Source organism: Pinus tabuliformis, chromosome 4_2 (assembly GCF_031772625.1).
Source record: "Pinus tabuliformis cultivar Carrire ecotype Pingquan chromosome 4_2, CPIR1, whole genome shotgun sequence".
NCBI classification, from domain to species: Eukaryota; Viridiplantae; Streptophyta; class Pinopsida; order Pinales; family Pinaceae; genus Pinus; species Pinus tabuliformis.
This window is the reverse complement of record NC_142304.1, coordinates 126095249-126383606: the sequence shown is the minus strand read 5'-3', so window position 1 is coordinate 126383606 and position 288358 is coordinate 126095249. Positions and strand designations below refer to the sequence as shown.

At 38.0% G+C, this 288358-nt stretch overlaps 1 pseudogene; it reads left to right on the top strand.

The window, feature by feature from the left end:
• Window positions 1–47093: 47093 nt before the first annotated feature.
• On the top strand, window positions 47094–196148 carry LOC149168570 (DExH-box ATP-dependent RNA helicase DExH8-like; annotated as a pseudogene).
• The last annotated feature ends 92210 nt before the right edge of the window (window positions 196149–288358 follow it).

Genomic DNA, 288358 nt, shown 5'->3' with positions numbered 1-288358 from the left:
GCAGAGCTTTGCAGACTTTAAGGTGGATATGCATAATGTGTATATTAAGGCATGGAAGGATTAGGAGTAGAACTGGACCAAACTCTCGTTCATCGCAATTTATGACGTTGTTTTTGCAGTGCTCGCCTCATGGCCACCCGAATGGCATGCCCCAGATTTTGCAGCGCGCGATGAGGCAGTGATACAAATATAGAAGGATACCACTAAGCTGTTGGAACAACAGAAGTGGAACGAGCAGTTAGTGGAGGAGGTAAGGGCTTCCCGCGAGGTAGTTAAGGCCGCCACAGAATAGACTAAGGCTACCGAAAAAATAGCAGCAGCTGGGGCCACCACGACACAGGATGAAAGAGGACCGAACCTGACCATAGGGCATGGGATAGACAATACAATGGAAGGCACGGACCCAAGCACCACCTCTACACAATTGAAATGGCTGCACGGGACAGAACAAATAGGGCCACAGAAGAAGACCAAGGCTTCCAAATTAGATGGGGAACCTATTACACTAATAGAGGGTGATCTATATGACATCGGAGACACAGTTCGTGAGGTCACCAAGGAGGCGCTCCAAGAAGCAATGACGGAGTAGCAGAATGTGTTGGGGGCACTTAAGACACAACTATAGGGATTTCAGGTGCGACTCCCACAAGAAGGAACGATAGTCGTCTACGGTGCCACGGGAGCATCGACAACAGAGTAGTTGTTGCGGGCCAAAATGGCCAACATCGTCATGCTGCCAGAAGGAGCATTGACAGCGGACAACATGGAGGATAGATCCATGGTAGGACAGATCAAGGGACTCGGCCTAAACTTGGCTACCCTTCCACAGGATATTTTATACCAGTGATAGGACGGAGTGACGACAAAACTATGCGCTAGGGAGGGACACACAGTGCAAATTCTAAGTGAACAACGAATCAACATTGAACATCTTAGCCTATAATGTGATGAAGCGGTGGCTTAGAACCAACAGTTGGAGTAGATCGTAGAGGAAGAATGTCGCCACGTCCCAGAACTGGAAATTGCGACAAATCTGCCAATAGGAATGTGGATCCACAAATTGGCTAGTGGATTCCAGGAGGCGAAGGAGGAAGCTACGAGGATCTAGCTAGACCTCAAACTGCAAAGTGCTGAACTATGATTAAAGGCGCAGCCCTCCACGCCCCAAGAAGTTTGAGATCAACGCGCTGGCGATATCTGAAAAGGGTTAGAAGAAACTGAACAGGCAGTGCAAAGCTGCACCACGTTGTTTGAAGAATCCTTCAGGGTCCTCACAACCTTATAGGAGGACCCCACCATACAACAATTGGAAACAGAGGCGCGGGAGCTTCAAATGCAATATGATAGCGTGTGCAAGACAATGCAGATAGTGGTCCTAACTCAACGGCTCACGAGGTTACAACAAGCAAAGGCACTGAAGGAGCAAGCGGACGTAGCGCGCCAAAAAGAGGCATTACTTAAAGCACACATCCAGCCTTGGATTGATGAGGCCTTCCTCATCACGGCTGACATCGAAGGAAAAGTCACGCAAATGAAAGTGATGTGTGACCTGAGACATGGATTTTACCCTGACAATGAGCATTCGGCCGAGCGCGCAGAACAGATCCAGTGGATGGCAGAGTAGTGTGCTACGGATCTTCACACAGCACAGGCACAGCTGGATAGACTTTGCGCGAAGATCGCCATGCCAGTAGAGTGACTCGGGACAAGTCACGATGATTATGTTGGGGGCCCGTTGGGTAGCGGATCCCCCCATAGTATGTTTTTGGGGCTTGAATCCCAAATTTTGGTCAAGTACAATGTAAAGAGCCCACGAAATGTGGGTGGGGAGTGCAAGAGTCTAGGGTTGTCTGCCCTAAGTTAATGTAATTTAATGTAAAGTGTGTCAGCCTACCCATGCTTCACGGACCATGGGAATGTATAAATAGAGCGAGGCTCTAAGTGTAAAGGAGGTAATAGCTTGGGATGAGGAATTAGCTCTGAGTCCGTAAGTCCAAGTCTTGGGTTGTAGTAGTAGGAAGAGGCTCTACAACTGAGTGAGCAGAGGCCTAGTAGAGTTCGCAGCTATGTGCGTGGACCCCTGCAGCTGAGTGCACAGGGTGGATTTGGGATTGTACTTGGACAGAGAATTAATAAAAGATAAGTTGATTCTGAAATATTGTGTGTCATTGCTTCTGTTATATTTATGCATCTCTTTACAGTTTTATAATTGCACACACTTGTTATGAATGTTGAATGATTAATGAGAATATTGGGCCCACACAATTATGTTAAGATCTATAATAATAGCATAGTAAGGATAAAGGATCTAGATAGCACCTCTTTGCACTCTTTATAGGGCTACACGGAAGCAGTTACACAAGTTGCGAAGGATAGATGGTTGCGCGGAGTAGCGCAAGCACGCAGGTTCGGTTCGCTAACTTACTAGACTTCATCAAGACATCCCTAGGGTGCAGAAACCTAGTTCCAACACCCTCCCATACTACCTCGGGTGAGACCTCAATCTGCAGAACATGGACTATTGCCGAAAGGGCTGGTAGTTTCAGGATTTGTTTGGCTAAATCACTTCTAAACCTGGGTCAAGCCCCAACAAGCTAACAAATACTAAAATTAGAAGTGATAAAAATAGCACTACTATAAATAGCAGTTTGGGTACCAGTGCTGGATTGAGCAACAGGGAATGAAAAATGGAAGTTCTAAAAATAGTATTGCTATTTTTAGCAGTTCGGATGGATTCCAATTTTAGTCAGTCCCTGGACTAAAATAGGAAGTAAAATTCGAATTTGAACTTAATAGCTGTTTGAAAATAAATTAATTAATTCACCATGAGTTAATTAGTTGTGAAAAATCAAACATGAAGTCTATGTGAGGACATGCAACAGTTTCTCCATTAATTGAGGAATTTATCCATCAGTTAAAGAGATAAGAATGAGTTCTAATTTGAGTTGTAATTAGTTGGCTCAGTTAACTGAGTCAAGTCGAGTTATATTGATTTAAATAGTTTGTTTAAATTAATGTGAGTTCAATTAGTTAATTGATGCTTGCTATAACTGATGCACTTCAGATTATTGTATATTCTCTCATGAATAATTCATGCATGTCAATTCAGACAAAGACTCAGTTGAGATTAGAGGAAGGACAATGTACTATCAGTTGGATGGATTTTTTTCCTATAAAGGAAGCTCATCCATGGAGAAGGATTTATCAACTTCATGATTGCGTAGTTAGATCAAAGGTTAGTGAGTGTGTGAAGAGGCCAATTCACACAAGTGGTTGTAATGGACCCCAAGGAAAATTGCACAAATAAATAGGAGGCTTGGAGGGCAGAGGAGAAGGTTTGAGAGAGGCCTTTGACTGCCTATGAGCAGCAGAGGGATTGCAGTGATAGCAAGATAGCTTATGAGCTGATTCTTTTTGTAATCCAGACTATATTTCCACTTGTATGATAATACAGAGTTGGGGTTTTAGGTTGAGGCTTTCCCCTAGTTATTTCTTCTGTGTTATGTGTGATTGATTTCTCCTTATCACTTATATATGTGTTCAATTGATCTTTTTCAATTCGATTAAGCTTCTGCATAATTGTTTATAGAAGTAGATCAAGTATTTTGCTTTAGTATATTGCATTATCAGGTGATATACAGTGGGAATTTCTACACATACAACACATTCCTAGATTTTCTCAATCATTGGATATCCATAATCTATTCAATAGTTTCATAATATCTAGTTTAGTTATTATCCAATATTGGTCCATCCTGTAGGAGGGAGAAATTCCCTATATTATATCATTTAGAATTTACTTTATATTCTCTCAATATTCTTTAAAAATAGATAATATTAGGCACATAGTATGCAATTATCTCTAAATCTTCATAAGAATGAATTAAATCAAGAAAAAAAATTATTTAGTATAGAAGGAGAAATTTAATATAGCCTTTATAGCCTAAGAAAGGTTAGATGGAACTTAGTTTTCATCTAATTTGGGGGCCCATCAACAACCTCTCCTACTGAGATTTAGTGATGTCTAAGTCTAGTGGTTTTGCAATTCTTAGGGAGTTGTGGTTGAATTCAATGGAAAAAAGTTCATTTTTCCATAAACAAGCTCAAAGGGAGTGAATCTAGTGGTGTTTTTCCATGTAGTATTATAGGTCCAAGTAATCTCCATAAGTCTGAATGCCTAATCCTTTTTTTTGCTATTGACAACCTTGGTTAAGATGTTTTTCAAAGCTCTATTTTTCACCTTGGCCCACCGATTTGCTTGAGGATGATAGGGAGTGGTATTTATATGCCTAATTTGATGTTGCCCCATAACCCCCTCAATCAAATTCGAAGTGAATTGATCCCATTGGTCAATGAACAACTTCCTTGGGAAAACAAACTTGTAGAAGATGTTTCCCTAAAGAACTCTACCACATTTTTCTCTATGGCTGCTTTGATTACCTTCACATCAGCCCACTTTTTCAATAATATGTGCATACAATGATGTACCTCTTTTGCCTTGATGGGGGGTCAACTTTTCCAATGAAATCCATGCTCCACTTCTCAAATAGCACTAGAGTCACTTGAGGTTGTAGTAGAATTTCATCCTTTCGTGTGGGATTTCCTATATCTTGACAGTACTAGATACCACCAACCTATAGGGGATCTCCCCTATATAAATTCTCAACTAGACCCCACACCGTTTGGTGTAGGAGTCCCATCCAGAATATGGTCTAACTTCCATTTATTTAAATATATGCCTTAGCTTTAATTTTCAGTATGAGAGAGAAGTGAAAATGTGTTTTTGAATCAACAAGCAAGTGCACCTTGTGAATGTTCAATTGCAAATGTATAAAGGTTCTCTTACATCAAGGGCTAAAATAAAGTGAGCCTTTAAGAGAGAATTAATAGTACTATCCTAATGGAGACACACATAAACGAGAAAAATTCATCTCACATTAAGCAAAATAGTTCACAAAAATGTGATGATTATTATAAACATTACAAAACACTTCTAATAATTCAAGCACCTAAGTCACTAAAATAGGTCAATTACTATAGTACACGTGAAAGAAAAACATGGATCATAAATATACAAAGAATAATATCATTAGGGAAATTTTGAGGTCTAAAATGGGCCTCCTAAGAAAAATGTACAACCAAAATAAAATTTATAAGAACCAATATGATTCAAGATGATTATGTCAACCATGGGGGATGGTTCACCATTTTTGGAGTAAAAACGTAAAAAGATTAAAAAATAATAAAATAATAAAACTATTTTTTCAGCTCGTATTTTCAATTTTTCTCCCTAAGGTTTTACTCAAATTTCGAACGGGAGTACTCATTAGAAGAAAATTTTAATTCCTCATCTAAGGAGTACCCATGTTACATATTTTTGATGGACCCTGCTACATGAAAAATGAGAAATACATGAAAAAATGTGATTGCAATCACATTTTTCATGTATTTTTCAATTTTCGTGTAGTAGGTTCATATTGTAGGCTTGAAATTATCTGTCTCAACATTTTAAGGGAGACCACCCAGTCAGGACCTTAGAGCAGCTCCTTTTCCGTTTGGAATGGTGGTTCCAACTGGTTAAACTAGGTCCATTTAGCTTCTCTCTACCTCTACTAGCTTAAAGTATGACTTTCAACTACCAATAGAGAAGAGACATCGGATCTACTCTTCTTGCTGATTAGATAAGAAAGTGATCCTTAAGCTGATCTATGGTTCAGTCAAGCAAAAACTAATGTTTGCCTCTTTGATAAGAGGACTTATAGGAATTGAATAATTAATCTAAATGCAAACTAATCCTAGAATTTAATCAAAATGAAAGAAATTCTAAGACTATCTCGATTAAGAAGATGTAGATATAACCCAACCGAGAGGAAAATATTTAAATGATTGGGATTTAAATATGCCTAGCTTATATTGAACATGAAGCTAACGAAGTAGTTCAATTAATTGATATTATGAATGCCAAAACACATTTTGTTAAGAGATCTATTAACATGAATAATTAATCAACAACATTTAGGAAGTAGTTCACAAAATGATGATGATGATTAAATCTGTAACTCGAATGATTAAACAATAATATAATGAAATAGTTCACCAAATATTATTGTTTGTTAAATCAGAATTAAAAGATTGATTTTTGAGTAAATAGTTACTTGGAAATTAAAGTTCAGCACACAAGAGCATAGATAAATAACAACAAATTATTGAGGCAAATTACTCCCATCGATAATAGTGTACAAATATAAATGAAAATGACATGTTTCTTCTATTATAAATTGAAACCAGTATTAAAAAAATAGTATTTTAAATACCAATTTATTAAACCTGATTCTCTAGCTCTAATCTCCAACAGTCTTCTACAATGCATAAATTCTGTTGTTAAAACAATAATTGCATTAGTGCAAGCTCTGCTCCTCACATACATAGTTCAGAATGAAAAGAGACAAATCCCAATAATCCCCAGATATGATATTGATCCTCTTTACCTACAACAATGAAGCTCCTACTATAGTGCATTAAGAATGTGCAATTGCAAAAAAGAGAAGCCCTTTGTACATTCTACAAACCACTATTTATAATTTATAAAATGAATTCCAAATAGGAGAGATGTTGAAGAGTAATTCTGCTCCAATGTTTTTCATTGGTCCAAATTTCTATTCTTCTATTGTTGGAGCAATACCATTGTTTGAAATATTCTTTTCCTCATCTCCTCAACTGCTTTCTTGCGAAAACCAATCAAAATTTAATTAAAATGTAAAATAAAAAAGATCAAATCTGGAAAATAAAACATCTTCCGATAAAAACTTAATTAAATAAATAAATAAAATGAAAATTGAGCTTTTCATAATCATTTTAAAGATCCTATTTATCAAAGAGAACATAGTCAAATAGATTTGCACTCAACAGGGGTTATGAGCAAATGAAAACGCATAAAATTAACTCAGAATATTAATTTTGTTAACAGATTCAAAGCTTGATTTTATGTTAAATTTTAGACTCATTAATCGGCTTAATTTGGTAATTCACTCACTTCATGAACATTCTCCATGATTTTATCTATCCAACGAGCCATCATGGGCCTCATTTGGCCAAGTAAAACTCAACTTATGAAATTCCAAAGTTGAAGCGTCAACATTGCGAAAATTCCGGAAAATTTGCAGCGTAGGCCAAAAATAGAATTTTTTAATTAAAAATCAAAACCAAAATTAAATTAACAATTATTACTTAATTAATATTAATTTAATTGTAATTACAATATTAATTTAAATTAATTACAAAGACAAAATTTAATTAATTAAAAATTATAATAAATTAAAAATCAATTATAATTATAATTTATTATATTAAAATTATACTTAAATTATATAAAATTATAATTAAAATATAATAAATAATAATATTAATGTAATAGAAAATTATAATAAAAACAACTTTCAGATTACAAAGCTTCACGTGGCTTTGGAATAAATGGAAGAGGCCCTTTAATGGAGGAGTGGGAGCCATAAGGTGGAGGAGGGCCATGTGACGGAGGATTGGGAGTCATAAGGAGAATAAGACCTTAATAGTCACAACATAAACCAATATCGGATATTGGAATTACCCTAAGTTTTAAAATACGTAAAAACAAAAAAAAACCTGCTATTCGATATTCAGATATCAGGATTTTTGTTAAATATCGGAAATCTCTGAAATATCAAGACTTTTGTCAAATATCAGAAGAATTTTATATCGGGCTTTTTGATATCGAGACTTTTTATATCGAGATTTTTGTAAAGGAGGGAGGAGGTGAGGTGAAGTGGGGTCTAATTAGAGTGGAATTAAAAATCCTACAAAATGGACTACAACTACTTCACATTTTTTAGATTTCAATTCTCGTAATTTCTTTTAAAATTAGGAATTGGAATATTTTTTTTTTTTTAAAGACTACCTAAGTACCCACGGGGGATTTGAACCGGTGACCTATCGCATAGAGTGCCTTAACAGCGCACCCATTCACTGTCAATCGAAAGCCCCATGGGCAAGAATTGGAATAAATTACCGAAAGCACATTATTTTAATTGTTCTACAATTTGGTTAAGCAGTGTTATAAGACCGTTAGTGAAAAATGAAATAAGTAGTGAAAATTGACTAGGAATTAATATTTACAACCAATTATTTATTTATTTACAAAAACTAAAATAATATACATATTGTACATTTTTTTACCCCAGACGGTAAAAGTTATCAAACTTTGGATAGTTATCATTTGTAAACCATGCAACCAAATGAGATGAAACAAGTATCGATGGAAACCTAGCAAAAATTCAAACTCAATGAAGCAATCAAAATAGAAATCTGATGAAAATGAAAATATGACAAAATTGTAGGACACTTAATCAAAAGAAAATATTAAAATGTGATTTAGCGAAAAATTTATGGAAAAGGTCCACATTAAAATATTTCCACATGTATGCGAACCATTATTGGGTGAAGAAATGGCCTTCCACATAAATCATGGCGGAGTCACCATAATCAAACCATAAGCAATGGCAAAAAAAAAGAAATATAGACTGAACTGAAAGAAGAAAGGAACAACTCAAATCATGTCAAAAATGAGGAAATGAGAAACTGAAAGAAAATCCCAAATTTAAAAAGCAAACCCCAACAAAATTAACTATAAAATGTCCCAACAAATGAATAAAAGAAGATAAGCATGTGTGTATTTTCCTTATGCTGAGAGTTTATTAAATTTTAATCTTGTAGAGTTATAAATAATGAGGCTTTTAAACTATAATGGAAATAACAGTGATGCAATGAGACTAAACCAAATGAGAAGTCTTTGTTTGTTGTAACTTTTCTTATTTCAAAGCAAAACCCGCATAAAAGTGTTCCAACCATTTTCTAATAAAAGGCATGCTTATAAAACATATTAAAGGTTTTGAAACTCCCTAGTTTAGCTAATTCGATGAGGATTATTATTGCTTCTCCAAAAAACTTGAAAGAAAACTAGACAAAGGAAAATGAGCTTCAAATCTGATCTCGTGGAGGTGTGAAAAGTTTATGGAAAGCTGCAAAAATAGAGTTTAATATCAACACTAAAAACGAAACTGAAACTAAAAGTAAATAAATGAAAATGAATGAAAGTGGGCATATGAAACTTACCATTGGAGAATTTTATTTAATATTACCTGAGAGATATCATCTTTTCCAATAAAATATAACTTCTTTTAATTATAATTAAAAGTATGATGAAGTTGAATTTTCTAAAACCTTATTGACCCAAAATCATCATTTATTAAATCTAAACTAAAGAAAGCAATAAACTAGAAGAAAACAATGTTTCATGTCCAAGGAATTTGAAGTAAACCAAATTCACAAAAATTAAAATGAAGATATGCTTCTTTATGAATTGCAGTAACAATTATTCTCATTTTTTTTATTTTTTTATTTTTTATTTTATTCTGAATTTATATCAGCCCTAAAATATTGAAATCGATTCAAAATCACATATAATGTAGCACTTATGTATATGAATAGGACTTGAATCTTTATATGATAAGTATGGAGCGGTATATCAAAAATTCAAATAAAAGATAATTCAAACATGAATTTACCATGGTCCATTACCTTTACATGTTCCAAATTCCTTATCAATTGTTGTATTACCATAGTGGTTGCTTAAAAGTGCCTTGAAACACAAATGAATATATTCACTAAAAGATTATTGAGATAATAAAATGTGCATCCAATAATGAGTCAAAGGCAAAAACGTAAATGAAACATAAGTGATGAAATTTTTCATTAGCTAAGAAGATTGACAAGAAGAGTAAAAGAGAACCATGTGCATATACTCTGAAGACTGTATATCACTAAAGTCACAAAGTCATATCGATGAATGAATACTTGGATTTGAGGAAATTATGATTAAAATACATACAAGCTCTAAACTACCATGATAACATGAAAGTACCATATATATAAAAAGATAATCAAACAAAACTTCATGTGAGCATAGTGAATGATTAGATTGAATTGATTAGATACCTACGAAGATACTTAACCCGATATTCTAAAGTTACGAGCTTCTGAGATAATCAAAGTGAAAGGTAAGAGCTCAAGTTTTTTTTTTTAAATTATTAATGGGCAAAACTCTGATATACAAAGACTTTGCTTCATAACATTTCCGTTGACATTTTTTTTTGGGAGCTTAATTAAATTTCACCTCCAATATAAGAAGTCTCGATATTTAGAATATTAAAGGGAAACAAGATTTTAGAACCTTTTTTTTTGCAATTTTTACAAAACTTACGATATTGATCATGCCCGATAATATATTTTTTCTAAATGTATAATGTGGGAACAATTCCTTTCATAGTACATCAAACATTCACGTATCGGAGGTAAAAGTTTTGTAAGAGTTTATAAAGTAATTCCGATTACTTTCATTCCGATAATGAAATAACTTGAAGTTTTGTAAAAATGATTGCAAAAGCACTTTCATTTACCTATAAAATAAGCCTCCAGGGAGAGGACTTCGAGATTTAATAAATATAAAAATAAATCGGGTGTCAAAGATTTCGAAAACCATTTTGAAGCTCAAATAAACTTACAAAACTTTGAGACCACAAGATTCCAATGAAGATAGTGAAATAAGGGTCATTTCCTTTACTAAGTGTAATGGACGTGATAGTGGAGGAAAAGGAAATGTGGATCTCAGAATTTGTTTTGAATGCCTCCGATATAATACAAACCCAAGACTCCAATAAGCCAAAAAGTTTGTAATGTTGAGGAAAGATCTCAGAAAAATGAAAGGAAAAATATAAGGATTCCAAAATTCACCAATTAGTGGCTTTGAGTTCCTTTGGAAGAAAGGAATATCACTAAAGGGAAAATAATATGAATGAGTTTGATGCAATGGTTCAACTCAACTTTGTAATTGTAAGATTTAGAATAGAAAGATAAAATCATGGATATCATTCACTGCAAGTGTTTTGTGTGAATTTTCCTCTGTTTATAGCACATTTGAGCAATTAAGAGCGTAAGCGTTTTATTTCAGGTGTATTGATGAGAGGCAGAATATGATTGTTGACTCATATTTCTAACTGGAAAAAGAAAAACAAAACAAACAAACAAACAAACATGAATTCACGTGGGTCTGCACACATGAGAATATCGTAAGAAAAATATTAGAGAAAACACTTGGCTATACTTTAGAAAGTTACGTTATATCAAACTTCTGATAAATCATATTTAAAGAAATAAGCAGAGGTGAGAAGTGATATTGGAACTTCCACTTCAATGATAATATATCGAAACTTAAAGAGAAAGCATTCGATATGAAAGTCTTGCTATAGACTAAAGACGTGAATACCTGGAGTGTAGTGAATAGGTGCTTCTTATAAAAATTATGAGATGATAAAGATGGAGATATCAGGGTATCAGAATATCAAGAGTTTTGATCATAACACACTTTATAAGTTACGATATTTGTGAAGGCGCAGTTGCGGGATTGATAACTCTAAAAGTATTTAATTCAAAAGAAAGCACCCAACTCAACTTTGCCTTTTAACCAAAATCCCCTTTAATAATTATACTAATTATTAGAAATATTATACCAAATAATTATTTTATCGTAAATTTCTTATGAGGAAAGTTACAATATTGTAAGGATCTGATACGAATCTTTCGATAATGCATTATTTTCGATACAAAAAGGCCTATTGGGGTTTTAAGGAATAGAAACGAAGTTAAAAAATACTCAATTTCTAATGAAAGAAAAAATACTTCTCTGGACATGTTGTATATTAGAAAGGGTTGGTTGGTTTCTTATCTCAAGTCTCTAAATCAAGCCAATAAAGACCTACAAAAGAAACAAAAAAAAAAAAAAGAATTAAACTATGAAAATGAAAACTACAATAGATGAATATGAACTTAATAATCCATACCTGGAAGACTATTGACTGTAGGTTTACCTCATGAAACTTCCAGTTCTCCCATGCATTTCTCAAACATCACATATGTTCAACATCATCTACTTATCTAATCTAAAATGCTAAGTAATGAACTTTCATATTGCATTCACCTCAAATTTACATCGGAGGACAAGAGTGGTGATTATGAGATTTTTAGAAATACTTGTGAATTAAAAATTACCAAGCCATAACAATTCCTTGGAATTTTTTCATATATTATTAAAAACGTTTTGAACAATGTGATGAATTTTTTTGCAAAAATAAGACAATCGAGTGTTTCACAAGTGTGTATGATCTGACTATATAAGAATTTTGATATGTTCTAATCAACTTTGCTAGAATGTGCAAGGGGATGCCAAGGAAAATTCAGATTCATTACTTGCTTATTAAAAAAAATATCTGAAATAATAAAATAAATGCAAATAGAAAGAGAATCTAATCTAAATTAATCTATTCCTATTGCTAGCTCAATGAAAATAAACTAAGTATAGTCATATTTCCAATGTATCAATTCTCTCATTTTAACTCTTGCATGTATGTACAGGTCAATCAACAGGAGTAAAAATACAACTAAATTATTAAAAAAAATCTCAGTCTACTATATACAACTAACAAGTTCCGCAAAATAAACTTACTTACAAAATTCTTACCTTGAAATTCTTCCAAACATATGCTTACAAGATCATGAAAATCAAGATGTATTTCAGTGAATTATTGGAAGAAGTTCAAAGGAAGAGGAAATATCAGGCCTGGGTTGAATGATACATTTTTAAATATGGAAGCCCGTTGAAACACTAGAAAAGTCATAAATATTCTTGAGCAGTAGAATTTCTAGATATGAGTAGACATTTAGAAGATTTCTAGAAGTGTCACATTGCTGGTCAAAATGTAATGTTGCACTCTCAAGTGCCATAATTGATGATGAAATTATTTGAAAATAAAAAATAAACCGGGCAAGCATGATAATCAAATAAAATTTTAAAATGAAAAGCCATTGATGTTCATGCTTGAAATTTTGAAATTGATTTTCATATACACTTACTGATGCACCTGATGAGTGTTGAAAGTTTGAATGCTTAAAATGACAATACAATGTGCTCATAAATTCAAAAATGTAATCCGAAAGAAAAAATGAATTCAAACCGAAGGAACTGAAAATGAAGCAAATTAAAATTTATATTAATATTACAAGTAATGGTACAACATGGCCGGGATTCATTTGCAAAGACTTCTTTCCCACAATTATCAGTAGAAATTATAAAGTTAAACTCATTGTGCATTATTTTATGGGAATGGGAAGATTTCAATCTTATGATCTAAAAAGGACATTTCATTATCATAGGAATAAAAAATTGGGATAGGTTCTTGAATACCAAAATAAATAGGATGATTGAATATTTGAAATTTAGAATGGACCAAAGTAGAACCTTGATTAAAGTTCTCTTTATCTTCAAAAATGGATTCACCTAAGGAATCAAACAAAACCATTTCTGAAGAAAAAATATCTTAAGAATTTTCATTTTCTAAGTCATCATCATAAGTAACTTCATAAGTGTTCTTTTCCTCTGAATTAAATAAATCATAACCATGAAAGTGATTGGCTACCAAATTAAGAGAATCTTCAGGTTTATTAATTGAATTATCGATTAAATTTTCTCTACCAATTTTTAATAATTCATTATTAATATCAGTTCCTCTATTTAAAATTAAATTTGAATTTAAAGGGATTGTTGATTGATCATGAATTAAATTAATATTGTTAAAAATATTGGGGTAGAGAGAAAAATAATAATTTGAAGATATATAACTGAAGGTTTCTCTATGTATAGATTTTTTCTGATTTTCCAAAATAGACAATTCAAATTCTTCATGTATTTGATCGCTTTGCAAATTTTTGTTGAGTTGCACCATCATTTGAACTTTATTATCAGCAGATTGTGAATTAATTTCAGTAGTAGATTATGCATTTCTAACGTTCTCTAGTTGATTTAATTGATGTTGATTTAGTTGTTGTTGATTGCTGCTAATAGATTGTGAATTTTGTTGAAATTCTACTTGATAAACATTATGTAAATTTGGAGCATTTCTGGCATAATGATTATCATTTGTAATTTCAATTTGCGAAGAATCAAAGTTGTCATTTTGAGCAAGTGTATCACTATCAACAAAGGCCATAATTTATGGTTCTTGATAGTTATTATAGGACAAAGACAATAAATGCTCGAATCATCCAATTAATTGGAATTGAGGAGGAAAATATTTGGATCAAAATTGCATTAAAATTAATTTAAATCTAACATAAAACGTATCTAAAGTCTCACCTTCCATCCTATGCAATTATTCTAACTAATCGCATACCTTTTCGTAATCATATTCTTGAAATGACTGAAGGAAAATCTTCAAAAAAATCATCTCAACTACGTACAAAGGAAACTGGAAGTGATAAACACCAGTGTTTGGATTTTCATGTCAAAGTATGAGTGAATATCCTTCAAATAATATCTTCATCAATATTGAAATTATTGCAACTTAAAATAAATTGAAAGAGATGACTAAAAGCAAATGCCTTATCATTGTATTTTACCTGAGACATGATCTTGACTGCCTTTACTGGAGTCATTTTTGGATGAGGTCCAATAAATAAACTCCAAGGAAGTCTTTTAGATGGAGCCATAGTAATAAAATAAAAATATTCAAAGAAAACAATTTATCAGGCCCTCCTTCTAGCGCCAAAAATGTTGTAGGCTTGAAATTTTCTGCCTCAACATTATAAGGGAGACCACCCAGTTGGGACCTTAGAGAAGCTCCTTTTCCATTTGGAATGGTGGTTCCAACTAGTTAAACTAGGTCCAATTACCTTCTCTCTATCTCTATTGGCTTAAAGTATGAATTTCAGCTACAAACAGAAAAAAGACATCAGATCGGCTCTTTTTGTTGATTAGGTAAGAAAGTAATCCTTAAGCTCATTTAGGGTTCAGCCAAGCCACAAATAAAGTTTACCTCTTTGATAAGAGGACTTCTAGGAATTGAATGATTAATCTAAATGAAAACTAATCCTAGAATGCAAGCAAAAGGAAATAAATCCTAACCCTATCTCAATTAGTAATATGTAGATTTAACCTTACCGAGAGAAAAATATTTAAATGATTGGGATTTAAATATGTATGGCTTATAATGAATATCAAGCTAACAAATTATTTCAATTAACTAATATTATGAATACAAAAACACATTATGTTTAGAAATCTATTAACATGAATAATTAATCAGTAACATTTAAGAAGTAGTTCACAAAATGATGATGATTATTAAATCTGTAACTCGAATGATTAAACAATAATATATGAAAATAGTTCACAAAATATTATTGTTTGTTAAATCAGAATTAAAAGACTGATTTTTGAGTAAATAGTTACTCGGAAATCAGAGTTCAACACATAAGAGAAGAGATAAATAACCACTGATTATTGAGGAAAGTTACTCACATCGACCATAATGTACAAATATGAATGAAAATGACATGTTTATGATATTATAAAATGAAACCAACATTAAAATAATAGTATTTTAAATACCATTTCATTGAACTTACTTATCTAGCTCTGATCTCTAATAGTCTTCTACAACTCATAAACTATGTTGTTAATACAAGAGTTGCAATAATGCAAGCTCTGCTCCTCACATACATAGTTCAGAATTAAAAGAGACAAATCCCAATAATCCCTAGATCTGAGATTGATCCTCTCTACTTATAGAAATGAAGCTCCTATTAGTGCTTTTAAGAATTCCAGAATTGCAGAAAAGAGAAGCTCATTGTACATTCTACAAACTACTATTTATAATTTACAAAATGAATTCCAAATAGGAGATTTGTTAAAAAGTAATTCTGCTCCAACAATTTTCATTGGTCCAAATTTATATTCTTCTATTTATAGAGCAATCTCGTTAATTGAAATCTTCTGTTCCTCATCTCTTCAATTGTTTTCTTGCTAAAACCAATCAAAATTAATTAAAATGTAAATTAAATTAAAAAATATCAAATCTAGAAAATAAAACATCTTCCAATTAAAACTTAATTAAATAAATAAATAAAATGAAACTGAGCTTTTTGTTAATCCTTGTAAAGATTCTATTTTTCAAAGAAAACATAGTCGAATGGATTTGCACTCAATAGAGGCTATGAACAACTGAAAATGCAGAAAACGAACTCAGAAAATTAATTTTGTTTACAAATTTGGAACTTGATTTTCTGTTGAATTTTAGACTCATTAAATGACTGAATCTGATCATAAAACCACTTCCGAAATATTCTCCATGATTTTATATACCCTAAGAGTTGTCTTGCACCCCATTTGGCCAAGTAAAACTCAACTTATGAGCTTCCAAAGTTGAAGTGTCAAAATTTCCAGAATTCTAGAAAATTTGTTGCCTTGGCCAAAAATATATTTTTTAATTAAAAATCTAATCCAAAATTAGATTAACAGTTGTCACTTAATTAATATTAATTAATTGTAATTAAAATATTGAACTAAATTAATTAAAAACAAAATTTAATTAATTAAAAATTAAAATTAATTAAAATGGAATTACATTATAATTATATTATATTAAAATTATCATTAAAATATAATGAATTATAATAAAAACAATTTTCAAATTACAAAACTTCATGTGGCTTTGAAATAAATGGAGGCCCTTTAATGAAGGAGTGGGAGTCATAAGGTGGAGGAGGGCCACATGACGGAGGAGTGGGAGTCATAAGGAGACCAAGACTTCAAGTTAAAAATAAATAGTCACGACACAAACCAATATAGTTTTAAAATGCGAACACATGAGAAAAACCTGATATTCGATATTTCGATATCTGGATTTTTCTCAAATATCAGAAATATCGGATATATCGGGACTTTTGTCAAATGTTGGAAGAATTTTATATCTAGTCTTTTGATATTGGGAATTTTTATATTGGGACTTTAGTAAAGGAGGTGAGGTGAAGTGGGGTCTACTTAGAGTGCAATTAAAAATCCTATAAAATGGATTACAACGACTTTGCATTTTTGAGATTTTGGTTCTCGTAATTTCTCTTAAAATTAGGAATTGGAATAAATTACCGAGATCCTTAAAGCACATTATTTTAATTGTTCTATAATTTGGCTGGGATTTTGTAGTAGCATTAGTGAAAAATGAAATAATTAGTTAAAATTGACTAGGAACTAATATTTACAATCAATTACTAATTTATTTAAAAAAACTAAAATAATATACATTTTGTACATTTTTTTAACCTAGGTGGTAAAAATTATCTAACTTCAGATAGTTACCATCATCAAACCGTGTAACCAAATCAGATGAAACAAGTACCGATGGAAAGATAATGAAAATTAGAACTCAATGAATCAATCAAAATAGAAATCTGATGATGATAAAAAAAATGCTAAAATTATAGGACACTTAATCAAAAGAGAATATTAAAAGGTGATTTAATCAAAAATTGATGGAAAGGGTCCCTATTATTTGAAGTAAATAAGTCAAAAATTGGGGTGTTGGGTTTTCCCTAAAATAGGTCCCATAAAAAGTATGCAGCATGGGTACTCTTTGGATGAGAAATCAAATTCTACATCCAACGAGTGTTGCCACTCGAAATTTGTGTAAACCCATAGGGAGATAAGTTGAAAAAATAGTTTTTTCATTTTTCCCTCTAAAATTTGATGATGTAATATAATATTATTTTATTATTTCCACTATTATTTCATAATTTCCTTAGGAAACCCATTTTAAACCTAAAAATCCCCCTAATGTAAAAACATATACAATCCACGTGTGGAAATGTGCTGGCCTAGAAGGCTTTGATATTAAGCAAAAATTCCAAAATACATAAATACACTGAACATCACTAGTTCCAATAGTGGAGTGGTAAAGCCACTAATTACCCCCCAAAAGTACAAATTTTGTCTCTCTAATGCCCTGTGGGAGAAGCGAACGTTAAAAGTCCTTTTCATGAGGAATAATTATAGTTTTATAACTTAAGGCATGACTTTTCACATCCCCGTGAATCTTGACTTTCAAACTCCTAATGACCTTTGGACTTCTACAACTTTTGTACTTCCAAATGACTTTTGAAATTACATATGAATTCTGGTATTACATGTCTTTTGGACTTCGATGACTCTTTTGTCCATACATGACTCTTGGACTTCCACTTATTTGTATTTATAATGATTACATCATAACTTCCACATCATCATGTGATGAAGACATGACATGTCAATATCTTTGATGACTAGGAATAATAGTGACTGATGAAATGGATTTTCTTCAGTGGTGACATGGATGCCACTTGTGTATTTGTTCTTCATCCAGCTTCTAATCATTGATGTCTTCACCCTCCAAAGGGTCTTTGATCTCGGAGTCTTTGGGGTGCTTCAATCATAAAGCTTTCAATGTGTTCTCTATTCTTCAATAATTCCTTTGTTTGTCTTCCTTGCCCCATCTTCCTTGTGTGTGCTTGTAATTGTATTCTTAAGATACTTGTGGCTATTATTGGTGTTCAGATATGAATCATTCAATTCACCCAATTCCACATTAATTGTCAACTTGGGGCTCGAATGGTTATTTCAAGGCTATCATGCAAGGTATGTGTAGGCCACAGATTCCCTACCCAACATTAAACATTTAATCATAACATAACAATGTGTAATAAGAAGTTATAACTATAACAACAAATAAGAGTAACAACAAGTTAAGACTCACAGCAACACACTGAAATCATTACACAAAAAAGAGATGACACAACAGAAAATAAACCAGAACACACATCTAATCCAATATCGCCTAGTCAAGAGAGTGGGCCCAACTTCTTGATCAGGGCTATGGAAAGATCGAGATCTATAAAATGCTCAAAATATCAGCAATTATATTAATCAAAATATAATTACAGAGGTCAGTGATTATAGATTAGAAATATCCTATATCTCTTAGTGGTGGCTTTCCCAACCCCGTAATCACTACTTGTACATTTAATTAATCAACTGATAATGCCTAAGATTACGGCAGCCATCTGCCTACAAATACATAGCAGTTTCTTGAGATATAACATAATACAAGGATAGCACTTGTGCCGGTCAATAGGTTGATCCATCATTGCAGCTAATACCCAAATATAGTGTTGCAAACTGAACAATCATCATACGCTCAATCATGCCTTCGCTCATCATTCCTCCAAATATTCACGAAAACTTAAGTTAGCAAGTCACTTTAGGCAATAATCCCCTATGACTACACTTCATTGATTAAAAATTCACAAAGACATGGTAATAGGTGTACATTCTCTGTTTAGAATGAAAATCAACCAATAAGGGCATGAAATGAGTATAGGAAAGGGATAAAAAGGTGGGTAAAAAGTGGGAAAAATTATCAACTAACATCTCCCCCCAACTAGCCTTTATGCATGTCCTCATGAAACTCATCTCCTATGTAGATATATGTTAGAGCCACTGTGGTTAGCATGGAGCTATGCAAGGTCATACTTCGTAGCCATTTCTATTATGGGAACCTTTTATCCATTTGTGTGAAGGACTTCCTTCCACCAATCCTTCTATACCATGTAAGCTGGTGTGTATTGCTCAGCTGGCAACCAAACAATGGAAAAACGAAATCTCAGACCCATCCATCAGGTCCCACAGGTCTGAATACATGTGATATATCATGGTATTCTTTCCAAATCCCGAACAAAATTAGGGGCCCCAAAGGTTTCGCGTACCCTTACTACAGTTGATGACAACCCCCATCGTTTCTGACTATCGGCCCGTGCCTCCTCCTGACAAGTAAAAATTTTCTTTGTGCACATGTCAGCACACCACTGCTACGTTGCCAGCATTTGACCCTTCTGGCCTTCTATTCCCAAGAAGGTATGATGTATTTTAAAAATATTCACAGCCTAACAATGCTCTTCCTGAACTATAAGTGGCCTATTCGGTTGGTTCTCTTCGAAAGTGTCAAAGGCCCTTTTCCACTTAACCTCATTAATCATGAAGTAGGTGAAGGATCTCAACTAAATATACCCCACATATAGCACTGGATTGAGCGATTGACCAGTCCCTAGAAAATAATCATGCATGTAGAAGTCGCACATCAAGTGCTGGTTCAGTATTTTGTGATCCTTTAGGATTGTGACCCTGATGGATGCTCTCCAAACAGAAGAACATGTAATGTTCACGGAGGAAAAAATCATAATTATGAGCAGGAGGTCGACATGCCATTAGCTACTGAGCTAGAGCAACCATTTCATCTTTGTCAGCGTTTAGTAGTTGCTCCTGTTCTTCTAGTTCCTCAATCCTTTTCTTCTGCTTTTCCTATTCCTACTTTGCTTTATCCATATAGGTCATGTAATTAGTTAATACTCTCATATATTGTTCTCAAATTCCTCTCACTCCTTCCTGGTGGGCTTCCAAAGAGATAGACCCTTGTTAAAGGTGTGATGCGGTAGCCTGCCATTTCTAAATTTCAGCGGCGAAAAATAATTCTCGTGACTCAAATAGATGCGACAATGGTTCATTTTGTATTGCTTTTGAAGTGGTTTTGGTTCCAGGATTTGTAGCAGCTCGACCAAAATTCTTCTTATGCTTCTTCACCCATCTCCATAAGTGTAACACATGCTTACTTGACTTAATAATATCCAATTTTAATTTCATATTTTCTTTAAATTGCGACCGATACCTTTCTTGGATGGGGACCCTTATTTTTATGCACTGTTCAATAAATTATTTCTTAATAATGACCTCCTCCACTAGTCTCATGACCGGTGTTGGATTTGGAAGGTTGATGTCAGGAAAATTATCCACTGGTTCCTGTGTCAACCTTATTTCCTCTCTTTGCAACTCAACTCAAGGGGCTTCCCCAACATCTTCCTCCATAGGTCTTGAAACCTCTACTTTTTCCCCGAATGACACCAAAGCCACTGTAGGCCCTTGAGGAGCAACATTTTCAACACCTTTTTCCTATAGCTGCTCTGGCTGCTCTGTTGCCTAGTTATTCTCATCCATTTTCTAAAAAATTGGTTCTGGTCCTTGTGGGTCGATACCAACAACAAAATTTTCTTGCAACAGCTCTGTGCAAACAACACTAGCCATAGTTTCTTCAACTATTTGCTCAAAAATTGGTTCTAGCCCTTGTAGGTCTATACCAATAACAACGTTTTCTTCCAATGGCTCTGTGAGAAAAACAACAATGGAAGTCAACATTGGTTCTTATGTAATAACTTCGACCAGGTATTCCACTTCTTCCAATGTTTTATCCATCACTTTGGCAGGTAACGCTGGTTCTTGTGTAACAACATCGCTTGCGATTTCTTCTACTACCAGAAATTCTTCTATCAGCTTAGTGGTCAACATTGGTTCTTGTGTAACAACATCGACTACACTTCCTTCCACTTCCATTTCCCCTACTTCCAGGTTGGCAGTCAACATTGGTTCCTATGTAGCAGCATCGCCTCCACCCCCTTCTACCTCCATTTCTTCTTCTTCCAAGTCAGCAGTTGATGTTGGTTCTTGTGTAACAACATCATCTGCGACCCCTTTCTCTATTAGTGATTCTGTTGTAGCCTGCTCTATCGCCAATGCTTCCAATTGTTTGTTAACCGACGCTGGTTCTTGTGTAATAACATCATCTATGGCTGCTTCCTCTTCCACTAATCCCTCTTCCTCTCTTGCTGGCATCATGGCCGCAAGTTCCTCTTCCACTAATCCCTCTTCCTCTCTTGCTGGCATCATGGCCGCAAGTTCCTCTTCTATTAATTCAGTGAATTATGGCTAGCCATGAAATTTTGTGACAAGGTATGCACCACCAATAACCTGACAACCCCATGGTTTGTAAGGACCGCCAACGGTTGCCGCGATCGACGAGAATATCATGCCATTAACTGGAGGCTATTACATAAGAAATGTGGCATATCCAAAAAATGCACATGACGGAATCGTAGGCATGCAAGAAGTTTAAAATGGTATTTGAACAGGGTAGCGAGCCAACCTTCATAAGTGATGTATCGCACCACAAAATACGTCACCTCGTCCCATTGATGTGGCAAGGATTTCTGATCATATCTCCTTCCCTTTTGAACCATGGTTTCTCCTACCTATAAGAATAATTCTAGAAATTTTGATAGAGGCGATTTCCGGGTGGACCATTTCTTCCCACCTTGCGGCAATCCGCTAATAGTCGAGATAAATTCCTATGAGACTCGAATTTCCATCCCACGGATTATGGAATAATTTCCATCCAATTTCAATATGAATTCGATTGTAATGACTTCATCGAATCCCTGCAACCTCCCAAAATAGGTATGCCACCCCGCATTTTGGAAATCCTGTCATACATCTAGATGGCGTTAGACCTGCGTTGTGTCTTTAGGTTCATGCCTAACAGGTTTCCCACCCATTCTGCAAGTTTCTCTGTAGTAGCACTTGGAGTAGTAACAAAACCATTGAGGAGAGCATTAGCTAGTAAAGTTGCGATGACAGGGATTGTGGTTGCAAGGGATGTGGTGAAAGGGAAATCTAGGTGAATATTATGGAAAAATCCATGGTGGATTATGGTAAATAATGGAAATTATTACAATGCATTGGAAAGGACCATAATTCAATACAATTGTACATAGTTCAAGTTCCAATGTGTATGGATAAATGCACAAGGTATGGTGTGGATCGAAATGATTATGTGGAATGTACGAGTTGGCGTGAGGTTCAACAACAATAATGATGGATCCTTATTTTTTTAAAATACGACACATTTAACATTAATATATTACCTCCCCCCAACTAAGGGATGGCCATCCATGACCATGTATAATCATGTCATAGGTGAAATTTCAATCAAATCCATGAAGTCAGTTGGGGATGTACCTAGCGACTTACCTTGACGGAGTAATAACACCAAAGGAGTAACAACACTAAAGGAGTAACAAGGCCAGAGGAGTAACAACACTAGTGTACTTAGACAAAATTGCGAAGAATGGAGTAATGACACCGGAGGAGTAACAACACCAATGTACTTAGACCAAATTGTGACAAACAGAGTAACAACACCAGAGGATTAACAACACAAGTGAAGTACTTAGGTAAAATCAACATCTAAAAATTTACATCACCAGAGGAGTAACAACACTAGTGGAGTAACAACACCAGTGAAGTACATTGTTAGGTCCCTATATTACTAGTGTAACCCCTTATTATTATTAGTGCAACCCCCTTATTATATTGTTGTACCCAAGTAGTCCCCATATTTTTATTATTGTTCCCCATAGAAGCCCACTATTATTATTGTTGTGCCCTTACATTATTATTGTTATGTCGGCTCTAATTATATTATGATCCCTTAGACTCCTATATATAGAAAGGAGTTATTTTCATTTGTATCATCCAAGAATTGTTCATTTGTGTAATGTAATGGAGGTTGCCCCCTCGAAGAGGTTGATTTCTGAGGCATTGATCTTTCTTTTCTATCTTTTTTTAGCTGGTTTCATAACATTTGGTATCAGAGCTTTGGATTCTAGGGTTTCGTTTCTCCAAACAGGTCATTGTGGCAGTTTTGCTATAAATTTTTTTTAACGACATTTCAAAATCTTAGAAAAAAACCCATTTGAGCTGACATTGGTCTGAACTTCGGGTCCAAATTACATATATTTTCTGACTATATTTTCAGAGATACAATCCAAGGAATTTAGGGGTTTTGCAGGATCCCAAATTATACCTCAAACATGTGACCTGGGGAAAATCATCATAACATTGTTTTTGAGCATTAGATTGAAATTTCATAAGAAGTTATAGAAATAGAACGACTTGTAGTTTTATGTGTATTAGTTTCAGGTCCGAAGGTTGAAACAGTGACACACGGCACTTCATACAAGTTCGTTATACTGAAAAAGTATATAATTAGGTCATCTTGGGAGATTGGGCATAAAACTTTCTTGGAGAATCCAATTTCAATCAGACTAGTGGCATTGGAAAGAGGACGCAAAGAGCTACCATAGATCTTAATTTCAAACCTTAGAGATCCAAAATTTTAGAGATAAAAAAGATGCAAGATCGAGCTCCTAAAATCAAGAAAAATGGATATGAGGAATTTTGATGGCAAGGATCCGGTAAATTGGATACTACAGATGGAGCAATATTTCGATCTAAATGATGTACAACTATTACAAAAGGTAGATATTGCATATTTATATTTAGAACCAAATCAATTTGTATGGTATAAAGGGCTTTGTTCTCGCAAACCACTAGTCACCCAGTCAAGTTTCACGAAGGAAATGATAGCACATTATAAGGATACAAAGAGCAACACCTTCTTTAGCCAATTGATAAATCTCAAACAAAAGGGTTCTATGGAAGAGCACAATTGAATATAAGGGTAAATGATATTCCATAGAAGCAAAGGATTGATGTCTTCATATGGAATTTAAAGGATAACATTCAACAAGAGGTTCGTCTTTGGGAACCCGATTCATTGGAGAAGGCATTTAGGTTGGAAAGAAAAATTGAAAGTGGAATTATGGAAACAAGGAATCCTACCACTCACAACTATAAATATGGAAGTGTTTCTTCTCCTAGCCTTCCAAAACCTACAAGGTTTACACCACAACAATTGGAAGAAAAAAGAGAAAAAGGGCTTTGTTACAGTTGTGATAGAAAATACACTAAAGGTCATAAGTGTGATGAGAAGAAATTATTCTACATAGATTATGAAGAGGAGGAAGAAAAGGATAAAGAAATGTCAAAAGAAGAGGATATACACCAAGAACTAACCATAGAGAAAGAAGAAATGAATCCGACCATATCTTGTAAAGAATTGGCAATAATTACTACTCCTCAAATTCTCAATATAGAAGGACATATCAAGAAGAAAAAGGTTCAAGAAGTGAAATATCACATCGAGCATCAAGAAATGAATCCAACCATATCTTGTAATGCATTGGAAAGAATTATCACTCCTCAAAATCTCATATAGAAGGACATATCAAGAATAAAAAGGTTCCAAGTAGTGAAAGATCACATCGAGCATCAATAATGAGTTATCCAACTTTTAAAGGATAACCCCACTTTGGTGTAGAATCGGATGAAACAACAGGCATATCAACATCGCAGTGAAAGAAGTTTTGATGTAGGAGATTGGGTATTTTTAGGAATACAAACATACAAAAAATTGTCCCTCAAGCAAGGTAAGAAGGATAATAAATTATCACCAAAGTACTATGGTCCTTACAAGGTGCTGCAAAAGATTGGTACTATGGCATACAAATTGGAGCTTCGTACATCTTCCCGAGTGCCCCCAATTTTCCATGTTTCATGCTTAAAGAAGGTTATAGGAGACAATCTCCCAGTTCAAACAATATTGTCGAAACTTGACGAGGAAGGAAAAATCATATTAGAACCTAAAGCAATCATGGAAACAAGAATCGAATAGCGACGAAATCATTCAATTTTAGAGTATCTCATAAGGTGGAAGAACTTACCCGCTGAAGACTCCACATGGGAGGATGAGAATTTTATATAGAAGCATCCAGAACTACTCAAGCGTTGAGGACAACACTTTTTGAAGGAGAGGGGCATGTTAGGTCCCTATACTACTAATGTAACCCCTTATTGTTATTAGTGCAACTCCCTTATTATATTGTTGTACCCATGTAGTCCCCATATTGTTATCATTGTGCCCAAAGAAGCCCACTATTGTTATTGTTGTGCCCTTACATTATTATTGTTATGTCGGTTCTGATTATATTATGATCCCTTAGAATCCTATATATATATATATATAAAGGAGGTCTCGTCATTTGTATCATCCAATAATTGTTCATTTGTGTAATGTAAAGGAGGTTTCCCCCTCGAATAGGCTGATTTCTAAGGTGTTGATCTTTCTTTTCTATCTTTTTGTGAGTTGGTTTCATAACATACTTAGACAAAATCAACATTCGTAGAGTATCAACACCAGAGAAGTAACAACACCAGCAAAGTACCTATAAGAAAAAGAATGATAGAGTAGTAACAACATTTTATTTATATATATATATATATATATATATATATCGTCTTCTTTTTTTAACAAGATGTGGAGAGGAAGAATTTTTTGCACTAACAATTTCAAAACCATAATTATCAGAGAGATTTTTAATAAAGGAGTCTTTGGAAATTGGACGGTGATACGATCTGAGGCGATGTCCATTTACAATCAGGGGAATATGTGCCTCATCGATTGTTACAAGTCTAACAGTCCTGTTAGAAAACACTGTGCCAACTTCATATGGTCCCATCCATCTAGAGAAATTTTTTCCTTTAAAATATCTCAACCAAGAGTCATAGAGCAACGCCCAATCTCCTCTTGGAAACATTTTTTTCTTGATAAATTTATCATGCCATTTAGTTTGTTGTAGCTGAATTGCAGCAGTGTTATGGACAACTACCAAACAAATTTCATCCAACTCATTTAATTGTTCCAGTCGGTGCTTCTGGGCTTCTGAAAGATCCAAACCTACTTCAAGGGTTGTCCTAAGCGTCTTAATTCCGAATTCCACCAGAAACAAAGGTGATTTCCCATAGATAAGCTCGTATGGTGAAAATCATGATATGTTCTGTCATGTTGTTCTATATGCCCAAAGTGCCTCAGGAATATTTTCAGCCTAGTTTCGGGGTTTTCTATAGTCTTCGCAAGGATATTCTCCAACACTTTATTTGTACTCTTGACTTAACCATTCACCCGAGGATGACATGGAGATGTCACACTATGCTTGATTCCATACTTCTTCATAAGTCTTGCTATCAGATGTGATGTGAACTACACCCCTCCATCTGAAACTGTCTCTCTAGGAGCTCCGTACCGAGTGAAATTTTCTTAGAACAAGAAGTCTACGACAACCTATTATGTTGCTTTCACAAGAGCCTTGGCCTCTACCTACTTTGTCACATAATCTGTGCATACCAAAATGTGGGCTTTCTAATGTGAGGATGGATTGAATGGCCTAATAAAATCGATAACCCATTTCTCAAAGGCCTCAAGAACTAGTTGAGATTGTAATGACATCTCATCCAACTGATGAGGTTGTTCCATCTACTAGCAGCTATCGCACCCTCAGACATATTTCCTTGCATCACAAAAAATAGAGGGCCAATAGTACCCCATTTGCAACACCTTATGACCTGTCCTCTTATCTATAAAATTCCCTCCATAGGGGCCAGAGTGAGCATCTTTTAGGACATCATAGATGTCATCTTCACCTATGCAGCACCAGATTTGTTGATCGGGTCCTTTATAAAAGAGGTATCCCTTTATCCACGAATAGTGGGCACTATGATGGATAATCCTTCACTACTCTCTGTATGGCAAGTGTTGAGGTACTTTTCCTGTAGCAAGATAGTTAGAAATATCTGCATACCATGGAGTGTGAGTAGAAATTGAAAAAATATGTTCATCTGGAAAACTATCCTCTACAGGTGCACCTTCATCACTAGTATCCAACCTAGATAGGAAATCTGCAACTACATTATCTTTCCATGGCTTATCTACAATGGTAATATCAAATTCTTGAATTAATAATAACCATCTCGTAATACGACCAAGAGTTATCGGTTTATTCATTAGATACCTAATGGTTGTATGATTAGTGTGCATGAAAGTGGGATACCCTATAATGTAATGTTGAAACTTATTAATAGCATAAATAATAGCCAAAAACTCTTTTTCAGTTACCATATAGTTCAATTCAGTAGGAGTTAGATTCTTGCTGACGTAATAAATCGCATACGGTTTCTTGTCCTCTCATTGTCCCTAGACAACCGCTACTGCTATGTGAGAAGCATATGTAGAGATATGAAATGAGAGCTTCCAATCAGGACCACATAATTTTGGAGCTTTGCAAACTAGTTCTTTGATTTTCACAAAGGTTGTTTCACATTCATCTATCCAAACAAACTCTGCATCTTTAGGTAACAATTGAAAGAGTGGAAATTCTATCTTAGAATCTTTTTGTGTAAAATGTCTATAACATCCAGCATAACCGATGAAACTACATAACTATGTTGGTGTCTTAGGTGTAGGAAAATTTAATATTACCTCTACCTTGGCAGGATCAACCTGAATTCCTGCAACTGAAAGCAGATGTCCCAACACTATTCCTTCCTTCATCATCATATGGAATTTTATTGTACTAAGAGAAAAATGTGTTTGCTTACATCTTTTAAGTACTTTCTTTAATTTTTCTAGACCTTCTTCAAAATAATCCCCATATTGGGTGAATTCATCCATGTATATTTCAAAACTATCACTGACTAGATCAGGAAAAATCCCCAATATTACTCATTGGAAGGTAGCAGGTGAATTAGAGAGACAAAATGGGAGGACTCGGTATGAAAAGGTGCCCCAAGAGCATGTGAAGGTAGTTTTATCTTGATCCTTAGGAGCTATTTGGATTTTGTTGTGCCCACTAAATCCGTCCAGAAAGGAGAAGAACTTATTTCCGGCTAATGTATCAAGGACCTGGTCAATAAAAGGTAATGGAACATGATCCTTATGAGTTTATTTACTTAATTCCATGTAATCAAAACAAATCTTCCACTTGCCATTCTTTCTTGGAACAATGACTAGTGGGGATACCCATTGACTATCCAAGATTGGGTAAATAAATCCCACATATAATAGTTTCTGTAATTCATATTTGACAATGTTCTTTAAAGCATTATTCATTCTTCTTTGTGGTTGCCTAACAGGTCGACATTCTTATTTAATGTATATGTGATGAGTACATAAATCAATAGGGATCCCTTTCATGTCTGTATATTCCCAAGCGAAGGCTTCTTCTATTCCCAAAGGACTTTTAGTAACTGTTCAGACTGGGAAGGTGAAAGGTCAGGATTAACATTCAATGTCTTCCCTGGTTCAATTTCTACAGGAATATTGTTACGGGGTACAATTATAGGAACATTTTCAACTTCAGTCTCTAGTTCAATGGCTTCCTGAACATTGCAACTCATAATAGATTCTAATAGCTGGCAGGTTCAATCAGAAACAGAGTTGGATTTGTTGATAAAAGTACTAATGGAATAATCTTTCTTTTCATCCTTAAAATAGAGGGCCTCACCAATAGTAAGAATTGGTCTAATTTCTTCATTTTCTGGTTCAAGCCCGTTTGTAGGTAGAGGTTTTTTTGTTAAGGTAAATCATGGTTTATTTGATGAACTTGGTTCTATAGGGGAGTAAAGAGTAATATTCTTTGTAACTTCCCCATTGGATATTACCATATTTCCCGATGGATACCCAATGTAACCATCTATGGTCACTAGCCAAGGTCTTCCTAAAATCAAAGGATGCCCACTGGCTGGGGATTGGGTATGTAATACTAACAGATCAACCGGGTACTACCATGAGTCTACTGAAATAGTTATATCTTCCAACTTCCCTATCGGTCTTATAGTAGACCGATTTTCCAATTCTAGGACGGTGGGAGTTGGTTTAAGGTTTTACAGGCTTAAGGTAATCATAGCTGCATAAGTTATGCCATTAATTTCTACACCCAATTCTACCAACACATTTGGGATATCAACCCCATTAATATGTACTGTAAGAATCAGGTTCCCTGGATCTCCATACTTAATAGGTATAGACTTCCCAAACATTATATCTGCTAATTTTCCCATAATGTGAATAATTAGTGGATCCTTTCGTTTTCTTCTAGGTTTCTTAGAGAAATATTCTTTGATTTTTTTCGCATAAATTGGTACGTCTTTCATAGCCTGAAGTAATGGGATTTTGAAAAATAAATTTTACAATTCCCCTAAAAGTCAAATTCAGGATGAAGACTTTGTTTGCTAAAGGATAGTCTCTCTAGATAAGGTGGACTAGTCTGACATGCTCTGTAACAATTGTTTGAGAAGGGGGTTGTTGTTCCATATGAATTTTTGTTGACTAATCCCCAGTTGTTCCAGCAGAATTCCTGGGTTCTGGTTCTAAGACTTCATCATCAGTATGTTCAAAAATTATTGGTGAAGTCTGAGTATTTACCACCCGACCGGACCGAAGATTTAATTCATTACATTCTGCGATGGTAATGTTATATGCAGGAAGGTTAAGTATCTCAACCTGTTGAGTCCCCCTGCTGTTTGAATTTGGGTTGGATTGAACAAACAATTGTGGATGAAGAGGAGGATTGCTGGTGGAGGCATTAGAGGGAAGTTGTAACTACTATTGTGCCATAGGTTGGGAGAACTGCCCCGAAGGAGTAGGAGGTCAATGCCAATTCTTGGACCTTGGAGGAGTTGGACCAGATTTAGGGAACCATTGTTGCCAAGGCATTGGATATTGATAGGGCTATGGCCATGAAGGTGAAAAAGGTAGAGACTAAGGCCCAAAATTCAAATTATTAAAATACTGAGAAGGGTCTTGAGGCATAACTTGATTCATATTTTGTGCCTATGATTTCAATGGTTTCCTTTATCTCATGAGTACAGCTGATCTAATTCTTCATTTTCTCCTTCAAAAACTTTCGTCATCCCAGGAAGAGATGGAAAGGTGCTTAAGGAATGTCTCTATTCACATATCACACAGGACTTGATAGTATTCAATGGGCATTCCTTCAATGCATGCTTATTCCTTCATTGAGGGCATAAAATAGACATGGCCTTCTTTGCTTCCATCTACTTTTGTTTCACCTGTAAGATGTCTAAAGGTGGGGATAGTGTGCTCAAGATATTGGCCCTCAAGTTGTCAAGCAAGTTTCCAATTTCTGCTTTTGTAACTCCACTGATGGATGCCTTGAGGGTTTGGATCCCCTACCTCTACCTTGCATTTCCACATGAACACTTAACAAACAATTCACAGATGGTGTCAAAATATTCCTCTGATATGTATCCCTTCCTACTACATTCAAAAGTTCCAAAGATTCCTTCCTTAGTTCCCAGAGAAAAAATATTTTCAAGATGTCTTTATCAGATCACTATGGCTTGATCTCTACAAACTGTATTGGAAACATTCCATATATTCCTCCATGTTCTCATCCTCTTTCTACATAATATTAAATGTTTCTTCCTTAACATCTTGGGATTTGCAGTAGTCATGATACTTGGTTCTATAGGGGAGTAAAGAATAATATTCTTTGTAAAGAATATTATTCTTTACAAAAAGCCGGAAATAAGTTCTTCTCCTTTCTTCCTTAACATCTTGGGATTTGCAGTAGTCATCTCGCTAAGCTGGATTGGTTCTTCAACTTGTCCTGACGATGAACCACACTGGTTGGTTCGAAACGCGTCGACAAAAGATTCATTATGTGATTTTGCCGAAGATTTTCTTACAAAGTCATGATACTTTTCGAGGAAAATTGTCTTCATATCATCCTGTAGTAATAGATTTGCCTCCTAAACCCATCAACCATCTCAAAGTTGTTCCCATCAAAGTGGCTGGGAATATCTTTAATTTTTGAGCATTAGAAATATAGTCATACCCCCAATAGACAATGTCAAATTTAAACAGGAATGAATTTGGATCTTCAGAAGAAAGACCATGAAAGTTAGGTAATGTTGTCAAAGGAATAGTCTTCATAGGTGCATCACCCCTAATATCTCCAATTGGAACTCAATCGAAGAAGTTGCAGGAGCCATGAATATCTTCCAATATTCACTTGGAATCTCAACGGGTTTTGGTTGTTCTATGATGTGTGGTTGAGTATATTTAACAACACTCCCTTAATCAAACTCACAATATTGAATTCTCCCTTCTTCTTCTGAACTCACAATATTGAATTCTCCCGATCCTATGCTTGCTAATTCTTCTTCCATGAATTTTTCTTCTATTATTGGGGATGGTTATGGTTGTGAAACTTAGTGCCCTCCAGATCTCATATGAGATCTCGCCCTAACAACATCTGGCGATGATGCTCCTAATTCCTCATTTGAAATTATTTCTTGGATATAGGTATTTCTACCTAGATCTGTCCTTCCTCTTTTTGGGGGTCTTCCTATACCTCTTTTATTTGTATCTCTACTCGTGCAATCATAAAATAAAAGGAAAAAATTCAAGAAAATTGAAAGCCCAAGATCCGGAGTAGGGTGAAAACTGCCCTCCCCAAGACAACAGAGTGGCCCCTAAAAAGAAAGCAAAAGAAGGAAAGAAAACCAACCACAAAATTCTAAGCTTAGGACCTGAAACAAGGTAAAATAAATTCCCTTCCTAGGATGGGAGAATGGTTCCTATGAAAAAAAACAAACAATCTAATACACATGACTTAGAGTAGGGTGAAAAAATTCCATCCCAGGACAAGAGAATGGTCCTATGGTCAATACTCGTCATACTTTCGCACCTTCGATAGCCTCCTCGACATTGACGCCAAAATGTTGGTGTTCAGACATGAATCATGCAATTCACCTAATTCCACATTAATTTTCAACCTGGGGCTCGACTATTATTTCAAGGCTATCATGCAAGGTATATGCAGGCCACAGTTTCCCTACCCATCATTAAACATTTAATCATAACATAACAATGTGCAACAACAAGTTATAATTGTAACAACAAATAAGAGTAACAACAAGTTAAGACTCACAACAACACACTGAAATCATTGCACAACAAATATATCTCACAACAAAAAATAAACCTACGCACACATCTAATCCAACAATTCCTAGTCAGGAGCATGGGCCCAACTCCCTTATCAGGGCTCTGGAAAGATCGAGATCTATAAAATACTCAAAATATCAGCAATTGTATTAATCAAAATATCATTATAGAGGTATATTATTACAACTCAGAAATATTGTATATGTCCTAGCAGTGGATTTCCCATCCCCATAATCACTACTTATACATTTCATTAATCAACTAACAGTTCCTAAGATTACAAAAGATGTCTACCTCCAAATACATAGCGGTTTCTTGAGATATAATAGAATACAAGGATAACACTTATGCTGGTCGGTAGGTTTATCCATCGTTGCAGCTGATATCTAAATATAACGCTACCATCTCAATAGTTATCATACACTAAATCATGCCTTTGATAATAATTCATCCAAATCTATGTGAAACCTTAAGTTAGCAAGTCACTTTAGGAAATAATCCCCTATGACTGTGCTTCATTGATTAACATTTCACAAAGACATGAAAATAGGTGTACCTTTGCTGTTTAGAATAAAGATTGACCAACAAGGGCATGAAATGAGTATAGGAAAGGGATTAAAAGGAGGGTAAAAAGTGGGCAAAATTAGCAACCAATAGCTGCAATCACTCATAACAAGCAACCATCAACTTGAAAATATCCTAGTATGACATGTTTTATGCATATTGTATATTCGTGTCTTTTCACTGTGGTTAAAAGGGATAAGGAGAGCTTATGGGAGCAAGGGCACACTTCAAAAGGATGAAGTGTTGAAGGGGGAGGCTTCAGAGCTTCAACATGTGCTCAAGAGGAAGAGGAAAATCAAGCTAAGGCACATGGTGCAAGTCTGAAGGATGAAGGGGAAGGCTTTAGGCTTTCCAAGTGTGCTATGCACAAAGGTAGAGAGGGAGGTCATATGGAACACTCTTAAAGGTTGAAGGAGGAAGGATTGAGGCCTTTAGGGTGTGCTCATGCACTTAAGAGGCCTACAAGTGTGCATGGAACAAGTCTGAAGGCTGAAGGGTGAAGCTTAGTGCCTTCAGAGTGTGGTCATGCACTCAAAGGGTTAGGATGGTGCATGATGCACTATGGAAGGTTGAAGGGTTGGGCTTAAGGCCTTTAGGGTGTGCTCATATGCTCAAGGAGGGCGCACTTCTTCGAGTCGAAGGAGTGCACTCAAAGGAAGACTTGGTCTCTAGAACGACATAGTTCAGAACATGGAAGGGTAAAGGGTTTAGGGAGTGTGATTTGCACTCTTTGAGGGAACATGGTGTACTTTGTAAAAATGAAGGATTCCTGATCAGGGCTTCAGAGTGTGCTTATGCGCTCTTGGCCTTAATGGGTTCGCTTTGAAGCCAAAATTTGTCTAAGTTTAGAAGATAGAAAAAGAGGAGAACATCATGAGTTTTAGACATAAAACCATGTGCGACACACACCAAATCATCAAGAAAACTTAGAAAATTTTGAAAAATGATAAGTATACATCAAAATGCCACTTTACATGCATTCCCCAAGTATAAAAAATGAAGTGTGTGTGACTGCAACAAAAACATGTCGTTTCACAACAAAAATATGTTAGAAATATGAAATGCACTTAATATGTTCTAATCAGTGTGACGACACAAGATCATTCCAGAACACTTGAAACACATAGAGTAACATAAGGAAACATTTGATGATGAAAGAAATACTAGATATGATGGTGATAATAGGCTCCAACATTAGAATGTAGTGAAATATTTGGAGGGTGTTGTAGCAATGACAACACTTGGTGACACATTGGGCGAGCTTCCACTTTTTGTCTAGGAATAAAATTTGGTTAAAGGGCCGGACCTTAGGGAATTATTGATTGCCTAAATTTCCCCTTTTTGACCCAGTTATACACATACATCTCACTTCCTCCTTCTTGGTTGATCACACAAAAAAGATACACTTATATCACAATTATTTCAATGATTCTATGAAATGGTAATGTGCGCAGAAATTTTATGATATTCAAAGTATGTGTTTTCATCTTTGGTGTTGATATGCTACTAGCAGGCTTAAGCAGGACCTTAATAGAGTCACTTCAGGAGAACAAATGTTTCTTCACTACCAATGAGCTTGCATAGTACCCTAACGAAGTCATTTGTTTCACTTCCCTACACAGGAAGCGTTTCTCTTCTTTCACCCTTTATTTATTTATTTAATAGGAATATGCATTGGCACTTATTATTTTTCAACTGGAAGAAGACAGATCCCAACTTATTAAGATCAGAGGAGGTTTCCCCTTCAGAGAATTATTTTAAGACCTTTGATATTGGTTTTCTTGTTGTAGATTTTCCCCTTATCCCTTCTCTAGTAGATTGGAAAAGCGTTAACACACAAGTAGATTTACACCAAGTTGAGTAGTTCCTATACTAGTATAGGTTCTACTATAATAGGTTCCCTCAAAGTTCTCCTTTTGGTTGAATCATATTTTCCATCTGGGCTTAGCTCAACCTATGGCATTTTATCAAACAAAGAAGGAGAACAATATAAAGCTAAGTGTTGTGGTTGTCACACTTCTCTTTTATTACACCACAAAGTCCTTTTGATCCATGCACTTTTACATTGGGTCTTATTTATGTATAATGACCAACAAAAATGACATGACAAGACACAACTAACATAACACATGTATGACTGACACATATGAAAAGGAAAAAAAAACAAAACAAATTGTACAAGAAGAGAAACATGTAGCTTCTATTGAAAATAATGTTTCAAATCTCTGCCATTTACGAGAAGGGGGTCAATATTCCCATCTAAAGATTTAAGCTTGAAGGTATTACGACTAATATTTTCATCGATGGTGAATAGTCCAATCCACAAAGGTTGGAAATTTGTGTGTTTTCCCTTTTCTTCATGGGGTTTATCCCACTCCAGTACTAGGCCACTCACATCGAAATGCTTTTCCCCTGAGGATTTTTTTATCAAACCAACACTTTACAAGGATTTGGTTGATACAAAATCTCTTTGAGCCTTTCTTCCTTGAGTTTGATTAAAATTTCTATCCTACTATGAACCAGAAGGCAAGGTTTACCTTATGACTCTTGGGATAGATGCAAGGTTGGAAGATATAGGTTCGGGGTCACGATAATTTCTTTACCATAAACCAGAAAGTACGATGAGGTTTTTAGGGAAGGCTTAGGAGTTACATAGTCAACCCATAATGGATTGAGAAAATCATTATGTTAGTTCCTTTGCTTATAGAAGATGGTTTTATTGATTATGTAGATAAGTTTCTTGTTCATCGATTCAGCTAAACCATTTTTCTATGCGGGTAAAAATTAGATGCATTCTTTAATACAATCCCATTCTCTAATTTTAATTTATAAAGGTTTAATGATGAAAAGTAAGTAACATTATCAAATACAAGTGACATAGGAATGCCAAACAATTATGTTTGGTCGTAAAAATCGAATGACTTCCTGGTCATTTACGTACCTTAAGGGAACTGCTTCTGACCACTGAGTGAAATATTCTATTACTGTGAGAATATATTAGTGTTGCTTTGACAAATGGGGAACAATTTCTCTGATGACATCTAAACCCCATTGTTGGAATGGTTCCTCAATTTCTATTAGTAGCAATGGGGTGGATGACTTTTGATCTTGATTGTCGCACCTATGATAAGTTGGGCACTTATAGACATAAGCGTGACAATATTTGAATAGAGTGGCCACCTGTCGATCCATCATGCAAGTCTCTAAGTACCTTCTTTATATCCTGTGACTCAAGGCATCTCCGTAGGATACCATTGTGGTGCTTTATGAAAAGTACTCCATGAACGGTTGGTAAGATAAATCTTTCAAACTAATTTCCCTCTTCTGTTTATTCGACAAGTGCATTGGAAAGATTCCATGCTCTATAAATTTCATATATCAACATACCATGGCGATGTAGACACAGACTGAGGAAAATGTTTAATATTGTACATTTATATATCCTACTCCTAACCTATAATATCTTGCTTGGGAACATCTCTTGCTTTGGTTGCTAGCTTACAGAGGCCATGACCCTTTATGGTATGAACTGGTTTGAATTCCATATCATATTCTTGTAAACAGGTCATCCAATAAGCCCTCTTCTCACCCAACTCCTACTGCACGAACAATGTTCTTATTGCTATATGAGGTATAAATATGATCGTATGAGCTTTTAAAAGATAGGGCCTGAAATATTTATTTGCCTTGTATACCACATATTCCTATTTATGAATGGAAAGGTAATTTAATTATGGTCCCTGTATACTGATGCTCATAAAAGAAATAGGCTTCTCACTTCCTTGAATATCCTTTTGAGTCAGTATGGCTACAATTAACAAATCCTAAGAAAATGTATAAAGCAAAAAAATCTTTGCCATAGTCTAGGCTAAATAACGCGGGTGCATCAGTAATTTCCTGTTTGATTTGATCCAAAGCATCCTTTTCCCATTTATCCCATTTGTATGTTGAAACATTCTTAATCATCTCTTGTATATGCTTGACTATTTGGGCATAATCAGAGATGATTTTTCTAAGGAAATTGATCTTTCTTAAGAAAGACTTCATATCCTTGTTATTCACTGGGAATGGGATCTTTGTAATGGCTCTGACCCTCGTGGGATCAATTTTATTCTTCCTTTTGCAATGATGTGCCCTAAGAGAGTCCCTTCTAACACACCAAAGACTGTTTTATTGGGATTGAGAGAAATCCCATCCTTTTGACACCACTCAAATATTTGTTTTAGATGACATACGTGATCTTATATTTTCTTGGAAAATACAATAACATCATCCAAATAAACAACAATTCTCTAATCGACAAGGCAATGGAAAGTAATGTCCATCGCTCTTTGAAAAGTAGCACCAGCATTGAAAAGTCCAAATGGAATCCTCTCGAAAGTGAATGTTCCCCATTTGTTCCCGAAGGTAGTCTTCAATCGATTTGGTTATGCTACTAGCACATGATTGTAACTAGAGAAATTGTCTAGTAGTGATAACAACTCAAACCCACATACTATCTGGAGGATTTGTTCCATGGATGACACTGGATAATTATCATCATCATATGCTCAGTTGAGATTGTGAAAATATACATATAGCCTTATTTCATCGGACTTCTTTCTAACTGGGGCCAAATTTTAAACCCAAGTGGAGAGTCTGACTTTAAAAATGTTCTAGCCATCCAACAACTTTCTCAATTCCTTCTATATGAGGGGTTCCAAAGTTGGATGGAATTTCCTTAGTTTCTGTTGAAAAGGTTTTACCCCTATGATGTGCTGGATAATACAAGTATCATATGGAGGATTTGTTCCAACCTTCACAACAACTTGCCTTTCTTCGTCATGTTCACAAGCTTCAGTGTCTTTCTTGCACAAAGGCAGCCTGCTGGTCACATCTTGATCTAGGTGGATGTTGGTGGCCACCCAGCTATCCCATTTAGACCCCCACAACTATCTCTTTCAGTTTTTTAGTTTCCTTAATTGTAGCACAATTTACTATTTTTAGCAATTTTTCGGGTCCTGAACTTCCGGAGCCGTTTTGAGGTCCTAAACGACATTTTTTGGGAAAACCGGGAGCAACATGGGCCTTGGACTAAAGTTTCTCTTCCCAAATTTATATTCCTCGAATAGATCTTTCTAACGATCTATTGTGCGCGTCAAACGGAGATCGTATGGCAAAGTTACAACCCCAAGAAGTTGATGTACCAATTTACCCAAATGGAGCCCACAGTTTGGCGCTTCATCTCCTAGGGTTAGGTTTTTGGATGTTTAGGATTTTCCATTGTTTCTCAACAATAAATAGACCTTCGATCCTCATTGTAACATAGTTCAAAGGCATGTAGCCACCACATCTCTTCTCAGAGATAAGCTACCATCGCCCTAGCTGGTTTATTTCCATTTCTGTTTGTAAATATATTTCAGTATTTTACATTAATGAAATGAAGTATTATTTCCATTGCATCTCTCTATTTATGGTTATATCTGTAATTTGTTGTGCTCCTATTTAAATTCGGATCACATCTTGATCCATTCCCCTCACAGGCTGTTCATTTGGACTTGGTCCAGCTGCAGGCTGAGCAACTTCCCCTTGAAAACTGTGCATTTCTGGAGGGAAACCAACATTCCCTCCAGAAATTGCGCAATCCTCTAGGATTTGCACCAATTTCACTAGCAAGGCTACTTAGCCCAGAATTTGCACAAATCTGGGTAGAAATCAGTTGCTCTGCCCATAAATTGTACAAATCTCCTTGGCATCCAACCCAACTCCCAGCCAAAAATGCGCATTTTTCTCCAGCAGTCAAGTAGTCTCTTACATGTGCAGCTGAGTTGACCGGTTCCCTCCAGGACTAAGAAAAACAAGATTGCATGCATGGGATGCTTCTCCTAGGTAGCATGCAAAGTCATCCCTTGTTTCAGGGATCTATGTTTAGCAGTTGGAGGTTACATGCAAGGAGCGATTCCAGAACCTCCCACCAAGTGTCACTTCCCCTATATTTGTGGCATGCATGTCACAACCTCGATGTTATCAAAACTCATTAGCCGAATGATTTAGAGCTCATTCCTCACATCAACTTTGCAGCTCTAACATCCCACATCACATCTAGGAGCAGTCAGTACATTCAACTCAACTGTTTTGGGGGTAATCCCGCTTCCCATGCTTTGTGCTGCATTTCTGCCGCTTCTTGTGTTTTTGCTTGTGGGAGTATTGCTTTCTTGATTTCTTTGAACTCTTGTTGTCATTTACATATATAATAGCTTGTCCTAGCTCTGTTTCAGTTTTCATTTCTATCGCATTGTTGTCGCATGCATGAAACTGTTTTGCATGGACGTTCGCCCAACCGGCGAACTGCCTCACCGACATGCGTGTTGATATGTTTTTTGAATCTTTCATTCATGTTTTGCATGCATTGTCAATCACTTCTGTTATCACTTAGTGTTTCCATGCATTTACTGTCTTAGTTTCTTTTAGTTGCCTGTCAGCAAGTCAGGCCAACCTTGACCCGAACTCTGCCTTCACCAAGGTTGCATTGTGTAATCTAGGAAAGGAATGCTCACCTTCCTCTCCATATTTGCGCATTCTTGCCTAACACTTGGCTCCAGGACTGTTTTGCCCATTTCTAGAGGACAGTGGTTGCTTGGCCCAAGCAATTGCACAAATTTTTCCCTAGTCTAGCAGTCCTTCCCAGCTGGAATTATGCATTGTGCAATCCCAGAAGTCAACAGCTAGACTAGACTATGCATTGTGCAGTTCCAGCAGTCATTCAGTCTCCCAGGAGCCTAGACTATGCCTTGTGCAATCTTGGCAATCGGTCTCCCGACCTCCTAGCCGAAATTGCACAACCTTCATGATCATTCACCCAGGTATGTTTCAAGTCAGTTTTCATGTTCATTTTGGTTTTCGACTGACAAATTGCTTTCCATGAGTGTTTCCATGTCTCCAGGTATCGTAGGTGTTCATCTGCCTCTCAGTAGTTAGGTACAATGGTTTCTAGGAGAGCAGAGATGAGGACACCGTTCAGAGCACACTTGGGGATGCAGTCGATTAAGTGTCTATTGACTTTCCTAACCACGAAGACATCAATTTATTCGTAGACAAGGACAACAAGATATGACAACAGCAGCATCACAGTGAGAAGAATCATGAACAGCAGCTGAATACACCATACCAAATGCAACAAATTGAAGAGGAGGGTTGTTGAAAAAGGAGAGGCGGAACAAGGTTGCGAGCTCACGTAGATCCATTGATGATGAAATCAAATTTGGAGACTTCAGATATGAGGTGACGGTGCGACATGAATATTGTGCGAAGATAGAGAATGGAACAAAGAAGGAGTTGCATGTGTTGAAGTAGTAACTCAAGGAAGAACATGAAGATGCACGGATAAACGAATGAGTTGCAGCAGGATCAAGTACAGCAGTGGGTGCATCGTGCACTCACGGATGAAACTGCACCCGTACAAGTTAAAGATCCATCCCAACATCTAACACGGAGTAGACATGGTGAGCAGTGTTGGTGATTGCATGCAAGGGATTCAACAACATGCATGTCATTGTGTGCATGCATGCAATCCAACCTATTCAACACACTCACCAATGCGAAGACAAGAAGCAAGCCCAACTGGAGCTGAACATGTACTTCAGCAAATTGATGCCCATGACCACTAGGACACACTTGAATATCAGCACGGACACTATGCATCAGTGTGTTTTTGGTTCATTCGCACCCAAGAAGACCATGCACATGTTAGCAGACAAGTTGGATTAAGGGGCCAAACCAATGCACCAGTTGCAACAGAGGTAAGAGTTTGATTCAGTGAGATGTCACCATGAGGTGCATACACACCACCACGGATGACCAAGCTTAGCATCATCTCACCACCTTCACCATTACAAGCATGTCAAAGAGTTGGTCTCATCACAGTGAACTGTGTGTCAGTGATGTCTTGCAAGGCTTTCTCAAGCCATGTTGTCTCACACGAGTACATGTGCATTGTAATCTTGAGTCATGTCAAGTGTATGTCAAGTGTCAATGATTGGATGTAACATCATAGAGTAGGTGAAGAGTCATAAGGGTAGTTGAATTGTCACAAAGGGTAATGTCAAGGGTCACCCCAACCTTTGCTATAAATAGTCACTCATAACTCATTGTGGAGCCTTTTTGGTCAGCCAAGATTCTACTAAGACTATCTTAAAGAAGCCTTGGACAGTATTGTAATGCACCTTGGCTTCTCCACTGCACGAAGTTAGTACATCTCTTTGGAGGAGCAGGCGGATGTGGTTGTAATGTTACACTGTTAGGGCTAGCAGGTTTACATGGATGTATTGTATGATTGTGACTTACACTTCTTTATATAATAAGAGCCAACACATTTTCATGCATATGTTGTTATTGCAGTTGGACTGCTCAGGTTGCCTTAACGATATATGTTTTTTAACTTACATACTTGTGTATGAATTGATTCACATGCGATTATATGAATCTTGTTGTTAATGTGTTGATATGTTGTTAACGTTGTCACCGTCCATGTTGAATGCTCTACAGACTTTAGACAAAGCTTTCACATGAACCTTGTTGTAACAATTGTCGCACTTGTCTTAGACTGATCCGTGAGTGTTGTACGTTTTATATTGCCTTGTATGATGTGTATGCGCATCTGAGTGCACTAGTCTGCTGGAAGTTGTGCATGTCCTTTTGTGTTTTGTGTTCCTAGCCGAGTTGGGACTGATCCCTTTCAACCTGGAACTCACCTTCACCCTCATCTCCCCTTTATGTGTTAGAACCTATCATGCACCTTCTTTGACTCACTGCATTAGTCACACCCTTGCTATTGATAGAGTTATCTTACTTGCCTCTGTGCAACATCGTGGTTAAGGCATTACCTTACGACCCACTGTTGGGACTCCTACACCAAAGAGTTTTAGGTATAACTAGGACTTCTTATTGGGGATATCCCCTTGACATGTTGGCGGGTCCAGCACCGTCAACATTTCTAGCACTAGAAGGAGGGCCTAATGACAAGTTTTGTCCTCTCATCTAGTTTTGAACCTTTGCATATCTTTCATGGAGTCTTGCACTCTTCTTCCCCTGAGGTGTTTTTCGAATCGTGAAGATCTATCCATCTCGAAGATGATTTTTTATTTCTTGTCCACTCACACGTATGATGGTGAAGGCGAAGTGGCCTGGCTTGAGCACTTACATAGCTTTCTTTCCATGATTCATGAGGAAGATGATTTTTTTGATGAATATGCCGGTTTTCTACTTTTATACACACTTTGAGAATCTCCATTTCGTTGGGTGCTCAACGTACCGGCTGACACCATGCACTCATTTGAGCACTTCTATGATCTGATTGAAGACACGTTCTATCATTTTGATCCATACCGTCTTGACCAGAAACTCTTACAACAACGAAGGGATCTGCATGAATCCGTTATTGCTTTTTGGCAGCACTTCTGTGACATGTAGTTTCAAGCTCCGAGGAGCCATATGAAATTTTCTTATCTTTGGGACCGGTTTGACTACTACCTTAAGAAATATGCCCATCCCAAAATAAAGTTTGAGATCAAGCCTCACTCAACATTCTTCATTGATGGAGCTTCTCAATCTCATGTGGAAGCAGGCATTGTCTCAACTGATTGTCTGCCTTCCTCTTATTCAACAACTCCACCATTGCCTAGTGATGTTGAGGATCATGCTCACACACCTGTTCATCCTTCACACCCTCCCAACATCAATTCACTCAATTTTCTCACATATTTGGTTGTGAGTCCTTCGAGTCCTCATATGCATTCTTTTCTACAACCTCCGTGTTCGCACCTGGGTGTTCCTCTGGATGATGTTGTCTTCTATTCATCCACTCCAGACTCTTCACTTGTTGTGAACGAGGAACAACCCACTGACGGAGTTGGTGTTGCACAACCAACATGCGTTGTCATTCATGAATAGTATGAGTGGGAGCTTGAGCATCAACACTCAGCGAAGGACGACTACCTTCCATCCGAGCCCCCTCTGTTCTTTCCTAACATTGTTGGTGAACCTGCCATCCATGATTTCGCATGTGTGTCTTCATCCATGGATGCACCCATTGTTGATCTTTCGCAGGACACACCGTATGTTAGCCCATCATCCAATAATGGAGAGGACCAATCATTCATTGGAAATCCACTTGATCTTTCATCCTCTTTTTCTGGAAACACAGAGAGTGAACATCCTTCCTCCTCATCTACCCCTCTATGTGATTCATCAAACCATGAGGATGCCGACCAACATCATGAATTTTCTGATCTTGGTTTTCATGATACCTTCACCTCATCATCCGATCACGATGTTGATTCACTCGTTATTAATCCATCTAAGCCACTGGTCTACGAAGATCCATCTGTCAACGAATTCCAAACCCACAGACTATCAAGGCACTTTAGCCCAAGCTAATGGTTATGTCAGTCCCTCGCCATCTTGAGGTTGGTTTCGCTTCCGATCAGGAAATTTTTCAAACACTCGAGGCTCCTGATCACTCATCTATATGCACTCAAGATCAATATAACACTTATATTTTACTTCCTCCACTCGAACTACATGATCCCATTGCTCATGCATTAGAGGAGTCTTACGTTGCAAGAACTCGTACGTGACGCAAGTTATCTTTGTTTCTTTCATTTGCTTGTATGTCACAATCAAGAGTGTGCTTATGCTTCAAAGTTGCACGTGGTGTCACGCGACACCATGATAAGTCTGTGAACTGTCTATTATGCACATGCACTCACTTATGTCCAGTGGGAACTTTGAATCACAAAGTGTGGTTGTCTTCATTGTTATATCTTTCTTGCTTGTTGGTTCACACAACTTGGTTGCTCGCGGACAAAGCCTTCACAAACATGGGTCTACCAACGCGCCAGTGACTACATTGGAAGTATCACTTCATGTGATCAAGCCCATGTACCGTTAGTGTAGGAGTAAGAGTAGTGTTTGCTTTCAGTTGTTTTCTTGCATGCTTGTTTGCTTACGTGATTTGTTTTCTTGCTTGTTTGCTTTCTTGTTTGTTTACTTGTTTCGCTTTCATTTTTTCTTCTGCTCTTGCTTTGCTTTGTTGATCGTTAATTTGTTCATTGGTTTCGTTCATAGGTTAGTTTTGCATCAAACCATGTATGACTCTTGAAGCGAGATGGGTAAAGTACAAGAGGGCTTGTACAACTATCACTACTTGGTTACCTGTCATCTTGCCTTTGTATGATGAGCTTGTTACTCTTAGTCCATGATACGTCGAAGGAAAATATGTACTATTCGAAGTGAAACTTGGTGTAAATACAATGCTTGTGCGCTAACTAGTGTCACCTTCTCTAGTGTATTTTTTTGGGTTAACCCTTGTCAGCTCAAACAAGTAGAGTAAGGTAAGGGGGAAAACCTTAATAGGCACGTCAAACATACAATAAACTAATTCTCTACTGGAACAACCTCTTCTACTCTCAATAAGTCGGGATCCCTCTTTCACCTCTGAAATAAATAAGTGTTATGCACAGTGAAAAATGAAAAAATGAAAAGTAAAAAATTGAAAATGAAAAATTAAAAATGTGAAAGAAGAGAAAGGGAGGTGATGCAAGTAACTCCGTCGAGGTACTAACCAGGCTCGCTGGCAGTGGAGCCATGATTTTGTTCCTATGTGACTTCACTAGGGTACTATCCAGGGAAAATTTTAAGAACCACCCTAAATTTATATGTATAATAAATGGGCTAGTCCCCATGATACATAGGAAAAATGGGAGGTGATTTTATCAATAATATAATATGTATATATAATTTTTTTGGCGAATCTCTCACCAGATTATATTATCTTGTACAGTGATGGAGAATCTTTCACTGAATTATAAAATCTTGTAAGATCTTGGCAAATATTTTATTGAATAATAAAAAATTGTGAAGTCTTGGCGAATGTTTTGTTAAAGTATGAAACCATATATGATAATAAGAAAACATATTCATTAAACTGTAATATACTAACATACATGTTTGGAAAAAAGAAACATAATTTTATCTTCCTACAAACAATGTTCCAAGTTTCAGTGGCCATGTTTGTCAAGGTTCTTACAATACACTCTTTCATATGCTTCTATTAGTTTTGAATATATTTCACAACAAAGTTCTTGTAGGTGTTGATATTGACAACATACATGTTTGGAAAAAAGAAACATAATTTTCTATTCCTACAAAAAATGTTCCAAGTTTCAGTGGTCGTGTTTGTCAAGGTTCTTATAATACACTCTTTCATATGCTTCTATTAGTTTTGATAATATTCCACAACAAAGTTCTTGTAGGTGTTGATATTGACAACGAGTTTTGTCAGGGTAGGAGAGATTAATCTTTTCTCTACAACTTTTGTCAAGCTACCACTTTTTTCAAGTTATCAAATTTCTTTCTTATTCCATAGACTCCAACTACGAGATAAAAAAAAAACACATCAAGTTTGTTTACCCCAACACGCCAACAAGTAACAAGCCCCAACTATATTATATAAGAAAGTATTAGGTATCCCAAAGGCTTGAAGGGGATCTAATTGAAAGAAGTGACCATTGTGAGAATCCTTCCAATCAATATATGAATATATAAATGTAGATATATTATTATTTTAATTGGAAATCTTCAATTAAATAATAAAATTTAATTACGTCTCTCCCAATCTAAATTTCTTATTGGCATAATTCACTACCCTCATAGGTCTCGCATTTTTTAACAGCGTTGTAACATGTTGATTAATTTCTTTTTTGGTGAACAACCTCCACCTTTTAGGAAAATATGGTGCAGTGGCTCCAACCCCTACAAGTCATTAGGACAAACTAAGAATAGCACAAAATATGAAAGGTTGTACAAACCAGCATATTTTTCAAACAACTAATCCAACATCAGTACCTAAACTTTTTCATGAAGATATCATATTGAGAATGTTTAAAAAATGGTGAGAAATCTTCTGCGAGGGTGATGTGGAAAGAGTGATAAGGTTTCCCCGATGCGGGTGTTATTACTATGTGTTAATGAACCGCATGCAACAGCGGCAGCTGTCCGGGCACTTGGACGGTTCCAGCAGTTCACACACTCCTGCAGCAGATGATATGAAAGGTGAAGAGCGCAGAATTAAGGCTCTGGTAATGGCATTCAATGCACATCCGGTTCGAGAATTTCAGCAAGGCGATTTAACCATGGCGCGCTCTCCGGTGTCTGCAGATGATATTCGCAACCCCTTTTTCCTCTGCTCGCTGTTTTTTCCGCACCCCTGCTCTGTTCAGGGTGTATGGAAGCTCCTCTGGTTTCTTAATTCGGTTTGTTCAGCTTGTGTCTGGTCCCCTCCCCTCCAGTTCTGGTCATCCTATCTGCCTAAGTTCCCTGTGCATCCTGCTATGGCTCGACGTCGCGGCGTCCCACGTCGTGGAGGTAATTCGGGTACTCGTGGAGTCTCTCGGCGTCGTGGTGGTTCTGCTCCTCAGAACATCACTCCTTTAGCCTCTGCTTCTCCATCCTCCCCGCCTTCTGATCATTCTCGGCCCTCTCTGAATAGTTCCTTTCAAACCACCTGGTTCAAGTTCAGGAGTAGGCTCAATAAGCCTTTAATCTCTGCCAATATCACTGTAATTTTTACGGAGGAGGAAGATGAGCTTACTAGCTCAGACAACATCTCCATGGCTCAGTCTCAGTCTCAGAATACGAGCGAATTTCAGGGTGAGATGGCTGGGGTAGTACTCAATGACAACAATAGGCAGAACGAGGATGGACTCCCGGAAGCCCCTCAACCCCAGCCAGCATCTTCACAGGATCAAATTCTTGCTTGTGAACCAGCGCGCTTTTCTGGAAGCATTCTGAATCTTGTTATCCCCCCAGATGGCAGTGTGATGGGCGCTGAAGATAACGAAATGGTTACCTGGATTGGCTCTCCCAGCCAGGCAAACAAGGACGCGATAGACTCTCCTCCGCATGATTAAAGAATTCTGGTTTATATGCTCTGTCAGCAGTCTCCCTTATGATATGTGGTCCTCAGGTTATGCTTCCATGGTTTTTGTTCTATCTGTTCATGTCTCAGGCATTGTTTTTGATATCAGCATGAATCGCTATAGTCTTCAGGTCAGAAGCACTTACAGCCTAGATAGCCTGTTTTTTGACTTTTTTTGTAATGGCAGCTTTAAAAGATTGTATCTCTGCAAGTGAACAGCTACCTCTGAAGCTGATAGGTCAACTATAGGACTGTTTAGTTTTTTGTCTTTCAGCTTACTTCAATTCTCGCTTCAGAATCTATCAATTATGTAAGAGGATTGAAGAATGCTATATGCACAAGTTTCTTTGGTGGAGGGCAGGCTACGGCCCCCTCAGAGGTCTAGGCCTCTCTGTAAATATTTTTATCTTTTTTAATAGAATAGTCTTTATCCAGAAAAAAAAAAAAAAAAAAAAAAAAAAAAGAGTGATAAGGTTTGATTGTTTTGATTTTTTTTTTGTTAAATTAGAAAAAGTTAAAAACCAATATAAATGGAGATATTGGTATTTTTTACTAGATTTTGTGAAGTGACTAAATGTAGCTTTAATCGTTCACCTTAAGATGTTTTTACAATATAATTTCCTAAGTCTATTTAATATCTTCATTATCATAAAAACCAACCTATATCCATCTTAACTCCACATCTACCACTCTTAGAGGGATGAAATCTATTTATCCCTCTAAGCACTTGGTAGAACCAGAATTAAGATGGATCTAAGATGATAGCATTTCCCCTTTAAATAGTCTATGCTCACATGAATACCATGGGTTATCATAAACCTGGAACTTAAAAATTACTATTAGTAATTTATAAAAATTAATAATTGATTTTTATTTTATTTTATTTTAACCAAGTTAAAATGTTTAACATACATCAAATTACAACATCCATTTTTACTCTTGATCCACCAAGCACCGAGATGGATCAAATATTTTTTCACTCTATGCTAGTTTGCATATCACTATATTTGATCCCTCTAGAGGCTTAGTAGATCTAGAGTAAAGATGGATCTATGCTGGTTTAATTCCCCCATTTAAATAGGCTACATTCCACGTGAATACCATGGGTCAATACCATGTGCCATTTTTATTTTTATTAATACTAATATTAGGGTTAATAATGTTTTTTTGCATGGTATTAATAGTAATCTAGCCCATGGTATTTGGCCCATAGTATTTTTCCCATAGGTTTCACCTAAATATAACGCATTTTTTGAGTGTTTGTAAATATAAGGTGACTTATGGAGCAAATATAAAAAATGTTTTAATTGTTTACCATACCTCTGGTTTATTTATATTTTTATAATTTTACCATACCTCTTTTACAAATATGGCATTTGGCCCATATGATTCACTTAAATAAAACCTCTTTTTTGAGCCTTCATAAATATAAAGAGGGTTATGGACTAAATATAAAAAGAGGTTTTATTTATTTACCATACATCTAGTTTATTTATATTTTTATTTATTTACCATACCTTTTGAGTAAGTATAAAAAGAGCTTTTATTTATTTACCATACCTATCATTTATTTATATTTTTATTAATTTACCATACCTCTTTTATAAATATGGTATTTGGCCCATAGGATTCACTTAAATAAAACCTATTCTTGAAAATTAGGGTGAATGGAAGGTTGTAACTCCTAATTTCAAGGGCTAAATTTACCTTTTTTACCCTCTTCCTTAAAATAAGGTGGGATATTTGAGGCAATTTGTAAAAATGTACTATGATACAAAATATTCGCCCACTAAAAATTTAACTAGGCCTGCTAGCAGTGGAGCAACACCAGAGATGAAACCAAGACTCTGAAAACTATACTGCTTGTGCACCTATATACCCCTCAACCCCAATCGAAACAACTATGTTGCCTTGGCTTGGAATGTGTGTTAATCGACCAAGGGTTTCGCAGATGCTACATCTTACAATCAAGTTAGTGTGAAACCAAGATGTGTTGAAAACTGAACAATACTTCCGGAGGTGTTAGACTTGCTTTTCACAAACAAGGTCCATTTAGAGAGCTGGAGTTCTACCAGTGTTTTGCCAAGTGTTGTAGCGGCTACAACCACCCTCCAAAATTTTTCCTTAGCCTCATTTTAGAGCCTCCCTTCCAACCTTCATAGCAGCTTTCCTTGCTTCGTCAAGTTCACAAGCTTCAGTGCCTTTCTTGCACAAAACCAGCCTGTCGGTCATAGCTTGATCCATTCCCCTCATAGGCTATTCATCTGGAATTAGTCTAGCTATAGGCTTAGAAAATTCCCCTTAAAAATTGCACATTTCTGGAGGGAAACCAGACTTCCCTCCAAAAATTGTGCAAACCTCTCTGGAAGCCTACTAGGCTTCGGGTTTGCGCAATCCTTCCTGCCAACACTCCCAACAGGGTTTGAGCAAATTTCCCCATCAAGGCTGCTCAGCCCAGAATTTGCACAAATCTAGGCAGCAATTAGTTGCTCTTCCCATAAATTGCGCAAATCTCCTGGGAAGCTAGCCCAGCTCCTAGCTAGAAATGAACGTTTTTCTCCAGCAGTCAAGCAGTAACTTGCATGTGCAGTTGAGTTGACCGATTCCTTTCGGGATTGAGAAAAATAGACTTGCATGCACAGGCTGCTTCTCCTAGGCAGCATGCAAAGGATTCCCTTGTTTCAGGGATCTATGTTTAGTAGTTGGCGGTTACATGCAAGGAGCAATTCCAGAACCTCCCACCAAGTGTTGTTTCCCCTAGATTCGTGGCATGCATGTCACAACCTCAAGGTTATCAAAACTCATAAGCCAAATGCTGCAGAGCTCATTCCTCACATCAACCTTGCAACTTGGACATCCCACATCACATATAGGAGCAGTCGGCACATTCAGCTCAGTTGTTTTCGGGGTAAGCCTGCTTCCCATGCCTTGTGCTAAATTTCTATCACTTCTTGTGTCTTTGCTTGTGGGAGTAATGTTTGCTTGATTTCTTTGAATGCTTGCTATCATTTACATATATACTAGCTTATCCTAGTTCTGTTTTAGTTTTCATTGCTATCTCACTACTATCCCATGCATGAAATTATTTTGGATGGACGTTCGCCCAACTGGTGAACTGCCTCACCCACATGCATGTTGATATGTTTGTTGAATATTTCATTCATGTTTTTCTTGCACTGTCAATCACTTCTACTATCACTTGCTGTGGCCATGAACTTACTGTATTAGTTGCTTTCGGTTGCCTGTCTGCAAGTCGGGCCAACTTTGGCCCAGACTCTGCCTTCATTAAGGTTGCATTGCACAATATGGGAAAGGAAAGCTCACCTTCCTCTCCAGATTTCCATGTTCCAACCCAACACTAGCCTCCAGGACTATTTTTCGCATTTCTGGAGGACAGTGGCTGCTTGGCCCAAGAAATTGAGCAAATTTGTCCCTGGTCCAGCAGTCCTTCCCAACTGGAATTGCACATTATGCAATACCAATAGTCAGTAGCCAGAATGGACTGTGCATTCCGCAATTCCAGTAGTCAATAAGTCTTACAGCAGCCTAGACTGTGCCTTATGCAGTCGTGGCATTCGGTCTCCCAACGTCCGAGCCGAAATTGTGCAACCTTCATGATCATGCACCTAGGTATGTTACAAGTCAGTTCTCATGTTCATTTTGGTTTTCTACTAACAGATTTCTTGCCATGACTGTTTCCATGTCTCCAGGTATCACAGGTGCTCATCTGCCTCTTAGCATTATAGGTACAATGGTTTCTAGGAGAGTAGAGATGAAGACACCATTCTAAGCATAGTTGGGGATGTAGTCGATCAAGTGTCTATGGACTTGCTACCCACGAAGACATCAAGTTGTTCATAGACAAGGACATCAAGGTATGACAGAAGCAGCATCACAACGAGTAACATCATGAACAACAGCTAAAGACAACATACCAAATGCAACAAATGCAAGAGGAGGGTTTTTAGGAACACGGAGGCGGAACAAGGTTGCAAGATCAAGTAGATCCATTGATGATGAAAGCACCTTTGGAGACTCCAACTATGAGGTGATGGAATGACATGAAGATCGTATGAAGATAGAGAATGGAACAAAGAAGGAGTTGTATGTGTTGAAGTAGAAACTCAAGGAAGAATATGAAGCAGCACAGATAGGCGAATGAGTTGGAGTAGGATCGGAACAATAGTGGGCGCATCATGCACTCACAGATGAAATTGCGCCCGTACAAGTTAAAGATCCATCCCAATAGCTAACACAAAGAAGCCATGGTGAGAAGTGCTGGTGATCACATGCAAGGGACTCAGGAACAAGCATGTCATTGTGCACACGCATGCAATCCAACCTATTCAACACACTCACCAAGGTGAATACAAGAATCAAGCCCAACTGGAGCTGAACATGTACTTTAGCAAGTTGATGCACATGACCACCAGCACACACTTGAAGATCATCACAGACACTATGCATTAGTGTGTTGTCAGTTTAGCCACACCCAAGAAGACCATGTGCATGTTAGCAGATGAGTTAGATGAAGGGGCCAAACCAATGCACCGGCTGCAACAGAGGCAAGAGTTCGCTTCAAAAAGATGTCACCATGAATGAACAAGCTTGGAATCAACTCACCACCTTCACCATCACAAGCATGTCAAAGAGTTGGTCTCATCACAATGGATCAGGTGTCAGTGATGTCTTGCAAGGCTTGCTCAAGCGATGTTGTCTCACATTAGTACATGTGCATTGTAATGTTGAGTCATGTCAAGTGTAAGTCAAGTGTCAATGGTTGGATGTAACAATCATAGAGTAGGTGAAGAGTCACGAGGGTAGTTGAACTGTCACAAAGGGTAATGTCCAGGGTCACCCCACCCTTTGCTATAAATAGTCCCTCATAACTCATTATAGAGGCTTTTTGGTTAGCCAAGATTATACTAAGACTATCTTAAAGAAGGCTTGGACAGTATTGTAACGCGCCTTGGCTTCTCCACTGCACGAAGCTAGTACATCTCTTTGGAGGAGCAGGCAGATGTTGCTGTAATGTTACACTGTTGGGGCTAGCAGGTTTACATGGATGTATTGTATGATTGTGACTTACACTTCTTTATATAATAAGAGCCAACACATTTTCATGCATATGTTGTTATTGTAGTTGGACTGCTCTGGTTGCCTTAATGATATATGTTGTTTAACTTATGTACTTGTGTATGAACTGAATCACATGCAATTATATGAATCTTGTTGCTAATGTGTTGATATGTTGTTAATGTTGTCACCATCCGTGTTGACTTCTCTGCTAGACATCAGATAGACCTTTCACATGAACCTTGCTATAACAACTGTCACACTCATCTCGGACTGAACCATGACTGTTGTACATGCTATCTTACCTTGTATGATGTGACTTCTGCATCCGAGCGGACTGGTACACTGGAAGATGTGCATGTCCTTTTGTGTTGTGTGTTCCTAGACGAGTTGGGACTAGTCCCTTTCAACCTGGAACTCACCTTCACCCTCATCTCCCATTTATGTGTTAGAACCTCTCATACACCTTCTTTGACTCATTGCATTAGTCACACCCTTGCTACTGATAGAGTTATCTTACTTGCCTCTGTATGACATCGCAGTCAAGGCATTACCTTACGACCTATTTCTGGGACTCCTACACAAAATGGTCTGAGGTCTAATTGGGACTTCTTACTAGGGAGATCCCCTTGACATGTTGGCGGGTCCAGCACCATCAGCACATTGACAAGTCCAAATGGCAAACTCTTGAAAGTGAATGTTCCCCATTTGGTCCTGAAGGTAGTCTTCAATCGATCTAGTTATGCTACTAGCACATGATTGTAACCATATAAATCATCTAGTAGCGAGAACAACTCAATCCTAGATACTATCTAGGGGATTTGTTCCATTGATGGCACTGGATAATTATCTTTATCATATTCTTGATTGAGATTGGGAAAATATACATATATCCTTATTTCATCGGACTTCTTTCTAACTGGGGCCAAATTTGAAACCCAAGTGGAGTATCTAACTTTAAAAATGATCTAGCCATCCAACAACTTTCTCAATTCCTTCTGTATGAGGGATTCCAACATTGGATGGACTTGCCTTAGTTTCTGTTGAAAAGGTTTTATCCCTTATTTTATAAGGATGATGTGTTGGATAATACAAGTAACATATGTATTTAAATTGTCATATATCCATGCAAATACATCACGATATTATTTGAATAAGCAGATAAATTCCTATTTCTCCCGTGGGGAACAACATGTACTGAGGTTGACATACTTTGGATATTCTTGGGTTCTCAGATTGACTTATTGATATGATAAATTTCAACTTTGAGTCTCTATGTTGGTTGGTCCTCTAAATCGATATGCAGGTCATATACACGTCATATAATGTCTCCAGGGACATTACACCCTTGGGAATAATGTTTCCTTTCATTTCACTAGATGCTTCCTGCAAAGCCTGATCGTGCTCATCCTCTTCTATGGAAGCATATTTGAATACATCAGCATTAGCCATAAAGTGCAATATTTGTTGGTCGTCATTGAAAACATGTAAATTAGTGATTTTTTCATGCACAAATGGTTTATCTATAATTTCAATAGAAAACTAATTTTTCAATGGTCACATCCTAATGGTTGCGTTTGCTAATGCATATGTTTCAAAATTTATAAGTCTAGGAACAAAAATAATATTAAAGGCTTTAAAATGATTGATCAAACTCCAAACCTCCTACTAGTAGTTTTTAAGATGCAGTTAGACTTAGTGGGTAGTATCCCGTACCTAATGAGTGACCACCTCTGAGTCACCAATTACCTTGAGAATCTCTACCTTTAGATTGATGGCTTTCTTTATTCCAAGTATGAGTGTTGCATATTTAGCAGTATTATTACTACACTCGAACTCTAGACGATATGAAATAATATTCTTCCTATTGCATGGTTCTGTAAGTATGCAAACAGCTATAGAGCCATCCTACATCTTTGAACCATCAAAGTATAAATTCTAGATATTATTAGCTACTATTCTACTTCGTATACTATTATTAGTATTACTATGTACATCTATATTATAGGATTCATTTGCACTAGATGGAGAGAAAGGAAGGAGCTCTATCAGTGTATCTGGTGGAACAGGTGATGGTTGTGCTTGATAATACCCAAGGCCATTTTTAAGGAAACAACTTCCAAAAATTAAATCGACAAAAGCAACAGGCTCTTTGTGTCCCTCAAGTGGTGTCACAGTGTGTTTCATGTATGGCTTACTTTCCACTCGAATCTAGTTATTCATGCCCTTGTATGGAAGCCATAAATGTCACCATTCTATAGAAAAGTACACTTGTAACTTACTAGGCCATTCTCTACTCAGGAGTACACCATAGGCTTCTGGGATGTCCATAATTACAATATTTATACATTGATTAGCTCTATCATTTCATGATAATCTAATAAGAACATTCTTAAGTTCACCAATATCTTGGACGATAGATTTTTTCTAGTTGAATAATTTGGGCATCAATTTTGTCCTATTTAGCATTTATTTTCTTTGCAACAGATAATGGCATTACATTCACAGATGCATCAGAATATACTAAGAAATTATGGACATTGTAATTAAAAAATTTGAAAGTTAATAAAAATGGAGGGCAAAGAGTGTTAACTTCTAATGTTACAACATTAACTATATATTCAAGGGGACCAGATGACTTACAAGACACCTTTTGAGAGGAATAAGATTTATCACCTGGCGAAGGTTGTGAAAAGGCTTGGACAATTATTTCAAGCTGGCTTGCGAACTTTGCGAGCTCATAGATGGAAATATTAGCTCATGTTCTCTTAAAATATTCAACAATATTATAATCAATTATTTCACCTATGGCAGGTAGTGTTGAAGTGTCTGGAGGAGAGGGTTTATTTGACACTTCTAGAGCGATGGACCTACTCTTGTTTCCAGAGGAAGTGTTATTGGAATTAGTTTCATTTCTAGACTTAATTGTGCATTTTGAGCATGATTGACCTATGGTGATATCCTTCTTAACAATTTTTCCTTCAATATCTATCTTGTCACCCCCTGATCAGAAATGGGCCCTTTACTCCTCAAACTATATCGACCATTTTTCTTTGGAGGAGGGGCTTCATTTTGCGGTGGTTCTTCAACATTATTCTTGTAAGTTGTATAGATACAATGAAATGCATTCACTGCATGTCCAATACCCTTTCTTTATTTATCCACTGGAGGTTCCTCTGTTTCTTCCATTTCTTCCGTTTTCTCATCTACAAGTAAGGAATCTGCAATGTGTGCAACCAAAGCGTCCATGTTGTGGTTCCACTATGGGAATGTCTTTTCAAAATGATATTCCTGATGGAAGGAGCAATAATTATCCATGCCCATACTTTCTACATTCAACACAACATTCAAACTCTGCAAATACTTGGCATGATGATTGTTGCGGTTATCATTATTATTATTCCTTCGAAAAGGGAAAGCCTTGGGAGGCCTGATTCGTAGAACTCTTGCTTGACCTTTTCTTTCGTTCTGAAATTTCATGTTGGCATTATGACACAGGTTTGGCGCTATGGCACAGGTGTTGTCCTTGATGGAAACTCACTCTGGTGACAGATCATAGTTCAAGCTCTCAGAATGAAGGAAAAAGCTATATACGCAGGATCCCTTTGACAAAGTCGCGTATACACGCGGGTTAGACGAGGCAAAGTCGCGTATACGTATACACACACTTTCATGCAAGGAAAAGCGCATACATGTGGGAGAACTTATTTTTTGGTCCGTGGTATTTAGTCCTTGGTATTTGAACCTATGGTTTTGGACCATGGTATCACGTCCGAAGTATTGATCCCAAGTATTGGGTCCTTGGTATTGATTTGTTATGGTTTTGGATCGTGGTATTGTGAAAGGCCTAAGACTATAAAAGAGGAAGGAGATCATTAGGCAAGCAATCATCTGAATAATGAAATATCTAATAAAGTGCTACTGGTGATTTGGTTATGGTGCACAGCTGGATCTGAATGAAGGAGGAACCTAAGCACAAGGAAAAGGATAAGTTCTAATGATGGGTCAAAATCTTAAGGCTTGAATAATAGTATCTTTGCATGATTTTGATCTGTTATATGTGGCGCACGCTTGATCTATAAATCTGATAATTTGGGTTAACGAATGTCTAGATATTTGAAGGAGTGAATTATCTTTATAGATCTGTATGCAGGTTCAGTGAAGCGAAGGCGCATATACACGTTGTTTCTGTAAGTCAAAAGTGCGTATACGCAGGTTTGTCTTAACATAGAAGCATATGCACGCAAGTTTCTGAATATTGAAATAGTGTATGTCTCTTAAATTATGTTCTAGCTGCTTCTATTGATTACTGCAGTGATCTGGGTTTAGAATTGGTGTATGGTTACTATTATTGTGTTCTGGGTACAACTGTCAGAGAAGTGTCTATTTGATTCATTCTTGATGGGTGAAAAGGAGATTGTTTGATGCAGAAATTCTTGATGTTTGATTGATGTTATTCATGGATCCAGTCTGAAAATTTATGAAACATGGTCCCTGGAAGAAAGAGAAGGTTGTAGCCTTCTGTAGGTCAGCACCTACGTACTAGTACCTAAACTAGTACAAGAGCTAAGGGGGTTGTAGCTCCCTTCCAGGAGAGGCTGGAGAATGAGAGAAGGTTGTAGCCTTCTGCAGGTAGAAGCCTGCGTACAGGTATAAGTCTACACCAGTACTGAAACATTGTAAAAAGAAGTTTCTAATTAAAAGAATATAGAGACGAATTGTAGCAGGTGGTTTTCACCCACATTGGGTTTCCACCTTATATCTTGTGTTCTTGTGTGTGATTGTCTTATGATCTGTTTTATTGTTCCTGGTTATTGTTTATATGATTCTGATGCACATATTAATGATCAACATCTGTAGAATAAATTAAATTATAAGTCTGCATAGTATATGCTGGTTTCCTTATCTGTAGTTGCGTATATACGCGGTTTTCACTAACTGAAGTAGCATATATGATCTGGGTGTGAAAGGAAAAATAATTGACTTAATAATACTGATGCAACCCTCCTCTCAGTATTATTTCCAACAATTGGAATCAGAGCAGGTCCTTTAGAAGAAGCTTGACTGCTTGAAGGAAGATCTATCATCATGAGCAACTACGAGAGAGAAGCATCGGTCAGGCCACCAATTTTTGATGGGACCAACTTCGTCTATTGGAAGGTAAGAATCATAGCCTATCTTCAATCTCTTGGTACAGAAGTCTGGGATATCATAGATACATGGTACACATTTCCATCAGCAACTCCTACAGATCCGGTTGGTAAGAAGTAGTATGAAACAAATGCAAAGGCTATCAATACTCTATTAGGGAGTCTATCTCAAACAGAATTCATCAAGTTTATGCAGCGCAAAATCGCAAAAGAAATATGGGACAAGATCATTCTGAGCTATGAAGGAGATGAACAGGTAAAACGAGCAAAACTTCAAACCCTCTGAATTCAGTATGAAAATCTCAGAATGCACAATGATGAAAGTGTGGCTAACTATTTCCTACATATAGATGAGATTGTTAATTGTATGAAAAAATTGGGTGAAGAAATAAAAGAGGTTGTTTTGGTTGAAAAGGTTCTAAGATCTTTGTCTTCTAAGTTTAAATGAAATGTTTCTGCAATAGAAGAAAAACAGAATCTACAGAGCATTACCATGTCGCAGCTACACGGAATTCTAACTGCTTATGAAATGAGGAAAGGGGGACCATTAGACAGAAGAGAAGCCGCATTCAAGGCCTCAGGAAAAGGAGATTCCTATGACTCAGGACATATGTCAGAAGAAGAGGAAGAATCAAATTTTGTCAAAAACCTTCAGCGAGGTGCTGGAAGATTCAGAGGTAAGTTACCTTTCAAACGTTTTGCTTGTGGAAGAGTCGGTCACTATGCTGGAAAGTGCCCTCATAAAGATAAGCTTGACAAAGGTAAGGAACCAGTTAGATGGAACATAAAACAAAATGTAAATAAGAAAAGCTATTACACTCATGAAGACAGTGATGGACTTTCAAATAGTGATGAAGATGAACGAGGTAATAATTATAGACTTTTAATGGCTTGTGAAGATGATGATTTCTTGGATGCTATAGATGAAGAAGGTCTTTATGAAGAGATTTCTAAACTCAAAATTCTTTTAGAAGAGAAAAATATGATTATTGATACTCTGCAATTCCAACTGGCTGAAAGGGAAAAACATCATGAAAAGTTAGAATGTGAAATTGTGGGACTTAGAAAAGAGATTGAGAAAACAAAAGCTCTTAATCTTAGATTTGTTAAAGGATCTGAAACTTTAGATGAGATTATCAAAGTGTAGCGTTCTCCACTAATCAAGACATGTCTGGGATATAATGAAGAAGCATCTCAAGCACAGAAGCCATCCACCTCCAAAAGTTATCTTGATGCAGCAAGGAGGAGTGAACAAATTGACAATCGAGAGAAAAGGAAGAATGTTGCTCACTAGGTAAATCAGGGACATTTTACTTCAAGAATGAATAGAGATCACCAATAAAATCGGGGGCAATCTACTTCAAGGACAAACAGAAGCTACAACAAACCATAGGTAAATCATTCTCAATTTGCCTCAAGAATGGATGTCAATGAAACCTACAATCATTTGGTCTGCAGGGTTGATAATCACAGGAATTTCTTCATGGCCAATGTTTCTCTTGTCATAACTTTGGACACAAAGAAGCTCAATGTGTTGCCTACAAAACTATCATGACTAGAGAAGCTCAAAAACAAAGGAGTATGACTGGGATCATGAAAAGGACCTACAATAACTTTTCTACTCTTGAAAATGAAATAGAATGTTCTATTTGTAACAACTTCGGTCATGAAGATTCTGAATGCAGGAGCAGGTTTCGGCAAACAACTCAAAAGGAGCAAGCCTCAAATGCCAAAACATGGAGAATGAAAGAACCACAACCAGAAAGATGTGGTATAGCCTTATATGCAGAAGGGAAAGAAAATCAATGGTACATCGACAGTGGATGTTTGAAACATATGACAGGTGATAAAGAAAAACTTCAATCATATAGTGCCTTAGAAAAGGAGAAGAAGGTCTCATTCGAAAATGACACCCCTGCACTCATAAAATGTAAAGGTTCTATTCTTTTAAAAGAAAAGGTCAAAGCGTGAAATGTTATGTATGTTGATGGCATAAAGCATAATCTATTGAGTGTCAATCAAATGTGTGATCAAGGAAATGAAGTGATATTTTGATCAAATGGATGTATTGTCTGTGAGCTTGATACAGGAGAAACGGTGATCAAAGGCATAAGGACTCCAAATAATCTATACATTCTAAAGGGAGGACAACAACAATGCTATCTGAGCAAGAATGATGAACACTGGCTATGGCACAGAAGATTGGGGTATCTAAGCTTCTCTCAAATAAGGAAAGCATGCAAATATCAAGCAGTTCGTGGACTTCCAGACATCAGAATTCCAGACAATACAATATGCAAATCATGTCAGTTTGGTAAGCAAACCAGGACTAACTTCCCTGAGAAGGAAGGATCAGCTAGCAGGCCACTTGAACTTGTCCATACTGATGTATGTGGTCCATCTAGGAAAAGGTCACCTCGAGGAGAAGAATATTTTATATTATTCATTGATGATTTTTCAAGGATGTGTTGGATAGGACTTATGAAGCACAAAGATGAAGCCTTTGAAAAGTTCAAATCATTCAAAGCCTTGGTGGAGAACGAATCAGATCACAGAATCAAATGCCTCAGGTCTGATCAAGGAGGAGAATTTACCTCGAATGAATTTTTCGATTTTTGTGAAGAACATGGAATAAGAAGGGAATTCTCTACAGCTAGGACTCCTCAGCAAAATGGAGTAGTGGAAAGGATGAACAGAACGGTTCAACAAATGGCTTGTGCTATGCTTGATGAGTCTAGAACTCCCGCAACCTTCTGGGGTGAAGCTGCATTTGCAGCAGTTACTATTCTCAACAAGACAAACGTCTGGGTAAACAACACTCAGACTCCTCAGGAACTATGGTATGGTAAGACTCCCATGGTAAAATACTTCAAAATTTTGGAAGCAAATGCTACATCAAAAATATTGATGAAAATCTTGGCAAGTTTGAACCTAGAGCAAATGAAGGCATTCTCCTTGGTTACTCTCCCCAAAACAAATCATACAAGTGTTACAATAAAAGACTTGGAAGAATTGTTGACAGCATTGATGTAGTGGTTGATGAAGAAGGAAACTTTCCTAGGCAAGTAAGTTCTGAAAATTTTGAAGATGATGAGGACTATCCTTCAACATCAAATGAGACCTATGATGAAGAAGAATCTCAAGAGGCACCAGAAGAATAGATAAGGATAGAAGATAAGACTCCATCCAGATACGTTCAAAAGAATCATCCAGAAACTCAAATTATGGGGCAGAAAGAGGCAGGTATACAAACAAGAAGAACAATTGTAGAAGCTTCAAGCTATTTGGCATTGCTCTCCTCCACTGAACCACAAAATGTAAGAGAGGCATGCAAAGATGAATGCTAGGTCAAGGAAATGGATGAAGAACTTGATCAGATTGAAAAGAATAACACTTGGGAGTTGGTTCCTAGACCTAAAGATAAGAATGTCATAGGGACAAAATGGATATTCAAAAACAAGTTGAATGAAAATGGGGAAGTTATTAGAGACAAAGCCAAACTTGTTTGTAAAGGGTATGCTCAACAAGAAGGAATCGACTTTGAAGAAACTTTTTCTCTCGTTGCTAGACTTGAGGCCATCAGAATGTTCCCTTCTCTCTCTAGTTTTCAGAAATTCAAAGTATTTCAAATGGACGTGAAATCTGCTTTTCTAAATGGAGACTTGGATGAAGAAGTGTATATTGAGCAACCAAATGGGTTTATCCTTGGAAATGATCCAAATCATGTATGCAGACTCAAAAAGGCTCTCTATGGCCTTAAACAAGCTCTAAGGGCTTGGTATTATCGCTTGGATAAATACCTCCATCAACAATGTTTAATAAAAGGATCAACTGATAGCAATATTTATATAAAAATTGATAATGATAAGTTGCTAATACTTCTTGTGTATGTTGATGATATCATCTTTGGTAGCAATGAAGAAGACATGAGTCAAAATTTTGCCTTAGTAATGCAGAAAGAGTTTGAAATGTCTATGCTTGGTGAGCTCACATATTTTCTTGGTTTACAAGTCCAACAAAACAAAGATGGCATCTTTCTATCACAAACCAAGTATCTCAAGCAGATCTTGAAGAAATATGGGATGGAGGATTCGAAACCAGTATGTACCCCTATGGTGACAGGATGCAACCTCAGCGCAAATGATGAATCGACAACAGTACATCAACCAACCTATAGATCCATGATTGGTAGTCTACTCTATCTAACAGGTACCCGACCAGACATTATGCATGCAGTGAGAATAGTTGGAAGGTTTCAAGAAAATCCAAAGGAAACTCATCTTCAGGCAAATAAGAGAATTTTCAAGTATCTTCAAGGAACTCAAAATTATGGCTTATGGTATCCTAGAGATACAGATCTCACACTTCATGCATATACAGATGCGGATTGGGCAGGAAGCGTGGATGACAGAAAAAGCACTAGTGGTGGTGCATTCTTCATGGGTCCTAGATTAGTATCTTGGTTCAGCAAGAAACAAAGTTCCATTGCTTTATCTACAGTTGAAGCAGAATATGTAGCTGCTGCATCTTGCTGCACACAGCTCCTTTGGATGATGCAAACATTGCAAGATCTTAAAATCACTTGTAGTCCACATATCTCCATTTTTTGTGATAATACAAGTGCTATCAGTATCTCAAAGAACCCTGTCATGCATTCAAATACTAAGCACATACCGATCAAGTATCATTTTCTCCGGGAACAAGTGTTGGAACAAAATGTCAAATTGGAGTATGTTCCCTCTAAGGAACAAGTTGGTGATATTCTCACCAAACCACTGCCCAGGGAAACTTTTGAATACCTCAGCCATAAGCTGGGAGTAGTTGATGCATCATCTTGCTGTTGAAACCTGTCTGTTTTAGAGAAAAGTGGTTGTACGCGAGTTGCATGAGGAGGATCCGCATACATATGTCGGTTCATGTAGATATTGTTGAGATTGCAACAAGATGATGGAGCTTAGTGAAAAGAGTCGCCTTCACTAAGTGGGCCCGCAGGCTATTTTTGGCGCAAGTCTATTTTTAGACTATGTCTATTTTTAGACATATGGATCATGTCTATGTTTATGGATGATTGATCAAGTTGGGAAAAATAGATGGACTTCTATTTTTGATGAAAGTGTGAGTGATCACAGTGTGAGTGATCAAGTCTATTTTTAGACTGGCTGTCAAAAATAGAAAAGTCAAATATTATTATCTCACAATAATATTTGGACTATAAACTTAATCTTATTCTCTTGGAGCACTTCAGTTTGAGCTACGGAAGTGGCACATGCAGCTGTCAGAAGGAAATTCGTTTTTCTTATGAGTCAGTTGAGTTGTTGCATGCATGACTTCAGTTAGAACTCAAGTGAGTTGAGTTTAGTGGACTGGAGGTACAGTTGATGGAGTTGTGTTCAGTTTAACTTAGTTAAACTGGTTGTAGTTAGTCTAACTGCAGATAGACTAATGATGAGTTGTTAAACTAATTATTAACTCATAATACAACTAAAGAATACATCAGTTAACTCAGTTGCATGTCAGTGCATGTTCAGTTCAACAGGGACAGGTGGTAGAGAATCAGATTGCTATCAGTTGTGACTATAGTTGTGCACCAGATCTTGCACAATCAAAGGATTGAGTATGCCAATGAGTTTGCTCACGTATTTGGCCCGCATTTTAGCCTTTGCTCACGTCCACAAAGAGTGAGTGACTATTTTGCAGGTGAAAATCGAGTTTGGGAAGCAATTCTCATCAGTTCTTGAGCAGGTATTGAGCAGTGGAGGCAGGCAAGCAGTGGAAGAGATTTGGAGATCAGATCTGAGCTGTATTGTGTGTAACAGAGGTGGAGATACTTGTGAGAAGTATTATGCTGTGTAATGTTACATGACTCAATCATTAATATACAGATAGTGTGGGGTTTTTAGCGAGATGCTTTCCTCGTGATACATATTGTGTTAATGTGTGAATGCTCTTGATGTTTTATTGTTATTGATGCTGCTATATTGTTGATCAACGTAGAGGAGCTTATGTATTGTGTATGTTTTCCGCATTAGTACATGATCAGGATAATCTCCATTGAATATGTGTTAAATTATTCAAAATTTCTACATGGTATCAGAGCTAGATAATTTGTAGAAAAAGTTCTACATGGTATCAGAGCAGCTTGATTTGTAGAAGAGATTTTTACAGGATATCAAGCGAGGGTTGATCGGAAGCAGTTGAGTTGGTTGCTGGTGGAATTCGAATTTGCAGCAGTGTTTTCTTGGTGACAACGCAGCAATGTCTTTCAACGGATTGCGATTGGAGTATGCTCTTGAGGGCAGCTCAAACTATATTGCATGGAAGGACAGGATGGAGGCAGTATTGGATGATAACGGGCTGAAGGAATTCATAGATACGGATATCCCAAAGCCTACTGATGCTACTCAAGCTGATGCTTGGCAAAAGAAGATCGCAAAATGTCAAAGAATTCTGTTGGAGGGCGTGAAGGATCACATTGTGTCCAGCCTCCATGGAAAGGCTACTCCATATTTGATGTGGAAATCATTAACAGAATTATTCCAAAGCAAGAGCGATCAGAGGAAGCTGGAGCTCAAAGATAAACTCAGAAACATCAAATGCGAGAAGGGAGACAGTATTCCCAAGTATCTCACGAAGTTCACTCAGTGTCGAGATGAGCTGGGAAGTGTGGGGGTTGCTGTCGATGATGAGGACTTGGTGAGCTTGGCTCTCCTTGGTCTTCCGAAGAGTTGGCATTCCTATCAGGACTCTGTCAATGGTCGGGAGAAGTTGCCAGGATGGGAAAGACTAAGGTCAGATCTTGTGCAGGAGGAGATCAGGCGGAGTACCAGGGACGGATCTTCGTCAAAGGGAGCTGATGAAGAGAATTGTGCTTTGGCTGCCAAAGCAAAGAAAGGGAAGAGCAAGAAAGCTTCTCAGTCTGGTGCGAAAGGCAAGAAGCAGGATATGTCCAAGGTGAAGTGTTTTCACTGTCACCAGCATGGACACTATGCCACAAATTGTCCGTAGAAGAAGAAGAACAAGCAAGCTGCTGGATCTGCAGGGGGAGAGGCTTTAGCTTCTCAGTTTGAGCTTGATTTTTCATTGATCGCATGCTTGGTTTCAAGTGTGATGGGATCAGTGTGGTTCTTGGACAGTGGTGCGTCTTTTCACATGACGGGAGATAGAGATTTGTTCTCTGATCTGGAGGACAAAGATCTTGGAGTGCACATCGAGATGGGCGATGATGGTAGATACAGTGCGATCGGTATCGGTACCATTTCCTTTGAGAGGGAGTCTGGTAAACCCTTTGTATTGAAGGAAGTCATGCATGTTCCAGGATTGAAGAAGAATCTCATCTCAGTGGCGATGTTAGAAGACAAGGGGTATGATGTTGTTTTCAGCGAGGGAAAGGCCTTCCTGCGCAGCAAGACAACTGGTGAGACCCGGAAGATAGGGGTTCGAGTGAGGAACCTTTATCAGTTGCATGTAGATGGATGCGCAGCAATGGCAGGCAAGGCAGAAGGATTGGTGAGCCGGGATGATGGCGAGTTGTGGCACAGGAGATTGGGTCACCTTCACCATGGAGCCTTGAAGATACTGCAGCAGATCACTACAGGGCTTCCTAAAGGCACACTTGCGCAGTCAGATCAATGCAAGGGGTGTACTTTGGGGAAGTTTGTGAAAGCCACCTTTCACGAGAAGGATAGTCGTGCCACGACGATCGTTGAGAGAATTCACACAGACGTGTGTGGACCTTTCTCAGTTGCTTCGACAGCAAAACACAGGTATTATGTGATTTTTGTTGATGATTTCTCTCGTAAGTGCTGGATCTTCTTCATGCAGAAGAAGAGCGAGACATATTCAAAGTTCTGTGAATTCAAAGCACTGGTCGAGAAGGAGTCGGGGAAGAAGGTGAAGGCTCTTAGGAGCGATAATGGTGGTGAATACATCTCGGACGAGTTCAAGGATTTCTGCAAGGCAGAAGGGATTCGTAGAGAGCTCATAGCTCCCCATAACCCACAGCATAACGGGGTAGCTAAGCGGAAGAACAGAACGATTGTGGGTGCTGCACGGGCAATGTTGCATGATCAGGGCCTACCCCTTCACTTGTGGGCGGAAGCATGCAATACAACAGTTTATGTGCAGAACCGTTGTCCTCATAGGATACTTGGCATGAGTACACCCGAGGAGGCTTATTCTGGTAAGAAGCCTGATCTTTCTCATTTGAGGATTTTTGGTGCTAACGTTTACATGCATGTGACGAAGGATGCCAGAAAGAAGTTGGAACCGACTGCAGAGGTTGGGATATTTGTGGGGTACACTGATACGCCCCACAACTATCGTGTGTATTTGCCAGACAGTGGTAAAACTGTTGCGCGACGGGATATAAAATTACAGGAGGAGAAAGCCATGAAGTGTTCGCTTGAGAGGGAGCTACACTTGCATGCAGATGAGGAGCTATTAGTTCCTAAGGATGAGCTTCAGGACGTGGATCAGCCACAGGACGAGGTTCATGGAGTGGAAGAGACCACTCATGCAGCGCCAACCATCAGAGGGTGAAAGCGCTTGATAGAAGCTGAGCGACTGGCTCAAGATGCAGAGAAAGTTGTAGGACCACCTACAGCCCAACGCAGGCAGAGACAGTCACCTGATCGGTACACTGGATACATGGCTCTTATGAGCAAGTGTGTTGTGACTGAGCCATCCTCTTTCGAGGAAGCTGTGGAGGATCCCGCATGGGTAGACGCCATGGTGGAAGAGTATGATTCTATTGTCAGAAACAGTGCATGGGAGATTGTTCCTAGACCGGAAGGGAAATTAGTGGTGGGTTCGAGATGGATCTACAAAGTTAAGCAGGCAGCTGACGGGAGTGTGGAGAAGTACAAGGCAAGATTTGTTGCCCGAGGCTTTTCACAGATTGAGGGGATCGATTATGAGGAGACCTTTGCACCTGTCGCAAGGTATTCTTCCATACGGATGATTCTTGCTCTCTCAGCGCAGATGGGATGGCACATTCATCAGATGGATGTGAAGATTGCGTTCCTCAACGGAGTCATTGAGGAGGAGGTGTACATTGAGCAACCCGAAGGCTTTGAAGTCTTCAGCAGCGAGTCGCATGTGTGCAGGCTCAAGAGAGCGCTGTATGGGTTGAAGCAAGCACCACGTGCTTGGTACACACGGATAGACAGCTATTTCATAGGACTTGGATTCTCCAAAAGCGAGGCGGATCTGAACCTATACCAGATTGTGGTGGAGGGTAAGTTGCTTATCATTGTACTGTATGTTGATGATTTGATTCTAACGGGTGATGAGCTGTTGATACTGTCATGCAAGAAGGATCTTTCTACAGAGTTTGAGATGAAGGATTTGGGCCTCCTTCACTATTTCCTAGGATTGCAAATATGGCAGCGCAGTGGTGGACTGTTTGTTTCTCAGGGCAAGTATGCTCGGGAGATACTGGAGAAGTTCAACATGCATGGCTGCAAGCCTGTTGATACTCCTCTTCCTGGAGGTTGGAGGAAGGAGGATGCCACTTCGGGAGAAGAAGTGGATGCCACTGTTTATCGACAGTTGGTGGGGTCGCTGATGTATTTGGTCAATACACGACCTGATATATGCTATGCAGTTAACCAGCTTTCACAAGCTATGGTTAAGCCTACCAAGCTCTTCTGGAAGGCGGGCAAGCATGTATTGCACTACTTGAGAGGCACATCGGGATATGGTTTGTGGTATAGACAGGAGGATGAGGTGAAGCTATGTGGCTTCACGGATGCAGATTGGGCAGGGAGCCCAACGGACAGAAAGAGCACATCAGGAGGGGTCTTCAGTATTGGATCGACAGTAGTTTCTTGGTACAGCAGGAAGCAGAGATCTGTGTGGATGAGGATGATCCTGGTCGGGTTTTTCGGGTCCAAGCACATCAGGTACCATCATATCAGAGATTGTGTGCAGCGGAGGATCATGTTACTTTCGTACATTCCAACGGAGGATCAGGATGTTGATATTCTGACGAAGGCTCTCACCAGGAGCAAATTCGAGTACCACCGAGGCAGGATAGGGGTTGCTGATAATCCATATCTTGTCGAGAGGGAGTGTTGAGATTGCAACAAGATGATGGAGCTTAGTGAAAAGAGTCGCCTTCACTAAGTGGGCCCGCAGGCTATTTTTGGTGCAAGTCTATTTTTAGACATATGGATCATGTCTATGTTTATGGATGATTGATCAAGTTGGGAAAAATAGATGGACTTCTATTTTTTATGAAAGTGTGAGTGATCACAGTGTGAGTGATCAAGTCTATTTTTAGACTGGCTGTCAAAAATAGAAAAGTCAAATATTATTATCTCACAATAATATTTGGACTATAAACTTAATCTTATTCTCTTGGAGCACTTCAGTTTGAGCTACGGAAGTGGCACATGCAGCTGTCAGAAGGAAATTCGTTTTTCTTATGAGTCAGTTGAGTTGTTGCATGCATGACTTCAGTTAGAACTCAAGTGAGTTGAGTTTAGTGGACTGGAGGTACAGTTGATGGAGTTGTGTTCAGTTTAACTTAGTTAAACTGGTTGTAGTTAGTCTAACTGCAGATAGACTAATGATGAGTTGTTAAACTAATTATTAACTCATAATACAACTAAAGAATACATTAGTTAACTCAGTTGCATGTCAGTGCATGTTCAGTTCAACAGGGACAGGTGGTAGAGAATCAGATTGCTATCAGTTGTGACTATAGTTGTGCACCAGATCTTGCACAATCAAAGGATTGAGTATGCCAATGAGTTTGCTCACGTATTTGGCCCGCATTTTAGCCTTTGCTCACGTCCACAAAGAGTGAGTAACTATTTTGCAGGTGAAAATCAAGTTTGGGAAGCAATTCTCATCAGTTCTTGAGCAGGTATTGAGCAGTGGAGGCAGGCAAGCAGTGGAAGAGATTTGGAGATCAGATCTGAGCTGTATTGTGTGTAACAGAGGTGGAGATACTTGTGAGAAGTATTATGCTGTGTAATGTTACATGACTCAATCATTAATATACAGATAGTGTGGGGTTTTTAGCGAGATGCTTTCCCCGTGATACATATTGTGTTAATGTGTGAATGCTCTTGATGTTTTATTGTTATTGATGCTGCTATATTGTTGATCAACGTAGAGGAGCTTATGTATTGTGTATGTTTTCTGCATTAGTACATGATCAGGATAATCTCCATTGAATATGTGTTAAATTATTCAAAATTTCTACAGATACAGTCGCGTATATGTTGGTTTGAAGGAAATCAGTGGGGACAGACTCTGGTTGAAAAGAGTCTGATATGGGTTTGACAGAGACCATCTGGCACAGGTTCAGGGGGAGCAGATAAACTTCTAATAATGCATTGGTGTTGGCATTATCTTAGAAGCTCTTGGTTTAAGTACACAACTGTTGTTGGGTTCAGGAGGAACAAGTGCAGAGGGAGAACAGAAGGAGAACATGGTTGCTGATCTGAATAGTGATTGGCAGATGCTGCTGATATTAGTTTTTGGTGACTTTTATAGTCTTACTCTAGATATTTCGTCTCTATGTCATGTATGTCTTTTATTATTATCAAGGTCATGTAACGGCCTATTTTTGGTTTCCCCACTATGCCTGGGATGAATGATGTAATGTACTTGGTTTTCATATGTAAATTTCTGATGTATCCCCACTTGGTTGGGTGATGGATGTATGTATAGAGTCTTTTGGTGATAGGAAGGTCATTTATGATGTATAAGTCATGGTTCTTCTTGAAGAACATCTTTTTGCAGATCTTGCCTATAGTCAGGGGGAGCATGGTCAGCACAACAGAATAGAGATTTCAGCATGCTCTCAGGGGGAGCATAACCCTTTGCCCTTGATGACAAAGGGGGAGAATGACCTTGAGGATCTTGGGGTTGCCATCAAGTCCAAAGTGGAAGATTGTTGGCATTATGACACAGGTTTGGCGCTATGGAACGGGTGTTGTCCTTGATGGCAACTCACTCTGGTGACAGATCATAGTTCAGGCTCTTAGAATGAAGGAAAAAGCTATATACATAGGATCCCTTTAACAAAGTCGTGTATACACGCGGATTAGACGAGGAAAAATCACGTATACATATACACACAATTTCATGCAAGGAAAAGTGCGTACATGTGGGAGAACTTATTTTTTGGTCCATGGTATTTAGTCCTTGGTATTTGAACCTATGGTTTTGGACCATGGTATCACATCCGAAGTATTGATCACAAGTATTGGGTCCTTGGTATTGATTTGTTATGGTTTTGGACCATGGTATTGTGAAAGGCCTAAGACTATAAAAGAGGAAGGAGATCATTAGGCAAGCAATCATCTGAATAATGAAATATCTGATAAAGTGTTACTGGTGATTTGGTTATGGTGCACAGCTGGATCTGAATGAAGGAGGAACCTAAGTGCAAGGAAAAGGATAAGTTCTAATGATGGGTCAAAATCTTAAGGCTTGAATAATAGTATCTTTGCATGATTTTCATCTATTATATGTGGCGCATGCTTGATCTATAAATCTAATAATCTGGGTTAACGAATGTCTAAATATTTGAAGGAGTGAATTATCTTTATAGATCTGCATGCAGGTTCAGTGAAGCGAAGGCACGTATACACGTTGTTTCTGTAAGTCAAAAGTGCATATACGCAGATTTGTCTTAACATAGAAGCATATGCATGCAGGTTTCTGAATATTGAAGTAGCGTATGTCTCTTAAATTATGTTCTAGCTGCTTCTGTTGATTACTGCAGTGATCTGGGTTCAGAATTGGTGTATGGTTACTATTACTGTGTTCTGGGTACAACTGTCAGAGAAGTGTCTATTTGATTCAGTCTTGATGGGTGAAAAGGAGATTATTTGATGCAGAAATTCTTGATGTTTGATTGATGTTATTCATGGATCCATTCTGAAAATTTATGAAACGTGGTCCCTAGAAGAAAGAGAAGGTTGTAGCCTTCTATAGGTCAGCACCTATGTACTAGTACCTGAACTAGTACAAGAGCTAAGGGGGTTGTAGCTCCCTTCCAGGAGAGGCTGGAGAATGAGAGAAGGTTGTAGCCTTCTGAAAGTAGAAGCCTGCGTACTGGTATAAGTCTGCACCAGTACATAAACATTGTGAAAAGAAGTTTCTAATTAAAATAAGATAGAGACAAATTGCAGTAGGTGGTTTTCACCCACATTGGGTTTCCACCTTATATCTTGTGTGTGATTATCTACTGATCTCTTTTACTATTCCTGGTTACTGTTTATATGATTCTGATGCACAGATTAATGATCAAAATCTGTAGAATAAATTAAATTATAAGTCTGCATAGTATACGTTGCTTTCCTTATCTGTAGTTGTGTATATACGCGGTTTTCACTAACTGAAGTAGCGTATATGATCTGGGTGTGAAAGGGATACTAATTCACCCCCCTTCTTAGTATTATTTCCAACATTTCATTGGTAAGTGTTTTCACCACCCTGGTCAAGATTTCAATATTTGATGAGTACTTATATTTATCCTTTCTTGAAGAAGGTTGCGACTTCCTATTAGGTTCCTTGGAGTCTTTTGATTTTTCATCATTAGTGATAACTCCAATAGCATTCAAGTCCTTCTCGACTACGATCACTTCTACAAAGTTTTATGCCAATGTTTCCTTGGAAGCTCTTTTAACAAATTGGGAAATAATAGTGGGAAAAGAAGCTATGTAATAATCAATAGTAATTGAATCGTGTGGTTTCATGCCTAGGGGAAACTTGTTCAATATATGATTGAACTTCGGATTAAATTATTCAATTTCTCCCTTTCCCCATTTTAATGTTTTCAAGTTTTTTCAATAACATGGTATGAGTCTTGCCACCTCTAACTATGGACTGGATTGATAAGAAAACTATGGTACCATATTTTCTCTACCTTCTAATGTATAAGGAAAAATTTTGCAAGTGACATCATTGTACCTTATCTCCAATATCCATAGATGCATGTAGAAGTCGTCAATGTGATCTTCTGCCTTTCAATTCTTGTCTAGATCGAAATTTGATAGAAAAAATTCCATATTTCTATGCATCTTATGGATATTGTCTAGAAACGTGAGAGGCCCTTGGGCCATCCAATCCAAGTCCTGGTCAGCCATGTCTTTGTCTCTGTGTTCCTATTCCTTTTCAAAATCTCAAGAGTCCTCTCCTTGACCATCTAAACCATGAAAAATTTCATCAGAAAGAACAATTTCATCCTCACACCCTTCATTAATGGGTGGACATTGATCTTGATGCATTATGTATTCTGAGGATTCTGCTAACTCTTTAAGAGTGGAAAAACCCAAATCCACTGTAGAAACTAATATGTCAGTACAAGTTGTTTATTTCTTCTTCGAAAATGTGGGAGATTCTATACAATTGGAATTAAATGGATAGTCTTTGCAAAATGATGGGTTATAGGTTTAAGTGCCCAAATTTATTCGTATGTAACTTTGTATGTCAACTCTGGGCCACGCTGAGAAGCACCTCCTACTTCAGGAATATGATTTTGAATGGTGCTCAAAATATTTCTACTTGTATAAAATATGAATGGTTAGGGTGCATGCAATTATCAACGATAAAATACTGGTTTCCCTCCTTCTAGCGCCAGAATATTGATGGTGCTAGATACTGCCAACATACAGGGGATATCCCCGATATAAGGTCAAAATTAGACCTCTCACCATTTGGTGTAGGAGTCACTTCCAGAATATGACCCAGCTACCATTTACTTAAATATATTCCTTGGATTTAACTATTAATACTACGGAGAAGTGAAAATGTCATTTTGAATCAAAAAGTGAGTGCACCTTGTGAATGTTTAATTACATCTGTATCAAGGTTGTCTTAATCCAAGGGGGAAAACAAAGTGAGCTCTAAGAGAGAAGTAATAGTACTGCCCTAATGGAGACACACATGAATGCAAAAGATGCGTCTCACATCAAGAAAAATAGTTTACATAGATGTGGCGATCATTATAAACATTACAACATGCCTCCAATAAGTTAAGCACCGAATTCAACCAAGTAGTTCAATTACTTTAGTACATGCGAAATAAAAACATGAATCCTAAAACTCCAAAAAATAGTTTGAATAACATTCAAAATCCATGTGTGGAAATGTGTTAGTTTGGAAGCCTTCGATATTAATAAAAAGTTCCAAGCTACTTAAATACAATGAACATCACTAGCTCCAATAGTGGAGTGTTAGAGCCACTACTTGCTCCCCAAAAGTACTAAATTTTTCTCTCTAATGCCTTATGGGAGAAGCCAAGGTTAAAAATACTTTACATGAGGAATTAGGATACTTTTATAACTTGAGGTGTGAATTTTCACATCCCCATGACTCTTGAATTTCCAACTCCTAATGACCTTTGGAATTCTACAACCTTTGGACTTCCATGACTCTTTTGTCCATACATGACTCTTGGACTTCCACTTATTTGTATTTACAATGATTACAACATTACATCATAAATTCTACATCATCATGTGATGAAGACATGACATGTCACTATCTTTGATGACTCAGACTAATAGTGACTAATGACATGGAGTTTCTTCAATAGAGACATCGATTACACTTTTGTCTTTGTTCTTCATGCACATTTTGACCATTGATGTCTTTACCCTCCTAAGGGTATTTGACCTTGTAGTCTTTGGGGTGCTTTGATCATAAATATTTCAATTTGTTCTTTTTTCTTCAATAATTCCTTTATTTTTCTTCTTTTCCCAATATTCCTCATGCATGCTTATCATGTTGTTCCTGATAAACCTGTGGCTACAACCACTCATGAAAAACAACCATCAACCTAAAAATCTCCTAGTCTAACATGTTTTATGCATATGTTATGTTCATGCCTTTTTAGTGTGCTTAAAAGGGACAAGGATATCTGTTGGGCACAATGGCACACTTCAAAAGGCTAAAGTGTTCAAGGGGGAGGCTTCAGGGCTTCAACATGCACTCATGCACTCAAGAGGAAGAGGCAAATCAAGGAAGGGCACATGGAGAATGTCCAAAAGACTAAGGGGAAGGCTTTGAGCTTCGAAAGTGTGTTTTTCACTCAAGGGAGAGAGGGAGGGTGTAGGGTGCACTCCTCAAGGTTAAAGGAGGAAGGTTTCAGGCCTTCGGGGTGCACACATGTGCTCAAGAGGCCCAAGAATGTGCATGACACAAGTTTGAAGGCTAAAGGTTGAAGCTTCGTTCCTTCGGAGTACGGCCATGCACTTAAAGGTTCATGAGGGCACATGATGCACTATGGAAGGCTAGACAGTTAGGTTTAAGGCCTCCACGTTGTGCTCATGCACTTAAGGAAGGCACACTTATTTGATTCGAAGGAGTGTGCTCAAAGGAAGACTTGGTCTCTGGAAGGGCATATTTTGGAACATGAAATGGGAAAGGGATTAGGGAGTGTGCTTTTCACTCTTGGAGGTTGCATGACACACTTATGAACAATGAAGTATTTGTGATCAAGGCTTCAAAGTGTGCTCATGTGCTCTTGGACTTATTTGGTTTGCTTTGAAGCCAAAATTTGTCTAAGTGTAGAAGATAGGAAAAGTGGTGAATATGATGAGTTTTAGACATAAAACTATTTGTGACACAAAGCCACTCATCAAGAAAAATTAGACAAGCTTGAACAATGATAAATATACATTAAAATTCCACTTTACATGCATTACCAAAGTATAACAGGTGAAGTGTGTGCGACTATGATAAAAAAGTGTCGTTTCAAAACAACAAAGATGTTAGAACCATGAAATGCATTTAATATGTTATAATCTGTGCGACGACACTTGAGATAATTAAAGAACACTTGAAACAAATAGAATAACATAAGAAGACACTTGATGATCAAGGCGACACTAGATATGACAATGATAATAGGCTGCAAAATTTGAATCTAGCGAAATTTTTGGAAGGTATTATAGCAACGACAACACCATCCTTTGGAATTTACTATATATAGTAGGGTACCTCCTAGCATCTTGGTGTAGGGTAGGCCAATAGTACCTTTCTTGGACATTTTGAAATTTGTCCTCTTAGAAGAAAAATGGCCCCCATAGGGTCCATCATGGCATGCTAACAAGATATCAAAGACCTCATATTCCCTTACACACCTCCTCAAAATATGATTTGGTTCCAATATGAAAAGGTTTCCCCCAATCCAAGTTTAAGGGGCAATTTTTCTCACAATTCTTCTCTTTTCCTTGGAGCATATATTGGGAGGGAATTTCCCAGCAAATAAGAAGTTTGTTTTTTCATCAAACCAAGTGGAAAACAATGAAATGGAAAATAGGTTCTCATTAGGGAGTTGATCATCTATCATCTCTTCATTATTTGTTAGCAATGTTAGTCTAGACAAAAAAAACTGCAACCAAATTTTCCTTTCTTAGCTTGTCAACAATTGTTAGATGAAATTGTTGTAACAACAATAACCATCTAATGATCCTAGAACTAACATCAAGTTTTTTCATTAAGTAATTAATGCTTGCATGATCATTATGCATAAAAACTTGGTACCCTATGATGTAATGTCTAAACTTGTTCAAGGAGTGTACAAAAAACAAGAGTTGTTTTTCAGTAATTGTGTAGTTGAGTTCAACGTTGGATATAATATTCTTACTAATAAACTAGATTGCATAAGGAAACTTACCTTCCACTTGTCCCAAGTCTACCCATACAAATTTTTCAGATGCATTTGTGTGAATGTGAAAAGGTAAGGCCCAAATTGGACCCCTAAGAATTGGTGCAGTGGTCAATTTATCCTTGAGTTCCTCAAATGCTTATTGGCCCTTGTGTTTTCCTGTTAGAGCCTAGATTGACCTCAGGCTTAAGGGAGGCAATCCTAGGATAACCACAAACCAAGATTAACCTGGTAGCTAGCCCTACTAGGTCAGGAGAGGGCTCTATCCTTGTCAATCTCAGTCGAGATGACTGGATCAAATTTGGATTTTAGGCTAGGTATAGTAGCTCTATGGTTTTTTGATTGATTTCGTTGGGTTTTTTGTTGGATCAAATAGAGCAGGTAGCTTTGGGTCCGGGAAATCAAGTTAGGAATGCAGGGTTTTCTTTGGGGCGAGGTAGATAGGTATTTTAGTACTTGAAATTAAGTGAGATGGTAAGTCTAAATACTAGTGAGGAGATTAGAAGGGCATGCAAAGATCATGTGTCCTTCTCAAATAGTAGAAAACATCAAAAACTAAATGATTTCCCAAGGCAGAGCACTATAACCAATGTATTCTACCTATCTATCTTGATATCATTTGGCTAGAAGAATGAATCAAATTATGGCACACATAACACATGGGAAAAACTAATAACAGAATAAGAAACTATGCAAAAACACATTACCACAAGTATCCCATAAAAATAGCTGCAAATCCTGGTTTATTTCCTTGCCAAACTACTGATAAAGGTGTACAATGTAGCTTAGAGCATCCAAGAGAGTCCAGCCTTTGCTAATGACTAAAAAAATAAATAATTTAGACATCAAACCACCTATGCTAGCCATTAGGGATCAAATCCAAGAGATAAGGAACTGTTACAACCATTTCCAAAGAAGGAACAGGAATATAGGCAGTGGAACAACTTGCCTCTAAAACCATGGAAACTGATTCATTGACCCCCAAACCAACTCAAACTGATGAATCTACCCTCTAAGATCATTTCACAATTACATTTACATGTCATGGCATTAATTATAATCATAAATTCATCCATGAAGAGAGAAAAAGTCAACTTGCAGAGAAACTAGGCGAAAACTGGATTTTTTGGGCAAACTGGCTCTTTGTGTAGCGCCACTAGCCAGGTGCAAAGCACCGCTTCAGACCCAGCTTTGGAAACCTTCCCCTTGGCCACATTGAGCCCAAGATATCTCATTGGAAAGTTATTCCTGTCTAATTTCTGGAACATCTTGAATGTTTGTAGTTGGAGGTCATTTGCCCCTTCAAAAGTGAAATCTCCCAAGGCTGCTTATGTGTGTCCAAAAAGAGGCAGAGAGGTCATTTTTCGGTAGTTTTTTTACCTTTTGGTGACCTAGTTTTGCTCCAAAATTACTGAGATTTTTTGGGTTTGATGCTCTCATCATGTTGAATCTAGATATACAAGCCATTTCTTCAAAAATTCCTCCAGTGAAAAGTGCAACGCCGGTAGCACTGCGCATCTAGGGCAATTTTCTGTGTTCAAAATTTGAAAATTTGAAAATGGCAAAAATTAATCAAAACTTGCCCAGATTTGGCACAAGGCACCACCATTAGTTGATTTGATGGGATAGTGAGGCTTCAGCCAAGATTTTCAACTTGTCTTGCTCCTTTTTGCTCCTTAAGGCCTTCCTCAACCTAGCCTTAAGCTTCCTCATTCTTATATTGCAAATCTTGTTGCGAGTCATGTAGTGGTAGGCCATGTGGCGAAGCATCTTCTTGTCTCTATTGGCCTTCTCAATCAGCCCCTCAAGGTGTATATTAACCCTCTCAATCCAAGTTTCCCGGTCATTCTCGATCTCTTGTTCAATTGAAGTCAACTTGACCTTAGCCTTCTTGGCCTTTTGCCTGTTTTCCTTGATCATTTGCAGCTCCATGAGGACTTTCTTGTCACTCAATTACTTGTTTTCTTGCTCTAGATATTTGATGATCCACTTAGCCCTCTCTAAGTTGTCTGACAAGGCTTGTATCTCAACCTCTTTTTCTTTTATGATCATGTCTTTGGCAGTCTTTGGATCTTGAGTTTCCAAGTCAATGACATCAACTCCTTGTGTCTCCTCATGATCAACAAGGTCAAAATCTCTTTCTTGCTCATCACCAAGATCCTTCTTATGCATATTTTTCTTGCCTTTACCTTTACCCTTGCTTTTCTGCTCAACTTGTAACTATTTAGCTGAAGAAGAAGGCAAGGCCCCTTCCACTCCTTGTGGAGATAGCATTTTCCTGTAGCCTGATGATGAAGGTGAGACCCCTTCCACACCTTGTGGAGATAATACTCACCTAGTAGCTGCAAAAAGTTTCCTAGTACCCCTCTTGTATGTCACTAAAACACTAGCACTCCAACAGTTTCAGTCTCTTTGACCTTTTCATGTCCTGAAGGTCCACCTTCTTCATGAGGCAATGATGAAAAGATTTGAGGGCCTTTGAACATTTCATGAGAAATGAAAGTCTCCCATGGCATGTTAAGAAGGTTTAGCTGATGTAGAACAATGATTTTAATCAAAGAGTTGTGGTAGATTCTAGTTAAATGCTGGGGATATGGTTTCTTCTTTACAATAAGTGTCCTCTTCTCAATGTTTTTGAACATGAAGTAAGGGATATTCATCATCCTTACTCTAGTGAAATGCATCAGCAGTCTAATGTGGTAGGCATACAATCAGGAGAACCTACCTTCACAAGTGAAGTACTTGATAATGATCGTCATCAAAGGAGCAAACCTATCTTCTAAGAACTTGAAGGGGAATACTCCCTTAAGTTTGTCTTTGTATCTAGCCATAATGTAAGGTTCATAGTACTCCTTGTCAATATCCTGACCTTTGTTCCATTTTTCTCCCACATCTGGAATACCTATAGCCTCTGAAATGATAGCTGGTGATAAGGTGAATGTAATTCTAGCAAGGGATACTTCATTGTTGTCCAAATGTGTCACAAACAATCTTTCCAAATCATGATGAAATTTAACCCTTTCTACCATTTCACAAAAACCAAAACATGACTGGTGTTTAAAGCAAGAAATGGCAAGTGGACAGGCTTGCAACTCCCTCAAGCTAGTGGGCTCTTCTCTGATAACCTTTCCTCCTTTATGAGGCTTCCTGTGCTGTATGTTTCTCTCCCTGGAACTGTCACTAAGGGTGTCGTTTCAAGCTCATATTCACTGTTTCTTTCCATTGTTTTTATTGTTGTGATCACTTGTGGTGAATGAAGAGATAGAGTGGATGAATGAAAGATGAGTATGAAGAGATTTTATGAATGAGTAGGTGAGAGTGAATGGGAGTGTGAATGGGATTTAGGGAGTGAGTAGGGTTTTGGGATAATGTAGGGTTTAGGGATGTATGTAGGATTTAAGTATGTAGGGTTTTAGGGAGAATGTATAGGATTTGGGAAATTTGTATGTGGGAATGGGATTTGGGGAAAATATATGAGGGAATGGTGTTTAGGAAATTTATATGAGGGAATGGGGTTTAGGGAACAGTAGCAAATGGATGAGATAGGAAAGCAATAAATGAGTGAGCTTTTAAATTTTATGAGACAGTTTGGTGAAAACACTAGGGTTTGACTTTATGAGTGAGAGAATCACCAAGACTTGCTATAAAAACCCCTTTTCAACAAGAAACACTGAGGTACTTACTTGCAAAGAGGTAACTTGGAAAATTTGAGGCAAATTGGAGCAATTTGAAACGATTTAGGGCTTGGCTGCCAGGTGCATAGTGTCTCACCCAGGTGCATAGCACCCATGTAAATTTACACTTAGAATGGCTGCTAGGTGCGCAACACCTCCCAAGTGCATAGCGCTGGCCTCTAGTGCGCAGGGCCGGTCTGATTTTCTCCAAAAACGCAATGATTGCACACCTTTGCTCAATGACACTTAGAAATCACGTTTTTGGCTCTCCTTTAGCATTTGAATCTCAACATTAGCATAATGAAATGATCCAAAGAGATATGGCTTTATATGACTTTCACTTTTTAATATTTGATGGTGAAAACCCACTTTTGTAATGTCTATGTGCTTTTTCAAATACTCTGTTTTTTGGATGCTTGATCTTTTGCTTGGATAGGTGAACTGATGCTCAATTTCTTTGACTTTTTGCAGTGGCAAGTACTTGGCGATATCACCAGGTGACCAGGAGCAGCATGGAACCATTTATTACATATGAAATCAATAAAATTACATGAAATTTAACAATAAAATACAAATGCTCTGTTTTCACCTCAAAACTAGTTTTGAGGTGAGAACTTTATTAGGCTTACAAATTAAGAAATTAATACTTTTTTGATCATTATTATCATCCTCATGTGTCTGCTGACCATTATTAATCAATAGTCACTGAAATTTGACCATGGTAAAACCCTAATACCTATTGAAACTGAAACCCTAAGACCTAAGACCTAATTGATGAAATAAACTAAAAATAAGTATGAATCATTGACTGAAAAAGGAGGTCAGCAGATATATGTCATGAAGGAAAAAACTGAAATGAACCCTACCATTGATAGATACATGACCTAATGGAATGCAACTCATCAGAATGAGACTCCTAGTATGAAATGCAAAAGAGTAAATTTTGACCATTGATGGCAGTGTGAAGACATTGACACTAACATGTCCAACAAAAATATGCATATTTAGTTAGTAAAACAAACAAAGGTAAGGAAATATTACTAAAATCCTTGGTAATTCTCCTGTAATATCCAACTAGTCCTAAGAAACTCCTAACATCCCTTTGTTTTGGAGGGAGAGGGACCCTTTTGATAATGGAAATCTTGTTAGAGTCAACTTGGATACCTTCCTTAGAGAGGACGTGACGTAGGACAATCCCTGCATTCACAAAAAATTCATGCTTTTATTGACATAGTGAGATATAAATTTCAGTGTGCTTCATTAAAAATTTACACAGGTTGGAGAGGGCTTCTTGGAAATCATCTCCATAAGGAGTGAAACCATCCATATAAATTTTAACTATATCATGGAAAAGATCAACAAAAATACTCAACATTACACTTTGGAAGGAGTAGGGGCATTACACATTACAAAGGGAAGGACCCTATAGGAAACGATTCCCCATGGACATGTGAAGGTGGTCTTATCCTAATCCTCGGGGCTGATCTAGATCTCATTGTACCCACTAAAACCATCCAAGAACGGAAAGACCTTCTTCCCTGCAAGACCATCCAAAAAATGATCAATAAAAGGTAAGGGAAAATAATATTTCTTTGTAGCATTGTTAATTGCGTTGTAATCAACACAAATTATCCACTTCCCATTATTTTTTGGCACAATAATAAGAGGTGACACCCCCTCACTATCTGAAATAGGGTAAATGAATCCTACATCTAGTAATTTCTGTAATTCTCCTTTAACAATGTCTTTAAGGGTATGGTTCATTCTTCTCTAGGGTTGGTGCACATGTTTAAATCCCTATTTAATGTATATGTGATGTGTACAAACTGAGGGACTCACCCCTTTCATCTCTTTATAGTCCCAGGCAAAGGAATCAAGATGCTATCTGAAAATAATGGGTAATTGCTCTTCTTATTCTGCTGAAAGGGAAGGATTGAATTTTAGAGTTTTATATGGATTGATTTCCACAATTTTCACATGATCTTTATCAGAACTAGTAGTAAATAATTCTTCCCATGGGTTTCCACAATTTTCACATGATCTTTATCAGAACCAATAGTAAATAATTCTTCCCATGGGTTTTTTTAGGATTCCCTAAAAATTTCTCTGCCAGTTCATTAATTTGCATGGCAGCATGATGTTTGTTTTGCATAAAATTGTTAATAAGATCATCCTCATCTAGCAGCCTACTTCCAACAGTGGTTTCTAATGTATAGATTGGGTAGGGGGATGAATGATAGAATTCTTCTTCTTCCTCTAGCCACATAGAAAAATCATGCTCAATAAGGGGTTGAGAAGGGGGGTATAATAAAAGATTCTTTGTGAGCTGCCCATTTTTTATTGTCATGCTTCCAACTCTACAATTGATATAAGTATCAACAATAGCTAACCAAGGTCTCTGTAAGATGTGAGGATACCCATTGAATTTTGTCTTAGGTTGGAGTACAAGGAAATCGGTGGGGTACTCCTAGGAATCGATGGAGACCATCACATCCTCAATAACACCCTCAATGGCTACTTTGGATTTGTTTGCAAGTTACAACATTGTGGTAGTTTTCCTTAGGGATCCCTGGAGGTTGAACTTAAACATAGTTTCCCTGGTAATGAAATTTGTTGTAACCCCAAGATCAATTAGTGTTTTGGAGACTACAATATTTATAATATTTACATCCACTATAGGGCTACTAGGATCCAAATACTTTGGGGAGATGAACTTCACAAGCATTAGATCATCCAATTGCTCAACAACATTTATAGTGGGGGCATATCTTTTCTTCCTTCTAGGCCTCTTGAAATATTCTTCCCCGATGATATTTTTATATATGGGAACATCTTTGATGGCTTGGAGGAGGTATATTTTAATACAAAGGCTCTTCAGTTCTTCAAAAATTTCAACCCATTATAGGGTGTGTTGCTTAGGTTGGACCAACCTTTTAGGATAGGGAGTTATATTGGGTTGAGGGGTATTTTCTTCCTTCCCTTTTTAAATATCTTCTAATGGAGAAGGTGGGAGAGCATCTGGAAGTACCTTCCAATACCTAAGGTTGATTTCTTGGATTTCCACAAAATAAGTTTTGTAGGATTTTTCCCCATTATAGACCTGTTAGGCCTGCTTGTTATTTGGGTTCGGATTAGGTTGAGAATACATTTGAGGTTTCTTGGGTGGATTATTGTGGTTGAGGAGGAGGAGGCATTAAGGAAGGTGGTTGGGTGGCCCAAGGCTTCCATCCTTATGGAGGATTTACCCATTGAGAAGGTTGGTACTGATATGGCTAGAAGGGTGGATTAATAGGGTAAGGATGATATTAAGGAGGGTAAGACCAAGGAGTAGGCATGGACCATGGTGAGTTGGTTGGAGGATACCAAGTTTGAAAAGGTGCATTTTGATTTGGATTGAAAGGTGGATAGTGTATATTTTACATGCCTTTTTGATATGGCCAAGGGCCTTGTGGCCTCCTTTGTTTGACAAAGCAAAGCTGCTCCAAGCCACATTTTTTCCCTTGATAGACTTCCTTTAGACCTAGAAGATATGGGCATTTTCTACTTGCATGATTCTATTCACAAATCGAGTATATTTCTATTACATTTAGTGGGCACTCATTTCTAGGGTGCCTCTTAGTGCATTTAGGGATAAATATAGCTAGTGCCCTTTCTTCCCCCTCTTCTTTCTTCTTAATTTGCATGGTGTCCATTTGTAAGGGAAACATATGCAACATTTTACTTTTAAAATCTCTAGCATATTTCCCATTTCATGTTTGATAACTAAGGTAGAGGGTGAAGAATTTATTAGGTCTTGACTATATCTAGCTATTTTCCTTGTAGCCCTAAAGTGATTCTTGAATAATGTTTTAATGTCATCATAATTTAGCTAGTAAATGTCTCCACCAGAAAACATGTTAAGGGTTTCCATTAGCTCTTCTCTGACTCCTCTATGTAATACAATATTTAATGACTCTAGGGAAAGGGTGAAGTTAACTCTGCTATATTTTAGTTAAAGCATTTTTTTCATATTCCTCTAGGTACTCATCTATCTCCTTAGTAATTCTAAATATTTCTGCCTTGGTGTCTTGAGAACTACAATAATATTTGTATTTTTTATTGAAGGCTTGCTGCATTTGATCCCAAGTGGTGGTGTTGCCTCCTTCCAAACTCATGACCTAGCACAAGGTTGTATCCTTAAGAGTGGAAGGAAACAAATTCATCTTCTTCTCATGAGAAGTGTAATCATAGGTTCTATCAAACATGAATGAATCAGGGTCCACAAAAACTAGGCCATGGAAATTTGGGAGAGAATTGGGCCTTGTGTTCTTCATTCTAGCCTCCCCATTGGTTTCTATGATAGGAAAGAGTCCAGGCTACTTGTTCCCAACCATCTCTTGGGTAGGAGATGTGGGTTCTTCCTCCCCTACAGTTTATTCAAATATCTTTGGTTGCTCACCCAAATGGTTCTTCAAATCCTCTCTGGTAATAGTAGGAGGTCCAAAATCACCAAAGAAGAGTGATGGTTGACTTCTTGTAGGAGTGGGGGTTTTAGGAAGAAACATTCATAAGTTGTCCCTAGCCATATAAGGCATGAAATAAATGATTTTTTCTTTCTTTCTTTTCTTTCTATATTTTTCTACATAGCCATAAAACTGATGCAAATGGGAAAAAATGTTGTTTTTTAGGAAATAAAATGAAAAAAGAAAGAAACTGAACGCAGAAAAAACACCTACTTTAACACCTCCCTCACAATGGTGCCAAAAAATGATGATATTTAGTATGACAACAAGAGTGTTTCAACTCCCAGGGTTACCGGCTTTAATTTATCAATTCAGGATTGATACAAACTTAAGAGGTGACAAGGCTATATGCACAATAAGCACAGTTCTACCTAAGTTTCTATGAGGTAATGAATCAAACCAATGTGTATAGAGATAATTTTAAAAACTAAATTTATTATTTTTCAAGAAATTAAAAATATTTCTTATCCTATTACATAAGCAAAAAAACTGATCTAATTGCAAGGAAATAAATGCTTGGAAATGAAACCTTAATCTATTGCAGAAAATAAATGATAGGAAAATAAACCTAGTTTAGGTGCATATGGTAAATAGCATGAAATCAAACCTAAAATACTATATCAAAAGTAAATACTATTCTTATTTCAAGCCTCAATAAATGATTCAAGAAATAACAAATGTAAAGTATTCCTATGCTATTGAATTCATGATCTCAACAACTTACTCTAATTGTAGAAATATATTACAGTGATGAAAAGAAGAGTTCTAAGTGGTCTTTGATCTTTTTCAAGCTTGTTTCCAAGGCCTAGAAGATGTTTTGAAGGGTTAAGAAGAAAAATTTTGGCTTAAGGAGAAATTTTGGTCTAGTTTTGATGGATTCTACACAGTGCTACAAGATGCTACATGATTGTTGCAGGACGCTATAGGATGCCCTGTATTCCTACAAGATTGCATCCAGGAGAATTATAAGGGCTTAAAAAGTAATCTCAAGGTGATGAAATATGGTATAATTTTGGAGAATGGTATGGGAGACCTTTTCAAGCTTATTACTCCTAAGTATCCCATCTTTCACAAGGGGAGAATGCAAAAAATATCCTCTAAGAAATTTGTAACGAATTTTTTATGTGTAGACCACTTGAAGAAATGAATGAGAATGGAAGGAGGGTTCTAATGGTAGGATTACAAATGAAAATTATGGTGCTTTTACCTACAATCCAGTAGTATCACTTGCACATAATAATCTTATTCAACTAGCAAAACATTAAGTTCTAAGGAATTTCAAAAATACTAATTGCAAAAAATTAAATTGTAAAGGAAAGGATGAGTTGAATTTTAATCAAGATATAACTATTTCATCAAGAGAAGAACTATATTTTTTTCTTTCCATTACAAAACCTACAACCACAATTTCCAAAAATAATGATTCATAAATCTACAGAGGAAATTTTTTTAATATAAGCAAATCTTGCAAAAAGGAAACACCGCTAAAGTAAGTTCCAAAAAGAAAATGTATAACAAAAAAGTCGAAGAGGGAGAAACTAGAGTGCTTGGGTTGGGCCCTAGCACAAAGGAACTCAACCCTCTTTAACCACAGTGATACTAAAGACAAAAAAAATATTTTCCTTGATCTCAAAAAATGCTCAAGCACATGAATGGATATTGCAATGACAAGTAACAAGATCTAGCTCTAGAAGTCACTATGCTCCTCTAAAAAGATGAATCCTACTAAGCTCGTGGGATCCTTTATTTATAAAAATTGAGTGAGGGGGTAGCCTCCTTGGAAGGAGGGATGATTCCCTACAAAATCCTTATAAAAGTGGATCTAGTCTCCTGAGATCCTCACATCCACTTAGTAACTGCCCAATAGTTAGCCGAATTGTTGGTGAGTTAATGCAGGGAACGAGCCTCCTACATTTCTTTGAGCTAGTATCCAACGTAATTTTGCACAATAAAGACTCTTTTTAGTTCACATTCAACATGTTAGGCGTCATGATATGAAAAATATTCCTTAATCTCCCTAATGAACACATTATAATCCAAAAAAGTGTCATCAAATGCAAAGAGAGAGGTAAATGTATGTTGAAGAATGGACAAATGAGGCTTGATTTATACCTATTTAGGAGGCCCATCAACATGCATTTTCAAAAAAATTTGGTCCTACTTGCAAACCTTTAGCTTTAACAATAATCCACAATGGTAAGTACCACCAACTCTTCACGTGGACGCATGTTGATATTCGTGTAGCCTAACCCCAATGGATACAATTTGATCTTGCTCGATCAACAACTAAAAATGTTTAGGGTTTTGAATGTTGCACTGATTATCCCTTGCATCTCTCTGTCTGCTCATTTAGTTTCCAGAATTTGGATAGAGCTCTGCTTACTCTGTGATTGAACTTACCTTAGTCTTTCTACCCTTACTACACATTTGACGATGGAGGGTTCTGGTTTTTTTAATCTCCTTCTGGAAATTTGTATGTGAAAGTTGGCATGTCAAATGTATCCATTCGTTTTGGGAAATTGAAAAAGGTATGTTTATTTTCCTTTAGAGAAATTTGGTCATAATCGATATTTCTTTCTATACCTTCATTTTCCAATTTTTTCATACCAACTTGACCTCTTAATTCTACATGTTTCTAGGTTTAGTGTGAGGGTTTCTACCCTAGTTCTGAGCTCCTAATATTTGGCTTCGTCTTTATGGCTATAATTTATTATTCCGAGGTTTATTGGTTTTGTTTCCATTATCAATGTAAGGATTCCTATAAATGACCTTCCATAATTTTCTTTATCTTTTGTCTCCAGTGGAATTTGTTCATCAAGTTTCCAATTCTTTTGGAAATGGTTCTTTCTCTACACAGGTAATTTTAATTAAATTTCTATATGTTTCCTTTCAAGTTTATTTCTCTATTTTCTAGTTATGCTGTGAATAGGTCTTCTAAAATAATAACCTTGACCCTCCATGGGTATTTATTTAGTTATAAGTTCATTTGGTGTCAAATTGTTATCTCAGTCGTTCATATAAATACCTAAGAATGGCCGTATAATTCCTTTGTTTGGTGTATACCTTATATAGACCCTACTATATTTTTTTCAGTGATTTAACTCTACATAAATGTTATCATTTCTTATTTGTCTCTTGGACATTTATCTCCTATATAGGTTTTATTATTATGATAGCTATAAAAAGAAATTATACAATGTGTTCAACCATAAAAATATTGGTTTAATTGCAGGATTACGACTTGGTATCTTAGAATGTTTACTCCTGCAGGTAATTATAAATACTCAATCTTGTATTCATTATATAAATTCAACTTGTGGTTTTTCTACCTGACTCTAACCGAGAATTTTGTTCCTTAAATATTTGTCGGTAACATAAAACCCTCAAGGGTTTTTGAGCTTTTTCCTTTGAGGTAACAATTTATATCTCTTCTCCTAATAACAGTGTATTCAACATCCACTTTTCAGTTTGGGTGTTACTGAAACCCTTGGTTACTTCTCTTCTTGTGCGTGATTTTTTTTCAAAGACTGGATGTTGGGGTTTACAATGTTTTTTTTTTTTGTAATTTAAACATTAAATTGTTTCTCAAAAAATACTTCCTTGATGGAAGCTCGTAATTTTTAGGCCTTCATATTTAATATTTAATTATTTAAAAAGGGTAAATATGACCCTCAAACATTGGTAATTGTACAATTTTTTTTGATAACTACTATGGTTTGTTTCGACCTACTACTACAACTTTGCAAGTCCAACTTCTGTTATCAAACTGATTATATTTTATCCCTTTTATTTTCAATTGATTTAATATAGTTGTTTCTTAATTAGTTCTATTTTTCAGTGTTTGTATTTTATGTACAAAAGAATTATTGTACCTGCATGCGAGATATATTTATTTCTCTTATACACTTATTTAAATTATTCTTAGACTTTTCCATAACACTAAATTAATTTCTGTGAAATTAATTTAGTGAAAGATTTTTCCATAATCTATTTTATTAGAAAATACCTTCACTATACTTATGGTTTTGTCTATATTTATTGTTAGTACTTTATGTCTTTTGGACCTTAAAATAATTATGTATTACTATGTCTCTTTTTGAAAAGTATTATCTTTGCATTTACTCTCTCTCTCTCTCTCTCTCTCTCTCTCTCTCTCTATATATATATATATATATATATATATATATATATTCCAACATGCTAATAGCAAAAAGAATTAGCAAAGAGACTAGTTATTTCTATTAACCAGTGCTTAACTTAACTTACACTTAGTTTTATATACTTTATAAGTACTAGAACATACCTTCTTGCAATATATATAGTCAAGAAATTAACAAATATTTCATCAAAATTAGAATTATGTTGTGGATCTAGAATTTTATTACTTTAACTAGATTGAATTTTTCCAAAAATAGGAACTAGAAAATCACTTAATTGACTACTCCAAATGAATATATCCACTATTTTTGTGATAAAATTATCATAATAAACTATGTAACACAAATTCATATAATTTTTTAAAGAAATATTTCAAGTATTCATGTCTTAATGAATAATAATAAGTTATTGCCCACAGGGCTTTGGATTGACGGTGAATGGGTGAACTGTTAAGGCACTCCTTGCAATAGGTCACTGGTTCAAATCCCCCTTGGGTGATTACCTACCAAAAAAAAGGAATAATAATAATTTATTGTTAATTATTATTATCCTTGTTTTTTTTGTGATAAAATGATATTGATAAACTACATAAAACAAATTTATATAAACTTGCACAAGAAAATATTTGATGTCTTAATTTTGGGCTCAGTTAGTTATTTATTCTAATATTTTTTATGATAGTGTGTAAAAAAGTTGATTAATACTATATGATGAAAAAAATATTTGATGACAATAATAGTATGCTATCGGAATATGGAAGTATAAAAAATATTGATGAAATATTAGTGGTAGTATGTTATAGAGCATTGTTTATGGAAGTTTTGTATTACTCAATTGTGTGAAGATGTTTTCTCTCTCTTTCTTCAAATTGTTTCCTAAGCTTTTTAGCCCTTTACTCCTATTTTTTGAGTTGAATATATTTCATATCAAGGGATTTTTGCATCCCTTGCAATTTTCTCTCGATTTCCTCATTATTTTTGACGGCATATATTAAACTAGTTTCCTCATGATCATGGATCTTGGCAATTGAATTTAGGTTCTTTATTTCTCCGCCCCTTTATTCTAATAATTTTCTGGCAGAGCTATCATCCTTATGTAGACCTAATTTTTTTATTATTTTATCCAATTAGCATTAGTTATCAACTCCACATTTTCATTATTAAGTTGTTTTGTGACCTTAGCGAGCTTGACTTCTAGTTTCTTGTTGCTAGAAGTTGATTCTAGTAGCCACTTGGCCACAACCTCTCTAGTTTGTTTATTCCAATTGATCATATTAGAGTTAGTAAACTTACTCAAATTGATATCCAGTGAAGATTCTCTGGAATCCAAGAACCTTTTATTATCATCTTTGTTCAATTGTATCATAATGAGGTTGAACATATTATCTTCAAATTTGGTTAAGGATATGAATCTAGGACTTCTAGTAGAGTCATTTATCCAAGAACGATCTCCTCTACCACCTATGCTTCTTGTGGTAATAACATTAGTTCTTTCCCTAGATTTTATGTGGGCCTTTCTTTGATAAAACTATTCTTGACTATCAACGGCTACTCTCTAGAATCTTTTGGTTGTGATCCCTTGAGCATTTGTTGTATTTATTTAGATAGTTCTTTGGTGTTTTTTTCAAAATATTCAATTTCATCTGCTTCATCTTTCCTTTCCTTCACTATGTTTCATGATTCCTCTAAATGTAACTTGTCATTTTTTCTCCGCGGGGAATTTCTCGTTGATATAGTTAAGGACTGATTAGGCTCTACATCTTTGGTCTGAATTATCTTGGGAAAATTGTCTTTACTTATTTCTCCCTCCTTTTGAATTTCTTGTTTTCCTAGCTACTGAGCCACCTGCATACCTATCTTCTCTTTGTTATTCTAGGGCAAAGGAAATACATTAGCCAATTGTTCAATTTCTAATCTAGGTTCATGATTGTAAGCAGAAAGACCATCTTTCTTCTTTAAGTTAGAAATAATACCGTGTGAATCATATTTCTAGCAAAAATTAGGTACCAAGCCAAAGGATGACAATTTCCTTTCAATTATATCAATGGGAATCCTATGTCTAGTGACCAAAGACAAAATTCCATAAGGAAAACTGAAAAGTTCCTTTTTATTTTTAGAAACAAAATGAAATTCATTTACATAAATTCTTTGCCTTAACAAATCATATGCAATATCAATGGAGTAATAAATTTTGAGAGACGGTATGGATGTTTTTTGAAACTATAGATTATAATTTCCAAGTAGTTAGGAAAAATGAAACAATCTCTCATACCATCTTCTTTAGTTAGCCACAAAGTTATTCTAGCCTCACGTGATATTTTGTCTAGTGTTTCCTCTAACAACTTTACCCATAGGTAAAAAGAGAAACGATCAATAAATTAAATATAGCCTCCTAGGGTTTGTCTTGGATACATAGTATTGGCCCAATGATAAACATATCTTTCTCTCCTTCCTTATCTTCATTCCCTTCTATCGATTGTGTAGACATAAAAAATGTACAGTAATTAAACATGACCAAGTGTACTAAGTAGGTGTAGTTCCTTTGGACTTTGAAGGGACATGTTGTGTTGAAGTCTAAAACTACACTTCTGGCTAAATATTTGGGGAAATTGATGGTCACTTCATTTGGATGTGACATTATCAGCCTAAGAGTCATAAACATATTCTCGTCCATTATTGAATCATCTGTGAGACCAAAAATTATTGCTAGTAGAGATGTGATTATTTGGAAAAAAATGGTTTTAGTAGGTTGGTGGGCATAGGTAACTCAACCATTGGGTTTTAGGTCATAAAATTAATTAAATTATGAAAGAATTCAAGATTTCACCCTTGAACTAGGTCATAAATTGTTTGGAAAACTTCTTATTTGTAATATCTACGCCATAAATGGGAAAATTTAGCATTTTAGAAAATAATGCTTCATATACCTCTATTAAAAATTCATTAGTTATAGTAGAACTAATATTTCCAGTTTGGGAGTCAAAAGACTAAACCATGAGTAGGATGGAGTCTAGGTTGAAATGGGTGGTAGGTAGGGTGGTTTCCAGAACTCCCAACTTAGTTAGGTATTCGTCCTAGTAAAATTTCTCAGAGGGTGAGCTCAAGGCCTTCTTCAGGGTTATAATTTTGATATTTCATACCATAGTATCTCTAATTTAAGGTAGGCTATTTATAAAGACCTCCTTAGATGATTCCTCTATCATTCTCACATTTTTTCTTTAAAATTTATCTCGAATCAAATAATTTTATGGACTAATAATTATGGTACGTACCTGGTATTTTATGATGCAACTAGTCATATTCCAGTCCTAGTTCACTATGTTATGGAGAACACAATCTCTCAACCTTGGTTAATCTGTATGCAAGAGAGAATATAACCTTAATAGTAAGTGTGTGTATTAAAGCTACTAGATGATGAGAATAGTGTGTCACTAAATGTGGCGTTAATATGTCGTCATAATGCATGTTTTCTTAATTAAATTCCTCCCAATCACATTTAATGCCATTGCAAGATCTGTGCCCTGACACATCCATTGGGTCCAAAAATATGTTTATTTTTTATGCAAATCCAAACCTAATCTAATGTTCCCACCATTGATTTAAGCTGGAATCAATGGTTTGATATCATCAAGTATACAAAGGGCATTAAATTGCACACGACTTCTAAGCCGATGAGATATGAGGGTTGTCAAATCAAAATAAATTGTGTTGATATATGACATTGGGTGAAAAAAGGATACTTAAATAGGGAACATTTCTAGGCCCAATGAGATGTGGTGACCGTTGATTAGAATTCTACAATTTTTAGATCATATATATGGGATACTTTATAAAACATCATGTTCTCATGTGAGATATATATAGATTCATCTCTGATATCTAAAGGCTTTGTTTTTTAATGATTGGAAATATTAATATAGACTAGGAACTTAACCATACTAAACACTTACAAGATGCCAAGTGACTAAACTTATGCTTATGGAAAGGTTAAGTGACAACACTACGAGTGCAATTTTCATTTAAATGCACTTATGCTAAGAGAAAATAAATGTGTACATTCTTTGTTACTAAATGAAACAAGTGTACATACCTTTTTCTAGGAAACAATATTCATAAAGTCCCTAAAAAACCATCGAAAACTATTATAGGACACTGGAAGCAAGGTAAACATAGAACAATATACCGAATAACCAAAAGCAAGGAAAACATTAGGGACTAATATTCGCAGGTGGACTAATTTTCCATGCTTTTCCCAAACTTTTATTTTGTCAATTTCATTTTTTTTCTAAAAATTATTCACCCAAAATTTATAGTGTCAAATTATTTTACCTTGAAAATTGGAAAAATTTTATAGGGACTTTATAAAATCATTACAAATTTGAATATTTTTAGAAAAGTATCACCAAACATTTTATAGTTTGTATATTAAGGACTAGTAAGATTCACCAAGTATTCTAAATTTTTAGATAACTTTCCATCCTTAAACTTTCACCAATTAATACTTTTAGATAATTATTTTGTTCATTTCATAGCTCCAATTATTCTCCTAATGTACATTAAGAGATAGATATCCTTGTTATATGCACATGGCTATGACCTATTTAACATGGATCCACCTTGTTATAGATCCATTTGGGCACATCAATCCCATCATCCATATTAGTGTTTTAGGGCTCATCAAACCCTAATTTCAGTTGCTACATGCCCTAAACAAGTCACCCATGTGAATGCCTCCTTCCCAGACAGTTTCATGACTTGAAGCCATCCAGAAATGACCTCTAAAGGGACCAGTGTAGGTAGGCCCACGTAAGGGTGCACTGCAAAGCAGTTAAGTCCATGTCAGGGTGCTCTGCAGAGAACTTAGGCTTCCTTTCACCTGTGCTGGGCGAGTTTGAGCGAAATTCACATAGGGTTTGGGGAATATTCTTATATTTTGGAGTCGTCTAGAAGGTTCCCTCACTTATCAACTCCTATGAGCTTGAAAATGGATGAGGAATGAGTTAATCTGCATCCTATCCTCTCATCCATTCCTCCATGGAACTAATTCTAAGTATGGAAGGCCATTCAATGCCACCATTTATGACAAAACCTCCTTCATCTCCATATAAACTGACCACTCATCTAAGTGATCAGGGGCTGGATTATGTTGAATTGTAAGGAGATAATATTGCTATGAGATTTATCTTTGAAGAAAGTATTGTAATGCTACAAGTTTTTCATGCTTTTGATGTGATGTGGATGGGATCCAAGTTGGAGGAATGGCTTTGAATCAGACACAAATGGTTGTAATTCCTTCTTCTATTCAATAAAGTGTTTGAACCTTTCTCCCATATGTTTGCATTGTTTTATAATGCTTATATGTGTGAAATGTATCTGATTCCATTCACTTGTATTCAATAGATCTTTTTCTTTGATCTTTTTCTTTGTTTTCTATTGTGGTTACAGGTACCTCTCAAGTGTATTAAGTATGGGAAGGAGCGACAAGATTGATACAAAGGAGACGAGAGGAAAGCAGAACTACAAGTAGGTCTTCTCATCTTCTCATCTTATCTATTGCTTATAGGGAAAGGTTAAAATACTTTAAATTGTTGTTCTAGATATGGCTACTTATCTAGGGAATTAGTATTTATCTATAGATACCAAATTCTCCAAAACAAATTGGTGACTCTGCTGGGGATCGGAAGGGTAAAGTTAAGTTTCCCTGTAGGTTATGTGAAGGGAATCACCCCATTCACCTTTGTCCCTATCTGGATGAAACCAAAAAAGTGTTGGATAACTGTCCTTCTTCTTTGCAGCAATTTCCATCTGGTTACAGAGACTCTCCCTTAATCCTTCACTAGTTGATGAATTAACTGACTCAAATCATCTGTCAGTCAAACCCACTCTCTCTGAAAGTGAATCCTATGAGTCTATACCTGACCAAAATCAACAGGTCGAGGTAACAGTTGACCTGATTTCACCTTCAATTAAACGTACCTTTCCCGAAGAGAGTGAATATGATACAACTCAGGTTCTTTTTGTTTCTTCCGATTCAAATGAGCTTGGGGGAAATCCTCCTGTTCCATCAAGACAGGAGGAAAATCCTCCCGTTCTTGTAACTCAAGGGGTTAATTTTCCCATTTCTACGGTACCACCTCCAAGTAGTTTGGTCACTTCCTTTGATTGGAATTGACTGGCAGGATTCCGTCTTCCTTCTTATGTTCCTTACCAGATCATAGTACATGTTTGTAATATGATTGTATTTGGCACTATTATAGATGAAGGTGCATCTGAGAGTATCCTTTCCTCAACTTCTTGGCAAGCACTCGGTTCGCTGCCACTTGTGCCTGTTACCTAGAATCTGTTGGCTTTTAACACAGGAACCAGTCAACCATTAAGGATCCTTCTGTTAGCGCTTGAGATTTCACCCTAGGCTGAGGAAGGTAAACCTTCAAGGCAACATCAAACCATTTCACCTCGTAGCTAGCCCTACGGGGTATGAGAAGGCTCTCTCCGGTCAAACTCGGTAGATCTTTCAATAGGATGAGCTGACCCAATTAGGAACACTGATATTAGGCTAGTAAACTGATAAGGAGGTTTGATTTAAAGTTTTTGGGGTTTTTTGGTGGCAAATTGAGGATCTGCAATTTTAGGGTGCGGGGATTTGACACAGTTTCTGCAGGTGGGTCTTTGGGGCAAGGTAGGAGTTTGTGCTGATGCCTTTAGCTGAGATGGATGATCAAGGAAGAAAAAAGAGAAGCTAAAGAGGGCAAACAATGACTTTCAATCCTCTCTAGACAGTGGAAAACATAAACATTAAACAAATTTGAAAGCTGAGCATGGCAAGCATGAATTCAAACTTTATCACTTCATTTTTTCAATAAGCTGCAGTAAAGAAAGAGATGGAACACATAAACACACTTAAAATTACAATAAGAGAACACACCATCAACACAAAAGTCCACAAGAATCCCAATGATGTCTGCAAAACCCTGGTCTTCCTTTTCCTCAAATTTGCAGAAGATACAAGTAAAATATACAATAGGAGCTTCTCCCTCAAGAGTCCAACCATGAAAATGAGCAAGAGAAGGCATAATATAGATGATCTAACTCCTTTCCCCACCTCTAGGGGTCGAGCTCAGCTTCCTAGGAGCTGTTTCAACTAATTCTAAACTGAGCACTAGATAATAGGCAGTCAAAACAACTTGCCTCTAAAACTTAGGGAACCTATCCATGCATTAAATATTTACCATTTACATCAAAGAATCTTCTAGAAGTGTTCAAGGAGAGTAAAAGTATCTAAGTGCCATGAAAATTACACAAAAATCCATCATTTACATGCCTCAAAAGTCAACCAAGATGAAAACAGTGTTTTGCTGGCCGAACTCGTCAAAACAGGCCAATTTCCCTGACTGGTCGCGCACATCACTCTGACTGGTCGCACACATTCACAGCTCTGTTTGAGGGCCTTCTCCATGTCCAAATCAGGTGCAAGATAGCTCGTTGGAAAGGTCTGCGAGTCTACTTTCCAACCCCACTGGAATTTATGAATTTGGAGTTGATTTGACCCCTCAAAAGTCATTTTTCCCAAGACAGCTTTCTGCAACTCAAAATAGGGGCAGAAAGTAAAAAATTGCATGTATTTTGAGCTTTTGGAAGCCCAAACCTCCATAAAATCTGAAACCCATCCATAGGCAAGTGTATTTTTGCATGAAAATTCCAAAAATGCAAAGTTTTCCCCGTTCTGAGTTGCCCCCATGTATGGTCGCGCGCGGGGTGAGACCAGTCAAATGGCCAAAACCTGTAAAATTCCCAAAAATGCCAAAAATGTTTCAAAACTCTCAAAATTTCTTGGGTTTGCTGCCAGGAGGATGCTAATGAGTATCATGGTGAGTGAGAGAGGCCTCAGCCAAGATACGGAGCGGGTTGGTCTTCTTCTTCCTCTTACGGGCCTCGGACAACCTCCTTTGGAACATCTTCATTTTCGCCTTGCAAACATGCATCCTCGCCCAATAGTGATTCTTCATGTTCCGTAGCAACCTCTTGTCCTCGTTTGCCTTCTCTAACAGCCTCTGCAAGTGTGCATTCACACGGATAAGCATAGATTCCCTCTCCTTGGGCAGCAAGTCACCGGGCCTCCTACGGTTGATGACTCGGTCACTTCGAATCCTCCACAGCTCATCCAACTCTTTCTCATCCTCAAGTCGCTTGTTGCGCTGCTCAAGATAGTTTATTGTCCATTGGGCCATGTCGAGCTTCTGCTGTAACAAGCGGTTTTCCGCCTCTCTTTGTCGGATGATCTCACGCAAATCTGAAGTGGGGGAGCGAGCATCAAGATTAATGATGTTAACTGTGTGTCACCGGCTCTCTCCTCCTCTGTCATGGGTGTTTGCCCTCCCGTACTGCTGATGGAGAACGCGAGGCCCCTTCCACCTGGTGTGGAGATAACACTCGCTGACCTGTAGATGATGATGGCGAGACCCCTTCCACCTGTTGTGGAGAAAGTACTCGTCGAGCTGCTGCAAACAAGGTCCTGTGACCTCTCTGGTAGGTGACCTGAGGTGAGGAAGCAACCTGTCTCGGAAAATGATCTCGGGCTGGTGAGATGGACCTCCCTCCTCATAAATGACCTCTGGCTCTGGGTGTGGCTGTGGTGGCACTGTAAAGAACTCATGAGAAATGAAGTCTGCCCATGGAATGCCCTGCTGACTCAACTGATGGGAAACAATGAGCTGGATGAGACCATGATGGCACAAACTCCTATACTGCTGAGCTGGGGACCGCCTCTGGAACACGGACACCATCCTCTGAATGTCCTGGAAGAAGAAAACCGGGATGTTCATCATCCTCACTCGGGTAAAGTGCATCAACAGGCGAATGTGATAAGAGAAGACCTGTGAAAATCTCCCCTCACATGTGAAGTAATGCATGATAAGCCGCATGATCGGAGCATACTCCCCCCGGAGGAATCTGAAAGGAAAGAACCCCGACAAGTGGCTCATGAATGCTGGCCTGACATATGGCTCAAAATAAACATAATCCAGCATTTTGCGCTTGGGCCACACCTCACCCACATTTGGTATCCCGGTAGCCTCTGAAATCACCTCCAGAGATAGCACAAAATTCACCCCTGCAAAAGTGACCTGCCCATCATGAAGGTGCAAAACAAATAAGCGGGCCAACTCCCTGTGGTGCTAAATCTGGGCAAGCCTCTCACAGAACTGAAAACATGACATATAACGGAAACAATTCACTGCCAAAGGGCAGGCCTGTAATTCTGCTAAAGATGTGGGCTCTTCTCTCTTATGATGACCACCTTTGCCACCCCTACGAGGCCTCTGCTATACCTCAACCTCTGTGGAAGAAGACCGGTCATCACCTTGCTCATAGGTTTCAGTGGTTGACATGGTGCTTTTGAGCAAAGTGGAGAAAATAGACAAAGTTAACTGCTGCCCTTGCCTGCAAAAATGCTGAGTTGTATGATGTTTTCAAGGGGAACAAAATCATGAAGGAAATGTTAGGGAAGGGGATTTTTCATAAGGAAAGGGAAACATATAAAAATAGGGAATTTCTAAGGGACAATTCACAAACTGTCAAACATACAACCTCATCTTAATCACCAGGAAATCATTTGCAAAGAAATGTTTTTATTAGGGAAACATGGATGATAATAACCAAGGGAAATGATATACATGCTCAATAGGGGGTAAGGGACAGCATGTATAACAGGGGTATGGGGCAGCATAGATCACTAGCATCAACAACTTGCTCTTTGATTTTTGTCTTTTGACTGTACATTATAAGGCATACTCTGTTTTTCAAGGGATTCATGTACATTTGATGCTAAGGGAAACAAGGGATTCTTTTACATTTGTCATAGGGGAAGGAGGGCTTTATTTACATTTTTGTCAAAAGGGGAAAAGGGATTTCATTGACAACTTCAAAAGGGAAAAGAGTTGTATTGAAACAAGGGTATTTAGGGGATAGAAGGGAAAAGGAAAAACAGGGTTTGGTTTTGGGAGACACAACAACATTATTTTTGTAATGAATACTCAAAGCAATATGTCTTTTTGATAAATATACACAGCTGCATTGTGTTTGTTTTTGCTTTGAATATACACAGCAAATATGTTCTCTGTTTTGTAATGACTATGCACAGTCATTTTGCCTTTCTTTTAGTTTTTGTCATTTTTCCATCATATTGCCTTTTTCTTTTTGCACATCATTTTATTCTTGCTGTGTTTATTTGTTATCCTTGCTGTGTGAAGGACGTTAGGGTTTTGGGTAGATTAGATGGAGGGCATTAGGGTTTAGGGAATGTATGTGAGGGAGGGATAGGGTTTAGGTATTGGGGATGGGAAATTTAACATTCTTTGCAAATGACATAAGATAGAGACATATCATAACAATTGTGAATTTAATGGGAAACAATGGAGGGAATTAATGGGAGTTTAAAACCTTGAAAAAGAACACCAACCCTAGCATAATGCCTACATGAACAAGCAATAACTAAAATCCATTCCTCTTTACATTCTTGGTAGCAAATATATATAAGCACAAGCCCAACATCCTTGATTTCAAGCATCCAGCATGTTAGAAGACCCTACCTCGATCAATTTAGCAAGCAAGAGGGCGATTGAGCAAATTTGAAGTGGTTTTGTGGAAGACAGTTTGACTAGTCGCGCACGGGCTTTGACTGGTCGCGCACAGCCTGACTGGTCGCGCCCGTTAGGAATTAACACTGCGGAGGAGCTGCTGACTGGTCGCGCACTGCCCAACTGGTCGCGCACAGCTCCTGAGTGGTCGCGCACCTGAAAATGGTTCAAATTTGCTGCAATTCGCCTCTTTTCGCCTTCTTCGCCCTCTCACTCTTCTTTGCAAGCTCTTAGATGCACAATGAGGGTGTTTTAGAGGGAATTTGACTCTTTATAAGCCCAATTTGAAAAAATTTACTTACCAAACCCACTTTCTAATGTTTTGTTTTGACATTCTCTTTAACACTGTTTTGAGTTTGCTTTGTCCTGAATTTGACTTTTTGGGTGCTTTAACTCCGTTCTTTTTGCAGGTTGACCATCTGATGGACTCTAGTGAGGAGACCAGGGTTATTGCCGGCATTTTGAAGAATTTTGAAAATTTCCTTATTTTTTGCAAAATTGACATGACCTTGGCTTTAAAAACATGGTTTTTAAATCCAAGGTATAAATGAGCTGTACCTGATGAAAATATCCATGAAACATATTTACATACCTCCTTCCGGCTTGCTGGGGACCCATGGACCTCTGACTCATGATCTTGCAATGACATTTGACTGAAACCCTAGACCTAAGACTTTGGACTTCAAGACAAAACAAAACAATCGTGACACAAGTTCATTAACTGATATGACCTGATCCAGCAAAGCCAAGAAGGGAACAAGGACCAGCTCCTCCATCAGTTTTATGGCATGCCTAATGGAATGCAAAACTGACATCGATGAGACACCTACTTATGCATATGCAAAGAGTTTTTTGATCACTGATGGAGGGCATCATGACCGACACTAACATTGGCTCCAATGGGGATGGTAGCTCCTTGGAGGTGCCAAGAACCTTAGACATCTGGGAGAGCAGACCAGTGCTTGCAGCCATTGGGCGATGGAGTCATTATTTACACCTTTGACACAAAACTTTGACACATTTATTGAATGAAAACTTGACTGAAAACTGACTGAAACTTAACTAAAGCTTGACTCAAACCGACTCGATGACAAACTGAAATAACTTGAAAAAACTCACTCAATAGACCAAACACAAATGACTCATGACTGACTTAAAACAGAACTTTACAAAGCTTTTGGAAAAACGGCGGCAATCCATCAAGATTTGGAATCATGATGACAACCACCTGCATACTAATGAAATATGTACAATCATGTATAATGAGCTTTCCAATGTAACCAATCCAGCAGATGGCTACATACCAAATTTCTGCTCTCGCTTATCTCGAGCAGGCGAAATGATGAACCTGTAGGCAACTCAAAATAACCACTGAAACCAAAGCTTATGATAATGAACCAGGCAACATTTATCTTTTCTAATGCTTGCAGAAGAATGCCAAAGGGATCTTGATAATCCTGAAGCACTACCTTGTTTGGAGATCCAGCTGCAAAACTATAAGTACTCGCTTCATTCTGATCTGAAAGAACAGTGGGTTGCTGATTGATAGGAAGGCACAGAGAAGTATAAGCTTCTGCCATATGAGTGTTGCTGTAAATTCCTTGACCGTGAGAAATTTTGACATATTGTCTCTCTCAAGCTTATATTCCTCAATTTCATGGTCTAGGTCATTCTTAAACAGAAAACAATCCTCAAGATCATCAAACATGATAGCCTCATCATCTTCATGAAAGAAAATATTATCTGTTTCAAAAGAGGAAGAAGTTTCACCAACACTTTCGTGACCATGTGCACACTGCCGATTTGCTTTAGCTTGGGTTGTAGCATGACCTTTCAAAAGCTGATCTATCTCCTCTTCAGACAAAGGAGATAAGACTTTCTGTTTTCTTCTGCTTAAGCAATAATTATCTTCATATGACAAGGCATTCAAACTATCATTTATTACTGAGTTATTGAATGGAGGTTCATCACTTACTTGCACAAAGATCTCACCTTGTTGTTCATGAACATCTGAATCCAAAACTCTGTCTATGATCTCAACAGTAGAGCTCTCTTTGATGGGCTTCAGCACAAGATATTCCTGGTCGTCATAATTTGAATCTAGTTCTGAAGTAGCTGATTGAGCATTATCACAATCTACAATCTGGTCTTCTTCTGTGGGCAGATCTGAAACAAGCTCTTCTCTTTCATCAATTACAGCCATATGGCCATCTTCAACCTGCTGATCTTGACAAGTATCCTCTAAGATTTCTATGTGCTGTTGAAACGGCTTTTCATACAGGGCTTCCATGATCTCTTCATCCATGAAATTATCATCTTCATAAAACTTCTCAAGGCTTTCAATAAAACTATAAGCATGCTTGCAACAGTCTTGAACTAGATGTAATGATGGATAAGAGTCCATATATCTTTCAATGAACATAGCATGAAAATCCTTTAAACAATAAATACAAGCAGGCGGCAAACTTTCATACCATGATTGGGCTGTACCTTCCAGCGTGGCCAAGAATATCTTCATCAAGCAATCTTCAGGAAAATCCACCTTCAACTTGCGAATATGCATATGAAATCTAACCAAATGTAAAGCAGCATCTTTCTTACCATCATCATTAAATATAGGCAGATTCCTTGACCAATCTACCTTCAGAATTTTATTTGGAAAACTGGGGATGTGATCTCGGCTCAAGGGAGCATATCTTCTTGCGATCCGATCCATCTTGAAAATCTCAAAGCTACTGATCTCTCTGCAGTGAAATCACCATGAAGCATTGATCTTTGGAGTTTTCAGTGAAGGAGTCGCCAGTGAATGATTTCAGCCTTTCAAGTGTCTGATCGTTGTCCACTATCAACAATCAGATCTGAACTTAATTCATGTACTGGGGTAATATACAAATGAAGTGTTGTATTCACAAGCTCACGGAGATTGACTGAAGCAGCGTTTATCTACTAACGCTGATGTAAAACAAGAGCGTTTTCGAAGGCTACCTGGCGTAACTTCAGGCTCCGTCTAAGACTTATGAAATAACACGTCAATGAGCAAAGGTTTAGATGTTCTCCCCAGTATGGTCGCCACTATGTTAGCACTTGAGATTTCACCCTAGGCTGAGGAAGGTAAACCTTCAAGGCAACATCAAACCATTTCACCTCGTAGCTAGCCCTACGGGGTATGAGAAGGCTCTCTCCGGTCAAACTCGGTAGATCTTTCAATAGGATGAGCTGACCCAATTAGGAACACTGATATTAGGCTAGTAAACTGATAAGGAGGTTTGATTTAAAGTTTTTGGGGTTTTTTGGTGGCAAATTGAGGATCTGCAATTTTAGGGTGCGGGGATTTGACACAGTTTCTGCAGGTGGGTCTTTGGGGCAAGGTAGGAGTTTGTGTTGATGCCTTTAGCTGAGATGGATGATCAAGGAAGAAAAAAGAGAAGCTAAAGAGGGCAAACAATGACTTTGAATCCTCTCTAGACAGTGGAAAACATAAACATTAAACAAATTTGAAAGCTGAGCATGGCAAGCATGAATTCAAACTTTATCACTTCATTTGTTCAATAAGCTGCAGTAAAGAAAGAGATGGAACACATAAACACACTTACAATTACAATAAGAGAACACACCATCAACACAAAAGTCCACAAGAATCCCAATGATGTCTGCAAAACCCTGGTCTTCCTTTTCCTCAAATTTGCAGAAGATACAAGTAAAATATACAATAGGAGCTTCTCCCTCAAGAGTCCAACCATGAAAATGAGCAAGAGAAGGCATAATATAGATGATATAACTCCTTTCCCCACCTCTAGGGGTCGAGCTCAGCTTCCTAGGAGCTGTTTCAACTAATTCTAAACTGAGCACTAGATAATAGGCAGTCAAAACAACTTGCCTCTAAAACTTAGGGAACCTATCCATGCATTAAATATTTACCATTTACATCAAAGAATCTTCTAGAAGTGTTCAAGGAGAGTAAAAGTATCTAAGTGCCATGAAAATTACACAAAAATCCATCATTTACATGCCTCAAAAGTCAACCAAGATGAAAACAGTGTTTTGCTGGCCGAACTGGTCAAAACAGGCCAATTTCCCTGACTGGTCGCGCACATCACTCTGACTGGTCGCGCACATTCACAGCTCTGTTTGAGGGCCTTCCCGGTGTCCAAATCAGGTGCAAGATAGCTCGTTGGAAAGGTCTACGAGTCTACTTTCCAACCCCACTAGAATTTATGAATTTGGAGTTGATTTGACCCCTCAAAAGTCATTTCTCCCAAGACAGCTTTCTGCAACTCAAAATAGGGGCAGAAAGTCAAAAATTGCATGTATTTTGAGCTTTTGGAAGCCCAAATCTCCATAAAATCTGAAACCCATCCATAGGCAAGTGTATTTTTGCATGAGAATTCCAAAAATGCAAAGTTTTCCCCGTTCTGAGTTGCCCCCATGTATGGTCGCGCGCGGGGTGAGACCAGTCAAATGGCCAAAACCTGTAAAATTCCCAAAAATGCCAAAAATGTTTCAAAACTCTCAAAATTTCTTGGGTTTGCTGCCAGGAGGATGCTAATGAGTATCATGGTGAGTGAGAGAGGCCTCAGCCAAGATACGGAGCGGGTTGGTCTTCTTCTTCCTCTTACGGGCCTCGGACAACCTCCTTTGGAACATCTTCATTTTCGCCTTGCAAACATGCATCCTCGCCCAATAGTGATTCTTCATGTTCCGTAGCAACCTCTTGTCCTTGTTTGCCTTCTCTAACAGCCTCTGCAAGTGTGCATTCACACGGATAAGCATAGATTCCCTCTCCTTGGGCAGCAAGTCACCGGGCCTCCTACGGTTGATGACTCGGTCATTTCGAATCCTCCACAGCTCATCCAACTCTTTCTCATCCTCAAGTTGCTTGTTGCGCTGCTCAATATAGTTTATTGTCCATTGGGCCATGTCGAGCTTCTGCTGTAACAAGCGGTTTTCCGCCTCTCTTTGTCGGATGATCTCATGCAAATCTGAAGTGGGGGAGCGAGCATCAAGATTAATGATGTTAACCTGTGTGTCACCGGCTCTCTCCTCCTCTGTCATGGGCTGTTTGCCGTCCCGTACTGCTGATGGAGAACGCGAGGCCCCTTCCACCTGGTGTGGAGATAACACTCGCTGACCTGTAGATGATGATGGCGAGACCCCTTCCACCTGCTGTGGAGAAAGTACTCGTCGAGCTGCTGCAAACAAGGTCCTGTGACCTCTCTGGTAGGTGACCTGAGGTGAGGAAGCAACCTGTCTCGGAACAATGATCTCGGGCTGGTGAGATGGACCTCCCTCCTCATAAATGACCTCTGGCTCTGGGTGTGGCTGTGGTGGCACTGTAAAGAACTCATGAGAAATGAAGTCTGCCCATGGAATGCCCTGCTGACTCAACTGATGGGAAACAATGAGCTGGATGAGACCATGATGGCACAAACTCCTATACTGCTGAGCTGGGGACCGCCTCTGGAACACGGACACCATCCTCTGAATGTCCTGGAAGAAGAAAACCGGGATGTTCATCATCCTCACTCGGGTAAAGTGCATCAACAGGCGAATGTGATAAGAGAAGACCTGTGAAAATCTCCCCTCACATGTGAAGTAATGCATGATAAGCCGCATGATCGGAGCATACTCCCCCCGGAGGAATCTGAAAGGAAAGAACCCCGACAAGTGGCTCATGAATGCTGGCCTGACATATGGCTCAAAATAAACATAATCCAGCATTTTGCGCTTGGGCCACACCTCACCCACATTTGGTATCCCGGTAGCCTCTGAAATCACCTCCGGAGATAGCACAAAATTCACCCCTGCAAAAGTGACCTGCCCATCATGAAGGTGCAAAACAAATAAGCGGGCCAACTCCCTGTGGTGCTGAATCTGGGCAAGCCTCTCACAGAACTGAAAACATGACATATAACGGAAACAATTCACTGCCAAAGGGCAGGCCTGTAATTCTGCTAAAGATGTGGGCTCTTCTCTCTTATGATGACCACCTTTGCCACCCCTACGAGGCCTCTGCTGTACCTCAACCTCTGTGGAAGAAGACCGGTCATCACCTTGCTCATAGGTTTCAGTGGTTGACATGGTGCTTTTGAGCAAAGTGGAGAAAATAGACAAAGTTAACTGCTGCCCTTGCCTGCAAAAATGCTGAGTTGTATGATGTTTTCAAGGGGAACAAAATCATGAAGGAAATGTTAGGGAAGGGGATTTTTCATAAGGAAAGGGAAACATATAAAAATAGGGAATTTCTAAGGGACAATTCACAAACTGTCAAACATACAATCTCATCTTAATCACCGGGAAATCATTTGCAAAGAAATGTTTTTATTAGGGAAACATGGATGATAATAACCAAGGGAAATGATATACATGCTCAACAGGGGGTAAGGGACAGCATGTATAACAGGGGTATGGGGCAGCATAGATCACTAGCATCAACAACTTGCTCTTTGATTTTTGTCTTTTGACTGTACATTATAAGGCATACTCTGTTTTTCAAGGGATTCATGTACATTTGATGCTAAGGGAAACAAGGGATTCTTTTACATTTGTCATAGGGGAAGGAGGGCTTTATTTACATTTTTTTCAAAAGGGGAAAAGGGATTTCATTGACAACTTCAAAAGGGAAAAGAGTTGTATTGAAACAAGGGTATTTAGGGGATAGAAGGGAAAAGGAAAAACAGGGTTTGGTTTTGGGAGACACAGCAACATTATTTTTGTAATGAATACTCAAAGCAATATGTCTTTTTGATAAATATACACAGCTGCATTGTCTTTGTTTTTGCTTTGAATATACACAGCAAATATGTTCTCTGTTTTGTAATGACTATGCACAGTCATTTTGCCTTTCTTTTAGTTTTTGTCATTTTGCCATCATATTGCCTTTTTCTTTTTGCACATCATTTTATTCTTGCTGTGTTTATTTGTTATCCTTGTTGTGTGAAGGACGTTAGGGTTTTGGGTAGATTAGATGGAGGGCATTAGGGTTTAGGGAATGTATGTGAGGGAGGGATAGGGTTTAGGTATTGGGGATGGGAAATTTAACATTCTTTGCAAATGACATAAGATAGAGACATATCATAACAATTGTGAATTTAATGGGAAACAATGGAGGGAATTAATGGGAGTTTAAAACCTTGAAAAAGAACACCAACCCTAGCATAATGCCTACATGAACAAGCAATAACTAAAATCCATTCCTCTTTACATTCTTGGTAGCAAATATATATAAGCACAAGCCCAACATCCTTGATTTCAAGCATCCAGCATGTTAGAAGACCCTACCTCGATCAATTTAGAAAGCAAGAGGGCGATTGAGCAAATTTGAAGTGGTTTTGTGGAAGACAGTTTGACTGGTCGCGCACGGGCTTTGACTGGTCGCGCACAGCCTGACTGGTCGCACCCGTTAGGAATTAACACTGTGGAGGAGCTGTGATTGGTCGCGCACTGCCAACTGGTCGCGCACAGCTCCTGAGTGGTCGCGCACCTGAAAATGGTTCAAATTTGCTGCAATTCGCCTCTTTTCGCCTTCTTCGCCCTCTCACTCTTCTTTGCAAGCTCTTAGATGCACAATGAGGGTGTTTTAGAGGGAATTTGACTCTTTATAAGCCCAATTTGAAAAAATTTACTTACCAAACCCACTTTCTAATGTTTTGTTTTGACATTCTCTTTAACACTGTTTTGAGTTTGCTTTGTCCTGAATTTGACTTTTTGGGTGCTTTAACTCCGTTCTTTTTGCAGGTTGATCATCTGATGGACTCTAGTGAGGAGACCAGGGTTATTGCCGGCATTTTGAAGAATTTTGAAAATTTCCTTATTTTTTGCAAAATTGACATGACCTTGGCTTTAAAAACATGGTTTTTAAATCCAAGGTATAAATGAGCTGTACCTGATGAAAATATCCATGAAACATATTTACATACCTCCTTCCGGCTTGCTGGGGACCCATGGACCTCTGACTCATGATCTTGCAATGACATTTGACTGAAACCCTAGACCTAAGACTTTGGACTTCAAGACAAAACAAAACAAGCGTGACACAAGTTCATTAACTGATATGACCTGATCCAGCAAATCCAAGAAGGGAACAAGGACCAGCTCCTCCATCAGTTTTATGGCATGCCTAATGGAATGCAAAACTGACATCGATGAGACACCTACTTATGCATATGCAAAGAGTTTTTTGATCACTGATGGAGGGCATCATGACCGACACTAACACCTTCCTCAGTTCCTATTACTTTGGGAGGAAAATTTGTTTATCTGAATGTGATGGTAGTCCCAGGAACTTTAGATTACAATTTACTTCTTGGGCGCGACTATGTTTATGACATGGGAGCCATTGTTTCAACACTCTTTCGAGTGATTTGATTCTCGCATGAAGGCACAATTGTCACCATTGACCAGCTTTCATTTCCCGATCCAAATATGGCTTCCAGTCAACCATCTTCCCTAAATGGTCCTTTTGTACCAATGGTATCTTCCCCGCCATGGGTTAATTATGTGGCAACCCATTCCATGGCTACATCAACTAACAATCAATTCAGTGATTTGTACATTATGTACTGGGAGCATTGGAACCAAATCTCTCTAATGGATTCCTTGCTACGGATCCCTTCCAGAGCATTGTTCTCCCATCTGATGAGAACCTCTTGGAAGTCATGACCTTGTATGGGTCGTGAACAAGGAGTATGAGGGCAGTTCCTTGTCTTGTGTCAACCTCATTAAAAAATGAAATAAGGAATATGAGGATAGTTCTTTTACTGTGTCAACCTCATTAAAAAATGAAACAACTCCCATGAGGATAGTTCCTTGTCTTGTGTCAACCTCATTAAAAAATGAAACAAGGAGTATGAGGATAGTTCTTTCACTGTGTCAACCTCGTTAAAAAATGAAACAGGTCCATGAGGATAGTTCTTTTATTGTGTCAATCTCATTAAAAAATGAAACAGATCCATAAGGATAGTTCTTGGTCTTGTGTCAACCTCGTAAAAAAATGAAACAAAGAGAATGAGCAGAGTTCCTTGTCTTGTGTCAAGCTCGTTAAAAAATGAAACAAGGAATCTTAGCAACGTTCCTTATGTTGTGTCAAGCTCATTAAAAAATGAAACAAGGTCCCCTGGAGAAAAGTTCCAATTCGAGTCTTTGATTAGATCTCGTAAAATCCCAGTCGATTCTTTCACTTGATCTCGTAAACAAACCTTCAGTCCATCCACCTGATAGCCACAAGTAGTCTACTTGGATGAATGTAATGAAGCTTGGGGGCCATGCACCTAGTGGTAAAGTTAAGTTTCCCTATAGGTTATGTGAAGGGAATCACCCTGCACCTAGTGGTAAAGTTAAGTTTCCTTGTAGGTTATGTGAATTGAATCACCCCATTCACCTTTTTTCCTATCTGGACGAAGCCAAAAAAGTGTTGGATAACCGTCCTAATTCACTGCAGCAACTTCTATCTGGTTACAAGAGACTCTTCCTTTCATCATACTGGGGGCATGTAAACCAATCTCAAGCATAGTTCTTCATTTCAAGCTTGTGTTAAAATGAAACTGAATTCAAGCATAGTTCTTTATTTCAAGCTTGTGTAAAAACGAAACTGAATTCAAGCATAGTTCTTCGTTTCAAGCTTGTGTAAACATGAAACTGAACCCAAGCATAGTTCCCTATGGTTCAAGCTTGTGTAAAAATGAACCCATTTCCATTTTTAACCCTCGTGATTACCATTCTATCAACCTCTTTCATCAGATGACCCTTGGTTTTTTCTCCTTCCATTGTCACTATTTGCTTGGTCGATCATACGCTTTCACTTGGTTGTTTTACCCTTTTTGAGGAACAATTGCAATGAGTGGTCTTATTAGCCAGCCTTGTCACATAAATCAACATGTTTTGAGAAGTTCCAGCATCACCGGAACCAATTGCTATCCTAGACACCAATCGTTCCTCAAAATTGGAGTCATGTTTAAGCTCTTTTCAGACTCTCTAAACATGAAAAGATTGTCGAGCGCTTGTCCTTTCCAGCTCGTTAACGAATTGGAAACGACATCTCTCTTGTATTATTTTAGGCTTTTTCGGGCTTGAGAGATTAATTTAAGAAAAATAACTTCTGGAGTTTTCTTTTTGTCCCTTTTAAAACTCTCTAAATATGAAAAGGACCGATTTATCTTTGTTGTTAAACTTGTTAAAACATCAAATAACGACAAACTTGTCCATCTAAACAAGACCGAGTTTCACCTTCACTAGACTCATTAAAACACCAAATAACGATGGATTCACCCAAAGGGTGGAATTATACAACAAACATATGTTATCCTCCTTAAGCTTGATAAAAATAAAGAGGTATTGGTCATCAATGACTGGGGAAAATGGGAAAAAGGGTAAAACCACTTTATGGTAGAAGGTTGCTCTTGAACATGACACTTTCACTCCATCACCGTGACTATTTGGTTTGGGTTATTAGCTTGATGGTTATCACAACGTTGGTCTATCATACCATCCATCACTTTTTTTTGGGTCAATGCTACTAATTCATTTCAGTGTCGCCAACATGTTTAAGAGAATTCATTCAGTCAAAATTCATCCTTTACAATACCATAAACCTTCATTTTCATGACCGTCATTCCTGAACCTTGTGTCGTCAGTCAAATTCCATCTCCAAAATCATTACTCTCGTTTCATGTCGTTGATGTGGGATACATCAAGGCCCTCCTGCGATGAGTCTCTTCTTGTCGACATCAGCACATTATCCAAGAAGTTGACTTAGAAACACCCTTCTAGTACCTTGAGGCTTGCATGCATCAATGGAAATTTTCTTGCTTCCGACGATAGGTTAACATCAATGGCCTTCGACCGAAAGAATTTGTATGGTGTTCGACATCAAATCATCCATTCAAACCATGCAAAATGTACTGCAGTACTTTGAGGATCATTATCATTATCGATGATTTCTCTCGCATTTGTTAACAACTTACATCATTGACTAGTAATCAGATGGTGTCTTCCCATGTTCGACTTCAGATCATATATTCACATGGTTAGACTCATGCTTGAGTGAATGATTGAATGAGATAGAAGACCCCGGATCTAGTTCCATCCATCCAGGTTGCGATTTCAGGAATACTAAATTATATGTACAATGGCTTTACATTGATAGTCATTCTGATCATGGGTCTATATCTATAGACGACTGTTTATGTACATGTAATGAAAGTTTATAAGTTGAGCATGGGTATGCCTTCCCTCAGTGATTCATGTAAAACATCAAAAAACATGATATATGTATTGTAATTGATGCAAGTCACCTTCCACTTCGATACCACCTCATCACATCGTAAAGCATTTCATTCGACATTGGCATTTTTCCGACTTCATGCTTTAGGGGGTAGCTGTTACAGATCCATTTGGGCACATCAATCCCATCATCTAGATCAGTTTTTTAGAGATCATCAAACCCTAATTTCAGTTTCTACATTCCCTAAACAAGTCGCCCCTTTGAATGCCTCCTTCCCAGACAGTTTCATGACTTGAAGACATCCAGAAATGGCCTCTAAAGGGACCAACGTGGGTAGGCCCATGTAAGGGTGCGCTGCAGAGCAGTTAAGTCCATGCCAGGGTGCTCTGTAGAGCACTTAGGCTTCCTTTCACCTGTGTTGGGCACGTTTGAGTGAAATTCACATAGGGTTTTGGGAATATTCTTATCTTTTGGAGTCATTTAGAAGGTTCCCTCACTTATCAACTCCTATGAGCTCGAAAATGGATGAGGAATGAGTTAAGATGCATCCTATCCTCTCATCCCTTCCTCCATGGAACTAATTCTAAGTACGGAAGGCCATTCAATGCCACCATTTATGACAAAACCTCCTTCATCTCCCTATAAATTGACCACTCATCTAAGTGATAAGGGGCTGGATTATGTTGAATTGTAAGGAGATAATGTTGCTATGATATTTAGCTTTGAAGCAAGTATTGTAATGCTACAAGTTTGTCATGCTTTTGATGTGATGTGGATGGGATCCAAGCTAGAGGAATGGCTTTGAATCAGACACAAATGATTATAATTCCTTCTTCTATTCAATAAAGTGTTTGAACCTTTCTCCCATATATTTGTATTGTTTTATAATGCTTATATGTGTGAAATGTATCTAATTTCATTCACTTATATTCAATAGATCTTTTGCTTTGATCGATTATTTGTTTTCTATTGTGTTTACAGGTACTTTTGTAGTTCATTTCATCCTCTTATGGCCAAAATGAGACGTTTGACCTCAACCTTTAAGTTGATTTCTAAGGAACTAACTTCAAGATTTGTTGAAATTCATCTCTGTTACAAATTTGGTGGATGGATTTATGTTATATCCATTTGAAATAATGAGGGTGGGTGTATGGCGTGTTTATTATTCCTATCTATTTTTTAATGGAATTACACATAAGAGAAAAATTTCCCTTGGATTGTTAAACTTTTTCTTGATGTTTATGTGGCTAACTTCTTTGGAGCATTCAAGTCCTATGTGGCTAGTGGATTTCATCATAAGATGCACACAAAGAGGGATTTCATCATGTTAACATAGATAAGGCCCATGTTAATCCATGTTATATTCATTGAGAGAGGAGGTTCATCCCTTTAAGTGCATTGTATTAATTGCCTTACTGTCAGTTTTAAGGTGCAAGGTTCATAACAATTAGTATCATAATATATGAACCTAGGTTTTTCTACCTTAAACAAGTCATCATGGAATTTTCACTATAATATTTTTCTGAGAATATTTAGAATGTAATATTTTGAGAATATTTATGAGATATCTCAAAGTACATATGATCAAAATTTTAGATTCTATTGCAATATACATTTAGAGACATGTCATATTGAACCTATGATTTGTGAATGGTATTGAAATTAATTTGAAATGAGTGATCTTGGAATTTTTGCAATAAATTTTTTTATGAAAATTTTAAGATATTGAGGAGCATTTTTGGATATATTGTAAAAATGTTAGATTATTCTTTGCTACATATTTGGATATATATCCTATAGAATTTAGAGTTTATGAATAGTCCTGCAATCTGTTTCAAATGAGGGATGTTGGAATTTTCTTTATATCTTTATCCCATAGAAGTTTAAAATTATGAAATTGTTGTGGTGTTGCCCCAAAGGTCACATAGTGAGGCGGGGCGGGGGGGAGGGGGGGGAATCAGTGTACTGAGATCAATTTTACCATTTCACAACTTTTGATAATCACACAACCATATAGCACTGCACTATAAGCATTGTATCATCAACTATGACATAGCACCATCATATTAGTAACATGTCAAGAAGTCATGAACAAATCAAGAAGCCATAACATCACAAAGAGGTAAAAGTTTCTTGGTGGGAACCCATATGGGAGAAAACCACCAATATTATTCTTCTTATATATGCTTCAATTCATTACATAAATTTGTAGGCTTCAACCTATTGGAGGCAACTACTAAGAAATGCAAGTTGCCACTTGCGGTAGGCTGCAACCTAATTGAGGAGTCAACCTCAAAAGATGCAAGAAACTACTCACTATAGGCTACAACCTAATGGAGGCTCCAACCTCAAGAATGAGTAGGCTCCAACTTTCTTTGGGATCCAACCTCAAGAATGAGTAGGCACCAACTTTCTTTTGGCTCCAACCTCAATAATGAGTAAGCTACAACCTTCTCTAGGCTCCAACCTGATTGAATCTCCAACCTCAGTGGAGGCATCATCCTTCTTCTTCAAATTCCATGTGGAACTCTATTTCATATAATTTTCAAACTAGATCCACTACCATTATATAACACTAAATCTAAATATAAAGGGACTGCAATCACAACCTCCAAGCTTTGTCATTGTTAAGCCACACAATCTGTAATCACTACAGTGTCACACAACCTCAAACCGTTATACTAAATTCATTGTCACATAATTTATATCAATCATTGTTTCTAGATGTCATAATACTTTCAATTCTTTGCTTCAATCAGATCATTGATATGGTCATTTAAACCCCTTCATAGAACCTGTTTACATCATGTATCCAAGACAACTACAACATGCCCATAGACTCCAAAAAACACAAGATATTATGGTCATCAAATAAGTATAAAAAAGCATCATATCCCTCTAGTTACATTCATTAGTAAGCCTTGATAATCTATCTTCTTCCTAAACTCAACTTGGAGAAATAATGCTCCCAAAAACCCAAATTAACTATATAAAACTATATATTAAATTAACTGTGTGACATTTTATCCCTTTCTGGGTGAATTCGAAAGAATGGAAAAACTATTGTGGTAGTGGTACAATTTGTACACTTCCATTGGGATATTCATTTGACAAAATGGCACTAAAAGTTTAAGAATCAAATTATAAAATGACATATCACCTCACAGTGGTTGAACCTATTATCACTGAAAATTCTGTTGCCAAAATTGCTCAGACTAGCTTAAGGACAAAGTGTTTTCGCAGCGCATAAATCCTTTAGCAGTTTCGCAGCGCAACCTGTTTTAGTGATTTCGTAGCGTGCTACGAAATTGGGGATTTGTTCGAATCCATAGCAACTGTCATGCAAAATAGCTCTGGGGTGGATGCATTTTACAGGTGGCATGTTCTCAAGCTCCTGCGTGTATGCTTGTCATCAGTTCTGAATCTGAAGGGAAAAGTCTGAAGTGTTGCAGCCGCAAAACAACCTAATCCCCAAAGGTGCAGATATAACAAGATACAGGGACTACTTTAAGGATCTTGGTAAGAATGAAAGGGTTGAAGTGATTGCACTACCGAGTTCCTTAGTGCAGCGTTCTGTTTTTCAATGCAAAGTGATGTACCTTGAACAGGTACTTGAACTTCTTAAAAAGAATCCTGAATGTCTATCAGATTTGGAATCATCTAAAGAAGGCCGTGATGAAGCTGATATAAATGATGAAGTGCACTACCTGATTCGAGATCTGGTGATGCATATGCATGAACAGGAGCAAGACCTAAAGAATAGCATTTTGGTTTTCCTACCAACATATCGGTCCCTGGAGCAGCAGTGGCTGCTTGTAAGACATTCTAGGATGTGTTTCAAGGTCCACGTTCTTCACAGTAGCATTGATATTGAACAAGCAACAAGAGCTATGCAAATTTGCCATTCTTATAGAAAGGTAATACTTGCAACAAATATTGCAGAATCTTCTGTGACCATACCTGGGCTATCTTACGTTATTGATTCATGCTGCTCATTAGACATATTTTGGAATGACGACAACAAAAGACATGTGCCACATCTGGTTTGGGTGTCAAAATCTCAGGCAGATCAACGCAAAGGAAGGACAAGCCGTACATGTGATGGTCAGGTTTTCCAATTGGTTTCACGGCATTTGTTTAATAGTTTTGATAAATATGAAAAGCCAGCGATGCAAAAGCTGTCATTGAGAAAGCAGGTTCTCACGATTAGCTGTGCTGCATCAAAAGCCATGAATGACCCCAAAGTTCTATTTCAGAGGGCCCTTGACCCACCGAATTTGAAAACTATTCAAGATGCACTAGATTTGTTGGTTTCTTTAGATGCTCTGAAGGCACCATCTCATCATAGGGGAAAGTATGAACCAACATTATATGACAATTTGCTTGAGAGTCTCCCCCTTTCTTTGGAGGCATCAATGCTTGTCATTAAGTTTGGTCAGTGTGGGTTTCTTAGAGAGGGTGAAATAATTGGTTCATTGATGGATGCACGACCAATGCCTATCATACAGCCATTTGGGCAGCAATCTTTGTTCAATAAATATGTGGACAGCTATTACAATGATGCTAATGGATCTGTTGGTTCTTCATATCATACAAAGACACTTATGGCAAATTTTTGTGCAATTCTGTTTTGGCAACGGATTTTGAAGGACAAGCATCGATTGCAACGACTCATTCAAGTGGCTGGCGATGAGATCTTCACAACTCAGACACATGATTTTGCTTCAATTGCTCTTAGGCTTGAGCAGGAGTGGTCTTCTTTCCACCATTTGGTGCCGTCATCACTTCATGCTATTGCTGAGACATGCCCAAGTTTCTCTGCATTTTGGAAGGTCCACCATTGTATTACAATGATTATGATTTCAAGCACACATGCTTTCTCTCTCCAGGACAACTTGAAGCAAACTTGAGTTTTGCCGTTGGCACTGAACTAGCAGATGATATTGTTACAGATGTTTGTATTCAGGCTTCATATGTTGACTCAGGGTCCTTGAACACTTCAAGTATAGGAAATGAGCTTGCAGGAATTATCAAAGAGATAAGAACCCAATGTACACAACAGAATCTTTCATATTCTGAAGGACAATATTTCCATGACCAACCAACAACTTCCACACCTGTCTGCAAGTTCTTTGCCAAGGGAATATGTAAAAGGGGAAATAGCTGTTTTTTCTCACATACTGATCATGCTAAACAAGAGCTTGTGACAGTTGGAAAATGGAGAGCCACCCAATATTCAGAGGCTGTCAAGGCTGAACCACTTGTAGCTGGATCAAGGCAAATAAACACTGTTTTAGCAAAAACAGCAGTTTCGTAGCGCGCTACAAAACTGCTGTAGGTGTTGTTTTATGATGAAGACAAACAGTTTGATGGTAAGATCAGCAAATTTTTGAAGGAAACGCCTAAGGGACATTTAGGAGACCACATGAGGCTAGCATAGCCATTCAGATAATGACAAGTGTACCCTTTTGAAAAGGTGAAATATTTTGTCTTAAGTTAAATCTTTGATAAAGGTACTTTATTACCGGTTGTTAGGGTTTGGAAAGAGGTGAATACGTAGAGTTTTGGCTTGCACACCTGTTCAATCAACGAAGCTTCCAGCACATTTGGGAATATGGTGATGTTCATCATCTTTGGGGTATTAAAAAGAGCTGGAGACATGTTGCTTGAATTCTGAGGAGTGGTGGAAGACAAGGACCGGGAAAACAGGGGTTCTATCCTAATATTATTGAACCATCAACGCATCCAGCATCCAATGCTAACCTGGAACATTGAATCCTCATCTCATGCTATCACAGCCGCCTCCAGAAAGAGAGCAAATGTCAAAGAATGAATTTTATTGTAATTAAAGCCATCAAAGCTACCGCTGTAGTAATCCACTTGGCAGAGAATGAATCTTGATTGTAATAAATGCTATGTCCAGCATGATGCAGAATTAGAATCTTATTTGTTTTAGGTTTCTAGAGCTGTTAATTAGTAGTAAGTGGCTTTTGTTAGTTAGTTTAAAGGTGAATAGGTGTCATTAGAAAAGGACTTCGAGTTCCCCTCAGATGAAGGGGAGTCAGGTAGAAGAACTTTATAAATAGCTGAAACAGAGATAGAGAGAGGGTTGGATGTTTTTGGAGAAGACTTTTTTGGTTTATGTATAGCAGATTTCAGTAATGCAAATGACTGTTGTTTCTTCTCAGGATTCACAATAGATCTTATTGTTCAAATATATGATGGTTTATTCTCTTTAATGTTCTTTTACAGTTTGGTTAATGCATAATCACTCAGAACTCATGAATCATGCTCTGACTTCCTGTATGCCTAGGAAAACTGTGTTTCATGTAAGTTATGTTTGAACATTAGATGTAAAGTGCCCTGATTTCTATGAAAGGATAGTGTTATTGTTTACTGAGATATTAGTGACTCCATAAGCCCAATGGGAAGCAATTCTGTCCAGCCAGTACATTTTTCATGTGTCTTGTAAGAGTTAGCCATCTTGTTCAATATCAATAACCTATGAGAGAGCCCTCTCAGACTAAGGAGGCTAAGCCTTAGTTAAAAGCCTGGTTTGAAACAGTTACACAGAGTCTTGCTGATTAGCAGCCTTCAGTACCTGATTTTGTGATAACAGAACCTATGACCTCTTATATATAGGGTGCACACCTTACAAACTTAGTTTCCCATTGTCACCTATAATACCATGCCACATGACTCATTTTATTTTAACAATACATTCTTCAAACTGGCCAAGGCCATTCAATAAACCATGGGATTCCACATAAATTCACATGGCTTATACATTTTTCTCATATGTATAACACCATGTTTATTCATGCCTCCATATCTCAAACGAATTTGGTTATTAACATACTTCTGGGCTCTGAGATCAAAATACTTGGTTATTAACAGACCTATGGGCTTGAACAAACTTTCAGGATCAAATGACGTCGAAGATCTCTAGTGCTCAAATGACTTGGCAAACCTCTGTGCCCAAATGACTTGGTTGTTAATAAACCTCTAGGCTCAAACCAGCTTGGCAGAACTTTGTGTTAATTTTTCATACATCTATATTGTTCTTTTCTTTGATAATTGAATTTCTTCATTAACACATTAAGTTCATCGCATAACATCATAACGCTATGCAAATTTACATCATTATTCATCATCATATGTGACTATGTAGAAAGAATAATATCATCATCATCAATATAACAGAACATAAAGGAACAATGGAAGAAAAGCATTCACACATAGGGACACAAGGATTGGTTAGAGACCAAGGAAAAACCAACTGTGGGGAAAACCCTTGCAAATTATTCTTCTTAGATTTCCATCAAATAATTTAACAAAATAAAGTATAATGATCCATATATTTGTCTATGCAACTAACCATCAAAACTACTACAACATCCAAGAAATGAACCCAACAATATATATAACCAAAATATGATTCTGAAGTTTGTACTGAACTGTCACTATTTGTAGTCAACTTCCGAACCATGCAGTCACTCAAAAAAATCTCCGGAAGGTTGATATTTCATATTTTAGGTCTCAGTTGCATGGAGGAGGTGAAATACGAGTAACTAACACTTACAAAGTCACTCCCTTAATCGTGACATGTGAGCGACTAGGGTCAGATCTAGACTGTAGAAACCCTAAACCTCAAATCACATGGATGGAGAGTTTTTTGTGCAAATAGAAGGCTCCAGTCACATGGACGAGATTTTGTATGTGTGACTATCGTCGAATCCTTCATGTGTTGTGCTTATGACTGAGGCAAAAAACCCTAAATTAGAGATGCAAGCTTCAGACCCTGCAATTCCATCTCAGAGCGAACCTATTCCTTCGCTGAAGAGCCACAGACCTGTGTGAACCAAAAACCAAAATAGAAGATTAACTCATCATTATGTCTAAATGAGGTAGAGGTCCCTTGTATTTATAGCCTTCCAAGGTGGTCCACTTTTCTTTAGGGCCGACCTTATCAAATATGCACATGTGGTATTTTCGTCATAATCACACTTTCCCTTATCTGATTTGAGTGATCTTTAGGTTGATTTTGTTCCTATCGAAAAGTGGAATGCAATGAAATAATTATCTCCATTAGGTGTGCTATCCAAAGTGGAATTTGACCGTAGTTGCATATTTTTAACTCTCCCTCTCAACTAGGGAGAATTCCACCTGTCAATATCTGACCATCGACTAATGTGTCATCTTTTCATCATATCCTATCTAGTCTAAAGTATCTCATCCTCTCGTATCATCACTTATAATCTCAATTAATATATTGCTTATTATTGCTTATTCTTTCTTATCTCTTGATTTTCCCTTCTTATAAGTTGAATATTCTCAGATCTAAAATAAGAATTTTTTTCACATCAGAGGGGAACCCAATCTATCACCCTTTGTCCATCGAGCTACTAACCAAAATCTCTACTAGCGGGCTACTACTCGAGGATATAGGTTGGGAGCTAAATCTGCGATTTGTATCATCATTGTAGAGTATACCATCAGGGAGAATGTCTCAACCTGGAACCACATAAAGGAGCACATCTTGATCCATAATCTCATGTTGAAGCTACTACTACAACCCCATATCGAGCAATATGTGACGTAGGGGAGCTAATAATCAACCCATCCTATTGCCTATTGATCATCTCAGTAATGACCCTCAAAATTCATGTGGTAGAACACTTGGATCATAATCTGAGCTTGGACAAGATACCCGACTTACCAAGAGGTAAGGATCACACCCTTCCAAGCCTCCTCAACCCATTGGCCATACTGGGAGGGACAATCCCAACAAGCCCAACTTGTGGGTATGATGCCAACTGAGGTATACTCTGCAAAGACCAAGATAAGGGAGCAACATCTTTGACCCTGTGAAGATAGGGAAGCAACATCTCCAACCCTATGGGTAACAGATAGGGGTGATAACCTATTTTTTAGAGTTCCCTCAACCCCAGGAGCCATCTATCTCAATTCCACACCCTAGGAGATCAGACAGGGAGGAAGAAGTGGCTTAGTGTGCTTGATCGGGGATGCTCTCATCATACTCATATCTGGTATCATCTTGATCATCATGTAGCAATAGCAGTAGTTTTCTATTCATGTAGGACATCAAATCAAATATCATATTAGAACATAAACAATCATAAATATATCACAAAACGATATCATATTCATCCTCCCTCTCAAGGAGGTTCCAACCAAAAGTCTATGCTTGTCTCGTACAATAGCATTGTCTCAATATATCAAGGTATCCCAATCCAAGCTATATGTGGGATTCTCTTCCAATCATAATTTATCCATGTCATATCTAGATCCTGCTCAGACGACTCTCTAAGGAGCTTCTTCATCCTGCATCACAACTATCCATGCTAGCAACATCATATTAAACCTCGGTCGTGTTACATACCTCTTACCCAAGAAATCATGGTAGATATCATACTAAGGTAGCATCCAAATGTGCTCATATCATCAATAACGATCCTAATAATCATCAGTACATCCAAGTAGTCACATATCATAGGAGGAATGTCTCAAAAATTGATCATCCAATGCAAATATATTGAATGATGCTCGGTGGAAACTCTATGTATATGAAGTGGCTCAATCATGAATTCAGTTAGGTTTTATGCACATCATGTATATATATGGACGAATGTTCAAAATAGAACATCAATTCTTCAATCAACTATCACTTTCCAATTCAAGTTCAACAATATCTCTTCACGAATTCTTGATATTCAATTGGAGTGTCCAAGGATTGGCATTTCCACCTTCCAATACTACTTTAATAGCTTCACAATATATATTTTATTTTCCCAACTTGAGAAATCAATTCATCATGCCATGGTTCATTATTTCGAGCTTCAGAAACCATCTCCTCTTACTAACATCATCATAGGCTCATTACTTTCCAATAGTAAACCATCAACATATAAAACCAAATTCAAAATCAAAGTCATACCTTAGATCACTTCTAAAGTGGAGGTTTGGATCAACACATCTTCTTGGCTTCCTAGATAATTGTCAATGTAGACATATCTGGATCAGAAATCTAGCTTCATTCAAAGCTCTCTGAAAGCATAACACATTTCCAAACTAATATGCTCAGCCTCACATAAATCAATATTGTACAATCAAATCAACTAAGACAACTCATCAAGTTTTAGATGTCATATATGAACCAATATCAAAATCATCACAATATCATGTAGAAAATTTGTGATAGGTTAACCGGATAATGCAATATAAATCAAAGCAGAATACTATAACCTACTTCTACTATCAATTTGTGGAAGCTTAAAGATCGTGTTGAACAATATAACCAGAAGAAGAAGAATCAATGGCACAATACACATGAAAATACTTTGGGGAAAGTCTTAGATAAAAACCCCACACTATTGTATTATCATTCATGGTGGAAATACATAGGAATTATACAAAGCCCTACCTCTCACAGCTAGCCAACTCTCAGTACAATTCTCACAGATGCTCACAGACAATCTTGGATTCTCTATATCCTTCCTCTCTACCCTCCAAGCTCCTATTTCCTTGTGATGTTCCTTGTGGATGGTTAGCCTATTACCAAGTGGAAAAACAAGCCTTCAAAACTGTGCAATCCTCCAGGATGAATCCTTGACTGCATGCATGAGTTTCTCCATGAGAAAACACATGCAACTGCTAGTACACTGTCCTTGAACATTAATCTCAACTGGGTCTTTCTCAGAATAGACATGCATGAGTTTCTAATGAGGGAATAATCAGTTAACTGGAGTAGCACTAGTTGAGTGCATTATGCATCAACTGACTGTTAACTCACTATTAGTTCCTCAAATAGTTTGGAACTAATTTAACTAGACTTAACTCAGTAAACTGAGTTAACTAATTAAAACTCAAATATAACTCAATCTTATATCCTTAATTTAAGGGATAACTCTTGCATGACTTCAAAAAGACTTCTAACTTCAATTTCTACAACTAATTAATTTAAAATAAATTAATTAATTAATTCCAAGTAGATGTTAAGACTAAATTCGATTTTAATTCACAATTTAATTCAAGGACAAATTAAATTGGAATATTCTTGTTTCCATATTTCAACACTCCCTCTCAACAAGAAAGGGATTATCTGCCACCCCAATCCTGTCTCTATGGAACTCGAATTTACACTTTGACAATGCCTTTGTCAAAGTGTCAGCATCTTGCTCCTCTGTCGAAATATACTGCAGCAACATGATCCTCCTTGCTACACAGTCTTTGAGATGATGATACCGGATGTTGATGTGCTTGGACCTACCATGAAATACTGGATTCTTAGAGAGTTTGATACAACTCTAATTATCACAATAGATGACAATTGGATCCATCCTTTGATCAAACAAACCAACTAGGATTTTCCGCATCCAGATGGCCTCACATGCTGCCTGACTTGTAGCCATGTATTTTTCCTCTGCCAAGCTGAGTGTAACTGACATATGTTTCCTACTGTACCAAGAAACTTCCATTGACCCAAGGTTGAAAATCCCTCCTGATGTGTTCTTCTGATCTGATGGACTCCCTGCCTAATCTGCATCAGTGAAGCCCTATAGCTTCACTCTCTTTTCCCGTCTGTACCATAATCCATACTAAGATGTGCCTCTGAGGTATCTTAATACATGCTTTGTTGCCTTCCAAAACATCTTGGTAGGATGAACCATCTCTTAACTCATTTGGTTCATTGCATAGCACAAATTTGATCGTGTGTTCATTAAGTACATCAGTGAATCCACAAGCTACCTGTACACAATAGCCTCTACCACTTCTCTTGAAGTAGCAACCTCCTTCCTCTAGTTACCTGCTAGAGGAGTCTGCATGGGTTTGCACCTCTCCATGTGGAATATCCTAAGTATCTCATTGGCATACTTGCCATAAGACATAAACAACTCCCCATCCTTCTACCACACTTCCATATGAAGGAGGTAATGCATGAGACCCATGTCTTTCATCTCAATTTCTCTTGCAAGGACCTCCATGCAAGACACGATCAACTAATCATCACCATTCAATATGATATCATCAACATAAAGTACGATGATGATCAACAACTTACCTTTCACCACGATGTGGTACACGTTCACATCCACTTCACTCTTTGTGAAGCCCAACCTAGTGAAGTAGTTGTCTATCCTAGTGTACCAAGCACGAGGTTCTTGCTTCAGCCCGTACAACACTTTCTTGAGTCGGCACACATGTGGCTCATGATCAAAGGCCTCAAAACCTTCCAGCTGCTCTATGTACACCTCTTCCTCAATCTGGCCATTGAGGAATGCAGTCTTCACATCCATCTGATGGATCTTCTAACCCATCTATGCTGATAGTGCCAACATAGATCTGATAGATGAGTACCTTGTGACAGGAGAAAAAGTCTCATCATAGTCAATCCCCTCAACTTGTGAAAAGCCACGGGCAACAAATCTTGCCTTATGCTTCTCCACACTACCATCAACAGCTTGCTTTACCTTGTAAATCCAACAGGAACTGACAACTGACTTGTTCTCTGGTCTCGGAACCACATCCCAAACACTGTTATGAACTATGGAGTCATACTTCTCCACCATAGCATCAGCCCAAATCGACTGCTGCACTGCTTCCTCAAGGGCAGATGCTTTGTCTCAACACATTCCCTAGCAAGGACCATGTATCCAGTGTACCTCTCAAGTGACCTCCTCTGTCCATGCTGAGAAGGTGGTGCTCCCACATTCTCTCTCGCATCCTCCAACAATCTGTCAGCTTCTCTTGTGTGCTTTCGTCCATATCTGGAAGACTCTGCTTGAGTGGATGTCTCCACTCCTGGAACCTCTACATGTAGTTTCTCTGCATCATCCTGAGGCTCCTCCTCCTTAGGAACCAACAGTTCCTCCATAAGCTATAGTTGGAGCTCCCTCTTAAGGGAAACTCACATGGCCTTCTGCTCATCAAACTTGAGATCTCGGCGAACCACTGTCCTTCGACTGGTAGGCAAGTACACCTGATAGTTGTGAGGTGTATTAGTGTACCCCACAAATATCCCCAACTCTGCTATCGGCTCACGCTTCTTCCGTGCATCCTTTGTCACATGGCAATATACCGATGAGCCAAAGATCTTGAAGTGACCTGTTAGTTTCAGTCTTTCCAGCCTTCCTCTAGTGATCAAATGTGCTCTTACAAAGTGATTTTGAAGTGTCAAGGTCAAATTTTGTCATTTCAGTGAGTCTTCAAGCAAAATTTGGTCACTAGGCATTAGGTCTAGGGTTTGCTTTCACTCCTTCTAAAGTTGTCCAAATGGCGGTCCATGTCATCATTCAGATGAGTCTATCATCATTCATAGGGTTGTCATTATCATCTCAGTGTCTAATGAGTCATTGTACACCTTGTTCATGCTTCAGTTGTGCCTTGGCAAGGTCATTTCCCTCTCCTAGGGTTTTGAAAGCCAATTTCTCTTGGACGGTCAAGTCATCGGCAAAACTTGTATCCAGATGTTCATACACCTTCCCCTATCCTTAAAGTACCTTACCAAATTCTTCCCATCCCTTAGATCCGCCAAATTCCTCATTTTTGCACAAACCCTAGTTTCTAGCTACAACCTGGCAATTTTCTAGGTTTGGCCTGTGTTTTGCCCTTTTGGACCCCTTCCCCTCACTCAATCTCTGAGTTTCCACTTTCCCTTGCTTCCTAACATCCCTCCCCACTCCCAAAAATTTCCCCAAGAATTTAGAATCCCCTTATCCCCTTCATTTCGCTTCATTTCGGCAAAATCCCTTGTTCCACACATCGGGATAAGTTTCACTCAAAAGCTGTTTCAGAGCAATAAAAAATGAATTTTGGAAAACTGAGAGAGGTTTTTTTCCATAACATGCCAAGGAAGAAAAACCTCCTTCACTTTTTACACAGGTGTCATGGTTTTAGAGAAATGTCAAAATTACAATCGCTGGATCCAAGGAGGTTGGCCAAGGCACTAAAACGACGGAAAAGGCCCGATCCACTCAAAATTTTGGTCAAAGCCTCTTTGAATGAGCATGGTACTTGATTGGGGACTCCCGGCCCAAATTTCAAGAAATTTGGAGAAAATTTTGTCATTTGTGAATTTTTTGTGCCATTTACAGGTTTTCTCCATTAACGGGTCTCACCCCCCGCCCGACCCTTCATCCTGGCAACTCCATTTTGCAAAAACTCAGCATTTCTAGATTTTTCATGCAAAGTTACACATGCTCATGGATGGACTTAAGATTTGGTGAAGTTTTGGGCCTCCAGAAAGTCAAAAAACTAGCAAAAAATGACTTTCTGCCACTTTTTTGAATTGCAGAAAGCAGTCTTGGGAGATTTGATTTTTGACAGGGCAAATGAACTCCAAATTCAAAAATTCCAGTTGGGTTGGAAAGTAGACTCACATAACTTTCTAACAAGCCTACCCTTTCCCAATTTGGACACCTGAAAGTGCCCCAAAAGAGGCTCCAAAGGCGCACGACCCGTCAAGCAGAAGCGCGCGACCCGTCAGGCAGATTTTTCCAAAATGCACTGTACAGCTCAGAAAAACGCAGTTTGACTCAGTTTGACTTTTTGGGGTGGATTATTATCCTCTTTGATGTAATTAATGTACTTTTATGACACTTTTACTCTTATGTACCTCTTCTATAAGATTCATTCATGAAAAAGGTGAAAATTAAATGAATGAATTGGTTTCCTAGCTTATAGAGGCAAGTTGTTTTGACTGCCTAGATTCTAGTGCTCAGTTTAGAATTGGTTGAAACAGCTCCTAGAAGGATGAGCTCGACCCCTAGAGGTAAGGAAAGGTGTTAGCTTGCCTATATTATGTATTTTCTTAGTCATTTTCAGGGGTTGGAAGGTTGGACTCTTGAGGGAGAAGCTATCATTGTATTATTCACTGTATCTCTGCAATTTTTGGCTAAGGAAGACCAGGGTTTTGCAGTCCTCTTTGGGATTCTTGTGGACTCATGTGTTGATGGTGTGTTTCTCAATGTACTTGTAAGCTTGTTATGTGATTCATTTTCTTTCTTTTACTTCTGCACATTAAACAAATGAAGTGTTAAAGTAAGAATTCATGCCTGCCATGCTCTGCTTTTAAGTTTGTTTAATTTCAATGTTTTCTACTGTCTAAAGAGAATTCAAAGTGATTGTTTGCTCTCTTTAGCTCTTCATCTTTCTTTCCTGACCATCCACCTCAGTTAAAGGCATCAACACTGTCTCCTACCTCGCCCCAAGGAACCCCCTGCAGAAACTGTGTTCAATCCCCGCACCCAAAATTGCCCTCTCCTCAATTTGCCACCAAAAACTCAAAAAACCCCAAATCAAACTCTTTGATCAGTTTACTAGCCTAATATCAGTGTTACCTTAATGGTCATCTCATCTATTGAAGATTTTACGAGTTAGACCAGAGAGAGCCTTCTCCTGCCCCGTAGGGCTAGCTACGAGGCTAAATGGTTTGATGTTGCCTTGAGGTTTACCTTTCTCAGCCTGAGGTGAAATTTCAAGTGCTAACCACTTAAGGGAAACTCACATGGCCTTTTGCTCATCAAACTTGAGAACTCGGCGAACCACTGTCCTTCGACTGGTAGGAAAGTACACCCGATAGTTGTGAGGTGTATTAGTGTACCCCACAAATATCCCCAACTCTGCTGTCGGCTCACGCTTCTTCCGTGCATCCTTTGTCACATGGCAATATACCGATGAGCCAAAGATCTTGAAGTGACCCACATCTGGTCTCTTACCAAAGAAATCTTCCTCTGGTGTCTTCATCCCAAGTATGTGATGCAGGCTTCTATTCTACAAATAGACAACTGTGTTGCATGCCTCAGCCCACAAGTGAAGTGGTAGGCCTTGGTCATGCAACATTGCCTGTCCTGCCCCTACAATAGTTATGTTCTTCCTCTCGACCACCTGATTCTGCTGTGGGTTATGAGGTGCAGTCAACTCTCGTTTAATTCCTTCTGCTACACAGAAGTCCTTAAACTCTTGAGAGACATATTCTCCACCATTGTTGCTTCTCAAGGCCTTGATCTTCTTCCCTGACTCTTTCTCAACTAAAGCTTTGAACTCAAAAAATTTTGTGAAGGTTTGGTCCTTATTCTGCATGAAATAAATCCAGCATTTACGAGAATAGTCATCAATGAAAATCACATAATACCTTTGCTTCATTGTGGATTCCATCGAGAATGGTCTACACAAATCAGTATGAACTCACTCTAAGATAGCCTCTGCTCAACTGTCTCAATGATGAAAGGAAGACTTGGTGTACTTTCCCAAGGTACAACTTTTTCATGTGTCAACTTGCTCAATTTTACCTTTGGGAAGTCTTGTAGATATCTGCTGCATTATCTTCAAAGCCCCATGATGCAAATGGCCCAACCATCTGTGCTACAACTCGCTAATTTTTTGGCTTTGCACTAATTCTTCTTTCGTACTCAATGTTGCACAATCATCTACCTCTAGTTTATAGATATTCTTCACCCGAATCCCTATCCTCTTGGTCTGACCCGTGGCTATGTGTCTTAGGAATGCCTTTCCTTTACTAAAAACAACATCGTAGCCTTTGTCCTCCAACATTGTGACCGATACCAAGTTCTTCTTCAATCCAGGCACATATATCACATCTTTCAAGGTGAGAGGAGCTCCATCTCCCTCTAAAAAGCAATCGTTCCCACCCCTGAAACACTATACCTTTCGTCGTCACCCATCTCTATGTGCATCTTGAGGTATTTCTCCTCCAAGGCACTGAATATATTTTTATCACCAGTCATGTGGAGGAGGCTCCACTGTCAAGATACCAGACACAACCCATCATTGATGACACCATCCATGCAATGAGGTTAAAGTCCATTTCGAACTGAGAGGCTAATGCCTCACCTTCCGATCCTTCCGAGAATCCCTTCTTGGACTTCTTTGATGGGAAATTAGTCACATAATGTCCCATCTTGTGACAATTAAAGCATCTTACTTTAGACATGTCACCCTTCTTCCCTCCATGAAAAGAATTTAATTTGAAATGGGAAGCCTTCCCCTTCCCTTTCCTTGCCTTACTTGCTAAGCCCAAATTTTCTTCATCATCATTCTTGGATAAAGAACCATCTCGTGTGCTCCTCCTGATCTCCTCCTGCATAAGATCCGACCACAGTTGTTCCCAATCTGGCAATTTCTCCCTTCCATTCACAGAGTCCTGGTAGCTATTCCAACTCTTTGGAAGGCCAAGGAGAGCAAGGCTCACCATACCATCATCGGTAGTAATTATTCCCACACTGCCAATCTCATCTCTGCAGGTGATGAGCTTGTTCAGATATGTGGAAATAGTATCACCCTTCTCCATCTTGATTCTTCGAAGCTTATCCTTGAGCACCAATTTCCTCTAGTTGCTATTGTTCTGGTAGAGGTCCTTCAATGCCTTCCACATTGAAAATGGAGTATCCTTCCCATGGAGACTTGAGACAATATGGTCTCGAACTCCCTCAAGGATGATCTGTCTCACCTTCTCCACACACTTCTTCCACTCAGCCAACTCTTGTGCATTAGTTGAAGTTGGCTTTGGTATTTCTTGATAAATGAATTCCTTCAAGCCATTGTCTTCTAATACAGACTCCATTCTATCTTTCCATGCTATGTAATTTGAGCTACCTTCCAAGGCATACTCGAGTCTCAAGCCATAGAACACCATTGGCCAACCTTGAAGTATGATATGAATTTGATTTGCACCTACAACCCCAGACTTCAAATTTCGAATTCTCTTCTCAGTATACTATTCACAGCTTCGATACCATGTAGAAAATTTGTGATAGGTTAACTCGATAATGCAATATAAATCAAAGCACTATAACCTGCTTCTACTATCAATTTGTGGAAGCTTAAAGATTGAACTGAACAATATAACCAGAAGAAGAAGAATCGATGGCACAATACACATGAAAATACTTTGGGGAAAGTCTCAGATAAAAACCCCACACTATTATATTATCATACATGGTGGAAATACATAGAAATTATACAAAGCCTTAGCTCTCACAGCTAGCCAGCTCTTAGTACAATTCTCATAGATGCTCATAGAAAATCTTGGCTTCTCTCCAGCCTTCCTCTCTACCCTCCAAGCTCCTATTTCCTTGCGTTGTTCCTTGTGGATGGTTAGCATATTACCAAGTGGAAAAACAAGCCTTCAAAACTGCACAATCCTCAAGGATGAATCCTTGACTGCATGCATGAGTTTTCTCCATTAGAAAACACATGCAACTGATAGTACACTATCCTTGAACATTAATCTCAACTGGGTCTTTCTCAGAAAAGACATGCATGAGTTTCTGATGAGGGAATATTCAGTTAATTGGAGTAGCACTAGTTGAGTGCATTAATGCATCAACTGACTATTAACTCACTATTAGTTCCTCAAATAGTTTGGAACTAATTTAACTGGACTTAACTTAGTAAACTGAGTTAACTAATTACAACTCAAATATAACTCAATCTTATCTCCTTAATTTAAGGGATAACTCTTGCATGACTTCAGAAAGACTTCTAACTTCAATTTATCCAACTAATTAATTTAAAATAAATTAATTAATTATTTCCAAGTAGCTATCAAGACTAAATTCGATTTTAATTCACAATTTAATTCAAGGACAAATTAAATTGGAATATTCTTGTTTCCATATTTCAACATATCACAGTATTAGATTCTTTACACCAAGTGACAGGTAGATCTCTCATCAAGTCATGACTTCATATATTATCATGTCAACAAGTTGTAATAGGCAATATCAAACTAAACTTCATCAAGTCATCCTTATGATCATAATATAAATAATTTTTATTACTAGATGAAAATGCATACACCAAAAATAAGTCATGCAAGTTCCATCCATTTATCGTGAGGTTACTTCATACTGAATCACATATGTCAATACTTCAACCATTATGCTAAGAATAATGAGGCCAATACAAAACCATGATCAAACACCAATATTAGCCACTAAAGATCATTATGCCCATATAAGATTGTCATCAAGGAAAATTATTAGTCATCAAGTCAAATCATTAGTCATTAGGTCAAATTTGAATTTTTCTATCATAGTGAGATCTATAGTCCAATACATATCTCAACATCAAGTCAAAGTTATAAATCATTATCATACATCATGTCAAAAATTTTGAACACTTCTCATGTATATCAATCATCCAAATCTAGTCAGATGTTTGCAGCATAAACCTCAATGGTTAAATCATAACGACATATACATATCCCAGTCACCTGAAAAACAAAAGTTCAGTCAACATATTCACATTATAGAAAACATTTAAACTTTCCTACTTACAAATCTTTCTGTTGTCTTATCCACATCTGTAGGGCTGACATACATCAGGTGAACATCTGATTTCATGCACAAAACTTCATTTTTGTGTCCTTCAGGCATAGTCGCACCCATAGGATTTCCTTTGTGTGGTTGGGATATCATAGTCGCATCCTTTAATATGTTATGAGAGCGACTGTGGCTGCATCTTCCTAGAATAATCTTAGTGCCTTGGTCACACCCTTGATCTTGCTTCTATGTGGCTAGGAGGCTATAGTTGCACCTGTAGAATTTCTTCCATGTGACAGAGGCTTAAAGTAAGAGAAAACTATCTCACCTTAGATAAGAACTTTGTTGCAGATCAAAAATGTCAGATATTTGTCTATTCATTCCCATGACTCATACTTCAATAGAAAAGAGTATATAATGCAAATGAAAATAGGAGAAGGGATCTTATGGAGAGATTCTCCCTCTAAATGGAATCCAGTTAAGTCATATTCATTCATGCCATCAACCTATCTATAATGTTATCATGAATCAACAGATCTATTAAATCATAAAGTCAGACCATATCTCATATTCATCATGGTGACCTTATGTTATCATTGGCTACTTCATCATGACATCAATCTGTCATCAAGGGTTAGTGTTAAAGAACTAATAAGAGTATACATCAAGAATCATGATCACGTGCATTACTTCCTTGTCACTAACTCAATCCATTAAGTTAGGGCATTCAATTTTACCATATGCCATAATCACTACGCACATCAAAACATAACCATGGTCAACAAAATATCCTAAGTATCACTCTCATTGTTATCATCATGGATGCCATGTTTTTCACAAAAAAGTAGGGTCGATATACCATCCACTATAATAAAGGTGCTAACCTTCTTTATGGGATCAAGATATCCAAAATGATATATGTTAGCCGAACATCAAATCTACCACTATATCAAGGATCAACATTAAGTAGCCTCATAGAATAAAAAAGTCCATCACGTTCAAGAAGTAAGATTTTGTTCAATACCAAGTGCACCATTCCATCATAAGAACTATGAGCCCAAATCAATTTCATATGCATGCATGAACCATTTGAGAAGGATACATTTTCATCATACCTTAGGGCTTAACTTGCCTTCCATTAATACAAGTGAAACATAACATTGAAACAATATGCCATGCATACCTTGTAGTATTCAAACACCTGTGCATCTTTTCAATTGACATAGGCATATTGTAGCACTTTATCATCTTTTCATGAGGTGCCTCTTTACCTTTTCCATCTCTAGATTTTCTTTAGTGCATCTCAAATGATACTCAAGAATAATCCTCTTATGACATCTCATCAAGGAGGTTAGAAACATCCAAATACTCAAATATACATGCATGAAGTATAAGTAATGATCAAAACAATAATCAGATCTATAAGTCTAAACAAAAGTAAAGACATAAAGGAGCATCAATTTTGATGATGACATGAGTAACTGATGGATGAAAGTGATGGATGGTCTGTGCCCCATGAATAAGTCCTAAACATGAATACTCTTAGATAACAAAAATAAGTTCATGACATCACAAGGAAGGGTTCTTCAAGAAGATGGTTGTCCCATCATCTCCAACTAAGGAGCTGTTGTAGGTCCCTAATTAAGAGGGAGCATGGAAACAAATTTCTTACATGGAAGAAACTTGGAAGAAAAATTCCTAATCTAAGAGGGAGCTTAGGTACATTCCTTTCATAGGAATGAGTACATTCCTTTATTGGAATAGATATGGCCTCCCTAATTAAGAGGGAGAAATAGACACATCATTCTTGTCTTCACTTGGGAAGACAAAATGGAGGATTGGGTAAACATCTAGCATCTGATACTCTTTGAGGATGAGTTAGGGAATCCAAGATAAGAGTAGTTGTAGAGGAACGGTATTCTTTGAGGACTGGGAATCCAAGATAAGGATAGTCCTCATGGAACACACCCTGAGAACCCAAGTGGGGTATGTTTAGAGAGAGACAATGATGAGGGTGTTTATACATCATTGGCATGGAAAATTTTAAGGGCTAATATTCGCAAGTGGGCTAATTTTCCATGATTTTTTTTAAAAGAGATTCGCCAATTTCCATTTTTTATAAAAATTATTCATTCAAATTTTATAATATAAAATTAGTTTACCTTAAAAATCGCCAACATTATATAGAAATTATATATAAAATCCTTATAAATTTGAATAATTTTACAAATACATCAGTAAACATTTTATAGTTTTCATATTAGGGACTAGTGATATTGGTCTCGCCAGCAATGTGCTCAGATCTTGTGGAGAGATAGAGTTGTTAGTCAAGGCCTTTATATGTTACAATTTTGGTTGATATGATGCCAAACATATGGGTTACCAATCCGACACTCCTTATGAGAAATCATTCATATTGAGAATGACCAAGTACCATTATGAATACCTCCCTAGTTAAGAGGGAGTGTTGAAAAGTATAACTAGGTACGGTATTCATAGTGACATGTGTAATTGTGATTTTATGTAATTGATGAAATGAAGAGAAATAAAATTATTATTGTAATTCTTGTCTCATGGGTTTCATGAGAAAGGAAATTTATTTTTAGTAATGGCTGCCATTGTGAGCCTTCAGGTTTTTTCATCTAGTCATAAAAGTAGAATTGAGTGAATGTCATGTATAAAGGACCCTTCTTGGGCATGTTAGATTTTGTATGAGTCATTAAAATATCTATCAAAGCCCTCCAAGAAAATCACAAGACCTATCCTTCAAGTTTTCTTAGAAATAGAATAAATGATCTCCTCCAAATGACACGTCAGCTTAGCCTCCAACAAGGTGACTTATTTTGATGAGGAAACAACTTTAAATAGGGAAGATCGACATCATTTCAAGTAGATATTTTCAGTCATAATCAAGTCTATAGTAAGAGGTGTGAATCTCACTAAGGAATCACATTATCCAAAAAAGAAGGGAAGAGTATAATCTAAGCTCTTTTCATGTCTGTTTTTGGGTTAAATTCCTCTACACGTGTGAGGTAGAAAGAGATTAGCTGCAGTAGAAGAAGTCGAAAAGAGTAGCAGCCCTCTTGTGTAGCTGAGTTAGAAGAAGGTCAAGTCAAGAAGCGAGGCTGAGACAAGATAAAAGAATACCATATCCAAAGAAAATAAAGTTAAGGCACAAGGTAAGGTCTTGCGCATGAGCTATAATTTCTTAATTAGGATTGCAGACCTAATTCAAGGAAGCCAAAGGTTTGAAGTAGAAAGAGGGCGAAGTGGAAGAGGAGATGAGACAAAGGAAGGAGAAGAAGGTTGACTATCATCAAGGGAACTTATGTCTTGGTCTTAGAGTGGAAACTTGGTCAAGGTTCTTGGTCTTGGTCTTAAGAGTGACAGGTTTTGGCCTTGGCTGATAGCTTATATTCTATGTCTCTTGTCTCTTTATGATTTATGCTTGGTATATGTTTGATGAAGAGTAACATTATAATAACATAAGTAAAAGAATATCCTAATCAAGAAGTAAAAAGCATTCATAAGCAGTTATCTAACTAAGAGAAATCACCTAATCTGCCCTATATTTGTCAACACACATGACCTGGGGGTCACTTGTCCTCTACATGATAATGTCAGCATGATGTCATAATGCCATGTGGAAACCTAAGAAGGTGCCACGAGTCAGGTTTTTTTATATTTTCTGCCAATCCAAATGTGCCAAATCACCATGCCACACGGCAGCCTCTAGTGGCACCATGCCATCAAGATGATGTCATCATTTTGATGTGTCATGTTGACTATGTGAGAGTGCCATGTGTTATTCATCATTAGGTTCATATCATGGCTAAAGAGATGTTGGCATGTTTCATTATTCAGCTGGGGCAATGGTGTTGATTAGACATTGTGCATCTTTGACTTCATATATCCTTTAAATTGTTAAGAGTGCCATTTCTTGGCCCGAAATTTGCTTGCCATTTAGTGACATTAAATAGTGTGCCATTTTGTGCACCCATGGATGCTGATTTCTTTGTTCAATGGTGGATCCACCTTGAACATGCCCATCTTTTAACAAATTAAATATTTGAGTTTTCGCCCTAAATTTTATTCCCTCAATTAATATTGAAACTTCAATTGGCCATAAATTCTCATTCCGGAGGAAGTTTTATAAGCATGATATATCCTTTCAATGGTTTCAATGAGATTTATGAAACAATTATATTTGTGGGATATAGGACATCATAACTACAACAAAAAATCAAATAAATTTAAGCAACTTTAACTATTCTTGATGAGAACCTGTGAGAGATCCAACTATTAGATTACTTCATAGAGAGTATTGCTACTTCTTTTGGTCATCATAGATCTTATGAATATTGTCTCATACATCTCCTTTTACATAAATGACATCTTGTTGTCGTCAATGGAAACACTATGTGCATCATTATATCCATTTGTCATTGATGTCAACACAGTCAGACATTGATGGTCATTGATGTCATAAAATCAAAAAATCCCCCTGTGCAAATGACTTCCTTGGTCAATGTGAATCTCTGCAATCTCTCTCTACCTAAATTCCTACCTTGGTCAATGAAAGTATCTTCTTCAATGTCTATAATCTCCCCCCCTTTGACATCAATGGAAAAGGGTCATTGATACCTGTTGAAAATTTCCATGTTGATGATCATGCATAACATGAATCATGCTTCATTTCTTCTATACTATCATTTTGATAGAGTCTCCCACTAAGGCTATGCTTCCACTACTACTCATAACTATTCATGTACTCCCCTTGAGACAAGTTTTTTACTATTGTATTGTCAAAGTCTCCCCTTGAAGCCATGCACCCATATGTGTACTATAAAGTCACCCCATAACACCATGCTTTTGTTATCCATAGTACATGTCATTACTGCATCCTCTAATTGTTCCTGAAACGTGCTAGATTCACTTATCCTTTCTTTACATATGAAATATCATTAGTAAACTATGCAATATTCATTGTCCTAGAGACTTGTAGATCAAACATGCTTGCTACCAACCTTGTCCTCATCATGTCATGCTAATCAATTTAAGAATCACTACCCTCATACACTAGTTGTTTCTTAAAGTTTTGATTTAATGAATCATGGTCTTGAATGATCTTTCTCCAAAGGATTAGATCCTAGAATTCAAACCTAATCAAGGTTATTTTTGACCTAATATTGAGAGGATTGATAGTTTGTCCTTCTCTATTGTACCATCTAGAGTTGAGTTTTCAATTTCAATCTATATGACCTTCATTGTGACATATGTGGCATTCAATATAAAACTTCAGTGCCTACAGAAATGGCTAGGGAATTCTTCTAACTTGGGTTGTATATTTCCATCTAGGTATCTGATCATATCCTCTATACCTAATCACATCATAATTTTTTTAATCCAATGCTTTTTGTACAAACTTAGTACATAGAAAACAATACCCATATAACTTATTTTAATACCTAGACATAGAAGGAGATCTCTATATTATAAATTTACTTCTTGAAGGATCCAGGTGTCCTTGATGTTCAAAACTTGCTTGATTATTACTTCTAGATGATTTTTAATGAGCCATATTCATTTTCTTTCCTACATTATTTATAATTATGGATCATTTCTCTTCATTATGGTTCCTTGTATTTTGCTCCTTCCTAGAACTATATTAAGTATCATTGAAATGAACATGCCTAGCTTGTACACCATTTTCTTTGGATCTTCAAGAGAGTTGTTTTTGGACGTTGTGAATGTTTGAACAAGCTTCTTGGGATGACTAAATGATGAGCCCGGGGGACCATTTTTCTTGGATGTTTCACGATCTTGATAACCAAGACCTATCTTAATATGTGGGGACATATGCATGGTAAGAATAGGATCTATGGATTTAGTCCCTTTGTTGAACTTTGAATTAAGTTGCTCCAATTATTTTTCTTAAGAGGACAACCTCCTCTTCTAGTATTTCACTTATTTTTTCTTTCTCATTTAGTTTTTCAAACAAAAAACAAAAACCCCTTTACCCATTTTCCTTTTCTAGTTCAACTTTGAGAGCAGAACCATGTATTCATTTAGACTCTTGTATTGAATTTATTGCAACAATTAAATTTATTTATTTCTAGGAATCCTTATTTCCTTAATGGAATTTTAAGTTCTCCCTCATAATAAAATTCTCCTTTAGGTTCTTCAACTTCAACAATGAATAATATTTCACTTCTTTCTTCATCGACCACACTTTCATTTCTTTCACTATCACTTTGTTCCTTTGAGTAAAATTTATTCTTATTATTGGCTTCCTTCTTCTTTTGATACTTGTGTTTTAACCTTAACTCATCATCACTATAATTCATCTTGCCATAAGGACATTTATATGTATAATGACAAATTCTTGTTCATTCAAAGATTTTGAAAGGAAACCTACCTTTGAACTTGCCAGTTCCTCTTGTTAATTTTTGCAACTAGGGTCAAATTCTGCACTGGACAGCTTAGATGACCAATATGATGCTTGTATTAAATTCCTATTTTTGAGAGGACCAAAATTGACCTAAAGATCACCTAATTTGGTTAAGCAGAAGTTAAGTTTTGAATTATTTTATTCATACATACATTATGGAATGGGTCGGCTCTAACCACATGGCTAACTACTTCGGTCAATATTTACCCCACGTTAACCCTCAATAAAGCATATAAAATGAAGCGACCTCAAGTTAATTTCAGCACATCAACTTTCTATTCTTCTATTTTGTCTTAGCTCACATAGGTATGTCGGAAGGAGTTCGTATAGGGTTCGAAATAATTCGAGAAAGGTTCGCTCTAAGTTTGGGTTTGCTAGATCTTGGTCACTGGCATAGAACATGACATTTTTGTCTTTGGTCATAAGCACAAAGTAGGAAAGGGAATGACTCTGGCTATTTGGTTTCTTGGAGACATTTTAGTGAGAGAAAATCTGGTTTCATAGGCATATAAAAAGGTTCATGTCCCCGGTCACTCACACAGAGTAGTCCTAGGAGTGACCAGGACATCTCGGATGCTCACACAACAACAATAAGGGAGTGACTATAGGTTTTAGCTGTATTATGCAACATTTTCACACATAAATACTTCCTGAGAGAGACCCTGCAGTCACAGTCACCCACATACAGTGACCAAAAGAGAGACAAAGGAGTTTTAGTCACACACAGACAATGTTGATGAGGGTGACCAGAGTTCAAGTCTAGGGTTTGACATCTTGGCTTAAGTTGACTTCAGTGATATAGTAGATCTGGAGTTCTATCTATTGTTACAAAAATCTGTAGATCTGATTTGTTATTATCCGATGCAATTATATGTATTGGGCTCATTGTACTCTCTGTAGAAATCCTTTTATGACGATATACTAAAGAAGAATATTTGAAAGGGTTTTTTCCCTAGCCTTGGACCAATCTTCTATCTCTTATGGTTATGCTATTGTCTTCTTTTTCACTGCATATATTGTTCTTTCTTTAGTTATGATTATGATTGATTATACTGCTAATAGTTGGATGCATTGTTAATGAAAAGATAAATTGGGCGAAAGTCACTGATAAAGCATAGTAAAATCAGAAAATTTAACATGGTATTGGAGCTAAGGTGAAATACAAGCCAAAGAGAAGACAAGCTTTGAAGCCCTCTCTTTCAGAAAACATATTTCCTATTTAAGGTCAAGATGTCGTCCTCTACCTTTAAGGAGAATGAAAAGTTGGGTGATGCATCAAATTTTGTTGCATGGAAAGATAGATTGGAAATCATAGCAGACAACAATGATGTGCTAGAATACATTCAAGGAAGGATGCCTGAACCTCCAGAAAATGCTTCCATTTCTCTCATGAACAGGTACAAGAAAGGTGAGTCCAAAGCAAAGAAAATTCTAGATGATAGTTTAAAATATAATTTTCTTGCATATGTTGGGAATTTAAGAAAGTATAAAGATATGTATGAAAAGATATTTGACATGTATGAAATCAACAACTTGAATGAGATCATCACCTTGAAGTATCAACAAAAGGAAACTAATATGAACAAAGGAGAAATTGTTTAATCCTACATTATTCAGATCTCCCACCTTAGAGATCAATTGCAGAGAGTTGGAGAAAATGATCCTGACATGGAACTAGTAGTTGTGACTCTTAGAGGTCTCCCTCCCATTTATGAAACCTTGATTACTACAATCAACAACAACAATGTCCTTCCAACATTTGACGAAATTATTGGGAAGCTCACACAAGAAGAATCTAGAATGATAGCAAGAGGAAGGATTCAAAAGCATGAAGATGGAGATGTCATTTCATATATCACTCATGGAATAAAGAAGAATACAAAAGGAGGTCCATCATGGAAGCCTCCTTCTCAAAACACAAAAGGAAGAAATGACAAATTGGTACCTCATGTTGAATTCTTTAATTGTCATAAGAAAGGTCATTATGTCCATGACTGTCTCAAGAAGAACAAAAGACATCACTACAACACTACAAGAAACTATAATGACAAAATAAGAAAAGACATTCAAAGGAAGAATTATGATAGAAGATTTGAAATAAGAAGAAGGGACTCCTCAAGTGACCGTGAAGAAAATCATCCTTCTCAAAATAAGTCAAAGGCTCCTAGGTATTAAAGTAATGTTGTAAATAAATCTAAATACATTATTATTTCCACTCTTACTAGTTCTTCTCCTCTAGATTCATGGGATTATTGGTTGATTGATAGTGGGGCCACTCATCATTTCTTTGGTTACAAGGAAGTATTCTCTAATCTAGTAGAGAGGGAGACTAAGCTAAAGGCCATTCTTGGAGACAACTCCACTCATCCTGTGAAAGGTTTTGGGTTTGCCAAATTTCAGTTGAATTCTAGAGAATCAGTTATGTTGCATGATGTTATGTATGTACGAGGATTAATGAAGAAAATAGTATCTATATCTACATTAGAAGATAAAGGGATGAAGGTTACCTTCATCAAAGGTAAAGTCTTGACTTGGCTTGATGATTCACCTATGAAAGATGCATTCACATTAGGATCGAGATTTTAAGGACTCTATAGAGTCACTAGAAGACATATTCTAGCATTGGTTCATAATACCAATCATTTGAGTGAATTATGGCACCACAGAATGGCTCATCTTCACTATGATGCAATTCTGAAATTGAAGAAATTGGTCTCTGATATTCTCGATGTTCAAGCTCATGATGATGGAGTTTGTCTAGGTTGTGCAAGTGGAAAGAAAACAACGGGGATATTTCCCTCTAGTAAGAACAAGACAAATGACACCCTCCATCTCATTCATTCTGATATATGTGGCTTGATGCTTGTACATTCTATTGGTGGTTATCTCTACTACATCACCTTTATTGATGAATTCTCAAGAAATACATGGATATACTATCTTAATCACAAGGATGAAGCCTTCAAAACATTCAAGGAATTCAAAGCCTTGATCAAAAATCAATTAGGAAAGAGAATAAAAGTCTTCAGGTCAGACAATGGAGGTGAATACATGTCAAAATAATTCATAACATTTTGCAAGAAAGACATAATCAAGAAGGAAATGATTGTGCCCTATACTCTTGAATAGAATGGTTTGGCCGAAATAAATAACAAGTCTATATTAGAAGTTTCTCATGCTATGCTCCATGATCAAAAGGTGCCAAAGTTCCTTTGGGCTAAAGAAACAACTACTGTATATGTTCAAAATAGGGTGCCTCATCAAGCATTAGAAAACAATACTTTTGAAGAAATATTCATAGAAATTAAGCCTGATATCAACCATCTTCATGTATTTGGATGCCCAATATATTTTCATGTGCTGAAAGACAAAAGGAACAAATTGGAAGCTACTGGTAGAAAAGGTATGTTTGTGGGTTATTGTGAAAATTCTAAAGCATATAGAATTTATATTCCTCATCAAAGGAAGGTCAAAATTAGTAGAGATGTAACATTTGATGAAGATTCAATGCTTGGAAAATAAAAAGCTCTTCCTCCACCTCCTCCTCCCAAGGAAGAGAATGATGATTGGGATGTTCTGGCTGGTTCGTTTGTACTTGAGTCTGATATGGTTGATGATCCCATAGAGCCTATGGATCCATTAGATCCTCCTCCAAGTGATCCTCACTCTAATAAGAGACCAATTTGGCTCCACGATAATTTACAGGATACTGGAAGAAATGTACCCATTCTCAAATCATTCAGAGAAAGGAAACAACCATGCAGGTATCAGGGATATGTTGTTGCTATGAGTATTATGATTCACATCAAACCATCCACATTCAAAGAAGAAGTAAAATAACAAGTTTGGAAGGATGCTATGGCTGAAGAATATGAATCAATTATGAAAAATAATGTATGGGATATTGTAGCTAGACCAAAAGGGAAGTTTGTTGTGACTTCAAAATGGCTATTCAAAATCAAACATGGAATTGGTGGAAGCATTGAGAAATATAAAGCAAGGTTTGTAGCTCGAGGCTTCTCTCAAAAATAGGGAGAAGATTATGATGACATATTTTCTCCTATAGCTCGATATACAACCATCCATTCTATAGTTTCCCTTGCTGCGAGTCAAGGATGGACTCTTCATCTGGTGGATGTAAAGACCACATTCCTTGATGGCATGTTACAAGAAGAGGTATACATTGAAAAACTGCAGGGATTCGAAGTGGAAGATCAAATAACACATGTTTGTAGGTTGAAGAAGGCATTGTATGGTTTGAATTAAGCTCCTCGAGCTTCGTATGCACATATTGACAATTACTTAGTGAAGTTAGGATTCACAAGAAGCAATGTTGATCCCAACCTCTACTTCAAGGTAGTCCAAGATATGCCATTGATTTTGGTCTTATATGTTGAAGATCTATTCTTGATAGGTAGTGAGCCTCTAATGATTGAATGTACGAGGAAGCTAGCATTTGAATTTGAGATGAAAGACCTTGGTCTCACGCACTATTTTTGGGCATTGAGGTGTGGCAAAAGCCTGGTGAGATTTTCCTTTCACAAGTAAAATACATTGTAAAGTTACTGGAAAGATTTGGAATGACTGAGTGTAAATCCATGGTTACACTGATGGAAATGAACTTCAAGAAGTTATGTGGAGATGTTGTAGAACCAGACTTAGAAAATCCATCCTAGTATAGACAATTGATTGGGGCTTTGATGTTCCTTGTGAACACCCATCCAGACATATGCTATGCAGTAAACACATTGATTTAATTCATGTCTGAGCCCCACATCACACATTGGATAGCTTCCAGACACATACCCATATATTTTCATGGGTCAATAAAACTTGGCCTGAAATATTCTATAGGAAATGTTAAACTTCATGGATATACTGATGTTGATCGAGCTGAAAATGTTATTGACAGGAAAAGTAGTTTTGGATGTTGTTTTAGTCTTAGATATACCATGATATCCTGGATGATTAGGAAACAAAAGTTTGTAGCATTAAGCACCACCGAAGCATAATATGCTGGTGCTAACATGGCTAGCTGCGAAGAAGTTTAGTTGATAAATCTCTTCAGAGAGTTATTTTGTAGGTCCTAGATAATACAGTGATATACTGCGACGATAAGAGTGGAATCCATTTGGAAAATAATCATGTGTTCCATGACAAGTCCAAGTGTATTGAAATTCGATATCACTTTATTCAATACATGGTGCAGAGAGGAGCTATAAGGATCCATCACATATCGACAGAAGAACATATTGAAGATATTCCCACAAAGGCATTACCAAAGAGAAAGTTCTTGGTCTTCAAAGAGAAGTTTGGACTGATGGATGTATCCCCTCTGAATGAGGGGCAATGTTGATCGAGGACATTGAGATAACTCTTCCTACCCTGTTTGAGATCTCAGGGTGAGGAATCGAGATGGAGGGTTCCTAAGGTTGAGGGAAATATTGACAATAGGGAATTACCCCTATCTATTACCCATAGGGTTGGAGTATTAGCTCAACCTATCTTGGTCTTTGCAAATTATACCCCAATTTGCATCATACCCACAAGTCGGGCTTGTTGGGAGTATCGCTCCTTGTCTAGCCAACTAGTTGAGACTGTACTTGGGGGTGTACAACCTAAGGATATTATGATGCAAGTGTTCTACCACATGATTATTCTAGGTCATTAAAGGGAATATCAGTAGGAAATAGGATGGTTTTAGATAACCCGATATGATTCTGGGTTGAGGGTAAACCTCCCCGATGAAATTCTAGGGTTGAGGGTTTACTCCCGTGTATGATGAGTTATCCTATTGCTAGATAAGGGTGGAATCTATTTCTCCCTGATTCTTCTTTTAGAATCGAGAAAGGTTTAGTAGATAGAGTTGAGCAGAGACAGTCAAAGCATTACAGCAACTTGATAGGTTGACCAACTAACATATATTAATATATGGAATTCTTCCTAGTTGAGAGGGAGTGTTAATTTTTTAAACAAGAGAAAAATTCCACATTGGAAAACTTAGATGACAAAAATTATGCTTTCATTAAATGCCTCTTTTTGAGAGGACCAAAATCAACCTAAAGATCACCTAATTTGGTTAAGCAAAAGTTAAGTTTTGAATTATTTTATTCATACATACATTATGGAATGGGTCGGCTCTAACCACATGGGTAACTTCTTGGGTAAATATTAACCCCAAGTTAACCCTCTGGAAAGCCTATAAAAGGAATCGAACTCAAGTTCATTTCAACACATCATCTTTCTATTCTTCTATTTTTCTTGGCTCGCACAGGTATGTCGGAAGGAGTTCGTGCAGGCTCCGAAATCACAAGAGAAAGGTTCGCTTTGAATTTGGGTTTTCTATATCTCAGTCACTGGCGTAGAACAAGACATTTTCATCTCTGGTTGCAAGAACATAGTAGCGAAGGGAGAAACTATGGCTCTTTTGTCACTCGGAGACAATTTAGTGAGAGCGACTCTACGTTTAGAGGTAGATCAGAAGGTTCAGGTCCCCGGTTGCTCGCACAGAGTAGTCCTGGGAATGTCCAAGACATCTCAAATGCTCACACAACAACAATAAGGGAGCAACTCTAGATTTTAGTTGTATTATGCCATAGTTTCATCTATAAATACTTATTGAGAGCGACCCTGTAGTCACAGTCGCTTGCATACGGTGATCGAGAGAGTGGACAAGGAGTTTCAATCGCATGCAGATAGTGTTGATGAGGATGACCAGAGTTCGGATCTAGTGTTTTACACCTTGGCTTCAGTTGACTTCAGTGATCTAGTAGATATGGATTTATATCTGTTGTTACATAGATCTGATTTGTTATTATCCACTTCAATTATATGTATTGGGTTCATTGTACTCTCTACTGAAATCCTTTTATGACGATCTACTAAAGAAGAATATTTGAAAGGGTTCCCCCTTGTGGGGTTTTTCCCTGGCCATGGATCAATATGTTGTCTATTATGGTTGTGTTGTTGTCTTCTTTGTCACTGCATATATTATTCTTTCTTCAGTTACGATTATGATTGATTATAATGCTAATAATTGGATGCGTTATTAATGAAAAGATAAATTTGGCTAAAGTAATTGATACAACATAGAACAATACAAAAATTTAACTCCTCTCTTGATATTTCGAACATACTTGGCTTATTTTTCATCGCTATTAGAGTTTGTTTGAAGACATTGGGAGAAAATTTTATCTTCTTTTACATCTTCATCATGGTTTATCTTGGCACTCGATTCATCAAGTATGTATGTATTATTGTCGATCTTGATGGCTTTAGCTACCACCTTTCCTGAGTTTTACTTTTGAATTTCATATCATTTGGAGTTTTATATGACATCAAAATCTTGATCACATATTTGACAACACTCAAGAGATTATGCGTTGGTCCTTCTACATAAAAGACATATTTTGCTTTGGGTCATCCATCATCAATGGTAACCATACGTTTTCCAATGATTTTGGTGGATACATTGTTTCCAAAATTTTTGTTACCTCCATATATCTCCTTAATTTTGATGAACTTACTTTGATCCCCTATCATGTGTCTTAAACAACCACTATCGATAGACCACTTATCTGTTTGCTTCTGAGCATATAACATAACACCAAAATTTTCTTCCTTCCCTATCTTTGGTGGGAATTTTTCTTTGCAATAATGGCATATCACGTGACTACAAGTAATTGCCTTATGACCAAATGAATAACATAAAAATAAAAAACCATAAAAGAATCTATGATACCTTAATTTTTTCCTTTTGATGCTTGTCTTGGTTTGAGCATCTTCCTGAATTTTCTTGGTTGAATACCTTGATACATCTACCTCTTTCTTGAGATGGAAAATCATGTCAGATTTCTCCTACAATTTCTTTTCTATTTCTCCTAGTTGCTTCTTGACTTTATCAAGCTACTTTATCAAAAAATAATTCTCTCTTGATGTCCACCATATCAAATTCCAGAAGCATAACTAATGTTTCATCTAATTATGTATTACTTCCATCCATCTTCTTATAGTTAACAATTTCTAAACATGACCTTCTCTTATACCGCTTTTTGGCCCAAAGGTCACACTGAGAAAGGAAGGCGAATCAATGTGAGATCAATTTTACCATTGCACAACTTTTCATAATCATACAACCACATAGCAATGAAATATAAGTATTATTTAATCAACTATAACATAGGATAATCATATAAATAAGCCATCATGTCAATGAATCAAGAAGCCATCACATCACAAAGAGACATAAATTTTAGGTGGAAACCCATATGGGAGAAAACCACCAACCATATTCTCCTTTTATATGATTTAATTCATCACATCAATTTGGAGGCTCTAGCCTACTGGAGAAAACTACTCCCAAGAAATGCAAGCTTCCACTTGTGGTAGGCTACAACCTAATTGAGGCACCAACCTCAAAAGATGCAAGCAGTTGCTCACTGTAGGCTACAACATGATTGAGGCTCTAACCTGAAGGATGAGTAGGCTCCAACCCAAGAATGAGTATGCCCCAACCTCCTCTAGTCTCCAACTTGATTAAGGCTCTATCTTCAGTGGAGGCACCGACATCCTTCTTCAACTTCCTTTTGGACCTTTGTTTCATTTCACTTTCTAAGTGGATCCACTAGCGTCATATATCATTGAATCTGCATATAAAGGAACCACAATCAAAACCTCCAAGCTCTATCATTGTTAAGTCACACAACCCACAATCATTGGACTGCCACATAACTTGAAACCATTATACTGCAATCACTAGCACATAAGTCATATCAATCATTTTTGTTGGTTTTCATATTTCTTCCCATGTTTTGTTTCTACCAATTCATTAATTTGGTCATTCAAACCCATTTTTTGAACCGATTTACATCATGTATCTAAGACAACTACAACAAGTCCATAGACTCTAAAAAAACACAAGAGATTTTGGCCATCAAATAAGTGTCAAAAAGCATGATACCCCTCTAGTTACATTCGCTTCTAATCTCTAATAATCCAACTTCTTCTGGAACTCAATTTGGACAAATAATGCTCCCAAACACCCAAAATAAATATATTAAATTAACTATGTGACAATTTACCCCTTTCTAGGTGTGTTCAATAGAATGGAAAAAATATGGTGTCGGTCCTACAATTTGTATGCTACCATTGAGTTATTAATTTGATAAAATGACATCCAAAATTTAAAAATAAATTATAAACTAGCCTATCACCTTGCAAAGGTTGAACTTTCCACCTCAGATATATATATATGTGTGTGTGTGTGTGTGTGTGTGTGTGTGTGTGTGTGTGTGTGTAATGCACATAGTTACCAACTTAAATGCTCGTTATCACCTATAATACCACACTACACAACTCATTTTATTTTAAGAGCACATCCTTCAAACTAGTTGAGGCCATTCACTCGCCCATGGAATTCCACGTAGTTCCATGTGGCGTCTCCATATTTCTCATATGTAGAACACCATGGTTAGTTATACCTCCATATCTCAAATGACTTTGGTTATTAATACACCTTTAGGCTCCATGCTCAAATGAATTGGAAAACCTCTGATTCTAAAATGGCATTCCATACCTTTGACCTTGAACAAAATTGATAGACCTCTAGTGCTCAATTGACTTGCTATATCTCTGACCTCAAGTAGACTTGGCAGCCCTCTGATGTAAACCGACTTGGTTGGTAACAAACCTCTAGGCTCAAACAAACTTGGTAGACCTTTGGTTCTCAAATTACTTCGAAAAAAAGTATCAAATCCTTCGCCAGCCGTCAAACACTCTCGCAGACTAAATTCTTATTAACTCATTTGAATGAATTTTTGTTGTGGAATGATGGGTGCCCTCTCTCTCTCTCTCTCTCTCTCTCTCTCTCTCTCTATATATATATATATATATATATATATATATATATATATATATATATATATCTAAGGGTGTTGGCTTATTAGGGCCTGACCCAGGTTCAAAGATGATTTAGCCCAACAAATCCTGATACTACTGGCCCTTTTGAAAATAGCCCGCGGAGCGCGAACTGAGGTCTCACCAGAAGTAGTGTGGGGGGGTGCTAGAACCAGGTTTCCGCACCCTAGATATGTCTAATGATTTTCAGTGGTCCACAGATTTTCCCTGCGTGCACGTTGCTACGCGCATCTATCAGTACCTCACAACCTGTGATGTTGCCTTCGCGCAACCCTGCTCGAGGCATGATCCGTGTTATTACCCAATTCCTTACTATTAACCCAATAATTGTTGATCACTTAGATTATCAGTATGTGTCTAGGTATATTTAACAGTGTTCAGTATTCATATAAGCGCATGCGATAAAGAAAACAATATAGTTAAACAGGAAATAGCACAAGAACAGATACACGAGATTTGGAATAAAACTTATCTTTATTATTCTTCTTCCTTGGTTATAGGCTTGACTCCGCCCTTTGCACTCAGCTGTAGGGGTCCGTGTACTCAGTTGCAGACTCTACTAGGCCTCTGTGCACTCAACTACAAAGCCTCTTCCTACTACTATGACCCAAGACACTTAGACCTTTACTCTATGCTCACTATCTTCTAAATTCCATTCATTTTCATCTATCTGTAATTTATTATCTTTACAACTTAGAGCCTCGCTCTATTTATACAATCCCATGGTCCGCGGACCATGGGTAGGCCGACATTACATTACAAAACTTAAGGCGGAAAACCCTATGACTCAACATACATTTGGCACTCCGCACCCACAATTCGCGGAGTCTTACAACATTATTTGAAAAAAACTTGGTCTTTGAGCCCCAAAACATGTTGTGGGGGGATTCCATGCCCAACAGGCCCCCAGCACAAACATCGTGACTCGCTCTTGAGGCACTCTGTCGGTGCGGTGATCTTGGCACAGATTCCCTCAAGCTAGTCCCGAACATCCTGAATGTCGGCAGCGCACTACACTGCTGCCTGTTGAACCTGCTACATTCTTGTTTCTAAACCCTCTGTTTCCTCCATGTTGTGCCGCATTTGTGTATTCATTCCTTGAATTTGTGCAAGCTTTCCTTCAATATCCGCCATGATTGTGAAGGCTTCATCAATCCATGGCTGGATGCACGCTTTTAGAACTTCTTCTTTATGGCGTGTCATGTCCACCTGCTCTTTTAAGGCCTTGGCCTGCTGTATCCTTGCAAGCTGCTGAGTAAGGACCACTATCTGTGTAGTCCCTCTAATGTTGTCGTATTGTTGCTTGAATTCGCGTGCTTCGGTCTCTAGCCAATGAATGTTGGGGTCCTCCCACAACGTAGTGAGGACCTCCAGTGCCTGCTCCAACATGTTGGTACAGTCGTGGACTGCACCTCCAATCTCTTCCATCCATGATTCAATAGCGCTGGTGTGTTTTTCGCTGACCTCAAGGGGAGTGGAAGGTTGCGCCTTCAGCCACAGCTTGGAAATCTGGAGATTCATCACCAGCTGCACTTTTGTTATTTCTTCGTGCACATTATGAAATCCACTTGCTAAACAATGGATCCTCACTTTTGTTGGTAGGTCCGCTGCAATGGACAACTCTGGGACACACCGGCAAGCATCGTCAACTGTCTGTACCAACTGTCGGTTCTGTGACACCAACTCGTCACGCTGCAAGCTAAGTTGTTCTATACTGATCTTCTGCTCGCTCAGAATCTGGATTTCACAACTCTCTTTGGTGCAGAGTTCTGTTGTTATCCCATCCTGCAGCTGATAAAGTGTGTTGTGGGGAAGGGCAACCAAGTTAAGGCCAATGCATTTCATTGTATTAAGCGTTACCTACTCCATTGTCTTTTCCGAGACTAGCACTCCATCTGGAAATGTTATTGTATTGGTCATTTTCGCGGATAGCATCTACTCTGCTACTGACATGCCTGCTGCGACATGGGTAGACAAGGTACCCTCCTTTGGGGGCCGCACCTGTAACTCCTACAGCTACGCCCTTAGGCCCCCCAACACAGTGTGCTGCTCCGTCATAAAGTCTTGGAGCACTTCACTAGTGACATCGTGAACCATATCGCCGATTTCATGGAGATCACCTTCAATTAAGATGATTGGATCGATAGCCAGCTTTGAGGCCTTGACCTTCTTCCTTGGGCCCGATCTTTCTGCAATGCGCGATCGCTTGAGCTGTGTAAAGGCGGTCCCTCAGTTTGCGCTCTCTTCTACAAGTTTTGTGTCCTCTTCCTCCTGCCTTGCAGACACTGCTTGGCCTTCCTCTGTCTGTACTGTGGTAGCCTCTGCTGTCTGCGCTACTGCTACTGCTTCAGCGGCCTTCTTCTGCTCCACAGCTGCCTATGCTGCTTTGCGGATTGCTCTGACCTCGGTTGCTACTTTTTCATTCCGCCTTCTCTTGGCCAGTTGGGTGATGCGCTGCTTGGCATCATCCTTCCTTTTCTACGCTACTGTCTTCTCCAACTCCACAAAATCTAGGTGTACCACTCAGGAGGCCATGTTTCTAACACTGTAAAGATGGCGTCATCGATGGCTATGAATGGGAGCTTTGTCCACTACTACACCAGATCTTTCCGCGCCTGAATGTAGATGTTGTGCATGTTTGCCTTAAAGTTTGCAAAACTTTGCAGACTATTTTGCACCATGGGGAATAGGTGCGGCCTCCTATTTATCCACATTCAGATGCCATGAGCACCCAGAAAATCTTGTTATCATGAATCCATTTTGCGTCCTCGGTGACCCAGAGTGAAGTGTACTTTGTGGCCTCTGGTAAGTCTCAGTCGATGCTAGGGAACTAGTTATCCTCTGGAAATTCCCCCACTACCAGCAAGATGGATAAGAGCAACCATGCATAGTGGAAGGTATTACCCTGTTCCTAGGCCTCCTAGCAGTTGAGAAAAAATTCTTCGCAGAGGAACTCAGCCCAATTGAACTGGACCCCTTCCGCACACTGTTCGGCCAATGCAACTACCGATGCTGGTACTTCATTGCCACATAATTTTCTCATTACTTTACCGGCTAGGAGTTGGGTGGTTACATGCACCCCTTTATCCTTAACACTGGTGATAGCATAACCCCTCTTTTTCTTCTCGAGCTTATATTTTTTCTTCATGGCCTCTGCGAGAGCCAAGTCGCTGCTTTTCCCTGCTATTGTCATGGGGTCCTTTCCCTTACAGGGAAGCCGAGAAATTCTGTGGATGAGATCTGCCATGATGGGAATAGGCTCCTCTAGCCATAAGTACCTATCATGCACCAGGCAAAGAAGCTGCCTGATGACGAAAATGGTGATGGGTGAAAATGTGGTATCCATAGCAGATGAAGCAACCCGGCCTTTTCCACATTGCGCAGCCATTTTCGTGGCTCCAATCTTATCATCGGCCCCTCCATATCCTGTTTCATTAGGCTCGTCGTCTCTAAGTGCGAGAACTTCTCGCTGTCTACGAGGTCCTAGTCTTCAAATTTCAGGGTCGGCATGTGGCCTAGGATTGAACCCTCAAAGGTAATTCCATTGGGGAGGAGTGGGGTCTGGAGTGCACTCTTCGATGCATCCAAATCCTTTGGTACTTTGGCTTTCCCTTTCCGCGGAGGGACATACTTGGGAAATTTTGCTACAAAGCGCATTGGTTGGATGTCTTCCTTTGCATCTTCTTCTTCCTCTATTGTGGCAATCAGAGCCTGCAAGTCCTCTTCCTCTTCATCTATTTCAATGGTGAATGCCTTTCCTTTTTCTTCCATTGATAACTTGTGTCGTAGATTCCTTGGGGACATGCGTATGGATCCCATTGCCTCCTTATCTTTCTTTAGTCTCGGCGTCCAGGGTGATTTACGGATTTCTGACACAATCCCAGTGCCCTCGGGAACATTGTGGATCTGTGTGGCCTCATTGGTGGTTCCTTCTTCAATGCCCAACCCATCCTTAGTCATCATCATTATTTCTGCACTGTATGTTGTTTTTCGCAAACTTAAACGCTCTATTATCGCTCGGCTCTCAACACTCTGCGCTCTGTTCAACCGCTCAAATCTCAAGTGACCAAGTGTTGTCTGATAGCTAGCCCTTGGAGTTTTATAGTGCCTTTTGAAATCAAATTCGACCATTCCCCCCCAATTCTAGGCCATCAATGCTTTCTTGGTGGCAGATTTTCCGAAATCTTGCCCATAACTCCTATCTTAAATGCCTACTACCCGCTCCATTTGGCCTTAAATTGGACATCTCGTCATGAACAGTGATGCCAATAGTCACTTCCCAGCCTACCCACGCGACAATGCATCCCCCCTGTGCGGGCGTGAACTTTGTGACAGGTTGTTCCTGCGTGCATCTGTCAGAGCATGCAACTATCAGGCAGAATAATTTATAGTCCCACACTCTCTTCCAACTGCCTGGAGTGTTAAGACTATTCTTCCTACAGCTAGCCAGGTGGTTGCACCGCCTGTGCGAGGCTTCCTCTCACCCTCTAGTATAGTCTGCGGAAAATCCCCATTTATCCTTGCGGCAGTCGGCACCGCGCGCTCTACTGTATGTAGTTCGCTCCCCTGGTTATTGCATTTGGTGATATGCGGTCTTAGCCATGGCAGTGGACTAATTAATTCTTGGCAGTAGTCTTCTAATTAATTAGTATGATCATCCACACCTTGCCTTGCCATCCTTGGTTTATTGATGAGACATGCTTGCTTGATCTCTTTTTCCAACCCCTTGACCTTTGCGTCCATCAAAATGCCTTTCCTCCTTGGTCATACCCAGTCCTTTTCAAGTTTGCAAAGTCTAAGGTTCCCTTGCCGAATGGCTTCTTGAATCCTTATGTGTTCTACCTCGCGTAGCTATGTGATTTCTTCGTCCTCGGCTTCACGCACTATTGCAACTGCGGATGCTATTATGTGTGGATTCACCTTTGCATGCCCCTCAGAGATTACAGTCGCTATTTCATTCCGTAACCTTGGAATTGTTTTCACAGTCAGGGTTTTGCACATGGTCCTATAGGACCATCGGACTGTTGGTACGCATAGGTCCCAATCTATGTGTCTCACCTGGTGAACCCTATTCAGCACTTCACGTACCCTGTCGAATGCTTCTCCGTGGATAATCCTTGGTGTGCTTCCCGTTTCCTACTACTGCATTTTGTTCTGATTCTCTATTCTGTGGGTGGTGTGCGCTTGTGCGGGCTGCATGTCATATGTCTGTACCCATTCAGAAAGGTGGGTGCACAAGTTGTTTTTCCCCTAGTAACCGACTCTCATACTTAGCTGGGGTTTTCCAAATCGTAGGCGCATCATCCTCTTGCATTCGTGCCAGTCCTCAAAACTTCTCTGATGTGTACCCCACCACCTTGCGGGCGTCATTCGCAATGCCCATTTCAGAGCATCGAACCGCTGCTATTCTAGTACTATGCTTTCAAATTTGTTCAACAATTCATCCACTGTTGTCAACCCATCATACATAGGCAGAATCCTTTCCTCTATTATCACACAACACAGTGATCTAACCATCATGTTGCAATTAAGTGTTGTTACTTCGTGCAGCTGATTCTGCCATCGCTCTATTTCTTCATCTGAATCCGAAGTGCAGGAGATTTCGCACTCCCACGAAATCCTACCATCTACAGTCGAGTTCACCCAATCCTATTCTCACGTGGTTATCTTATAGATACAATTGAGATCGTCATCACTATCATCGTCACGCACCGGTTCAGTGTATCGTGCTCCTTCGGCTGGATCTAGCGGTACTACTACGTGCAGTGACTTTTTCTCAAAAATCATTTTGCGCTTCTTCAGATTTATGACTCCGTTCATATCGGTGGCCTAGTCTATTCCTAGTAGCGCGGGATGGGGATTTTTGTCATCGATAATCTCTATTAGTTCAAAATCCACCAGCGCACTCGCACCTTCAATATCCACCGTTACCCCTTGCAATCTTCCCATGGGCAAGATATTTTGTTGGTTCGCCATTCGCAACTAAATAGGAGACCATTGTAGCGTGGGTCTGCCCATGCATTCCCATGTTTGTTTCAGCAGTACATTCGCATCTGATCCAAGATGCAGGATTACCTGATCCATTTCATACTTGCCGATTTGCACAGCCAACCTCATTTCCCTTCCTGTGCGCAATGCATGCTTTCCAAGTTTCCGGACCACGCACAGTTCTCCTAACCCCCCACATCTAGTGATAAGTTCTTGTAGTCCTTTTACTACCTTGCTATCATGTAGCAGTTTCATGCATGTCACCAAAAAGGTAGTGAGCATTGAAGGATCCATCCCTGGTTCTAGTTGAACCTTACTACCTGAAGTGGAGGCCTCTGCGAAGCTCTTCTTAGCTTCCATGAATGTCTCCTTCACGCATTCTAAATCAAACTCAAGTTCCTTTATAGGAGCCTTGCGAACCCATGCACTTTCTTCTGGTTTCTTACCTTTATCATCTCTGATTGTGATACCACTTATGAGAATTATGTTTACATTTGGGTCTTCTTCGCGTGGTTCAGACCTCATCATTTGCAAATTCTGCATCAGAGGAGGCTGGAGCACCCCTTTTTCGAGTAACCTCGCTATCAATGCAGGGCAGTCTTCTGTCTCATGACCGAGCTGAGTATAGTACAAACATGATGTCCTCGTCGGATTTGTACAATCGCGGGCATAGTTTCCTAGCCCTCCACAATTGTAACAAATTAGTTGTCCACGACCCCTTCCTAGTCCCATTCCACCTCAACCTCGTCCGCGCCCCTGAAATCCAGCGCACACCATTCCTTCATTTGGGTTGAGGGCTTGCATTTCGGTCTGCACCTTGTAGGCAGGAGTCCGATCCATCATTAGTTTGTAGCTTTTTTAGGTGCATTCATCATGGCCTACCGACCTGCAGAAATTACAAAACAATTGTTGGGATGTCTGTGTATACTTCTACAATAGATGACAATTATCCGTAGTGTGTTTTCCACCTATCTGACAGATTGCACACCATAGTGTAGGCATCGTGCTTGGTCTTGCTTATGCCTCAAGTATTAACAACATCAGCCCTCCTCCTGCCAAGTAATTCATGAATATTGGACAGTGGTCCTTGTCATGCCCCTGGTCTTTTCATTTTATGCACCATACCTCCTCACGTGCCTCTGGCCGAGGTGTCATGTTCTGTTTCAAACTCTGCATCTCTAGACACAGATTTTGCAATTGCATGTGGATTTGTTGGACTCCCAGACCAAGATCTTATATAGGGTCTCATGCAATCTCATTGCCATCTCCAAAGCTTTGGCCTGGGTGGAAAGCTTTTGTTGTGACAGAGCTGTCCTTAAATGCGGTGTTAGTGACGCTACAAACCATGCACGATGTTGTCCATTCGTAAAAGTCATGTTGGCTTCGCGAATCATACTCTTCAGTCTTTGGTCTAGATCCCATTGGGTCTTGCCCAGGAGCATCGCAATCTCCTTAAACCCGATAATTGATTGTGTCTCCGACTTTGGCCTGCTAAATTCCCGGTTCAGCGCGGTCTGGATTTCTCTGATTCTTGCGTTTGGATGGTCATTAGAATGCTTAATGTACCATGTTAATGTGTGGTCCTGCAATGTGCATACTAGTGTATCCTTCTTTATATTGTCCTTCACGACTCCTTGTGCTTCCCATACCGCCCTTACCACGAACTAAAATTGGTAGGGATCTTCATTCCCTACTCCTCTAAATACCGAAAGTTTGATCGCACTCGCCATACTGAACTGTGGTGGTGGCAAAGGTGGGGTGGGTGGAGATGGAGGTGAAGAGGGTGAGACAGGTGGCAGTGTAGGTGGAGGTGGTAAGCGTGGAATTTTCTACCTTATCAGACTGACTGCGCTTCTTGGAGAAACTTTCGCAAGCTCTTCCTCGCTTTCCCGTGAGGGTGAAATTAAGGGACTAGTTTCTAATTCTTCACTACCTTCGCTTCATAGATCTTCCCACTTCGTGTAGTCCCACACATTAATTTATTCGCATAACCCGCTTTTCACACAATAGCATCTTAATCCAAGTGTTCAAAGATTTAATATACTTACCTCGCGTTCCTTTGAGGAAGCATCATTCCGCCTCACTGTAGCTGACGGTCGTATCTACTGTGAACTCAATGATAAATCCTCCTATAATTCGATCGAGCCAATGGTCCACAGCTCGCATGATCTTATCCCTTGACGCTTCTAGTACGTGCACTAATTCCGGAGTCCACACGATTGTTTTGTCGAGCCTACACCTTCCTTGACTGTCTGCTAGCTTCATGATCCACTCATATAGCTCAAAAGGAAAGGATGCAAAGAAAATTTCGTGGATTTCTGTACATAAGTAGTGCTCCAACCACTGTTCCTTAGATACTCGCGGATTCCTATTTTCTTGTGTTGCAAACTCGTGAATCTTCTTGTCCAACCACCCTTCAATTTCTTTCTTTGTTGGATTCCAGTGACACGACATTAGACATCCCTTATTCAGATCCTGGTCCCGGCAACGGAACTATTTGTTGGCTTATTGGGGCCTGACCCAAGTTCAGAGATGATTTAGCCAAACAAATCCCAGTACTACTAGACCTTTCCACAACAACCCAAGGAGTGTGGACTGAGGTCTCACCCGAAGTAGTATGGGGGTTTCTAGAGCTAGGTTTCCGTACCCTAGAGATGTCTAATGATTTTTAGTGGTCCGCAGATTTTCCCTACGTGCACGTTGCTACACGCATCTATCAGTACCTCACAACGTGTGATGCTGCCTTTGTGTAGCCCTGCTCGAGGCACGATCTGTGTTATTACCCAAATTCCTTACTATTAACCTGATAATTGTCGATCACTTAGCTTATTAGTATGTGTCTAGTTATATTTAACAGTGTTTAGTATTCATATAAGTGTGCGCAATAAAGAAAACAATATACTTAAATAGGAAATAGCACAAGAACAGATACACAATATTTGGAATCAAACTTCTCTTTATTATTCTTCTCTCTTGGTTACAAACTCGACTCTGCCCTGTGCACTCAACTATAGGGTCCGCGCACTCAACTGCGGACTCTACTAGGACTCTTTTCACTCAGCTGCAAAGCCTCTTCCTACTACTACAACTCAAGACACTTAGACCTTTACTCTATGCTCTATATCTTCTATACTCTATTCATTTTCATATTATCTCTAATTTATTATCTTTACAACTTAGAGCCTCGCTCTATTTATACAATTCCATGGTCCACGGACCATGGGTAGGCCGACATTACATTAAAAAACTTAGGGCTGACAACCCCATGACTCAACATACATTTGGCACTCCACACCCGCAATTCGCGGAGTCTTACAACATTATTTGACCAAAACTTGGGCTTTGAGCCCCAAAACATGTTGTGGGGGGATTCCATGGCCAGCAAGGGGATGGTATAGCTAATCACATAGTATGCTGATTAGGGCTTGTAATCTAGAGTTTATGTATTATGTAATGGATGAGGTCAACCTTCAAAAACTTTTGTTCAGACCCATATGACCATCTAACCACCCAATGTGACCTGGGGGTCATTGTTCCTCCACATGATGAAAACAACATGACATCATCATGCCATGTGGTATCCTATAGTGGCACCATGTTGTCGAGATGACATCATCTTACTCATGTGTCATGTTGAATGTGTCAGAGTGCCAAGTTTTGGCCCTAAAGTTTATTCCCTCAATTAATACTAAAACTGCAATTGGACATAAATTCTCTTTTGAGTGTGCTTCCGAGATGATTTTTTCTTAGCGGGACATATCCTTGGAAAGTTATCGTCAAGATCTATGCAACCATGATATTTGTAGGGTTTTTAGATATCATAACTACATCAAAAACTCAAATAATTTCAATTATCTTTAATTATTCTTAACGAGATCCTATGAGAGATCCGACTATTATATTACTTCATAGATAATCCAGCTACTTCTTTTGGTCAACAAATATGGTACAAATGTTGTCTCATACATCCCCTTTGACATTGAGGTCATATTTTTATCATTGATGAACCACAGTCATTGGTTTGAAACATCAATTATAAAGTAGTATGAATGTGATATGAATCTGGAAACTTGTTTGTAGCATATTCCTAGGTACCTTATGAAAAAAATTGAAATCATATTTGAAAATTGGACATGTGGCATGTTATATAAGTTTTCTCTTGGGAAGAGGGAAAAATTTAACAAGTTTTGGGTGTGGCATGTTATATAATTTTTCTCTTGGGAAGAGGCCAAAATTTAACAAGCTTTGGGAAAGTAGCATAACTTTCACTTGCCACATCAAATTTGGCTCAGACCCATGGATTTGTAGAGAATGCATATTATAGTACTTACAAGACAAAATTCCATATTCAAGAGGGATCAAATTGCAAAGATATATTAAGTCAAAGACCAACCATTTAGATAGTTTACAAATTAGGTCTTTGAAAGGTACCTAACTTACAATTGTCATAACTTTTGATTAGGAGATCTATTTCTTGTGATTAAAAATTTGTGATAACGAGGGAAAATAGGATTATCATTATTTACTCACATGGATAAGGACTATTCAAAAAAAATTTGACCATTTAAACTTCTGGAGAGTTGGTCCATGACTCATGAAGAAATAGAATATGTCCAATAATAGATATCCAAGTTAGAAAGTCAATTGTCATGAGTGCAAAGAAAAATAAAAAATATGTAAAACCAGATGGAGGAAAATAAGGAAGAAATACAATATGTCAAGAAATAAATATAAAAGTACATGAATTCCATGGAAAATCTTCTCTCAAGGAGGCTTCCTAAAAATATATGGATATCCTACAAAATCATGAAAATAAGGAAAATTATTGTGTTGAAACTAAATCACATATCAAGTGAATTTTATCACAATTTGACAACACAAATATTGAACCATAAAACTGTAGTCATGAATTTTCAATTCGAACTCCACATCAATAGGATTCAAGTCAACATAAAGTAGTTACTTCATTCTGAAGATAGATATGAGGAAGTTTTATGGTAATGATCCTATAAGATGGATATTCTATATGGTGCAATACTTGATTGATGCCTAGTGACAACCTTATAAAAGGAAAATCTTACGTCCATGTATTTAAAAAAAGATCAATTTGTATGGTATCAATGACTTTGTGAAAGGAAAACTTATTCTATTGTATCTTGGTCCATTTTTACACAAGAATTGATAGCACATTATGGGGATATTGAGAGAAATACATTCTTTAGTTAATTGGTCAATATTTGGAAAAAGAAGGTCTAATTACAAAGCACATTCAATAATTCCAAAAGTTGAGTTTGAAGGTAAAAAAACATTTCATAGGATAATATGTTTGACATCTTTGTGGGAACTTTGAAGAAAAGCATCCAACATGAGGTGTATCTCTTTGAACATAAATCCCTAGAGCATACTTTTAGTCTAGAAATGAAAGTTGAAAGTAAAAATATAGCTAGTAGCAATTGGTTACTAATAACTATAGAGAAAATCATTCTCCCTCTCCTAAACCAAAAAGGTTAAAATCTTAGCAAATGGATGGAAGAAGAGAAAATGGAGTAAGTTTCAATTGTGACAAAATGTATATTAAGGGGAATAAATGCAGTGAGAATAAATTATTCTACATATACTTTGAAAATGAATAATATTAAGAATTGAAACTATCACAAGCTATAAAGCTAGAAGATACTACTCCAACAATATATTTTTATGCATTGATCGAAATCATTATTCCACAAGCCCTCAAATAGAAGGACATATAAAAAATAAAAAGGTAATAATGTTAATTCATTTGGGTAGTACCCATAACATCATCAACTACAAATTGAAAAAAGGTCTCTATTTCTTTGTATTTCTAACACTGAATTTTCAATTAATGACTACCATAAATTATCTGGGAAGTTCCATGGTATTAATATGATTGTGTGGGAGCATTTATCAAACAACCACGTGATTGAAATCCAAATGGGTGGTGTTGATGTTGTATTATGGGTCCAATGGTTATAATAACTGGGAACGATGGTCCTTAATTTTTAGGACCTTTTTCATAAGATTTTCCTTGGAAGGTGGGAAGTGTATCTTAGAGGCATCGAAGAAAAAACATGTAAAGTTATATGCTCTAATAGCATGAAAAAATTACTAAAAAGGGAATCATGATGTAATTGCATAATTTTTCTCGTTATATGTTCAAACATCTATATCCTCTACTTTAGTGGATCTCTAATAAGTTATAAACAACCCTTCCGAGGTATTTGGAGAGATGCAAAAGGGTATTCCACCTATTCAAGATCATGACTATGTTATTAATTTGCAACCTAGAATTGTACCACATAATATTAGGCCTTATAGGTGTCCATATGCATATAAGAGTGAGAATTATTCAAGAAACATTAGAGGATGGTATCATTCATCCTAGCATAGACAATCAACTTATTGTACAAAGGCCAGAGATACCATTTTTGCCACAAGAGGATGAAATAAACAACATGTTTTTTGGAATTGTAACAAAGCGTTATAATATAGAATTCTTTCTTTATGGAAGAATAAATCAAGAGATGGAAAAACATGATGCTTAGTCTTATGAACCTTTCACCTTAAAAATGATAATAAATTGATGAATAGTCCATTTTGAGGGTGGAACCTCCTTGAACAATGAATATAATACAATATAAATATGACAATCTTAAGGTTAGGTCTCCTTGGCATATATATAGGACACACAAGGTACAATTATAATGAAATGTTTTTTCCTAGATAAAAATATAATAATATAAATACAATAACCCAATGTCTAGAGCTTAATAAGGAGTTTTAGTGTTACCATGGGGCTTATTTAGTGTTAAAATGATACCTTTGTCCAATGGAATTTAAGTTGATTTCCAAGGAGTTGAGTTCAACCTTTGATTGGGTCTCTCTTTTCTTAAAATTTATGGGGGATGAAGTTGTGTTAGACCCATTTCAAATAAACTAGGTGTATGGTGTGTTTATTATCCTTGGTTTTAGCATAATGGGATTACACATGAGCGACAGGTTATCCTTGGATTGTTAATTTTTTTCTTGATGTTTATGTGGCTCACTTTGTTGGAGAATTAGAGTCCTACTTTGCCAGTTGCTTTCATCATGGGGTGCACATAAGGAGGATGGTTTCTTTGCGTTGGGAAAAATGTTTTCATTGATGACAAATCTTAGTCATTAATGTTGCTTTTTGTGATTAAGTTCAAGTCTCAAGAGCTTACTGAAGTGATATTGTTTAGAATGTTTTTATTAAGTTCAAGTCTCAAGAGATTGTTTAAGTGAGATTGTTTAGCATGTTGGAAATTGCATTTTTTTATGTCAAGTTTATAGGGAGCTTGGTAAGTGTGTTATCATTGTTAATCTATTATCACTAATTTTTTAATGTGTGTCGATACCTAACTTTAAGTCATTGATGATGGAAATAGATTTGAATGAATTTCTTATTTATGTTCTTAGCTCAAATGAGGAAACTAAGGGTTTAAATGCATATACTTTCCAAGACCTTTCCATTGTATTAATGGTGCTTGAAATCCATCAACCAAGGGGATATCTCCGATGTGAATTCCCAGCTAAACCTCACACCATTTGGTGTAGGAGTCCCATACGGTATGAAGGCCCAATTTCCATATCCTTAGAGATTTGCCTTGGCTCTAGCTTTCAACACATGAAAGTGTTACACTGGTATCTTCAAACAACAAGGTTTGTGTGCCTAGTGAGTGCGTAATGTAATCATGTCAAGGTGCTCTTACTACAAAGGGGGAGAGTAAAGTGAGCCTCTAAATGAGAGGTAGTAGTACCACTCAAGAAGAGACAAACATGAACTATAAATTTTTGTCCAGCACCCAGCAGAATAGTCCACAGCGGATGCAGCAGTCGTTAAAACTGAGGTGAAGGGGACAACAAGTACACCACCCAGTGGAGTAGTCCACATGAATTTGACGGTCTTTATAACCAGGAAACAAACATGGTCTGTTAAGTATCCTACGAAGTAGTCTATAAGGATGTGGCAACGATGATAACAAATACACAAAGGTGGTCTAACTAGTATCCCACAGAGTAGTCCATAGGGATGAGACAAAGGTGATAAGAGATATAACACATCTTCAACAATGTAAGTACTAAAACAACCAAAGTAGTTCAACTATATTAGTACAAGTTAACCAAACATGCATTACAAATGTTTAAAGAGTAGTCTTACAAACATCTACAAAACATGTGTGAAAATGTGTTGGCCTTAATAGGCTTTTGAATTAAGGAAAAGTCCCAAGACACATCTGTACACCATACATAACTAGTCCCAGTAGTGGGACATTGGAGCCACTCCTCCCTCCTCAAAGAACATACTACAGACTATCAAGGCTATGTGGGAGGACCCAAGGTGAAAATTCATTGCTCATGCAATGGAAGTGGTATATATAGTCAAGGGTGATGCTTGACCCTTGTGACTCTTGGACTACCCTCCTGACCATTCAAATTCCCATGACTTTTCAACTAACATGACTCTTCGACTTCTTGTGTGCATCCATTGGACTTCACTTTACATTACATTTAGTTACAATTGATATGGAAAATTGTGGTGATGTGGACAAGACAACTCATGGCACAACTCAACATGACACTTTTGACATGTATTGGTTAAATGTTGTGTCCATGTCAACATGTTGCACTACCAAGTGATGGTTGTACTCTTGGTGTGCTTTGTCTTTTCCTCACATGGCTTAGCAGTGTGGGTTCTTCGATGGTCTTGGTCTTGCATGATGGTTCGATGCATATGTTCCTTTTTCTTGTTGCTTGATGTGCTCAGTACATTCGTCTAGCTGCAACCAATTATTCTAGCATGTGTGCTCCTTCTTCATCCTGTTTGTTGTCTCACCATGATCTATCAATGAACTTATTCCTGAAATTCACTCATGATGGGATGACATCAAATCCAAAACCTCGTAGTCAAGCATGACGCATTGTTTTCATGTTCCGAGCTCGAGATAGATGACAAATGGAGAAGAGGACCCAGAAACTACATAATGCATAGTTTCAGGTGATAGGGATGGAAGACAAGTCACTGAGACTACGCAGAGTGCAACTCAGGCTGAGATGAGGAACTCCCAAGAGAACAACCTTCACTATCCAGCAAAATTTCGCAGTGACCACTGCGAGGTAGAATTGTGCAGTGATCACTATGAGGCAGAATTGCGCAGTGAAGGAAACCAGTGGAAACTGCAAGTTGGGACCTTGAGGGGCACTTTTGTGTAGTTCCTAGAGAGAAGAAAAGACAAGGATGCATGGGACCTGTTGAGCAATTTTGTGCAGATTTCAGAAGTAGTGCAGGACAATTAGCAGGGGACCAGCTAGGCATGTCTACATAGTTTTGGAGAATATTGCAGACCTAGGTGTTAATGTAGTGTAGGTTTTTGGTAGACAAGAAGGAGGATTGATGAATGTGCTTGAGAAATGCACAATTTAGTTTGGACATGGAGGCAATGTTCTACGCAGTTCTGGGAGGCAAATAAGATGCTCACCTTTGGGATTGCGCAATGCAAATGACCTGGAGGAAAGCCTCAAGCATTGTATAGTTCCGAGCAGTAGATAAAGGTCACTAAGGGCTGAGACAGTGCAATGCAGCTTAGTTGGGATAAGGTGGAAGAGGGTTATCTAGTTGGACATATTTTTTGAAAAATGGCTAAGTGTGGGAGGCAAGTGAACTTGTGCAGACTTGACATTGTGATCACACACTTAGCATGCTTCGACAACATGATGACACTAACCACTGGTACAACATAGAAAAGCATGACCCTCTATGAGACTATCTAGAGGTGAAAGTGACAAGTGTGACACTTGGGATAGACCTTCGAATGACCGTGACGACACTTGCACGAAAGTGATTACAAATTTGTGTGTGAGTATGAAAGATGTTCACATAGTGAAGACAACCCAAACACACAAAGAAAGACCTTCAAAATCACCATAACAAGATCACAAACATGAAAAAGCAATCAATATGCCAAAAGACAACCGTTGGTCAAACAAGATAAAAAATGGGTGAAAAGACTTCATAAGAGCTCATGGGATGAGCTCGAGCGTTTTCAACCATAAACAGAAAAAAACAAAGAAGGATCCAAAATTTGAATGCAAGCCAAAATTTTGGAGGGTGTTGCAGCCGCTACAACACTCGGTGACACATGGGTTGAATACCAACTTCTTTGTTTTGGTTCATTTTAGTGTGGGGCCTTGGTCCATTAGGAAGTATTGAGTCATTGTGCAAATCACTTTGGCTTCCCCACTTATCTCATGGACAAACATGGTTAGCCTTGTACCAACTCAGTTTAACACAACATAAGATTCAGCTAGATCATAGTGTTTCTAATTAGGAAGGGTAGTTTAGCTCACGAGCTTATCATTTTCAGTGTACAATTTTTCATCTTTAGTGTTGCCCCATTACCAGTAGGCTTGGAGAGTACCCCAATGGATTCAAGCAGGAAAAAAAGAATTGCCCCATTGCCAGAAACCCTTGAAAGTTCCATGATGTAGTTTCTTTCTTCACCTCTCTGCATAGGAAACCTTTCTCTTCTTTTACCTTTGTTATTTTTGAAATAGAATTGTGCATATGAACTTATTTGTTTTGGGGTGGAAGAGGGATCTTGAATTATTGAGAGCAAGAGAGGTTTTTCCTTCAGAGAAGCATGTAGAGACATATGATTTAGGTTTTCTCATTTAGATTTTCCCCTTCTCTGTTTCTACTAGTTTGATAAGCTTGAACACAATAGAGCAGAAAACTGAGTGTAGGCATGAGGTTTCCTAGACTGGACATAGGTTCATGGTTCGACCAAAAATTTCCTTAGAGACAGATCTTATTTTCCGTCAATACTTCATTGGCCAAAAGTTATAACCAAGTACAAAGAGGATGGACATAGGACTGGCCAAGTGTTGCAGTGTCACAAGACTCTTTGTACTTCGGGCACCTCCACATTCAGAAGCCAGGACGCGGGTCCATGCACAACACTTATTCGCGTAGTGAAATCAAATGTAAAACCCAACATGAAAGGAAAAATAAGAGGAGAGGAAAGGAGTACACAACATGGAAACAAAACTAGAAGGCAAGAAGAAAAAATTACTAAGGTAGACATAATGCAGAGTCAGGACAAGGAAATAAGTATGAAATACCAAAATGAGTGCAATGAAAAGAAAACTAAGTTGAAACTAATCATACTCCTATCCTAACAGTTAAACGGTCGAGGTTACGTAAAATGAAATTTCTAGTGAAGCCACCATAATCGTTCTTGACTTGCATCCACAAAGATACAAACAATTAAAACAGATAAAAAGGAGTGTGCAACAAAAAATACAAAAACTTGAAAAATTTGCACACAAGAAGGAAGGTATTTCTTGTGGATAGAAAGACGTGTCACAACCAACCAATACACATGCTTTCCTTTTTTATGACTATCGTTATTCAAAAAACCTTGGAAACCTCTTGCAAGTGCATCCTCATCTGCACCGAGCTTCTTGTCAAGCGCAAGCACTAATTGAAACTTGTTTTCTACAATAGAGCTTTCCAAGTAAGATTTTTCTATCCATTCAACATTGGATCATAAAATTCATAATGGCTGTCTAGAAAGCCTTGTGATCTTTGAAAAGATGGATTTTTTATTTGACAAACAAGATCATGATGGGAATCTCGTAAGGAACAATAAATATGATCATTCTCAACGGTCATGCCAAGACAGTGAGGACCTGCCACCAGTGCAGGCTGGATTGCCTCACCTGTTTGATAGAAATCTGAGGAGAAAGATGTTAAATAATGAAGATTAGAGTGCGCGAAGAATTTTTCATCGAACATACTAATGGGAAAATGATAAGTTGAGTGAAAGTCACCCAAGATAAAGAAATGATAAAATGAGCTGGTTGAGACGTCAGATTCTCAGTTTTCAATTTGAACAATCTTGCGAACGCTCTGCACAATTGAACAAAGTTTGTTGTAAGCTAGATATGATGGACCACCTTCCTGCAACTAGTGAAAAATTGTGCAGGTATCATGGTCATCACAAGAGTTTAAAATAGATGCCAGCACTGTGAATGCATGAAAACAGTTGGGGCATGGTGAATGGAGAGGAACTTGATTTGTATGATAGCTTGTGTTCTCATCATCACCCAGGGAGATTTTTGGTGTGATGAGAAGACAAATTTGCAGTACCATGGAGTTGATCAGAAGTGTCTCGACTCCATGGCACATCCTGGAACTTTCCAGAATTGCAAAATCATATTTTGAAGCTTGAACCAGAATGTGCATGCCTTGAGGATGGATGTTGTTGTTGATTTCAAAATTTCTCTAAGGATGGCAACCATCTTTGTCACAGGTTGCACCATATTTTTTAGCTTCAACAAGCTAACTTGAAGAGTTGTCTTCATGCAAGAGAAGAGATGATAGGGAATGGGAAATACACTCTATGATTAGATTGTTTTCAACTCTATCATGGAAAACCTCACCGTTTTGTGTCAATTGAGGAGATAACTCATCAGATGGAGAAAGAAAAAGTCACAGGGTATCTCTGCCACATGTAGATGTATTTTGAATGGTAGGACACACAGGCAAGTGAGGTGAAGAGGAAGTTTTGATATGCATGTCTTCTTTGACTGGAGCACATTCTAGATCTGAGTTAGAGTCTTCATGAAAAATGAAAGATCACATGATGTGCTTGGGAATTCATCACAACATATCGAAGCATGGGAGTGGTGACTACCCAAGACTAGGGTTTGATCAAAAGATTTAATTGTACAAGATGTTCCACTGAGATTAGCAAATTGAGAATCATTCAAGAATGGAAGATCATTTTCTTGATGTGGAAAATTTTGAAATAGAGAGGGAATATTGATAGTGTCCTCAACTTTTTTCTTCTATTCCTATGTAATGTGACTAACTTATCCCCAATCGCAATGATCCAATAGCTTGATAATCAAGAGAATGTGAACAACTAGCTGGTGGAGCAGATTGATCAAGTGAGTCATGGTACAACGAGTCATGGCTTGTAGATGATGGAGGATGGCAAAGATCTAGATCAGATTCAAGGCTTGAGTTATGAATCGTGACATCCTCTTATGGAATGGAGGAGTGAACCTTTGCTATAGGTTTCCTGAGCCATTCTAGAACTTCCTCCATAGAATAGGGAGACAGATGAGAAGATGGGTTGGGGATGTGTTGCATAGATTTCTCATCTTTGAAATCACCACAAGGGGGCACCCACATCGGGACCAAAAAATGAGGGGTACAAGGAACAAACGGGGTGTTGGGATTCTCCTCCACAATCTGAGGTGCTGCATGGTTTGCAAGAGTTGGGGAGGAAGGGAAATCGAGAGGTTCACTTTATTCATAAATATGAACCAAGCGTTTAAACTCTTCTCTTAAGAACTAAAATTTCAAAATTTGTTGACGAATTTTGTAACAGAGGTGAAGGAAGCAATCAAAAAAGTCCTAGACTGATTCATCAGGCCCCATTCTTAAACAACATATTTTTTCATGGAAATCCTGGTGGCTATACTCATTAAACGTTTTAGTCATCATTTCGACAATATGGCCAAATGGATCAATAGAGTCAAAGGGTAATGTTTGACACAATTTATTAACATGACCTTCGAATGTGAGGGTCAGTAATGTAGCCCAAACATCTCTAGATTTTATTATGTGACGCTTGCAAAAACTCATAAATTGAAGAACATGTGCATGAAAAGATGGTTCACGCTCACCACTGAACTTCAACTTGGACAGGTCATGGATAACTTCCATGGGGATGGTACATTCATACATTATAGAAATACATCCTTGGATTATGATGTTAGGAAGAGCCATTTTTAAAATAAGAGATTTTCAAACCATAATTTATGGGCACAACCTATCGTCTGGCCCTCCTTTGCCATTTTGTTAACGGTGTTGGAAATCCATCAACCAAGAGGATCTCCCCGATGTGAAGTCCCAACTAGACCTCACACCATTTGGTGTAGGAGTCTCATCTGGTATGAAGGTCTATTTGCCATATACTTAGAGATTTTCCTTGGCTCAAGCTGTCAGCACATGAGAGTGTTATGTCAGTTTCTTCAAACAACAAGGTATGTGTGCCTAGTGAGTGCATAATGTAACTGTGTCAAGGTTCTCTTAATACAAAAGGGGAGAGTAAAGTGAGCCTCTAAATGAGGGGTAATAGTACCACCCAGGAAGAGACAGACACAAACCAGAAAGTTTTGCTAGTACCCAGCGGAATAGTCCATAGCAGATGTGGCATTCGTTAAAACCGAGGTGAAGGGGACAACACGTACACCACTCAACGGAGTAGTCCACACATATGTGACATCTGTTATAACCAGGAAACAAAGATGGCATGTCGAGTATCCTGCAGAGTAGTCCACAAGCATGTGATAGCAGTGATAGCCAATACACAAAGGTGGTTTGTCTAGTATCATGCGAGTAGTCCATACGGATGAGACAACCGTGATAAGAAATACAACACATCTTCAATAATGTAAGTACTAAAACAACCAAAGTAGTTAACCTATCTTAGTACAGGTTAAGAAAATATGCATTACAAATGTTTAAAGAGTAGTCTTACAAACATCCACAAAACATGCGTGAAAATGTTATGGCCTTAATAGCGTTATGAATTAAGAAAAAATCCCAAAGACAAATATGTACACCATACATCACAAGTCCTAGTAGTGGGATATTGGAGCTATTCCTCACTCATCAAAGAACAGATTACAAACTCTCAAGGCTATGTGGGAGGAGCCAAGATGAAAATTCCTTGCTCATACAATTGGATGGGTTTATATAGCCAAGGGTGATGCTTGACCCTTGTGACTCTTGAACTACACTCACGATCATTCAAATTCCCATGACTTTTCAACTGAAATGACTCTTCGACTTCTTATGTGTGTCCATTGGAATACACTTTACATCACATTTAGTTACAATGGATATGGCCCATAGTGGTGATGTGGCCAAGACAAATCATAGCACAACTCAAAATGACACTGCTGACATATACTCATTGATTGTGGTGTCCATGTCAATATGTTGCATTGTTGAGTGATGGTTGTACTCTTGGTGTGCTTTGTATTTTCCTCTGCATGGATTAGTGTTGTGGGTTCTTTGATGGTCTTGGTCTTGCATGATGGTTTGATGCATATGTTCCTTTCTCTTGTTGATTGATGTTCTTGGTACGTCCGTCTAGCTGTAAGAAAATATTCTAGCATTTGCGCTCCTTCTTCATCCTCTTCGTCATCTCTCCATGATCTATCAGTGTACCTCTTCCTGAAATTTAATCATGATGGGATGTCATCAAATCCAAAACCTCCTAGTCTAGCATGATGCATTATTTTCATGTTCTAGGATTGGGATAGATGATAGGCTAGGAAGAGGGCCCAACAACTATGCAATGTGTAGTTCTAGGTGACATGGAGGGAGGACAAGTCACTGAGACAGTGCAGAGGGCATCTCAGGTAGGGATGAGGAACTCTGGGAGCATAACCTTCACTATCTAGGAAAACTACGCAGTGACCACTGGGAGGTAGAATTTCACAATGAAGGACACCAGTGGAAACTACAAGGTGGGACCTTGAGGGGAAATGTTTCCCAGTTCCAGGAGGGAAGACAAGACAGGGTTGCAGGGGACCTGCTAGGAAATTCTTCATGGTTTTCAGGAGTAGTGAAGGACAGGCAACAGAGGACTAGTTGGGTATGTCTGTGTAGTTTTGGAGAATAGTGCAGACCGAGGTCTCAGTGCAGTTCACGTTTCTGGGAGACAAGAAGGAGGCTTGATGACTGTGCTTGAGAAATGCGTGGTTCAGTTTGGACATGAAGGTAGTTTTCTGCGTACTTCTCGGAGGTAGACAGGTTGCTCACCCCCACGATTGCGCAGTGAAACTAACCTGGAGGACAACATCAAGCTCTGCATAGTTCTGAGAAGCAGAGAAGGGTCACCAAGGGCTAAGACTACATAGTTCAGCTCAGTTGGGATTCGGTGGAAGAGGGTTATTCGGTCGGACAGATTTTCTGAAAAATGGCTAAGTGTGGGAGGAAAGTGAACTTGTGCAGACTTGACATTGTGATCACACACTTAGCATACTTTGAAAACATGACAACACTAACCATCGGGACAACATAACAAAGCACGACCCTCTGTGAGACCATCTAGAGGTGAAAGCGACAAGTGTGACACTTGGGATAGACCTTTGGACAACTAGGACGAAACTTGCATGACAATTCTTACAACATTTTTTGTGAGTACGAAGGATGTTCAAATTGCGAAGACAACCCAAACACACAAAGAAATACCTTCAAAATCACCATAACAATATCACAAGCATGACAAAGCAATGAATATGCCAAAAGACAACTACTGGTCAAACAATAAAAAAAAAGGGTGAAAAGACTTCACAAGAGCTCATGGGATGAGATCGAGTGTTTGGAACAACTAATGGAAAAATCCAAGGAAGGCTCTGAAATTTAAATATAAGCAAAAATTTTGGAGGGTTTTGCAGCCACTACAACACAATGGTATAGGAACTTGATATAACTCTAAAGGAATGGAAAGAAAGCTAAGGTTGAACTTTTGTAGCTCAAGCAAGGTTGTAGCTAGTCATTCTTCTAGTGCAGGTCCTTCCCCATCAGATCAACACCAAACAGTATAATTAAATTGCAAGAGGAATAATGGAAAGTGGAAGGTTGAAAATCCCCAAGTCACAATTTGGATGGCATTGATTTCAACCTTGCAGCATGTTCTTCATTGGTTGCAAATGTTTGGTTATGCATATGTTTGATTGGTTGCAGGTTTTTGGCTAACATTAACAAGGATTTTTCCCTGGTATTTCGTGTGAGAGCTTAATGGTTAATTAGTTTTATTTTATTTGATATGGTCATTACAAGGAATGGAAGGTAATTAATGTTTTAATTTGGTCCATTCTAAGGAGACAAAAATTATAAATGTATTATGCTAGCATTGGAGGGGAGAGTGACAGAGAGAGCTACAATGCATAGTGATGCCTCTTATACACATGTAGAATTGATCAACATAGTTTTAAAGATAGATTTGCATACTTGAGATTTTATTGTTGCATGCATGTTGAGTAGATCATATTGGGCCCAATCTAAAAAAATTGAAATAAGGTTCGCATATAATTTGAGGAGGTTGGGGCCTCTGCCAAATGTTGATTTGACAAGTGTATGGCTTTTTACTGGTAGTGGAAAACAAACAATTGATAGAAGGTTGGGGTTTTCTAGCTGGTGGTGGCTAGAAAACTGAAGTTGGAGTCATGTCTTCTAGTAGTGGCCAGTTGATCTATGTAAATATTTTCTTGATAAATAATAGAAAATTCAGAGTAACACAACAACAACAGGGTGGGTTTTATCCTTTTGAGGAGTTACACTAGAAAGATTTGTATCTCCTTGTGCATGATTTTCATATTGCATTTATGTGTTAAATTTTCATATTTATATCTATTTTATCATTTTGTGTACAACGAACTACTCACTCAATTACCATTATATACGAACTGACATAAATGAAGAAACAATCGTCTTTCTTCATGTTAGGTTATTGATCATTTATCATTCTGGTAAAAATTTTTAATTTTTACAAACCCTAGCACTATTGATTCACCACCCTCTCTCAATAATGATCTAATTTCCAACAACTGGTATGAGAGAAGGTGCCTTTGTTGCAACTTAATAGTTTTAAGGTGGATATGGGTAAATCAGGGGTTATAAAGATGCTCCATGACTCAATGGCACAAATTTTCAAGCATGGAGAGAGAAAGTAACATCATAAATATATTCTTGACAATCTAAAGTTTGAAAAATGGTGATAAATGGTCATAATGATAAACCTTTTTCATGACAAGATCAATTATTGGATGCACAAGCCAAATGTGTAATTTATGATAATGTTGGCAATCAAGACATTGAGAAAATCACATATCTCAATATTTCAAGAGAGATGTGGGATAGGTTGCATGCATTGCATGGAGAAGAAAAGTAGAAATTGGTTGAAGATAAAGCTCAACTTAGATCAACATTGGCATAAATAGAGTAGCTATCAACATAAAATAGAGATATAAAAACACTTATCAAAATACTTGAAGAAAGAGAGTACAATTTCAATAAAAAAGTTGTGGATCTAGAAACCTAGTTGGAAGAAGCAAGGAGAACTGAAGAAGAGATTGGAAATCAGCTCATAGATCAGATCGACCATTATGAAAAATTAAAGGATGAGATGGTTTTAGCAAGAGAGGAGTTTGAAAAGACTAGATCCAACTCAATTGGATCTAATGAAGAAACAGTGGAAAATCCTAAAGTAGAAGCTTGTAAAAACAAGAAAGGGAACCAACATCAAAACCAAGAGCCAAAGAATGTGTTATGTAAAATTGTTAGATGTTTTAGCTATCAAAATCTTGGACACATTTTAGTTTATTACAAAGGTAAAAGGATTAAATTTTATCACCAAAACAAGAAACTGAATAAGGAGCATTCGCAAATATCGGTCTCATCATATTTCAAGTATAAAATAATATTTTATGGCTATTTTATTTTCGTAACAATTTTGGCATAAAGTTGTGGATTGCAAGACTAATGTAAAGAAGATGAAGAAGATTAGAAGGTAGATCAATAAAATATATTAGCCTTTTCCTCTATTTCTTGGACGCATAAGATTCTTTACATATGACAATATTGGCCATATGGATAAATATTGCAAGTTTCCCCCCGTCTCTTAAGGAGTTTAGTAAAATGAAGAAATTTGTTCAAAGAAGAATGAGAAGAAAAGAAAATATAGAAAGAGATCTGACCAAAAACAAAATATCAAGGTTTGGAAGAAGAAGGAATATCAAGAGACCCCAAAAGAAAATTGAGGTTAGCTTGGCCTTAGGGGGAGAAAGTGACAAAAGGTGCATGATCTCAGGGGGAGCTCCTCCAAGAAAAGAAGTATGTATTTTAGGTTTTTTCTTCACTATGTCATGATCTCAATTTGCAGAAATATTTCATGGATATCAAGAGAGTAAGTTGTTCATTGGTCTGATCTCGCTAAGTGATAGTCAATGGTGGAAATATTTTGGAACCTTTTTTTAAGTGCATGTCTCCAACAACACATAGCTTGTGTAATTGAAAATGATCCAACTATAATAGCAATTTATGATTGCAGTGTGCACTTGTAGAAAAACAAATGTAAGTTACAATGCTAAAATATTTAATTGCAATACAAATGCACAGTAAAATGATATAGATCAAGATCAATCTTCGTGTTTTCCTTTAGGAGGGTAATCATCATATACTTCTTGGAGCTAAAGGATGCAATTTTTCAAAAAAATTGCAATTTGTAAATGCAATTGGAAAAAGATCATTTATACGCACTTAATCCAATTTTATTGAAGCTCATAACATATAAAAATGTGAAAAGAGAAAAATCTACATCAGTGCACCAATGTGTGCATATCCTACATTTTTAAAAGTTCAAAAAGGAAAGGAATGGTTGAGGAACAATCTCACTCCCTCATCATCCATGAATTTCTAAATTATAAAATGATTCAAATACATGAGAATTCTAGTCAAGTACATGTCCTTCAGGACAGAGTTCCAAAACTTAGCAATGGTTCAAGCTATTTGATAGTAGTCAATACTAGTAAATTCATATCTTGCAATCTTTCAATAAACTACCATGATGGAATGAGGAAAATTAATTCTAAGGGAGAAACTAGAGTTGGAAAGGACCAAGGGAGAAATGGTGTCCCCTTTTCTAGTAACAATGTTCCTAGCCCCCAATAAATATACATGAAAAACTCAGCAGAGAAAAATGGACAAAGAAAAATTGACATTCCAAGTGGCAAAATAAGGGTTGGTCTCCTGTACAATGTAATATTTTACTCTATCGTGTATAATTTAATTTTCTTGTCTATAATATGCACAACTGAATAATAGAGGAAGGGTGAAAAACAATGTAGAAAAATGTAAACTATCCACATAATAAATGGATGGGATGTGTTAAAAAAAGATAACAATATGTAAGGCTACAAAGTTAAATTAAAAGCTTAATAAAAGAGGAGGAATTATCAATGGCATGTCAAAGACTACCACAAATTTCACATCATTACAAAAAATAAAGTAGCAGATCTAATGGAGCCAAGGTTTAATTTTTCTGTATGGAACCATATAAATTAAATAAGAGGATCAAAGAAATATATGAAAAAAATAAACATTGAAAGATGGGATTCCAAAAACTAAAGTGCTCATAAAGTGTGTGAATTTTTGCAAAAACTAGGGTTTTAGCATAGCCTGTGGTTGGAAGGACAATTTATTGCAACTCAAGTTTATCCATGTTGGTGGAACTAAAGGAAAGGGTTCAATATGTGCATTTTTAGAGAGCATATTGCAAGCATGCGACATTCAAACATGACTCTTTAAATATGCTCATCTTATTAATCTTTTTGAAATATATTGAATAGATGGATTGGAAATATCACAAAAAGGTTCCTAATATTTGTGACATTGCTAAAGTTTTTTTTTTATATTTCCAATCCATCTATTCAATGTGAATGGATTGGAAATATTAAAAAAAAGGTTCCTAATATTTGTGATATTGCTAAAGTTTTTGGTGATATTTCCAATCCATCTATTCAATGCAAATGGATTGGAAATATCAAAAAAACCTGCTACAATGTGAATATATTAATTTTAATGGAGTATTAGTGTGAATATATTACCTGTAGCGAGGAAAAGAATATTTTTCATCTTAGTATTACGTGTGACATAAATATTTTGAAGAGATAGAGCATATGGAGGTGTGTTGGCCACTGAGAGAAAGTGCAAAGACATGTCTGTTTGAAAAGAATTGAGAAGCTAGTGTGCATCGTTGGAATAGATTATTGGTGGCATGGTTACAATGCCTACAGATGCATTATAGCAGCTAATATAATGATATAAAATAGAGGTTCCTACATTGGAACAAATATTATAAAGAGAAAGACAAATTCTATACATAGTGTGGTTGTGGGGGCTTATAGATAGTATTATATTGATGACATATAAGCTTTGATATGATGATGTAAAAGAGGGAAAATTGAGTTTATATCCTATTCACATATTGTTGAAAGATTGTGTTTTATTTTATTGTATGAGACATACATGTTTTACTATGAGAGATTGATGACTCAGAGATATAAATTTGTAGCTACTTGTTATATGACTGATGTATTTGTGATTGCAAGGGTAGAGATCTCAGTTGTATAGCTAATTCATCATTGTCATAGTGAGTGAGTTGTAATGAGTTGAATGTAAAGTTCCTTGACTTCTTCTGCCATGAATTAATGTTGATGTAAATCCTTACAATATTCTTGTAAATCAAGTGTGTGAATTTTTGAAGAAAATAGGGTTTTAGAAGAGCCTATGGTTGGAAGGTCTAGTGCATTGGTGTAGTGACTAATTAATTTATGCACACAACATTTTGAGCACATTAGTGGCTAATATAGAGTCACTTTTTATTGTAACTCAAGGTTATCCATGTTGGTGGAACAAAAGGAAAGGGTTCAACATGTGCATTTTTAGAGAGCATATTGCAAGCATGCAAACTTCAAATAGGACTCTTTAAATATGCTCATCTTATTAATCTTTGTGAAATATATTGAATAGATGGATTGGAAATATCACAAAAAGGTTCCTATTCTTTTTTATATTGCTAAAGTTTTTTGTGATATTTCCAATCCATCTATTCAATTTGAATGGATTGGAAATATCACAAAAAACTGCTACAATGTGAATATATTAATGTAAATGGAGTATTAGTGCAAATATATTACCTGTAGTGAGGCAAAGCATATTTTTATTCTTAGTATTACATGTGACAAAAATACTTTGCAGAGATAGAGCATATGGATGTGTGTTGGCAAATGAGATAATCTGCAAAGACTTGTGTGTTTGAAAAGAATTGAGAAGTTAGTGTGCATCATTGGAATAGATCGTTGGTGGCATGGTTACTACGCCTATAGATGAATTATAGTAGATGATATAATGATATAAAATAGAGGTTCCTACATTGGAACAAATATTATAAAGACAAAGACAAAGTCTATAGACAGTGTGGTTGCGGGGGCTTATAGATAGTATTATATGCCTGACATATAAGCTTTGATATGCTGATGTAAAAGAGGGAAAATTGAATTTATATCCTGTTCACATAGTGTTGAAAGAGTGTGTTTGATTTTATTGTATGAGACATATATGTTTTACTATGAGAGATTGATGACTGAGATATATGTATTTGTAGCTACTTGTTATATGACTGATGTATTTGTGATTGCAGAGGTAGAGATCTCATTTGTATAGTTGATTCATCATTGTCATAGTGAGTGAGATGTAATGAGTTGTATCTAAAGTGCCTTGACTTCTTCTGCCATGCATTAATGTTGATATAAAGCCTTACAATATTCTTGTAAATCCATATAGTGGTTGCTAGTGTATTCGGTTGGTTGATGAGATGTTGTTGACCAACATTGATGTAATTGGCATATATACCATCATGGTACTGACATTGTATTGCTAGTGAGGTTACTTTTTATGGCTTAGACCATGTGTTATTACTCATGTATATTCATAATATCTATAATGTCAAATCCTTGTATGGTTGAACATGAGGAGCCTTATTGTGATAATAGTTGAGGACAGAGAGAATATTTTATTTCATGTTGTTGATCTAATAGTGTTTTTGAGTTCAGTCCAAGAGTATATGGATGTTGGAGATGTAATTACTGACGTATTTTATACCAATATCCTTGTAATATCTAATGGTTGTATGGTTGTTGCATATTCCATTTGATGTATTTCATGTTAGTGCTGAGAAGTTCATGTTCATATCATAAGATTGCTTGCATATGGAGTTGTTAATCAGAGATGGACAGAGTAGTATTGTTTCCAAGGTTTTATCATTTTTGTATTGTTTTTTAGAAGAGAGTGTGGGTTAGATTATTGGTATTCGTCCATGTTAATAGGACTATTTTCTATGATGGACAAAATTGTTTCATGTCAAGACTCATATTTCATGGTTGTAGAGTTAATGATGTTACTACTTCTCGTGATGCACATGTGTTGTTTCTGCTATGATTAGAGCATTGCTATGTTGATGGAATGTATATGTTGACATGTTCAGTAGAGTTGTTTTGTGCTAGAATATATATATATATATATATATATATATATATATATATATATATATATATATATATATATATATATATATATATATATATATATATATATATATATAGATATAGATATAGATATAGATATCATTGTTTGTGCCTAGTAGAGCCAAGGTTTGTTGTTGTTGCTTAATGGATCAAGAATTACTTGTTTTCATGTGTTATTGGGCATATATTGTTGCATATGTTATGGAGAGAAAAGCCATGTCATATTTTTCATAGTTAGCATGTGTTTAGGGGGAGTATACTCCATATCTATATTAGTTATGTGATTAGTGGCACCTTTGACATTTCTATCATCTTTCTAGCTAGCCCTTTGTTATTGATGTCAAAGGGGGAGAGTGACAGGCCATTTGAGTTTGGTGTGGTTTTAAGTTGACATCAACAGGGGGATCTTGTTGGCACCAATAATGTTTGGTTCACATTGATGTCAACCTTGTAGCAAGTGTTTGATTAGTTGCAAGTGTTTGGCTAACATTACCAATTATTTTTCCCATGGTTTTTGGTGTGAGATATTAATGGTTAATTAATTTTATTTAATTTTATTTTATATTATATTGTCATTATTAGTGATGAAAGTTAATTAATGTTTTGATTTGGTCCATTGTGATGAGAATAAAAATATAAATGTATTATGCTAGTGTTGGAGGGGAGTGAGAGAGAGAGCTACAGTGCATAGTAATTCCTCTTGTATACCTATAGCGTTGATCAACAAAGTTTCAGAGATAGATCTGTAGACTTGATATGTTGTTTTTGCATTCCTGTTGAGAAGATCATATAGGGCCTAGTTTTAAAATTTTGAAATGAGTTCTGCATATAGGTTGAGGAGGTTGCGCCCTCTGGAAAGTGTTTCTTTGCCAATATAGGAGTATCACTTCTTGTCGGTAGTGTCCAAAAAATAGTTGATAGAAAGTTGGGGCTTTCTACTTAGTGGTGGCCAACAAACTGTAGTTGGAGTCATGTCTCCTAGTTGGTAGTGGCTAGTTGATCTATGCAAATATTTTCCTAACAAATAATAGAAAATTCATAGCAGTGCAACAAAAGAAGAGGATTTTTTCTCCCCTTGATGGTTTCCACTAGAAAAATTTGTGCCTCCTTGTGCATGATTTTAATATGGAATTTATGTGTTAAATTTACATATTTAGATTTGTTTTAATATGTTGGGTTATTTATCATTTAGAATTATTGTAAAAAAAAAAACCCTAGCACTATTGATTCACGCCCCCTATTAGTAGTCATATGATTTCTAGTAGTCACAGCCTGTTATCATAGGGTGCCTAGGCTACACACCAATGGGCTTACTGGACTGCCAAGCTCAATTGGTTTTCACACATCATTGGTGAACATGAAGCAAAAAGTGATGAACATTGACATGGTTTTTGAGGTGCTAGGTGGGAACATGAGGTGGCATTCATGGGGCTAAGTAAATGACATAGGCATTGAATGATAAATCAATGGGCATGATTTATCATAGTCAGAAAGACTCGATGACCCAAATCACGATCGAATGCAAACATGTGCAGAGGTTAATGTGCAGTCTAACACATGATATGATGAGATATCTAAAAATTATTTGATTTGATGGTCCAGATCACCATTGAATGAAAAAATTCACATAGGTTAATGAACAATATAACAAACAATATGATCCAATGGTTGCAAATGATTTGATCTGAAAACCCAAACCAACCTCGATCTTTCTACATACATAGTCATTTACACATGAAACTTACCCAATGTGGTATCCAGTATTATGTGACATGTGACTTAATGGGATGGTGTGGTAGTAGACACATGGTGGTACTGAATGGTGACACATGTCACTCATTTTCAGTGTTTTTGAATGGCCAAGTCGGCTCAATTTGGGTGATACATGGCACCACTCAAAGGATGAAATCTGAAAGGATGGCATTACCATGATGAGAGTATGACATCAACATGACATGGAAACACATGAGTATTACGTGGAATGTGTGACAAAGCAGTGAAGAGGTGGCATAAGGGCCACATGTCACTTAAAAATTAGTTGACGTGGATGACAGGTGTCGAGTCTTGAAACAATCCGCCTCTTGGGCTATTGAGACATCAGAACAACCTAAATACATAGCATAAGTTTTTGGTTGATGAGGGACATTTGACGGAGAAAGGGCTCACGGTCACAACCTTCAGTTACGTGGGTTGATTAGAAACAACCCAGGAGGATTTTTGGCCATTGGGCTACAACAACGCTATAAATAGGTTCATGTTTTTTTTTTAATTGTATGTTATATATTTAAGGAGATATTAATGGCCAAGGAAAATTCCCATGGGTAAAATCATGGATTTACACCCATGGTATTTGAAAGGGGAAACTCTATTAAAGAAGCCAAGGACAACATAAGTGGGTTGAACATATGAAAGTATAATGAGAATATGATTAGTGGAGATGGATAAGAATGTAAGAATTGTAGAGTTTAAATCATATCTATGAAATATATGAAGTTGTTGTATGAGGTTTGTTCAATAGAAGAATGTTTGGTTCTTAATGTCATCCACAAGATCACAATGAAGTATAGCATTCGTTGTGCTAATGAGAAATAATGGTTAAGTGATTGAGAGAAGTCTATATGAGGAATTGACATATAGGTAATAAAAGTTTGAGGACACAAGAATTTGAGGTGTAGAGCTAAAGCCACTATGTGAGGTGTGAAAAATCAAAGAACCAATGCATAAGTGAGTTTTGTAAGTGTAAGAATGTGGGATTATGCATATAAAAGTATAATAATGTGATTGATAGTGATATGGATGATAAGGTTAGTAAAGTGTAGAAAACAGTTGTGGAAGGGATGGAAGGGAATAAAGGGCCTATAAAGTATTGATAGTCCAAGTATATCTAAATTGCAAGTGTTGCAGGTTTGAGAGCTTAAGTTATAGAGATTAGAGTATATTGTAGATTGTTAAAAGGGATTGTTTGTATCAGAATGCCTAATTGGTAAATTTCTTATGGGTCCAATCTGAAAATGGTATAAAAGGTAGATCCAAGGTGTAATTATTGGGGGTTGGTGCCTCTTGTAACATCCCTAGTGAAAATTCCATGTAATAAAAGTTAAAAATGATAACCACGGTTGATGGGACACTTATTCCAAGTTGAATGTTGGGCAGGACATCCTAGGGGGTGTTCATTTGGTTTGCTATGGCTCAAGAAATTGGCAAAGGAAATGGCTAAGGGTTTGGAAAGGAAAAATGGCGTTTTGGCACATTTATTTTTGAAAATAATGGAAATTAGGAGAAAAGTAAGGTGAAAGGTCACAGATTGCATGTGAGGAAAATGAAGGAAAATAATGGAAAATGAAGAAATTAGAGGCCTCATTAATAAAAAGGCTTCTGAGGATTAGTTGGCAAGCTTGGTCAATGTAACCTTTTGTTAGTTGATTTTTGGAGCTCTCTCATTATTCTCTCTCTCTCATACTCTTGGACACTTAGAGTTTCTTGGAGTAATTTTGCCGTTAGAGCAAGAAAGGCAAAGAAGGCAAGAGGAAGAAAAGATCAAGTAGGGAAAGGCAAGATCAAGCAGCTACAACAAACTTCATTGCAGGTATCGACTTGCATGTGTATTTTCCTTGCTAGATTTGGTATGCATGGTATTGCATGTGGTTCTTTTCTATCATGGAATGGATTTTTCTAGGTGTAATAGTGTTTTTAGCATAGCCTTTCCATTTCCAGATAACCATTGTGTGATGGGGTTCTCATGCTTTGGTTGAGCTAGATTGTCGGATGGATTCGAAGTTGAGTTGTGTGGATCTTCGAATGATAGAACACATGGCCTAGTAACCCGTGAGCCGGACTATGGGTTGCGGTAAAGCCAGATTTTGTGTTGCCTCGGATGGCCTAGGAACCCTTGTCGGTGAATGACGGGATATATGGTAAAGCCTAGAGGTGGTTTTCTCTCCATTGGGCCTAGTAATCATAGGTTGGGATATGTGGTAAAGCCTAGAGAGGGTCTCATTTTAGGGCCTAATGATCTTGGTTTGGATTGCGGTAAAACCTGAGAGACAAGGAGACATGAAAATTCCTCATGATGTAGGTGGTGAAATCCAGTGGTAGCCATGCTTGTTTTCCCTAGTGATCAGGTGGAGATCACGGTAAAGCATATTATGATGTGTTCATTGTGTTGGCCTAGTGATCTGGGATGCGGTAAATCCCGGTTTCTATTGATGAGTGTGAGGTGGTGTAGCCTCGGTATGACCTGGTTGCTTCTTTTGGTTGAGTCCCACATTCATGCTTGGAATGTGGCATGGGGGTGAATGGCTGAAAAGAGATTTGGCTCAGCCATTCTATGGTTGGGTGGAACGTGGTAGTCCCATCTCCAGTTGGTCTATTGCATTCATTAATGAGAAATTGATTCCCTTGATTTCTATGTGCAAATGTGTATTGATGTATATGTGGATTTTGATGGATGATATGTCTATGGTAATTATGTTCCTGTTATGTTGGTTATATGTATACTTTCTGATAGCAGCTATGTATGGCTCTCAACATGTTTTTACTTGTAAATTAATGGATAATGTATGTACGGCCTAATAGATGATAATACAACAAATGACATGAGGGAACAGTGGTTCTTAGCGATTCTTAGATAAGTATGAGATCCCTACACTTAATTCTGTTGTTTACAAATGTAGGTTACATGTTGATGATATGTTTGACGAGATGCTTGGCATGGCTAGTAGGGGTTTGGTTATGGTCATGTTCAACAAATTCCTTTTGCATCATTATTTCCCTATATTTTTAATTATTTCAAGCTATCACTCCATTCTGGGCAGTGGCCTGGGCTCTGGGCCTGAAAAAGTGGCTTAAATCATGGGGTCGTTGGCACAAAACTAACAATTTTGGTCTCATATCACTAGAAGGAAAACCTGTGAGAGTGAATTTAGGTTGTTGGTCACTCCCTTGCCCATAACATGAGAGCGATTATGGCTTAAGAGATCCAGAACAACAGTGGGACCCAAGGATAGGATGTTTGAGTGACTAGCATGCCTCCTGAGGGTTTTTTTGTTGATGTTGGATAACTATGTGTGATGTTCCTTCGATTCCAGTTCCTTAAGGTCACATAGGAGGTCAAATCTAATCATAGTAGCCTATTGTATCATGTTTACCCTAGTTGGCATGGTTACTTGGGTGGATGTGGGAGGGGGGTGTTACAAAGTGGAATTAGAACATGGTTCACCCCTCAGACTCGATGGGAAGTGTGTATTGATTATGCATGCATGTTAGTTGCATGTGTGTCTCTTACACTTACATTCCATGTGCTTGTTCCATTGCATAATGTTGGTCATGGTTGTAGTAAGGTTGTCATGAGGAACTTGATGTTGATTTTGTGGAATGCATCATCATGAGTATATGAATGGTTACATATCATTTTATGTCTCTTACATGTTGTTATATGTCGCTTCATTACATCCTTGTATGTTAGTTTTCATTCTTGTATGTTTGATTACATGTACCAGTCTTGTAGGTTTGGTTACAAGTATTGATTACGTATGCTCGACTACATGCATTCATGCGTATGTGTAGTTGATTATGCATTGTGTATTCAAGTTGATGGTTGCATGTGGAATTCTATACAATGGAGTAATGGTTGTTGTCATGCATGAGGTCACGTTTTTTTTGGTTGATATGGTCATGCATTGATGACTGGACCCTAGCTAGAATGATGTGAATATGGGTTGGTACTCATGTGTTATATGTCTATATGCCGTTTTTGTGCATGTATGGTGCATGGATAGTAGGTCAAACATTCTTAGTGAAGTCATGGTATGCAATTTAGGTCATCAGGGTGATATTGGTACGTTATGATGTTAATGTGTTGGCTGAGATAGAGAAGGAGATGCACATCATCATAATGAGGTTGCAGCATTAGACCTTGGGCTAAGATCAGATTGTCATACAAGTTTGTATGTTGCGCATGCATGTATGTAGGTTAAGGATTGTTATATTCATTATGGTTATATACATTGGGCTTATGCACATGTCTTTCGATGTTATGGTTACATACATGATATATGATAGTTTATTAGCATAGTTATATGCACATGTGTCAGATAGCCAAGAATGATAGTAATATGTAGTTATATGCATTGCTATTAATGTTTTATGACAGATAGCTTGATGATTAGTTTATATGTTTTTAGTGAGTGTGATATATAGCTTATTGTTGTTATATGCTATTAACTTGATGATTAGGGCTATTTCACTGAGATCTTGATTTTGTAATTTGGATTGGTCGTATGCGTGGTGGTTATGTTCATTGCATTGAAGATCTTGATGTTATATGTATTGTGTTAAGCTAGTTTGACCTATGCAGATGGTTATGGTTGCGATATTTAGGTATGAGCCAACATATTTGTGATATGGTGTCATACTAATCTAGACCAATCATACATATTTGATTTCTATGCATAAATGATAATTGTGTATGAGTTAGGATGTGAGCATGTTACTTAGTGATTGTTATGGATAGCATGATCTTACTTAGGTTTGAGTTGATAGGTTGTGAAGCTACATCATGCTAATCTGGATTGATTGTGTAGACAAGATACCCTCCCCTCAGATACAGTAAGGTATGAGTTTGCTTATGTTGTATATTTGGTACTTGACTATTTGATTATGTTGTCTAGTTGATTTATTTAACATGGTATGGTTGCAAGTTGGTTGAATGTTTGATGAATTGCATAATATGAGTATGTGTTCAAATGATCTTGTTTTAAGATGGTTGTACTCATACATATGTGTTAAGACAGTTGATATGTACTTGAGTGTAGTAGGTGATAGTTGTAGCATTATGTCTAATGTCTATGAGTTTAATAAGGATTATGACATGATTATTAGTCTTGGTAAGGGTTGATTTCAAATTGTTAGACATGATTGTTTTGATCTTTAAAACATGAGACTCACATGTGTGAGTAGTTGCAGGGTAGCATGCTTGGTATTAGAATGACAAGGTAATAGTTGATGTGTTTGTATAACTAACTTTTGGGTGGTGTGACAACACATAGTAAGTCTTGATTCCCATAAAGTAAAATGGTAAAAGGAAGGAATTGGACAAGAACTCCTTTGTCTATGTTTGGAAGACTTAATTCCAAAAGAAATAGTGTTTTACCTACAAGAAAACTTCTTCACCTTAATATTGTCTGACATTATGTGGATATGTGATATATTCATGGACATGTATTTGACAGGTATATTAGCTAGCCTCTAGTTACAGGTGGATTTGTCAAGGGGATTGGAGTCCTTTGAGAGATGGCATGGACGTGTTTAGTTACAAGGAAATGTGCTTGGCACAACAAGGTAAGATAAATGGTGTATGGTTATATTTGTTTATACACTAACAATTATGTGTTTATGGTAGTATGGTGTAGGGGATTGCATGGCAAGACATTGCCATGAAATATTGAAGAAGGCTTGGGTTGATATTTCCTTGGAAACCATGGGGATTGAGTCATGGTGTCTACTGTTAGTCTTGTGCTTGATTTGCAGTTTTATTATGTCTAGTGCATGATCATGTGACTTTGTTGCAATGTCATATTTCTTTTGGTTTTTATGGTCTTGTTGTTGTTGTTTCCATTTTTTCCTTTTATTGTTTTGAGTCTAGTGAATTAGCTGGCAAAGAGGATAGTTAATGGAGCTAGGGGAGAGTTGTGTGGTACCCAATAGGTAATGTAAGACATGGATGAAGCTTTGTGCATGAGTAAGAATAGCGGAAGGTAAGACTATGATAGTCAGTTGGACTGGCTGGGTCCATTCTGGCAAATGGATGGTGGCATTAAAGTCATGAGAAAGGTAACCAAAAAGGTAAAGTAAATGGATCTGAGATGTCAGATGCCTTGGCTATGTTGGGAATGACTATTCTTAATGTTGTGCATGTGTTGCATGAATAAATGAAGTTCTATTAACCCTTGACCTTGATATTTGGTAATTGTGTTATGATTATGATTATGTTGACGTGTATATATGTATACATGTAGGTGTGTATGTTTGTCATGTTTGACAGGGTCGTCATGGATCATGACTACTAGTGCTAACATTTATGTGTATATATATGTATGTATGCATATCGTTTTCTGACAAGATCGTGATTGTTTATGCTAGTGTTTACATATATGTATGTATGTATCCATGTATCTATGTCACTGTCTGACAAATAATCGAGTATCATTATTGCGGTAGAATGATTTCTTATGCAGGCGAATGGCATAAAGAAGTTCCTGGCTATGGGGAATCAAGTTAGAAGAGTAGTCTTAACAAATATACGAGGTCAATATCATGTGAATATGGATTTATATTGTATGTTTGTATTATACCTATGCTTATGTTATGGATAGGTTATACCAAGGGATACATCAACAAAATGAAAGCGGTGTGGTCCGTGTCATGCTAAGATAAGCATGGATAAGACACTGGAAGCAAGGTTTCTTGGTAGAGTTAGTGTGGTTTTGGATATGTGGTACTATTGTTGTGCATATGTTGTATATGTTGTACATGTTGTGTTTGTGACGTTTTGCACATGCAGTGTGGTGTATACTTAGTGTGTGTACCTATTGTTTATGCAATGTTATGTACAGGGTGTTAGTACAAATAGTCTTGTATGAATGTTGCATATTCAATGTTGTGTACATATGATGCTATGTACATGTTAGATATGTAGTGTTATGTCCATGTGGTGTTGCGTGCATATTGTACATGTGGTGCTATGTACATATGGTGTGGTGTGCATGATTGTACAAGTGATGTTGTGTACATATGGTGTGGTGTGCATGATTCTACAAGTGGTGTTGTGTGCATGTGGTGTTGTGTACATGTTGTACAAGTGCCGCTGTGTGTAGGTGGTGTTGTGTACATGTCATGCATGTGTCACTATGTACATGTGGTGTCACGTACATGTCATGTGTGTGGTACTATGTACATTTGGCATTGTGTACAAATTGTGTAGGTGGTACCATGTACATGTGATGATGTGCACACATTGTGCAAGTAGTGCTTGGTACATGTGGCACTGGCATACTTGTGGGATTGAGCGCATGTCGTACATGTTGTGCTATGTATGTGCATTGTGTAGTCATGTAATGTGACATGTGTATTCATTGTGTTATACTTTGTGTGCGTACATGTATTGTGTGGTGTTGTATATCAGGTATAGACGTATTTGTGTTTTGTTGTACACCAGGTGTATGTGTATGTGTATGTGTTGTATGTCAGATGTAGGTGCATGTATTGCATGGTGTTGTATGCAATGTGTGATTGTATGTGTGTAATGCACACACTTTGTACATGCACATGGTGTAGGAGAAGGAATTGGGTGTTTGTCTAGTGTGGCAACCGATCTGGAGTGCGTACAGATAGAAGCTAAGGATTGATGAAAGGATAAGTATCAACATTTTATTTCAATTTTATTATGCATGTGATTTATGACTATGGTATATGATGATTATACATGATTTATGATTTTGTTTTATGATGGTTACATGTGATTTATGATTTTGATCTATGATGGTTTTGTTTTGAGCTAACTTGATATGATATTTTTATACATGTTGATTTGATCAAATATTCTAGTTTGAATTGTTGTGACATGAAGTAGACAAGACTACAACTGTACCCTATTTAAAAACTACTAGTGAGGTATGATTTAAGGTTATTTCAATTTATTTGAATCTAATGGAAATTATGTGCTTGGAACAGGAATGCATGAACATTCTCGGTTGAGTGGTTGAAATCAACTACAAGAACTGGCAACAACCGTGAAAGAGATTGGAACATGCAACAACATGTTGGTAGAGTACTTTAGGAGCATGGCCACTGTGGGACACTAGTACCCAATAGTGTCCATTGATTGCCATGAGCATGCTATGACTGGTATGATGGTTTTGAGGTAGGTATATGCCTTGTTTTTGTATCTTCCGATGTGAGGAAGCCTTGCCAATGAATGGATCACTCGAGATAAGGGATGCTAAGGAACTTAGAAGGTGAGTGACTACATGGAAGAGGTGACCAGATTTCCCAAGGGAATGTGTAGGAAAGAAGGGAAGGTTGTGGATACAATTGTTTTGGTAATGAGAATTTCCATATCGAATCAAACATTGGGGGTTTTCCCTAGAACAATGAGCCAATAAATGTTCACTGAGAGGACAAGTGGCGCAGGATTGTAGCATTGGAAATTGGATAAAGTTTTGACTATGGAAGTAGATTCTGGACTTCCTAGGAAGGAGGTGAATCATAGTATTACTTGGAGGGTGGAGGTGTGAGCCCCTGGATTTCCTCATTGTGGATGCAGGCATCATATCCTTTATTTGTTGGCTTAGAAAATGTGCATATGTGTATATGTGGTTATTATAAATACCATAATGAGTTGTGTTATAAAGCTCCAATATGCAGTATGGTTGTTATCTAGCCATGTTGTCATGATGTTTTTCTTTTGAGCAGGTCATTCATTGTAAATACTGCAATGAGCTATGTTATAAAACTCCATAGGCAATATGTTTTGTTTTCGGCAGTATTGTTGGTTATAGGTGTCATTGAACACCGAGGATGGTGTCCCCCAATGGGGAGGGTTCTGTAATAGCCCTAGTGAAAATTCCATGTAATAAAATTTAGAAACAATAACCACAGTTGATGGGACACTTATTCCAATCTGAATTTTGGGTAGGAAATCCTAGGGGGTGTTCATTTGGTTTTTTAGGGCTAAGGAAATTAGAAAAGGAAATGGCTAAGGCTTTGGAAAGGAAAAAATTGAATTTTGGGCACATTTATTTATAAATATAATGGAAATTAGGAGAAAATTAGGGTGAAAGGTCACAAGTTTCATGTCAGGAGGAAAATGAAGGAAAATAATGGAAAATGAAGAAATTAGAGGCCTCATTAATAAAAAGGCTTCTGAGGATTAGTTGGAAAGTTTGGTCAATGTAACATTTTGTCAGTTGATTTTGGAGCTCTCTCATTATTCTCTCTCTATCATACTCTTGGACACTTAAATTTTCTTGGAGTAATTTTGGCATTGGAGCAAGAAAGGAAAAAAAGGCAAGAGGAAGCAAAGATCAAGCAGGGAAAGGCAAGATCAATTAGCTACAACACGATTCATTGTAGGTATCTACTTGCATGTGTACTTTCCCTACTAGATTTGTCATGCATGGTACTGCATGTGGTTCTTTTCTATCATGGCATGGGTTTTTCCAGGTGTAACAGTGTTTTTAGTCTATCCTTTCCATTTCCAGATAGCCATGGTGTGATGGGGTTCTCATGTAATGGTTGAGATGGATTGTTGGATGGATTCAAAGTTGAGTGGGGTGGATCTCTAAATGATAGAACAAATGGCCTAGTAACCCCTAAGCTGGACTATGGGTTTCGATAAAGCCAGATTTTGTGTTGCCTTAGATGGCCTAGGAATCCTTACCGATGAATAATGGGATATACAGTAAAGCCTAGAGGTGGTTTTCTCTCCGTTGAGCCTAGTAATCCTGGGTTGGGATATGCGGTAAATCTTGGAGAGTAGGTCAGCCTAGTGATCCGAGTTTGGATTGCAGTAAAGCCTGAGAGACTAGGAGACAAGAAAATTCCTCATAGTGTAGTTGGACAAATCCGGTGGCATCCATGCTTGTTTGGCCTAGTGATTGGATGGAGATCATGATAAAACCTATTATGGTGTGTTCATTGTGTTGGCCTAGTGATCCGGGATGAATTACTGTAAAGCTTGGCTTTTGTTAATGAGGGTGAGGTGGTTTAGCCTTGGAATGCCTTGGTTGGTTCTTTTGGTTGAGTCCCGCATTCATGCTTGGAATATGGCACTGGGGTGAATGGTTGAAGAGAGATTTGGCTCAGCCATTCTATGGTCGGGTGGAACATGGTAGTCCCATCTCTGGTTGGTCTATTGCATTCATTAATGAAAAATTAATTCCCTTGATTTCTATGTGCAAATTTATTGATGTATATGTGGATTTTGATCGTTGATATGTTTATGGTAATTATGTTCCTATTATGTTGGTTATATGTATATTTTATGACAACATCTATGTATGGCTCTCAACATTTTTTTACTTGTAAATGAATGGATAGTGTATCTATGGACTAATAGATTATCATGAAACAAATGACGTGAGGGAACAATGGTTCTTAGTGATTCTCAGATAAGTATGAGATCCCTACACTTAATTATGTTGTTTACACCTATAGGTTACATGTTGATGACATGCTTGTCGAAATTCTTGGCATGGATAGTAGGGGTTTGGTTATGGTCTTATTCAGCTTATTGCTTTTGCATCATTTTTTCCCTATATTTTTAATGATTTCAAGATATCACTCCATTTTTGGTAGTGGCCTGGGCTCTGGGCCTGAAAAAGTGGCTTAAATCCCAGGGTTGCTAGCACAAAACTGGTAATTTTTGTCCTTGGTCACTAGCAGGAAATCCTGTGAGAGCGACTTTAGGTTGTTGGTCACTCCCTTGCCCATAGAATGAGAGCGACTATGGCCTATGAGATCCAAAACAATAGTGGGACCCAGGGATAGGTTGTCTGAGTGGTTGATATGTCTCCTAATGGTTCTATTTCTGATGTTGGATGAATGTGTGTGATATTCCATTGACTCCATTTCCTTAAGGTCACATAGGAGGTCGAATCTGATCATAGTATCCTCTCGTCTCATGTTTACCCCGATTGGCATGGTTACTTGGGTGGATGTGGGAGGAGGGTGTTACACCTCTAGAAGGTTGGTTCCTGCAAACAGATTTAAGTGGCTGGTGCCTCGAGAAGGTTGGTGTCTACACACCAAGTAGTGGGTGCTTCCCTATAGGTTGGAGCCTCTGAAAAAATTGCATTGATTCCTCCTGCAAGTGGGTGCTTGAAAATTAGAGATTTGGTGCTTCCTTCAGGTTGGTTCCTACAAATGATTGGGGAGTTGGTGCTTCCTTTAGGTTAGAGCCTATAAATATTAAGTAGTTGGTGCTTCCTTCAAGTGGGTGCTTGTAAATTTAGGGATGGCTGTCTCATTCTAGTTGGATCTAGAAAAGAAAATGTAATATTAGGTTGCAACCTACAACAATATTTAAACATTATTTTTGTATATTTATCCCTTTATGGGTTTCCATATAAATATATGTGTCTCATGTGTGTATGACGTTTGATTTATGGTGTTTTTGTGTGATTTATGGGTTTTTTACATGATTGATTGTTGAATGATTTGATATTGTTCATAATTTTTAAAATTGGCCATAATATTGATTCAACCCCCCTCTCAATATTATCTTGGGTTCTAATAATTGATGTCAGAGTTGATTCCTTCAAGAATAATTTAACCATTGGAAGGTAGATCTCAAGGGAACATAACTAACCAAGATTGGATTTCACCAAATGGAATACCATTTTTGAATGGTTTTATGAAATGTGAAAGGTAAGAACAAAGGTTTATTTAATGGTTCTTGGTTTGGACTTTTGGATGGTTGTAGTAGATGGAAAGAAAAATAAACATAACAAAAAAACCAAGAAGGTTATCCTCACTGAGCTATCAATTTCAGACTCTAAAAAGTAAGATATCAAGAAACTACAAAAGAAATGGTAGATAAGTTTCAATGTATATATGAAGAAAGAAATCAAAACGAATTAGTGAAGTTTGAAGACCATGACTATTCATGTAATGAATCAAATCATGAAGAGGATCCCTTTTTCATGAATACATAAGTTTTTGACTATCAAAAGAACAATTCATACTCAGAGGATGAATCTAAATATGAAGAAGATGAAAAATATGTACAACCCATAAATAAGCTACTATTTTGTCATAATTATAAAAGAATACATCATATTGCTTCTAACTGTTTAAATGAAAATTCAGAAAATAATAGTAATAAAAGAGAACTTGAAGTTGAGAGAGTATCCTACAAGAAAAATAGGATAAGTATTTATTCCCTAGAAAATGATTACTCATCAGAAGAAATAGATAGATATACATTTAGTAGTGATGAAGAAGGGATTTTACTCATGACTATGGAGGTGACATTGGATTCAAATATAGAAGAAGATGAAATAAAAATAGATCAAGAATGTGATTTTGATAGTTCATTTGCATGAAATGATGAATAAGACCTTGATGAGAAGATATATTTTAAAATAAAAGTCATCTCCACTCTAGAGGAGATTAACAGGCTCATAGTAACAAATCAAAGACAGGAGGAGTTGCTACAAGTTATGAGAAAAAGGATGAGGATTTTTAAGAATTAAGAAAAACAATTGGTATCATGAGCACCTAATAAGAATAAGTCAAAAGAGTGAATGAAGTGATGACTAGCTAGTTAACTGAAAGAGAAGGTCATTGTGAAAATATAGAAGTTGAGAATGTTTCACTAAGAAATGATCGAGAAAAACATAATGATTAACTAAGCCAATATTATAAGGGTACTGAAATCCTAGATGAAATTCTTAATAATCAAATATACCCTCTCATTAAGACTAGCCTAGGCTATGAAGGAGAATCAAGAACTAAGAGACCTTAATACAGTAAGGAAAACTTCATAACAACCACTCAAAAAATAACATAGGTCAAGTGAAAAATCAACAACATCAAGGAAAGGAAAAGGACAACAATATAAATCAGCAACAACAAAATAAATGTCATAATAGAATTCCAGATAACCATAGAGAAAATGTGAAATATCAACAAATATTTTATGCCCCTCAAGAACAAAGTCATTGAAGATTTTAGAGCTTCCCTTCTCAAATATGGGGCACTTCTAGGTACCAAATATTTTTCTATGGCTACTAATTTTCTTGTAATAATTATGGATAGAAGGAAATACATTGTAGATATTATGCAAGAAATCAAAATATTTTGAGTAGTAGCAACAACAGAGCATATAAGATTACAACGAATGGATATGCAAGCAAAAACAAAGATCACTGTAAGAATGGTTTTGGAAATTAAAATTCCTTTTGCCCCTTCCTATATCTTGTAGAATGAAACATATATTACAATTATGAGCACAAAGTAGCTAAGTGTAAATACAACAAGATTAGATATCCCTCATAGAAAGAGAAAGCAATAGAAGGAAATAAGCCTTTGAAAGAAAATTGGTATTAAAAGCTAGAAGTGTATGAGTTTTCACTCTATGTTTAAATTCAAAGAAATACACAACATATTGAGAATAGATGCTCAATGCACATGAAAAGAAATAATAACAATGCAGATAGAAACACAAATCAAGCCAAATATCAACATAGCAACAAAGGAAACATGTCAGTTGGAGAAAAGAATCAATCAATATATGATAAAGAAAATTAGAGTGATGGTAAAAGAATGAATCCCTCAATAAGGCCCCATCATGTAATTATGAAAGGAAGATATGGAAAAGAAAGGAAGAAAAACAGGAGAAATGTGATATAGTATTGTGTGTTAGGGATACAGATGATCAATGGTATATATATAGTGGAATATCTAATCATATGACTGGAGATAAAAGAAAATGTATCTCTCTAAAGGAATGTGTGACGCCTATAAGTGAGACATTAATAAAAATAATGGGCAAAGGACTAGTTGGCCTTGAAAATGAGAAAGGTAAGGCTAAATGTGTCTTGTTTGTTAATGGTTTAAAGTAAAAAAAAATAAGTGTAAGTCAAATCATTGACAAGGGACATGAGGTAATATCTTTTCTAAAGGTTGCAAAATAAGGAAGGAAAAATTTGGTATATTACTAACAACAACAACCAGGACCTCATGCAATGTATATTTCATTAACAAAGGTAAGTCAAAATATTGTAGTATGAGAGTGTTATTTCCCTATTGTCGCAGCTACAACACCCTCCTTAATTTTACTACATTAGAATGTTGGAGCCTACTTCATTGTTGTACCAAGTGTCGCTTCAGTTGTTAAGTGTAATTTCATGTTTCTCTATATGTTTAATGTTCTTGAATGGCATCAAGTGCCATATCTTTGATCAGAACATTTTTTGGTGCATCTCATGCTCGTAACAATTTTGTTGTGTTAAAACGACACTTTTGGGTTGCACTCGCACACACTTCACTCGTTATCCTTAGGGAATACACTATCCTTAGGGAATGTGTATAAAGTGGAATTTTGATGTATATTCAATGTTGATAAATATTGTCTAAGTTTACTTGATGAGTTAGTATGTGTCACACATGGTTTTATGTCTAGAACTCATCTTGTTGACCCCTTGCTCTATCACCTAGACTTAGACAAATTTATGCTTCAAAGTGAAACCATTAAGGAAAAAGGTGCATGAATTCACTTTGAAACCTTAATGGGGGATCCTTAATTGTTTAGAATTGTACCCTATTCCCTCCAATAGCACAAAGCATGTTCATTAAGCGTGATTCCCCTTCCTTATTTTAAATTATGCCCTCATAAAATGACTAAGTATTCATTGAGCACACTCCTTCAAATCGAATAAGTGCACCCTCCTTGAGCGCACAAGAAAACTCAAAAGACCCGAATCTCAATCCTTCAGCCTTCCCCAATGTGTCATGTGCCCTCTTGAACTTCTTGAGTGCAGTGATGCCTCTATGCATGAATCCCCAACCTTCAACATTCAAAAATGTGCCTTTCTCCCTTCGTAAGGCCTCTTGGGTGCATGAGTGCACCTCGAAGGAATGAAGCCTTATCCTTCAACCTTCAGGAGTGTGACCTACACCGTCCTTCTCCTCCTTAAGTGAACAACACACTTGGGAAGCTCGATGCCTTCCTCTTCACCCTTCAGACTTGCACCTTGCATATTGCCTTTAATGTTTTCTTCTTTTGGGCATATGATAGCATGCCAAATCCCCAAAGCCTCTCCTCTTTATCCCTTCATCCTTTCAAAGTGCGCCCTTATGACTTGTAGCCCTTTTGACCCTCTTTGATTGCACCCAAAACATATGAAAAAAAAATATGTATGGATCATGGTAGAATGGGATATTTTCAGGCTGATAGTTGCTCATCATCAGTAGTTGCAAAAATAGGTATTCCAAAAACACCACAACAAGAACACATGAGGAAGATTGGGCAAGGAAAACAAAAAAAGGAAGTGTGGGAAGAACAAATAACACACTTAAATCTTGATGATCGAAGCACTCTAAAGACTCCAATATTGAATACCCTTTGGAGGGTGAAAGCACCATGATCAGAAGAACAATAAAGAATGAAGACACAACTAGCAGCCATGTCACTACCAAAGAAATTCCATGTCATTAGTCACTATTAGTCCCAGTCATCAAAATAGTGACATGTCAAGTCTCATCACATGATGATGTGGAAGTCATGATGTATTATTGTAATCATTGTAAAATAAAAATAAGTGGAAGTCCAAGAGTCATGTATGAACTAAAGAGTCATGGAACTTCAAAAGGAATGTAATATAAAATGTTAAATGTAATTCCAAAAGTCATTTGGAATTCCAAAGGTTGTAGAAGTCCAAAGGTCACAAGTAGTTAGAAATTCAAGAGTCATGAGGGTTGGAAAGGTCATTCCTCAAGTTATAAATATATCCTCATTTCTCATGTAAAGGAATTTTAACCTTGGATTCTCCCACAAGGCATTAGAGAGACATAGTTAGTACTTCTAGTGAGCAAGTAGTGCCTCTAATTCTCTATTATTGGAGCTAGGGGTTTTTCATTGCATTTATGTATCTTGGGACTTTTGCTTAATATTGAAGCCTTCCAAGCTAGCATTTTTTCACACATGGATTGTGAATGTTTCTAAGACTATTATTTGAATGTTTTTGGTTCATGTTTGTTTTCACTAGTACTGGATTAGTTGAACTATTTCAGTTACTCTAGTGCTCCTTGTTGGAAATGTGTTGTTATGTTCATAATCATCGTTGCATCCTTGTGAAATACTTATCTTGATGTTAGACAAGTCTTTCTCTTTCATGGGTGTCTCCATTAGGGTAGTAATATTACTTCTCTCTTATAGGCTCACTTAATTTTCCCCTCGTAGTAGAAGAACCTTGATACATTAGTAATTGAACATTCACAAGGAATACTATCTTGCTCATTCGAAAGGACAATTGCGCTTCTCTCTCGTGTTGATAGCTAAATCCAAGTCATATCTTTAAGTAAATGGTATCTACAACGTATTCTATATGGGACTCCTACACCAAACAATGTGAGGCCTAGTTGGGACCTTATATCGGGGAGATCTCCTGTATGTTGGTGGTATACAACACCATCAACTTTATGGCGCTATAAGGAGGGACGCCAATGTTTTATGGCTGATCACTCTACATACCCTCACCATTCTTCTTTCGGTCAAGGTAGAAACATTCTAAGACCTACTCTGATTCGTGAAGTAGGAGGATATTCTTAGACTAGCCCAAAACCCACTTGTGAAGTTACTTACGAGCAGATATGGGAAATTCAACCTATAACCCTTCGATTCACAAAGGCCATTGGATTAATTCCTAGAGTGCATAATACTCCACATTTTCTGAAGAAGAAAGAGACAATTGGTACTGGTATCTTGGTATCCACTGTGGAAGATTTTGTTTTTTCCACTCTTGAGGGGTTGGTAGAATCCGAAGATCATATTGAGAATCAAGAATAACTTCCACCTCTTAATAAAGGATATGAAGATGATACGTTTGTTCTTTCTGATGACCTTTTTGACAAATTAGACAGTGAAGATTCCTCAGATTCAGATAAGGAGGAAGAACACAAAGATAAGAACATGGTATTCCAGGATTTGGATTAGATTGCCCAAGGGCCTCTATCTCTTCCAGATAACTTTCATAGGATGCTGAGACATCTGGAAAAGTTTCTCTCAAAGTATGATTCAGATAAGAGGATTAAGGAAAAATATCACCTCAATGATTTATACCTGAATTTACGAATGATGGAGGTAAGGTATGATGATGTGGCTTGCAGGGTATTCCCTTATACATTAGAAGAAAAGGTGGCATCATGGTACCATAGTCTTCCCATCAATTCAATCCTCACATGGAGGGAGTTTAAAAAAAAAAATCTTGAGAATTTTGTTGACGACAACAATCCCGCCATGCTACTCAAAGAGCTCAGAAGCATGAAAATGGGGGAAAAGGAGAAAGTGAAATATTTTAATCAGAGATTAAATCATATATTGAATAAAATTTCCCCATACATGAAAGCACATGATTTTATTACTGTTTATTATTACATAGCTACCTTTCCCACCAGTATTTCCTAGTTCATAAAAAAAGATGCAAGGGAAACATTGGCATTACATTTTGCAGACGTGATCGCTATTGATAAGGACTTGCATGTGATTGGGTTCATTACAAATGATGAAGAATAAAAAAACTCCAAAGAGGCTAGTAGTAGGTCCCAACCTTCTACTAGTAAGGCTAAAGAGAAGGAATCATATGATATTAAGAGCTTAACCAGGATGGTGAATACGCACACTAATGAGATTTTAGAACCGAAGAAAAGGTCAAGTGAGACTTCCACCAGCAACAATCCTCCCAAGTCCTTCCCATTTTGAAGGAACAATAGTAAAAACAACAATCAACTCGTCAAGTTTATTCAGAGCTTGAATGTTGTGATGAACATAGAAAACATTGGTATGGATAATTATTGTTCCTTCCACCAGGAATATCATTCAGAAAAAACATGCCCTCAGTTGAATCACAACATGAACACTCTATCTACACACATTGTAGATATGCTATTAGCAGATGAGAAGAAAAAAATAGGTAGAAGAATCAAAAGAACCTATGGCAGCTAAGGAAAGCAAAAGTATTAGACATGCAGTGAATGCATATCATTGTATCTTCAATGTTGATAATAAGGATGCTGAAGAACCACAACAGAATGAGCCCCCTCCTCAGAAGAAAAAAGATCGATATAGCCTAAGGAGTAAAGGGCCCATCTTTTAATAGGAATTGACAAGGAATAAACTAAAATAGAAGTTACTAAGAAGAATCTCACCACCTGTCAATCCTTCACATAATACATAGAATAAGTCTGGAGATGTAGCCAAGTCCAATAACACTTCCTCGAGTAACAAGAGTAAGTCTAGCATTCCAGAACCATTAAATAAAGCCACTCCTCCAAAAATTTCAACATTTCTTGCCATAGGTGAAAAAATTGATTATAACATTTGTTGGGCACCAAATCGGGCTATCTTTCTATTGCATTTCCATCACTCTTTTTGACCTTTTTGCATTTATTCACCTATGTTTACTATGCTAAATCCACAAGGTAATCACCCCTTTTCTGTCTATTGGAATATATTATTAATGAAGTAAAGTCACGCGGTTTTGCCTATTCACAACACTAAAACACATGTTTGACCGCAGCTTCTGGAGAACAGATACCAATCTCGCAGAGTCCCGTAGTAGATCCGCAATTCACAGCAACGACCAGCCATAAGGAAGCTGTGTAGCTAGAGTCACAGATCCCCAAACCATTCTTGGAACACTCACTGATCTTGTCTATCTAGTGTTGGTGTCGTTCCAAACAAATGTACATTTCTGGGTATATGGTTACAAGTTTTGGGGAAAGATGTTGTTCTCCCTCACTGTGTATAAAAGACAGGTTATTCCTATAATTGGGGGACTCCCCATCGATGTTGTAATAGCCCTTTACAGATTAATAAAATATCATCTCTTTTGCTACTCCATTCTTCGCTATGATTAACGTAGCCCTGATCAGGGAGCTGGGCCCACACTCCTGATCAGGTGCTAAATATTTCTATGTGTGTTGTTTGTTATTTTATAGAAATCACTTTTCTTGATTTCTATAGCTAGTTAAGTTTTACAGCAATGTTTTGAATCTTAATCATGAACCCTTGGTCAGTAACGGATGGTACGCTTGCCCCTGCATATACCTTGGTCATTGCCTTGAAAGGATACACACTTGGATTGGTAAATTAATGTAGCAAAAGGGTGAATAGATTGTTCATATCTGGACCCCAACATTTTGGCGTCATTGCCGGGGAAGCTAACAAGGTGCAAGATATGATCCAGACCAACCAAAGGGTCAGTCTCTCATCCTCGGGAGAGAACGAGTTTTCTCACTCTGCTCCAAGTCCTGAGCGTAGGTGTTCCTTTTTCTTGTTTTCATTTGCTTTCTTGTTTTGATTGGGCCACTCTCTTGTCCTGGGGAGGGAGGAGTCTTTTGACGCCCTGGTCTAGGCTCTGAGTTAAATTTATTTTTTTCAAACCCTTGTGTGTTTTAATTTAGGGAAACCCTAGCTTTTACCCTGGGGAGGGAGGAGTCTTTTGATGCCCTGCATTAGATCTGGAAGTATTAGGTCTTCTCGGAGGCATGTGTTTGTTCTTGTCCTGGGAGGGAGGAGTCCTTTGACGCCCTACTCCAGGCCCTGAACCCTAGATTCTTGTGTTTTTTAGTTGTCTCTCTTTTTGTGAGCTCTTTTGTCATGGAGAAGGAATGGTCCTTTGACACCTTACTTCAAGACTAGAGCGTTGGAGGTTGATACCCAGATCTTCTATCATATCAACATTTGTATGAACAAAGAACCAAATAAGAGGGGTAGAGGAAGAGCCCCAAAAAAGGGAGGACCAGACTTGGGAAGAAAGACTTATATCCAAAAAATTATAGCAAAAGCTGAATCAAAAGCATCCTCTTGCGTAGCTGTGAGACCAGGTGCATTGAGAGTAAAGTCCAAGTGACAATTAGTAGATCAACTAGTGTTGTCTACAACATTCTATGGTGATTCGACACAGCAAACCCCTCCAGTAGATGAGGAGAAATCTAGCAGTATATCTAACCAGGGGAGCCTTACACTGGTAATAGAAGGGGAAGAGGTTTCAAGTAGAACATCGACAGGGTCAAGCCACTCCAGCAAGGGAAAGGAGGTCATAGCTGAGGGACCAAGTCATCAGGACGCAGGAGAAGGAAATGAAGGGGAACTTGCATCACCAAGGGACCGGGGAAGTGCTGTCAAAGCAACCCAAACCCAAGTGGTAAGGAACCCTCGGCCATCTTCCATAGAACCTGTTGAAATACCCAACGGTTATTGGAGGATATTTATGGCTCCTACAACCTCCACCATCGAGTTTCCGATCGAGGATCTGGGAGCTGGTGCGCCCACAAAGCCTATCCCATTAGCAGCTTTACCAAGCTTTCATGGGCTTGTTTCAGAAGACCCCGACACGTTTTTATTTGAATTTGACATAGTGTGCCGAGGGTATGACTACATGACAGATGCCTAGAAGTTAAAAAAAAATTCTGCTACATTAAAAGGGACCGCTCTGCGATGGTTCATGGGCCTTGGAGGAAGCTCTATTTCCACATGGGATGATATGCGAACAGCTTTTCTAGAAAAATGCCAAGATTATTGCAAATCCCGAAACATCAAGGAGGAACTTTTTAAGTTCACACAGAAAGAAGATAAGAGCTTGGAAGATTGTGTGGAATGATTTAAGTACACATTACAGAGGTCAAGTCACTATGACCTGGATGAGATTTTAAAAATTATCCTCCTCCGGGCTTTTCGTGAGGACTCTTTGGAACTATTGAACATCGTAGGAAAGGGAGACATCTCCAAGGAAAGCTTCGAAGTTATCTGTGAACTATGCATTCAGTGCTTGAGGGGGCTCACAAGAAACAGACAAGGGATTTGCTCAACAAAGGTGTATGGCGGGGGTGTTATGAAGGCAGAAATCAGAAACCTGCTAGAAAATTTGAGCACAGATATCCTGAGTACTCTTTCGGCACAGATGGATATGTTACAAGTAAAATAGAAGCAACTGGAATTGGACAGGACCATGGCTATATTCTGCCCAAAGTGTAGAAAGAAGCATCCATAGAGGGAGTGTCCATTAAACTCCATATAGGAATGTTCAATCTACGAATTAAATCATGCAACAAGCTCATGTCCCTCCTTGCCAGGCCTGAAAGCAGTATTTCAAGGGACAGGGGAAGACACGGAGCAACTATACCTCATGGGGTCTAGAAAGCCATGGCAGCCTCGAACACAAATGGGAAATCAAGGTATGTACTCAAACCCATCTCAATATTTCAATGATTTCAATATGAATCCTCAGTCCATGCCCTATCCTCCCATGTGGCCACAATACCAGTTTCCATCTTAGTAGCAATGGAACCCTCAAGCCAGTTCGATCTCCCCATGGGCTCCAACTTGGCGAGGATCCTCTCCTGGGCAGTTTCCTTAGCCAATTCCATAGCAGCAACTCCAACTGCCATCTAATGTGCCTCTTGGTAGTCAACCTGCTTGTTCGCAGCTTCCAATCCAACCTAACCCGAATCCCAATAATAAGGGAGCCCATCAAACTGACACTCTTAACCTACCTTCGTATAGAATTTCCACTACAGAGTTGTATGAAATGAATTTATGATCAGGACGGATAGTAGATGTTCAACCTCCTCCAGTTATCATTGAAAAACTTGATAGTGAAGGTAAGGAATCAGAATTAATTAATAAAGAGCCAAAACAAATTGGTAGAAACTAGGCGCCTCCTACAAAACAACATCAATCTAAACCACCTTATCCAGAGAGACTAACTTTGAGTAAATCAAGCCCTCAAGCTGAATTCAATTTATTAGGTGAATTACAGAACTTATTTGTCAAAATTCCCCTGTTACAAGCTATGAAGGATGTACCGATATATGCAAAGACTCTTAGGGAATATTGTTCAAAGAAACCTGTAAAGAAATCCAAAGACCCCCTTACTATTCATGTCATGGGAAAATTATCAGATTTTATGATGGGAAAGTCAATGCCTGTAAAGTATGGAGATCCAGGGAACCCAATTCTGACAGTACAAATTAATGGGGTAGAGATTCTGAATGTACTGGTAGACCTGGGTGCTGCCATTAACGTTATCACCACTGAAACTATGCATACATTAGGTCTTTGTAACTTGAAACATACACCTACAGTGTTGGAACTGGCAGACCGATCTACAGTAAAACTTGTAGGGAAGTTAGAAGATGTAACAATTTCAGTGGATTCATGGCACTATCCCATAGATTTCCTTGTTTTACATACACAATATTCGGTGGGCGGCCATCCTCTGATTTTGGGTAGACCATGGCTGGCTACTGCAGATGCTTACATTGGGTGTCATTCAGGGCACATGGTTATTTCAAATGGGCACAACACTAAGAATTTAGTGTTATACCCACCTGCAGAGCCAAACCCATCCACAAAACCAACAGGTAGCAAGAAAATTTTATCTAGGAAGGAGCCTGAAACAGAAAATGAGGAATTAAGACCAGTCCTCACTATTGGACAGGCCCTTCAGTTAAAAATGGAATCAGAGGATGATGTAATCACCTCTTTCATGGATGATCCTTGCTCTGTTTCAGAGCCAAATCAACAAATCCTAGAATCTATCCTAAGTTGTGAGACATAGGAAACTATTGAAACAGCAGAAGGATCAGAGGAGCTACCTGTTGATGCACCCCATGGAAGTGTCCTAGTGGAATTAGAACCAGGAAAAACCCTGAATATTAATCCAGACCTATCAGAATCCCAGAAGAAGCAACTTGTAGATGTCCTTTAGAAACATAAAGAAGCCTTCGCCTGGGATTACTCAGACATGAAGGGGATTCCTACTAATTTATGTACCCATCATATATATATTAAGGAAGATTGTCGTCCTATAAGACAACCTCAGAGAAGAATGAACCCTGCATTGAAAAATGTTGTGAAAGAAGAACTTTAGAAATTACTAGACGTAGGTTTTATTTACCCCATTTCAGATAGCCAATGGGTTTTTCCATTAGTAATGGTCCCCAAGAAAAATGGTAAATGGCGGATATGTGTGGATTATAGAGAATTAAATAAGGCAACACAGAAAGAACATTTTCCTTTACCGTTTATTGACCAAGTTTTGGACACATTGGCTGGCAAAAAGTTCTTCTCCTTCTTAGACGAATTTAGTGGGTATAACCAAATCCATATTGCTCCTGAAGATCAGGACAAAACCACTTTCACATCCCCCTGGGGAACATTCGCTTACCAGGTCCTTCCTTTTGGCCTGTGTAATGCACCTGCAATGTTCCAGAGGGAAATTTTGGGGATATTATCTGATTTGGTGGATGATAGTGTTGAAATTTACATGGATGACTTTACTTCATATTGGGATTCATTTGTAGAAGGGCTGAAAGATTTAGAGAAAGTTCTCAAAAACTGTATACAGGCACGTGTCTCTTTGAGTACGGTAAAATGCCATATGATGATGGAGGAGGGAATTTTTCTAGGAAATTTGCTCTCGGCTGAAGGAATCCAGATGGACCCAACCAAGATAAAGGTAATTCTGCACTTCCCAACACCCAAAACGCCCACGCAGGTACACAGCTTTATTGGTTGTGCTGGTTATTACAAGCATTTTATAGAAAAAATTTCAAAAATAGCACATCCACGTTTTCAATTGCTAACAAAAGATTCAAATTTTGTGTGGAAAGGTGACTGTGATGCAACCTTTATGAAAATCAAGGAATTGGTCTGTAGCGCTCTAATCCTTAGAGGGTTGGACTAGGCATTACCTTTCCATATTCACACGGATGCTTCCCAAACAACGATTGGTGCAGTGTTAGGATAGCAAGAGGAAAGGGTACCATATGTAGTTTACTATGTTAGTAAGAATTTGGCTCCTGCTGAATTAAATTACATAGTAACTAAAAAAGAATTCCTTGTTGTCATCTACGCCATCAACAAATTCCAGCACTACATTACTAGGTATCCTACCTTTGTATATACTGATCATGCAGCTATCAAGTATTTAATGAATAAACCTGTTACCCCTAGTCACATTATAAGGTGGCTTTTGCTACTACAGGAATTTGACATTACTATAGTAGATAAACCAGGGAAGGACAAAGTGGTTGCAGATTTCTTGTGTAGGATAGAAAATGATGGTAAGAATACACCAATTGAAGATAATTTTCCAGATGAACATATTTTTGCAGTTTCTTCTAACACTCCGTAGTATGAATATATTGCTAATTATCTTACTACAGGGAAGGTGCCTCGTCATCTGTCATATAAGGAGCGAAGGAAGATTATTCATCAGAGTACCTGATTTTCATGGATGGCAGGGTATCTCTTTCATACAGGGGTTGACCAACAGATTCAACGTTGTGTGGCAGAAGATGATATCTATGAGATATTAAATGTGGCACATGATGGACCCTGTGGAGGACATTTTGTAGATAAAAGGATAGGTCACAAAGTGCTGCAAATGGGATATAACTGGCCTTCCATATTTCGTGATGCTCGATATTATTTCTAAAGGTGTGATAGTTTCCAACGGATGGGACAACCTAGGAAAGCAGATGAAATGCAGCTACGGCCCTAGATAGTCCTTGAACCGTTCGAGAAATGGGCCATCGATTTTGTTGGACCCTACAACCCACCTTCTAATCAGAAAGCTTACATCTTGGTCTGCATCGATTATGTGACTAAATGGGTGGAAGCCAGAGCGGTCAGGAGAGCAACAGAGCAAGTAGTGGCAGACTTTCTTTTTGAAGAAGTCTTTTCCTGATACGGTACTCCAAGGGAAATTGTGTCGGATGGAGGATCACAGTTCACATCTCACATGATAGGGAAGCTGATTCAGAAATATGAGGTCAAACATAGAGTGACAACCTCCTATCACCCCCAGGTGAACAGATAAGTAGAAAGCACAAACAAGATATTGAAAAATATCTTGACAAAAACAGTAGCAAGACATCACCGGGACTGGGTACAAAAACTTCCAGAAGCTTTATGGGCATATAGAACAACATGGTGGAACACAACTGGGTTTTCTCCATTTGAGTTAGTCTATGGGAAATCCCCCTTGTTTCCAGTGGAATTTGAGATCAGTACACTTAGAACAACTTTAGAAGTAGGTCTAGACCTATCAGAAGCACATAAACACTGACTGGAACAACTGAATGAGTTGGACGAGATTCGATCAGTAGCTGTCCAGAAGACTACTACTGTTCAACAACAGAGAATGAAATGGCATGATAAATTTATCAAAAGTAAGGTGTTTCATGTGGGGGATTGGGCATTACTTTATGACTCCCAATTTAAGGATTTCAAAGGCAAGCTTCACACTTGTTGGATAGGACCATATGAAGTGGACACAGTGTTCAACAATGGAATGGTTAGACTAATTATAATAGATGGGAATCATACCTCATTCTTAGTAAATGGACAACTGTCTAAAACTATACCACCATCCAGCCTCTAGAGATGCCTTTGTCAAACACCTTTCTGATTCATCTGATTTAATGGTTGTTGGAATAAAGTACACTCTCACTCTACTCTAAATATATATATATATATATATATATATGTTATTACTTGTTTGTGTTTTGCAGGAATAACAAAGGAATATGGCTTGGCACTATTACTCCATCGGTGCTACTATTAAGTTGGTCGTTGCTATTACTCCTCTGGTGTGTGATGTTACTCCACCAGTGCTGCTATTAAGTTGTTGTTGTTACTCCACTGGTGTGTGCTGTTACTCCATCGATGCTGTTACTCCACTAGTGTTGTTACTCCATTAAGTGTTGTTACTCTCTAACTGTTGTTACTCCACTGGTGTTGTTACTCTGCAACTGTTGTTACTCCACCGGTTTTGTTACTCCGTAACAACTGTTACTCCACTGGTGTTGTTACTCCACAACTGTTGTTACGCAGCCAGCGATGTTACTCTGCAACTGCTGTTACTCCTCCAGTGTTGTTACTCTGCAGTTGTTGTTACTCCGCTGGTGTCGTTACTCCGTAACTGATGTTACTCCGTCGGTGCTATTACTCTGTTGGTGATGTTACTCCGTAACTGTTGTTACTCCACCGGTGCCGTTACTCTGCAACTGTTGTTACTCCGCCGATGTTGTTACTCCGTAGCTGCTGTTACTTTGTAACTGTTGTTACTCCGCCGATGCTATTACTCCGCCAGTGTTGTTACTTCGTAACTGTCCTTACTCCGCTAGTGTTGTTACTGCATAACTGCCATTACTCCACCGTTGTCGTTACTCCCTGTTGTTGTTACTCCCTGCTGCTGTCACTCTGTGTTGTTGTTACTCCGTGAGACATTCTACTATTACTCCACCACAAGGTAGTTCCCCAGGTACATTTCCGATGACTTTTACGGATTTAATTAAAATATTCCAAAAGGACATTAATACGTGCCACGGACAGCCATAATTAATTTTGGGGGGGATCATTATAAGAAACGACAACATACCATGAAAATTCATTCATGACACATGATTCATACCAAACTAAATCTAATGATTACGGTACTTCATAATCATGACCTTGACGCCTTGGAATGCTTATTCGTATGAGAAGAGTCATAACCAATCACCTCACCAACACGCTGTATTAAACCACTGAAATATCCAACAGTACCGCCATAACCCGCCATCATTCTCAAACATACCAGTACTGTTTCATCTGTTTTCCCCAAAGCGACCATGACGTTATTACAATTGCCAATGATTTGGGTCCCTGTCATTTTCCCCTACTAGCTAACTACATTCGTCGTGCTGATCCCACCTCTACAACGATGGGTGGAAAGTTTGTATGGCATGAGCCAGAAGATACAACGAAAGTTTGGAACAGTCAGGAGGTATGGCAGGTCTTTGAGAATGTAGGTTGGAACGTATACTTTGACAAGTTGAGAGGGTCGATGGAAGAAATTGTGGCAAAATTCGCACCCAACCTGGGAGAAGAAAGCTCGTGGCTCCGTGGGATAGAAGTCCCTGTTACAGAGGAAGCCATTGCAGAAGTTAGCAGGCTCCCTCAAAATGGACAGTGATGGTTTTCAAGAAGGACTTCCCTCCCAGAGTTTTCTCGAAGCCTTTTTGCAGGCAGGAGAAAGCATCGCACAGAAGGGTAGAAGATACGACTGGCACTCGCTACCACATCCATGGGGAGGGGTAGCAGAGTTTGTCATAAAATATGTAACTTGTGAGGGGAGATACTCCACTGTATTCAAATATCATCTTCGAATATTAGCTCACCTCCAATTCCCCCAAGCAGAGGCCTTTTCAATAAATTTGTCTTATTTCTTACTGAGAAGTCTTCAGCTAATGGCGCATTCACCTCAAAAGCCGCAACAGGTGTTGGCAATCATTACCCACCCTGGGATGATCTAGCTATTGGTAATGAATGCCATCAGATGAATCCCGATCCCGTGGGAACTGTTTCAGTATTCTAGAGAGGAAGAGATAGCAGGCACTATGGCTGCCAGGGAAGATGAACGAGAAGCCATGGAGGAAGAAAATGCAGAAGAAGATGATTATGTTGACCAAAAGGAGCCAAAATAGATGGAGATGGAAGTTGAAAAATTCGAAGAAGAGGCTGCTCCCCAAGAGCAAGCCAAAATTATGGAACTGATGGAAGACGTAGGAGTCAACACAGAAAGGCCCACTAGTACCGCAGCCGAGGCTGATCCACAAGAACCAACCTCGACTGTTTAGCTAGCAGAACAAATTGATAGCATGACAACCGCAGAGACAATACCACAATAAGCAAGGACAGGAGAATCGGTCGATATTGCGACCGAAGGGACCCCACAAGGACTCCCTGCCACCATGGAGCCGATGGAGGAAGACAACCTGAACGAAGAAGAGGTTGTGACCACCCCGACCATAGAACCAATGGAAGAGGAGGAACTAGGACAAGAAGGGCTTGGAGCTGGGAAAACCATGGAACCTGTGAAGGAAGCTCTGGGAGAACTAGGGCATGAGGCTGGCACTGATCCACAAGAACTAGCATCAACCTCGGGACCGAACACTGAAAATCCTTGCTAGTTTTCCTTTTTCTCCTCCATCCCAAGAGGAGCAAGGGTATCTCATTCCCCTCAGCACATAGAAGAAGATCTCATCGTTCCTCTTGCTTTGAATTTATCACAAAGACCACAACCGGGTGGGATAGATGCTACCCAGGTAACAGGCACCTCGAAACCAGAAAGGAGAGAAGAGGCAGAGGTCCCTGAGGCAGGGGAACTGGGAGGGGTTCCAGCAGACACATTAACAGGAGAGCACCTCACAAGGGTACCACCGGTCATGGTGAGCACACAACAAAGGGAAGAAGCTATTGGCGAAGAGGAGGGACCAAGCGAAGCGGTCCCGACGAATGAGCCAGTGGTAAAACCAGGCGAGAAGGTCGTGAAGCAAGAAATAATCAAAGAAGAATGGACAGTGGAGGAAAACCCAACAGTCGGCATGGAAGAAGCTATCCCGGGGGATTTACCTCTAGCTACCAAAACTGAGGAAGTTTTGGTTAAGCAAGAATGGGTGGAGTTGTGTGAATAGCAAAAACTCCCTGTCAAGTGTTGAGTGATAAAAGGTGTCTTTTTAACTCCTATTTATCTTCACATTAATTATCAATCTAGGTAGAATTTTTTATTTCAAGAGTGTACTCAGTCTGAGGTGGCTATTTACTCAAGAGTAATGTTTCGAAATTTGTAGTACAGTGCTTTAAATACAAGAGTAAATGGATGCTTGAAATAAAATCTACTTACAATTACAAGAAACTTAACACTCTGAAACTTAAATCATTCACTCAGAAAACTAAAGCAATTTATCAGTCAAGGATGCAGTAGTGATAACTCTTTCCTCTGTCAACTGATATAAATGAAATCAAGCATAAACAGGATCCACAATCTAAGAACTTAGATAGCTATAGTCAATGTTCTTTACAGTTGTTGATCTTTCAATCCACACTAAAGCAAATAACTGGAAATGGCAATTCAATTAGGAATGCTTACTAAAACACACTTGCTGCAATATCAATTAAAAGATGAAATCAAATCCTTGTAGAAAAGAACAGTGACTAAGTCTATTGAAAAATTGAACAACAAAGTTTAACTTTAGCAGAAATGAATTGAACAGCAAAGCTCATCTTACAGAAATGAAATATTAATGAAAAGGAACAGTAATACTAAATTATTAGAATTGAACAGTAATCTTAAATATAACTGAACAACAAGGCTAATTAAATAGAAATACACAGTAACTGCAAATGTAACTGAATCAACAGTCTTAATCTAGCAGAATGAACAACAATCGCAGTTATAAATGAACAAAAATTGTAGTTATAAATGAACAACGATCGTAGTTATAAATGAAAAGGAATCGTAGTTATAAATGAACAACAGAATCTGAAATGGACAGCGAAGTATTATATCAGAATTAACAGCATGACATTTTAAGTTATAAATAATAATCTTGCTATCAACATAATCCAATCACGATTTTGATATAACAGGGTGATTCAGCGAAATGTTTAGAAATAGAATATTACTGGATAAGACAAATTAAAGAAATGAAAAGGAAATAAAACCATCACATGGAACTGTAAAATAATGATACAAGAAGCAAGTGGATCCACTAGGGTCGGGCCCTTCGCTGCCAATGAAGCACCGTCGAACTTACTCTAGTATCGAATAATGGAATAGCAACTCTTTTATTTATTAATCATCAAACTGTGAAATCATTACAACAGCAAAAGCCTTGAGAATTACAATGGTAATACAACAGTCCCCCTTTCCTCATATCCTATCCTATCCTATCTCTAATAATCCCTAACTTAATCTCTCATAATTTATCCCATCATGAATCATGAATCCCCTTCTCTGATCTCTGTTTTCATTTAAATACAGAGAGAGCAGAGAGCAGTTACAACAAAGATGATTACAATATGATTCTCATTACAAAATTGGATTTCTCACAACAAATTGATAAACAAGATCCTATCTGGAATATCTCTTCATCAATCATTCAACAGGAACAGGTCGAATTTGGCATTGCAGCTGAGATATTTTGGAAAATGGCCACAACAGCGAATCTGAGAAAAATGTCTTCAGAGAACCTTCCGTTTCTCTTAGTACGAACCAAATTTGGGAAAACGACTTATCACAAAACTAATTTGGTCCATTTTGGACAAAACCCATGTTTCGGATTTTCCAAATTCTTCTCCATTTGCCCAAAACATCCAATGAAAAATTGTCACTTCTTATTCCAGCGAATTTCTGAGTTGGAATATTTAATGATGAGCTAGAGATCAAATCTTCAATCTGGAAAATATCTTGGAGGCTAAAATGGTGAACAAATTTATTAATAAACCATAATTGGTAAAATAATGCATAATAATCAATTTATTAAAAATAAAGGAGAAGAAATCATATTTATTCATAAGAGCATAAATAATTATAAAATGTAATTATATGATAAATCATGATAAATGACATGATAAAGAACAGTAGAAATGGATGAAACAAGTGTTAAAAAGTGATAATAATAATGACATATTAACAGCCCAACATACCCCCAAACTGAATATATTGCATGTCCTCATGCAACTCAAAGATTCTGTGTTATCCAAGCAATGAAAAATTGTTCATCCCAACTCATGAAATGAATGCGAATTCTTCCTCAAATAATGAATATTCAATTTTAGAAATCTTGATGAAGGCATAACAGTTTTTACATTGACATTCAACTTATGTGTATATGAAATTGCAGCAAAATATGATATAAGTAACAGCAAATTTCATTAACCATTTTCTCAAAAACTACAAACCAAATTTTGCTGAAATTTTACAAGTAGATTTATAATATATTAATGCTTCTATGATCCAAAAATCAGATCGTTTTGATGCACGGATCATGAGATATAAACAAAATGGTTGTAGGTGAGAGTGCATGATTTCTGAAATTTTATGAACTAATTTAACTTGAAACTATCTGGATTTGTGTATTTTATTAATATGTCTGTGTTTTCTAGAAATCACAAAAATTGATTTCATAGTTCTAAAAATATGTGGAAATCAATTTCTGCACTGTATAAAAATGAAATTGTATGCCTTAAATGAGAAAGAAAATAGAAAACATCCATCATGCGTAGCAATTCCTCCCCCAAAGGAAAGAATTAGCATGCCTTCATGCAATTCTAGAAAGCATATTGAGGTGGTTGCTACCATCTGTTGAATTCTATGCTTGATGTAAAACAACATGGAATAAGGGAGATGTTGAGAATGAATAAGAATATCAATGTATGATAAAGAATATTAATGACATGGTCATAAGAAAGAAATGAATGAAAGCAACACTCCCCCAAACTGAAAGATGATATGTCTCTAAAAAATGGGAAGTGGTTAAGATGTAGAATGAATGATGATAAATAATGCTCAATGGATTTTCATGAAATTCTCCTAAATTCGTAATAAATCATAAAATTATGTTATTTTACCTCAAATTTTACCTCCAAAAAAAAATGTAGAATGACATATATGCACTGCTCGAGCCTCTTCTGTTAGTTGCAATAGTGTGGTCATGCTGCGAATAGAGTTTTCCCCCCCATACTTGTTGTTCTCCTGTAAAAAAAATCACTATTTGCATACAATGTTCTTGAATCCACAATGTTAGTTTTAAATAGCAACAGATAAGATGCATGCAAAATTTTCAATCAGAAAAACTTTTGTATACATGCAATAATAATATTTTGTCAAATCAACAAGTTATGGAAGAGTGCAGTAATTATATCGCATGCTATCCCATAATGCATACATTCCCCCCTCTAATTGGAAAATGGATTCCATGACCATAAAGCATATGAAAGGTGTTGTGCTGATGACAAGACAAGGAAATGAACAATACAACAGTAAATGAAGCAGAGTACACATATCAATGATAAGACGGCAAGAGGTATGGTTATAATGAGAGCAGAGTGTGTAAACATAGTTATGAATAAGAGATAGGATGCTTTGGATCGATGATAAGTTATGCAAAAAATAAAAATGACAGCAATATGCCAAAAAGATGCTTTGCTGATGGTATTCTAGCTAAAAATAATGCGATTGATCTAAAAACAATTTCTCATGTGTAAAGGTTTAAAACAGGGAAAAATTAAGGAAATAACTTCTTTGATAAAAAGAGACAATAAGAAAAGGGTATTATAGTAATAATTGACTATAAGATATAACTTCAATAGCATAAGTAGAGTCTCTGCTGCTAACAGGCATCCATATCCTCGGCAGGGTTGCTTTTTAACCCGTATGAGCCAGGATCCTCAATTTAGAAATGGAGTGTTCTAGTGTTGTTCTACAAAAGAGATCAGTGTGCTGGCGTGGTAATGAGATAACCACATTGCCATTCACTGGGATGTAGCAAAGTGATCAGGTCGGCTCATGATGAGACCTCCTATTCCAAGGATATTGTGGCTATCCAATGGATCATAACCCTAGTGTGGTGGCCATAGTGGGAATGATATTAACTTGCTTCAAAAGAATCCATAATTATTGTCCTCATAAAAGTAGTGTACTTCATGCCATGAAAGGGAATCAGTAAAATATGGTTGAGATGAACTAGAAATAATCCCACAAGAGGAAGGAAGGGTTGTTCTCGAAAATACTCCCAAAGTGTTGCTCCTTTAAAGGAACAACAAAAACACTCAAAAAAGTGTTGTTCCTTGTAGGGAATAGCAAAGGAAAATACATGCAAAAGTGTTGTTCAAATATATCTGAGCAGAGGAGGTATGATGGATATCAGAAGTTATGAGGCCATTTCATATCATCAAATATCAGGTCTCCATCATTTTTCAAGAAGTCATTCCAAGGAACAAGCCATTCACCACACATAAGGGACAATTTTCTTCAAACTGTGTTTCTAGGCAAGAAAAGATGAATTTGAGAAAAGTGAGAGAGTTTTTTGTCCATAATTGACTTACGAAGAAAAACCTCTTTTATTTTTTACACAGGTTTCATGGTTTGGGAGAAATGTCAAAAACATCATTTGCCTCAGGAGGGTTAGTGCACCTTTGGAGTGACCTTGGTAAATTAATTTTTCTCCTATATGAGATGCCCAAATGACTTGCTTGATGAGTCAACTGATAAGTAGACACAAATAGATTTCCAATGAGCTATCATGAGCTCAATTTGGAGTTGAGGAAGGCCTTAAAAAGTTGACTGCAACATCACTATGCATTTCGGCAGCCTCATTCTACTCATTTTGACCAGTCTTGGGAGATTGGACTTTTGACAGAGCAAATGAACTCCAAATTGAAAAATTCAAGATGTTCTGGAAAGTAGACTCGACAAGATTTCCAATGAGCTATTTTTCACTCAATTTGGCTAAGGGGAAGGCCTCCAAAAGTAGGTGGAAAGCGGCGCTGCATTTTTTACCAGTTTGCCCAAAAAGTGTTGTTCCTTTGAAAGGAACAGCAGAAATGTGAAAGTGTTGTTCCTTTGAAAAGAACAAAAAAAATGTGAATGTATTGTTCCTTTGAAAGGAATAGAAAAAATGTGGAAGTGTTGTTCCTTTGAAAGGAACAACACTTTGTTGTTCCTTTGAAAAGAACAGCAGAAATGTGAAAATGCTATTCCTTTGAAAGGAACAACAGAAATGTGAAAACGTTGTTCCTTTGAAAGGAACAACAAAAATGCGAAAATGTTGTTCCTTTGAAAGGAACAACAAAAATGTGAAAGTGTTGTTCCTTTGAAAGGAACAATAGAAATGTGAATGTGCTATTCCTTTGAAAGGAACAACAAAAATGCGAAAGTGTTATTCCTTTTGAAAGGAACAACAAAAATGCACAATCATAAAATGCAGGCACGCAAAAAAACGAATTAGTTGTTCACTGCATTGATGTTAAAGATGGGTTACAATTTGAAAGAAGTAACACCTAAAATACAAAAATATAAGAGAAATTAGAAAAGAAACAACATGTTATTTAAAAACAATATGTAAATAAATAAATTAAGTTACAACAACAATGATTATTTCTTAAGGCAAGGAAAAAAATGATCTCTTTGAAAAATGTTTTGGTAGCAGTGACATAACATGAATCTTCAAATGGAAATCAATTCTTCATTTCTTATATTATGAATCCATTGGGTAATAAATTGGATGAAATTCCCTTGTTTCATTAAAATTTCTTTCAAGAACTGCTCGTCCATAAATTGACCTTCTTTATTCTCCTAAGACCTGCAAAAAAAATGAGTGACTACCTGCAATAAAACATTAAATCATGGAGAAAGAGAAGTGATAGGGCTCCCCTAATCCAAGAATTATGCAAAAAACAACAAGTAGTTACTCTGTATAACAAATCCATGGAGAAAATAACAAAATAAAATTTATTTGTCACTTGCAGGAGAGCAGTGGCCAATCATGCTAACCTGCAGTGTTTTAATCACAACTTCTTTATTTTTCGTCCAAATTGAGTGATTCCAAAGCCAGATGAGAAAAAATTCAAAGGTATATCTTCAAAATAAATAGGTTTTATAATTTCAATAATATGATATGTCAATTTTACTTAGAACAAACCTTCATAACAGAGTCATTTTCGATTACCCCACTTAGAATAACAGTGGATATTTTAAGCATAGATTCTTCATTTGATGTCAGATTTGAATGATTCAAATTGTAAATGAAAGAAAATTTATTTATTTATCTCCAATATAAATATGTTTTGAAGACAAGAAGAATTGATAGGTCAAATACTCTAAAGAACAGCCGAAAAGACAGAGTTTTAAGAGTGCTAATTTACGGTAGACAGTCAGTATTTTGATCATGAATTCCTCATACGATATCAAAAATGAGTGATTCTAATTTCCTTGTAAAATAGATTCATAGGGAAATCTACTATAGAAACAAGTTTTAAAAATATGGTCATTTAGGCCTCCAAAAACCGACTATCCCAACTTTGTTCCTGAGTTGCCCGCTAGGCACCCTGTCAATGTTTTGGTTCTAACTTTTCGTTTCAAATCAAAATTGAGTGATTCAAATTGGGTTGGAAATTAGTCATCAAGGGCTACTTATTATAAAAATATTTCTTAAAAATATAGTCATTTAGGTCTCCAAAAACTTACTGTCCCAACTCTGTTCCTGAGCTGCCTGCTAGACACCTTGTCAATTTTTTGGTTCTAACTTTTGCGTTTCAAATCCAAATTCAGTGATTCAAATTGGGTTGGAAAGTAGACATCAAGGGCTACTTAGGATAGAAACAGGTTTTAAAAATATTCCATTTTGGTCCCTCAAAACATGACTATCCCGACTATGTTTTCAGAAATTTCATTAAGCCCACAGGCCAAAAAAATATGATATTCAAGCATTTTTTTCCAAATTGGGGATAAAAATGAATATGAGTGTTTGTAGAACTTTTATTTCCATTATAATTTATCTACATACACAAATGGATTAAAACATTTTTCACCAATGTTGATTTTCACAGCGTGTTGCAACAAAAACACTATTCTTACATTAAAAAAATGTGTTTATTTTATTTCCTTTTTTTTTTTTTTTACACTAACCTATTCTGATTTAAAAAATGAATATGATTACGTATAAGAGTACTTCCAGTGGAATCATTTTCGAAATAAGGCTTCAAGTATGTACATACCCAAATTTGCAAAATGTATGTTAATAAATATTAGGGTATGAGAAGCCAACTTCCCTTGAAAAGATGGTGTCAAAAATTGTTGAAGTATGGAGTGATGTTGCAAACAAATGATGGAGTGAAACCAATATTCAATATATCCTTTAGTTCCTTGATTTGCCATAGCCATCATATCATGAAGTTCTTGAGCTTTTAAAATAACTTGTTTATGCATACTAAAAGAAACCTCATTTTCTTCCATAACTTTTACAATTTTTGAATTTGAAACATTTTGAATCTCATTGTAATTTTTTTCAAATGGCGCATGTGAGATAGAATGGGTGGGAAGGGTGGGTAAATTTTTCAGTTCAACACTGTAAGCATGTTGTAATGGTTTATTATAGTGAGGGTGTGGAATGAGTTGAGCAATAAATTGTGTACGGAATGAAGCATTTTGATGATGTAGATGATTGGGTTGAGTGGATGATTTTGATATGCAAGCAGGATGTTGTGGAAGAGCTGGTGGAGAATATGGAGGATGTGTTTGTGCTACAAGATGAGGGAGAGTAGTCATGCAATCGTAAGATGAACCATGCCAAACTTGTAGACAAGTTTGGTGGTGGTTATCTTTACATGGCTGCCCTAACACATTAGTATTCCATAATGGATAATGCAAGTAAGAAATTGGAGAGGAAGTGTTTTGAACCATACCTGTAGGCCATGATTTCCATGGTTTTGACCTTGTTGCAACTTCCTCATCTCTTTGATATGCTATTTCCATCCTAGATAAGGAAGAACAACTATCTATGGGATGCTCCTTTCGGTCATGAGGGCAAAACACTTCATCAAATTCTTGATTTTTCTGAACCTACAAAATATCCAATTTTGAATTTAGAGAGCTAATAAAATCATCTTTAAAATTTTCAAATAAAGCATTTATTTCAACTCTTATGTCTCTTGGTTTTGTAGCAGATTTGGAAAAGAAAGAACAAACATCTCTAGAATTCTTACCAGCCTTAGAGATTCCTCTTGAATACCTTATGCACAATTCACAAACATCATCATATGACAACTAGAAAACATCACCTTTTCCTATAAGATTTAAGAGTTCTAAAAATTCATCTTTGATTCCTTTAAGAAGGAGTGTTTTTAAGATCTCTTTTTACAAATGCTTATGTTTTGATTTTTGAAGGTTATATTGAAATCACTCTACATAGTCCTCCAAGATTTCATCTTCCCCTTGTATCATACAGAAAATATCTTCATTGGATTCACAGTAGTATTGGTACTTCTTCAAGAATATGTTCTTCATGTCCTCCCATGCTTGGATGCAATTCCCACCTAGGCTCATGAACCATCAGAGAGCTACTCCTTTTAGAGTAAGAGGAAACACTTTCAACCTTTGTTCATTATTACAATAATCATATCCTCTACAAAGTATTTCAAACTCAAATAAAAATGTATTTGGGTCTTCATTTGTCAAACCATGAAAATTTGGTAGAGAAGATGGGGGAATTATGTGCATTTGTGTCACTCCTCCTAGATCTTTGATAGGGAATTCAAAAGTAGAAATGTGAGCCATAATAGAAGATGTTCTTCATGTTTTTCTTCAAGGCTCCTTCTTCAAATGTTCCTGTCAATCGGTTAGTGAAATGGGTGGTGCTTACATCACCACTTGAGTGAAATCGTGAGTTTTATTTTTTCAAAATTTCTATTTTTTTCTTAGTCATTCACATAGAAATTAAAACATTTATTTCTACCCTAAGTTCTTTAACAATTCTATTGAAAACGGGCAAGGGAGCAGGGCTTTTACATGCTCCGTATGTAGGTTCTTACCTTCTATTTTTAATGCCCAATTCTTTCCTAACAGGCACTCATCAGATGCACACTACTCTTTAGAAATGGCTACACTCTCCCGGCAACGGCGCCAAAATGTTGAGTGATAACAGGTATCCTTTTAACTCCTATTTATCTTCACATTAATTATCAATCCAGGAACAATTTTTTATTTCAAGAGTGTACTCAGTGTGAGGTGACTATTTACTCAAGAGTAATGTTTCTAAATTTGCAGTACAGTGCTTTAAATACAAGAGTAAACGGATACTTGAAATAAAATCTACTTACAATTAAAAGAAACTTAACACTCTGAAACTTAAATCATTCACTCAGAAAACTACAACAATTTATCACTCAAGGATGCAGTAGTGATAACTCTTTCCTCTGTCAACTGATATAAATGAAATCAAACATAAACAGGATCCACAATCTGAGAACTTAAACAGCTATAGTTAATGTTCTTTACAGTTGTTGATCTTTCAATCCACACTAAAGCAAATAACTGGAAATGGAAATTCAATTGGGAATGCTTACTAAAACACACTTGCTACAATATCAATTAAAAGATGAAATCAAATCCTTGCATAAAAGAACAGCGACTAAGTCTATTGAAAAACTGAACAACAAAGCTTAACTTTAGCGGAAATGAATTGAACAGCAAAGCTCATCTTAGAGAAATGAAATATTAATGGAAAGGAACAATAATACTAAATTATTAGAATTGAAGAGTAATCTTAAATATAACTAAACAATGGGGCTAATTAAATAGAAATACATAGCAACTGCAAATGTAACTGAATCAACAATCTTAATCTAGCAGAATGAACAGCAATCGCAGTTATAAATGAACAACGATTGTAGTTATAAATGAACATCGATCGTAGTTATAAATGAACAACAGAATCTGAAATGGACAGTGAAGTATTATATCAGAATTAACAGCATGACATTTTAAGTTATAAATAATAATCTTGCTATCAACGAAATCCAATCACGATTTTGATATAACAAGGCAATTCAGCGAAATGTTCAGAAATAGAAGATTACTGAATAAAACAAATTAAAGAAATGAAGAGGAAATCAAACCATCACACAGAACTGTAAAATAATGATACAAGAAGCAAGTGGATCCACCAGGGCCAGGCCCTTAGCTGCCAGTGAAGCACCGCCAAACTTACTCCAGTATCAAATAATGGAACAACAACTCTTTAATTTATTAATCATCAAACTGTGAAATCATTACAACAGCAAAAGCCTTGAGAATTAAAATGGTAATGCAACAATCCCCATTTCCTCCTATTCTATCCTATCCTATCTCTAATAATCCCTAACTTAATCTCTCATAATCTATCCCATAATGAATCATGAATCCCCTTCTTTGATCTTTGTTTTCATTTAAATATAGAGAGAGCAGAGAGCAGTTACAACAGAAATGATTACAATATGATTCTCATTACAAAATTGGATTGCTCACAACAAATTGATAAACAAGATCATATCTGGAATATCTCTTCATCAATCATTCAATAGGAACAGATCGAATTTGGCATTGGAGCCGAGATATTTTGGAAAACGGCCACAACAGCGAATCTAAGAAAAACATCTTTTGAGAACCTTCTGTTTCTCTTAGTACGGACCGAATTTGGGAAAACGACTCATTAAAAAACTAATTTGGTCCATTTTGGACAAAACCCACGTTTCAAATTTTCTAGATTCTTCTCCATTTGCCCAAAACGTCAAATGAAAAATTGTCACTTCTTATTCCAGCGAATTTCTGAGTTGGAATATTTAATGATGAGCTAGAGATCAAATCTTCAATCTGGAAAATATCTTGGAGGCTAAAATGGTGAACAAATTTATTAATAAACCATAATTGGTAAAATCATGCATAATAATCAATTTATTAAAAATAAAGGAGAAGAAATAATATTTATCCATAAGAGAATCAATAATTATAAAATGGAATTATATGATAAATCATGATAAATGACATGATAAAGAAGAGTAGAAATGGATGAAACAGGTGTTAAAAAGTGATAATAATAATGACATATTAACGGCCCAATATCAAGCAAAAATACCAGTTGCAATTTAAAGAAACAATGCGACTTAAGATGGAGGTTAGGAAACTAAGGAAGCAGGTACACAAAATGCAGAAGTAGATGAAGAAATACAAGCCGCAGGCCAAAACGTCCAAGGCCATAGTAGTAGAAGCAGAGACTCAGGTGGACCAGATAGCCACAATTCTGCTGCCACTCAAATAGACCCGGTCGAGCGATTGTTTGAAGACCGTGAGTATGCCTTAATGGCCAAAGTGCAGACTTGGAAATCTATTGCAGCTCGGTATCAAAATGAGGTCAGAAGAACTCAGGAACGAGCCTCCACAACCATTTTTGAATATGTTGAACGCATATATGTCATGAAATTGAGGCATGCGAAGTAGCAGCTCAAGATGGAGCAGCTGGAAAAGCAAGTGGCAGAGCTGAAAACTGATAAGGAGCAGATGTTTAACTTGGTGCAAGAGGTGATGGCATGTCGTCCCCCTGCTTCTTGTTATTCTCTATTCTTGCATGAACGTTTTATTTTATTCTGCATGGAAAGCATTAATAATGAAATTAGTCATGAAATAGAGGACGATTTACAATTCCTCCGCATAATGAGGAGCCACGACGTGCCAACTCATCATTTGATGTGTGATTTTTACCTGCATGGGTATCTACTGCGCATGGACGGAGAATTTAACCCAGTCCCATATGTGGGGGACATTCATTTAAGGGCCCTCACCTCTTATACTTTTAATCAGATCAGCTGGCAAAAGGCCTTTAACACATTTGAGTCCAAGCAGGTTACAAAGCCATTTATAGTAAGAGGAGAACATGAAAGGTCAATCACCATTTTCACTAAACAAAATACCTTTTTGGGAATTGAGGGGAATAGAGAAAGAATGCTGAGGACACAAAAATGGTGCCTTGATCTTTGTGTCAGGAAATTAGTCACATTTCAAGATGAGGCCCTTGATTGCTATTAGAAAAGGTGGATGATGTTACCTACAGCTGTCTGGAACAGGGAACCTTTTAGGGCACCAAATTTTGCATGAGCGCTCCCCAGAGTGCCCAGGTATGTGGCATGTGTGCGAACATGTGAGGTCCAGTGGATGGGGATCCGGTTTCAGTTACACTATCTGGTTGCCAGTAGAAAATTACACCCCAGCATATAATTTTCTGGGAGATTGGTGGAAGGAAGTCTTCCTCCCAGATGGTTTTAAAGTTCCAGGGATAGAGATGGCCAAAGAGTACGATCTCGCCCAGCTCTAGGAGGCCAACAGTCTGCAAAACCCAAACTTGCGGAGGCAGCAAACTGCATGAGGGCATGCAGAAGGCTAGTTGGGGGGAGGTGTTGGGCACCAAATCGGGCTATCTTTCTGTTGCATTTCCATCACTCTTTTTGACCTTTTTGCATTTATTCACCTATGTTTACTATGCTAAATCCATGAGGTAATCACCCCTTTTCTGTCTATTGGAATATTTTATTAATGAAGTAAAGTCAAGAGGTTTTTCCTATTCACAGCACTAAAACATATGTTTGACCGCAGCTTCTGGAGAACAGATACCAATCTCGTAGCGTCCCGCAGCAGATTCGCAATTCACAGCAACAACCAACCATAAGGAAGCCATGTAGCTGGAGTCGCAGATCCCCGAACCATTCTTGGACCACTCGCTGATCTTGTCTATCTAGTGTTGGTGCCGTTCCAAAATAATGTATATTTATGGGAATACGGTTACCAAGTTTTGGGGAAAGATGTTGTTCTCCCTCACTATGTATAAAATACAGGTTATTCCTGTAATTGGGGACTCCCCATCAATATTGTAATAGCCCTTTACAGATTAATAAAATATCATCTCTTTTGCTGCTCCATTCTTTGCTGTGATTAACACAGCCCTGATCAGGGAGCTAGGCCCGCTCTCCTGATCAGGTGCTGCGTATTTCTGTGTGTGTTTTTTGTTATTTTATAGTTGTTGTTACAGCTTGTTAATTCCTATAATTACTTTTCTTGAGTTCTGTAGCTAGTTAAGTTTTACAGCAATGTTTTGAATCTTAATCACGAACCCTTGGTCGGTAACGGATGGTACGCTTGCCCCTACATATACCTTGTGCGTTGCCTTGAAAGGATATGCACCCAGATTTATAAATTAATGTAGGAAAAGGGTGAATAGATTGTTCATACCTGGACCCCAACAACATTGTGGAATATATGAAGAAGATGTGAGCCAACATCTCTATCTGTGAGCTCGCAAAGATTGCAATCGAGTGTGAACTTATTATTTAGACCTTTTCACAAACTTCAACAGGTGGTAAAGTTTCCTCCCCTCAAAGGGTGTCAGGTAATTCTTCTAGTCCTCTTGAATCTATAGTAAATCCTTTAACACCAGAAGCGACCACTCTCCTCCCCTTGTTTTTATTAAGATTTGAAAATTTTAATTATAATGTCCATAATTGTCTAGTAGATGTTGGCACATCTATAAATGTAATGCCTAATGAGGCTCATCAATAGGTAAATTATACGGGCCTTAATGCCACTTTCCATCTTCTTAAAATAAACTTTTCTCACATTTCTTTACATATTTTATTATATTTTTGTTAGCGATAATGTTAAAGGTGATATGTTATGTCATGTGGCCTAATGTGCATTAATTACAGGATTTGGAGTAGTTCTTGGCTAATCTAAGTGCATAAACTCAAAGTAGATAAGAACAATGGATTTTAGAAGATTGGGTCTCCCTCCTTAACTCCTCAATCACTCTAATATTCCTCCACCAAATCTCATCAGCTCAGAGTTACAAGAAGCTAAGCCCACCAAGTTCATTGGCAGCCAAGCTAGTGATAGTTGAAGACATGTTAATCTTGAGTTTGGAAGCCAAGCCTCCCTAATTTTAAGGAATTTTTTGGTAGCTTCAGTTTTATAAATAAGAAGGCCTAGGACCTCATTAGGATTGGACTTTTGATTGCAGCCAAGAGGAAATTTCGAGCTTACAATACTGTGACTGTTATTCTCATGTTATTTTTGACATTTTGGTGATAATGGAAAGTGTTTCTTTGATCCATCACTAAGTTGATTAAGATGGTTGAAGCTCTTGGGTTAGGGCCCAACCCTAGCAGTAGAGTTTCCTCTTCTTTTTGTTCATGTATTCTTAGATTAGAATAATAGATTAGCTGCTAAAATTATTTCTATTTTTTTGAATTTGAAAGTCTTTGAATGATTGGTTAGTTTTTCTTCCATTAGTTAGATAAGTAGATCAGTGTTACATTAGTGAAAGAAAAGACTTCATAAAATTTTGTGATAGTGGCCTCATCCTCATCTCCCTCATGGGATCATGGTTTGAGGGCCCCATTCTCACAGCCCCAAAAATAGAGTTATCTTTTGGTTATTACATAGATTAAGGTTTCTTGTTGAGTAGGTAATTGTTCATGATTTCTTAGAAGAGATTGCAGTTGTCATTTTGGTTTCCTAAGTCTGTTGTAGATTAGAAAGCATTCCATTCCATAGATTTGATCCCCTAGCCATCAATAAATCAGTTACTTAAATTCAACTGATCGTTTCCACATTTACATAAAGTTGTGAATAAATTAAGAAATGAATATGTGTTGTTGCAGGGATTTTTTTATCTGTAGGGAGAAATCATTCCACCAGCCCCATCTAAGTCTTCTCCACCTCTCGCCAAACCCTACCAACCATCAATTCAGATTTCTGTTTTGTAGCCACCGTGGACAACCACCTTAAGAAAATCCAACCATCCTGAAGAGCTGGGTTGATCCTTGCATAGTGTGCATCTTCTCCATACCTTATTCCACCATCATACACCTTCCCAGCACTTCCTTTCACCTTCCTAAACCTTTCAACTAAGTTTCCTATAGTAAACCAATATATCTTGTAGTAACTACAAGAAATTATGTAGAAACTACAGGAAACCCTGTAGCAACCTGTTTTAGACTGTTTTGGGTAGAAATAATGATTAGAGCCTAGGGTAAGCCTTCCACTTGACCTCCATACCCCTCAATTCCATTTTTGACCAATTTTCCCATAACTTCCTCCCATGCAAAAGATCATCTTGATTAGTTTAACATTTACACTTCTAAATTGAAAACTGAAAGACTATTTTCTGCAATATTTAGCTAATGCATGCATACATCAGTCTTAACAATGTTAGGATCATTTCCATGCTTACTTAGTCCAAATAACTAGATGATAAAATGCAAGGGTAAATTTGGTATCTTCTGCAAGTAATGTGTGTTAATTCCTAGCTAGGTGATTTCATGTCATTTTCATAGCAATTTCTATTCAACACTTTCATTTCCTTAGCATAGGAAAGAATTTACTTTCTACATTAAAGATAGATTTACATTCACTATCAGTAGTCATCCTCCTTCTCATCAATAGAAGATTGGTTTGAAAAACCCTAGTGGTCTATCGCCCCAGTTGAGAAGTGACAAGAGTAGAATGTTGCATCTGTTGTGCATATAGTATTATCACCTCCAAGTTTGTACGAACCCCAGGTTGACAGAGTAAAGCCCTGGGAGTTGCACCATCCTTGCTACAATACTGGGGTTCATCACTTTTTGGCATTGTTTCCAAGGAGGTATCTAGGTAGATGTGGTTTCTACTTTCCTTTCCATTTGGAATTCAGTAAATAAATGCAATTCTTGCTTTCCTTTTGTTTTGCATTCAATAGACAATTGCAATTTTCACTTCATTTCCATTCTCCAAGTAGTTCCATTCAAAAAATAGTTACAAATTTTGCTTTATTTCCATTCTGCAAGTAGTTCGATTCAGGAAATAGTTGCAAATTCTTCTTTCTTTCCATTCTACAAGTAGTTCTGAAAAAAAAAACACAAAAAAAGAAAAAACAAATTTCTTTCATGCCTCGTAGGAGTAGAGACAACCTAGGAACTTTTTTTCCAAATACCCCACACCATAAAATAGACAACCTTCCCTCTTCTTCGGTGGCTGTGAACTAGAGGACCCATTAGGCGAACAACCAAAGATATTTGAAGAGCCTATTGGGAAAGAAGAAGAAGAAACCATTCCACCAACCTACACCATGGCTGAAAATAGAAATGGGATTGAAAACAAAAATGGAGTTGAAAATAGAACTGAGGGTGATTTTCCCATTAGAGAAACTAATGTAGATGTTAGGATGAAAAACATAATCCCCTTTGCCCTTCCTCAATTCCATGGCTTAACTGTAGAGGACCCTAATACCTTTTTGTTTGAGTTTGTTGTCATTTGCATAACTTGTGATTATACCTCTGACAACCAGAAGTTGAAGTTGTTACTTTCCACCCTTAAGGATGTAGCCTTGTGGTGGTTCATGGGTTTACTTGGGGAAAACATCACTACCTGGGCTTAAATGCAACAAGCCCTCAATAAAAAGTACAGGGATTATTGTAGGTCCAAAGACACTAAAGAGGAAATATTTAGAATAACCTTGGGACATGATGAATATTTGGAAGATTATGAGGAAAGGTTCCAACTCAGCTACAAAAGAGCAGATGCACCCTCGAGCTTGAATCACTAAATCTAGTCCTCCTTAGAGGGATCAAGGAAGATATCCTAGAAACCCTAAACATGATGTTAGGAGGTGACATCTACCAGTTATCCTATGATGATATCAAGACAGTTTTCAAAAATCATTTTAGGGCAGCCAGAAAGAAGGGTAGGGCTAGTCAATCTTTGGCCAGTTCATCCTCCTCCAACACATCCATCAAAAGTGAAATTGGGAACATGTTGGAGGACTTTAATATTGTAATGATGCATACCCTTGCTCTGTAAATGGAAAACATGCAGATCAAGAGGAAGCACGAGGAAGCAGAAAGAGCCTTAGTTGTATTTTTCCCTATGTGCATTAGGAGGCACCCTAGAAATGAATGTCCATTAAATCTTATAGAGATCTGCTCGATCTACGAGGAGAACCAATCCATAGACAAGTTCCCTTCTCTGCCTAGATTGAAATTTGTGTATTAAGGAAATGAAGGTGTGACTGAACAACTCTATTATATCAACCAAATGAGGCCTCAAGGACCTCAACCATACCGGCAAGGCATGCAAGGGGCATCCTATTGATATTACAACCCTAACCAGAATGCATCCATTCCCCTTTGGTGTCCTCCTACTCATCCTTCATGTTCCACACCTTCTCATTGGTATTTTGCACCTCAATACCATTCCCAACCTGCCAATCAATCATTTCAGCCATATTCTCCCCCACAACCTCAGTTGAATACACCATCACAGGGGTGGAGGCCCCCATACAACCAATATCCAACCTTAATGCCTCCACCTCCATCTCAACCATGGCTCCTTCACCTGCTCCACTTAAGCAACCTCAAATGCGTACTCAGCCAAATCCGAAATCAAACAAAAAACAAGCACAACAGGTCTATCTTAGAGAGACATCCTACCCTTCCTATGTTGTGGAAATTCAAGAAATCAACCTTAGGTCTAGAAGAGTGCTTCCAAATAATCAACCTCCATCTCCACCTAAGGAGCTTGAAGAGAAAAATGAAGAGAGTGCTCCTCAATCCAATCCACATCCTTTTCTTGAGAGATTCAACCATCCTAACCAACACACCCCAAAAGAGACTGAACTTCTAGGTGATTTGAAAAACTTGTGTTTCAAAATCCCACTCCTCCAATCTATTGATGATTTCCCCATATATAACAAGTTAATTAAAGAGAAAGGATTCGAACATCCTAGGAGGAGAAAGAAAGAGACACCTACCATTAATGTCATTGGACAACTATCTGACTTAATGTTGGGGAGAGTGATTTTCCTGAAGTATCTAGACACTAGAAGTCTTGTGGTAGATGTGCACATCGATGATATCATTGTCCCCCATACCTTGATTGATATTGGGGCTTCCATCAATATGATGACTAAGGAGACTATGCTTAAATTGAATCTCCAAGGATCATTAAGGAAGACCACAAAAATGTTGCAGCTTGCAGATAGATCCATAGTAGCTCCTAAGGGATTTGTTGAGGATGTGATGGTCTCCATTTATTCCTGGGAATACTCTGTTGACTTCTTAGTTCTCCAACCTAATACCAAGTTCAATGGTTACCCTCTCATCCTTGGAAGACTATGGTTAGCCACTTCTAATGCTTATATAAGTTGCAGGGTTGGGAATATGACAATTAAAAATGGGAATTTGTCCAAACAATTGGTCTTGTACCCTCCTTCTCAACCATCTATAGAGTATGAATTACATTTATGGTTGGAAGAGGAGGAGGAAGATGAAGTCTACTCTGCCACATCTTACCCAATATGTACCCTACATGCTATTGTAGGAGGGGGGAAACCTGATGAAGATGACCTAATTGATCAAATCCTCTAGAATCAGCCCCCCAAAATTATATCTCTTGATGAGTTAGTAAATAAATATGAAGATAACCCTTGGATTGATTTATTCCTAGCTGACTAAAGTCCTATTCATGTCAAGGTGATAGAATTTGGTCTTGATAGAACATTGAAAATCAACCCCACTCTTTGCACATCAGGAAAAGGAGTTATGTGACATGGTAAGAAAGCATATGGATGCCTTTGCCTAGAGTTATAAGGAAATGAACGGAGTGCACCCTTTGATGTGTACTCACCACATTTACATTAAGGAAGGTTGCAAGCTAGTGCACCAACCTCAAAGGATAATAAACCCATCCCTCAAAGACATAGTTAAAGAAGAACTGCAAAGATGTTGGATGTGGGGTTCATTTACCCCATCTCAGATAGTGAGTGGGTGTGTCCTATGGTTCTAGTCCCAAAGAAGAATGGAAAATGGAATATCCATGTGGACTACAAAGAGTTAAACAAAGCCATAAAAAATACCATTTCTCTCTACCTTTCATTGATCAAGTCTTGGATGTTCTTGCAAGAAAGAAGTTCTTCTTTTTTCGGGATGGATCCAGTGGTTACAATCAGATCCAGATCAACCAAGAGGAATAAGATAAAACCACCTTCACTTTTCCTTGGGGTGCCTTTGCTTATAGGGTCCTTCTTTTTCAATTATGTAATGCCCCTGCCACTTTTCAGAGGGCAATCCTGAGCATCTTTGCAGACCTAGTCCATGACTCTATAGAAATTTATATGGATGATTTCACTCCCTATGAGTGTGATTTCCTGGAGGCTCTCTCTAACTTGGGGAAAGTGTTAAACAAATGCATTGAAATTAACCTATCCCTTAGTCCTGAGAATTTTGAGTTCTTGATGAATGCAGGGATTGTTCTAGGTCACTCAATATCTTAAGAATGACTGCAAGTGGACCCAAATAAAATTGTGATCATAAAGAGGGTCCCTACTCCTCAGTAGTAGAGGGATGTCAAAATTTTCTTGGGCTTAGCTGGATACTATAGGATATTCATAAAGGACTTCAACAATGTAGCCCACCATTTGTTTGGACTATTGGCCAAGGACTCTGAATTTTTATGGTTAGAAAGTTTCCAAGAGGACTTAGAAACCTTAAAGGACAAGTTGACTACTGCACCTATACTTCGAGGTCCAAATTGGGCTCTTCCTTTCCACATCCATGATGATGCCTCTAACAAAGCTATAGGAGAAACTATAGGATAGATAGATGATAGGTTTCCTTATGCCATTTAATTTATTAACAAAAATATTCCCAAGGCTGAATTGAAATATACTGTGACTGAGAAAGAGATCCTAGATGTTATCCATTCCTTGAATAAATTTATAAATTACATCAGTAGTTACCAAACCTTTGTACATACTGACCATGATGCTATTAAATATTTGATGAACAAGCCTAGTGTGAATGCCAGAACTATTAGATGGTTTCTTTTATTACAATAATTTGATATAACTATCATTGATGAACATGGTAGAGAAAATGTAGTTGCAGATTTTTTGTCTATACTTGCTTTGCCTGCATGTGAGGAAGGAATGGTTGATGATCAACTTCTAGATGAGACTTTATTTTCTACTTCATTTCTCTCTCCATGGTTCGCTGACATATCCAACTACGTAGTGTCTGCATAGTTCCCTCCAAATTTGTCCCCCAAGAAAAAGGGAAATATTATAAGAAAGAGTGCCCCATTCACTTGGATTGGGGACAATCTCTTCAAGCTAGGCCAAAATAAAATTTTGAGGGTATGTGTTAGGGAGGAGGAAATCTTTGACATCCTTCTGGATTGTCATGGTGAGCCTTGTGGAGGTCACTTTGCAGCGAAGAGGACAACCTTCAAGGTACTTCAATCTCGATATTACTAGCGCACTCTCCACCAAGATGCAAGAAGATACACCAGTCGATGTGACCAGTGCTAAACGATGGGGAAACCTACTCCTAGGGATGAAATTACTTTGCAACTTCAAGTGACTCTTGAGCCATTTGACAAGTGGGGCATGGATTTTATTAGGCCCATTGATTCACCATCAGGGCAGAAAAAGTACATAATTGTGTGCACTAATTATTTGACAAAGTGGGTTGAAACCAAGGCTATGAAGGTAGCAACATAAGAGAAAGTGGCTGAGCTCTTAAGGGAGAATGTGTTTTATAAGTTTCGGTACCTTAGAAATCTAGTCACTGATCAAGTTGCTCAATTCACCTCACACCTTATTGAAAATATACAGAGCTAGCACAAGATCAAGCATAGGAACTCAACTGCTTATCATCCTTAGGCCAATAGACAAGTAGAGGCTACCAACAGATCATTGGACACAATTCTCAGAAAGTTTGTGAGAAGCAACATAAAATTTTGGGCTAACATACTAGTGGAGGCCACTTGGGCCTATAATACAACCTGGAAGATAACCACTAGCTTCACCCCTTATGATTTGGTCTATGGGAAGAAGGCTCTACTCTCCATTGAGTTTGAGTACAACACTTTGAGAATGACAGCACAATTAGATTTGGATGTTACAAAGGAACAACAAGAAAGGCTACTCCATCTCAATGGTTTAGATGAATTCAGGATGCAGGCCCTCCTACACACAAAAGTGGCTCAAGTACAAAGAAAGGTTCAAAGACAAAGTTTTTCAAGAAGGTGATTGGGCTATGCTATATGACTCTAGGTTCAAGCACTTCAAAGAAAAAATTGATGACTAGGTGGTTGAACCCAAATCTGATAGAGAAGCGTAATGAAAATGGGGTTGTGCAAATAAGGATCACGGATGAAGAAGGTATCCCCTTGCTGGTCAATGGATTCAGATTAAAAATCCTATAAAAGACCTATGTCAAGGGAAGAGTTCATCAGTACCATCAGTAAGGAAGTGCACGTGCTTGGAAGTGTCTTAGCTTCTTGCTCATAAAATTCTTGAAGACTATTTTATTTTTGAAAAAAATGAAAAAAAATAAAGAGAAAATAATAAGGGACCTAGGTGAAAACCTCTATGAGGCACCTACGGCCAACTTTTGGGTTGAAAGCCTCCTTGAGGCAGCCCAAGAGTGAAAAAAAAGAAAAATAAAAAGATCCCTCGGTGAAAAACTCCCTGGAGGCACCTAGGGTAGGCGGACAGGTTGAAAACCTCCTTTGAGGCAACCTGTTTTTCTTTCAAAAAAAAACAAAAACAAAAAAAGAGAAAAGAAAAACACAAATTGACATGGCAGGGGCCTCAAACCTTCCCAGTAATAAATTTTTGTGATTTTTGCAGGTTTTTAAAGGAAACAAAGGACTCAGAGTTAAGAGGATAGAAAGCCAAGTATCACCCCATTCTTCCTTCATTCACTTCATATCTCCCATGCCTACCATGTCTCCATCATCCGTTTTCACTTCCAGGCATCAAAAACCAATTTTTATGTAGTTTTCTGACTTCTACAGGGTTTCCTGTAGTTACTACAGGAGTTTCTTGTAGTACTACATGATGTCCTGAAACTATACAGGCATGAAATTCCGATTAGGAAGTGATGATGTAGGCATGCTCTAGGTTGAAAGAGGGGACCATGTGTTATGAAACCAGCTCACAAAAAGATAGAAAAGATAGATGAACGCCTTAAAATTCAGCCTCTTCGAGGGGGCAACCTCCTTTACATTACATAAATGAACAATTCTTCGATGATACAAATGACAAGACCTCCTTTCTATATATAGGAGTCTAAGGAGTCATAATATAATCAGAGCCAACATAACAATAATAATGTAAGGCCACAATAATAACAATATTGGGTTTCTATGGGGCACAATACTAACAATATGGGGACTACATGGGTACAACAATATAATAAGGGGGTTGTACTAATAACAATAAGGGGTTACACTAGGAGTATAGGGGCCTAACATGCCCCTCTCCTTCAGAAAGTGTTGTCCTCAACACTTGAGTAGTTCTTGATGATTCTGTATAAAATTCTTGTCCTCCCATTGTTATAGACATTTTTGGGCACTGCAACCCCAATCAAATATGTCCATAAACCAAGGGCTCCTAAGTCCCTAAAAGTGTTGTTCCAACCCCTAAAAGAACAAGGTCAGCTGATTACATCATCTCCCAGAAGTTCTCCACGAAAAACTACTCAGAAATGGTCAAAACTGGACCATACTAATTGCTCAGTGCTAAGGCTGCGATGCATCCCACCTAAATGCACATAGAAGGTGTGATGCATACTAAAAAGCCCTTCTATAGGGTGAGATGGATGAGAATAGACAAGTGGCGGAGACAATTTGCAAGGTGGATGATCATGGAATCTTCCAGAAACTTCTCCTGTGACACTTGCCTCTCAGAATCGCCCAAGGATGAGAAAGAGATCAATGAGATCTCCAAGGGGAAACAAGAACTATCAGAGAGAAGATGCTAATAAAAAACCAAAGCTGACTCACACCTCTGCAAATATCTATATATAGATCTATCATCCCAGAGATCCTGAGGTTGGAGGCTGGAATTTTGTATCTTGGAAGGAAGTGCTGCTGGTTTCTTGGTGTAACATCATAGTGTTGGGTGATCTAAGATTTTCATGAGGTGAAGAAGGGCTTTCTTGCTGAGACGATGACATTGGTTGAGAACAATTGGTTGTAATCCTCTTTGCTATTCTTGATTATTAATAAAGCTATTCAAGTTTTCCTCCACATTCTTGTATGATTGATGATATATGCATTTGTGTGGTCAATATATATATGGTCCTATGCTGTTTATGATAGTAGATCTCTGTTCTTGGATAGTTTTATGCTGCTTTGATTCTACAGGTGCTCTTTGAAGCTGGGTAGACTAGGAAGCGAGTGGAAAAGATCTATCAGAAGGGAGAGGAATCAAGCAAGGAGCCAAGCGCAAGACAGAGGTTGGTCTCCTTCTTTCCCCTCTTATATACTTCTCATAAAGGAAAATGAAAGTGGTTTTAGTTTGTTTGTTTCTAAGGTAGCTACCAGCCTTAGTGGGACTAGAAACTCTGCATAGGCACTAGATTTCCAGATAACAAAATGGCGACTCCGCTGGGGACCGAATAGATTGTTTGTTTGTCTATATTTTTTTGCTTTATAAACTTATAGATGGAGCCTGAAGTCAAGCTAGCTAGCCTTCGAACTGCATTTGCTATGCAAGTGCATAGTAGATCAATGTTGCTTCAGTCTATCTCTGAGTTTTGTTTATGAACTGAAAATTTGATTTACAAGCTCTCTAATTGCCCTTGTGGTGGCTCTAGTAACCTCCTTGGATCTACCCCTGTGATTGATTTACTGATTACCACTTGCTCGGCCTAAATCCCTGAACTGAGCTGCAAACTGTGACCCGGAACCCAGTTGAAGTCTCATCCCTGGATCATTGCACTGTCTCTTCTCTGGAATCTGGATGCATCGCACTTCCCGAGTGTGGTAGGTGCACTGCATCTCACTTTCCCTGTGTTACAGGTGCGCTGATCAGGCAGGACCTCTTCTGCTCTTAGATTTTGGTTTTTGTGTTCAGTCTTTTTAGCTTTATTCAGGAGTTTTGCTATCTATAGTCAGTATACCTCTGTTGAAACCCCCTTCCTTGCCATTATTTCACCTCTATTGTGCAAAGAAATGTAAATGTTTTATGTATTTTGAGCCATTTTTAGTTCTCTTTTACAAAGAAGTAGCGTAATTGAACTGTCGTTTCTTGATTTGAAAGTGTCGCAAGTGTCGTTTTCAGTCATAGAAGAGAATCCGATTGTTCTTGATAGTCGATTACACTGTTACTCTTGTATTGATTTGATTTAATATTTTTTCAAGTGTCGAAAGCAAGTTTTCAATTCCAAATAACAAAGTGTCGTCATTGTCTTCATTTTGTCTTGAAAAGAAACTTGTTAGTAATGTCGCTTTGAAAAATAATTCAAATTTTCGCTTAGCTTTTTTATCATTCATACATTAAGAAGGCTGAAAACAAAAACATGCATGTGCATTTGCATTTAGACTGTTTGTTGGTTTGATTTAGGACAGTGCATATAGTGTGTGCTCTCTGCTCTATGTTGAAAGAATATCGTCTCTCTTTCCTTAGTAGCTAGGATTTTCATTGCAAAAAGAAGATTAAACAATTGTTTATCATCTTAGATTGCATTTTAGGAAATTGTATATCTACATCACGCGGTGAACCTGAAAGGTAAATTTCTTAAGCAAGATCAACAGTAAAATAAATTTAATGAATCTAAAAACACTTTGTAACCTAATGCACAACATTTAGAAGTCTAGGCTAGAGACGTATTCCGGCGTCGTAAAGCCTGGTAACTATTGTTTTCATTGCTGGTTGGGTGATTCCTCCACTTTGAAATGATAAGTTCCAGTACGGACTTGTGCTCCCATGTACCATCAAATATATATTGGGAGACCACAATAGGCTTTATCCTTTATCCATAGGAATTTGTGTCTACCGCCCTATCGATCGCAATGCACTGAACACAACATTCGGGAAGATTGATTGTCATACCATAAAAAAGTATTCTGCAGTTTTGCAATTGGTTTGATAATCCCTTTGTCTAGATTTCCAGAATAGTCTCTTTCGTTCCTTTTCAGACTCCTTAAAAGAAAAGGTCCATCTGAGCACTTGTCACTTCAGGCTCATTAAAAATTGAAGGCGACTAGAGTCATCTTTTGTTTTTTCTCAACTCTTAAAAATTGCAAAAACAAGTTGTGTCAAAGCGTCTAAAATTCATTTAATTCAGAAACATATTTCCCCTTAGATTTTTAGTTGATCGAGTAATCCAAAATCGTGGAAGAAAGTCAATTGAAACCCTGTTGTTCACGGAGACTTACAAGTCAACCGTCTTTGTCTCCAGAATCAAAACTGGTATGGACAAAGCGAACTCGTTTGACTGGTTCTAAATCCCCTGGTAAAGTTAGAACAAGTGTTCCAACACCATCGGAGACTCCGGTTACTCCAAACATTTCTGGTATCCTTGCCTTTACAGAAGAAGTTCCGCAGCCACCAAAGGACAGTGGAACTGATCCTAGTGTCGAGGGAAACACTTGTATTACTGAACCAGCTCCATCTCCAACTGATTCGGAAGGTGTTATTCCCAAAACATCTGTCGCTGCAGATTTTATACCTTCTTCGGCACCAGAAATATTTTACGAACCTGACGGTCTACCTCTTCCACCTAGTCTGATTGCTATAGAAGAGATTGTGGAGGATCCTCCATCTAGTACTCCATCGCAATTTGGAGTCGGGATCACCCTATATCCTTCTTCATCATAAATTAGTCTACCGTTATCAGAATCTCTTGTAGAATCGCTAGGAAATCTTTTGGATACACTAGAAATGTCTAAACAACCGTCGACATCTAGGACTGTGTCATCCGACACAGCGACAGCAGAACTTCCTGCTATCACTCCAACAATGTTCGCCGGCATACCATCTGTCCCAACTACCTCTCAATCACTAGAAGGGGCCCACTCAGGGGCTATTTCGACAATATGGTCCATTCCTGTTTGTTCATCTAGAATAATACCCGGGAACTCTTATGTTGAGACTCAGCAAATTGACCCTTCACAGTGTCAATTTGGGCAGTCCGGTCCTCAAGGACAAACAATTCCTTTGAGTACCGGATTACCATCGTATGGGGGGCAATATACCCTTTCATTGTCTCCTCTGAGAGGACAACCATACGAGAGTTCACAACAAAATTCAGGTTATGCTGGAATTACATCTAGCGGTTGGGTGCCAATACTGCCTCAACAACCAAGAGTTGTATATTCAATGCAACAATGTTTACCTATGTCTAATATACCAACTATGTTGGCTACTGTAATGGTGTCGCAAGTACAAGAATTACCTGTTGTATGCCAGCCTCAGGTTTCTCAGGTTGTAATGCAACATCCTCTTGTCCCTGCGACTCAACCACAATCACCAACTAGTGGGATGACACAGGCCCAAACTGGTACAATTACCCCTCATCTTGGTCAAACAGCCAGTATTGGACAACAACACATGGCTTCACAACCATGGCTGGTGCAATATCAACAACCGCAATTGCAACAAGTTTACCAAGGATCTGAGCAACAAATCTTTGCAAATAATGGGCATCCATATATTCAAAACGGTCAAAATCAACCATTCTATAATGGTTATGCCCATAAACCTTACCAAAGTTACCAACATCAAATGCATTATGCTGGTATGCAAAGACCAACTGCTCAGGAAATTCCATCTTATCCTAGGTATGCTTCGCCAAAACTAAATCAATAGTTACCCTTCGTGGCGACTTTAGAGTTACCAGATCTAAATCGGCTAACGAACGATCCAATTGCTTACGCCCCTTGGTGGCCAGTGATTCCGCATAAACTTCCGTCGGATATTCCTAAATTTAATGGAAATTCGAGTGAAGATCCGTCGAATCATGTGATGACCTTTCATATGTGGTGTTCATCAAACACCCTAAATGATGATTCGATTAGGCTTCACCTTTTTCAGAGAATGTTAACTGGTCCGGCAACAAAATGGTATATCGAATTACCTAGAGCTTCATTTGATAACTTCAGTGCCCTAGCCACAACCTTTTAAACCCATTTTCAGTTACCTATAAGGTACGAAACGGGGACGGAACTTCTTACCAATTTCAAGCAAACGACGGCCACTCACATATCCGATCATATTCATGAGTGGCGATGTCGTCGTAGAATGGTAAAAATGTATGTTCCTGATCAGCTTTTAGCTGAATGGTTTATTAAATCTTTATTACCTTCCATTAGAGAAGATGTGGCAAAGGGAGGGGTCATGGAGAAAGTTATTTCTCGTGCACAATATTTAGACTTGATTTATACTCAGTCTGGCACGCTCTACAATAAAATCCCTGACGCTCCTAGACCGGAATTTTCCGTTCCTCCTCCTCCTAAATCAAACAATGACTCCCATGCCGGTGATGGCATGATTGGTACGACAGACACGAAATCAACAAAGGCTGCATCTAAAAAGGCCTGTAAGATTTCTAGTCAAAATGCAAAAGAAGAACTTCTCACCTCGAAAGTAAATGTCGTCTCAACTGATAAAGGCAAAGAAACCAAGCAACCAGGAGGCAAGAAGAAAAACAAAGGGAAGAAGAAAAAATAGGATGAATCATCACCTAAAAAATCTTCTGCAAACCCTTATTGAGATAAGAAACCAAATCGTCCATGCCTTATATGTGATGAGGATCATTGGACAAGAGATTGTCCATATAAAGCTGAACTTAGAAAATTCTTCAAGAATTCGAAAACCTCGGCGGTATTAACTGATCAGTTTCCGAATCCAGGAACAAATCTGGTTGCTAGTGACAATGCTTCCCTGTCCCAAGTGCTGATGTTGTCGGTTTCGAAACAACAAAATGATGCTTTGATATCGACAAGAAATAAAGATTACAGGAATCCACAGCTGTCGAACAACAAGGATAAAGATCAACCTAGTAGTTTGACAAAAAATTCGACAGAAGTTGTGCCGCCCATCATTCCAGAGCTGACAGTAAAACCGCCAAAGGGAGTAGTACAAAAGTCGACATTTAATCCTCGTGCCAGAGCAGCACAACATTCTAATATAGTGGAAGATTTGGCCCAATCGCCATCCGCTATGTCGACACTTGAGGTACTACAAAATTGCCCCTCCCAAAAGCAGGCTTTATTATCAGCAATAGGTGGGATAGACCCAAAGGATTCTAATCTTGTATCCTTTAATCACAAAGGATATGACCCTCAGTTACCAGCTCAACTGGCTTTCCTTATTCAAGTGAAAGCCCTGAACAAAACTGTTCATCGAACAATTATTAATGAGGGGGAATCTACATGTATTATGTCGATGAGTTGCTGGAAAAATTTAGGCTCACCACCCTTGTCATGGTCGTTAACGATGTTAAAAGCATTTTATGGACGATCATACACTCCATACGAGATTTTAAGTAACTTGCAAGTTCAACTGGGGGGCAAAACAATAGAAATTGATGTTTAATTAATCGACGGAAACCTCGATTACAACATCCTACTGGGAAGGCCCTGGATATATTCCATGGCCGCAGTTGTGTCGACCTACTTCAGGAAGATTGAATTTCCCTTTCAAGGAGGAATTACAATTGTCAACCAACAAACATTTCTCCCCAACAGTTCACAAGTTACGGGAAGCATTCCAATGATCCATGGAAGTAATCATTCGCTTCAAAATATCGGAGTAGGTCTCCTAAAAGACCTTGCCTTAATGGGTACTTTTGCCCTACTGCCTCCGAGTAATCTGGCGGAAGTGGCCACAGTGGAAACCTGCAATATGAAATCTTCTATATCTAATGGATTCATAATATTCCTAAACATTTTGTCAGCATGGATCATCACCATTTTAGAAATATTGTAGCAATCAATTTTCTTGGCCTGGGGGGCAAACCCAAATCAATGCTCATCAAGTGTTTGGATAGATAGGTCTAAGGAATATGGTACCTCTTCAGATCCTTGGTCACATGTACATTCTACAGACAAAGGAATCATTCAGTCAATGATGTTAGGAGAGGCACCATGGGAAGATTACCACCATCGTTCCCATCTCCCGGATTACAACGAAGATTATTCCAATGACCTTAATCATCCTTCAGTTTTTTATTTTCTATCAAATACTGTAAATACGGTGGATTCCAAGGACGGTTCTTATCTCGTGTCAACCTCGTTAAAAAATGAAACAAGGAGTCATGAGGATAGTTCTTTTACTGTGCCAACCTCATTAAAAAATAAAACAAATCCCTTTCCAAATCAAGTCTTTGATTGTGATCTCGTAAAATCCAAGTCGAGACTTTCAAAGATCTTAGAGGTAAACCTTCATTCCAACCACCAAGTTGAATGCAATGAAGCTTGGGGGTCATGCACCTCGATTTGCATTATTATGCTGGGGCATGCAAACTTATCACGAGCAGTGTTACTGCAGGGTTCAAGCTCGTTAAAAAATAAACATAAGCAATGAGCAAATGTTCCTCCAGAGTTTAAGCTCATTAAAAAATGAACCAATTTCCGGTAAATAACCATCATGAATGTATTATTATCAGCCTTTGAAGCCTTGGTCATGTCCTCATCATCACCTCCACTCTGTATTGGTTGATCATTCGCCTCCATTTGATTGTTTATCCTTTTGAGGAACAGCTGCGGAGAGTGATCCTGTTAGCCATCCTTGTGACACTGCCGTGATTGGAAAATTCCAAACCTTACCTGGAATTAGCTGCTACCTAAATTTATCACTCGTTCCTCAAAAAACGAGTCTCCTTTAAGCTCTTTTCAACTGACTCGTAAAATATGAAAAGGTTGCCAAGCAATTGGCCTCTCCAGCTCATTAAAGTGACCGGAAGTGCTATCCCTCCTTTATTTTTTAATCTTTTTGGACCTAAGGGATTATTACACAAAAAGATCGAGCGCTTGTTTTGTTCGGCTCGTTAAAAATACCGAAATTTCATCCCTTTTGTATTATTTTATACTTTTTCGAACTCAAGGGATTATATGACGAAAAAGGATTGTTGGATTTTTCTTTACATCCCTTTTTCAGACTCTCTAAAATTGAAAAGGACCGAGTTATCCTTGTCGTTAAACTCGTTAAAACCGAATAGCGACAAACTTGTCCATACAGACAAGAACGAGTTTCACTATCGCTAGGCTCATTAAAACATAGCGATGGGTTTTCCCAAAGGGCAGATTATAGAACAAGCTTATGTTATCCTCCTCAAGCTTGACAAAAATAAAGAGGTACTGGTCAGTAATGACTGGGGAAAATTTGGGAAGAAAGCTTGAAGAAACTTTATTGGTAGCAAGTCACTCTTGAACATGACACTTTCACTCCGCATCCGAGTCGGGTTGGGTTGTTCCGTTCACTAGTCATATCACCATTGGTCCATCACACCATCCGCATTTGGGGTTAACGCTACCAATCCATCATGTCAGTGTCGCCAATATGTTCAAGAGAAGTCACTCAAAGAATTCACCTGTGTCTCATCCACTGCAATACATTTACGCTCCATTCTTTCATGACCGCCACCCTGAACCTTATATCATCAGATCGTTTTCACCTCCATTAAAATATTTTGCTCCGTTCCGTGTCGTGGATGTGGGATTCATTAAGGCCCTCCTACGGCGAATTGCTTCTTGTCAACATCAGCTCATTATCTAGGAAGTCAATCTAGGAACAACCCTTTCAGTACTTTGAAGCTTGCATGCCTCAATGGCAAGTTTCTCACTTCCGCCGACAGGTTTACATCAATGGCCTTCGACCGAAAGATTTTGCGTGGTGTTCGATACCAAGTCCCTTTTTCACACCACGTGAATTGTACTGTCGTACCTTGAGGGTCATCATCATTATCGGTGATTCCTCTCGCGCCTGTTAACAACTTACATCACTGGCTTGTAATTAGGCGATGTCTTTCCATGTTCGACTCTAGAACATCTCTCACATGGATCGACTTGTACTTTGAGTGAAAATCGAACGAGATTGAAGACCCCAGATCTAGTTCCATCCATCCGGGCTGCGATATATATTCAGGAAAATAAAGACATAAAATGTACATCACTGCTGCACAGATAATCATCCAATCTAAGGGATGATGGCTCTACTAGAATCATCAGTCTGCACTCAGACGATTGTCTGTCTTATGTACATGAAAATGAATTTATAAAGCTGAGCATGGGAATGCCCGCCTCAGCTAGATCATGAAAATATTATGAAGATAATGTATTATATTGTATCTTATTACAGGTCGCCTTCCAGCTCGAAAAAACTTCCGATCCTCATGATAAAGCATTTCACCTGACATCAAAAGATTAACGACCTCATGCTTTAGGGGGCAACTGTTATAGACATTTTTGGGCATTGCAACCCCAATAAAATATTTCCATAAACTAAGGGCTCCTAAGTCCCTAAAAGTGTTGTTCCAACCCCTAAAAGAACAAGGTCAACTGATTACATCATCTCCCAGAAGTTCTCCACGAAAAACTACTCAGAAATGGTCAAAACTGGACCATACTGATTGCTCAGTGCTGAGGGTGCGATGCATCCCACCTAAATGCACACGAGAGGTGCGATGCATACTGAAAATCCCTTCTATAGGGTGCGATGGATGAGAATAGACAAGTGGCGGAGACAGTTTGTGAGGTGGATGATCATGGAATCTTCCAGAAACTTCTCCTGTGACACTTGCCTCTCAGAATCGCCCAAGGATGAGTAAGAGATCAATGAGATCTCCAAGTGGAAACAAGAACTATCAGAGAGAAGACACTAATCAAAAACCCAGAGCTGACTCACACCTCTGCAAATATCTATATATAGATCTCTCATCCCAGATATCCTGAGGTTGGAGGCTGGAATTTTGTGTCTTGGAAGGAAGTGTTGTTGGTTTCTTGGTGTAACATCATAGTGTTGGGTGATCTAAGCTTTTCATGAGGTGAAGAAGGGCTTTCTTGCTGAGAGGATGACACTGGGTCAAAATAATTGGTTGTAATCCTCTTTGCTATTCTTGATTATTAATAAAGCTATTCAAGTTTTCCTCCACATTCTTGTATGATTGATGATATATGCATTTGTGTGGTCAATATATATCTGGTCCTATATTGTTTATGATAGTAGATCTCTATTCTTGGATAGTGTTATGCTACTTTGATTCTATAGGTGCTCTTTGAAGTTGGGTAGACTAGGAAGCGAGTGGCAAAGATCTATCAGAAGGGAGAGGAATAAAGCAAGGAGCCAACTGCAAGACAGAGGTTGGTCTCCTTCTTTCCCCTCTTATCTACTTCTCATAAAGGAAAACGAAAGTGGTTTTAGTTTGTTTGTTTCTAAGGTAGCTACCAGCCTTAGTGGGACTAGCAGCTCTGCATAGACACTAGATTTCCCAATAACACCCATGTGGAATCTTTAGCGGGTAAGTTCTTCCACTTGATGAGATACTCTGAAATTGATTGATTTCGTAGATGTCGGGTTCTTGTTTCTATGACTGCTCCGAGTTCCAATATGATTTTTCCTTCCTCTTCAAGTTCTAGAAATATTGTTTGAATTGGGATCTTCTGCAACTTTTGAATGAGTGGCCACACTTCTTCATCCTTCTTCCATTCATCCCTTGCTTCGTTTATCCAATCTAGTTGGATAATAGAAATAACACAAAACAATGCTTCCACATCCTCATCCTTTCTTGAGAGTGCATATGCAACAAAAAATTTCTTCCCTTTTCTATAGATGATGTCAAAGTCATAACCCAACATATTTGTGACCCATTTTTTATGTTCGTCTAAAGATAATATTTGTTCTAAAAAGTATTTAAGACTATCATGATCCATTTTTACCTTGAAGTGGCTTCCCATTGGGTAAGGTCGCCATTTCTTAAGTGCATGTAGTATTGTCGACATTTCCTTCTCATAAATAGCTTGCTTGAGATGTAGCCGTAAAAATACCCAATCACCTACATCAAAACGTTTTTCACTGTGATGTTGATCTACTTGTTGTTTCATTCGATTCTACACCAAAGTGGCATTATTTTTTAAAAGTTGGAGAACTTGTTGTTGATGCTCGATGTGATATTTCACTGCTTGAACCTTTTTCTTCTTTATATGTCCTTCTATCTTTAGAGTTTGAGGAGTGGTAATTTCTTCCATTGCTTTACAATATATGGTCGGATTCATTTCTTGATGCTCGACTTCTTAAACATTTTTCTTCTTGATATGTCCTTCTATCTTGATAGTTTGAGGAGTGGTAATCCGGCCAATGCATTACAAGATATGGTTGGATTCATTTCTTCTTTCTCGATGTGATCTTTGACTTCTTGAACCTTTTTCTTCTTGATATTTCCTTCTATCTTGAGAGTTTTGGGAGTGGTAATTCTTGCCAATGCTTTACAAGATATGGTCAGATTCATTTCTTCTTTCTCTGGGGTTAGTTCCTATTGTATATCCTCTTCTTTTGATGTTTCTTGATCCTTTTCTTCCTCCTCTTCATAATCTATGTAAAATAATGTCTTCTCAGCACACTTATGACCTTTAGTGCATTTGCTATCCCAATTGTAACTAAGCCCTTTTTCTCTTTTTTCTTCCAATTGTTGTGGTGTAACCCTTGTAGGTTGTGGGAGGCTAGGAGAAACAACACTTCCATCTTTATAGTTATGAGGGGTAGAATTCCTTGTTGCCATAATTTTTCTTTCCACTTTGTAACAAAGCCCTTTTTCTCTTTTTTCTTCCAATTGTTGTGGTGTTTCTCTAAAGAAGGTGTTTCTCTTTGTATCCTCATAATGTGCTATCATTTCCTCCACGAAAATTGACCACGTAACAAGTTGTTTATGAGAACAAAGCCCTTTATACCATAAAAATTGATCTGATTCTAAATATGAAGATGCAATACATACCTTTTGTAACAGTGGTACACCACGTAGATCAAAATATTGCTCCATCTGTAATATCCAATTTACTAGATCCTTTCCATCAAACTTACTCATATCGCCTTTTCTTGATTTCAGGAGCTCGATCTTGAAATGACTGTAACTCTATACTTTCAAATCTCAAATTTCTGAAATTTCTTCTTGTAATATCTCTATGTGTTCTCTTTCTAATGCCGCAAGTGTGATCAAGATTGGATTCTGCAAGGAAGTGTTATGTCAGATCTCCCACGATGACCTGATTATAGACTAGTTCAGTAGAGCGAACTTGTACGAAGTTCCCCGTGTCACTGTTTCAACCTTAGTACCTGAAACTGACATAAAGAAAACTATAGGAAGTCATATTTCTATAACTTCTTATGCAATTTCAATCTGATGCTCAGAGAGAAAGTTATGATGATTTACCCAAGGTCACCTATTTAATATGTAATTCAAGAGTCTGCAAAAACCCTAACTTCCTCTGATCATATATCCGAAAATATAGCGAGAAAAGATCAGAATTTATGACCTGCAATAGTCCTCTGTGTCCTCCTTCTAATGGCACCAGTCTAATCAAATTTGGATTCTCCAAGAAAGAGTTATGAACAATATCCCAAGATGACCTGATTATATACCTTTTCAGAAGAGCGAACTTGTAGGAAGTTCCACGTGTCACTGTTGTGACCTTCGGATATGAAAAATATACACAGGAAACTACAGTCTATCCTCTTTCTGTAACTTCTTACAAAATTTCAATATGATGCTCAAAACCAAAGTTATGATGATTTTCCCCAGGTCACCTGTTTGGAATGTAATTCGGGAGTCTGCAAAAAGGCCAACTTCCTTAGATCATATCTCCGCAAATATAGCGTGAAAAGCTCTGCAATTCAGACCCGAGGTTCATAACGTGTTCGGTCCAAATGGGTTTTTTTATTAGTGTCTGAAATGTCGCAAAACAAAAGTTATAGCGCAAATTCCACGATGACGTGTTTGGAGCAACGAAATCCTAGAATCCAAAGCTCTGATACCAAATGTTATGAAACCAGCTCACAAAAAGATATAAAAGATAGATGAACACCTTAGAATTTATCCTCTTCAAGGGGGCAACCTCCTTTACATTACATAAATGAAAAATTCTTTGATGATACAAATGATAAGACCTCCTTTCTATATATATGAGTCTAAGGAGTCATAATATATTCAAAGCCGACATAACAATAATAATGTAAGGGCACAATAATAACAATAGTGGGCTTCCATGGGGCATAATACTAACAATATGGGGATTACATGGGTACAACAATATAATAAGGGGGTTGCACTAATAACAATAAGGGGTTACACTAGTAGTATAGGGACCTAACACCATGCACCGCACAATCTCTCACCCAACACCAACTCATGATCGTACCACCCTCTATGTCCATAAAACAAAACACTCAAAAATATAAAAATAAAAAATATACAAAAGAATAGAAAAAGATTCCAAGGTTCATGCCATCATTGGCCTCACTCACTTACCAATTCATCTCCTCCATTCCCATCCTTCCACTCCTACATCCCCACCCATTCCTACTCCTCCTCGAAAAAAAATTTGATGAAAAAGGCAACTACAGGATTTCCTATAGTAACTATAGGAAACCCTGTAGCAACCTCACAGCAGCAGTTCTCCATGCATTCTCCTTCAACACCAAGGAAATAAAATAGCTCCAACACCCCTAAAAACACTATGACTCCCATCCAGAGCTCAACAGCAGAAGCAACAAGACCAAGCACCTGCACACAACAACGAAGAGGACAACCACATCAACAGGAAGAAATATACAGAAAAATGACCAAGGAAAAGCACTTACCTAAACAAAAAGAAGCTCAACAGAGTCATCTTCCAGCATGCAACAACCAAGTGAAGGAAGGCCCAGGTCTGGCACCTCATCCAAATTATTCCCTAAATACGATATAGTAAAAATGTAGGAATATGAAAAATTCAATTTTATAAGTTGCAGGTGGCGAGTTAACTTGGCCACCCTCAGCTCGAAAACAAAAAGTGAACTCCTAGTCAACCTGACATGTGGCAACATCACATCCAAAAGAATGAGTTGAAAATGTGGTCAAGTTAAGTTGTGTGAGAGTGGGCGATGATTACAAGAGAGGCCACATTATAACTAATGGTGGGCCAATGGTCCCAAAGAGGAAATCCCATACACTGCCAGCCAATACAGCGGTCAAAGTAATCAACCATAAAAAGAAAATATTCCAAACTCTCGTGTACCATTTGTTCATTTTCAGATTAGAGAGGACCGAGACCACCTTGGAGAGCCATCGAGGAGGAAAAAAAATTTCAGCCACCATACATGAAATAACAACTTCAGGAAATGCGAGGAGATACAAGAAACAATGGAAATTCATAGAGAACGCTAAAAGGAGGTGCATAGGGTTCAGTTGCTCATAAATTATCCTCATCCAAAGAATCAGAGTGAAAGGTAGGTGGCCCATATCCCCTATTATTTGAATTGATAGTTAGGAACATAAAATTTGAGTTTTTAAGTGATTACAGTGGGCCTAGGAGAAATTGCAGCCATCCACCACCCTCAGTCTCCCTAAAAAATAAGTCTAGCCTACCAAACTCCCTACAGTCAGCCAACTAGAAAAGGAACATTACATGAGGGTTTAACAAAAGGGAACCCACAGAGACATCCAGGATACACCTCCATCCCCCTATGCTAAAAATATTTATAAGACATAACTGGTGGGGATTCTTTGAGTTGCTTAGAGGGGATGATTATGATGTAGCTCAAGAATTTTCCATGGCACTTAACCCTCAGTCTAGGATCAGTGCTACTATTGTGGTAAGAGGATTGTAAATTACAATTACTCCTGAATTAATTAGCATAATCACTACACTTCCTCAAGGGATGCCATGGACAAAAGAGGATAAGGTTGCAAGCACTTTTACAAACAAAAACATCTTCTTAAGGGATGAAGAGCCAATTGAGGAAAAAAATGGGATAATAAGGGAAAGCCTTCCCTACCCTTGGAATGAGGTGATCTATCATATTCTCAAATATATCTCTTGTGAAGGGAGACTCAATATAGTATATGGCTATCAATCCATGAGTTGAGATTTGGGTAGGGGATACGCATTGATAGAAGCCTCAGTATACCCTACTTCTAGCTGCAATCCATAATAGACATGAGCTTATAATTCCAAGAGGGAAAACATCAGCAATTAGCACACCATGGACTTCTTAAGCTAATACTAGAGAATGCCCTAAGCTAGCTCAGAATCCCCATTCAATGGTCCACATTCAGAGACATGGATAGAGAGGGTGTGATTGAAATACAAGCCCTTGAATATGATTGGGAAAATACCTCTAGTGTTGAAGAGGAGGTAGAAGAAGAACCTGAAGAGGAAGAAGAAGAACCTGAAGAGGAGGCAGAAGAAGAACCTAAAGAGGAAGAAGAAGAACTAGAGGAAGAAGGGGGGGCAGAAATAGAGAAAAAAAAGGAAGAGAAACAAAATAATAAGGAGAAGAGGAGAAATGTGAAGAGAAAGCATAAAAGGAAGAAGAAAGCCCTCGGGAACACACCAAGGAAAGGGAGTTATATCCAACGTTGTCTCCTAAACCAGCTAAGAGGGAGGAAGCTGTTGCCTTGACTGCCCTAAGCACACTTGTCAAGTTAAAAGGGAAGAGACAAAGGCAAAATCCCCTCTATTTCAAAATAAGGGGGAGTACTAGGATCAAACAAGGGAAACCACAAGCACCCACCAAGACTCCAATCATTATTGAGGACTCACCAAAAGAGCAAGAAAATCTAGTTTCCATGGAAATAAAAAGTGAAGAGGGCACATCAACACAAGCTTCCCCACATTCTCCCATCACCTATGTTAGGAGGCCTATCACCGGGTCAGAATCAACAAAGCAATACAAGGCACCTTTGACCCCATTTCAAAAAGAAAAAATCCTTCTACATGAGACTAAGACGGTCCTACAAGAAACTCTGTCAGCACTACAGGAAACACAGGAAAAGTAGTAGGAAGGACAACAAGAACATAGGAAAGGCAAGGAAGAAGCAACACAAGTGCAGGAGGAGGCATATTCTCCAAAGACATCTAAGGGAGAGTCCCAAGAGTTGCAGGAATCTAGCCCACATCCCAATATGAGCTCTTATTACATATTCATTGAGGGAGGCAAAGTAATACCACAGAAATTTTCCATCCCTCTCTTATTTGAGCTTGAGAAGGAGAAAGGAAGGACACATCGTTAGATACAAATTTCCAGATCAAAGAATGTAGAGGATGTGGGGCATATGGAAGAGAAGCTACTAAAGATGGGAAGAGAGTTGAGTAGGATAAGAGACAGGGAACAAATTACGATATCTCAACTAGAGGAAAAAAAACATGGCTAAGGAGGTAGTTACAGGAAAAAGAGAGCCAATTGGCCACCATGGAAATCCTCTCCATGGAGGCACCCCAGTGCAGGATGCCACCAATATCATATGCCTTATACCTCAAAGATCAATGGCTACAATTTTATATAAAGACACTAGCACAACGGGGGACTATGCATCTCCAAGAGACTATAGGCAGTTCATTGAGCTATGTGACAAAAGCACCCTAGAGGATAAGGCCAAGATATCTGAATTCTACTTGCACAAATTCGCCCTAACAGACTTGAATGTGTTGGAACCCAATGCAAAGTTGGGAGACTTACAACTAATGGCCCTTGCATCATGAATGAGTCACGAGGAGGCCACATCTAAGGAGGTGAAGAGGGTGTTGGAAAGGGAAGAAAAAGATCCCCTTTACATCAGAGTAGAACAGATCAATTCTATGGCCATCATTAGTACCCACAACATCATCGCCAATGATCCCCAGATTGCACCAAGATATCTAGCTACACAAGAGCAAGCAATCACACATTTTGATAGCACCTTGAGATTACTAGGGGATGAAAGCCAGCAAGCATGCCAAAGGAGATGGGGTACCCTACCATACAACCTAAGGACCAGGGAGTATCATTCCCTTGAAAGGATGAGAGATGCACTAGAAACGGCCCCACTATATAAGAATACAGTGCAAAGACTCAAAATCAATTGGATTGGTTTGAAACTCAGTCCACCTTTTCTATTGGGTATGCTAGAAGTTAGAAAGGAGGAAGAGGAAAGAAAGCAGTGGAAGGAAATAGAAAAACATGCATGGTTTTATCCACAAGAGGAAACTCCATCAACAAAGGTCTCAGATGTCAGAGAGGCCACAAGAGCTATGAAATACATGGACATAAACTAAGTTGCTCAGATGATGAGAAACACTTTCAATAGAGGGGTGATGATGAGGCTCATCAGTAGGTAAATTATATGGGCCTTAAGGCCACTCTCCAGCTTATTAAAATAAACTTTTCTCACATTTCTTTACATATTTTATTACATTTTTCTTAGTGATAAGGGTAAAGGTGAGATGTTATGTCATGTGGCCTAATGTGTATTAATTTCAGGATTTGGAGCAATTCTTGGCTAATTTACGTGCATGAACTTAAAGTAGACAAGAAAGATGGATTTTAGGAGATTGGCTCTCCCTCCTTAACTCCTCAATCACTTGAATATTCCTCCACCAGATCTCATCAGCTCAGAGTTACAAGCAACCAAGCCCACCGAGTTCATTGGTAGCCAAGCCAGTGATAGTTGAAGACAATTTAATCTTAATTTTGGGATCCAAGCCTCCCTAAATTCAATGAATTTGTTGGTAGCTTCAGTTGTATAAATAAGAAGGCCTAGGGCCTCATTAGGATTGGACTTTTGATTGTAGTAAATAGACAATTTTGAGCTTAAGATATTGTGACTGTTATTCTCATGTTATTTTTGACATTTTGCGAATGGAAAGGGTTTCTTTCATCCGTCACTGAGTTGACCCAGAGGGTTGAAGCTATTGGGTTAGGGCCCAACCCTAGTAGAAGAGGTTCCTCTTCTTTTTGTACATGTATCCTTAGATTAGAATCATAGATTAGTTGCTAAAATTATTTCTGTTTTGTTTAATTTGCAAGTCTTTACATGATTCGTTAGTTTTTCTTCCATTAGTTGGATAAGTAGATTAGTGTTACAATAATGAAATAAAAGACTTCATAAAATCTTGTGAAAGTGGCCTCATCCTCATCTCCCTCATGGGATCATGGTTTGAGGTCCCCACTCTCACAACACCAAAAATAGAGTTATCTTTTGGTTATTACATAACTTAGGGTTTCTTGTTGAGTAGGTCATTGTTCATGATTTCTTCTAAGAACTTGCACTTGTCATTTTGGTTTCCTAATTATTTTGTAGATTATAAATAATTACATTCCATAGATTTGATCCACTAGCCATTAGTAAATCAGTTTCTTAAATTCGACTCACCTTTTCCACATTTACATAAAGTCGTGCATAAATGAAGAAATGAATATGTATTGTTGCATGAGTTGCTGGTTTGCAAGGAGAAATCATTCCACGAGCCTCATCTAAGTCTTCTACATCTCTCGCCAAACCCTACCAACCATCAATTCAAATTTCTACTTTGTAACCACCTTGAGAAAATTCAACCATCCTGAAGAGTTGGGATGATCCTTGGGTAGTGTGCATGATTCAAGTGGATATTGGTGGCCACCCGCCAATTCCACTTGGACCCCCACCATTGTTTCCTTCATTTTTTTAGTTTCCTTAATTGTAGCATAATTTACTATTTTTAGTATTTTTTCGGGTCCTAAACTTCCAGAGCTGTTTTGAGTCCCTGAAAGACGTTTTTTGGCAATCTACTACCAACAATTTTTCGATAAAATCATCTTTTTTGTCATAGTCCTCGGAGAGATATTTCCAACAGGGTGTCATGTGCGTCAAACATAGATAATATGACCAAGTCACGACCTTGGGAAGTTGGGTATCCAACTAACCCAAATGGGGCCCATAAACTCTTGGTGTTACATCTCCTCGGGTTAGGGTTTGCTCTTATTGTTCAATAATAAAAAGGCCCTTGAGCCTCATTGTAATGCAGTTCAGAGGCATGTAGCCACCACATCTCTTCTTAGAGATAAGCTACCATCACCCAAGCTAGTTCATTTCCATTTCTATTTGTAAGAATATTTCAGTATTTTACATTAATGAAACGAAGTATTATTTCTGTTGCATCTCTGTATTTATGGTTATATATGTAATTTGTTGCATTCCTGTTTAAATATGGATCAATGGTATCAGAGCAGTCTGCTCTTTCTATGTTTTTCTTTGCATGTCCAAAATGAGGTTGCGATATAAGGAGTTGGGGCTTGAACTAGTCGAACCTTTGCAAGACCAGCCTCGTAAATCCTGATAGCCTCCCATGGTAGATGAAAAGAAAGACAAGGGGATAGGAGATCCTATCAAAATATTGCTCAAAGAAGCCCTCGAGTGACAAAGGAATGTGATGATGGACAACTTTTCCAAAATCCTTCAGCGGCTACCCAGGGGCGACACATCTACTTCCAACAGCTACTCTGAAAATGCCACACCCTTTAAGGTACAAGTTAACTTTGACATTCCCATATTTGAGGGTCAAATAGATGTAGACATTGTAGATAAATGGTTAAATTTGCTAGAAGGGTATTTTTCTATTCATGATTTTTCTGACCGGGAAAAGATTACTTTCGCTCTTCTCAAAGTCGCCCCCCACGTCAAGGACTAGTGGGAAACCTACTGCAAGTAGAAGGATGAAAGTACAACCTCACTATTTTCAGCCGCACCCACTAGGAATTCATTCCGGGATGCCATCAAGGAGAAGTACTACCCTGTCAGAAGCTATGAGGATAAATACATAAAGTGGACCATGCTGCGTCAGGGAAGGAACCAAGACGTGCCAGAGTTTACCAATATTTTTCATACCTTTCACACAAAGTTGGTTGTCAAGGATCCTAAGCAGCATTTGGTACTCAAATATCACGGCTACCTACACAGGTACATCCAGGACGAGATGGAGTTCCTAGACATCTACTCGCTCGGCACGATGTACCGATACGCTGTCTAGATCGAGCATAATTTTAAACAGAAGAAGCGAGACTTTGCATCTACGAATCTGAAGCAAGGGAAAGGTGCCCCCAAACTGCAGAACAAAGGACAAAGCCAAGGCATGGTGACCCAGCACAACCTGCCAAAGCTGCAAGCAAAGAACAACACTGCGAAGCCGAAGAAGGACATGGGAAAGTGGTGTGAGTTGCATAAGAGCTCCACTCACAACACAAGTGAGTGTCGGGCCAAGTAGTCACTAGTGGATAAGCTAAAGGCTTCAAAATTAGATGCATGTTCTAACTCTGAGTCGGAACCCAACAAGGGGAATGACAAAGGGAAGCAGATTATCGATGCAAAGCCCAACACCACTGTTGCCACCATAAAGATCGAGAAGGAGGAAGTTGAAGATCCAGAGGAGGAGGAGCATCTCTTCGACAGAGGTCATGAAGCGGCTAGGCTTATCGACCATAACACATCCCCAACCGTACACCATTGGATGGCTTCACCAAGGACGAAATCTTCGCGTGAGCCATCAGTGTCGCCTTACATACAACATCAAGCCCTTCACAGATGAGGTATTATGTGACGTTGCTCCCCTTGATGTTTTTAATGTATTATTAGGCCAACCATACTTATGGAAGAAACATACTGTGTATGAGTCAAGGCCTCGTGCTGTTATTGTTACTTTGCTAAATAAGTTATACAGGATACCAAAGGTAGCACCACCTACCGCCATCTCTTTGGTTACTACAAAATAATGCAATAAGCTCATTTCCAAAACTGGGAAATTTGTTTTCCTGATGATATGCCCTCATGGAAAGAAGAAGATGGTGGCCACAACCTCCAAATAGGGCCCCTCCGCATGACAACAAGAGATGGACAAGGTCATGGAGGAGTACAAGGACATCTTCACCTCCCCCGCAGGGGTGCCTCTGCACTGTCAGATCAAGCACTCCATCGATCTGACCCCAGGTGTGCCACTGCCCAATGGACCAATCTATCAGTGCTCCTTTCTAGAGAACAACGAAATCAAGAGGTAGATTCAGGAAATACTACAGAAATATCACATTTGACTGAGTTCATCACCCTGTGGGAGCCCAATCATGTTGGTACAGAAGAAGGCTGGGACTTTGAGACTCTGTATTGACTATCGGGCACTGAACAAGATCATTGTCCAGAATAGGTACCCGATCCCAAGGATTGATGACCTTCTAGACCAACTAAAGGGTGGAAATATTTCAACAAGATTGACATGAAGTCAGGATATCACCAAGTACCAATCGAACCCTCTAATGTGTGGAAGACTTCCTTCAAAGCCAAGAAGGGCCTTTTCGAATGGTTGGTTATGCCTTTCGGGTTGACGAATGCTACTGCAACATTCATGAGGCTGATGGATGACATATTTTGGCCATTCACCAACTCGTTTGTAGTGGTATACTTGGATGACATCTTGATATTCAACCAAAGTTGGGAAGATCACCTCCACGACATCCGACAGGTTCTCCAAACACTGCGGCAACACAAGCTATGTGCCAATTTGGAGAAATTCACTTTTGGCATGACCCAAGTTCAATATCTTGGATACATTATTGATGAATGGGGGGTGCATGTGGATCCAGCCAAGATCCAATTCATTCGGGATTGGCCATCTCCAACCACTCTGACAAAGCTCCATAACTTTTTGGGTCTTGCCAATTTATGCCGCAGGTTCATGTTGGGATTCTCTCATATCACTTGGCCCTTGAGTCAAGTCACCAGGGAGGAGTGAAAGAAAAATTATTTTGGTCTAAATCTCAACAGAAGGCATTCACAAAGTTGAAACATTACCTCTACTTGGCACCAGTGCTCGCATTACCAGACTTACAACATTAATTTGAGATCGAGACAAATGCCTCTGACTATGCTATTGGGGCAACCCTTACTGGGGCAACCCTTACTCAACACGGGCATCCACTGGCATATCACAGTGAGAAACTTTCAGACACAGTTTAGAAGTATCCCACATATGAAAAAGAGATGTATTCCATTGTGTAGGCCTATCGACAGTGGAAGCATTACATTTTGGGAAAGGAAACAATCGTCCACACAGACCACCGGCCCCTGCAGTTCATACAGGCGCAAGGGAAGTTGCAGAATGATCACCATCAGAAGTGGTCCACATACCTGCAACATTTCCATTTGAATATAAAGTATAATAAGGGAAACACCAATAATTTTTCCAATTCCCATAGTTGACCACCAATCATGATGTTAACCATTGTGCTCAACTCTTGTGGGCATGAGACTTCTGATTGGCCACTTCTCTATAAAAGTGACCTAGAAGTCAGCCACACATACCAGATGCTCTTGGAGGGTCAGCATGTTCCAAGTTTTCACCTCCAGGATCCCCTATTATGTCACCTATGTCGCCTTTATGTTCCTTCAAGTGAGTGTGCCAAGATGATTTGGGAAGCACACTACAATCGGGCTGCAGGGAATTTTGGGGTCGAGAAAATAGTGGAAGTATCACAGAAGTATTTCTATTGGTTGAATATTCGACAAGATGTCGGGAAGTACATCAGATCATGCATTGCCTACGCCATTACCAAACAAACCATCAAGAAGAAATGCCTCTATACTCTGCTACCTACCCCTAGTCAACCTTGGGAATCCATCTTCATGGATTACATGTCGGGCCTTCCTTCTACTAAGCATGGAAACGACTATGCTTTTGCGGTCATCGACAGATTCTCAAAGATGGCCATTATGGCGTCCTGCAAGAAGAATATCGCAGCAGAAGCGAATGCTAAGCTCTTCTTTGAATGAGTGTGGGTACACTTTGGAATCCCACAGTCTATCAACTCAGATCGAGATAGTAGATTCCTCAGTACATTTTGGTCCAGTCTCTGGTCGATGCTAGACACCAAACTCACTAAGTCCACAGCTTTTCAACCCCAAACTGATGGCCAGACAGAGATTGTCAACATGATGATCGTACACATTTTGCACATGTACAACTAAAATCATCCACGCACATGGAATGAGAGCCTCCCCTATGTTCAACACAACTATAACTGGGCTCTCCATAGCTCGACTAGCCATATCCCTTTTCAGGTGGGCTTGGGATTCCAACCACTATGTCTCATTGATGTGGCCATGCCTTTTGCAGCTACTCAGGTAGATTCGGCTCATGTCCAGTCCGAAACCGGTAAGGCAAACAACTTCATTGATCACATCCACCATATCCACCAGTAGGTCCACAACATTCTAGAGTAATCAAATGCCAAGTACAAGAAGCGACTTGATCAACATTGGGTGCCACACAAGTTTTAGGTGGGCGACAAAGTATGGTTGCATTTTCAAAGGGAAGGCCTTACCAGAGCCTATTGGAAACTTAGACCACTCCAATCTGGTCCTTACACCATTACCAAGGTTGTGGGAGACAATGCATTTGAGCTCAGCATTCCCCCATTCCTTGGCCTGCACCCAGTGTTCAATGTGGACCACCCTAGGCCATACTTTCCACCATTACTAGACACATCTGACATTGTAGAACAACTCACACCAATAGAATTAAATCCAGATTGCATGGAAAAAGCTGCAACTAATCGGATCATGGACACGCAGATTAAGCACACTCACCAGCAGAAGATCCAACTGTATCAAGTTGTTAAAGCAGGCCAACACCTTCACCAGGGCAAGCAGCTCACTAGGGACCAAGTTCAGCAGAAGTTTCTTCATCTCATGGAGGAACTCAACACAATGGGAACCATTACTTCGTAAGGGGGGAGGAATGATCCAGGTGGATATTGGTGGCCACTCACCAATTCCACTTAGACCCCCACCATTTTTTCTTTCAATTTTTCAGTTTCCTTAATTGTAGCACATTTTACTATTTTTAGCAGTTTTTTCGGGTCCTAAACTTCCGGAGTTGTTTTGAGGCCCTAAACGACGTTTTTTTGGTAATCTATTGCCAATGATTTTTTGATAAAATTGTCTTTTCCATCGTATTCCTCAGAGGGATCTTTCTAATGGGTTATCATGTGCATCAAATGGAGATAATATGACCAAGTCATGACCCCAGGAAGTTGGTTGTCCAACTAACCCCACCGGGGCCCATAAACTCTTGGTGTTACATCTCCTCAGGTTATGGTTTTGGTTGTTTATGGTTTGCTCTTATTGTTCAATAATAAAAATTCCCTTGAGCCTAATTGTAATGTAGTTCAGAGGCATGTAGCCGCCACATATCTTCTCAGAGATAAGCTACCATCACCCGAGCTAGTTCATTTCCACTTCTATTTGTAAGCATATTTCAATATTTTACATTAATGAAATGAAGTATTGTTTCTACTACATCTCTATATTTATGGTTATATTTGTACTTTGTTGCATTCCTTTTTAAATCCGGATCAGTGCACCTTCCCCTACCTTATTCCACCATCATGCACCTTCCTAGCACTTCCTTTCACCTTCCCTACCTTCCTACAACTTTCAACTAAGTTTCCTGTAGTAAGCCAGAACATCCTATAACGACTACAGGAAACCCTGTAGTAGCCTGTTTTAGACTGTTTTGTGCAGGAATAATGATCAAATCCTAGCGTATGTCTTCCACTTGACCTCCATACCCCTCAATGCGATTTTTGACCAGTTTTCCCTTACCTTCCTCCCATGCAAAAGATCATCTTGATTAGTTTAACGTTTACATTTCTAAATTGAAAACCAAAAGACTCTTTTCTGCAATATTTATCTAATGCATGCATACATCAATCTTTGAAATGTTAGGATAATTTCATGCTTACTTAGTCCAGATAACTAGATGATAGAATGCAAGGGTAAATTAGGTCCCTTCTGTAAGCAATGTGTGTTAATTCCTAGCTAGGTGATTTCATGTCATTTTCGTAGCACTTTCTATTCAACACTTTCATTTCCTTAACATAGGAAAGAATTTACTTTCTGCATTAAAGATAGCTTTACATTCATTGTCAGTAGTCAACCTCCTTCTAGTCAATAGAAGACTAGTTTGAAAAACCCTAGTGGTTTATCGCCCTAGTTGAGAAGTGACAAGAGTAGACTATTGCATCTGTTGTGCATATATAACTTTAACCTCCAAGTTTGTACGAACCACAGGTTAATAAAGTAAAGTTGGTTACACTATGAGTTGCAACATCCTTGCTGCAATACTGGGGCTCATCAATGCTCTTATCAGTAGCAAAGAAAATAAATACAAAATGGGAAAAAATCAATGCACAGATTTTCCAGTTGGATAAGTCTCTTTTCCAAGCTATTGGTGAGCTTAATAATGTGCTTATCATATTATCAAAATATGCATGATTTCACCAATGTATCAATATTGTAATTATGGGCATATAAAAAGCTTATGGTGTATTACTTCGCAGAGACTAGTCTAGAAAATTACAAGGATACTTTACAAGGGACTAGTCACATTTGTGGCTTCCATATAAGGGTAGGAATAATCAGATTAGTTTGAACACCATGCCATACATGAAACACATTGTGACACCACTCAAGGGCCACAATGATCCTCTCCCTTTTGTTGATTTTTTTTGGGAATTTCTTTCTTGAAACTGATCTCAGGTGTTATCAGGCGCAACCATCACCCATTCCACCAAATACACAACTGGAACTCCTTCCTTGTTCTCCAACTGGTGCAAATGAAACCTGTAATATAGATGTACATAGTAGTAGTAATAGTAATAATAGTTGTATAGGAAGTAGCTTGGTAGCTCATAATATTTGGTCTTTATATTTTGATGGTTCAAAGACACAGGACGGTTCTGGAGCAGGTTGTGTTCTTATAGACCCAAGCAATAAGAAGCATATCCTTGCATGTCATCTAGAGTTTGAGTGCACCAATAACACTATAGAATATGAAGTGCTCATACTTGGATTAAAGAAAGCTATTGACCTAAAGGTAGATTTTTTAAAGGTAATCGATGACTCAAAGGTGGTCACTCATCAGGTACGAGATACTATACATTGTGTTTCACCGCATCTCAAAAACTACCAGAAGGAGGTATGGAATTTGATAAATCATTTTAAAGCTTTTAATATTGTCTATGTTCCTAGAGTTAGGAATGCAACAGCAAATGCATTAGAAAATGCAGCCATTAGGATGTCACCATTGAAAAATAGTTTTCTATTGGAATTTTTATATAAATCATCTATACAAGACAACATTACTAATTTACGCATTTTCAATGATGACCAACAGATACTACACTTTATGGATAATGTGTCTATATTCAAATATGCTACCATAGAGGAGGATGAGCATGATTAGGCTCTATAGGAAGCATCCAATGCAACGAAAGGAAATATTATGCCAAAAGTTGTGGTGTCCTAGAGAAATTATATGATATACATAACCGATTTAGAGGACCAACCAATATGAAGACTCAGAGTTCAAAGCTAGCATCTAAACAAGTCAACTTGGGAACCCCACAAGATCCAAAGTATGTGAACCTTAGTACCTATTGTTCCGCATAGGAATGACGAGAATTTATCCTCTTATTCACACAATATGTTGACATGTTTGCATGGACATATGATGACTTAAATAATTATGACACTCATATCATCCAACACATAATTACTATAAAATAATGGATAAAATCGTTGTAGCAAAAACTATGAAAATTTCATCCAACACTAGAACCCCTTATTCATAAGGAATTGAGAAAGTTTCTAGATTCCTGGATCATCTTCAAAGCTAGACATTCCATGTGGGTTTCCAATTTGGTCCTAGTTAGAAATAACTCTGGTGAATTACATCTATCTACTGATTTTAAAAATCTCATTCGGGTTTCTGATAAAGATAACTATCTAGTTCCATCCATGGAGTAGATACTCCAAATCGTATTTGGATCTGAAATGCTTTGGCTACTAGATGGTTTTTAGGTTATAATCAAGTTCTAGTAAAAGAACCTGACCAATTAAATACTACCTTCCAGACTAAATGGGGAATGTTTGCTTTCAACAGGATGCCATTTGGAATAATAAATGTTGGTATAACTTTCCAAAGAGTGACGGGAATCACCTTCTTTGGCCTTATAGGTAAAATCGTTTTTGTTTATTTAGATGATGTTACATGTTATCCAAGAAATGATCAAATCACATACATCATCTGAAGCATATATTCAAGCAGTGCCGAAAGTATGGGATTTCTCTCCATCCCAAGAAGAGTGTCTTTGGTGTGTCCGAAGGGAATTTATTGGGGCCCATCATAGCAAAGAGTGGAATTAAAATTGATCTTGAGAGGGTCAAGGCTATCACATAGATCCCATTTACAGTGAATAAGAAATCCATGCAGTCTTTCTCAGGGAAAATCAACTTCCTGAGAAAATTCATCTATGATTATGCTTAGATAGTCAAACCTATACAAGAGATGATTAAGAAAGGTGCAATATTAAAATGGGACAAATGAGAGAAAGAAACTTTCTCTTGAATCAAGCAGACTATCGTCGATGTACCCACACTTTTCAATCCAGATTATGGCAAGGATTTCCTGCTCTATACGTTTACTTTGGATTTGTCAATTGTGGCCGTGTTGACTCAAAAATATATTGAAGGAAATGATCAACCTATCTTTTTTATGAGTGCTATATTACAAGGGCCTGAATTAAAATACCCTGCCATTGATAAATAGGCATATGCAGTATACAAGGAAGTTCAGTATTTCAGACCCTATATATTGAAAGATGACACAATTGTATTTATACCTCATCTAGTCATAATAAAATTGTTCATGTAGCAAGAGTTGGTTGAGGAGAAGGCTAACTAGATGACCTATCTTCAAGAATATGGCCTACAATTTAAACTAGTTCATACCATAAAGGGTCATGGCCCATGTAAGCTAGCTATCGAAGAAAGAGACGTTATTGAACAAGATCTTTTAGGGTGGGAGCAGGAGATCAAAATGTATAACATTGAATATCTTCCTCAGTCCACATCTACAATGCTTTGTTATGTAGATCTACGACAATTTTTGCAGCATGACACAATTTCCCCGCACTTATCTAACAAGAAGAAAATCAAAAGTAGATTAAAAGCTGTATCATACCAGTTGGTTCATGGAGTGCTTTTTCGGAAGCACCACAATGATGTCCTTCTGAGATTCCTTGAGCCACAAGATGCAAATAATGTCTTAAAATATTTACACGATGGACCGATAGGTGGCCACAATGTGGGCGACACTACGACACATAAGGTTATGAGGATCAATTATTATTGGCCCACACTATTTAAGGCTTCTCACGCTTATATTCTCAACAACCAAGCATGTCAAAGATGCACCTACCATGACCAGAAGTCAGCCACCCTGTAAGTTTTAACCCCGTACAGAAATTACCTGCATACGAATTCTAAAAACAGAAAATAAACAATGGCAAGAGAATAACACATAAAACAAATATACACAGAGATTTTCCCCTGGATCCCAAAACCGAGACTACCAAATTGATTTTTCATTATGTTCCTTTCAATGTTACAATACATATATATACATGCTGAAGCATCCATAAACCCCGATTCATTAACCCTAGATTAGAACATAACCATAGTTCCCTTGAGCGGATCTACAAAATACCATGGACCGAAAGCCATCGCGTCCAAAACAATGTGTGAAATCCATGCACAAAACTGTAGGTAGGTCCGCCCACCTACTATAAGGTCTAAAAAAAAATTCTTGGGGCGCTTCCCCGGATCCCATAGAGGGGGGCTACTACCCCCCTCAAACCCCCCGACAGAGGGGGCTGCCTCCCCCGTGTGACCCCCACACTACGCCCAGCATAACGAAGGGGGGGTTCCACCCCCCATCTAACCCCCTAGCTTTACTAATGGGGCTAGTCATGGAAAGAATATAACATAACCCAACACGCCCCACTGCGACCAGTAGCTGCTGAAGAGTCATTCCAACAGTGGGGCCTTGATATTATTGGAGAATTGTTTCCTCATTCTTCAAAGAAACACCACTATATTTTCACAACATATTAATTCACCCGATGGTTAGAGGAAGTTCCTCTTAGATAAGTAAATTACCAAGAATTCATCCATTTTTTACAATAGAACATCATAACTAGGTTTGGTATTCCTAGGTTGCTTGTATTTGATAATGCAACATATTTTTCATCGTTAAAACTTTATGAATTTTCATTAGAGAATGGGATTGTTTTAAAGCATGCATCTAATTATTATCCCCAGGGAAATGGTCTGGTTGAATCAACAAATAAGAATCTTATCCATATAATCAAGAAGACCATTTTCTCTTAACAAAGGAACTAGCATAAGGCTTTGACCAATTCTCTTTGGGTTGACCGTGTTACCCTGAAACCTTCCCTGAAAACCTCGCTTTACTTCCTGGTTTATAGTAAGAAGCTATCTTGCCTCCAAATATGTATCTTTCGCCTTGAAACTTTCTCAAGAGTCACAAGGACGACATTCCCTCTTATTTTAGAGCAGGATAGATGCATTCCTTAAACTCAAGGAAGAAAGACTCAAGTTCAAAGAATGTTTTTCCATGCATCAAAACTGTGTAAAGCATTGGTTTGATAAGAAATCTGCAGGACAAAGAGATTTGATATGGGAGACATGGTTCTGAAATGGGATAAACCCCATGAAGACAAAGGTAAACACATAAAGTTCCAACCTTTATGGATTGGACCATCTGTCATTGAGGAGAATCTTGCCCATAATTCCTTTAAGTTTAAATCTTTATACGGGAGGATCAACCCCTCTTATGTGGAACATATGATTGTGAACAAAGGTGAATTACCTAGATCTATTGCACTAGTCTAGAATAACATAAAGACAAAAAGCATAGAGTTATCATTAGATAAGTTATAGAATAGGAAAGAAGCCTACCTCAAATCTATATCAATATTTATTTCCTCCTCGCTTGTAAGCTCCAATTGTATTTATGAGTGCTATAATTATAACCTACACAAAAAATCAAAATAAGAAAAGGATCTACAACAACCAAGTAGCATAATCTAACATCTCTATTCAATGAATCAACAAGGAATTGAAATATGTGAGTGAAAACATAACACAATAAATATAGGAAAACAATATACTCTTTGTATTAATTGAAATAGGAGAGAGTTTAGAACCATAAATAGTAGTTGATCTTGTAGATTTCTCCCCGAGTTGACTTGTCCTTCCTTATCGCAAAGCGCACCTCAATATCGACCCTAATTCATGAATATGGTGACTCCCTTAGGTTCAAGGTAGTAGCATAAGGGCATAATCAATCTCCAAAAGCCAACCCTGATGCTATGGATGGAAGTAAATTTATAAGATAAGGATGGTGGTTTAGTATTTACCATTATGGACTTGCGATCCACATATGATGAGAGGATGAGCTCAAGGGATAAGAGGTGAAGTATCCAAGGTAATATAAGATAGGATTAAAGCTTCTTATCCATGGTAAATAGTTAAAACAACCCTTGAAATATTCTAGAAGATGAAGATCAAATATTATTTTTTATTTTCCTGAATTTATAAAATCAATGCAGTTACAAAATGGAGAAACAAGTGTTGACTAGCGCTAGCGCAGAAGGGAGAAACCAATGTTGAATGTAGGTGGCTAAAGGGACAAGGTGTTCTAGGGTTATAAACATTGAATTTGAGTAATTAATCATAGAAACTCAGACTTTTTGGAAAGGTCATGCTTAGGGATTTGTAAAGGGATGATGACAACATGTTCACAGATGTTGATTGATCCATTTTTTATGCCTATTGATCATATGTGACAAAATGGCCTATAACAGATTTCCCCCTAAATTACAAATTCTAAGACTATAGTTGATGACTGAAGTGCTTTATCTTGTGATAAGTTCATATCAATAACTACTAGTTGAGATAATCATAACAGATTTCCCTCTAAATACTTATCTTGTTGAACTTATCTTGTTGATAAGTTCATATCAACAACTACTAGTTGATGACTAAAGTGCTTTATCTTGTGACAAAATGGCCTATAACAGATTTCCCCCTAAATTACAAATTCTAAAACTATAGTTGATGACTGAAGTGCTTTATCTTGTGATAAGTTCATATCAATAACTACTAGTTGAGATAATCATTCGCTACAATACATTTTCATCATGATATCTTTGTCGAGGGAGGCATACCCATGCTCAACACATAAGCTAACATTACATGTACAATGATTAAGAAGTCTTGTCCATTGATGATAGAGAATGGACCCATGCTTGGATGACTATTTGAATTATCATTTCCATCATGCTTTATAATCTTGCATTAATCCTAAAATTTCAGCCCGGATTGATGAAACTAGATCTAGGTTCTTCTATCTCATTCACTCGATGATCTAATGTATGAGTCTAACCATGTGAATAAATGAGCTAAAGTCGAACATGGTAAACACTATCTAACTACCGACCAATGATGTAAGTTGTTAAAATATGTGAGAGAAACCACCGATGATGTTAATGGCTCTCAAGGTACTATAATACAATCCATATGGTGCGAATGAATGAGTTGAAATTGAACACCACATAAAATCTTTCTTTCAAAGGCCAATGGTGAAACTATGTCGCTGAGAGCGAGGAAACTTGTAGTTGACATATGCAAGCCCCAAGGTACCAAAGGGAGTTTCTATGTCAATTTCCTAGATAATGAACTGACATCGATAGGAAGCAACTTGTCACAAGAGGGCTTGATGTATCTCCTATCAACAACATGAAATGGGTATCAATATTTGAGACAGAATGATGTTGATGTGGAACTAGTTCAAGAGTGGTAGACATGAATGAAGGCTTAAGAGTATCATCGTGTATATCAACTGAAGGAATTCTCTTGAACATATCAGTGACACTTTATGAAGTTGAAAGCGTTAACCCAAAACCAAATGCAGAGGCTTTGATATGGTGTGATGAACCAAAGGGACAAGGATACTTCCCAACCCAACAATGACAGAGATGAAGTGGAAAAGTGTCATGTTCAAGAGTGAATCACTACCATTAATAGGTCGAGTACTCTTTTTTCCTATTTTCCCCAACCATTTCTCATCCGTACCTCTTTATTTTTGACAATATATGGAGGATAACATATGATTGATCTATAATTTCATCCTTCAAATGAATCCCTATGAGTATTTTTAACAAACCCTGAGAAGGAGTGGTTCACTCTTGTCATGTTCGACGAGTCCACCATTGTTTGGTTGCTTTTACAAGTCCAATGAAGGTGTAACTCGACTCCTTTTTCATGTTTAGAGATTTTGAAAAAGAGGTGGAAAAGAAAAATCCAAAGGTTCCTTTTTGTAAATAGTCTCTTGAGTCTGAAAAATAGGAGAACCTCTTAGCCATGTTTGACTAAGGTATTACTTTTTCATAAATATTCTATCTCAGTCTGGAAAAGGGTTAAACTTATACTGATTAGACGTACTATAACGAGTTTGAAAATACAAGTGCTCGATAATATTTTCATGTTTAGGGGGTCTGAAAAGAGCTGAAAGAGGACTCTAAGGGGTTCCTTTTTTGTGAGTTTACAGAGCCCGAAAAAGTGATAAAAGTATGATCCATAGTCAAAATTATTTGTTTCAATTCAAAGATGTCATTAGTTCCTTCAAACAATTGTTAACCTACTCAGAACATCACCAAAATATTAAAAATATCTTATACATGGTAAAATTAGGTCAAATCTAGGACAAAATAATAAAATACAATTGAATAATCATAAAAAAATGACCATAAATAGGAGAAAAGTAATTTTATTTTTACCATTTTACATTTTACCTCTTGGTGAGTGAGTTCTGAGTGCATTTTTCTCCTATTCTTCAATAGCTTATTGCAGCCAATCTGATGGAATATTTTCAATGTCGTCACTTCTAGGTAGTGTTAAATTTTCTAATTTTTTAAATTTTGTATCAATTAATTTGGCCCAATTTATCTTTTCATTAACAATGCATCCAATTGTTAGCAATATAATCAATCATAAATGTAACTGAAGAAAGAAAAATATATGAAGTGATAGAGAAGACAACATCACAACCATAAGGGACAACAAATTTGTTCAAGATTAGGGGAAAACCCCACAAGGGGGAAACCCTTTCAAATATTCTTCTTTAATAGATCATCATAAAAATATTTCAGTAGTGAGTATAATGAGCCGAATACATGTGATTTGCATCAGATAATAATAAATTAGATCTACATATCTACAGATTTGTTATAACAACGAAGAAACCCAGATCTACCAGATCACTAAAGTTGATTGAAGCGAAGATGTCAAAACGCTAGATCAGAACTGGGTTGCCCACATCATCATGGTATGTGAGCGACTAAAACTTCTAGGTCACTCTCACGAATATAATATGCAAGCGATTGTGACTACAAAGTCACTCCTAGGAGGTATCTATATATGCAACTCTGGCACTGATCTCCAAAGACCCAAAGTCGCTCCCTTTCTGAGTTGTGTGAGTGATAGACAAACCTAAAGTCACACTCTTTCTGAGATATGCGAGCAACCGAGATGACAAGGTCACTCCTAGGGCTACCTTGAGCAAGAAATTAGGGACTAGAACCTTTTGATTTGCCTTTGAACCCATAGTCACTCTCACTGAACTGTCTCTGAGTGATCAGAGTGCCAAAGTCACTCTCTATGCCTGCGACCAAGAATGAAAAAAATTGTGTTCTATGATAGAAACCGAGATCCAAAAAACCCTAACCCATAGAAAAACTTCCGCCTATAATTTCAGACTCTGTGTAAACTTATGTTGACGAACCTATGCGAGCCAAAACAAAATAGAAGAATAGAAACATGTCTTAATAAAGTGAGTTGAAATGCACTTGAGGTCACTTCATTTTATAGGCTTTCTTGAGGGTTTACTTGGGGTTTAGGTTGACCCAATCAGTTACCCAAGTGGTTAGGGCCAACCCATTCCATAATGAATGGATGAATAAAATAATCTAAAACTTAACTTTTGCTTAACCAAATCGGGTAATCTTTAGGTCAATTTTGGTTCGCTCGAAAAGAGGAATTTAATGAAATCATAATCTTGGTCATATGAGCTATCAAATGTGGAACTTAACCCTAGTTACAAAATTAATATTCCCTCTCAACTAGGAAGAATTCAACTTGTTGATATCTGTGAGTTGATATTTACATCGTCTTTTCAAGTTGTTGTAATGCTCTACTAAAATTTAACTGCTGAAACTTTATCGTATCTAGAAGAAGAAGAATCAAGGAGAAATAGCTTCCAACCATACTGAGCAATAATATTATATATATCATACAAGGGAGCACACCTCCAACCTAATCCTATTGCCTACCAATATCCCCAACAATGACCCTTAGTAGTCATGTGGTAGAACACCTGCATCATAATTGTCTTGTGTTGTACACCCCAAGTACACTCTCAACTCATTGGCCAAAATGAGGAGCGATATTCCTATCAAGCTAGCCTGCTTGAAAGTATGATGCCAACTGGGGTACACTCTACAAAAACTAAGAGGGTAGCAGAATTCTCTGACCCTATAAATATAGGCGAGCAACAGTCTTCTACCCTAGGTAACATATAGGGTAGTGCCCTATTGTCCAAACTTCCCTAAACCCCAGGATCCCTCTATCTCAATTCCTCACCCTAGCAGCTCAAGAAGGGTAGGAAGAGTATGCTAAGTGTCCTCGATCAACGCTACCCCTTATCTAGAGTGGTTGCATCCATCAATCCAAGTTGTTCTTTGAAAATCAAGAACTTTCTATTTGATAATTCCTTGGTGAGAATATATGTAATCTTTTTACCTATCGATATGTGATGGAGCTTGACAACTCCTCTTTTCACCATGTCTCAAATGAAGTGATATCGAATCTCAATATGATTGGACTTGTGATGAAACACAAGATTTTCTGCCAGATTAATTCCACTCTAGTTGTCATAGTATATCACTATTGTATCTAGGACCTGCTCAAATAGCTCCCCAAAGAGCTTCCTTAACCAAACTGCCTCGCAGCTAACCATGCTAGCAGAAATATATTCGACTTCGATTGTGCTCAATGATGCAGACTTTTGTTTCCTGCTCATCCAGGATATCATGGTAGATCCAAGGCTAAAACAACATCTAGATGTACTTTTCCTGTCAATAACATTTCCAGCCTAATCAGCATCAGAGTATCCATGAAGTTGAACATTTCTTGTAGAATATCTCAGGCCAAGTGTGATCGACCCATGTAAATATCTCAATATTTGTATGGAAGCCATCCAATGTGAGTGGTGGGGATCAATCATGAATTCTCTCAATGTGTTTACTGCATAGCATATGTCTAGACGGGTCTTAACAAGGAACATCAAAGCCCCAATTAGTCATCTGTGTTGGGATGGATTTTGTAAGTTTGGTCCTGCAGCATCTCCACATAACTTCTTAATGTTCATTTCCATTAGTGTAACTATGGATTTACATTTGGTCATTCCAAATATTTCTAACAAATTTACAACATATTTTCCTTGTGAAAGGAATATCTCACTAGGCTTTTGCCATACTTCAAGGCCCAAAAAGTAGTGCATGAGACCAAGGTCTTTCATATCAAACTCAGAGGTTGGCTTCCTCTTGCATTTGATCATCAAAGGCTCACTACCTGTTAAAAATAGATCGTCAACATATAAAACCAAAATCAATGGCATACCTTGGATAACCTTGAAGTAAAGGTTGGGATCGACATTGCTTCTTGTGAATCCCAGCTTCACTAAGTAACTAGCAATACGTGCATACCAAGCTTGGGGAGCTTGCTTCAATATTTACAATTCCTTATTCAACCTTCAAACATGTTTTCTTCGATAATCCACTTCAAATCTGTGTGGTTTTTCAACATATACCTCTTCCTGTAACATGCCATGAAGGAATGCGTCTTTAAATTCATCTGATTAAGAGTCCATCCCTGACTTGCAACAAGGGAAACTATAGATCATATGGTTGTATATCGAGCTATAGGTGCAAATATGTCATCATAATCTTCTCCCTCTTTCTGAGAGAAGCCTTGAGCCATGAACCTTGCTTTATATTGCTCAATGTTGTCATCAAGTCCATGTTTGATTTTAAATATCCATTTTGAAGTCACAACAGACTACCCTTTTCATATAGGTACAATATCCCATACATCATTTTTCATAATTGATTCATATTGTTTAGCCATAAAATCCTTCCAAACTTGTTCTTTTACTGCTTCTTCGAATGTGGATGGTTTCCTTTTCTCCAAATGATCTGAGAATGGGGACATTTCTTTCAGTATCCTATAAAGTATCGTGGAGCCAAAGTGATCTCTTCTTAGAGGGAGTATCACTTGGAGGAGGATCTAACAAATCCATAACCTCTATGGGATCATCAACCATATCAGACTCGAGTACAAAAGGACCATCTAGAATATCCCAATCATCATTCTCTTCCTTGGGAGGAGGAGTTGGAGGAAGATCTCTTGCTTTTCCAAGAGATGCATCTTCATCAAATTTTATGTCCCTACTAATTTCAACCTTCCTCTAACAAGAAATAAATTCTATATGCTTTAGAATTTTCACAATAGCCCACAAACGTAGATTTTCTACCAGTAGTTTCCAGTTTTTCCTTTTGTCTTTTGGCACATGAAAATATACTGGGCATACAAATACATGAAGATGGTTGATATTAGGCCTAATGCCTATGAATATTTCTTCCAGAGCCTTTTTTCTAATGCTTGATGAGGCGCGCGCCCTCTTTTGAACGTATACAACAATAGATGTAGCTTCAAACCAAAGGAACTTTGGCACCTTTTGATTATAGAGCATATCATGGGAAACTTCTAATATAGACCTGTTCTTTCTTTCAGTTAGACCATTCTATTCAGGAGTATATGGCACAATTGTTTCCTTCTTGATTCCATTTTTCTTGTAAAATTCTATGAATTATTTTGACATGTGTTCTCCATTGTCGGACCTGGAGACTTTGATTCTCTTTTTTGATTTTTTTTTTATCAAGGATTTGAATTCCTTGAATGTTTCAAAAGCTTCATCCTTATTCTTAAGATAGTATATCCATGTCTTTATTGAGATGTTTTCAATAAATGTAATGTATTATAGATGACCACCAAAAGAATGTACATGCATTGGACCACATATATCAGAATGAATGAGATGGAGGATGTCATTTGTCTTGTTCTTACTCGAGGGAAATGGTCCCCTTGTTTTCTTTCCACTTGCACGACCTAGAAAAACTCCATCATGATGAGCCTGAACATCAGGAATCTAGAGACCAATTTATTAATTTTTGGAAGTGCATCATAGTTAATATGAGCCAGTCTGCAGTGCCATAATTCGCTCAAATGATTGGTATTATGAACCAATGCAAGGAGAGGCCTTCCAGTGACCCTATAGAGTCCTTCAATTATCGATCCTAGTGTGAAGGCATCCCTCATATGTGAATCAGTAGGCCAAGTTAGAAATTTACCTTTGATGAAGCCAACCCTCATCCCTTTATCTTCTAATGCAGATAAAGATACCAAATTCTACATTAATCCTCATAGATACATAACTTCATGTAGCAGAACTGATTCCCCGGAATTTAGTTGAAATTTGACGAACCCAAAACCTTTCACAAGATGAGTAGATTTGTCTCCAAGAATGATATTTAGCATAGTCTCCCTCTCTACTAGATTAGAGAGGAATTCTTTGTAACCAGAGAAATGATGAGTGGCCCCACTATCATGCAACCAACTGTCCCATGAATCTGGTTGAGAAGAACTAGTAAGAGCATAAATGAGAATGTATTCAGATTTATTTACAACATTACTTTCATACTTGGGAGCCCTTGGCTTCTTTTGAGGAGGATGATATTCTTCATGGTCACTTGAGGAGTCTCTTCTTCTTCTATCATATTTTCTATCACGGTTATTTCTTTAATTGTATTTTCTTTTTTTAATTATTATAGTTTCCTCTAGTTTTCTACCATGGCCTCTTTCCTTTCTCAGGACAGTCTTGTGCATAATGACCCTTCTTGTGACAATTGAAGCATTCAACATGAAATTTTGATTTGTCATTCCTCTTTTTATTTTGAGAAGGAGGTTTCCTTGATGAACCTCCTCTTGTCTTCTTTCTTTTACCATCAGTGATGTATGCAGCAGGCTCTCCCTCTTCATGATTTTAAATCCTTCCTCTTGCTATCATCCTAGATTATTCTTGAGTTATTTTTCCAATGATATCATCATATGACGAAAGGATATTGTTATTCATGATAGTAGTAATGAAGGTTTCCCAAATGGGGGGAAAGACATCTAAGAGTCACAACTACTAGCTCCTTGTCAGGTACACTTTCTCCAACCCTCTGTAATTTATCTCTAAGGCGAGAGATCCTCATAATGTAGTAATGAAGGTTTCCCAAATGGGGGGGAGACATCTAAGAGTCACAACTACTAGCTCCTTATCAGGTACATTTTCTCCAACCCTCTGTAATTTATCTCTAAGGCGAGAGATCCTCAAGGTGACAATCTCATTTAGGTTTTTGACTTCATACATGTCGGTTATCATTTCATACATATCTTTGGACTTTCTTAGATTCCCAACACAAGCAAGTAAATGATCTTGTAAACCATCAGCTATAATTTTATTTGCTTTAGACTCACCTTTCTTGTACCTATTCTTGAGAGAATCAGAAGCATTTTCTGGAGGCTCAGGCATCCTTCCTTGAATGTATTCTAGCACATCATCATTGTCAGTTATGATCTCCAATCTGACTTTCCATGTAGCAGATTTTGACGCATCACCCAACTTTTCATGCTCCTTGAAGGTAGAGGATGACATCTTGACCTTGAATATGCAATTTGCTTTCTAAAGAAGAGGGATTCAAGGCTTGTGTTATCTTGGGATTTTCTTTCACCTTAGCTCTGATGCCATGTTAAATTTTCTGATCTTTTAATGCTATATTAGTTACTTTAGCCCAATTTATCTTTTCATTAACAATGCACCCACTTATTAGTAGTATAATCAATCATAAACATAATTGAAGAAATACCAATATATGCAGTGATAGAGAAGACAACAACACAACCATAAGAGACATCAGATTGGCCCAAGACTAGGGGAAAACCCCACAAAGGGAATCCCTTTCAAATCTTCTTCTTTAGTAGATCCTCATAAAAATATTTCAGCGGTGAGTACAATGATCCCAATACATATGATTTTCAGTAGATAATAATAAATCAGATCTACATATCTATTATAACAGTAGAGGAACCCAGATCTACCATATCAATGAAGTTGACTGAAGCCAATATGTAAAAACCCTAGATCTGAACTGGGTCACCCTCATCATCACTGTCTACGAGCGACTAAAACTTATAAGTCACTCTCACGAATACAATATGCAAGCAACTGTGACTACAGAGTCACTCCCAGGAGGTCTTTATGCATGCAACTCACCCAAAGTCACTCCCTCACTGAGATGTGTGAGCAACCGACAAACCCAAAGTCGCACCCTTACCGAGTTGTGTGAGTGACCGAGATGTCAAGGTGACTCCCAGGGCTAACTTGTGCGAGTGACTAGGGACTGTAACCTTCTGATCTGCCTCTGAACCCAGAGTCACTCTCACTAAACTGTCTCTGAGCAACCAGAGAGCCAGAGTTGCTCTCTTGCCTACTATGTGCCTATGGTTGATGACGAAAAAACTTGTGTTCTTTGCCAATGATTGAGATCCAGAAAATCCTAACCCAAAGAAAACCTTTTGCCTATAATTTCAGAATCTATGCGACCTTCCGCCAATGAACCTGTGCGAGCCAAAAAAAAATAGAAGAATAGAAATATGTCTTGATCAAGTGAGTTGAAATGATCTTGAGGTCACTTCCTTTTATAGGATTTCTTGAGGGTTTACTTGGGGTTGAATTTCACCTAAGTAGTTACCCAAGTGATTGGGGCCGAGCCATTCCATAATGAATGAATGAATAAAATAATTCAAAACTTAACTTCCACTTAACCAAATTGGGTAATATTTAGGTCAATTTTGGTCCTCTCGAAAGAGGAATTTAATGAAATCATCATATTGGTCATTTGAGCTATCCAATGTGGAATTTGAACCTAGTTACAAAATTAATAGGCAGGAGATCTTACCTTCCTCTTTCTTTTCACAATTCAGGTTTCTCATTTCATGCAAATTTCTTCAAGTTTTGAGTGATTTAGGGATTTAATTTTGGTACCTAACTCTAGGCACCCCAGTAATGTTGAAAAGTGCATTGGGCTATTAAAAATATAATTGTGGATAGCACTGCAGTGCACTATCTCCCTTTAATAGGGTGCATTGGGTGCATTTGAAAATTTTGTTGTGCTCATTTCACTCAAATTTCTCTCAGATTTTTGTATGGGATTTATTCTAATGATTTTTCTTGTCATGTTTCACGTATCCATCGGAACAAAATGAATTTTATTTGGTGAGAAACAGAACATGAAGACTAAGACATGGATGCTGCCAATGATCCAATGACTATCCAGGCATTGAGAAGCTGTGGGATTCTCAAGTTCTTTTGGCTTCCTAGGATGAGAGCACAGATCAAACTATTGGATTATCTTGTTAGGGAATGGTATGTCTGATCACAATCCTTCAGGCATGGAGCACATATTCTTAGCATACATGTGGAATATATTTATTTCCTGACAAGTTTATCAAGAATAGGTGCTCTTATCTCGCTATCTGGTTCGAGAAGGGGTGGAGAGACTGTCAAGGATTATATTTCTACACATTGTAGACCTCAATCCAAACCAAAAAAATATGGGAAAATCAAGATTAAGGATGTGGTGTGTTTTCTTCTCACGAGAATCATTTTCATCATTTCTAGATTGGTTGACAACGCTACCTTACATTTGGCTAACAGGTCCCAAATGAAATATGCATTAGAGTACATAGAGTTGAAAATTTTCAATTGGAGAAAGGGGGTTTTAGAAAAGATGAAGGAACAACTCACCAAGGAAAAAGATGGGTGATTGAAAAAATTTGGGTATGGTTCTATTTTGATCTCATTCGCCTTGGATAAGATTCCATTACTCCGTCCACAACATATCTCACTCGAGCTTCCAGATCCTAGAGATCCATGGATGAGGTGATGGGTAGGCCTCATTTCTAAACATGTAGGTTTGTTTTCCATGATTTTAACGCCTGTCTTATTTCACTGGATGTGTATGAAACTCATTATAGTTGAAGACTATCCATATTCTGCGATGGATTACCACAGAGATCTAGAGATTGTGCTACCTGAAGGAGAGCAATGGAGTGGCATTGGTACAACAAAATCATTTTGATTGTTTTTTTTATTTTTGAGTTTTACAATTTTTTTGTATTTTTCATGCATCCAATACCAACTATCGATTTTTTACACGCAGATATTGGACCCATTCAACTAGTGGGTTTATCCTATCTTCAAAATGCTGGAGACCCACAATAGACAGAAGTTAGAGTACAAGTTGTTGCAAGGGCACGTGAGGTATTACAAGATCTCAATGTGGTTAAGAATCTTGTAGAATTCACACGACATGTTGAGGGATTGAGCTAGGGCAAACCAAAGACTAGGGTCAATCAGATCCCTATGAGACTGCAATGCCATACTATTGGAGTGCCTGAACGCATTAGTCAACTACTATGCAAAGTAGCTTGTACAGTTGTTTGTAACCATGAGAACCAACATGATAGTCTATTAGGGAGCTATAGATCCATATTTTGACTACATGTATTTTTTATATGATAGGTTGTGTGGCCATCTGTGTCTCGGGACATCTTTTTGTAAAACCATAATTTTATATATATACAACTATCTACCTATCGATGTTTCTTGTGTTCTATTATCTTATTCAATCTATGTGATGTGAATTGAGTTTTAATTTACATATGTCACAAATTTTTATCTAAAACATGATTTTCCAATGAATCTATCAATTTGTTTAAACTTCTAGGAATGTATTGATATTGGATATAATCAAAATGTCTTTTTAGAAGGCGAACCCTTAAAAAAATATGAAGCATAGTTGGACTTCTGACTGAATAGACATTATTCAAGTGTAGTACTACAAGTTGTGAGTCAATTCTGACAACTATATGGTGGATACCATGAGAAATATCATCAGACAATAGCTTGATCACTGTGCTATATTCAAAAATGTTATTGGTAGAGCGACTGATACAAATACATTGTAAACTTACTAACTTGCCACTTGGAGCATATATAGCCATGTTGCAGAGGAAAGGTTCTGATTTCTATGACTAGTACCATCAGCATAACCAACATATGGTTGAAGGGATGCTAACATCTACAAACCAAATGTAAATAAATATTAATAGAGACGATAGGTAACTCTGAAGGGAGCATACTACAAGCACACTCAACACACCTATAGAAAATATGTAAAAATGACTTAAGCATAGTATTTTTTGAGTTACAACCCATTTCTGGGCTGCGCCAATGGAACTCCATTGAAATCAAAAATCTTGTAGGCCCCTTTAACAAGAACATTTTTAACAATGTACGAGCCTAGCCACATTGGCTTGAACTTCCCAGAACCTAACTTATCAAACTCTTGGTCATACAATAGGACAAGTTCACCTTCCAAGAAGGCACAAGGCTTAACATTATTGTTGTATGTTTTAACCCTGTACATAAATTACCTACAAACAAATTCTTAAAATAGAAAATATACAATGACAAGAAACACAAAACAAATACACATATAGTTTCTCCTGGATCACAAAACTAGGACTAAGAGATTGATTTCTCATTATTTCCTTTCAATGTTACAACATAGCTATACATGTCAAAGCATTCATAAACCCCAATCCATTAACCCTAGATTAGAACACAACCTTAGTTCCCTTGAACAAATATACAAAATACCATGGGAATAAAACCATAATGCTCAAAACCATATGCAAAACCCATGCACACAACCATAGATAGGTTCACGCACCTAATATAGGGTCCAAAAAAAAATTGTCGGGGTGCTGCCATAGACCCCATGCAGGGGGGCTACCACGCCCTTGAAACCCTCTGACAGGATCATCGAACAGGGGGAGTTGTTGCCCCCCCTATGACCCCCCACATGTGTGACTAGTCATGGAAAGAATATAACACACACCCAACACTTATCGTCATTGCGACATCACGTTGGGTTTCATCTAAATGTGTCCGGTGAAAGATGTGCTCTTCTTCTATGGAAGTGGCAGGAAGGAGTTCGAAAACAAGTTTCAGAGATGTAATTTTGCACTAAATAGGAAGGATTTCTTCCAAACCATATACCAATTGAAAAAACGTGAATCCAGTAGCAGTATGAATAGAGGTTTGATATGGCTACAAGGCTGTATAAAGGATAAGATTCCAATCCGGTTTTTGGATCCCTATCATGTGCCCAAGCATCATTTTCAAAACATTTTTGATTGCTTCAACTTACCCATTTTCCTGTGGGTAGTATGGAGTTGAGCTTTCATGGTGAAGGCCCAACTTGGCAGTGAGTTCAGACATCATAAGATTATGGAAATGCTTCCCATGGTCTGTAACTATAGCCTATGGCACACCAAACCTTGCAGTGACGTGACTGAAGAGAAATAAAGTAGTTGTTTCACCGATTTTCGCCGATGTTATTATATGTAGGTATCGCCTCAACCCACTTGGTAAAATAGTCTACCACCATAATGATGTAGTCATGCCCCCAGGCTGAGTGAGGGACATATCATAAATTCAATTCCCCATTTCTTGAAATTTTCAACAACGATAACAAGGTGTAAAGGAGTTGGTGGACCGTGAGGATACAATCGTGAAACATAGTAGGAAAAAAGTAGCCAGCAAAAAAAATATTTTGTGCAGTGGCATAACCAGACATGTGTCCACCCTATTCCCTAGAATGGCATTCATTTAGAGCTTTTTTGGCCTCCTCATGAGGTACCATCAAAAAATTGTATCGATACCACGAAGATAAAGGGTGTCGCCAATTATAATATAGTTATTATCCTGATATTAAATACGTCGCTAGTCAGAGTGAGAGGTATCGAGCTGGAAAGTTTGGGTCTAGAGATATATGATGATGTATCCATACCATGGATCATATGAATCTATCGGAAACAATGACTTTTTTGGAATAGAATCATCAGATGTTGTTTCAGTTTCAGAAGTGGTAAGGTCATATATCAGTTCGACAAAGACTAAGGTTTTCTTGGATTTGGATTTGATGAACTCCAAATTGAACTCATGGAGGATGAAAATCCATTTGGAATACTTTCCCCTATAAATTATCATGAAAATATGGTGGCAATGTCGAGGAAAGGAAACATGTTAACAAACTACTTAACTTTGTAGATATTTTGAATAAAAAATCAGGGTTTTAGGTGAGAGGGTTTAATGCACTTTTAATTGTTTTGGCCTGCCCCTTTGTACTAGCCTTGGTTTTGCAAATGTAGCTAATTCACATCTGCTAAGGGAAAACTAAGAGTCAGCCTCCATTCTTGCATCCGCTATTGGTCTGGTTCGGCTCTGTGTATGCACTATGCCTTCGCTTGTTTCTTGTGGTGGTTTGTTTGCTGGTCCACAGAGGCTTCAAGTCGACTTTCAATCTACAAGTTTTCACTTATTCTTTGTTGCCTGGCCTATGCTTCTCTTTGTTCTGCTCGTGGTGGTTTTTGATGTTAGTTCTGGTGTTGACCTGGATCTGTGTATCCACAGGTTCTTCCCTTGCTACTTCTGTGGGCGGCTCAACAAAACTATTTCAAGTAAATTTTTGTTCTGGTTTCATTTTTGCATTTCATTTTTTTGTGATTCCAACCCTCTGGCCCCTTGGTGAGCAGGTAAACTTACCAATGGTGTTCTCACTAGGAGAAACCCTCTGGCTAAGGACTCGCTTCTCATCCTCTGACTCAGAGACAGGCTTTTTCTAGGTAAACCCTTGTTCTTCCCTTCTTTTATCTGCTCTCTGTCACCTTATTTAACTTGCCTTTCCTATTTTTGACTACCCATCTCATTTTCATGGTGATGTGCAGGTCGTATCTGGAGAAAGCTTCTCCATGGCCTCATTCTTGGGAGTCTTTGCAGCTTGGGGAAACAGGGTAGGATCCCTCAGTGATTGTCTTTTTTTTTTTCTTGTGTTATCCTTAGTCAGACATAAACCCTTGGGGTTTCATTTTCTCAGTTATGTTTTGTATGGTTTTATGGGTTTCAAACCCTCGCTGTCAGACTGGTCTTGGCCTGCAAAATGTTGTTTTCGATACTTGTGGGTTTCGAAACGCTCTACTGTTTTGGTTTCATAAATGTATATTGAACTATTAAATTTTGAAATGTAACAAATGCACAGGTGTGCTTGAATACTGAATGTAAATGTACTTGGTTTTCTGAGAAAGAATGTGATATCTTTGTTGGCTTTGCCTTTGTCTGGTTTTTGGTCTGAAATGCCTTCAGTCATGAGATTTCTATCGATGTCATTTGGCCTCTTTAATGAAATAATTCAATATTTTGCTTAAAACAATATTTGAAGCACTAATGCACAGGAAAAATGAAATTGTCTTTCTTTCTTTGTGACAGATTTTAGATTCATTTGCTTTCACATACACTCAAGAAAACAAATTGTAATTTCAATTTATGTATTCTTTCTTCTCTCTAGGTGGCAGACCCTCATAGTGGGGATTTGGTTTGGCTTTTATGCCTTACCAGTAGTCCCTTACAGTTGAGAAATTGTCCTTCAATTACCTTACAGTTATCTAACAATTCCTTTAAACATACTCTTAACTAATCCTATTTTACTTGCTTGCTTAATTTTTAAAGAACAATGGTTGTATTAAATAAAACAAAATTCATATTTTTTTCCTTCCTTTCCAGCAGAAAGTAAAAAACCATTTCCAGTTGTCGCCTTTTCAGTCAGATGCTCCTGCATCAGGCTCCCAGGATAAATTAAACTCATGGCTTCTGTCCATGAGCTCTTCAATAGAGTACCCGATGCTTTGAATCTGACTAGCATCTAACCAAGAACTATCCTCAATAGGATGGTCCTTCCACTTGACCAAGTACCGCAAATATTCTTTTCTTCGAGTCTATATGGCCACCTACGTGTCTAGGATCTATTCAATCTCTAAAGGCTTTGCTGGAGACATCTGTTTAATCCACGAGTCGTTCTCATTCTGGGTGTCCCGTGTTCATCTTTCCGAATTTTCTTCTTCATTAATAGCAATGTATGGGTATAGATCTGCCACATTAAAAATAGGCGAGATTCCTATACCTAGAGGTAACTTCAACTCATAAGCGTTCATAGAAAACTTTCGAAGAATCCTGCAAGGTCAAATTTTCTTCAGTTTTAACTTGTTGTATTCGCCTTTAGGAAACCTCTCCTTGCGTAGGTGTTCTAGTACCAGGTCCCCTACGTTGAATTGTACCTCCCACCTTTTCAAATCTTCTTTCTATTTGTATTTTTGGCTACTGTCTTGTAATTTTAATTTTATCTGTTCATGAGGATCACTGATTGCCTTTGTGAAATCTTCACCATCAGCACTCCTATGGTCCAACTGACCCAAATCCTGCAACTCATGTACTCCACGTGGGTGCATTCTGTATAGGATCTATAAAGGACTATTGCCTGTGCTTCTGTTGGGAAAATCATTATAAGTAAATTCCGCTTGTGTAAGTACACGATCCCACTATCAAGAATTTTCACTAACTAGACTCCTTAATAGATTTTCCAGACTTCATTTCACCACTTCAGTTTTCCCATCGGTCTGTGGGTGATAAGCTGAGCTGAAGTTCAGTTTGGTGTCTAACGTTTTCCATAAGGTTCGCCAAAAATGACCTGTAAACTTTATGTCTCAGTCCGAAATAATAGACTTCAGAAAGCCATGTAATCTAACTATCTTTGTGAAAAACAAGTGTGCTACATGTGTGTCAACATTGGTTTTCCTGCAAGGAATGAAATGCGCCATTTTGGTGAAACAATCCACCACCACCATGATGGAATCGAATCCCCACTGTCTTCGGTAGACCTAAGACAAAATCTAAACTGACTGAGTCCCATGGTCTATTCAAGATAGGTAAGGGTGTATACAACCCTGTGTTCTGGTTGTGTCCCTTTGCAAGCTGACACACTTTGCACCTAGTCACAAACCTCTGCACATCTCTACACATCTTCAGCCAATAGTAAAAGTGGCTCAACTGATCCAAAGTCTAGTCTATGCCAAAATTCCCGGCTAAACCTCTATTATGCTTTTCTTGGATTAAGTTCTCTCCCATAGAACATTCTGGGATACACAACTACCCTCCTTTGAACAGCAACCCCTCCTACATATTATAGTCCAGCCATGAACTGTTATCCCTCAACAGTGGATTTTGGCAAGCTTCATAGGTTTCCTTAAAATCTGCATCTCTTTCATACAAGTCCTTAAGATGTTTGAATCCTAATACTTGCGTCATACTTTTTGTAGGATGAAATTCCTTATGCTTAATGAATCTTCCACTTTGTTGGCTTGACCGATGATGTGTTTCAACACAAATGTAAAACTCTGCAATTACTCCACCCACTTCACATGTTTATGGTTCATCTTATGCTGTTGCATAATATACTATAATGCAGAATTGTCTAAAAATAAGACAAATTCATTGGCCAGTAGATAATGTCTCCAATGATTTAGTGCTTGGACGACTGCATAAAATTCTTTGTCATAAGACGTGTACTTATTCCTACTTTCATTTAATTTCTCACTAAAGTAGGTTACTGGCTTATCTTCTTGGCTGAGTATTGCACCAATGGCTGTCCCACTGGCATCACAGCGAACTTGAAAAAGTTTGTTAAAGTCTGGTAATCTTAAAATTAGTTTTTCAGTGATCTTCCTTTTCAGTAGCTGAAAACTCTTCTCAGCCAATTCTATCCAATGAAAAGGCTAATTTGCCTTCTTAATGTTGTCCACCATGGGTGCACAAATTCCACTAAAATTTTTAATAAATTTGTGATAAAAACTCTCCAATCCATGAAAACTTTGTACCTCAAACAAACTCTTGGGTGACGGCTAGCTAACTATGGCTGCAACCTTCTCCGGATCCATTTTTAGTTCATTCTCGGAAATCAAAAATCCTAAATTAATTAATTCTTTCTTGAAAAAAGAACATTTCTTCAAATTTATCAGCAATCTATTTTGCTGCAATTTTTCTAATACATACCTGACATGTCGAAAATGCTCTTCCTTCGTTTTGTTGAATATAAGTATATCATCCAGATATACAATCACAAATTTACCAATGAGTTCTTTCAGCATCTCATTCATCAAATGCATGAACATGTTGGGGGCATTGCTCAGTCCAAATGGCATAACCATCCATTCATATAAGCCTTCATTAGTCTTGAAATTCTTCTTCCACTCATCACCTTCTCGACTCCTAATTTGGTGGTAGCCGCTTTTCAAGTCTATCTTTGAAAAGTATGTTGGGTGTGGAGCCTGATTATCTTCTATATTCAAAGGTATCGCCACATAGGACCCCAGTTCACCCGTAAAATATTTGCTGTAGGGGGGGTCCAGGGGGGCGGCTGCGACGTTTGGGAGCCCCCCCCTAGCGGGGGGTTTCGGGGGCAGCGCCCCCGAAGCTAAAAACAGCTGTAAAATTGCCTTGTAAAAGTATAGTAATTTCTAGTCAATCTGGGCCGTTCATTAGGCGGATGATCTGACGGTAGAACTTATGTTTAGTTTAGGGTTTTTTGCCCTAGAAGGAAACCCCTCTCTTCGTATGAGGGTATTGTATTTGAGGCTGTGAAATAGATGTGTATTCTGTGAGTGAGAAACAGAGAGGTGAGACTGTGAGAGAAAACAAAGGATATTACAGCAGATTTGCTGTAGGTTGTGTCTCTTCATTTTGCTGGATAATAGAAAGGAAGGACTGGTTGTTCGGGGTGGACGTAGCCCAAACTGGGTGAACCACGTATATCTGTGTCTCTCTTGTTTTGTGTGTTTTCTGTGTTTATATTTCTGCAATATTTTATGTGTTCCATTGCTCCGTAATATATAATTTTCTAACAAAGTATGTTGCTCCACTCAAACAATCCATCATATCATCCATCTGAGGTAAAGGAAACATGTACCTGATAGTGATCTTGTTAATTGCCCGGGAATCAGTGCACATCCGCCACTCACCTCCTTTCTTGGGAGCTAAAACAGTCGGAACCGCACAAGGGATTAGACTTTCCCGAATCAGCCCTTTATCCAACAACTCTTGCACCTGCTTCCTGATTTCCTCATTGTCCTTCAGACTCATTTGGTAAGCAGCTTTGTTTGGAAAATTGGATCCTGGAATGAAATCAATATGGTGACTAATACTCTACTTTGGTGGCAATTTTTCTGGTAGATCATATACCACAATATCACTAAATTACTACAGCATGTCCTGTAACTCTACGGGAAAGTCCGTAATCTTAGTATGTATCAATACTATTTTTGGCCTTTTCACAACTGCATATTTTACCTCATTATCCTCAATCTGTCATAGAAACTCTTTTCCACCTAACAATAATGCTTTTGTTCCACTGATTTCTACAGCATCCTCTTCCTTCATGGGCACTAGCATATGCTTTATCCCATCTTTAACAAAAATGTAACAATTTGTTTTCCCATCATGGATGACCTTCCTATCATACTACCATGGTCTGCCCAACAGAATATGGCACACGTCCATCATCATGATATCGCAAGTCACCTTGTCCTTGTACTTTCCAATATGAAACTCTACTTCGCACTGCTCATTGACCAGCAATTGGTGCCCTTTCTGCAACCAAGACACCCTATATGGATTTAGGTACTTCAACTTCTTCAAAAGCAATTTCCCCACCATTTCAGTAGCTACCAGATTATTAATACTTCCACTGTCTATGATTAATTTGTAGCATTTCCCATGTGACTTGCACACATTCCATAACAATGATTTCTTCTGTGTCTGATCAACTACTTCCTTAGCCGGTTTCAATAACACCTTGTTCAACACCAAGGCTTCCCCTGTTTTAGGCATATTTTCCACCTCCTATGGTGGTGCCTCTACTTCATCGGGCTGAGAAACATATGCTCCCCTCTGTCCAGTTTGTTCATTTTCAGGACATTCCAAGGACCTGTCCCCCCACTTGTGACACTTGTAACACTAACAGGCATTTCCTATGCCTCTACCATTACCTCTTCCTCGTTCGTATGACCTTCCTCCTGTAGTGTTACCTTTCCTTTCAGTCCGTCCCGAATTTTTCAAACTATTGTCCTCTTCATTGATATTGGCAGTCCTACCTCTGCCAAAGGACTGTCCCCTACCTCTTCCAGAACTACATCCTCTTCTGGCATTCTATTTCCTGGCGATCGTTTCCTCCACCTTCAAAGCACTTTGATATGCTTTCTCTATGGTCTTAGGGAAAATAATACTAATTTCATCTAGGATCTCCATCCATAGACCATTTACAAACCTCATTGTTTTCTCAGGGGTATATTCAACATAGCCAATTCTCAGGTTTACTTTATAAAATTCTTCAGTATATTCCTTTACAGTCATCTTTCTTTGTCTCGGGTTCTGTACTTGTCTATAAAGGGCAATTTGGTAATCTTTAGATAGAAATTTTCTCTTCATCTTAGCAATCATCCTATCCCATTTTTTAATCAATTGTTTGTTCAATCTTCTCCTTTCTACCTGCACACTGTCCCACCACAGTGCTACATGTCCTTTCAATTTGGTGACAACAAACCTGATCTTCTTGTCTTCGTTGATTTCTTCATATTCAAAATGTTTATCTAGTTCACTTATCCAATACAACAATGCCTCCGTGGACAAACTGCCATCATAGTTAGAAAGCTCCGGTATTGGCTTGCTACTAGCCAGCAAAACTGATCTTAACAGTTTAATCTCTCGTCCCTCTTCATATAACCCATCCGTCGTGGCTACATTTTCTTCCTCACTGTCATCCCGACATTCCGAATCTCTGCGCCTTCCTGCTTCTACTGCTGCCAAATGTGCAGTTAAGGTCCTGATCTCTTCTCGTAGCCCTTCATCTGCTACTCTTCTGATGGCTCTACCTCGACCTCTTCTACCTACCTCCATCTTTACTGAGAAAAGGAACTAACCTGCTCTGATACCAAAAATTGGTGCTATGTCAAGGAAAGGAAACATGTCAACAAACTGCTTAACTTCGTAGATATTTCGAATAAAAAATAAGGGTTTTAGGTGTGAGAGTTTAATGCACTTTTAATTGTTTTGGCCTACCCGTTTGCACTGGCCTTGGTTTCACAAATGTAGCTAATTCACATCTGTCGAGGGAAAACTAAGAGTCGGCCTCCATTCCTGCATCTGCTATTGGTTTAGTTCGTCTCTATGTATGCGTTGTGCCTCGCTTGTTTCTTGTGGTGGTTTGTTTGCTGGTCCATGGAGGCTTCAAGTCTACTTTCAATCTGTAAGTTTTCACTTATTCTTTGCTTCCTGGCTTATGCTTCGTTTTGTTTTGCTCATGGTGGTTTCTGATGTTAGTTTTGGTGTTGACCTGGCTCTGTGTATCCACAGGTTCTTCCCTTGATACTTCCATGGGCAGCTCAGCAAACGCTATTTCAGGTAAATTTTTGTTCTAGTTTCATTTTTTTATGATTCCAACCCTCTGGCCCCTTAATGAGCAGGTAAACTTACCAATGGTGTTATCGCTGGGAGAAACCCTCTGGCTAAGGACTTAGTTCTCGTCCTCTCACTCAGAGAAAAGATTTTTCCAGGTAAACACTTGTTCTTCCCTTCTTTTATCTACTCTCTGTCACCTTATTTTACTTTCCTTTCCGATTTTTGAATACCCATCTCGTTTTCGTGGTGATGTGTGGGTCGTACTTGGAGAATGTTGCTCCATGGCCTCATTCTTGGGGAAACAGGGTAGGATCCCTCCATGATTGTCTTGTTGTTTTTTCTTGTGTTAACCTTAGTCAAGAATAAACCCTTGGGATTTTGTTTTCTCGGTTATGTTTTGTATGGCGTTATGGGTTTCAAACCCTCACTATCAGACTGGTCTTGGCCTGCCAATGTTTTGCAGGCCCTGAGATGTCTAGGATGATCCGCACGATGTTTCGATTGGGAAAGTAGGTCATCCAAATATTGTTGTACAATGCTTTTAATTTCATGGAAGGCATAATTCATTTCCCTCCGAAAAGTTTCCTCAACATTTTTCAATCCAAAAGGGAGCTTTCGACATGCAAATGTGCCCCATGGAAAAATAAATGTTGTTTTATGTTGATCGAATGGGAGAATGTTGATATGATTGTAGCCAAAAAAACCATCCATAAACGAAAATACTTCACTGCTAGCACAATCATAAACAATTTGGTTGATAAACATGGTAGGATAATTTTCCTTAGGACAAGCACGATTGATATCCCGATAGTCGAGACACACAAGTATTATTCCTTGTTTCTTCATGACAGGAACAATGTTTGACACCTAATCAATTAGAGAAACTAGGTAGATGAAACTAGCATGGAGAAGTTTTTCAACCTCAGCCTTAATAGCAACAACCTTCTTAGGATGGATCGAATGTAAGCGTTGCCGAAATAGCTTAGCATCAGGATGTGTTCTGATTTCGTGTAGTATCCAAGGTACTATTAGATGCATCTGTTACTATCTAAGGATCCGATGGAGTAGAAGAAGAAGATATCGTGTTGATGTAAGAAACCAGATTCACATTGTTGGGAAGGGGATAAGGAAGAGGAGGAGGAAAGGAAAAGGTTCCCATAAGGGAAGAATATTTAAGTAATCCCACCCTGACATGCTCATATGGATGTGGGGTTTCTCCCACAAGAGGGATGCTTCTAATAACTTGAGAATTATTGGAAAATAAGGTGACTTGATAAATGGCCACTATGCCCCCTCAGTGAGGAAAAGCAATCATTCTGAAATAAGTCGAAACAAAAGTAGCCATAGCATAAACCCATGTACAACCCAGTAGAAGGCTATAATCTAATGGTCCTTCAATAAAGTTGACTTATACTAACGCCATATTGCAACCTAATTCAATTTGTAATGAATTCAATTTTCCATAAGGCTTGAATCCTCTTCCATCAAAGGCATTTAGATTAGTCGGTGATTGATTGAGTTGAGGAGAACCAATGGCCTTCCAACAAGAAAGTGACATGATGCATGTGGAAGTTCCTTTATCCACAATGGTTTGATGAATGGTATTCCTTCACACAACAACTTGAATCATGAAACATAATTACGTTGGGAGTCTCGATGTGTGAGTCTCATGATTAAAGACTACAAGGTTAGAATTCGAAGGATCAACAACTCCAATTGCAGCAAGTAAATCCTTCTTCTAGGCGGGACAATTTTGCAACACATCGAGAGATAACATAGTTGAAGGATCTTGAGCTAGATACTCAACTATGTTATAATTCTATACAACTCTCACTTGAGGGTTGAATGTAGATTTATGAATAACACCCACAAGAGGTTTAATTTTTAATTAAGTAGGAATCACATTTCAAGTAAGATCTGAAGCAGATGAGGTAAAATAGGCAGGTTGGTTAGTAACCTGACTAGTTAGGGGATTTTAATTACCATAGTCCTTATTTCTAATTGCTACCATAACTTCATTTTTCATCTTGGTGGAGGAAAGCATCATAACCGAGTAAGAGGAAACAGGGTCCCAAGCAACCATGTTAGTCTCCTGATTAGGAAAGGGATACGTCAATACAACAGGTGCGGTAGATGATTTAAGGAATTGATTTACTTCTACCCAATGTGCAAAGTTGTGAGTGAAATGCTCCTCATTACAGATTAAACAAGGATAACGAGGCACTCTTCTTTATAAGATTGGGTATTTTATTTGTCTTTTGGAGGATTATTTTTCTTCTTTTTTCCTTTTCCTTTCTTCTTACTTCCTGGTTGTTGATATTTTCCTATCTTGGATTGGACAACATTGATTGCAGAAGTAGAAGTTGCAGGAGTGGTAGAATATGGGTTTTGTGCATCCACAATATGATTTGAACCAGATGGTTTACCATGGAAAATTTTAGGGGCTAATATTCATAGGTGGGCTAATTTTACATGCTTTTTCCAAAAAAATACATTCGCCAATTTCCATTTTTTCTAAAATGATTCGCCCAAATTTTATAGTACACCATTATTTTACCTTAAAAATTGCCAAAATATTATATCTATTAATATAAAATCAATTGAAATCTAAATATTTCTAGAAAAGCTTCACAAAAAAATTACAATTTGCATATCAAATACTAGTACAATTCGCCAAGGTTTCTAAACTTTAAGATAAACTTCCATCCTTAAAATTTTCCCTGTGGTTTACTCACTAATTGATGACTAGAGGAACCAATCACACCATCGGTGGCATGTGATTCTTTACCGGGAGATAGTGGAACATTATTTGAAGGTCGCAAATCATTTGGTATTTTATTATAGAGCATGTCAAATTGGGTATAAATAAGATCTAGATATTGGGCACGAGAAATTACTTACTCTTCGGTTACAACTCCGCCTTTAGAAATTTATTTTGTAATAGATGGTAACTTAGACTTATTAAACCATTCAACTAATAATTAGTCATGAATGAAGGTTTTGACTAAACAACGATGACATCGCTACTGATGAATATGATTGTTTGAAGAAATTCAAAAGTTCGGTTCCAGTTTCATAGAAGATGGGAAACTAAAAATGAGTTAATAATGTGGTTTCTAAGGCACTAAAACTGTTGAACGAAGCTCATGGAAATTCAATATACCAATTTATTGTCGTATCGGTAAGTGTTTGCTGGAAAATAAGCAATCAAATAGATTCATAATTTAAAGAGTTCAAAGAATAACATAAATGATACGTCATGACATGCATAGACGAGTCTTCTCTCTGATTTCCATTGATTTTTGGGACATCACTAGGCAATTTCGTAGGAATAACCGGCCACCAGGGAGAGTGAAAAATGTGATCATTTGTAATCCGGGTTAGATCTAGAAATTCAAGGGTTACCACAAATGACAACTATTGATTAAAGTTTGGTGGAGGGTATCCTAGGTAAGATGGGATGGCTTGATACACATGTATCTTCAATCCTGGATAGGTAGGATTATGATAATTGGGATAAAATAACCTTGCTTCCCAGTTTCAGGATAACCTTGTTTTCTAGTTCCAAGATAACCTTGAAAAGGTTGAAATGGTTGGGTTTCCATTTGTTGAACTTCGTAAGGCACTTGAGAAATACCTTGATAGGGTTGCCTTGTGGGATTTTTCATCATCCCTGGGTAAGATGGGATTGGTTGTGTGTGTACCATGCGATATATAGGTTGATCCATTTGGATTTGAGGAATATCCTGACCAAGTGATGTAGGTTGTAAGGCACCTTGAAGAGGGTAGGTAAGTTAAAGAGGTTGAGTTAGAGGTGTAGCCTGCAAAGGTTGAATTACATGAACTTGACCTTGGAAAGGTTTGGACATAGGTTGACAAATAGGAGTGTGAGATGTAGGTGGAGGAGGTTGAGAGGTTTGAACTTGATTCACAACCGATCCAAGTTGGACAGGCAATGTAGGTTGCTAAGAATTGACAACCATATTGGATATGGAGGACTCGAATGAGGTTGAGCGCTAACTTGTAGTATTTGATTAGCAGGTGGAAACATTCTGACAACGAGTTCCCCCTGCCTTACTAAAAGAGGAGGGTAATACAGAGGAAACTGCCACCCTGTTATATACCTAGGGGGGATAATATGGGGTACCAAGGGATGTACCCAAGGTAATAATGTAATAATGGGATGGGCCATAGTAATAAATAAGGTGGTTAACCCATGTCATGTAAGGGACCACAAGTAGTTAATAATAATGTAATGGGCCCATGGTATTAGTTGATGGTATGAGGGAACCATGGTAATGACCCATGGTATTGTATGTATGAGGCCTATATAGAGGATAGACAATCAAACACAAATAGAGGCTGAAGCAGAAAAGGTTACAGCTGTTGATACATCAGATGAGGGCTCAGTGGTTGAAGTCATATTGGAAAAGAAGACACCACAACGGGCACCACAGCAGGGTGAACTAAAGAAAAAGACACCGTGGGTTAAAACTTCAACATATCATCACCCACATCACCCCGCAAGACAACAACAAACAAGATGGCAACCAATTAGCCACAAGGACAACAACCCTCGTATGATGGATAGCGAGGAGTGACGATCCACCTACTACACACAAAAGAGCTGCCACGGTCAACTTCCATCTCAAGCGAGCGAGGCACCAGTGAGATCGAGGGTTCACCTTTCTCTTGGATGGCTAGATGCACGTGCATGGTACCAGTGGACTACTCTTTTGAGTAGATCTTATTATTTATGTTCTTCCCATGTTTCGGGGACGAAACATGCTTAGGGGGGTGGAATGTTATATACCTAGGGGGGATAATATGGGGTACCAAGGGAGGTACCCAAGGTAATAATGTAATAATGGGATGGGCCATAGTAATAAATAAGGTGGTTAACCCATGTCATGTAAGGGACCACAAGTAGTTAATAATAATGTAATGGGCCCATGGTATTAGTTGATGGTATGAGGGAACCATGGTAATGACCCATGGTATTGTATGTATGAGGCCTATATAGAGGATAGATACTCCACTTGGGAGAGAGTCAAGGATTATTGTATGAACAGGCATATGGCTTGTGGAGTGTTCTCCTTCCTTAAGGAGTGAATGTATGGTGTTGCCCTACCTTAAGGGTTTGATCAATAAAGAAGCATTTCTATCTATTTCTATCTTGTTCTTTCTTGGGTTTATTTCTGTTATCATATATCTTTTGGATCAGATCTACAACACACCCAAGAGGAGGGGAATACAGAGGAAACTGCCACCCAAGAGGAGGGTACCCAATATAACGTGGATTGGACTATTGTAGGTGTCCATACCCAAAAACATAAGGACAAGATTATTTCTCTACTAAAGGTTTAGATGAAGGAGGAAGAGAAGACTATGTAGCACTCATCAAAGAAGTGCTTGATGTGATTCCAGAATAGGTTGACATGGGAGAAGTCCATGGACTGGATTATGCACCAGAAAAGGTACAAGATAATGATTAGTAACTAGGCAGGATGAATGAGCCACCATATAAATGTGTCTTTGGTGATGTTACAAACATAAAAGAAGCTCCAACACGGGTTTTCTTGGTGATAGTAGCAGATGTGGGCTAAGTTGTTGTTCCCTCTAAGGAACAACAATTTTGCGCCCAATTTTTTTCTTTTTTCTTATTGTTCCTTACAAGGAACAGTTGTTGTTCCCTCTAAGGTGTTAGAGTCGGTCTAGTAGCCCTCCATCAGTGATCAACTCTCTTTGCATTTGCATTAGTAGGTGTCTCATCAGTGTCATCTTATTGCATTCCATTAGGCATGCCATAACCCTGATGGAGGAGCTTGTGTCTTTATTCCCCTCTTGGCACTGCTGGATCCAGTTTGTTTCAGTCAATAAAATTCTTTACAGGGTCATTGGTCTTGTCTTGAAGTCAAGGTCCTAGGTTTAGGGTTTAGTCCAATTTTGTCTTTTGAGGTCATGTCTTTTGAGGTCAATAAATGCCCAGCAGGCCAGAGGGATGTTCATCAAAGCAACATTTCAAAGGATTTCATATTGTATAGCTAATTTCTACCTTGAGTTCAAAAACCCTGTTTTTGAAGGCAAGGTCATTTTCTCATTTTTGTAAAAATTTGTAAAAAATTCAAATTCTTCAGAAGTCGGCATGCGGCCTTGGTCTCCTTTGCCAAGACTCCTCAGAAGCTATTCCTGCAAAAAATTTCAAGAAAAAGCATCATTTCAACCAATTTCATGACAAAAGGAAACCATAAGTCAGCAGCAATTAGTTTTAAAAAGTGTCATTGCATAAACATTATAAAGTGGGTTTGAGGGGAAATAAATTTAAATCAAGCTTATAAAAGCCCCTCTCTCCTCATTTTGTAATTCTTTTGCCTCCAAGACTCCAAGAGCAAGTGTGAAAGGTGATTTAGTGTGAAACTGGGCGAATTTGGTGACTGCACCTGCGCGCTACGCATCAGGGCCTGCGCGCTACGCGTTGGGCGCTCGCTACGCGTCAGGGCAGTCTCTGCAGTGCAAAAATTGGTCGGGCGCTATGCGTTGGGTGCGAGCTACGCTCCAGAGCCCGCGCGCTACGCGTTGGGTTTCCACCTTCAGAAATTTTCTAGTGAGCCACAAATCGACTTCTTCCTCCTCAATTTCTTCAGGTAGGCCTCAAATCATTGAAGTTCTTGCTTTGTAAAGATAAAATGAGCGTGAAAATGTGTCAAATGCCATCAAGTTGAAATGGAAAATTCATATGTATTATGTTTTAAAAAAAAATTGAATGCATGTGAGCTAGGGTTTTACATTTGCTGCCCAAGGTCATCCTTTTTCACTCCCTCATTTCCCCACATTCCCATTATCCCCTCCCTTGTCCTTTTCATCTAATCTCCCTAACAAAAAAAAAAAATATCAAAAGCCCTAAAACCCTACCCCTATCCCTAAAATTCAATAAAATCTCCCTAAATCCTACCTCTTATCAAACCCCTACAAATTATGATTATGTGATAATGTATGTGTCGTAATTCCTTCCCTAAATTCCCTTTTTTATATATTTTCCCTAAATCCCCTCAAAAGTCCCCCTCCCTAACATCTCCCTTGTGTTTTTTGTCCCCTTGGAGCAGCATTCAAACAGTCAAAACAGCAGGTCATTTGTGCAGAAGCAGCAGTACATTTCAGCCATTTTTCTCTTGAAACCATGTCAGAAACCGAAACAGATTATGAGCAAAGTGATGACCGTGAGTCAACACCGGAGGTTGAAGTGCCAAGGAGGCCTCACAGGGGTGGTAAGGGTGGTCAGCATGTGAGAGAGGAGCCCACCTCTTTGGCCTATTTGCAAGCTTGTCCACTTGCAGTCACATGTTTCTGTCATCAATCATGCTATGGATATTGCGAGAGAATTTCCCAAATTCAACACCACAGGGATTTGGTCCGCTTGTTTGTTTTTCATTTGCACAAAGGGCATGTGAATCTTGCAAGGGTGGATTTTACATTGTCACCTGAGGTTGTTGCTCAAGCAACAGGGATACCCAATGTTGGAGAAGAGTGGAACAAGCACCAGCTGTTGGACAGATTCCAATATGAGCCCTACATTAAACCTGTATATATGAGGCACCTAACTGGTGTGTTTCCTTTCAGATTCTTGAGGGATGAGTATGCACCCTTGATGAGGCTCATCATTCGCTATTTCACCTGTGAGGGCAGATTTTCACGTTTGTATTTGTATCATATCCGCTTGTTGATGCATTTCACACGGGTACGGATGATGAAAATTCCTTTCTTCATGTGTCGGAATATTGAGAGGATGGTGCCCTTGGTGCAGAGAAAGAGCCTAGCACAACAACACAGGAGCATCTACCATTATGCTTTGATCAAGATTGTGGTCATGCATCAGTTGGCCCAGCAAGGTATTCCATGGGAGGATTTCATCTCTCGAGATTTCTTCACAGCGCCACCACCACCCCCTGAGGTTGTTCATGAGGAGGGAGGACCTTCACAGCAGTATGACATCCCTGAGCCCAGACATGTCATCTCCCCTTCATTGATCACATATCAGAGAGGCCACAGGGCCTTATTTGCATCAGCTCGGCGAGTATTTTCTCCACATCAGGTGGAAGGGGTCTCGCCTTCTTCATCAGCACAGCGAGTGTTATCTCCACACCAGGTGGAAGGGGCCTCGTTTCCAACAGCAGCACAGGTATCAGAGAGGGGCAAGCAGCCCATGATTGAGGAGGGATTGTCAGGTGATCCAGATATTGACATCATTGATCTTGACACCCATTCTCCTAGCTCGGAGCTTAAGAAGATCATTCAGAAACGGGAGGCTGAAAATGACTTGTTGCAGCAAAAATTGGAGATGGCAAATTGGACAATCACATATTTAGAGTAGTGCAACAAGCAATTAGAGGATGAGCACACTCTCGATGAGTTGCGGAGGATCCATGAAGACCGCAACTTGGCTCGCAAGAGACCCGGTGATTTGGTACCCATTGAGCGAGAGGCTATGCTTCTCCGGGTCAATGCTCATTTGGAGAGGTTGTTGGCCAAGGCTAACAAAGATAAGGACATGCTCCAGAACATGAAGAATCATTATTGGGCTCGAATGCACGTATGTAAAGCAAAAATGAAGGTGCTCAAAGGACGGTTGGCCAAGGCACTAAAACGAAGAAAAAGGCCTGATCCCCTCCACATCTTGGCTGAGGCTTCCTTGAAGGAGCATGGTGCTAAATGACTTACCTCCAGCACAGATTTCAAAAAAAATTGAGCATTTTTGGTCATTTGTGATTTTTTTTTGGGCATAAAACAGGTTTTCCTCCCCAACGCGTAGCGCGCCGCGCGCTACCCTGAAGATGGGCAACTCCTTTTCATGAAAACTCAGCATTTTTGGATTTTTCATGCAAAAACACATTTTCTCAGCAATTTCCAAGAAATTTCACCAAGTTTTGAGCCTCCAGAAGGTCAAAAAACATGCAAAAAATGACTTTCTGCCACTTTTTTGACACACAGGAAGCAGTCTTGGGAGATTGCAATTTTTGAGGGGAAAATCGTCACCAAATTCAGAAATTCCACTTGGGTTGGAAAGTAGACATCCAGAACTTTCCAACAAGCCCACTTTTGCCTCATTTGGACTCCGGGAAGTGCCTCAAAAGCAGGCCCAAAGGCGCGCTACGCGTTGAGATTCAAGGCGCTACGCATCAGGCTATTTTCACAGAAATGCACCTACAGCTCAGCAAAACGCAGTTTTGACTAGGTTTGACTTTTTGGAGTGAGTTTTGATCCTCCTTGATGTAAATGATGTAATCTTATGATACTTTGACACTTATTTATCTCTTCTAGAAGATTCATTCATGAAATAGGCAAAAATTTAATGAATGAATTGGTTTCCTAGCTTATAGAGGCAAGTTGTTTTGACTGCCTAGATTCTAGTGCTCAGTTTGGAATTGGTTGAAACAGATCCTAGGATAGTGAGCTCGACTCCTAGAGGCAAGGAAAGATGTTAGATTGCCTATATTATTTACTTTCTTGGTCATTTTCATGGTTGGACTCTTGAGGGAGAAAGCTTCTATTGTATTACTCATTGTATCTCTACAATTTTGGCAAAGGAAGAAAGACCAGGGTTTTGCAGTCCTTTTTGGGATTCCTGTGGTTACATGTATTGATGGTGTGTTTCTCTTTGTACTTGTAAGTTTGTTATGTGAATCATCTTCTTAATTTTCCTTCTACAAATTAGGCAAATGAAGTGTTAAAGTAGAATTCATGATTGCCATGCTCTGCTTTTAAGTTTTCTTAATATCAATGTTTTCATCTGTTTAAGGGGAATTCAAGGTGATTGCTTGCTCTCCTTAGCTCCTCACCAGTCATTCTCATCCATCCAACTCTTTCAAAGGCATCAATACAGTTTCCTATCTTGCCCCAAAGAGCCCCCTGTGAAAACTGTGTCCAATCCCCGCACCCAAAATTGCCTTTCCCCAATTTTCCACCAAAATCCTAAAAATCTCAAATCAAACCTTTTATCAGTTTACTAGCCTAAAATCAGTGTTCTTTATTGGTTATCTCCGCCCTTTGAATATCTTTGCCGAGATATACCGGAGAGAGCCCTCTCCTGCCCCGTAGGGCTAGCTACGAGGCTAATTGGTTTGATGTTGCCTTGGAGTTTGCCTTTCTCAGCCTGAGGTGAAATTTCAAGCGCTAACATAAGGAATAGTTGTTGTCCCTTCTAAGGAACAGTCATTGTTCCCTCTAAGGAACAACAGTGTTGGTGTGCTTCTTTTATTGTTGTTGTTCCCTCTAAGGAACAGTTGTTGTTCCCTACAGGGAACAGCAAAATTTTTAGCATGAATTTCCCTTGCTGCTCCTTTACAGTGAACAGAAATGTTCGTGTGCATCACCTTTGCTGTTCCTTACAGGGAACAACTGTTGTTCCCTATAAGGAACAACACTTTTGTGTATATATCTTTTTGTTTTTCCCTACAGGGAACATCACCATCTACGTGTATTTTTCATTTATTGTTCCTTACATGGAAAAACTGTTGTTCCCTCTAAGGAACAACACCTTTTTGTGTGTTTTTCATTGATGTTCCCTATTAGGAACAACACTTTTTGTGTAAAGTTTTATTTTGTTGTTTCCTTTAGGAAATAGCACTTTGTGAATAATTTTTTGAGAACACCCTTTCTTTCCTTTTCTCACTCTTTATGATCCTCTATAAAGCACAAGTGTACAAATATATATGTAAGGATACAAATCTAAAGTTTACTGAAACAAGCAAATATATCAAATATTATCATCTTTAACAAGATTGCTTTGTATTGATCGAAAAAGAAAGGACACAACCATCTATATCACTTCATTGTCCTTATTTCCACTATAAAACCAAATGGATTGATTATTTGTACCATGCTGGTTCTCCCCTAACCCTATAATTCTCTCTGTTCATTATCATCAAATAAGGTTAAGGGCATACCTTTTCTATTGATATGTT